Source organism: Xenopus laevis, chromosome 5L (assembly GCF_017654675.1).
Source record: "Xenopus laevis strain J_2021 chromosome 5L, Xenopus_laevis_v10.1, whole genome shotgun sequence".
Taxonomy (NCBI): Eukaryota; Metazoa; Chordata; class Amphibia; order Anura; family Pipidae; genus Xenopus; species Xenopus laevis.
Window position 1 is genome coordinate 91,620,351 of NC_054379.1, and position 273,788 is coordinate 91,894,138.

A 273,788-nucleotide genomic window follows, 5' to 3' on the forward strand; every position below is an offset into this window, starting at 1 on the left:
CTGCCACGCTAAGCCCCATGGCTTTTGCGGAAAATTTTACTAGGTCCATGGAGGCCTCTGTGGTGTATTCGTTCACGGTTTTGATGTCTTGAACCATTTGTATCAGTTTTTTTCTGTCCGTGCCATTTTTTATGGATAGTTCTAGGTCTTCTATCCAGATTTGGTTAGCTCTTGCCAATGTGGTGATGGCTACTGAGGCTTGATTGGATGTTCCGTTGATTAAGTATGACTTTTTGAGGGTCATGTCTTGTCTCCTCTCCATGGCGTCTTTTAGTGATACCCCTTCGTCTACTGGTAGGGTGGTACGTCTTGCCACTCTGGTTATGGCCGCGTCGACTTTGGGGGCGGTATGCCAGAATTTGAAGTCATTTTCTTCGAAGGGGTATAATTTCTTAATTCTTCTGGAGGTGCCTATTTTTTTATCAGGCATTTTCCACTCTTCCAGAATAGTGTCTTTGATGACACTGTGGATGGGAAATTTAGCACTTTTTTTGGCTATGGATTTGAACATTCTGTCGTGTCTGGGAGTGTCTTCGGTAGCATCGAGATCTAGGGCTGATCTCATGGCTTTAATTATGGGTTCCAAGTAGTCCAAGTTGAAAGAGCCCGAGTCATCTGGTTCGTCTTCTTCGGTTTGGGAAAGTTCCCCTTCCGAGACGCTGGAGTAGCTTGGGGGCTCCCTTCTTTTATGGGTTCTGCCGCTGCTCCCTGCCGTGGAGGACTGTGGGTTGTATCTGTCTCCTATATTGATTAGGACTCTCTCGGTGACTTGGTTGACCATGTCGTTCATGGATTCTTTGATGGTGTTTTGCATCCAATCTTTTAGGTTGTGTAGGTCCGGTGAAGGACCTGCTGCTTCGTGAAGGCATCTTTCACATAGCCTTCTGCCATGTAGAGCTGCATCTCCACAGGCCGTGCAGTCGATCCTGGGAGTCTTTCTCCTTTGAGATTCTTCTCTTGGAGGGGGACTTCTGTAAAAGACAGTTAGAACAGTTACTTACCACTAAGCCCATGGCTTTTTACTTGTAATCCCTCGAAAAAACTCTCTTGTGCACTTACCCCCTGGAACCTGAGCGTCTGCTCATATCAGACAGTCTGTAAGATAGATAGAGTCTTTGTAAGGCATTGTATATTAACAATAAGGTTCCTGCGTTTTTGTTAGCCAGCTTACTTACACCTGGGCTGGACAGAATACAGGTGCACTGCAGAGGTATTGGAGATTCTCTCAGTAGATCCTCTGGTAGGGTGCAGCTTGTTGAAGGAATAAAAAAACGCCAACAGTGCTTACCTGTAATCGGCGCGCGCCTTTTATTTTGAGCGCCAATGCGCATGCGTCTTTTCGCCGTGTTCCGTAGGCGCCATTTTGGAGATGGGCTCTCGGCGTGTTATCGCGGGAGCGAGTTTTCGCCAAGTCAAGTAGCGCCATTATCAGATGGGCGCTCGGCGTCTTATCGCGCATGCGCTACCTCCCGAGGCAGCATTGCGACTTACTGCACCGTAGGCAACAAAAGGCCTGAAGCCCGCCGGCTTCCCCTGGGACACGCACAAGGTAAACCTCGGCCCCAGGCGCTTCAGAAGGAGAGAGCTCCTCTGGTGTGGGGGTATTTCCTCGACAGGAAAATTGAGATGGGCGCGGGTGGGACCCGGAAGGGCTTTTATTCTATTTCCTGTGCCTTCCTACGTCAGGGGGATTTAACCCTTTACTGCCCACTGCCATGTGTAAGGACAGGAAACTGTTACACTGCTTTTGACAGCTGCCATATTGATGAAATGGAAACTGCCAAGAAACTGCTTGTAATCCTACTCACACTATACAGACTGTGTGTCCCCATTGTCTGGAGTGGAGAGGTTGGCAAACGAGCAGATCTTGCCCCAGTATGGCCACTGGGTGATGTTCGTCTGATCCGTTTGTGGGCCTAGGGACCACTTGGTCTTTTGGCAGCTTTTATTGGCCAGTGTATGTCCACCTTTAGTCAGCCACTCCCCACACTGGGGATACAAACACAGTCTGTATAGTATGATGTGTGGGCCTTATAAGCAGTTTCTCAGTCACATAGTTAGCTGTAGTTTAACTACTACATAACTTCAATTTCATCACTATGGCAGCTTTGCCAAAAGCAGTGTAACAGTTTGTGAATGAGCAGAGACTACCCATGTGTGAATGTTTCCCATTGGATTAATCTGGTATATGTGGCTCAGTAAAGCAGCCGAGTGACCCACTGGCGGATGGAGTTCAGCAGCTCAGTCTTGTTGCAAAAATGTGAACTCACACTAAGGAAAATATTATATATGTATTATGAGTGGCTGCTTATAAGACCTACACATCATACTATACAGAGTATGTGTGCACATGATCAGTCCCACATCTGTGTCTAAAACTATTATGCAGTAGATGAACTACAGCTAGAGACTAGAGACCTCTCATAAGACCCACTCATTATACTATACAGAATATGTGGCATATTTCCAGTCTGCAGTTGCCACCTTTTTTTTCAGCAAAAATGGACATGGGGTGGGCTAGTGATTTAGGGGGCAGTGCAGGAGACATCAGGGGCGGGACTGGTTATGTAGCAATCAGCGATTGTCATTATACTTCAGTGTCCTGTTTGGATTTCATAATTTAGAAATCCAGACTTTTCACTCGGGCAGTCCTTCCAAAAACCGGGATGTCGGGGTGAAATCTGGACAGGTGGCAACCATAGATCAGTCCCACATCTCTGGCTAAACCTATTATGTAGTAGTTGAACTATAGCTAAGCACATTATAAAGAGACTGCTAAAAGCTAACAGGTGCAAGATTACAGCTAGGAGGAGACATTGGAGTCTAATAATCATATAAAAAGCTTTTTACCGACTCTGAGGGGCAGATTTATCAAGGGTCGAGGTGAATTTTCAAATGAAAAAAATTCGAGTTTCGAGCTATTTTTGTGTACTTCGTCTAGGGAATAGTCCAAATTAGATTTGAATTTGAAAAAAATGTGAAAATTCGATTATCGCAATTTATCATGTACTGTCTCTTTAAAAATTCGACTTTGACCATTCGCCATCTAAAATCTGCCGAATTGCTGTTTTAGTCTATGGGGGACCTCCTAGAACCTATTTGGAGTCAATTGGTGGACTTTGAAAAATCAAAGTTTTTTTTTAGGTTGAAATCGAATTAGGTTGAATGCCTTATTCATTTGATTCATACAATTCGAATTCGCTCGAATACGGACCTATTCAATCGAAAACTGACCTATTCGGCCAAAAAAAAAGACAATTTCAGTTGGTCTTTTTGAATTTCAAAGTTTTTCAAATTCAAAATTCTACCCTTGATAAATATGCCCCTGAGAGTTTGTCAGATGTTATTGAAGGGATATTAGGCCTGTGATGGGTTAGGCTGCAAGAGATAATTGTGATAAACTGTCTTGTAGTGGATTAAATGATTCTGATGTGTTAGTTCAGGCAAAACAGCCAGACAAGCACAGGAACTTCTGGTACATTTATTACAACATGGCAGGTAGGTGTGGTCTGTCCTTTTTGTGGAAAGAATGAATCCTGTACAGGTATGGGACCTGTTATCCAGAATGCTCGGGACCTGGGGTTTTCCGGATAACGTATCTTTCCGTAATTTGGGTCTTTATGCCTTAAATCTACTAGAAATTCATTTATACATTAAATAAACCCAATAGACTGGTTTTGCTTGCAATAAGGATTAATTATATCTTAGTTTGGATCAAGTACAAGCTACTGTTTTATTATTACAGAGAAAAAGCAAATAATTTTAAAAAATTTGGATTATTTGGATAACATGGAGTCTATGGGAGACAACCATTCGGTAATTCGGAGCTTTCTGGATATCGGGTTTCCGGATAAGGGATCCTATACCTGTACTATAAAATGTTGCTTTCTGTCACAAATATCTATTTTGTCAGTCAAATCTAGCTTGACATGCAGTCAGTTACACTATTATATATTATGTCCAAGTTTTTTTTACATAAATCATTCTGTAAGTAACTTTGCACATAAGTGCGTCCGTTACATGGAGGTTATACATTTGTGAGACAGATTGCTTGTTAAACTGTACAGAATGGAGTTTGTGATATAATGACATCCTTTTGTGCACTAACCAGATTTTGTTTTCATTCTTTAATAGAAATAAGTCTTTTGTATATTTTTTTATCTGTGTATGGTCACAAATACTTATATACCATGTGAGACATTAATTCTGTATAATAGGGATAGTTTTGTATACAGAATTTATTTGGGACAAACGGCACCCCATAATATTGTGCTATATTTGGGCTACTCTTGAAGTGCCTCTTGGCTGGTTTTGTAGCTGACTTTGGCTAGTTTTTAAAATTAGACCTGGCAACCCTGACATGGCTCTTCCTCTGTTTCTGGGCTCTGATAGCAGGATGAGGGTTTACCAGAGGGTCCGAGGGGAGATAGGCCTCAGTACAAGAGCTCCAGACTAAGCCCTAAAGTAACTAATATAAGTGAAGCTAGGATGCAGGGACTCTGTCAGTGTGGCTAAAACTAGTATTCTGACTTGCTGGTTTCCCGGTGACACCTCTCTGCCTGGCCTGTATGGAGCTGGTTACACTGTGACAATCTTTGCCAGATAGCTGAACTCACCAGACACTTGGAATCCGCATAAGATCTTTATTCAGGGTGGACGGACACATTTTGTAAGTCAAAACGAATATTTCCCTTCCTGACCTCTGGACCGGCTCCTCACACATGAAAAAAAAAAGAACAGGAAAGTGATATTGGGAGGAAGTGACATCACACATAATGAAGAGGAAGAAGAGGATTTACAGACAAGGAATTAAACACCTTGTAATATGACTTTAGTCACTAGGCTGCTAAATAATATGTATTGATTTAAACAACTAGCTACTGTGTATAGTGTACGATATAGTATCTCAGCAGCTCAAGTTACAGTTCAGCAACAACACCTTTCCTCCAGACACGTCGACCAAGGGCTAAACTGAGATTATATTGTCTAAAAGCAGGTGCGTTTCAGGCAGCGGTTCCCCAGAAGTTACCAGAGGCGGCAAAAAGCTGCTCCTGGTTACTTTAAAGTGATACAGACACGTTCCTAAAAAAAATAGGAACATGTCGGTATCAGTAAATAGATGTTGCACATGAAATATCATCAGCTAAAAGCTCCCCAAAGCCGCCCCAGCAAGGCGAACCTTAGTAACTGCGACCCTTCGACACCATCATTTTGCTGAGTTGTTTCAGTCACACTGGGCTAATTACATATGATGTGCCCTCCGGGACCCTGGCAGGTAGGGTTGCCACCTTTTCTGGAAAAAAAATACCGGTCTTTCTATATATTTATCTTTATTCCCTATTAATAACATTGGGATCAACCATACCGGCCAGGTTGCAACCCTACCCGCCGGTAGCGGGGGAGGGGGCTGACTCAGGAGGCACCGTCTAAAATGTGCTTTAAAGGGGTTGTTCACCTTTGAGGTAACTTTTAGTATGACACAGAGAGTGATATTTTGAGACCATTTGCAATTAGATTTGATTTTTCATTATTTTTGTTTTCTTTTTTTAGTTATTTAGGTTTGTATTCAGCAGATCTCCAGTTAGCAATTTCAGCAGTCTGGTTGCTAGGGTTCAAATTACCCTAGCAAACATGCACTCATTGGAATAAGAGATTGGAATATGAATAAATATGTAACTTTACAGAGCATTTGATTTTTAGATGGGGTCAGTGACCCCTATTTGAAAGTTGGCAAGAGTCAGAAGAAAAAGGCAAATGATTAAAAAAACTATACAAAATAAATAATGAAGACCGATTAAAAAGTTGCTTAGAATTGGCTATACTATAGTAAATGTTAACTTAAGAGGTGAACCACCCCTTTAACAGGATTCTTTGATGGTGATGTGAATTCTTGTAGAGAGTTACAGGTTGTCTCTTGCTTTTTTTTTTTTTACTCAAAGCACATTACACTTCAGTTTGTACTATATATGAATCATTGTGTGCGTGTGTATATGTTTCCCAAAAAAAGGGAAAGTTACACAAATCTGAAAAACTCTAAATCAGCAATTATTAAAATATGTCTGCATTTTACAGATTATACTCAGATCTATTTGTGCAATTCTCTCATCCCATTATAGGGAATTTGCACTTTGTTATATATTTATAATGTTAAGACAGGAGTTCAATAAGAGATGTTTGTGATGTCATTAAATATATTTTGGCATGGCTGTTTTAAATCACCTTGGGCAGGCAATACTTAAAGAAAGCCTACATATTATTTGCAAGTCCTATATTCAGTGTGTCAATATTTAGCATAAAAAGCAGTAACAAACATTTGCATTAGTCAAAATGGAGCTTGTGCTTTTTCCCTGCCATTCCACGAGAGAGTGAATGCACTGGGAGCCTGGAGCATTAGGCCCAGTAAAGGGAAGGCCCCAACGGTGGTGAGGCCTTTGGTGAAGTCGGAGATACAGGGAACCCGTGAATGAGGTGTAGTCAGGACAAGGTAGATACTGTAAGAGCACTTTCTTGGAAAGTGAGACAGAAAGGAATAATGAGCAAGAGCTGCCCGGCTCCAACTAGGAGGGATAACAAGGGGGTAGCAATATGTGGGATCCAGGACACAGGCTCACAGAGATCCTGAGGGTGCATCTATCCATGTGGTACGCTATATCTCCACAGGGTTGTTACAAGGTGCTGGCTCTGAAATACTGTGATGTTACCCGTCATGTATGTGATAAACCTCAAAGGATTGTGAGTATAAAACCCTGCTTTGCGCTTTAAGGCTAAGGCCACACTAGGCGATAGCGCCGCGATTTGACTCGCGGCGACTTTTCGCCGCGACTTTTAAGCCGCAATCGCTGGGGAAACTTTTGCGCTGGCGTCTATGGGGAATCGCGAAAAATCGCCAGCGTAAAAACACACGCGGCGATCTTTTTTCTATTGTCGCTCGAAATCGCCTAGCGAGGCAATTTCGAGCGACAGTAGAGAAAAGATCGCCGCGTGTGTTTTTACGCTGGCGATTTTTCGCGATTCCCCATAGACGCCAGCGCAAAAGTTTCCCCAGCGATTGCGGCTTAAAAGTCGCGGCGAAAAGTCGCCGCGAGTCAAATCGCGGCGCTATCGCCTAGTGTGGCCTTAGCCTAAGAGAATAAAGCCTGTTGCTATTTGTTTGTTTTAAGAACCTTCTGGAGTCCAATTCTTTCATTTAGTCACACAGCACAAGTGAGCCTAGGCTAGATTACACTTTATTTTTTTTGCACAAAATACATTGAAGTCAATGTGTGTTTAGTTGCAACATTTTCTAAAGGCAAAATACATTGAAGTCAATGTGAGTTTAGTGGGTAACTCCCAACAAAACTGAGGGAGTTGACAAGTCTGGGGATACTGCTCCATCCTCCCAACTCATAGCTGACAAAAAAATGACCTCCTATGGACTACCTAACATAAGTGTTGTCTAAACCCTTTACCCTTCTGCATTTTAACAATAAATGGGCGACCTACAATACAACAAGATACAGAATGAAACAGGAGGATTAGGGGACCCTTCTCCATTTATAGAGTTTTGGTTGCTATATTGGTTACTAGACCTGGGGTATCAAAAATCTATAAATAGAGCTTGAACATGTATTTTTTAAAAAAAAAAAAATATTTTCTTGTTAAATGTAGGTGGGGATTTGGATATGCATTCAGTTAAAACATTAAAATGTCCCAGACCTCAATGTGTACATAGCCCTAAAGTATCTAAGCTAGATGGGTTAATTATTACATCTGGATAGACAAACTGACTGATTTATTCTGAGGCAAGAGTTCTCCATGATCTACTAATGTGCCCTGAAGGCTGCTGTTAACACATATGGTTACTGGATATTCTGTGCACAGACATACAATTCTGTTTCTGAATTGAAAGCACTGCTAATTCTGGTAAGTAGCATGTTTCGGTAAAGATGCTTTATAAATAGAGCTGTGTAGGAAAGAGCAACCTCTAATTGTTTGCTTATTCCAAGTATAATGAACACCAGGTGACTTAAACCAAACACTAGAAGATGCAAGTTAATCACAGGTTACAGTCTCAGGGCTGTTGGATCTCAATGTAGTTATTGTGCTGGAATATTACAAGGTCTGTACATCAAAAGGTTTAAGTTGAAATACATCACTGACCTTGGCTAATGTCAACATACTGAAACCAACATAATGATAATAATAAACATAACCAATTTTATTTAACTTGAACAAAACACAAAATACTTAACTGAAAGTTACATGTTCCCTGTATCCTAATGTGCATTTGTTTGCTAAATTATGGCTCTCTGCATATCTGACTGTGGATAGTTCTAGAGTGTCCAGGGAGTTGAGTTAGATTTCAAAAGGCTATAAGCAAATGTGGTTTATACTCCAGTTCAAACAATATAATCTCTCTCTATATATATAATGTTATATTGTATCAGGCTGAATGTCCACGCTCTATTGCTGAACCTCCCATTACTTACGGTACTGGCTTTGCCACAAATCCAAGCGTGGCACGATCTTGTATTGCTAATACATATGACCTGCTGGGTGAGAGAGGCCACTGTATGAAAAGAATGAATCCAGCAATATGTGTGCACAAAGGTAAATATTAAAAAATACATGCAGAGTATAAATATAAGCTAATAAATAGTGTATAAAAATGTATGGATACTTGGCTACAGGAGCTTTGGTTAAAAGTTTATGGTTCTGAATGCAATTATACATAGCCTCAACCAAAATATCTATGATTTGATGTAGGTCACTGGAAGCTATGAAAAATATATTTGAGTTCCCATGTAGCTATAGGAACACATGGTTAAGGATACATCTTTAGATATACTCATTTATTTGTTAATGTGAAGCCAATAAAAATATTGTATGCCAGAACCCTAAGTGACACCAGTCAGTGTCAAAAAAACAACAGGCTATGTCAAGATGGAAGAGCAGGGGTGGTGGATTTATAACTAATGCACTAAATTGTACAAGTGCAGTTACCCAAAACAATGCTTCAGCAGTTAATTTTTCTTCTAAATGCTGGAATATGAAAGGAAAAACAGGACTGTCTGGCAAGGACCACCATCAAGAGGGCCCAGGCAGGCCCAGATTTAAAAACTGTGCACCCCTAGGCCGTTCGCCCCCCCCTGGACCCGACCCACTTGCACATCCACCCACCCACTCACACAGCCACACCATTCACCTCCCTCTGTTCCCCTGATTGCCGGCACTAGGGATTGGGCATGCGGGAGATTCAAACAACTGTCAAAACCTCCCACCTAGTCCACAGTTCAGACAGCAATAAGCCTGCTGGCCTAGGCCCGTCCACAAATCCGGGCCTAGGCCCGTCCACAAATCCGGGTAACCAGTGGGCTAATAATTGGGGTCACGTGGTGGCAGGGCAATGGTAAGTACAATGTTGTAAACAGTATGGGGCCCATACTCAGGTAATTCTTCTTATAGCACCTCCTCTTCAAGCAACACTCATTCATAGTCCAGCAAATTTTTTTGTTACCATTATGTTAAAATTATAATAGCATTGTGTACTCTACAGCATGTGTTTGGTTTGTATATATCCAGTACATACCTCTAACTCCTGGGCACTAAAGTTTAGTAATTGCTGGGAAATTCATACAATAAGGCAGTGATCCCCAACCAGTAGCTCGTGAGCAACATGTTGCTCCCCAACTGCTTGGATGTTGCTCCCAGTGGCCTCAAAGCAGGTGCTTATTTTTGAATTCCTGGCTTGGCGGCAAGTTTTAGTTGCATAAAATCCAGATGTACTGCCAAACAGAGTCTCCTGTAGGCTGCCAGTCCATATAGGTGCTACCCCTAATCAACCACAGCCCTTATTTTACACCAGCCAAGAACATTTTTCATGCTTGTGTTGCTCCCCAACTCTTTTTACATCTGAATGTTGCTCACGGATGAAAAAGGTTGGGGACCCCTGCAATAAGGTATAGTATAAATGGCACTGACTGCTGCATGGTAGCCTGGAGCATATGCTTTTATGGAAGTGTTAAGCATCTGTACAATTTGAATAAAAACAAGACCCACTTCAGTACCTGCAGTATTTGCTGTCTGTTCCCTAAGTATGTGTTTATTTACCTAAACGTGAATTATATGTTTTTAGTAGAACATAGTTAAAGACTTTAAGAAGTTAAAATGATTACTATTTCCAAAAGTTTTGCTTTGTTTTGTATGCTGTTTTCATCACTATTCCTATGAAAAATCAATTTCACTGTGCAACAGTTTTACTCAACTTCACTGCTCTAGACTACACTGAATGTTTTGGTATATATTCACCACCCTTAGAAGTACGGCTGAGACCAGCAGAAAATGAATACTAAGGACATTGTTTATTCAAGGCAATTTCTATTCACTTTTATGTAGTTACATTGTCCTTGAAACAGTAGCTACACAGTTTTTAACCACCCACACCAGAACCATATTCTAATGGTGCAGAGATCTAAAAAGATAATGAGATGTTTTCTTAAAGCAAGCGAAAAATCCAATTAATCAGAAGAAACTCAATAACATTTTACTTCAGTTATTGCTTTTACTTTATAAAAAATAACTATTTGGTGCAGCGATATATGAGATCTTTCCCTTTAAGTGACAATGACATTTCCCTGATATAACATTTCCTTCATTATGCTACAAAACATTATTTCCCTGTTACACAGCATAAGGCTCAGCTTTCTGACATACTGGGTTAGGTGACTGGGGAGCCTGCAAGGGTTATAATAATATATACCTAAACAACATCTTCATGCTTGCTATATATATACACACACACAGAGTTCAGACATAATTTGTAACACACTAACATAACTATGATACTTAAAAGTAATGAAGAAAGTGACTTTAAACTATCCACACCTTAATAGGAAACAAAGCAAACCTCAGAATCTCTGCTGACAGCAATGATAGCTCATCTATTGTTTATAGCAGTTTGTATTTTAGCATAAGTTGGTAATCAATGTCTTGAGGGGAAAACTGCAAAGAATAGTACACAGTTGTAAATCCTGTGAACCTTTTATCTTATATTCAACTCATATTCAAGTCATGATACATTTTTCATTGTGTGCATTTCTATGTTATTGGTTCTTTAGGCCACGTGTGAAGGCTAGTAGAGTGACGATGAAAGGATTTAAAGAAGTGGAGAATTCACAAGTGTTACATTCTTTTTATACTTCTCAAGGGGGGATTGTGTAGACAAATGTGATTGTACTTTATTGTGCATATCATTTTGTTCTCTAGTCAGCATGACACTAGTTCAAGTAAAGAAGAGACAGACAGTCTGATGAGTAAAACACCATGTAGATCTCTTGCATGGTCCATTTAACATCATATAATTCTAGCCCTTTCAACTCTGTTCCCAGCTGTACCTTGCATTAGTTCACTTCTTTTTCCTAGTTTTCACTATATTTTGGTTGTTACAAACAGTATTTCAAACTATATTCAAAACCGTTAACAAATCTTATGTTTTATCCGATGCAAATCTCATTGCAGTCTATGGGGAAATCTGCATATGAATTATGAGTCTGGCAAATGCACCAAGCCAGGCCTTTTAGAGTAGAGTTGAGTTTTAGGAGTCAGTTGTTATAAAATACACAAATGGAAGCTTTGTTCCTCAACAGAGCTGTACATATATTGGTTTATAACGTTTATTCATGTGTCAACCGTTTCCAAAGAAATGTCATTCCACACCTTTGATCTATGTATGGCAGAAAAAACATACAGTATACCTATTATAGCTTTGCAGCCCTGCTTACTTCTAGGTAAAACCTTTACATATGATGCCTTGCAAATGTATTCAGACAACGAGCCTATGCGCTCATTTTTTTTTAAGTGGTAGACCCAATACAACTTTGGTCTCCGGTGGAGAAATCCTCATCTTGTTTATCACAATTTACAATTACACATAAATATTTATTTTTATGACATTTATCAGGCAGATTTATCAAGGGTCGAATTTCTAGGGTTAATAAACCCTCAAAGTAAAATCCTTCGAATTAGAAGGATTCAGCGCAAATGCTTTGATCGAACGATCGAATAAAAATCGTTTGATTGAACGATAAAATCATTAGATCGAACGATTCGAAGGTTTTTAAGCGATCGATCAAATGATTTTTATTAGATCAAAAAAAGCTTCGAAAAGTGCTGGGGAAGGTCCCCATAGGCTAATATTGCAGCTCGGTAGGTTTAAAGTGGCAAAGTATGAAGTCGAAGTATTTTTTAAAGAGACAGTACTTAGACTATCGAATGGTCAAATAGTCGAACGATTTTTACTTCGAATCATTCGATTAGATCAAATTAGATCGAATTTGACCCATTCAATGGGTCATTTTAAGTACCCAAAAAAATACTTCGAAATTCAAATTTTTTTTCATTTGAATTCTTCACTCGAGCTTATTAAATCTGCCCCTTAGTGTTGGACTGGGGTGTCCAGGGCCCACCGGGGCTGCAACCTGAAGGGCTCCCCTTGCAACCTCAATGACCCCCCCTGGCATCCGCCCCCCACCCATGCTGCAACACATACCTTATACTTCCTTCCTCCTCTTTTACAGAAGGGCACAGGCAGCTGTGAATGAACAGGGGTGTGTCTGCAGCATCCATGGAGAATGGTTCTAGGTTGGTGGAGCCCATAATGGCCAGGGCCCATCGGGGTTTTTCCCATCATCCCACCAGCCAAGTCCAACCCTAATTATGTTTTCTTTTTTGTACTTAAGCCACTCCAGGGTTACTGCTGAAATAGGACTTTTGCCCAAACTTCAGATTTTTAGCAGACTGAAAGAGAGATTCACAGCATATTTATGTGTATTTGTATCATCTATTTTTCCTTCTATTTCAATAATCATGCTAATTTGAAAGATGATCGTCCCAGATCATCATCATCTTTTATAATGCACCACTCTTCTATAATGGCCAGTTTTTGCAGAGCACTTGATATGGCTGGTTCCACCTTCACTTCTAGATCTGCTAAAAAAAAGTTGTACCCCCATAGGAAGAGGCGACTGACACAGTTGATAATGACTTATTCAATTTAAAATTACACACCAACTGTACATCACCCCACAGAAACTGCAAAGGATGTCCAATTCTGCAATTATATTGGAGGGAGGTGGTCAAATACATGGTTGATAATTTAGCATTTCCCAACATCTGCATCTGGAAATTTGTCTGCTGGGCCTAGTAGACGACCCTTTTCCATTGAATAAGAACAGGTCCTTAGCAAGGGTTCTTCTATACTATGCAAAGAAGATAATTGCAATGTGTTGGATGGGACATACAACACCCAAAGTGGAACACTGGATCTGCTGGTAAATATAGTCCAAACAAATAGTTATTTATTAACACACAGTATATATATAAGAAAGAGTCCACTCCAAAAATAGCAAAAGATGTGAGTTTTTTTTCCAAAAACTCAAAAAGTTGTTAAAAGTTCATATACATTTATTAGGACAATACAGGTGGAGGCCTAACACATTTCTTGCTTATTGGGGCACTTACCCATAGGCTACAGAACACCCCCATGTACATTTCTCATATAGGGGCTGTGACCAATCACAACAGTGTAAATATCAATTCACTCCAAAAATGTATACTCTCATTACAACTGTCCTTGATATAAATTCCCTGAAGGCAAGTTGGCAATGGACATAGAAATCTGTCCCCTTTTGGTATGTTACATGTGGTGTGTGCTGAATATACAATAACGTCAATGAGCCACACACACACACACTATTACTGTATATGCAGTCGGATTGCTTACACCATTTATTGTGACCATCTTTACATCAACATTTTTGGCGGCACAACCCGCCTTGCACTGATCCTGGTGAAGGTAAGGATGTGCCCCTGTACCTTCAGGGGGGAGATAGGATCAATGTTTGTATCCAAAGGCCAACTACAGTACTTGCAAAAGTGCAAAAGGGTAATTACAGTAACTATTATTACTTACTAGTGATGCATGGTCTTCAGTAGTTTCTTCTTAAAGCTTGTGTCATTCACATTTTCACAAAGGAGAAACTTTATCTCACACACACATAAAACCTCAATCCAGATGTAAATCCCATTCACCCTGAGAAAGCAGGAATCAACCTGTGTCCCACCTTGGAGGATTATTTCATAACAGTGTCCCTAGTTTATATTGTGCTTCATTAGCAGCAGATGTGACCCTGCTTTTACCATTTTAAAGTTTATCATGGCACTTACTTGCCCTTACAAGACCAACTTTTTGGCCTCAGGCATTTTGGATCAACATCTTTATTGTTTTCCCCTTGTTAAACCTCAAAAGAGTTACTGAGTGCCTGATATGGATTCTTGAGGTGGAATTTATGGCTATTATACCATGCCTATTAAACAGTCTTTATTAGGCCAGATCTGCATTTGAAAGTGAATTGCAATGGCTCTTTTAAAATAAAAGAGAAAAGCATACAGGAACATATAATACATTGTAAATTGAGCCTTTCAATATACTATGATTTCTAAAATATTAACATCCCAATTTACCACTAATCATATTATACATTTATGTATATATCACAGCAAAGATGGCACACACCAAACAGAAGCAAAGTGCCCTAGATGCCTCATAGAAGGCTTTACGCTATTGTGTATTTCAGCACACACCACGTGTACCTGGGTGCCATATAGAGATTCAGCATATTCTCCACACGAAAATACAGCACTTGCAGGATTTTGTGATCAAAAGCTCAAAAGTTTTTATTGGTACATTGACATTTCAATCCCCACTTTGACCTTTCTCAAGGATACAAGGGTAACCATGCATCCATGCAGTAAGTAATCTTTCCTCTTCAGCAGTTGAATCTTCCTTGAATTCCTAGTGTGATGCTTTTCTGGCTGTCAGATATCTCTAGTTTTGATCTTCTGCGTTGTCTGTTTATTCTACGTTCCGGCTCCATTCTTGCACTTAATCACTGTACTTTTGTTGTTTGAAGCCACTGCCAGAAAGTGCTGTTGTAACTGAACTGCTTCTCAACCAAGCATACGGTCATTGCTAAGACTTTGCCTACAAGCTAAGCCCTTTTCCTGTCATCTACCTTCTTTAAAAGGGGACTGTTGCTATTTGAGCTTGTCTTGCTTAATTTCCCTGTGCTCCAGCTTTACTAGAAGGGTTTAGTGCTGTTTCTATACATAATGTAAATGAGAATCTAGTACAGTTTTTTTGCACATCTTTACTGTCACTATATTAGACCCAATCAGCACTCAAAACTGAACAGTCTACTAAACAGTTACCAAAAATGTCCTGACCAATGCATAATTAGTAAATCATCTCATCATCTGTTTGCAAAAGATTAGGGACAGTAATCGATATGCTAATGTCAATAATGTAAAAGTGCATATGCCAACTGGTCTAGGTGTACAGCATGACATTTCTTGTCAAGGTATTTTTAGGAGAAAATCACTGTTTTGTACACAGTACTCACAACCATGGCTTTTCCATGCAGCTTTCACACTTTTCTCTCTAAGGCTAAGGTCTGGGAGCATCTCCTGCCCATAGGAGAGGGGGCAGAGAGAGCCCACTCCACTAGTCAGGCTAAAGCACTAATGTGTGTCAGAGCTCTTTACAGTGCAGCAGCCATGCACTAAGCTAAAGAATAATAACAAGGCTGACAACAAGCCTTATTTTTCACTACGAGTTGTACCATTGCAGCCCATATTAAAAGTAGAAAAGCATTATTGAAAGGGGAGAAGGGACTGAACCATTCTTCAGATGTTTTGTGATGTTTTATTAAGGCTTTTTGGATTTTATCTAGATTGGAGTTGTTAAGCAGAATCTTCCACAAAAGATTCATCTGAATACTGAAACAAATTAAAACCCGAGTTTGCATATTTAAATTAAAGATAACTAAAAATGTCATTATATATGAACAGAAAATTGTCAAACTGAGCGCTTTAAAGTCATGTGACTTCAGATTTGGTTTGTATAAATGACTTGGGATTCGTCTAAACCCTAAGTGAATCCCAAAGTAAATGTTGTTGGCTTTATGGATCCATATTTTCATACTGTATAGCAAGAACATCAGTGGCCAAGAAATAGATTTTTGGTCTTACGATACCTTAGGTTTCATTCACAACCTCAAGTCCAGAGTGCAAAGTGCCATTTGGGGCCCAAATCTCTGTGTTAATTGTTGCAGGTGGGAACAGTTTCCTGTGTAACTAGTAGGTGCACTGCTCTCTATACACAATTGGTGGTGGGGCAGAAACAGCAACATTGAATGTTTAAAAAATGCTGTTCTGTGTGTGACTACAAATGAACTTGTGGGTTCTAAATGAAAACAGCAGATATGCCCTTACTGTTCACCACAAGCTGATGGAGCATGGAATATTTTTCAACCATCAGAAAAGCACCAAAAGTCACATCAACAACAGTTCTGAATCTTAAAAACATTCCAGCGTGGCGAGCAGCAGTAATGATCCTTTATCATTGATATCATTACTAATTACTAATGATATCATAGTAATGATCCTTATCAGACATTACCGGTATTCCAGATTCAGTTCCAAGTTATTTTATGGTTTATCACATGAAAATGTACGGCCAAGATTCAATTTGAGTAGAAAAAACTTTTCTCCTAATTCTATTCCAGTTTTTTCTCATAAACTTCACTAGAGTGATATGTTTTGATAAAAAACACAAGGCGTTTATGATTTACTATATTCAGTGTTAGGGATGTAGGGAACCGCCGATAATGTGTTCGCGAACGCCGTTCGCGAACACCGGCAAAAATTGCGAACAGTTCGCGAACAGTTCGCGAACTTCGAACATCCGAAAATCGTTCGATTCGAACGATCGAAGGATTTTAATCGTTCGATTTTAGCGATCGAATGGTCGAACGATTTTGACGCGAACGCCTATTGGCGAGCGTCGCGCGACGTTCGCGAACTTGCGGCGGACGCGAACAGCCGATGTTCGCGCGAACAAGTTCGCCGGCGAACAGTCCGCGACATCCCTACTCAGTGTCTCCTCCCTCAACCTTTGGGTCGCACAGTTGTGCACTGTGAAGTTCATAAATAGAGATGTCGCGAACTGTTCGCCGGCGAACTTGTTCGCGCGAACATCGGGTGTTCGCGCTCGCCGGAAGTTCGCGAACGTCGCGCGACGTTCGCCATTTTGGGTTCGCCATTGTTGGCGCTTTTTTTTGCCCTCTCACCCCAGACCAGCAGGTACATGGCAGCCAATCAGGAAGCTCTCCCCTGGACCACTCCCCTTCCCTATAAAAACCGAAGCCCTGCAGCGTTTTTTCACTCTGCCTGTGTGTGCTGAAGAGATAGTGTAGGGAGAGAGCTGCTGCCTGTTAGTGATTTCAGGGACAGTTGAAAGTTTGCTGGCTAGTAATCGTTTTGATACTGCTCTGTTATTGGAGGGACAGAAGTCTGCAGGGGTTTGAGGGACATTTTAGCTTAGGTAGCTTTGCTGGCTAGTAATCTACCTTCTACTGCAGTGCTCTGTATGTAGCTGCAGTGGGCAGCTGTCCTGCTTCTGATCTCATCTGCTGACTGCTGCAATAACAGTAGTCCTTGTAAGGACTGCTTTTATTTATTTTTTTGTTGTTTTACTACTACTACTACTACTACTATAAGAGCCCAGTGCTATTAGTCTAGCAGTGTTGGGGAGTGGGACTGGTGTGCTAATCTGCTGCTCCTAGTAGTTCAGCAGCACCAACTTTAATTTTTTTTTTTTAATATTCATTTTTTTTTATTTTACTTTTTTTTATTTTACTACCGCTGTAGTAGTGTATAAGTTGACCTTTTAGGCATTATTTGCCCTGTAGGCATTATTTGCACACTGTTTTCTTCAACCCGCCATCTAGCTGTGTGACCTTGTTCACATTCTGTCTAAATATCCATAATATTACCGTCTCCAGAAAAAACACCGGAGTGACTTTTTTCAAGCAGCCATAATATATTTTACGTAATCCGTATCCACCGCTGTAGTAGTGTATACGTTGACCTTGTAGGCATTATTTGCACACTGTTTTCTTCAACCCGCCATCTAGCTGTGTGACCTTGTTCACATTCTGTCTAAATATCCATAATATTACCGTCTCCAGAAAAAACACCGGAGTGACTTTTTTCAAGCAGCCATAATATATTTTACGTAATCCGTATCCACCGCTGTAGTAGTGTATACGTTGACCTTGTAGGCATTATTTGCACAGTGTTTTCTTCAACCCGCCATCTAGCTGTGTGACCTTGTTCACATTCTGTCTAAATATCCATAATATTACCGTCTCCAGAAAAAACACCGGAGTGACTTTTTTCAAGCAGCCATAATATATTTTACGTAATCCGTATCCACCGCTGTAGTAGTGTATACGTTGACCTTGTAGGCATTATTTGCACACTGTTTTCTTCAACCCGCCATCTAGCTGTGTGACCTTGTTCACATTCTGTCTAAATATCCATAATATTACCGTCTCCAGAAAAAACACCGGAGTGACTTTTTTCAAGCAGCCATAATATATTTTACGTAATCCGTATCCACCGCTGTAGTAGTGTATACGTTGACCTTGTAGGCATTATTTGCACAGTGTTTTCTTCAACCCGCCATCTAGCTGTGTGACCTTGTTCACATTCTGTCTAAATATCCATAATATTACCGTCTCCAGAAAAAACACCGGAGTGACTTTTTTCAAGCAGCCATAATATATTTTACGTAATCCGTATCCACCGCTGTAGTAGTGTATACGTTGACCTTGTAGGCATTATTTGCACACTGTTTTCTTCAACCCGCCATCTAGCTGTGTGACCTTGTTCACATTCTGTCTAAATATCCATAATATTACCGTCTCCAGAAAAAACACCGGAGTGACTTTTTTCAAGCAGCCATAATATATTTTACGTAATCCGTATCCACCGCTGTAGTAGTGTATACGTTGACCTTGTAGGCATTATTTGCACACTGTTTTCTTCAACCCGCCATCTAGCTGTGTGACCTTGTTCACATTCTGTCTAAATATCCATAATATTACCGTCTCCAGAAAAAACACCGGAGTGACTTTTTTCAAGCAGCCATAATATATTTTACGTAATCCGTATCCACCGCTGTAGTAGTGTATACGTTGACCTTGTAGGCATTATTTGCACACTGTTTTCTTCAACCCGCCATCTAGCTGTGTGACCTTGTTCACATTCTGTCTAAATATCCATAATATTACCGTCTCCAGAAAAAACACCGGAGTGACTTTTTTCAAGCAGCCATAATATATTTTACGTAATCCGTATCCACCGCTGTAGTAGTGTATACGTTGACCTTGTAGGCATTATTTGCACACTGTTTTCTTCAACCCGCCATCTAGCTGTGTGACCTTGTTCACATTCTGTCTAAATATCCATAATATTACCGTCTCCAGAAAAAACACCGGAGTGACTTTTTTCAAGCAGCCATAATATATTTTACGTAATCCGTATCCACCGCTGTAGTAGTGTATACGTTGACCTTGTAGGCATTATTTGCACAGTGTTTTCTTCAACCCGCCATCTAGCTGTGTGACCTTGTTCACATTCTGTCTAAATATCCATAATATTACCGTCTCCAGAAAAAACACCGGAGTGACTTTTTTCAAGCAGCCATAATATATTTTACGTAATCCGTATCCACCGCTGTAGTAGTGTATACGTTGACCTTGTAGGCATTATTTGCACACTGTTTTCTTCAACCCGCCATCTAGCTGTGTGACCTTGTTCACATTCTGTCTAAATATCCATAATATTACCGTCTCCAGAAAAAACACCGGAGTGACTTTTTTCAAGCAGCCATAATATATTTTACGTAATCCGTATCCACCGCTGTAGTAGTGTATACGTTGACCTTGTAGGCATTATTTGCACACTGTTTTCTTCAACCCGCCATCTAGCTGTGTGACCTTGTTCACATTCTGTCTAAATATCCATAATATTACCGTCTCCAGAAAAAACACCGGAGTGACTTTTTTCAAGCAGCCATAATATATTTTACGTAATCCGTATCCACCGCTGTAGTAGTGTATACGTTGACCTTGTAGGCATTATTTGCACACTGTTTTCTTCAACCCGCCATCTAGCTGTGTGACCTTGTTCACATTCTGTCTAAATATCCATAATATTACCGTCTCCAGAAAAAACACCGGAGTGACTTTTTTCAAGCAGCCATAATATATTTTACGTAATCCGTATCCACCGCTGTAGTAGTGTATACGTTGACCTTGTAGGCATTATTTGCACACTGTTTTCTTCAACCCGCCATCTAGCTGTGTGTATTATCGTTTCCAGAAAAACCAACTGAGTTTTTGTTGTTGTTGTTGTTTTTTAAAAAATAATGCCAGGCAAAGGCAGGCCGCCACGCAGAGGCCGTGCTAGGGGCCGTGCTGCTATGCAATCCTGTGGCCCTAGCAAATTGCCCAGTTTTAAAAAGCCAATGACCCTGAACTCCCAAAATGCTGAAGAGGTAGTTGACTGGCTTACACAGCACACCCCATCCTCTACCGTTTCTAACTTTACCACAACATCCTCCTCATCCTCCACTGCTATGGCCACCCCACGTAACACTTCCTCCACCACCGGTGCCCCTTCTTCACTGGGGTCAGAGGAGTTATTTTCCCATGAGTTTCTTGAACTGAGTAATGCGCAACCATTATTGCCAGAAGAAGATGAAGGAGATGAGGACCTTACACCAGATTTAATTCTGGCAGAGAACACGACAGAGATGGACATAATGAGTGATGAGGAGGAGGTCCCCGCTGCTGCTTCCTTCTGTGATGTGTCAGAAGAAATTGATGCATCTGAGGAGAATGATGATGAGGAGATTGATGTTTTGTGGGTGCCTAGTAGAAGAGAGCAAGAGGAGGGTAGTTCAGATGGAGAGACGGAGAGTCAGAGAGGCAGTAGGAGAATAAGACTTAGAAGAAGCAGGGAGGACAGCCCGCAGGGATCAGTAGGGCAACAACATGTATCGGCACCTGTGTTCAGCCGGCCAACGCACCCGCCATTGCCGCCAATGCCGCCAACTTCTACTGTTACCGCCAGATCGCACACTTCCAAAAAGTCAGCAGTGTGGGATTTTTTTAATGTGTGTGCCTCTGACAAAAGCATTGTAATTTGCAATGAGTGCAGTCAGAAACTGAGCCTTGGTAAGCCCAACAGCCACATAGGTACAACTTCTATGCGAAGGCACATGAGCGGCAAGCACAAAGCACTTTGGGAGCAACACCTCAAAGGCAACAGGCAAACTAAAAGCCACACTCCTTCTGGTCCAGCATCTTACTGCTCTACCTCTGCTCTCCTTGACCCGTCTGAACCACCCTCCACTCCGCCTTCCACCTTGACCACCTGTTCCCATTCCCAGTCATCTGCCACCAGCCAAGTTTCTGTGAAGGCCATGTTTGAGCGTAAGAAGCCAATGTCTGACTGTCACCCCCTTGCCCGGCGTCTGACAGCTGGCTTGTCTGCACTCTTAGCCCGCCAGCTTTTACCATACCAGCTGGTGGACTCTGAGGCCTTCCGCAAATTTGTAGCAATTGGGACACCGCAGTGGAAGGTACCCAGCCGCAATTTTTTTTCTAAAAAGGGAATACCACACCTGTACCAACATGTGCAGAGCCAAGTTACCGCATCTCTGTCACTTAGTGTTGGGCCAAAGGTCCATATGACTACTGACGCATGGTCCTCCAAGCATGGTCAGGGCAGGTATGTCACCTACACTGCCCACTGGGTGAACTTGGTAATGGCTGGGAAGCAGGGAATGGGTAGCTCAACAACAACAGTGGAGTTGGTGTCACCGCCACGGATTGCACGCGGTTCTGCCACCACCTCTACTCCTCCATCGCTCTCTACCTCGTCTTCTTCTTCTTCTTACTCTGCTGCTGGGTCCTCCTTCTCCTCCTCCACACCTGTGCACCCCCAGCTCCCCCTAGGCTATTCGACGTGCCAGGTACGCCGTTGTCACGCTGTCTTGGGGATGACGTGCCTGGAAAGCAAAAACCATACCGGATCTGTACTCCTGTCATCTCTGCAGTCACAGGCCGATCGGTGGCTGACCCCACACCAACTGCAGATCGGAAAAGTGGTGTGTGACAATGGAAGCAATCTGTTGGCAGCGTTGAGACTAGGCAATTTAACACATGTGCCCTGCATGGCACATGTGTTAAATTTAATAGTCCAACGTTTTGTCTCCAAGTACCCAGGATTCCAGGACGTTCTCACCCAGTCCAGAAAGGTGTCGGCCCATTTCAGACGTTCCTACACAGCCATGGCACGCCTTGCTGACATTCAGCAGCGCTACAACATGCCAGTCAGGCGTTTGATTTCTGACAGCCAGACTCGCTGGAATTCAACGCTCCTTATGTTGGAACGTCTGCTGCAACAACAAAGGGCCGTCAACGAGTACCTTTTTGAACTGGGTGGTAGGACTGGATCTGCACAGCTGGGGATTTTTTTCCCCCGTTACTGGGTGCTTATGCGCGATGCCTGCAGGCTCATGCGACCTTTTGAAGAGGTGACAAATATGGTCAGTCGCACCGAAGGCACCATCAGCGACCTAATACCCTTCGCTTTATTCCTGGAGCGTGCCGTGCGACGAGTGACAGATGAGGCTGTAGACCAGCGTGACGAGGAGCTGGAAGCGCACGATTTCTGGTCGGAATCACCAGAACGAACCCAGGCACCTGCTGCAACGCAGGGAGAGGTGCCAGAAGTGGAGTCAGAGGAGGAAGGTGGCTCCACTCCGCCTTCCACCTTGACCACCTGTTCCCATTCCCAGTCATCTGCCACCAGCCAAGTTTCTGTGAAGGCCATGTTTGAGCGTAAGAAGCCAATGTCTGACTGTCACCCCCTTGCCCGGCGTCTGACAGCTGGCTTGTCTGCACTCTTAGCCCGCCAGCTTTTACCATACCAGCTAGGCATTGTTTGCCCAGTTTTTTTGGCCGCAGCCACTGACGCACAGAGGCCAGAAAAAATATGCCATATAAATGCTGAAAATAGTCATTTTTTGCCATACGTTGACTCAACGTATATGGCAAAAAATGACTATTTTCAGCATTTATATGGCATATTTTTTCTGGCAACTGTGCTTCAGTGGCTGCGACCAAAAAAACTGGGCAAACAATGCCTACAAGGTCAACGTATGGCAAAAAATGACTATTTTCAGCATTTATATGGCATATTTTTTCTGGCAACTGTGCTTCAGTGGCTGCAACCAAAAAAACTGGGCAAACAATGTCTACAAGGTCAACGTATGGCGAAAAATGACTATTTTCAGCATTTATATGGCATATTTTTTCTGGCAACTGTGCTTCAGTGGCTGCGTCCAAAAAAACTGGGCAAACAATGCCTACAAGGTCAACGTATGGCAGTTGTTTAAAGAGAACAGTAGATTACTAGCCAGCAAAGCTACCTAAGCTAAAATGTCCCTCAAATCCCTGCAGACTTCTGTCCCTCCAATACAGAGCAGTATCAAGCAGATTACTAGCCAGCAAACTTACTATCATCTGTCCCTGAAATCACTAACAGCTCTCCCCCTACACTATCTCTTCCAAGCACACACAGGCAGATTTTTCAGATACATTTTTGCCCTTGATCCCCCTCTGGCATGCCACTGTCCAGGTCGTTGCACCCTTTAAACAACTTTAAAATCATTTTTCTGGCCAGAAATTTTTTTTTTAGATGTTAAAGTTCGCCTTCCCATTGAAGTCTATGGGGTTCGCGAACCGTTCGCGAACCGCTCGCGTTTTTGCGCAAGTTCGCGAATATGTTCGCGAACTTTTTTTCCGACGTTCGCTACATCCCTATTCATAAACATGCAACATATGACATCCCTAGTTTTGATTTTTAAAACTAAGGATGGGACATCCCTAAACTATAAACAGTGCCAATCCAGTAGCTTGTACTCAACTTAGTTGACCATTCACATTTAAAGCTTTAGGCTACAGTCACAAGGGACTGTCCTGTGTTAATACTTTTTTCAGCAACAGTTGTTCAGGTTCTTTGAATTGAGAAATAACAAACCTTTATTTGTTGGTCATACATGATCTTCCAATACACTGAAGAAACGTTTCCATTTGTATTTCAGTCTACAGGAGGATTGCAGGGCTCCAGTCTGTGGTAACTAACATATTTGATTATCTATGGCCTGCAAAGTTTAGCTGGTTGGGGTATCAGACTCTAAGGTAACACTGGGCTGGAGGGTATGGGGAGTTGAGTTTGAACTGTATAAAAAGTACAAAAAAGAGTTCATGGTAAATAAAACCACCAAACCATTATTCTGTAATTCATTACTTTTAACTTAAAGGACATGTAACCCCATCCCCCACGCACACAAAAATCAGTGAATAACCTCTTTGAAATCTTTAAATTCCTACAACATTGGTTGTTAAAAGGTTACTAAGGTTTGCAGCATTCCCTTAATCACTTTCCGTCTCCTCCTCTAACCCACTCCCTCAGGAATTTGCTATGGCTGTTGGCCCATGAGCATGCTCAGTTCTTCTCAGGTTACTAAAGACACCTTCCAGTCTAGCAGCTAATGAAGACGTGGTATTGCTGGTTCCCATAGAAACTTTGCTCTAGCTGTAGGGTCCTATTTTTTTCTGCTAACCTCCTCTCCTGAGCTCAGCTTAACCATTACAGTGCTCAATCCAAGCAGGACTTTTTTTTTTTTTATATCAAAGTAAGTTCTGTCTGTATGTGATTGCATAGACTTTGCAGTGCACATGTGCTGTTTGCAGATGTAAATGACACTGAAGATGTATCAGAGGGAAAATGGGCACCAGGTAAAAGCTGCTATTTGTTAAAGGAAAATGTGATGGTACTGACAAAAGGAGGGGATATATGCAGTACAAATAAATAATGCCATTTGGGTGGGAGAGATGTGGCCAATTTATGTACATGGTTGGAAAATGTAGGCTTTACATGGACTTTAAGAATTTTTTTTATCAGTAAAGATAGTAAAAGAAGCTTAAAGGTGAGGCAGTATCCAGTTCTCATCTCATTACCAATTAGTGCTCTTTCATCTATACAAATAATACTTTATATAATTATAACTAATATGTTCTGTATTCTTGATGTCTCCGATTTGATTGGTGATTACAATTCCTTGAGTGCCCTATAAGATCTGCATTTCTGCACAGTGAAACATGGGATTCCCAACCAGTGTCGGACTGGCCCGGCGGGATACCGGGAAAAAACCCGGTGGGCCCCGACCCTCGTGGGCCCCCGCCGGGCCAGAACCCTTCTGTAGATATTTCCAATCGGAAAAAAAAACAGCAGTCCCGGTGGGCCCCGGGCCCCCCAGTCCGACCCTGTTCCCAACTTGTAATGGGAGTTTTGTACTCAAGAGCTCAAGTACACTTATGAAATAATGGAAGGTCATAATCACACAGGAGACAAAATCTCCCAGTGTGGCATTATATGATGTAGCTACAGCACATTTAGCATAATCTTGTGCTTCTGGGGGCATGGCTCCCTGCAGTGTCTAGCAGGCAGCAGGCATCTAAGGTGATAAACGGGCTTTTCATTCAGCAAGTAGCTAACTGCCTGAAGTAAAAGACAAAAATATGGTCAACGTAGTGAAATCCTGTTTTTGGCATTGCAGCAAAGGAAAAAAAGTCTTCCAATGAACCACAGAGTTTGGAAAGCTAAAAAAGACATAGTTACAGAACCTCTACTGGTTGCAAATACAGACAGCCTTGAATGTTGAAATGAAGGCCAAGTTTGCAGAACTGTAAATAAACAGCCAATGTGAGCATTGTATCATTTTGCCAGACAACTTGATACTTTCTTTCAAATTTAAAACAGAACCAAACCTTTTAAAAATATCTTTTTATGAATAGTGGCTCTTCAGGTCCTAAAATCTCCATTATGAGTATCTATAGCCAAATAGGTTCATGTACTTCCAGTAACAAAAATGAGTTTGTATTAAAAAATCTGCCAAAATCAATTACAATGCCTTACAGTTCTGGCAAAAGAATTAGGTTCATGAGTTATTTGTTGTACTCAAACTCAGCAATTTTAAATCCAAACTGAAAAACATATGGCATTATCCTTTTAACTAATCCCAGTCTTTATTGGGCTGTATACAACACTCTGAGACAAAAAAAAAATTCATTAATACTCATGCCAAGTTTTTTCTTTCTTGCTTCTCAGCTGTTGCTCTCAGCAAGATTTGTTCCACACACTCATAAATAGTGTTTATGCACAATGGAATTTGTAAACAAAGCAATGTGCACACCATGTGTAGTATTGGAGAACTTGGTGGGTGACAGTCCAGGTGCCCCAATCCCTTTAAAATATATGTGCATGATATGAGGGAAACTAGGAAATATATATATATATATATATATATATATATATATACAGTATATATATATAGAGAGAGAGAGAGAGAGAGAGCGAGAGAGAGAGAGAGAGAGAGAGAGACGATCTACCTTTTCCATAAATTCATCAAAAATTGAGTAAAGTAAGCCCGTGAATATTACTCGGCATGTTTATTTTTCACTTTCCCAAACACAAACTATGACTTTGACTTCACCCTATCTCCTACATCAGTGCTGCCAACTTCTGTGGTACCAAGGGCCAGAATTTTTCTGGCCTATATGGTGGAGGGCCTATGATGGAAGTTGGTGTTGACCACTCCCTGTTTTAAAACCACACCCACTTTAAACCACACCCATGTTACCAAAGGACCAAGTCCACATTAATGGTGCTCACTGCTTGGATATCACTTATCACTCATATGTGAAAAAAGTTAAGTCATATGAAGACATACCGTTTAATCCATGTGCCTCCTCCTTCCATGTGGATAACACAGAGCCTCCTCCCCCAGCACATGATCAAACACATTAGGAGCCCCTAACAATAATTTTCAAATGCTAACAAACCCCCAGAACAAACCAGGCTTACGTTCTACAGGCAGAGCAGAGCACACAAAGGAAAAATATGGCACACCCAAGGACCATAGGGTAGGCATAGTATGGCACATCCAGGAAGCATAGGGCAGACAGAGTATGGCACATCCAAGGAGCATAGGTCAGGCAGATTATGGCACACAGAGGGAGCATAGTGGAGGCATAGTATGGCACACACAGGGAGCATAGGGCAGGCAGAGTATGGCACACACAGGGAGCATAGGACAGGTAGAGTATGGCACACACAGGGAATACAACAAATATGCAAAGGGATAGTGGCTATCTGTATATATAAGGCTATCTGTATACAGATGCATAATTTACAAGGCACTATTTTAACCCAAAGCCATTACCTAGTAGATTTTAATTTTGTTAAAATGATGCTTATATGTCCATATCAGAATATGTCAGATTTAACGTCAAACAAACAACTTTTATAATATAAACATACTGAGCAGGACACTCCATGATTTGCAGCAATCTGGCACAACCTAGATTTAGCAAGATGTTTGATGATACAAAAGCGGCCAAACTTCACTAGATAAAAGCCTGGATCTTGAATAGTGTTTGACAAATATATATATATATATATATATATATATATATATATATATATATATATATATATATATATATATATATTCTTCTGGGGACAAAAGAAATAGAGTTATATCTGGTTCTTGTTTCATTTGCATTTTATGTGCACTTTTATACTACAGACACACAGTTTTTAATAATTATTTTAAAGAATGCAAAAAAAAAAAACAAGGGGCAAAAGATTTCTTCTGTAATTAAAGGTGATGGCACACGAGGATATTTGCTGCCCACACTCATGGCTGCAGCAGGGAACAAATCTCCCAAAAAAGACCTCCCCTATAACTTATAGTCAATCATAGTCTAATCATAGAAAATTGCAAAGGGAGGCATTTTTCCATCGGTTAACCAGATTGTTGTGAAAAATAGGTTTTACTTATGGCGATCTTAAACTTACGTTATGGGAGGTCTTTTTCAGGAGATTTGTCATCCTGCAGTAGTGAATATTTAACCATGGGAGACAAATCTCATTGTGTACCATCACCCTTAAAGTGAGTTTATCAAGACCATAAACTAAAAAATAGCTAGTAGTGAAAGTCCTTTTATAAATTCATATATTACAATACAATACACAGATAATGGTTTTGGTCTTAAGGGATTGTAAGAATGTTGGGGTTCAGATTTACAGTAAAACATTTGGTTGGGCACCCTTAGATGTCAACAAGGCTATAGAAAATAGATGTATAAATCTATATAGATATCTCTAACTATAATTATACATCAATACCTTTCCACTAATTTGGGCATTCCTAGTGGGGGCAAAAGTTTTGGTATCACTGCTCTAGACTATAAATGTTAAAACTGGCTAATAGTGACCCACTATTTATGAGGTCTGGTCATCATACCTTTTTTAAGAATTTAAATGAGAGGAAATATACTGCAAACAGGGGATCAGCTTTCCACATCCACACACAAAAAGAAGAGTAATGATCCCATACAGTAATAACAGGTGCAAAGTTTACTCCAGGTCTCCTGGCCCATAGAAGCCAGTTAGTAGGAAGCACTTAATTATTTGCCACAATCTATTTGCCTTTTGTTACAGTGCTCAGCCAATGTTTAGACCAGGCATGCAAAACAATGCCAAAAACCAGATACCACTGGGAATAAAATATTTTTTCTTGGCTAGGGTTGACATCAACAATCTAGGCGAATAACACATATTGCAGGGCTGCATTTCAACATGACTCTAGGCACTTCATTTTTCATAACCTCTTTTTATTATGAATTGTTCCTTGTAAATCTAGTTGCAAGATCATTGGGTAATTGGGGAGAACATAAACATATAATTAGCATGGATGCAATGATTGCTGATGGATTACATTTACACTGCACTGATTCCTATTTACAGTTGCCACATCTCATTTTTTTGTTGTGAATGTGTAACACCATACTTTTTTTTAACCTGATATACTGTACAGAAAATTAATGGCCAAATGTAAGCTTTGGCTCCAGTCAGAATGTCAATCTTAGTAAAACATTTTTTTGTTCTTTAGCTAGAAGCCATGCCTGCTCATACCCAATCAACTGTTGGTTAACTGAAAGGGGGAAGGGGAAAAGCTTCCTATAACCCATATCCATATGACATGTTTAAACTAATTATTAATATGCTGTGTTCCAGTGTAAGGCAATAAAGTGACTACAATATTCAATAAGATATACTATGTTTTGTAACATGTAGTTTGTTGTCTGTTCTTCAGATTATACTTGGCTGGGTTTCAACCCAAGGCTTGATACTTGCTCTGTTTATTATGCTCAGCTGCATTATACTATGCAGCAGTGGTTTACACCTCCATTTGCTCCTGTCTTTATAAACCCCACTCCTACACTTCATCCTCGCCTCTGATAGTTCTCATCTTGGATTTCTAGCCTACTTATTTTAGGTAGATTTTGCTTATTTGTGTAGTCCCAGTGTTGCTTTTGCTTCTTGTGGTTGGTTTCTATTATTTGTTCCTGCTCTTAGTTTGTGACTACTGGTCCGTACCTAGTTCTCAGTCTGCCCCTTCTATCAGTATTCACCAGCCTCTCTTGTGGTTTTTGGCCTTGGTCTCTCTCTCTCTCTCTCTCTCTCTCTCTCTCTCTCTCTCTCTCTCTCTCTCTCTCTTTATATAATTTTATTCTTTCCTGTAGCCTTAGTTACCTAGTCTGTAAATCTATAGCTTCTGCTTCCTAGCCATTGGCCTTACTTATGGGTGCATAATAACTGAGTGCTGCAAGACCTAATAGAATACATGTAGCTTAGCATTACCCTTGGTAAAAGTAAGATGTTATAGGCAAAAGTGCACACTGATCCAGGTTCTGTGAGCACCTCTTAAAGCTTCAGGTCACTCCATGTGACATCTGTACACACCATTGCTATGAAATGGGATTATGTAATTATCTGTATATTTATATTAAATGATGCTTGTCCAATTCTAACTAAATACATTGGATGAAAAGTGTAAAAATAATTATACTGCTTTGTAATGCACTGGTGCATGTTTTATTTAAGTTGTCTTTGATCTGCTTTTTATGTGTATACTGTATAAAACCTGCTAGGTTATGCAGAAGAGGGCAAAAAACCTATAGTGATGAGCGAAATTTTTCTCTTAATTTTGCTGCGAAAATGATGGCCATAGACTCCAATGGGTGAAGAAAATTGTTGCGCGTCAAAAAATGTTGTTGCCCATAGACTGCAATGCATTTCAGTGTTTCGCAAATTGTCACATTAACTCCTTCACTACTTCTGAAGCCTCAGGGGGAAACATTTCCTTTCCGACTCCAACATAAATGAAGACCAGTTGAAGAGTTGCTTAGAAGAAAAAATATGCAAAAATAATATACAAAAAAATCAAATAATAAGGTGAGCCCAACGCGTTTCGACCTTAAGGGTCTTCCTCAGGGGCACAAAATAAACAAAAAATCTAAATTTATTTTGTGCCCCTGAGAAAGACCCTTAAGGTCGAAACGCGTTGGGCTCACCTTATTATTTGATTTTTTTGTATATTATTTTTGCATAATTTTTTCTTTTTTTCTTTTTTGTAATAAATTGCTTTTCAAATCGGGTGTGCTATCCATTATTTTTATATTTGTAATTCATATGGAGACCCTTATGGGGAGTCACCTATCGATTAGCACCCTGTAGTTTAACTTTAGGGTGTGCGCCTTCTATCTTTATTTTGAAGAGTTCCTTAGAACTGACCATTCTATAAAATACTAAAAGTTTAAATAAAGTGATCTAATGTACTGTATCTGCCAGTACAACCACTTCAGGAAGAGATTCTCATTGTAAATAAATCCCTTTTCCAAATATTAAGATAGATGCCTTTGTGTCTCCTGGAAGGACCTAACAAGACAAGGTCAGGTATCTTAACAAGATACACTACCAGCATTATAAACTCATCCTTTTTATCATTCACGCAGTACAATGCTGCATGAATTTCTCCCAATGATCAGACGCCCAACACTCTTGTTGAACTGGCACATTGTTGTATATCTATTTTGAAGCAGTTAATAGAATAACTGTTGTGATATTCTGGCGATTTTAAACCTCATATTTTAAGCTTATATAAAACATAATCCTCTGGAAACTGTATCAGTAAAAACAATAATTCTATATTTAACATAATATATCTACTAGGTAAGCATTTGGCAGCTATGGTGAAATCAAGGGAACAGTTATTTATAATCTAGATCACTACAGTCAGCATTAATTAGGTGCTCAGTATTCTAAGATTTAGAAATTATAGGGCTGATGTTATCCCATTGTGAGACTGCCAGTATTAGATGAAAGTTACAGTTGTTATAGTTGGCTTAGCATTATATGACTGGATTGAGTTATATCTTGAAACCTATACTAGGACCAGAGAAAAATCTATTTGTGTGGAATAGGTGAGCATTAGAAATGCATTAGTCTGGGGGTTACAAAGCAGTGAAAGAAGAGCAGTTATATCTATTCTTATGAAAGCAATACAAGAAGATTGGAAATACCTTCAACTAATTGTTTTATGATATTTTAACTCTCTTTCTCCCCTAGTCTCATAAGCTTTAAACAAGTGCTTTCTTTATTTTTCTAATACATTTTATCTTGAAGGGACCATGCTAATTTTCTCTGCTGCATCTGTTAGGTGAAGGGCAAGTCTTCTTGAAACCAGCATGCTTAATACAAACTCAGACAGAAGGAGTATGTATGACGTCTAAGAAAGGAATCACACTTAGGTGTATTGTGACCTGGGTCAAATAATTTCGGTTTCCAAGGCAAGAGTGGCAATCTGTACTCCAAACGTTACACCCAACTTCCCCAAAACAAAATTCCCCATTGTCTGACAGTTAGTGAGACTGTTTTCGATTGTAAGCTCTTTTGGGCAGGGCCCTCTTTATCTCATGCATTGGTAGTTTGTGTATGTGTTTTCCCATATGTTTATTGTGTGTTTTCATGCATTTATTGTAGAACGCTACAGAATATGTTGGCATTTTATAAATACATGTTAATAATATAATAATAATAATGATAATGATTCATTGGCCCAAGTATTTCATGATAGTGGTCAAAGCATTGCATTACTTATTTGATCAATTATTTCACAATACTGAGCATATAATTTTATTATATACTGATCCCAGCACTCCATGGTTAAACTTGTTGCTGTCTTTGAGGTCATAAATAAGACTAAGATATCCTGTCCATCAACTATTGGAAACATTTTTTTTGTCTCAGTGCGATTTCCCCATTTAGTCAAAAGCAGATGTCTAGCATCTGTGGCATGCCTAACTTCTTAACATTTCATAAACCTACAATACTTGCTAAACGCTGAAAAAAACACAACATTTTTAAAGGTGTGTTTGACCATTGGTTGAACAGACATAACTGTTACACTGGGCTATTGTAGAGTTTGGGTTGTGCAAACACACGCTAAAGTAAATATTTCACACAACATTAAAAATACATTCCTCTTTAAAAGGACAGTTCTTTCTTTTTCATTCCTGCACAAATGAAACCACTGTTCACTGCTCTGAATATAAAGCAAGTTGTCATGGAAAGAATTCAGGTGCATATTACTATAGGCAGGGCTAATATAAAACTTATAAAAACTTACAGAAAATGCATAATATTTATGCACATTAATTTAGGAATTTGCATCTCATGATACAATAATTTTAGAAGCATCCATTATGGTAGGGACATAATCCTCTAAACATTCTTCCCTCTGTGTGACCTTGTTGTATAATAGAAATGTTACAAATAAATGGGTGACTTGTCCTGCCTCTATACTGTATTTGCTAGCATAGTCATAACTACAAATCCTCCCTAATTCACACTAATTAGCTTTCAGTCTGGGTTTTACTAGAAAAAACATATTCAGCCCTGTTCAATATATTGCTGATTTGTTCTATGTTACAGCAGCCTCGTTCTTCAATAAATAGTCCTAGTTTCCTAAAAGGGATCAAGCAAAGTGCAATTCCAGAGCAAGTTGCAATGTATTTACCACAATGCAGCAATTTTCCCAGAATTCCAGATTTTTTGCGACACTTGCATGTGCATTTCAATGGGAATTGGGTGAAAAGAAGTCATAAATTCCTTGGGGTTCCATAAGTTAGGCATCCCCCAGTGGTTGTTTTCACAGAAAGAGTCAAAACCCAAACTGTAACAAATAATTCGACTTTTTCACTGTACCTGGGATTTCGAAGAAAGAAGAAGCAGAAGAAGAGAAATGCTCCATTTTGCTCACTGAGAGCAATTTTAGTTTTAGTTTAGTGTAGTTTTTTGTCAGTAGGAGGCAAGCAGTACACTCTGCAGACAAATAATGCAATAAGAATGACCAGTAATAGGCTTTGTTTTGAAGTGTTCTTGTATGATGGGCTGATTTACACATGCAAATTTGAGAATAAGCAAGAAAAAGAGCTTGATTCTGTAAACATAATTTGCTGTCTTTAATTGTCCAGTGTTTTAAGTTCTGATGAGGGTATGGAGTAGCCTGGGGGTAAAATTAAAATTTTTATGAATTATAATTTCAAAAACTAAATCACCAGTATTAGGCTGAATTTAAGTGCTGTTGTTTCAGCAGTTATGCTTTTACTCTACTCTTACTGGAAATCACTAAATGATTTTTAATTGATAATTAAAAAAAGAAAACTATCCACAGCAAATGAGTCCCAGCAATAACAGGTCCCTTCAACTGTCTAAGAATATACTTTTACTTTATTGAGATTTATTTTTCCATATTTTTCCAATAATGTTTCTTCCACTAAACCAAAGATCCCTTATTAATCGTAAATGTACTTAAAGAAATGTATGTGTTTTCATAATTCCACATAATTCCAGAGAATTAATAGGAAACATATTCATAGCAAACAGGATTTTTAACTGCAACAGGTCATAAACAATACAGATAAAACATACAATTATGTATTGTGTTTCCCATTAACATGAGACCTATGGTGTGAATTAAGTACTGGGAAAGGCATGCAAAAATAATAAACCAAACTAATGGAAAGTATTTGACAAACTAATGGAAATCTGACCACCTCTAGGGAATGGTAGACTTTGGAGATTTAGAACACAAATTTCATATATATATATATATCTGTAAGTAGGGTCTTAGCAGGAACAAACACATTTTATTAACAATGCCCTCAAAGGCACAACAAATGTTTCCACAGCCTTTCTCAAAGTGCAAAAGTAAACACAGCCACCATTTTGAATACCCCAAATTGCGGGAACAAAACATGACGTGTAGGGGTGTGTGACGTGATCATTATATATGGACAGGAACTGCCAAACAGTAATATCAAAATATATACTAAAACCAGTCAATGCAAAATGCAAAATAGTATAATATGTATTGGATCAGGTTTTAGTGCCGGCAAATGTGCTGTTTAGTCACCGTTGTTACAAACCGTGTAGTGAAAAGAACAAAGTAATTATGTTGAGTCTCCTTTTGCAAATGTAACAGCCTCTAGACGCCTCCTATAGCCTTTGATGAGTGTCTGGATTCCGGATGACAGACCATTCGTCCATATAAAATCTCTCCAGTTCAGTTAAATTTGATGGCTGCCAAGCATGGACAGCCTGCTTCAAATCATCCCATAGATTTTCGATGATATTCAGGTCTGGGAACTGTGACTGCCATTCCAGAATATTTTACTTCTTCCTCTGCATAAATGCCTTTGTAGATTTTGAGTGTGTTTAGGGTCATTGTTTTGTTGGAATATCCAACCCCTGCGTAACGTCAACTCTGTGACTGATGCTTGAACATTATCCTGAAGAATTTGTTCATATTGGGTTGAATTCATCCGACCCTTGACTTTAACAAGGGCCCCAGTCCCTGAACTAGCCACATAGCCCCACAGCATGATAGAACCTCCACCAAATTTGACAGTAGGTAGCAGGTGTTTATCTTGGACAGAGTGCCTCTTGTATTTAACATGAACTTATTTTATATCTTGTAAACTCTTTAGGCTGGGACCCCATTCCAATTGTATTCTGAAAGTCCCAGAACTTACATATGTATATATTCTCACTGGTTCATCACTTTTGCTTGGTCGTTAATTACTTTGCAAGGCAAACCAAATTCCTCCTGTAGACTCTCACACTTGTTCTCTGGTTTGTTGAAAGAAACAATTGCCAATTCATCATTGTCTATGTACTACCTTCATAACAATTACAAAAAATGTGTATTCAAAACACAGGAGTAACACATGTAAAATAAAACTAGTTGAAAGAAAAAGTCCTATATACATGCAATCAGCTATTTGCTGAAATATTCTGGAGCAACCAGTGCTAGTTCATACTGTATGTTTTGATATATAAAGGTCATACCTGTAGCACATAACCACCCTGCCATTGCTCGTTATTTTTAACATCTGTACCTGTGTATATTCCATTACATTTGTAGAATGTATGACAATAAGTCATTAACCAAAGCTGCTTGTGCATGCTCATGGTTGGACTTGTTGGTCAGAGGCCTACCCCCTTTCCGGGCCCCCCTGCCTCTGCCGCAACCCCCCTACAGGCCCCCACCTTAATTGCAACCCTCCCTCCGGGTCCCCAGGCATTCCTATCCTGCAGTTGCTGTCTCAATCTGGGCAAGATCAAGGGGCAGCGTGGGCCATAATCAGGTACAGGTCTGGGTTGGTGGGTCCCAGGGCTGCTCAATGAGAGCCATGCAATTACTTTCAACCCTGGTCTATTGATTACTGTAACCCAGCACTGCACTGGCATTTCCTGCATTTACATACTGTACTTGCATTAAGGGCTCTTACACACGGCCGTTCCGACCTGCGCTCCCCTGCGTTCCGTTTTTTGGCGTTCAGCCGCAGGGGAGCGCAGGAATAGACGCAAGTCATTAATTGAAATGGGGCTGGACTCACTCAGGCGCGTGTAGGTGCCGAACGCAGGTTCAGACGCAACATGCTGCATTTTTCCTGCGTTCGGCGCCTACACGCGCCTGAGTGAATACAGCCCCATTTCAAATAATGACTTGCGTCTATTCCTGCGCTCCCCTGCGGCTGAACGCCAAAAAACGGAACGCAGGGGAGCGCTGGTCGGAACGGCCGTGTGTAAGAGCCCTTAGGTAGGAAAAGTTGTGCTCATTTATTTTTGTTTGTTATAGTTATACCGGAGCAGTGACCAGCTCCATGTTGTAGCTCCCACTCTTCCCAGCTATAGTCAGTTGATCCCGCTGGTGTCTAAAAGGGCAGCCAAGTTTGGGAGTTTTACTAAGCAATTAGTTTTATTAAGCAGCTAGTAAGTTGCTAGTTACTAGTAAAACCTAGTCCCTTTGTAAAACGTATAATGAAGCAATAGAATTCTTTATGAATCAGATGAAAATTGAGCATAGGACTGGCCAGATATGGGATGACTTTGACGTAGTTGGCCAGCTTAAATATATTGCAATATATGGACAAACAATCCCTGTTTTGTTTAAAGGGTAAGGCATTTTTCAGTAGCAGTATGCACAAAATGTCTCTGTCTTAAATATATTGATAATGGGTTGAGTGCAGAGGACCTCTTGTATTTGTCTATATATATATATATATATATATATATATTTATATATATATATATATATCTATATAGATATATATATATATATATATATATATGATTAAAAGTGCATGTATGTGACATATATACATATAGAATATATCAGAATCTCTTGTTTAGTTTCCCTGATAGAGCAAAATAAAGACTTGTTCCAGAAATGACACAAGAAAGATGACCAGGATCAGTACTAAACGGCAATCACAAAGTAATAGTGTCGACAGAAAAAAATCTGGCAGTGAAAACACTACACTTGTACATTGCAATGCTTCAGTTCATCTTATCCAACGTATTGTAGCAGCCAAGCTTCTGACTACTGGCACATTTACATGCACATATGCGCTGAATAACTTTTGTCTTTTCAAACTGGTATGCCCAAATTAAATACCATTACAGTCATAAAAATTCCTTTTTATTGGAACTCAGTGCTCTGCCCAATTACTCAGAGAAGTGCATACCCCCAAGGCGCAGGAAGCCAAATCCCTGAATGCTTTTTAATGACATTACTATTTATAAGTTTGTTCTTTTTTTTCAGTGTAGCCTTCTTAACACCAAATTGGAAACAAAACTAGGCAGTATCCATTTTCCAACTGAATATGGAGTGTCTGCTTTACATATCTTTATATCTGAGCAAATGTCAACCTGTACTCCAAAGGGTACAAAACAAACAGAGCATATTCTTCATTATATTTATGCATTTATCTCAAATGCAGGAAATCCTACAAAAGCAAAGGACATTACCCACAGATAGAAAAGGCCACATATTACTTATCTTCTGTAAAGATTCTCACAAGTACCTATGAACTTTAATAAGTATCTGATCTGCTCACGAGCCAAAAGTGATAGCAGGAAAGCACTGTTTATGTGTCTATATAGTAATTAGAAAGGGTTATGGCCAGTCTCCATAAAGGACTTGCTAGCTCTCTAGATGGGATCTCACCTGGGGGCAGACTCTGGGGAATGGACGTAACGCCGCAAATTCACTAAAATGTGGATTTTACTGAGCGTTACTCTTTCACCAGACTTGCCTTCGCCAGCTCAGACCAGGCGAAGTGCAATGGAGTGCATTGGACTTCCTCAATATTTAGCGGAAAAATTTTCCAAGTTCCAAAAAACACTGGCATCTTTTCCCTTTTTCAGAGTGATAGCCTGCAATGGTCTACAAGTTTTTTTATGGCTAACCGGGTTCTTCTCTACATTTTCTAACTTAGGGAACATAAACTATACAGTGGGCTCATGTGTAGGGCATTATAACAACTCTATTTTCTTTATTAAGGTTCCCTGGACTGGTGTAATGTAATGTATTAGCTGCAACATATACGTCCATGTAACTTTATAATTTCCCGCCATATGCAAATTAGGCAATGCTAGCACATCTTCACTTTGATTGCCGAAGTAACGCTAGTGAAAATTTGCCAGCGTTCGGCTCCCTGGAAACAACTTTGCATTTTAGTGAATTAGCGTTGTCCTTGCGAATTTACGCCTGGCGAAGTGTTGCGATGGTTGCGAAGCCGTCACTGGTGAATTTTCACCGGTTAGGGAATTTGCCCCCAATGGAGAGAGCCAAAGTTGAAAGATTTTAAGTACCGCATTAGAAATTGTAAGTCTGAAGTACAGAGCTCACTGCAGACTGGTTGGTTTTTCCCTTTAAGGGGCACTCTCTAAATTAGTCCAGATATTATCCTAGGCACAATGGTGACAGCCTTGTGGAGCAGGGCTGTCAGTTCTTCATCTTGTTTAATAAATTCTTCAATCAACTCCTTCTTTGTGTGTGGGTGGGGGGCGGGTGTCAAAACGTTACACCCCATAACTCCAAATTGGTTTAAAGCTGGCCATAGACGCAAAGATCCGATCGTACGAATCGAGGATTCGTATGATTTTCGAACCGTGTGAAGAGAGTCCCGACATTTTTCTTCCGGCGGAGATCGGTCGTTTTGTCGATCGAACAGGTTAAAAGATTTCTGTTGGCTGCTGATAATATCTCTGCATGTATTGCCAATCGTATGATTTTCAGTGGGAGACTGTCACTAGCTTTGGTCGGACATAACTTTCGTAGGATTGCTGTTAGGGGCAGAACATCGGCTGATCTGTTCTTTTCTACTTTATTTGATCGGAATAGTTAGTGGCAGGTCGGGAGATAGGGAAGTCCGATTGTACTATGATTCGTATGATCGGATCTTTGCGTCTATGGCCAGCTTAAGTCAGTATCTTCAGTGGTGTTTGTGATACTGCATGTACTCTTTGTACTCTAATCTAAAGAGCATGTTGTGTCTGTCCTATTATGTACTAAGCAGAGGGCCTAACTGTAAGGAGGCTTTTAGTGTGGCCCTTTAGCTTAAGTGATGAGATTCCCCTTTAACTGAATGAGTGAGCATGTCATTTAACTAATGCTCCATGGTCTAACTGAGCATTTTTTAACATTTGCATATCCTAGGGCCCACGAATGGATCAGCCCGATATCGCCCACCTCAAACGCCAAATGAGCAGATCTCTACTTGTATGGCCAACTTAAAGGGGACCTGCCACCCTAAGAAATAATTTCAAATTCTTTTCTATCATGTTTGTTGAGCAAAATAAACTTTACTTACACTGTATTTATTATTTAAATTTTGTTTCCTTCTGTCTTGGAATTATACAATCACAGCAAGCAGGCAGCTGCCATTTTGTGGACACGGTTATTAAGGGAAATTGTGTATCACCCCAAAATCTTGTGTATGAACCAGAATGAGGGGCCTAATGTCCATGTGCAGTGCCGTACACAATTATAGAGCCTGAGGAGGGAAGGGGGGATGCGAGGAGAGCAGTGACATCTAGGAAGTGCTGAATGGAAAGTGAAAGTAATTGACTGCCCCTCCTCTATGCCACGGGCATAGAGGCGGGTAGGTAATATTTGATTGACAGTTTAGATATTTAAACACCTTTATAACAGGTATGGATGTTTTAATGAAAACATTTTTTGGGGTTCCATATTTAATTTGGAAAGGACTTTCATTATGCAGTTTTTTATGTGTAGGTGACAGGTCCACTTTAAGTGAAGGGAGGTGTTTGTTTATTCATAGCTCTTTATCTCCTTTTATAAAATGACCCAGTTTATGGTTCCTAGAGGCGAGATTGCAAGTTGTCAGGCAACCTAGATACTAGAATCAATGGTGCTTTTGATTTTACGATAGCAAGAAAAGGGTTAAATATAGTTTTTTATTTTTGCTATACCTTTTTAACATTCCTCAATTCTTTCACTCCCAGAGTACTTGCCAAGAAAAAGCAATGCTGATAATGCACTTCACAGAGAAGGTTATTTATTGGTGTAATAAATTGGTTCAATGTTCACATTGCATACAAGGTAGTATCTTCCACCAGCAGATATTAAAAGATAACCTGTTTTCGTGCTGATAAGGCGAACAATGTCTGCTGGAAATAACTAATTTAGGGCAGCACAATATCTCTCATCTCAGCATTTCTGTATCAATAAAAATCATTATCAAACTTTTGTGCGGTAAAACTGTAATAAAAGTGTACTCTGCCCATAACTATGTATTTATTCTAAAATAGCCCAATGCACACCTTAGTAAATTTAGCACACTGTGGTGTATGCAAAAGCAAAAGGAAAAATAGGAGTTTATCCAAAACATTGGGGTCTCTCACCTTTTGCACAACGTGCCTGCTTTAACATATTTGCTAATTTGCACCCTGAACACTGGTGGAATGTACAGTACATGCTACTGATTGTAGTATAAAGCCTATTTTGCTTTTGCATACACCATGGTGTGCTAAATTTACTAAGGTATGCATTTGGCTATTTTGGAATGTGCATTTTGTTCTGTTTGGGTCGTAAATTGACCTAAGGAAAGCGGCATGTTCCTCTGCACCCACAATAATATACTTAAATGTCTCTAATATAAAAAAATACCATTTTATGTAAGTGTGCCCTACATACTTTGTATTTTATCATAAATATGACTTTAGCAAGGCACAATCAATCAGTTCATCAATTCTTAAATCAGCGTGTTTGAAATATGTAAATAGGTAAATAGGAGTTTTAGAATAGCTTCTGAGGTTAAGCAAGTTGAACAATTACCAGACTTCTTTTTTGTTATTCCAGAAGAAGATGGACAAACTGAACTGATGTGATTTCTTACTTGGTTTGAAAGGGAAAAATAAAGTGTCCCAGTGACCCACAACACAGTGTAGAGAATTAAGGGCATGACAGGCCTAGGAAGTTGCGTCAGTCCCACCTTCTCCTATATGTATTATCTGTTCTTTATATAGCACAAGTACATATAATGTAATAAAATTCCCCAGAAGTTACTAGAGGTGCCAACATTACGTAGTTATTAGTCATGTATTAAAGAAGAGCAATTGCAGTGTGTTATACATCTCTGGCCAGCCACAACTCTTCAGCTCAATGAATAGGCTGTGTCTATCATGAGGCCCTTAAAAAGGTGGTTCACCTTCAACTTTTAGTTTGTTATAGAATAGCCAATTCTATGCAACTTTTCAACTGGTCTTTATTATTTATCATTTTTAAATTATTTACTGCCTTCTGACTTTTTTCAAATTTCAAATGGGGGTCACTGACACCATCTAAAAAAACAAATGCTCTGTAAGTCTATAAATGTATTGTTATTGCTGCTTTTTATTTCTCATCTTTCTATTCAGGCACTCTCCTTTTCATATTCCAGTCTCTTATTCAAATAAATGCATGGTTGCTCTGGCAGTTTGAACCTTAGCAACCAGATTGGTGAAATTGCAAACTGAATAAAAAGCTATATAACAATTCAAAAAATTAAAACCAATTGCAAGCTGTTTCAGAATATCACTCTCTACATACTAAAAGTTAACTCAAAGGTGAACAACATTTACCCATTGCAAATGGTTGTCTACTGAGATGTATGCTGAATGCAACAAACTGCATATGATTTCATGTATTTCTCTATTTTAGTATACTAATCTGAACACTTGTAGGTACAATAAGGCAGAATAAAATAGAATAAATGTAATCATGCACTTTTGTGCTCCCAGAACAAGGGCTCTAAAACATGTAAATGGATTAGCAGAACTTCTGAATGTCTGGGGGTAAAAAATAATTTCCAAAATTGTAATATTACTAAATTGATCACAATGTTGTATTTCCAATAAAATAGTTATACACCGCTGTAAACACAGGTTAACCGCATGCTATATAAAAATAACATTGTAATGAATTTATTTTTAATGGAAACCATTACGACACACACAACATCTGTTTCAGAGAGTGGTCAGCTTATACATAATGGTAAGATTTTATTTGTTTGACGACTCTCCAAGTCATTGTTCTGTTCTGTCTTTTGCCTGCATCAAGAGAAGTCTGTATGATACACATGTTTTCTGTTTACAATATGTACTGTAACAAGAAAAAAAATCTTATGCAGTACAGATAATACAATACAGTGAAGTCATTCTTCAGGTTTTAACGCTGTAATTGAAAAAAAGACAATTGTCCCTTTTCATTCACAGCCAAGCCAAAGATGCAAGAGAAAGAAAATGATCAGGTATAGACAATATTTTATTGTTGTTACCAAGGGTTTAGCCTGGAAAGCTGATTTGCATTACCAACTAACAAAATTGTTATTTGTAAAAAAGTAGACCAAGGGAAACCAAGGCCTACTCACAATATGCGTCAGGCCTTGGTTTTAATGAATGGAAAGCTGATTTACCAACATAGGTTTCAAACTACATAAGTGCAGGTGCCAAAGGCAACCAATCTGGCAACCATGCTGGCAATTGCACTTGTGCACAGGGCTGGATTTTGTATGCGGGTGCCCTGAGGCCGGCATCATCCTCTGCCCCCCAGTGCCTGCTCGTATCTGCACCTGTGCCTGCGCCCCTTCCATAGGATCATGTGTGTGCACGCGGGGGGGCAGTACATACATGCAGGCATCTTCTACTGTTCCATGCCCTTTCTGGATGTTGTGCAAGTGCGATCACTTGCAGCGGATCTGGAAACACACAGACCCGCGCTCCAATTCAGAGTGTCCCACTGCGACTGGACGGTATGCGCCCCTTTATCTGTGCCGCCCTAAGCCTTGCCACAAATCCGGGCCTGCATGTGCAATTTAGCACCTTTGTTAATAGTGATCTGCTGAAGAGAGAAAGAAGTGGAGATTCTTGCCTTAAAGGGGTTGTTTATTTAAATCTGTAGTCTTATAGAGCATGTGTTTTTAGATGGGGTCAGTGACCCCCATTTGAAAGCTGTAAAGGATCAAAAGACAAAGGCAAATAACTATTATATAAATAATGAAGACCAATTACAAAGTAGCTAGGAATAGGACATTCTATAACATACTAAAAGTTACCTCAAAGTTGATTCACCTCTTTAAGATTTGTTCCACAAAATATCATATGCTCATCGGGACTTCCGTGGCCTCCAATCCGTGGTTTCACCAAAAACTCACAGTGTGTGTTAAAAGTATGCAAACCTGCTCACAAGAATAGCCCAAGCAAAGTCATCTATAATGATATTGATTTAGGAAGCAGATCAAAATGTGAAAGAGCACATACAGTAAGTTCAGAAAAAATATGGAAAACTGAATCGGTACAGTCCTAGGCCTGCTGCACCCCAAGTAAGCCCTCAACATAAAATACATCATTTCTAGTCGAATACATTATCAGGCCTTGGTTACCACTTAACTAGCACAGGTATACTGTTTAATATCAGTGCAACAATAACATTGGTAGCTTAACTCATACGTATATAAAAGAACAAGGTTGTGCAACATCATCATAAATATATTCATCCCGTATGACTTGTGCTCACGCTATACTATAAGCTTTCATGGGCAGGATTCTGTGACCTCATGTCTTGTTTCCTTATTCTTGTTGCATTGCATATTTGTAATTGCTTATTTGTGATTGTCAGATTGTTTGTATTGTCTTTCAATATATTGTACAGCTCAGAAGAATATGTTGATCCTTTATGAATAATCTAAGCATAAGGCACATTATATATAAACAAATATATCTGCAATAATGTCTTAAACAGCACCAACAACAACAAACGTTAGTCTTAAAAACATGCTAGTATGACATAAGTGAGCAGATGGTATGTAATGATATAATATTCAATATTAAGTATAGTACATCATTGTCGACTGTGTCTCGTATAAAGCCATGGTACTGCGAAAAGAAAATAGTGAAAACTTTACAGAGCAATTTAGATATACTAATAGGTACTAATGACTAGTGATGAGTGAATTGTTTTGCCAAATTTCTTCGCAATAATGACACCCATGGGTGAAAAAAATTGTTGTGCATCCAAAAAAATTTGTTGTGCGTCACAACAATTTTGTCATCCATATGACTTCAATGTATTTCGCAAAATTCTTTCCATTTCACAAATTTTTTGGCAAAGCGAAATGGGTCAGATTCATAATGACAAGCTGAACAATTATCTGTACCAGGCAAAAAAATCAGACAGCACCTACAGAATTATAGGATGTCCTAAAAGCAATGACTATGGGGCAGATTTTGCAAAATGAGTTTAAAGCTTAATAAAAAAAACCTCACCCACATTTTATTAATTCCTATGGGATTTTTAGCATTATATTTATCAATGGATGAACATTAAAACTCACCATTTGTTAAATGGAACCGTATTAATCAAATGGTGAGTTTTAACATTCACCCATTGATAAATATAATTCTAAAAATGTAAGAAATCTGCCCCTTAATGTGTGCTGCTTGGAGACAGTAATCGTACTCTAGGATACATTCACTTAATAAACATACTATTACATGCATTTGCCGCATTTCAATTACTAAACTGTTTTAATAAAATATATTGGAAAATAAATGAAGAGTCAGATATTAAAATGCGTATTTTCCTGTAAACAAATGAAACAAGACCTGTGACTGCTATTTTTTTGATACAGTATTTATTTTGACCCTGTGCATCCGAAAATGGTATAAATAAATTGAATTGTAATATAAATAAATTGAATTTGTTCTTTGTTCACATTCCTAATGCAATTTCACTAATATGACACAGTTGAATACAGTAATACTCTGATTGGCTACTGATGTAAAAGCACTACTCCCAGGTACACAAATATAAAACATGTCGAAATGGCTGGAAAAGCACTGCTGTGGCTAGAAACTCTCTACACCCTGATGGTGATTGATGTGATGGTGAGTTGCAAAATCACTAGTAGGGGGCAAATGAAGGGAGACTAGGGTTATGGTGTTTTGCCCTTGAATTATCAATAGGGGTGTAATAGTAATATAATGCAATCTATTATGTTGCCCCTTGGCCAATAATGAAGCCAGAATACCCCTATCCACAGACTATACCTTCCTACGCCGTGTCTGTCATAAAATACTGCGGACCGCACTGCATCTGTTATGAAATGCGCAGTGCTAATTTTATTTTAATTGTAAGGGGCCACGCTGTGTCTGTCATGAAATTATAATGGGCCATGCTCTGTCTGTCATGAAAAGCTAAGGGGCCACTCTGAAGCTGCTGCTGCTGCCGTCCGTATTATTTCCCAATGGGAACTACATTTGCTAGTTCATATTCTATACTGTGATATAATACCCTCTTATATTAAACTGAGTCTATTATCAGCGTGGCTACATTTTTTCAAAATGCAAGGGTTAGCTAGATCTTGGTGTTTTCTTGCAAATAAGATATAACATACTAGAAACACATTGAGATTCTTTATTAAATCCATGCAATGGCAAGATGCCCATTTTAATGCCAAAATAAACCCCTTTTCAGATTGAGTGTTAAATTGCGATTCTTCTTTCCTACTTCTGTGATATCTCTGGAAACAGTACTGAGTGTATTTTTATCGCATTTGTTTTCCAACCATTTAGAAACAAGTTCTTGCAGGAAAAAGAAGCTAGGGCGAGGATTCAGAATATATTATTACATTCCTATAAATAAGACCACTCCCATACATTGCACCTACACACGTGGTTTTAGCCTGATTTCCACATAATTAAAAACAGAAATACTTAATGGAACAATAAGTAGAATACTATAAATTCAATTTAGTCCCAAATGGGCCCAAATGGCTCTTGGCAGCTACACATCAATTTATATTAGTATACCTTTTTTTTAAAGGTTGTTCCTGCTGATTTTAATGTGTTTATTGACATTTCTGGGAGAAAGAAGAGTTATTCAGTTCAAACATTATTTGTTTTGTTTGCATCACAAGGATTAACTGGTGATGGTGATGCCAGCTAGCAAAATGAATGAGAAATTTGTAAATTTCAATTTCATTAATATTTGAAAGTAAGTTCCAAAAGAAATCAAAGACCTTACTGTACATCTTCCCTGTGGTGTCTTAAAAATTTTACTATCACTTGGAGGGGTTTTCAGCTTAGTGTGGAAAATTGCATCTAATACTACCCAATTCTAGAAAGAATAACTAATGTGTTACAACTCTGAATTAATTCAATGTTAGTATAGTAGAATTATGGCATATATTATTCAGAAAGACAGGAAAGCCTTAGCATTAGGAGCCTCTGCTCCATCACACTTTAGTGTGACTGTCCATTTTTTTTCCCAGTCATGGTCTGGTTTAGAAGGGAAACATTGATTTATGATACAAGTTAAAGCTGGGTGCCTCAATGCCTCTCCTTATCTTACAGAATTTCGACGCAGTTCATTATGCATATGAAATCTAACAAGCTACTTTGTGCATTCATAAAACATGTAGATTGCCCTCTGAGAAATAAAAGTATTACAAACACGGAGGAATGAAGCACGTTTAGGGCTGAAATGGGGTTAAGCTCCCCATAGACGCGACGATTCTTCTTGCCGAACGACCGATTTTAGGGAAGTCCAACCAATCCTTTCGAAATTATCGTGCGGTTAGTGGGATGCGAACGATCGTACATCTTATGATTTTTCGGCCGATATCTGTCAGGAAATTGATCGGCCAGGTCAAAAAATCTTTGTCGGTCGCAGGCAGCTCCCCTTTGTTTTCCTGGCAAATTGGTCTTTTTAGTTGATGGTCAATTCGTACGATCGTACGATCGTTCCGAGAAAATAGTGGTCTCTCCATGAGGATCGGATCTTTTAGAAATCTCAACATCTATGGCCATCTTTAGGCGAGGCTCCTCTTCCCCCTCAGGTGTAGCCTAGCCTCCCCCCTCCCCAGCCCCCAGTTAAGAACAATGTAGGGGGCTAGCAGTTGCGAGAAAAAGAGAGGCGGTCTGGGGGAGGAGGCGAGGGGAGGAGTGTTGGTACGGCAGGGTTTTTAAGGGAATGGGTGGTCAGAGAGCTCAGACTTACTTGTTTTTTTGTTTTATTACAAACACTCATACTGTGATGGTTTATTCTGTGTGCCTGTGCAGTATTGTACACAATGGAACTAACTGTTATTGTACTTGTTTTCCTCTGTCTATAAGCAAATGTTTTATGATCTTCAAGGTATGTTCTGTCTTCCTTTGATCCCCTGGTGTTCTGTATCAATCTCATACTAAAAAAAACAGTTTTGCATATTAGATTATATTTTTGAAACCCAAAAGCCACATTTTTCTTCAGTTTCATACCAATTAAAAATTTGTCAATTTTAAGTTCTGGGAATCCATTTCCTTTACTTGAAAATGCACAACGGTGGGGTTTTCATATAATTAGTGTTATTTTCAGTATTCACATTAGAGTCAAAAAGCAGAAACCCATATGTATGAGACCTCGTATTTAGAAAATATTTTAATCTTTTGCCTTTTCTTGTTCTTAATGGGAACAAATCTGGCAAAAATCTATAAAAATCTCAAATCAAAAAATCTATATCTATTGGTGGTAAACCAGTCTTTAGTGCTTGAAACTGAACTTACCGTACAACTGTGTGGCTCTTAAGTGTATGTTTTCTAGATATCATCAAAGCATCTCTGGAAGGGAGGCTCAGTCTGAACAGGCCAGTTAGGGTGAGAAATGGGAGAATGGCCATTTGCTCAGGGCAATTTCTGGGGCTGCTGCTACCTGTGGCAGCAGCCCTGATTCCCATGCTAGTAGCAGGTCAAGGGGGCCTCATTTCAAAAAATGGCCCTGCATTTGTTCTGCTAGATACACCTGAAAGCCCAGTTTGTAGGAGTGTGGAGTGAGGTTTGGGATCAATATGTAATTGCTGTCCTAGATATTCTTGAAACTATGACTGAATGACTGAAACTTAGGGGCAGATTTATCACTGGTCGAATTGAAAATTTGAATTTCCAATTTTCTTATGGGCAGAACTGTCAAATTTGACTAGGGAATTGTTAAAACTCGATTTGAGTTTTTTAAAAAAAATTCTAATTCGATTTTCAAGATTTATCATACAATGGCCCTTAAAGAACTCAAATTCGGCTATTTGCCATCTAAAATCTGCCAAATTGCTGTTTTAGTCAATGGAAGACATCCTGGGATAAATTTGGAATTGTTTGCAGCCAAGAGCAAATTTATTTTCAGTATGTTATAGAATGGCCAATTCTAAACAACTTTATAATTGGTCTTCATTATTTATTTTTCATAGTTTTTTTTAACAAATGCTCTGAAAGGCTACAAATGTATTGTTATTACTACTTTTTATTACTCCTCTTTCTCTTCAGGCCCTCTCCTATCCATATTCCAATCAGTCTCATATACAAATCAGTGCTTGGTTGCTAGGGCAATTTGGACCCTAGCAACCAGGCTGCTGAAAGGGCAAACTGGAGAGCTGCTGAATAAAAAACTAAATAACTCAAAAACCACAAATAATAAAAAATGAAAACCAATTTCATATTGCCTTAGAATATCACTTTCTACATCATACTAAAAGTTACTCAAAGGTCAACAGCCCTTAATGCATTTGAAAAATAAGTCACTGAGACAAAAAAAATAAAAAATGTTGACGACTATTGACTTCAATGCGTTTTTTGCCATTTCGCAAATCACTACTGACACCATGTACTCATGCAACCTTGACCAAAGGTAGGATCTTCAAGTGGGCTTGGACAAACAAGTTTGACATCCACAGCCTTAGGGAGTAGTGCCTACTTTTGTGTGTAGTTGCATCAGTGTATTATATGCTAACAGTGTGGTCAAAGTAACACCATTCACATAACTGATTACGATTAAAACTTTCATTGCCATGATGCTGTACAGGGCCAGAACTAGGGGTAGGCAGAGTAGGCGCCCGCCTAGGGTGCAATCATGGGGTGGGCGCACTTTTAAGGAGAATTTATTTTATTTTTCTTTAACCCTGGTATGCTTGACCTTTAATAGTTTTTCAATTTTATAAACCGCCTCTTCCAACCCCCTCTTGCCCGTGATTCATACTGTAGGCAGAAGCACTCCCCACCTCCCTCTTGGCAGCTGCTGGCACAGGTACATATTTGGGGGCAATATGATGGATTTTTGGCTCCTGCTGGCACAAGTACATATTTGGAGGCAATATTGTGGATTTTTTGGTGGCTGCTGGCACAGGTACAGATTGAGGGCAATATGAGGGATTGGCTGCTGATGGCTCAGGTACATGGGGCAATATGCTGGTTGTTGGCACAGGTACACAGTTGTTTAAGATAATAGTGTGTTTTTTTGGCTCCTCCTTGCACAAGTAAATATTTGGAGGCAATATTGTTGATATTTTGGCTCCTGCTTGCACAAGTACATATTTGGTGGAAATACTTTTGGCTGTTGCTGGTACAGGTACAGATTAGGGGTAACAATATGATGTTTTGGATTATGCTGGCGCAGGTACCGATTGGGGCTTGGGGGCAATCTGAGGGATTGACTGCCATTGGCACAGGTACAAATGGGGGCAATTTGATATGTGCTGGGACAGGTACATGGGGCAACATGAATGGTAAGGTGGGAAATGGTAATGCAGGACCAGGTGGGGGGCACTGATTGAAGCCCTTGCCTAGGGTGCCAAAATGCCTTGGCCCGGCCCTGATACTGTAAATTTGAAGGGTAACATTGCCTTGTAGGTAAAAATGTTAATCTGCATGTATTTTTTGTTACACTTTGGTTGCTGCTTACTGATTTGAGAAGTATCTTGCAACTACTAAAACAAGTGCCAACTTGTGTGTCTAGGGTATGAGTGTAATCTCAAGGCTCATAGTAGTTTGTAATAAAAAAGAAAGCACTGGTGCTATAAGCACAGCATGACATGGGATCTGAATCACCAGCAGCCAGATTACACTAATTAATATTTAAAGACTGGCAGAATCAGATGCAGCTGTGATTTGGTGAGAAGGAATGAGTTAAAAAGGTTGTTCACCTTTAAATTAACAGTTAGTATAATGTAGAGAGTGATATTCTGAGACAATTTGCAATAGGTTTTCATTTTTTATTTGAGTTATTTAGCTTTTTATTCAGCAGCTCTCCGGTTTGCAATTTCAGCAGTCTGGTTGCTAGGGTCTAAATTACCCTAGCAACCATGCATTGATAGGAATAGGAGAGGTCTGAATAGAAAGATGAGAATTAAAAAGTAGCAATAACAATACATTTGTAGCCTTACAGAGCATTTGTTTTTTTTAGTTGGGGTCAGTGACCCCCATTTGAAAGCTGGAAAGAGTCAAACGAAGAAGGCAAATAATTAAAAAGACTACAAAAAATAAATATTGAAGGCCAATTGAAAAGTTGCTTAGAATTAGCCATTCTATAACATACAAAAGGTTAACGTAAAGGTGAACCACCCATTAAAGGCAGGGGAAAGCTGGGTTGGGGGTGTAGAAATAGAGGGATGTGATGTTAGGAGAAGAAGCAGTTCACTTCCTTATCTTCTGAGCAGGTAGAAACATGAGGCAGAGCTCTCTCTTTTATATAATGTTATTAGGTGCAGTATATACATACAGTACAGTGAAACCTCAATTTTACATCCACTGATTTTAAGTTTTCCCTCATTTTGCATTGTTGTTTTGTGGTCCTACCTATATAATATGCATAATACATTTCCCTGATTTTACATTTTTACCATTTTTTTCTGGTCTCCAAAAAAAAAAGGGGTTCTATTGTATTAACTACACAATCAGGGCTGGAACTAGGGGTAGGCAGAAGGTGCCTGTTCAAGATTCTTCACTCCCCTCTGCAGCTCTCGACTACCCCTTTGACCCTCGCCCCTCTTTGCCCCCTCGCCCTTCTGTACCTCCTTCCCCTGCCCTTACGCTTCCCCTTAGTTGCCCTCCCCTATGTTATGGCATATACATCCGGGGGAAGGGTTAGCCGTCTGGGTTGCCGAGGGTGCCCGGTTGGCTTGTCCTGGCCCTGTCCTCACTATACTACTGTATTTGGGGGTAGAACTATTTGGGCAGCTGCTTGTTAGTCTCTTGTTGTCTATTATCTGTTTTACAGCAGTTAATTTCACTATTGTCAGAATGGTCTGGGTCCAGAAAGCACTGCATTATATAGAAATCCAGGCTGTGACACTGAGCTGCTTCTACTGCAACTAATTAAAGTATACAGTTAGGTATACAATGAGGGTGGTGGGGCTCAGTCAGTAATAGATGCAAAGTCGATTTTAATACATTAACTTTCTTTGGCGTTGCTTTATTAAAGGAAAACTATACCCCCAAAATGAATACTTGAGCAACAGATATCAAATTAAGTGGCATATTAAAGAATCTTATCAAACTGGAATACATATTCAAGTAAATATTGCCTTTTACATCTCCTGCCTTGAACTACCATTTATTGATAGTCTAGTGTGCTGCCTCAGAGATCCCCTGACCAGAAATACTGCAGCTCTAACTGTAACAGGAAGAAGTGTGGAAGCAAAAGACAGAACTCTGTCTGTTAATTGGCTCATGTGACCTAACGAATGGTTTGTTTGTGTGCACCGTGAATCCTACAATCCCAGGGGGCGGTCCTAATTTTTTCTATTTTTGATTACCCAATGGCACATACTACTAAAAAAGTATATTATTATGAAAATGGTTTATTTACATGAAGCAGGGTTTTACAGGGTTTTATTTGATATGATATCTGCATATTGCACAGTATTTCTATCTATATATTTCCAGTACTTGATCCACCTGTTGGCGGATTCTGATCTTTAATTTTACTCTTATCTAATTTTTTCTCTATATACAGTACATGATTAATCCACACAGCTCTTGCTATATATATATATATATACACAGTATATGTGTGTGTGTGTGTACAGGAGCAGCATGGCAAAGTGGTTGGTTTGCCTTACCCTCTGAGCCAGGCATGTACAACTCAGTGTGGATGGGCTGCTATGGAAGCAACATAGCAAAGTGGTTGGTTGACCTTAACCTCTGAGCTGGACCCTATGGGTTGGGCATTGTACAGCTGAAGGTTTTCAGTTGGGTTCATTGTGGTGGTAGGACTGTGCCAGAGTACTGCACAGGAAATTTTAGAAGAGGGTGAAAGGAGGGTCTCTCCTGTGACTGCACAGTGGGTTGATTTATACAAATGCTACTACTGCTTGTACTAGGTGACAGTCTGCATGAATTTCCTGTAATCGAGACACTGCAGATTCAGGAGCTGCAGCAGGGCTGCTGAACTTCTTTCATGGTGGGAGATACAGCTCTGAGATTTTAGGGCCATCCTCTCTGTAGGTAGAGGCAGTCTAATATTCAGTTGGGAATATAATGACATTGTGCTGGTCTCAAGTCTTCAGTGAGTAATGGCAGAGCATAATAGCGATCTCTTGCTGTGCATACCTCCCAATATTTTGGAAATAAAAAGAGGGAAAAAAAGTTGCGTGGATAAATTTTTTTGACCGCACCCATTTGTTGGGCCACACCCCCTAATTAGCATGTTCATTTTACAACTTTTGGCAGGTTATTACAGTCTTGCTAATGAAGGTGAATTGCCCTTTAAGCTGTGAGTCTAATTTTTCCTAAGAGACCAGTTATCTTATCTTGTTACAATTACTTTTTTGTTTATTTCAAAATTGTTACAAAAGTATCTTATCTACAGCTGTGGCTGTTCTGGGCTCTCTGCCAAAAGGCAATTAAGTTAGAAACTTTATTTCTTTTTCTGGCTGTTCAGTGCAGAGAAAATAGTGACTTTCCAGTACAAACGAGGGACTGCGGGTTGAGCTGTCAAAAGCAGAAAAAGAGACAGTTGGGAGGTATGTGTGTCAAATAAACAAGTTACTGCATAGATGGTGAATACAGGTTTAAGTGAATCAACTAGATAGATAGAGAGACAGCATAGATGTTAATCGCTCTCCCCCAAGGACTAACTGTTCACTGACTAGTAACAGTTTATGGGAACCATTCCTTACAGGATAAGAACAGAGGTGTTCTATATCCCGTATTGTTTGGCCATAAACAAATAGCATGCAACCTTCTAGCAGGTTAGCTATTGACAATACACTGACACAGCAATTTACAAAGTTGTGTAACATGCTCCCTGTGCTATATCAGCAAGCAACATTCCCTAATCTAAATATATATATATATATATATATATATATATATATATATATATATATATATATAGATAGATAGATAGATATATATCTATATATATATATATATATATATATATATATATATATATATATATATATATATATATATATATATATATATACATAAATAAATAATAAAGGGCAGATGTAATATAAAGGTATGTCACTCACACACTCCCTACAGCATTTTTTAAAGGTAGTATGAGAAAATCCTTTTATGTGACATTACATTTTCCCCAACTAAAGCATTTGGAGCAGGCAGAAGTGATTACTTTAGGCTAATGGTTGTAAAAAAGCAACAGGCTGCAAACTGCTTGCTGCATCTGATATTTGGCTTTGTCTCTGTGACTCAGCATATCCCATCCCTCCTCCTGTCCCTACTGTCACACCAGAGCTGTCAGCTGATCTTCTCTCAGCCAGCTCTGCCCACATTCACACACACACACACACGAATAAAACACACCTAGAGTGTTTTGCACTGGCAGCCGCACAAGAACATACAGTAGAAACCACTACAGAAAGCAGTTCTTTATTTCATTTCCCTGTAACTAACAGAAAGTTTCAGAGCGTCCAGACTGGCCATGTCTTCTCATAAGGACACAGAGAAACAGAAGCAGCAAGCAGAAAATGAGGATGCCAATCAGACTTTTCATTATACAAGGAAGAGGGGCTACGAAATAACACGTGACCCACATCTGAACAAGGTACTACAGAGCAGTCCTACATAGAGATTGTACTGTTTCGCAGAGCACTGTAGGCCCCTGTTATCTTCCAGCAGATGCACAAGCTGTAACTGGACACCAGTATGAATTGACTCAGTCTATGTTTAAAAGAGGAACACGTTTAGGGGATGAGAAAATAGAAGGTAGAATGTCAGAATGTATAAAAGTCACATTGTCTTACTGATTTGTGTGTTCTGCATGCAGTGCTGGGACAGAAAGACTGGGGCTTTACAAACAACATGTTATGCTTCAGTACATACAATTAACGAGACATATTTGTAGTCCATTATTTTGAAGTGTTACCTATTCTGATATGCGCCACTATCTCTCTTTAGCTCTCTGAACTTTTTGCCCACCCACAAGCTCCATACTTTTTTTCTGACAAAAGGACTGCAAGGATTCGGGCTCATATTAAAGGCATTGTTCACCTTTGAGTTAATTGAGACACATTGCAATTGGTTTTCTTTTTTATTATTAGTGGTTTTTGAGTTATTTAACTTTTTTGTCAGTAGCTCTCCTGTTGGCAATTTCAGCAATCTGGTTGCTACAGTCCAAATTATCTTAGGAACCCTGCATTGACTGGAGAATGAATAGGAAAAGTGAACAACAACTTTAAAGTTACCAGAGGCTTTTGCGGCCCCTGGTAACTGTCTGCTCGCTTCCATCTGAAGCAAAGTTCACACCTTGCTTCATTGCAGGAGCAGCACTACATTTGCTCTGCTAGATAAACCTAAACGCCTAGTTTGTAGGTCAGTTGGGAGTGAGATTTGGGGTGAATATGTGTTTTGCTGTTTTTGATATTCTTGAAACTATGACAGAATGACTGACACCAATGTATATTTTCTTTCTGACATAAGGTCTTGACTGCAATCATTTGGGCTCATATACAAGTGGGTTGTTGCAAGAAAAAGTTCAGTGCTGTCCTAAAGTGTGTTGGTAGAGCTCCAGCATAGGGGCTTATTTACTATAGTGGAAAATCAAATGTGACAAACTTGCCATATGAAAATTTACCACAATATCAACAATTTACTATAATATGAGTATAAGAAAGTTGTATGCACATAAACAGACATACATCAGATGCGCTTATGCCACCGTAAAACTTTAAAAATACTTTTATATATCAACAGCAACAATGTATTTTTTCAGCAAATGAAATGTTACCAGGCCCAGGCTAGTGAACCACCATTCTGAAGATACTGCAGTTTGGCAAGTCTACAGCATACCCTTAATGCTAATATCTCACATGCATTATTGATTTATGGTGTTAATTCACCAGCATTATTATCCATTACAGTTGTTGGCTAATTACACAAAGTATTTATGGCAGCAACATTTTAGCACAGTGGGCTGTGCTCCTGCAATTTTAAGCGAATATTCAATGCTGCCACAAAAATACTGATGCATTGATGCAAATTTTTGACAGCGTAAGATGTGGGTTACATTTGAACCTTTGTAAATATGCTGCATGGCCTGCAACTCTGTACAGTAAGGAAATAACATCAACAGTCTCGTGCTCTAATGCAATGGGATCAGGTTAAGGTTATTCTATTTTATACTACAGAAGGGAGCACACTGAGACTGGCAGCTAGTCAAACCAATACGTTGTGTGTTGCATTCCCAAGGGGAAGTATGCATCTACATTTTAAGGGGAAGTTGACCTTTCACTTCCCCTGATCTTCTTGCTCAGCACAATTACTACGGCTTACACAATTTGGAAAGGAAGAAACCCCCCCCCCCGCCCCCATCCCACTCCTATCCACTATGAAAGAACAGACAATAAGTTAATACATTTGTCTTAGTTTTTTTTTTTTTTTAGATTAGATTCAACTTTATTGTCATTACACAAGTACAAGTACAAGGCAACGAAATGCAGTTTAGGTCTAACCAGTAGTGCAATAAGCAGTAAGTGCAGGATAAGGTATAAATTATAATTGGTATGTACAAGAATGAACTGGATAATATTTACAGAGTGATTACAGTCATATGAACATAATATACAGTTTGTAGTAACTATAATCAGTAGTTACAAGCAGATGAACAAATGTACAGGTTGCTGCAGTACAACAATATTGAATGTGCAATGGTAATGGGGATAGTGTAAGGTGGGGGGGGTTTAAAGGAGTCAGTAAGGTGCAGAGTTCAGTATGAAGACAGCTCTAGGAAAGAAACTGTTCCTCAGTCTGCTGGTTCTTGTCCGGTGTAACCTGAAACGCCTGCCTGAAGGCAGAAGAGAAAACAGTCTGTGGGCAGGGTGAGAGGAGTCCTTAAGAACACTCGACGAAGACAGTGCTTCTTCTGGATGTCCTCAATGGATGGAAGTGGAATTCCTGTGATGCGCTGGGCAGTTTTTACCACCCCCTGCAACGCCTTGCGCTCAGGAACAGGGCAGCTCCCATACCACACTGTGACACAGCTGGTCAGGATGCTCTCTATTGTGCAGCGATAAAAGTTCACTAGGATGGCTGAGGACAGCTGGTTTTTCTTTAGTATTCTTAAGAAGAAGAGGCGCTGGTGAGCTTTCTTGACCAGGCTGGAGGTGTTGGTAGTCCAGGACAGGTCCTCCGAGATGTGGGTTCCCAGGAACTTGAAGGATGACACAGGTTCAACAGCCATCCCGTTTATGTGGATGGGATCATGGGAGCCACTTCTCTTCTTCTTCCTGAAGTCCACAATGAGCTCCTTGGTCTTGGTGGTGTTAAGGAGCAAATTATTGTCCGTGCACCAAGTGGCTAGATGCTGGACCTCTTCCCTGTAGGCAGTCTCATCATTGTTGCTGATGAGACCAATCACCGTGGTATCGTCTGCAAACTTAATAATGGTGTTAGATCCATTTACAGGTCTGCAGTCGTGGGTTAAGAGGGAGTAGAGGAAGGGGCTCAGCACACAGCCCTGTGGTACACCAGTGTTGAGTGTGATGTTAGTGGAGCAGATGTGGCCTGACCTGACATGCTGTGGTCTGTTGGTCAGAAAGTCCATAATCCAGTTGCAAAATGAGGAATTAATGTCCAGGGCTCTAAGTTTAGTGATTAACTTAGAGGGTATGTCAGTATTGAATGCTGAGCTAAAGTCAACAAACAGCATCCGTGCATAAGTGTTTTTATTGTCCAAGTGTGAGAGCACAGAGTGCAATGCTAAAGAGACTGCATCTTCTGTGCTCCTATTGCTGCGATAAGCAAACTGGTGAGGGTCCAGAGTTGATGGGAGAGAGTCTTTCAGATGTGACAATACTAACCGCTCGAAGCACTTCATGATAATGGGTGTGAGTGCTACAGGGCGGTAGTCGTTTAGGCACGATGGGCTAGAGTGTTTTGGCACTGGCACAATGGAGGTGGACTTAAAGCATGTTGTAACAGCTGCCTGGGCAAGAGACATGTTAAAAATGTCTGTGAATACCCAGGCGAGCTGCTCTGCACACGCTCTAAGTACGCGTCCAGGGATACCGTCTGGTCCAGCAGCCTTGCACGCGTTGATCCGGCTCAGTGCAGTACAAACATCTGAAGAGGCCAGTATGATGGTTGAGTGGTCGGTTGAGGGAGAAATCCTGGTAGCTGGATGGTTGTTGTCTCTTTCAAAGCGAGCGTAAAAGTCATTAAGCTCATTCAGAAAGCCGATTAGTGGTTGTGGTGGAGTTGCTGGGTTTGTAGTCTGTAATGGCCTGAATGCCCTGCCACATGCGTCGAGGGTCAGCGTTGGAAAAGTGATCCTCTAGCTTTAATTTGTAGCAGTGCTTGGCCTTTTTGATGCCCCTCTTCAAATTTGCCCTGGAAGTCCTGTAGGCCTGTGCATCACCTGACCTGAAGGCAGTGTTACGTGCCTTTAGCAAGAGACGCACCGCCTTGTTCATCCAAGGCTTCTGATTTGGGTATATAGTGATCTGTTTCTGGGTAGTAACACTGTCAATGGTGGAGTTAATGTAGACCAGAACAGAGGAAGTGTAGTTATTTATGTCCGTATGAGAGCCACAGGTGGCCTGGGAAGCAAACATACTCCAATCTGTGTGTTGAAACCTGTCCTGGAGTGTGATGTCAGCCTCCGCTGGCCACACTTTGATGGTCCTCACTAATGGCTTCTCACGGTTGATGAGGGGGGAGTACTTGGGGGTGAGGAACAAAGAAAGGTGATCTGATTGACCCAAGTGGGGGAGGGGGGTCACAGCATAGGCTTCAGCCATGTTTGTGTATACATGATCCAAAGTTTTGTTTCCTCTGGTGTGACAAGAAATGTTTTGATGAAATTTGGGGAGTACTGTCTTTAGATTGGAGTGATTAAAATCCCCCGCAACAATAAATGCAGCCTCTGGGTGAGCAGTCTGTTGTTTACTGATGGCTGCATGAAGTTCCTTCATAGCAAGCTTGGCATCAGCATCGGGGGGAATGTAAGCAGCTGTTATGATGGTGGATGTGAACTCCCACGGCAGATAAAATGGTCTACACTTAACCATGAGAAACTCTAGGTTAACTGAGCAGTGTCTCCCAGCGATAACAGAGTTCGTGCACCAAGCTTTGTTAACATAAATGCACAATCCTCCCCCTCTGGTCTTACCGGAGTCGACTGCCGTTCTGTCTGACCGGAAAGTGTGGAGCTCAGCTAGAGCAATAGCATTGTCCGGTATTCCACTGTTTAGCCATGTTTCGGTGAAAATCATAACATTACAATTCCAGAGTTTCTTGCTGTGGTTAATCCGGAGTCGAATCTCATCCATTTTGTTCACCAGTGATCGTACATTGGCGAGAAAAATGCTGGGCAAAGAGAGCCGGTGTGGTGTTAGCTTTAGCTTAGCTCTTAGCCCTCCGCGTTTCCCCCGTCTTTGTTTGCGGTCTCGCAGCCGCCTTCGAGCACTTCCGCCCAGTCGGGTGGAGTGCGCGGCCTCAGGTGTTCTGGCGATCTCAGGGACGAGTCGAAGGTTACTGATAAAACTGTCAGAAGTGCAAAAACCAATATCCAGAAGCTCTTGTCGGGTGTACGATGTTAAAGCATGACTATTCTGTACGAACAGCACCGAAATGAGCAGGAAAAATACCGCAAAACTACAGAAACTGGAGAGACGCTGAGCCTCGCGATGTGTACGCGCCGCCATCTTAGAGTATATCTTAGTACTGATAGTATGACATTAAATAAACCACCACATCTTCTAGTTACTTACACCGTGTCATGTCAGCACAGCTATGGGGTGATAGAACAATAGTAGACATTGTGGCTAGATTGTTTCAAGGAAGCCGTTATCATATAAGTTATTATTTGTATATTAAACAGCCATATGTTCACATTTACATAGTGTTATATCACACAGATATTTAGATTTCAAATTTCGTTATCTGGAAACCCGTTATTCAGGAAGCTGCGAATTATGGAAAGGCTTTCAGTTCATAGTAACTGACAGCATATGAGCTAATGGACTATCCTCTGCCATTCTTCTTAAGATTAATCTCTCATTATAGCTTTGTTAGCATTTGTAATAGCTCTGGACCTTTTGTACTTTAATGTGGGGATGCACCGAATCCAGGATTTGGTTCGGGATTCGGCCAAGATTCTGCTTTTTTCAGCAGGATTCGGATTTGGCTGAATCCTTGTGCCTGGCCGAACCGAATCCAAATCCTAATTTGCATATGGCGGGATTTCACGTGACTTTTTGTTACAAAACAAGGAAGCAGACCAATTTTTTCCCACTTATTCCTTTCCCGTCCCTAATTTGCATATGCAAATTCAGATTCGGTTCAGTATTCAGGCGAATCTTCCAAGATGGATTCGGGGATTCGGCCAAATCCAAAATAATGGATTCGGTGCATCCCTACTTTAATGTTTGTGAAAAAATGAACATTGTTAAAGCTCAGTTATCTGCTATTAATAGTGGGCTGCATACACTCAAATAATTGGTTAAACAGTATTATTGTGAATTGAATCCATTCATTATGTGCAGGCCAACTGGACCTGATCTTGCCTCAGAGCAAATGGATAAAAACAAATGAACATCATTCAGTGAGCCATCTGCCTTGCATCTGCATAGCTCACTTGGATTGGCATAGTCTTAGCCCAACAGCAGACATGCTTTTTTTGATTGCTGCAGAAAGGACTGTGTTGATCACAATTCATTTATCTGTTGAAAGCAGGGAATTACACTTGGATTATCTTTTGGGAATACCGCTGTTTCACCTGTGGCTATTGTAGGCTTCATGTTCTTGGTTTATCTTGCCTCTGGTAAATTAGCCACCCTTAATAATATTGGCAGGCAAATCCCCAGTGTTATAGATTATATTGGTGCCTAATGGGGACCTATTTCATTATTCTGCTTTAAAGGATTAGTTCAGTGTGAAAATAAAAACTGTGCAAATAGATAGGCTGTGCAAATTAAAAAATGTTTCTAATATAGTTAGTTAGCCAAAAATGTAATATATAAAGGCTGGAGTGAACAGATGTCTAATAAAACAGCCAGAATCCAACTTCCTACTTTTCAGCTCTATAACTCTGAGTTAGTCAGCGACTTGAAGGGGGGCCACATGGTATATTTCTGTTCAGTGAGTTTGTGATTGACCCTAAGCATTCAGCTCAGATTCAAAAGCAACAGATATGACCCATGTGGCCCCCGCTCAAGTCTCTGATTGGTTACTCTCTGGTAGCCAGGGTAACCAGTCAGTGTAAACCAAGACAGCTGAAAAGCAGGAAGTAGTGTTCTGACTGACATGTTAGACATCCAGTCACTCCAGCCTTTATACATTACATTTTTGCCTAACTAACTATATTAGAAACATTTTTTATTTTGCACAGTCTATCTATTTACCCAGTTTTTATTTTTACACTGAAAAATTCCTTTAAGCTAAGCCCCTGGAGTTCCAAAGTGACCAGTAGATGGCACTATGCTATAGTATAAAGGTCTAGGTAACCATGTGCTTGAGGTCCTTTGCTTAGCCCTTACCTGAGTGAGCAGGAATGGAATGGGTAGTGGAACCTAGGTACATTAGGCTTAGTAAAGGATAAGCTATACTCTGTAATAGGTCACTCTAGGAGTGACAGACAGGTTATTTAGTTGAGCAGTCTAAGGCTCCGACAGGGAGAGTCATAGGGATTAAGATCCCAGGTACTAATTACCCAGAAGTAGGGACTAAGTGTATAGATTTAGGAATGTAGAGATTCCCCTGGGTTCCATTTAGGGAAAAGGCTGAAAGCTGGGTGTACCTTCAATTGCTCCTGTGTATGTTCACCTGCCTGCAGAGACTATGCTGATCATTGGTGCTTGTGAGTATATACTATCCTCTGTTACTTTATTTTCCTGTTGATTTCTATGAACTCTTATGTGGATGAAGTTGTTTAATAAAATATGTTTTCTGGTTAAGCATAAAGAACCACTGGCGCCCAATTATTGTGCATATATATATATATATATATATTACAGTATATATATGTATATGTGTAGGACTAATTCTGATGTACCAATCAGAATACGTATAAACACACACTTGTGGATTAACTGGTTGCAATTAGTGATTCCATCAGGAAATCAGCAACATGCAAATGAAACATTAATCAGATTGTTTATACATAATGTTGCTTAAAATAAGGCACATGCTCACAGAAATGTTTAAAGAGAACATTTTCTTGAAATCAGCTGACATCTTTCTTTGGTTCATTTCCAGCTTTGTGTTAGAAGAGAAATGTGAAACATATTTCACACAAGACTTGAATATCCCACAGCAATGAGTGCAATGTACCACTGTCATAGTAGCTGCTGATCAATCCCACGATCACAGCAGCCCTTTGATGCTAACCCCCATATGTAATTATAAAGTCTGTCCAGGTGCAATGACTCATAGCAACTAATAAGGTGTTTGCTTTAAGTCAAGTGATCAATACATTCTACCTGTTGGTTGGTTGCTGAAGATGACTAGACTCATAGCAAGCGTTGCACCCTTTATTAAATACTAACTAAATTATTATTTGAGAGCCCAATGCAATAATGGCATGCCACAGAGGTATAGAGGCTCTAGATCAAGGGCAACATTATTTGGGCTTCTGCACACAAGTTTTCAAAGAGCAGTATATTCCATTTTCAACATGAGTTTCATGAATAGGTCCTCTGCTAAACATATTTTTTGCATATTTTTTTAAACATTTTATAATGTTTTTTGTTATTTCTTGAGCTAAACATGGTTAACATGGAAACTACAGCTACCCCATGTTCGGTCCTTGTGAGACAGAAATGAGATTGGAATATAAGCAGTAGTCAGTTATATAAGGGGGTTACTCAAGTTTTGTGTCCTTTTTCAACAAAATATGAATGTTTATATTTACAATGTCTAACAATGTCTTGGTGTATTATGCACAATTCATGCACAGTAATTCCTTAAAGGAGTGTCACAGTCAGGTCTATCATTTAAGTTAAATCACCCTCCCACATGTCTGCTCTTTGTTATTAGCAGCATTTTTCTCATTTACTCTACTGAAAGCTATGAATACATGCTTTTATCTTAGAAACAAATATGTACAGTTTTGCTGCTATAATTGGCCTTACACTTGCTGGGCAAAGTCTTGTGTGCAAATTACATAACTGCCATCTCAGGTTTGTAGTGCTGACTCCAGTGTATGTTATCCAGTATATCTTGAGGTCAGTAACAGGGTTCAGCAGACAAGTATTTCAGTAATTTCTTGCATTGCTATTTGCAGACAGAAGACTTTCTAAATCTAATGTGATGGAGCAAAAAAAAAACAACAAGCAAACAAACAGACATGTGCTTTGTTGTGAGATTTTATATTGGTGTTGGTGTATATTTCTGATAGGGTACTAGGTTTTACTGGCATATCATGCTTTATATAATATAGGTATGCAATCCGTTATCTGGAAACCCGTTATTCAGAAAGCTCTGAAATACGGGAAGGCAGTCTCCATTTTTTAAAAATGATTTCCTTTTTCTCTGTTATAATAAAACAGTAGTTTGTTCTTGATCCTAACTAAGATATAATTTATCCTTATTGGAACCAAACAATCCTATTGGGTTTAAAGGACTTTCTTGTAGAGCTAAACTATGGAGATCCAAATTACATAAACCCCAGGTCCCAAACATTCTGAATAACAGGTCCCATACCTGTATAATAACTTTTGTTGTTCAACCCATCTAAATTAAACATGTTAGTAGATCCCATGCTGGACCATACACCAGTTGTACAACGAGGGAGGCCCACTTTGCTGGAAAATAAATATGAACCTTTCTATATTTTTAAATTTCTTCCCTATTAATCTAAATGCCTCTCTACTTAAGAGCAATAACTGATCTTTTGATCACCTGCTCTGCATACAGTATGCACCAAAGGTCAGTCTACACCCTTGTTCTGGGCTAAACACTGAACATACCTATGCATTCGTATCCATGTCTGTAACACAGACGCTTACATCTGTGATGGGACATGTGTGTGGTGACATGTTTTTCATGTAGTCCTTAGAATTTATCAGTTTGTCAATTTCAAACACAAACTCTGGAGATCTCAGTATCAATTGGGGTGGTTCCATTTCTGTTCCTGTTGTTTGATGACTCTTTACTGATTTTGCAAATACATTTTGTAAGGTGTACACTGGCATGTTTTTTAACGGATAAAACCTCATTTGTATTGGACTAAGAGTAAATATTAGTATCATTATTCTTTTATATTAGTATATTCTAGTATGGCTAATTCTAAGCAACTTTTCAATTGACCTTCATTTTTTCTTTTTTTTTGCTACCTTCTTCTAACTCTTTCCAGCTTTCAAAAGGGGTCAGTGACTCCGTCTAAAAAAACAAATGCTCTGTAAGGCTGCAAATTTATTGTTGTTGTCTCCTATTCATATTCTAGTCTCTTATTCAAATCAATGCATGGTTGCTAGGGTAATTTGGACCCTAGCAACCAGATAGCTAAAATTGCAAACTGGAGAGATGTTGAATAAAATGCTAAATAACTCAAAACTCACAAATAATAAAAAGTGCAAACTAGTTTCAAACTATCTTAGAATATCTACTTCATTCTAAAAGAAAATATAAGGGTGAACAACCCCTTTATAGACAGCACTTTTGTTCCTGCATTTATAATACTTCCTTTTTTGGCTTTCATACTACAGTAGTAGTAAAGTAGTACCGCTGTGGGAATTGGCATACATACAGCAAACATACCATTTAGTGAGTATTCACACTAAGGGGCATATTTATCAAGGGTCGTACTTCGAATCTGAACATTTTTGAATTCAAAAAGAACAACCAAAATTTAAGTCGAAGGTTTTTTTTGGCCAAATATGTCTGTATTACTCTGAATTCGAATTGTACAAATCGAAGTAATAGTCAGCGCCGGATTTCAATGTGGGGCGCCCCTAGGGCGCGCGGTCCGACCAGGCGGCCGCGCGGTCCTAGTGCCCACCTCACCTCCCCTTCCCAGCGCGCCGGCTCAGCTGCTGTAATTGAATGGGGACGCACGCGTCCCAATAGTGCGGCTGGGCGGCATGCCGCCCCTATTTTTTTGCCGCACTAGGCCCGGGCCTATGCGGCCCTGCCGCAAATCCGGGCCTGGTAAAAGTGCATTCAATTGAATTCCAAAAAAAAACTTTGATTTTTTAAAGTCATCCAATTGACTCCAAATAGGTTCTAGGAGGTCCTCCACAGGCTAAAACAGCAATTCAGCAGTTTTTAGATGGAAAATGGTCAAATTCAAATTTTACAGTACATGATAAATTTTGATATTTGAATTTTCAAATTTGAATCGAATTTGGACTATTCCCTAGTCGAAGTACACAAAAAATAGCTTGAAGTTCAAATTTTTTATAATTCGAAAATTCACCTCGACCTTTGATGCCTCTCCCCCTAAGAATTGCTTGAATACTAAAATAGAGGATTTAAATATATATATATATATATATATATATATATATATATATATCTTCTGAATATGAAATAAGTATTAAATTAGAAATGTAGTAGTGAAACGTATCTTAATGTGTTGTATGATGTACCATAGATAAATACAACATATGGGGTTATGTAATAAAAGGCAGTAAGTTTGCACATGGGCAGTAACCCACAGCAATCAGCAGGCAGAATTTACCCATCACTTCTTTAAATTCCAGCATCTTATTGGTTGCTATGGGTTACTGCTCCTGGCAAAACTTAGTGCCTTATATTGACAATGGGTGATAGACTTTATTTATCAATCACACGGGTGCAAACTTTTTTAGGTAAAATCCTAAAACACAGGTAATGATAGAATGACTCCCTGCAGCATCCTCCCAGCCCAGTCCAGGAGTTGTAATTCTGTAGCAGCTGGAGTGCTTTCCTTGTGCATCTGGCTAGATTGTGTGTTTGTGCTAAAATGCTAAATATTTTATAAAAATCAACTTGATTTAGGAACTGTTTAGACTTTTGGTGATTAAATACCACTTACAGTTCACCATCCCAACAAATAAATAGCATGCAAAATTCTTTCTTGATGAAAGCATAAGGTAGACTTTATAATGAATCAGTTTTAGCTGCACAGTACAGCTCTTTGCATCCTTGTGTTTGATCTGTACCTGACTGGGGGGAACACAGCCTGTAAGATCCTTCTTCTAAAAAAAGGCTTCAGAAAGTGTTGGTCAAAGGAAATACGTCAGGAAAATAGGAAATTAATACAAAAACAAAAACAGTGGCAAACGCTGAAAGAGTATCCTGCAGAGTGAAATGATGCCTTTGTGGGGGAAATATCAGGCTCCACATCAGGAGGAGACGAGTTTAACTCCGGACTTGTGACTAACAGTGTGTGTTTTATTATTTCCGTACAACAAATCAGTTGAGTGTGTAACTCCAAGTTGGGCACCTAGGAGAGAAGGGATTTTTATGCTTTAGGATATTTTATCTTGACCTCCTGTTTAATGTACAGGCACCTGAACTGGGCTTTGAGTATGGTTTGTACTGTATGTTATGATCCATATCATGTTCCCTTTAAGACTAATTAAGCAGTTTAATTTGGACACATCTATCTTTCTCTTCTAAAGTGATAATGCTCTCTTAAACTGAAGGGTCTGTTTCTGCAGAACATTTGCTCCTCGAGGAATAACAGGGCTGTGTCTAGCATTACAAAGACTCCCATTTATTCATAGCCTGGTTTCTACTGCTCAAATGGCAGGTACTGAGCTGCCATTATTTTATCTTTTTCTTTTCTCCTTCAATGCTCTGACCTTCAGGTATTCGTTTACATCTTATCATCACGCAGTGTACGGTAAATACATTTTACACAATATCATGCCATCTAATCTTTTCAGTACAGTGCCATTACAACGAGCAAATTAGTTAACTTAAGCTGGAAATGGCAGAATACTTTGTTTCTGACACTACGTAGAAAAAACATTAAAAGTTACATTAGGTTGCTTCCTTTCTATGAAACTCTATGGGGCAGATTATTAATGATTTACTGCAATCGATCAGTGAGAAATGAAGAAATGTCCCTAATTATATTTTGCCTTTGTTAATGCCATAAAACCCATCTAGAAAGGCAGTTATGAAGCCTACCCTTTTGTGACTCAATTATGCATTCATTATTTTTCCCTTGAACTGTGCTTCACAAAGCTTTTGGTTGCAAAAAAGATTTCTATACACTTTAGGAAATGTTTAACATAACCAGAGCAGAACAGGATTCTATGCAATGCTAGTGTGAAAAATTACACATAGCAGGGGAAATAATTTGGTGTAAAACAAATACTGGATGTTGTGGTAGATTTTTCAGGACTTTGCTTTAAAAGGTTCTTAAAAAGTATCCATAACAGTAGGCAGTTCCTTAGTCAAGGTTAAGTGTATACCCAATGCTCGCAGAATCAGGAGAACAGGTTTCATTAGGTATGGTCTAAGAGAAAGACTGGCAGAAATAATGTTTTGCATTAAAATAGATATCCAGCAAATGATAATTCTCATTGGTTGCTATTAGTAATTAAACAGAGCAAACGTCAAATGTTTACAATATAACCCCTTGTAATTTGGTTGTGGTCACCAACATATTTTTTTCTATTTTAGAATACTTAAAGGAACAGTAACATCAAAAATCGAAAATGATTTAAAGTTATAAAAATAAAATGCAGTGTTGCCCTGCACTGGTAAAATTAATGTTTATATAAATAATAGATAGCAGATAGGTTCTGTAGAACATAATGGTGTTATCTGTTAGCCACTAATTGAGCAGCCAGACAATACTTGCTTTCAATCAGGTAGCCACAAAATGTTTGCTTTGAAATAAGTGACCAGCAAAAGCCACAAACTATGAGTTTACAAGCCTGCTGTAAACGTCTCAGCTTTTTAATGCTGTTGGGATATACAGCCATTGGCACTCAATTGTGGTCATATCCAGTTGTGCTGGTGGACTCAGGTCTGAAACGCTGACCTACCTTTACAATACACAAAACATTACAATAAATCCCTTACTGTGGTTCCTATGTATTTACCTCTAGTCATATTTCATAGGCTGGCACTTTGCTGAGACCAGTCACTTGTGAATTTATGCACTTACTAACTGAATTTAATGTGTGAACAATGCAGGGGCAGTTCATCGCAGTACTGATACATTTTAAAGCTTACACAAGGTAAGCAATCACAACAGGAGGTTGGACACCACTCTAATATTAGAGACTGTGTAAACTACTGAGAGAACTGGGTAAGCTATACTATTGATTGTAAATAAAGCTATTACTTACTTATGCAAGACTCTTTGGTCCTCCAGTTAATATACAGCTCCCAAGTCTTCCTTTTGCCTATAATGGTGGCATTTACACAGAAGGGTTAATTTGGCCACTATTCCTATAGTTTATTAAGGCCCAACTGTCACCCCAGTACAAGCGGGCACTAAGGAATAGGAAGCTCAAACTATATTCCAATAACATGGAATCAGATGAGTCAGGGACAAGCACCATGCAGAAACATGCCAGCATTCAATAAATGGAAGACATGATAATATAGAGTATACTTAGGAATTTAGCAAGCCCTGTAATCCAGGTCCAGCCGCTGAGAACATCACAATATATAAATGCTGTGTATCAGTAACTGTGTAATGGTGCTTTGATGGCACTGGGAGATCACTGTGGCTTGTCTCCTGTATCATTTGAAGACACAAAGCATTGAGTAGATGACAGTCTTGGCAGATGCCTGATACTTATATCTTGCCATAAGTAGGGCTTTCTGACAGTTTGATGGTTGTTTTTACATGCTACCTGTGGTTACTTAATTTTTTGAAGTTGAAGTTCTGCAGTTGGTCTTTATTTTTTGTGTATTTTTGAATTTGTTAGAAATGTAGAATCTTGTAGGGGTAGGGTGCTTATTAGAGATGCACTTAAACCAGAATGTTGCCTGAACCATTAGTGCTCATCACAACCATATCCAAACCCTTTTAGGTTATGCAACTTCAAAGCTCTATATGGCTTAAGGCAACAATTATAAAATAATTATGGATTTTTGGCTCAAATTTAAACATGAGTAGTCTGTATCCAGTTAAATCCAAAAATCAGTTCAAAAGTTCAGAGAAGGACCAAGTGAAAGAGGGTTTAGTTGCTTATTAAGTCTGGTCCTGTAATCGTTTGCTCTAGGGGTGACATATGGTAGCAGATTAGCTATCTGAGCAGTCTGACAAGGGAGGTAAAGGACCTAGGCAATTTCCACAGTAGCAGTGCAGGTGAGAGGGATTAGGTTAATAATAATCCCTAAATAACTTAAATAGGCGAGTACCAGATAAGGACACGAACAAGTAGGGAAAAAAACCCTTGGTAGTCAAAGTACTTGGAGAAGAGTTAACCAGAAGATGGTGACACCTAGAAGCGGAATAAGACAATTTATTATTATACTGTAACTAAAAGTCATTGTTATAGCTTAAGCAACTTTGACCATTTGTTGCACATAGTTGGACAAATACCCAACTAATATGTTATAACACAAAGACATTTTTTCTAGTCATCAACAAATCAAAGTTCAAATTATGTATAAGAAAATTCTAATTATAAGTAAGTACAAGTCAATTCATTTAATTCCATAAGATGAATGATGTATTTTTACAGTACTGAAATATTTAGTGTTATAAGCATTTAGACTTCAGGTAATTTTAAAAGATCAAAAATGAAGTAACTAGAAGTTCATGATGCCAAGCCTTTTAACTCTATGATGGGAGAAGTCTCTGGATTAGAGGTTTAACGTTTCCAATGTTATGCTATGGATCCTATAAGAAAGATTAACTATATTCATATGTTTTAGCAGAAACATCAGATTGGAAAAGATTGCTGGTTGCTTCAGGACAGGCTTTGAAAAATCTTGAGTGTCTGCATATGAAATGCCCTAATGTCCAGTGCATTTCTTTGTTTTAAATGATGTCAGTCGTAAGAAATGAATGCATATACCATATTGGCTTGCTGATAGCTTGTTAATCAGATATGACCTACAGTAGGCAAGGAATGTGGATGTAACATTTTAAACATCTTCTAGCATATAAAATGTATTAAGTGCTTATAGACACACTGCATTCCTTTCCTTTTATAGATTCATTCTTGAACCGATAATGCCTTTTTTTCCCCTTGCAGTCAGTAGCACGTATTAAATAAAAGCAACATAGAAATGAAAATGTTGTACAGACACATTAGGATTTTATTGGCATTTGTTAAACAAGTTTAAAATGTAATATGTAAAGGACTTACTGGGTGTGACTGAAACACTAACAGATAAAAGGAATAGACCTTATAGTAAATCAATCCATGTGTGAACATGCTGATGTAATCGGCGAAATAGAATGATCGTTGAGTAGAATTTTTTTTTTATTGATTTCAAAGCAATTACATGTCATATCAGACAAGGGCAGTTACTCAGCGAGCCCCCATGACTTTTTTGTCATATATTGTTTGCTGTGTTTAACATTCATTGACCTATATATAAGAGTGCAATTCTAGCTACACATGTAACAAGTAACAGCTATGTCAGGTATGGGACCCGTTATCTGGAAACCCGTTATCCAGAAAGTTCCAAATGATAGAAAGGCCATCTCCTATAGACTCCATTATAATCAAATAATTTAAATTTCTAAAAATGATTTCCTTTTTCTCTGTAATAATAAAACAGTACCTTGTACTTGATCCAACTTAAAATAAAATTAATCCTTATTGGAAGCAAAACAAGCCTATTGGTTTTATTTAATGTTAAGATGTGAAGATCCAAATTACGGAAAGACCCATTATCATGAAAGCCCCAGGTCCTGAGCATTCTGGATAATAGATCCCATACCTGTATAAGGGTCCAATGTTGAAGGCAATCAAATTATCACTGCAGAGAAAGCGCAGAGGAGCTAGTGGGTGCCATCTTCCGGATCTTTGGAATTCTTCGGGTACTCTTCAGCAATTTGTGTACTCCAGCAATTTGGGTCCTCTTCAGCAATTTCCGGCACATGCAAAGTCGGTACAAACCGAAAGACTGCTCCAACTGCGCATGCGCTCTATTACAGATGAAGATGGCGCCCACAAGCTCCGCTGCGCTTACTCTGCACTGATATATTTTAGGGACATTTTCAGGGCTTTTGAAGTATGCAGGGAGGGGGAAGCAGGGATGGGGAACTATCTAGGTTAGTAGGAAGGGGCTTTTCTTAATTGGGGGGGTTCAGTTATCCTTTAAGAATGTGAATTTAAATGATAGAATGATCCCTTATCTGAAAACTCCAGGTCCTGATATATTTTAATACCAGATATATTATTAATACCAGATATAGGGGGTAATGTATAAAAAGGCACTAAGTTTGCCCAGGAGCAGTAACCCATAGCAACCAATCAGAAGGCAGTATTACTGGTCACCTGTTTAAAAGCAAACATCCTATTGGTTTTTAAGGGTTACTGCTCCTGGGCAAACTTAGTGCCTTTTATTACATAACCCCCTAAATCTCTATTGAAGAAACACAAGTTATCCAGAATGCTCTGAAATGCTCTGAGTTGAATGTCAGTGGGGTTTACTGGAGAACAGTTTGTCTAAACTTTACACATTACATAACTAAACCACACACCACAATCCACGCTTTTATAGTGACCTTTTTTATTTCAACAAAAATCTTATAAATACATTTTACAAAGATGCATGTATCCACTCACTTCTGTAAGATACCACTGGAAAGAAATGTAGTACTAACTGGTGATGAGTCTTCTAGGATGGAGCTTCACCAACATCTTTACAAACCCCTTGACAAAGACACTAGGGGCATTTATTTTAGTCATTTAGTTATGTCAGTGAGATGTTGAAATGTAAACTTTTGCCTCGGTTTCATTTTCTGTTTCATCGGCAGGAATGTCTTCAAGTTGTCTGTTCTATGCGGATAAAGTCTTAAGTGATGTGGAAGATGTTTTTATGATACATCTCTGATGTATAGGTTCTGATTAGGAGCAGAAAGTGTGCATGAAATAGTATGTGCTGAGAGAACATGGTGCATCAGAAGAACATGGTAGAAGCATTTTTGGTAAGAGCTGTAACAAAAGGTGGAGTGAGAATTAGATATAGACATGAAAACATGTTGACCCTGACTACTGTGCTGGAGAGTCTTGTGAAGAGAAGCTTTTTAAAAATGTTAATTATTTGTTTAAAATGGAGTCTATGGGAGATAGCCTTCCCATAACTTGGAGCTTTCTGCATAACAGGGTTCCAAATAACGGATCCTATACTTTTAATGGATTTGATGCATCGCTAGTAAATACCATTAATAGAGATGCTTAAGAAATGATGGACGATGTTTTAAGCAAAATCAGAGATTGGGACTTGGACATTTCTGTTTTATAGAAGGGAAGACCATATATCCGATATATAATTAGCAGCTTGAGTCATATCTTAAAAGTTGGAATTCCAGACCAATAGGGGTCATGCACAGTGTGCAAAGTGCTATTTTGGACACAAGTACAACTTCTAGCAATCAGGACTGAAATTACTACTGCCACTGTCATCCTCCAGGGTTGAATGAAAGTATAGATTTGATGGTTTTAAGAAATATTTTATAATGAATTATACTGCTGTGAATGTACGATGAAATTACATGTAATTAATTCAATAGAAATAGTTATCCTCAAAATATATAATGAATGCACACATCAGAGACATATATATTTTTTAAGAAAGAGCTTATAATGATTATGCTGCTGTGTATTTAAAGTTAAAAGCGAATTGACATGGAATGGATGTTATGTGCGATTATCCCTGATAGGTTTAAGAGTGGGAGGAAATACGTCAGGTGTGACGCCTACTCCCAGTACCTTTTTAATCAAGGATTTGTATGTTTTAACTTTGCCTATGAGTACGTGTGATGACACACGAAACGTGTTAAATGAATTGTTAGGGAAATAAAGCCTTTTAAAACCACCGCTGTCTGCTGATCCGTGAAAGTGCGCGCTGTATTGGATTTTCCAGACCAATAGGGGTCATGTACAGTGTGCAAAGGGCTATTTTGGACACAATTACAAGTTCCGGCATTCAGGACTGAAATTACTACTGCCAACTTTGAGTCTTCCTCCAGGGTTCTTCTGTATTAATAGGTGCAATTGTGCATGATTTTAAGAATGAACAAAAAAGCACAGAATGCAGAGGTACAGAGAGGCTTAAGTACTTTTAATGAATTATTTTTTCATGCAACAACCGCAGCACTTATGGGTTGTAAATGATTCTTTAAAATGGTAAGCTGGATATAACAAATTATTCAGCCGCTATAGACCTTATTTTGTCCCATTTAGCTTTACTGATAAGTTCATAAAAAATATCAGTGAAAAATGTATGAAATGCATTGAAGTCGCAATCTTTTTTCGCAGCACTGGGCACGGTCCAATAGACCTTTTTTGCATTTTTTGTTGCAGCTAAAATTTTTACAGCAAATCCATGCCTACCGAAAAATCTTGCTCATCACAAATTTTTACCCATAATGCAACATTTTCTCACGTAATTCCAGTTTAATTGCCATTGCACTACAAGTTGCATCTGCCACAATTGTGCCTCATACTTGAAAACAGATGCATTTGCCTGCTTGAGGCTTACCCTCACCTGCATGATTTTCCTGTGCAGGGGTCCAGGGGGGAGGATGCTGCATCACTGGAGCACTGTGAAAAGGTTGTCACTTCTGTTGATGCATAAAAAGGATTTTGGCCACTTATTTCCAGTGCTTTAAACAGTGGGGGTTCTCTGCTACATCGCTCATTTCTCAGAATGTCATTGTGGGAGCTGTTTTGATGAGATCCTTCTGTAACCCTAGTTTAGTGAGAAATATGTTATAATGCATTCCCTAATCTTAATTTTTAAATTGGGAAAAATCTAAGTTAATCATTATCTCTATAAATATTAAGCCATTTTTGTGTTGGCTACAGTATAGAGAAAAACATGCTTTGATCATTTCTTTTTCCCTGGTCTTAAAATTAGTTTTTTTGCCTTTCTGTGTAGGGTCTCATGTTTATTTTGGATGCAGAGAAACATGTCATCTGTTTAACTGGGATTTTTTTTTCTTTTAGAGAGCAGCAGTATTTAGATTTACACAGGCTTTATCTTTAGCTGTTGACAATGGCATGTAGTTTTAATGTGATATCCTATACCATTATTATACCTTTGAATATGAATATATGCATAAAAGAATTATTGTTTAAGTTTTATATAGTGTTAATCAAGAATTTCAGCAATGTTACCCCTCACTTTGAAACTTAAAGAAAGAAAAAGAAAGCTTTACACAAACCAGCACTAGGGACACTTAAGCACTATCCCAATGCAACCTCTATAGTGTATCCAAGGAAAGAAATGTGCTTTACTCCACACACAATCAGAACATGCATGAAAAGACATATGAATCTAATCATAAAAATCTTACCTTCCAAGGGAGAGCATGCAAAAGTTTCAAATGTATCTGGTTGAAGGTGGTATTGCAAGACCTTTGCATTTGTTTAGGTACCCCTGCCATTAAGGTGTCACCCAGCAGAATGGCTATAGCAGGGGTGCCCAAAAGGTAGATTGGGATCTACCAGTAGTTCTTTAGCTGGTGATCAGTAGATCTCAAGACACTGTCAACAAACAGTTTGACTAAATCACCCTCCTGTTTAATTTTTTCATTCAGATATTAATTCTGTTATGGTTTCATAAGAAATAGTTGTTATTTTAAATGTAGCAATACAAATGCTCTCCTAACTCAATATCATATTTAAATAATATTTTCCATGGAACAGAATGCTAACAATGCTATAATGGATGTAGATCATAATGGGGCAACACCACTCAAAGTAGTCCTCACATTAGTATGGGCACTTCTGGGCTAAAAGGTTCATATAGGACCATTTACTGTATGTGTTATTTAAGTAACTAATTCCACCATCCTCCCCATACCAAAGCCAATGAAGAGGTAAAATAGGAGGGGGACAGCCTAAATCATCCCTAATCTGGAGGAATTATGTTTTTTTTTTCCATCACCTGTTTAAAATATAAATTGGTTTCTTTCCAGTTATCCTGTTGGAAAAAAGATTAATAGGAGTAGGCACACAGAGTAATGACAGTCCAGAGGAAAGGCAGATACAACTATTATGCAAAATAATACAATTTTACCCCTCTGAATTGTGTCTGTATGTTACCCTCCCATTTAGACTGTAAACCCTACGGGGTAGGGTCCTCTAGCCTTTTGTTTTCTTGACACTGAGCACTTAATCTGCATTGTAATTATAGTTTATATTTATGTGAATTGTATTCTAATAATGCACTTATTGTTACTTTTTATTCCAATGACCCCTTGTTTGTTACAACTAATTTATTGTTTTGTTGTACAGTGCTTTGCCCTCAAGGAGCGCTTTACAAATTAAAATATACATACATACATACATACAATTTTAAGCATCTAGGAAATGTTTCCTGTAAGACAGTAGTTTTGTAAGGCACTTTATAAGGTGTGTGGGTTGTATAAGCTGTTCCACTCAAAGCAAAAATAAAATACTTTAACAACCCAGGATAAACAAAAATATCCCTAGTACAGAGAATGAATGTCTCTCAGGGTACATAAGTATTTGTGACCATATCCAGAGATAAAGAAATACCTATTTCTATTAAAGAATAACAACAAAATCTAGTTTGTGCACAAAAGGATATCATTATATTAAAATTCTATAAAAAATGAAAGCCCAGTTTCACAAAACTGATAAAATATCCATTCTGTGAAACAATACTGTAAGTCAACTTATTGAACCAATAAGAACAAAGTTTATAACAATCAAGATGAAACATTGCTAGCTTTGTTCCACATGACTGCTTCATCCCTAATGCATAGGATACCAGCTAGCCTTCTATAGAGGGTGCCATGTAATGTCCCCTGTGCTGCATAGCAATAAACAGGAACACAGAATAAGCTACTGTAAAAAAAAACTATGGGGCCTATTTATCAAACCTCAAAGTTTTCATTTTTTTATTATACCCTGAAGCTGCTAAAAATCCAAATCAGAAAATACTCCAGCTAAATCCTGTTGAAATCATAAAATTGTAAATTTGACTGTTACCTTCAAACCAATGCAGGATATAGATTATCAGACAATATTCTTGTGTAGCACCTCTGCCGTGGATGCGATAGTAATATCCATTGAAAGTGAAGATCACAAGGCAGTATTACAGATTTAACTGCTCAAACTTTTGTGTTTATTGCCAACACAACATGTGTCGAGCCCTGTGAGGCTCTTTGTCGAAGTCATGTACAAGTCAATGGCAGATTGGCGATTATTGGGCGACAGCTTTAAAAAGTCGCACAATTCAAGCATCAAATTAAAAAAAGTTGTACGATAAGGGAACCTAACAGCCCTGCATATTGTTTAACACAAGCCCCAATTCCAAAACATCACAAACTGATTAATAAACTTTTATCCATAAGTGATAAAACAAACATGCAAAATATTACAGTATTTCAACAAATGTAATTGCTGTAGAGGCCTTGTGCACTGCTGCCCAGAAGTGATTGGTTTTCATTTGTTTTATACGTATCCAAATTGACATTGAAATACAGCATACTGTATGGAAACAATAATGGATGTAAGCTGGACCTAAACATCCCTGTTATTTTTAATATAAAAAAAATTCAAAGCAATTAGCCATTAACTGTTCTGTAATGTAGCTTGTTTTCATTTCCAAGAGGCTCTTATTTTTTTTTTTTGGGGAAGCCTTAGAGAAACTGATATTCATTATAAACTAAATGAATGTGCATTTTTCAGCAGAGAAATTAAGCAGAGTCTAGTTTTTCTCACACAGGAAATGAATAAGAAGGTCTCAGTGCTGGAGCTATAGAATGGACCTATTGCCAGATATCGACTTACTTCCTAATCACCTTTAAAATCCCATTGTAGCGTACAGCTCAGAAATGCCCAAAGGCATTCCCATAGAATAACCATATCATACTAGAAGCATTCTGAAGCTGATTTGATGGTATTAATTTAGTTTTGAAGTTCAACTTTAAAGGTCATCAAGGGTTATTCTCAAAGGAGATGCTGATTTAAGAATAGTGAAAGCACAGAAAATGACATACCATAACTCTTCATTTAGTTGACCTTTTATAAAAACCCATATGATTTTTTTTGAAATCATATCTTTAGCTTAAATTCAATGTAAGCAAATATGCATGTTTTAATTGAAAGTTTTATACCTTGACTATATTTCCACGCGTAGAGTTTTATACATAAATTGTCTTAAAAACTGTATTTTAATGAATTCAATAACCGACTTTCCATATAGCAGTGGAGTTGGAGTGCGTATTGTTTGTTAAACAGTAAATAATGAATTATTTTCTTGATATCTGACAAATGTCTAATGTCAAGTGAGTACTGAGAGCCTTAAAAATGCTGAACAAGATATATCAGTAAGAGGCAAACCTCTAGAATGAGAGAGTATGATATCATAAAGGTTTTCCATTCAGCATATAGCATGGGTTTGTTTCCCCAATAATACATCTTTATAAATGATAAACGTTAAATAAACTTGTCATGCTCTTCATCTCAGTGCACTTAATAACAATACAAACCTTTGTGATTTATATGTTTTTCTCATGAAGTTTAGAATTAAGTATTTGAATGTCACTGTTTTTACTTGTACAAGTAATATTTAAGAGGGTTTCATGTAGAATTCCCCTTTCTCTTAGTTACTGGGCTTTGAAAAGATTGTTTGTGGGGGAACGTAAGCTACTTGGAAAAATGTCAGTGTGGTTGCCACAACTGTCTAGAAACAAGTCTTAAACTCTGCTAACGCTGTATGATATTATACAGATGACTGACCACTTTTTCCTTCATATTAGAGATCAGTGGGTGATGTTTAAACCAACCTTCCCACGCAGAATAAAAAAGGTCAATCCTGACATAAGAAAAATCCACTTTAAATCCCCAAAGCAATCGGCAGAGATTCCCCTTCCTGAACTAAAATTAGTACAGGTAATTGGGCTATTAGTGTTTTTACTAAGCATTTTAATCATTACTGCTCTTAGTTCAACCAACTAACTGCTTGGGAACTTAAATCTTTATCAAAGGCATTTATAATCCATGTAGTCCCTTTGTAAATAGTCTAACCCTATATCCTATCTGTGGCTTGGTATATCATGCTATAATCTTAAGAAAATAGAACAACATATAAGTGTTCTATTTATTAAAGGCAGTTTTGGGTCAGCACAGCTGCAATTTCCCATGAATACTCAAAGTAATGGATAGCACACCCAATTTCAAAAAATAATAGAAAAATTTATTACAAAAAAGTAAAGAAAATGCAAAAAATTATGCAAAAATAATAAATAATATAACAGTGAGCCCAACGCGTTTCGACCTTAAAGGACAAGGAAAGGCAAAAAAATAAAATCCAATTTTTACTTTCTTTAATGAAAAAGAAACCTACTTCCAATATACTTTAATTAAAAAATGTGTACCGTTTTTATAAGAAACCTGACTGTATGCAGGGAAATTCTCCCTTCATTTACTGCTGTGGATAGGAATTGTCAGATGGTCCCTAACAATCATACTTATGAACAGCATGGGGAGCCCCCGCCTTACTTCCCAGCAATGCAGAACTCAAGCAGCTTTGTTTATGACGATCCCTAAGCAGCACAGACCACACTGAGCATGTGCACAGTCTTAGTCTTGCAAAGATGTTTAACAAAGTTACAAGATGACAGCCCCCTGTGGCCAACTTTGAAAGCATAAATCATTTGTTTGATTAGGCTTTGTGGTGCAGTAAGTTCATTCTTATGTTTAGTATACAAAATACAGCATTTCTAGCATTATTCTATTTTTGACTTTCCTTGTCCTTTAAGGGTCTTCCTTAGGGGCACAAATAGACAAAAAAACAAAAAGGCAGGCCTTTTTTTTTTTGTCTATTTGTGCCCCTGAGGAAGACCCTTAAGGTCGAAACGCGTTGGGCTCACTGTTATATTATTTATTATTTTTGCATAATTTTTTGCATTTTCTTTACTTTTTTGTTATAAATGTTTCTATTATTTTTTTAAATTGGGTGTGCTATCCATTACTTTGAGTATTTGAGACCCTTATGGGGAGTCCCCTATGGATTAGCACCCCTCACTTTACTTTAATGGGTGTGCGCCTTCTCTCTATATTTTGTTCATGCAATTTCCCATGAAGCTTGCATTATGCTGTACCTGAATGTAGTTGGATTTATAATTATGTATATTTTGCCCCAGGTCTGATTATCAAGGCAGAGGAAGAAAATAATTTTTAATATGTAATTTTATCTGTGTTCCCTGGGTGATGTGGTTTTCCAACTAGGTGAATCATGCTGACCGATTTAAGTTCTGCATGTCTTGAGTCAGAATAGAACCAAACAAATGAGTAATGTCTCAGTTAGAAAAGAAAATCAGCTGAGATCTGCAGAAAAGCGCAGTTCATTTAGGAAGAATGTATGTGTTGGCCTTTTGGGGTTTTAATAAATCTTGCGATGTTTATAGATGGCTTTCTTATTCATTCAGTAATTCATTTCTCTTATTGCCAGTAACAGCACTCCTTCATGGATGTGTGCGCCTATCCAGGACAGTGATACAGATTTTATCTTAAAAGTAGACCTAATTGTCTGTTTAACATTTAAATCAGTGTGACAAAAGTCTTATGTTATATAGCAGCAATAAACATTAGCTAGATCATGTCAGTATCCTACACACACGTTATTCTTCCCTGGCCTTATGGTCCCCCAGCTGTTAGCTGTGGGTCTGAGTATTCAGCTGGTGGAGAAGGTGAAATAATTCATGGTATCTGTAGGTCCATAAGCTTATTCTCTGCTCAGTCTAAAAGCAGTGATTTTTCTATGGGCTCTGTATTTGAAGGTATAACATGCAATTATCTAGTAATATTTCAGATTAGACCAGTTTCAGCCTTCATTTGCAATGCAAACTTTGTATATGAAGCAGTGTGCATGGAGTGCATAATGAACTCACATTGGGCATAAAACACGTATGAGGTTTCATTACATGTTCCTGCCTTTAGAGAAAGTTATGAAACCTCTGCTGTCCATTTTATTGTGTATTTCTGCGACTAGACAACCTGTGTAGAACCTGTGCATTATGGGACCAATGAGCAGTTCATGCAACTGTCATTGTATATTGTGAACTTACAAATCTTGTTCTTTTCCGGTTTATGATTTTAAATACTATTTTAAATATTTTCTGAATAAGCCTATAAAAGATTTCAAATAAATATTCTTCATACACACCAGTTAAATGTTTTACAGTTAGATAGCAATAATGCCCTGATTGGGTCTCCTCACCCCAACGAATCATTTGTACCTCAATATGACAAATATATCTTTAGTCAATTATTTGTAAACTTTTGGACTTTTTTCTGCAAAAGCATTCTATATTTTGGTACAAAGCTATTTATTCTGCACACATGCATACATAGAAATTGCCAGGCCACTCCACACATTTTAGGTAAACCTTCCATGTGATTGTATCAACCCAACACTTGTTCCTTTAATGGTGTTCTTATGTTTTGATCATTAACAGTGCCGGATTTCCCTGGCAGGCGCACCTAGGCCGCACGTTCCTGTTGTCCAACCACACTACCCCCGCAGGCACTTGCGCACATGCTCGCAAGCGCCGGAGCTGCGCATCCCCAGTGCTCCCGTAGAGCAGCTGGGTGGCATGCAACCCCGAACGTGTTATTGCACTTCGCAATAAACACGCAAGGTAGCTTGCTTGCAATTATCCTGTGTGCCTTGGGATTCTTTCTGCTGGACTGTTTGGGCGGTGGCCGATCCTGTACCTTCGTGCACCAGGTGTCGTTACTCTAATTTACTAAGGGTGTGCGAGAGCCATAGTTGAACTAACCCCGAACAATTTGCCACCCTAGGCCCGGACCTTTGTGGCATTGCCTCAAATCCGGGCCTGATCATTAAGCTGATGTCATGTCTCAACATTAATCTACATAAAAATGTTAAAACATTGTCCTCATATAAAGAGAGTAAAGGAAACAGAAAAAAAGGAAAGGAATGATAATATAAGAAGCATGAAAATGGCATGCAATTAAGCATGCTGTATTATTTACTGTAATAACGGCATTACAGCACTTCTTTGTGAATGGAACCAACTCTCTTGGGAAAAACAAGATACATTTCAGATAGATAGATTTGGCATATTACAGCACAAAGCAAAGGAGATTCTAGACAACTAGTTTACTATTCAAAACTACTTTACTGTCAGGTTTAATTTATCTCTTAATTTTCACTGTTCTTGCTTGTTATATTTTTAAACATTTCTGCTGTTTTGTTGCACTTTTATCCCCACAATTTTTCAAGTAAAGACCAAAATCTCTGCCAATAACAAATCTGTTTCTTATCCACTTTGGAACATGGAAAACTTTACAGTCCATGCATCATACAGTAAGAATCCAAATGAGCTTGTACTTGATGTTCTCAGTATAATACTGCAATATGGTGAGTAAAACATGCATCTACTATATCTATAATATAAGTACATATATATATATATATATATATATACAGGTATCGACATGTTATCCAGAATTCTCGGGCCCTGGGGTTTTCCAGATAAGGGATCTTTCTGTAATTTAGATCTATATGCCTTACATCTAGTAAAAAAATATTTAAACATGAATTAAATCCAATAGAATAGTCCTGTGAGTGCCTTGATTTACATGAAATTCTATATGACCTTTTTGCAGTGTGCACCCAGGCTTTTTCTCCAGTAAGCGAGTGCATCTCTCTCTCTCTCTCTCTCTCTCTCTCTATATATATATATACTGTATATACAAGCCAAGGGCAGCACTCCACTCCAATATTATCCTTGGGTGCACGGTAAATGTTTTAAATAATACAAAAAAGACCAGTAAAAACTGAGATTTTTCATTTAATGTAGGTGTCTATGCTGCTGACTGGTGCAATGTTACTGAAGGGTGTGTTCCTTTAGAGAACATAATCTCTAGTATGTGAGTTAGGGAATCAATATACATATACTGAATTAGTATGCTGAAGAAAGTGACCTGACTGTGTTGTTTTATACTAATTAAAAGCCTATGGGGTTATGTTACAAAATACACAAAGTTTGCTCCAGGCCTACAAACCCAATAAATGGCCTGTATATATTATGTCATTGGTCGTTATGGGTTACTAGATCTTGTGCCTCCTGCCTTTTATAACATTACTTTCTATGTAACTGTCTAGTTTATTCTTAAAGGACCCCTCTGATTATCAGACATTGACACTAATCCAGAAGCAAGTCCAACCTTAAACCTTTACTACAAAAACAAATATAATAATTCCTTCTTAATGTGTTACTCACACACAGCAGCACCTAGAAAAACATTTAGGTAATTTGGGTACAGAACATGCATTGATCCACTGAAACTGTCCTTATTTCTAGTTTGTGCTTAAATGAACCAAATGCATGTATACTACTTAATCCTCTCTAAACAGGAACATTGAATATCCTCTTTCATTGGATGCCACAAAATATGATCAAAATTTTTATAAAACTTACTTTTCTGTTATTCCAACTGGCAAGTAGAAAACTCACCATATATTCAGTAATTGTTGTTTGCACTTGATACGGGTCTCTTATAGTATCTACTAAAGAGACATAGTTCATCAATGCCAGCAAATCTGTTGATATACTGTATGTCTGTTTATCTTACATATCCTTTATGCGTAAAAGCCAAGCTATACTGTGGCAACATTTTCTTTCCTTAATAGTTTTTAATATTTTACACTGGTTTCTAAGTTTCACTTCATTTACTATTACAAAAACTGTTTTTTCTGTGTGTATTAATGAGTGAGATTTTTAAATTGACAGGGTAGGAAACTGTGGTTTCAAGAAACCTATTTTACAATTCTTTAAGCATATAATTCTGATGTTGGTGGATTACAGTTAATTATGACTGCAGCGCAAAGGTGCTTTGTTGCAATAGCCAAAGATCTTTAAATGCTTAATTAGTGAATTAGGATGAGAACTCGTGTTTTCATACATGTGTAACCTTGTTATTAGCTAAAGTGAAGTCCTGACCAAAGTCAACCCTCCAGTTGAAATGATTTGGCAAGCACTTGTATTAAATTAATTGGGAAAATGTAATACAGGTATGGGATACATTATCCAGAAACCCGTTACCCAGAAAGCTCGGAAAGGCTGTCTACCATAGACTCTATTTTATCCAAACAATCCAAATATTTTTCTAAAAATGTCCCTTTTCTCTGTAATAATAAAACAGTACCTTGTTCTTGATCCAAACTGAAATATAATTCCTTATTGGAAGAAAAACAAGCCTTTTGGTGTATAATGTTTTAGTAGTAGACTTTCTAAGGTATGGAGATCCAAATTATGGAAAGATCCTTTATCCGGAAAACCCCAGGTTCCAAGCATTCTGAATAACAGGTCCCATACCTGTAAAAGTCATTAACAAGGAAAACTGAATAGAAAGAAGAACAAATATTAGCATGTAATGTCAGTTATCTACAGTCATTACAATTCACATACTATATTTTTAAAACCTGCATGAAGGCAGTATATTTTTGGCACAAATAAAATGACTTTTTCAGTAAGCCGTTTTATTACATAGACCATGGACTAGTGCAAATTCTCTAATATTTGTTTTTCTACTGTCAGATGGGTTGATAAATGCTTGTGCACAAATTCTATATGAAATTCACATAAAGAGAAAAAATTGCGTTGCTCATATCCTTCAGGTCACAGTTTTTATTACTTTCCCCCAGTGACTACAGGTGAGAGACTTTTCAAGGGAGCTTCCAGCCCACCAACCTGACTACAATTCTCAGTATGCAAGGGGGAAACTGATGAACAACTCTCGCAATGTAAACATAGATTTTATCACAGATCTTATATTGTACTGGAACAATTGATCTTATTATGCCAGGTGCTGGGACAAAGCCAGGTGGAACAGAGTACTGCCATTCTTTCTACTATATAATTTCCTGCCATAGGCTTCTGTTTCAGGAGGTACTTGTTTGGGACATTATTGTGTGTTTGTTTTGTCATATAAAAGACGTATAATAGTTTCAGGGGCTGTGTATTTTGAGCCTCTAAAATGTGACACAAATATGCCATAAATCTGATCTGAGACTATAATAATATAATAGTAATTTACTTTACAGGTATGAGTTTTTATTAAATAATAGTGCTATTTCAAGTAAAGGCAAATAGACATTTATATTTGCAAAGAAGAGAATTTGAACATAGCAATCTTTTTTGCTAACTACAAACGGGCTCATTTTGTAAGGCAAGTGCAGGAGCATTAGGTGGGAAAAGTGGATCAATGCAGACGCTCTTTATCTTGCACCAGTTTAACACTGTAGCAACTAAATGTAGAGCACAGCTCTGTTGGGCACTCCTTAGCCTGATCATGTGATTGCAGCACAATCCAGGGAATTCCAAGGGATGCCATGTACCACCAAGCCTCTGTGACCACAGTGCTATTAAAAATAGCCCCTGGGGCAACACTAAAAGTGCATTGTGCAAAAACATGTACAGAGCCTCTGATATTCAATCTAGAGTTCTACTGTTTTAATTCTAATGTGAAATTTAGAAGATGTTTCAGTATTATGTTTGAGTATACTGTATATTCAGCCTCCATGCTAAGGGGCTGATTTACATTCAGATTTCCATTTTTTTAAACAAATTATATTTTTCTCTAAAAATCCAAGTTTTTGTATTTTTCTAAAACTGTAAAAAATTTAAAATTGAGTTTAAAAAACATAAAAAAAACTTTCATACAAAACTTTGGCAAGTAAATGCAGTCGGGGTCCTCTAGATGCCCATGGGTGCTGCACTGATCCTACTGGACATTTTTTTTAGTCATTCAGACTTTTAGAGGTTTTCGGATTTTTTCTCACTAGTAAATGCCTGAAAAACTATTTTCTGATTTTGTTGTGCATCGTTCCGCATTTTTTTTTATTTGTACTTTAATAATGGGATCTTTTAATAAATTTCATGTAATGCGTACTTTTAGAATAAATGAGTAAAATCATGGTTTCAAAAAGCTCTAATATCACTAAAATTCAATCTTTGATAAATGGGCCTCTATTTGTTAACAGATTCTTTGTGTCATGGAGTCATTTAGCAGTGCTTAGTGCCTCTCCCATATAGCCCTATTTGTTGGTTCTTGCAGTTGTATTAAAATAACATCTGTATAAAATAAATTCCCTTTCTCCAGTGTCTCCTAGAAAGATGTCTATCCCACCTCAGATATTCTAAATGTCAAACAGCCATATTTGTACTTTTCCATTAAGGTCAGCTAATCCCTCCCTTTAGTCTACAACTTAATCCAAACCACCTGAAAGTTCTGTCCTCATTTCTTCCCATGCAGCTGTGCCTTGAAAACTCTGTGGTTGAAAAATGTTGTTTGCATAGATGCTTTGTTCCCCACAGCAAAGATCTAAAAACCAAAGCTCTTTTGATTTTTGGAAATAGAATAAGATGTTCTATGGCTCATGGTACAGGCTTTATTATACTATACTATTCTCATAAGGACTATAATCAGCTGCTGTAGGAATGCTTTGTTCATTCAAGGTGTCTCACAGAATTATTCCTTATTAAGATCTGACCTCATTTATTAATATGGCATTTGCACACTTTTTAAACTTGAAAACTGAGTGCAATATAAATAGTCCTTGGTCAGTTTAATGAACATGCTGACTAAATCTCACCATTTGAAAAGTTTGGATTGCTGTTTGTATATATTTATATACACAAACTGTTCACAAAGCCACATTCCAGCTGTTGGAATTTTCAATACCAATGCCAATTTTTTGCAACAGATGATACATGTTGAGTTTAAACATATCACTAATAATTTGGCTTTCTGTAACCCCCTTGGAAACAGCTGCACCATGCAGAATGCTGTAATAAAGTACATGGGGATCCGAAAACCTGTTATCCAGAAAGCTCACAATTATGGGAATGTCATCTCCCATAACTCCGTTAAAATCAAATAACCAACATTTTAAAAAATTATTTCCTTTTTCTCTGTAATAATAAAACCGTACCTTGTACTTGATCCCAACTAAGATACAATTCATCCTTATTGGAAGAAAAACAATCCTACCAGGCTTATTTAATATTTAAATTATTTTTAAGTAGACTTAAGGTATGGGGATAAAATTTTTGGAAATATCTCTTATCCAGAAAACCCTAGGTCCTGAGCATTCTGGATAACAGGTCCCATACCTGTCTACCCTGACATAGTAATGCACAGCCATAATAGAGGCTACAGGAACAAATTTCTGTTAGATGCATTGCTAAACATTATGAAATTCAAGACCATTCAACATGTTGAACTGGGTGTATCAGCTGTTACATCTTCTGGCTACAGAGATGGCCCTGCTCATGTAATGCATAGCATATTATTATTATCTGTCAGCTAAGGCTTTGTCATCAGAAGGGTGACAAATATGGCAATATCTTTTCTTGTTAATTGAACACTATAGGGAAGATAGTTGTGATAAATGTTGTGTTTTTACTGTGAACATTTGAGATATTATTATGAAACTTCAATTGCATGCAGTTTTTCAAAATCATGTATTTACAACTTTTTCCTTTTTTCGTTTCCGTTTTTTTTTTTTCTCCTAGAAGTATTTGCCAACTCTGAAGTGGCAAATATCATTTCAATCTGTAAAAAATGTTGAAAATCTGAGATAATACTATTACAATATTGATTCAAACATTTTCATTCAGGGTTAAAATTCTTGTATGTATTTGGGGAGAGTGTTGGATGAGTAACAACAACAGTAAAAAATTCAAATTCTACTAGGTGAGAAAATTATTAAAGAATTTCAGTAAACCTGACCCTAGGTTATACTGTGCGGAGATGTGTTTTATTAACATCTGGTTAATTTTTTAAAGGTGTTTTGTTGAATGTGATTGCACCAGAATGTTCTGATGTTTGTTTATAAAAGGTGATTTTCGCTGGATAAAGCATTTACTGTATGTGCAGTTCTATTGATAACCTTTCTTCCAGCTGTAAACAATTTCACTTGGTATACTGTGCTGATTAACATAGACAAACATGTTATCTTTGATGAAAGAAAGGTAATAATTGCAGCTTTGCTTTGACATACAACAATATAAATGCTCCTTTATAATCTTTAAAAAGCAGCTGAAATACATTTTGTCTGATTTAGTTATTCATATTCGGTTGCAAACTGCACTGATTTATATCAATTCCAGACAGTTCTTTTTTTATTATTATTTTGTATAAATGCCACATTCACAGCAGGCTGTATAATGTGTTCCCATCATACACTTGTGCTTTGTGACCAACTTGTATTTGGTTACATACAATTGCTAAATATTAGCAAGCCAAGCTTTTTCTATTGTTTAATTTTATAAAAGTCGGCTTCTTTGCTGATTTCAGACGCCCTTAGGCTTAGCAGGTGGCTGAGTTACAAGTCAGATATTTCAAAGCCTTCATGTCATTTGATGCTTTTAAACTCTTGTTTTAATATACTTTATACATTTTTAATGCATAATCTAATAGTTTGTACTAAAGGCAGAGTCGACATCTTATTGGCCCGTGTGTGGGGCCATCCGACGGGCCTACACGATCGATATCTGGCCGAAAGTCTGGCAGATCTCTATCGGGCAGGTTAAAAAATCGTGTATGCGGTCCCGTCGCCAAATGAGCGGCTCTCTACGTCTATGGTCACCTTAAGATTTCTATTAATATCATTGCAAATGTACTACAGTATTCTTAAATACATTCACTTATTTGTAATGGACTTGTACATAGATTTGTCTAGTTTTCTGTCATATTTAAAGCATTTCAGGGCTTTGTTTCCTGCTACATATAAATATATACAGGTGTGGGACCTGTTACCAAGAATGCTTGGGACCTGGGGTTTTTCCCGGATAATGGGTCTTTCTGTAATTTGAATATTCATAGAAAATCATGTAAACATTAAACAGTCTCATTAATATCATAGTTTGCATCAAGTACAAGGAACTTTTACATTATTACAGAGAAAAATGAAATCATTTTAAAAATCTGGATTATTTTTATAAAATGGAGCCTAGGGAGATGGCCTTTCCGTAATTCAGAGCTTTCTGAATAATGTGTTTCCGGATAACGCACCCCATACCTTTGTGTATGTGTGTTTACAGATATATATATATATATATATATATATATATATTTTTTTTTTTTTTTAAATCCTCTGCTTGTTACTTGTAAAGAGATTGACACTACAAGAGGGCTGAGAGAGGAGACTATGAAGGCTGTGACCATGCAGTGAAAAATGCAAGCATGCACAATGCTGGAACTGCAATCTTTATCAGCAACACCTTCATGGAAACCAATGAAAACAAAACTAAAAAATAAAACTTAAAATAAAAAAAGAGATATTATATAATTCCCCTTTAGAAGTGAACACATTCCTCTGCAATAGTGTTGCCCCTTTTCCCCCTTCACCAGTGCCAAACTACTCGAATTGTTCTTTTATAGTGCAGAGGGGAGAATATATTATACATTGCATAGAACTGCTGTACTTGGGAAAAATAAAGCAATTCTAGGAATTACTAAAAACTAAAGAATCTTGTGGCTTATTGTTAAATATGGGTTGCAGTTTATACATAGAATATGAGAAGCCTACTGAAAGGACATTATAACTGTGTTATTGAACAACCGTCCAATATCAAAACATTATAACTTTATAATGTTACAAAACCCAGCGACCTATATAGTTTAAATGAAAAAAGTACATCTCAGGTTCTAGTGAAACCAGTGAAATAACTGAGCATATGCTAATAATAAAAAAAAGTTTGTTACGTCATTGCTAAAAAGTGTGTAACCCGTGCCTGGCACAGCTTGCAGGTGCTTACAGTCTATCCATTCCCTCAACATTCTGACAGATATCCACATTACACCTTCAGAATCTTGTAGGGAAAAAAACGAAGGGAAAACTTGTTTGTGTATATTTCTGGCTATGTATGTTTTATTTTCTTCACTTTTATTCCTTCAAAAATGGCATGTTATTAGATGTGCCCAAGCATTATTATGTCTGACAAAGTGCATAAAATTTGTTTTGGGTGTATAGAGTACCATGGGGAAGCTTGATGACTAGTAATCTTTAGAGGTCTTTTTACCCAGTGTTTGTTCTGACCCTTTTCACATTCTCTTTGCCCCTGTATTTTCAGGATCTCCTTTACCCCACCCTGGAGTAAATTTAGGAATGGAGCTACAGGGTTTGCCAGGATTAAGACCATACCTGGGCCATGGCAGCTAAGGTCGCCCATTGGTACAAATACTTGAACAGAGACAAAAGCAAAAGATTTTTTAAATGAAAAAAACAAATGCATTTGTTAAGGGAAATGGGAAGATAGTGGGAGTAAGGTTAAAGGGAAAATATACCTCTTATTAACATAAACTCATTCAGTTTGGCATATGTAGAAATGTTCCTATCTGAACATCCACAAATAAGTATAAATATGTTTTAGGGGGCTCCCTATCAGATTTTTAGAGCTAATTCAAATAACCAACTGCAGTACAAACAAAAGTTAACAAAATAACTGACTCTCGCAAACCCTTCACACATAAGAAAAATGATTTCCATCAGAGCTTGTTATTTTGTAAGAGTGAGCTCTTATACATCTTCTAGGCAAAGGGTGAACCCCCCCCCCCCAAAGGACCTAGTGGTCAAAAATTGACTCCTACTACTCATGAAGAGAATAGAAAGAGTGAAAGGTTGGGAGAGTGAAGAGTAACTTGATTATCACATAAATGGTACAGAATGATTGATTATATTTTGAAAGTTTCCTATTTCAGTGAGATTAAGCTAATATGAAATTTTTATTTTTGCAATAGATCTCCTTCAATATCCAACAATTCTTCATCTTCAGATGATGCTTCTTTTGCTCTATCCTGCACAAACAAAACAATGTATATTTCCAAATGTAGAAATTATGCCATTATTGGGAGTCCAGTTATGCTTTAGCCATGTCTCTTGCTATAACAACACTTTGTGGCCTTTAAAAAAACTCAGACATGACATATAGATGAGCAGGAACTGATATACTGTATTTATTCATATCCTATAGCAATATCGTGCCTGCTCAAAAAATAAGCGAACATATAAATATATTTGTATATATATATTTATATATATATATATATATATATATATATATATATATATATATATATATTTACACACACTGTATAATTAGTTATAATGAGCTTTGGAAAGAGAATTCAATCAAAAGCTCAATATCTCAAACATACCAAAATATATATTGAATTTCAAACTATAATTTTCTTTTACAATTAGAGTACCTACACTTTATCCAGAATAGGGCAGAGGAATTATCCCTCTGTTTTCTCCATCTTTCGTATTAAGCTTTGTATTATTCTAACTTTAACAAACCCGTATCTTGTAGCAAATATTGCGTATTGCGTTTGAATGGAATTTATGAAGGCATATTATTTCCCCAAGTATATATACAGTGATTAAATCCAGAGAGATTTCTTTTGCTAAATTTGTGATAAAATATATTTTTTTCTACAATGAAAATTCTTTGCTGAAGCCAGCCTAACCTCCCTGGAGGAAATTGGGATTGGATACTCAAATATGGAAGAATGGGTACGTTGTATTCTAGAGTGAATAGAAATGCATTTGAGCCTACGCTCCTGTGTTTCCATGGCCAGTTGAAAGAAAGTTCATTATTAAAGTTGACTGCAATAGAAATGTTATGTGAAAGGAAAACTGTGCTATGAAATAGTAAGAATTAAGGGTTTAATAGATGCATTACCGATCATTCTCACAATACACATCCATTTAAGGGTATAGTGGTGAGTTGTCTACATCCTATATATGCAGCTGTTTTTCAGGAACGAATACTAATCATTTTAAAATTGCTTCCTATAATAACTAGAGGGAATTGCCCAACTGATAGCACATGAGCAGTTATCACCAAATTTTTTGTGCATTATTATGTACAGCAGATTCCATTTTATTGCAAACAGTGACCCATGTGGCCAGTGGCACAAATACAGATTACAGTTTTTTTTCACTATGCAGGTCACTTGCTATTTTTATGGCGGGGGGGAAAACATTGCACTGAAAATTGTGCTCAATCCATTCACAACCTGAAATAGTTTTTATAGCCAAATCGTAAGCCTACAACCAGTGATTCCATCTTCTACCCTACCACGTTTTATTGCAATATAAAACATGAAAAGAAAGAAAATTATTATTATTATGACTGTAAATGCTCCATGTAATTCAGGTATCTGATCCCTTTCCCAGAAACCTGTTATCCAGAAAGATCCAAATTACGGGTAGGCCATCTCCCTTAGAGTTCAATTAAATTTTTATTTTTCTCTGTAATAACAAAACAGTAGTTGTACTTGATGATAACTAAGCAGCGTGAATCCATATTGGTGGCAAAACAATCCTATTGGGTTTATTTCATGTTTAAATTTTTAGCAGACTAAAGGTATGCTGATCCAAATTATGTACAGATCCCTTACCTGGAAAACCCCAGGTTCCGAGCATTCTGTATAATAGATCCAATACCTGTATAATGAAATTACTGTACTGAGTTTCAGCAACCCTATAATTATAATGATCTAGGCCTTGAAAGATGCACACAACAGCTTCCAATTTTGTGATCTTTGTGGCAATGACCCTCCACGTGCTCATATGCTCTGCGTTGCTGCTGAAAGGCCTAACATAAGGGTTGCTGGAAATCATTAAAACATTAACAGACGTGACTTTGCATTTGTCATAAAGCTGATTCTACAGGCCTGATTAATCATTAGTTCTGAATACACTGGCTCTCAAGAAGTATGGAATGGTACCTGAATGTCCCAGTTCCTCCCAAATGCATATATGGTCAAAGAACTGTTGACATTACATGGAATTGGCCGGCAATTATCTGTACTGTGACAACAACTCCCATGATAAAGGGAGCTATCTCCAAACATGTAACGCTCACAATAAAGGTGATTGCAGGTTAAGACTAGTATACACGGACAAATTCGGGGAGATTTAGTCGCCTGGCGACTAATCGCCTCTTCTTCTGGGTGACAATCTCCCCGAACTGCCTTTGCGTGTCTTCCCGTCCACTATAATGAAAAGTCGCCTGCGCTAAAGCACACGTGCCGCTTTGTTTTTCCAAAGTCGCCCGAAGTTTACTAGTGAGGCAACTTCGGGCGACTTCAGAAAACGAAGCGCCGCATGTGTTTTAGCGCAGGCGACTTTTCATTATGACGGACGGGAAGACACGCGAGGCGACCAAATCTCCCAGAATCTGCCCGTGTGTCACAAGCCTAAGGCTGGTGGCAGACATGGCGATTCTGGGGAGATTAGTTGCCCGAAGAAGAGGAGATTTGTCGCTGGGGTGACTAATCTCCCTGAATCGGACCACCTGTCACCACCCTTAACTGCATAATGTTAACAGTTTTTTTTAACCATATATGCATTTGGAGGCAGAATATACTGGTTTATTTGTTGACATATGTATCTGAAATCGAATCTAATATCTAATAACATGTGCATGCAATTATTGCAGCCAGCAGCTCTTTTGTATCTGTTGGAGATGTTTGTTGAGAAACATAGCTTTGCCCTTAAATAAACATACTATAAAATATAATATTGTAATAGTGTAAGACAATTTGTGCAACAAAACATATTTAACCCCACCAATAGCTGACTGGATTTCTTTGCCACAAAGAAAACTTCACTTCACTTTTTCTTCTTTAGTGTGCTAGATTTCACATTCCAAAATAAATTTTTTTATTGTTGAGTAGCGTTACTGCCAATGTAAACAACCTTGATGTTTCTGATGTATGGATAGACAGCACTATCAATTGATTCGATAAGTAAATAGTTATACAGCCTGCATTACTTTTGGGGAAAAAATGTGTTTTCCATGAGTTGGTTAATCCCAGCTACAATCACAGTTACTATATTTGGTTTCCTGCTTGAAATTTGCAATTCAGTTTACAGTTAATTACTTTTGTAAACTGTGCATCGACAGAACTGACTTTACTAGAATCTAAAGAGACATGTTGCTTTTTCATGATGAATATGACAGTGGTGTTGGGATGCAGATTTCATAATTTGCAAAAATGTAAGCTTGCAACTGTTGATGCATTTGAGTACTGTGCTCTTTACCTCCATTATTTAGCACTGGCTTATACAGACAGCAAATCATACACAGAGAGGTCAAGTCAAGTGTGAGTTTGTCATTTCATCATATACGTTTGTACAGTACACAGTGAAATGAAACAGAGTTACTCTAGGAAAATGGTGCTACACACAACATAGAAGTACCAGACAACAGACAAAAAGTGCAAGTGCAAAACTATGCAACTCCTGCAAGACAGGACAGCATAATGCAGGGACAGGACAAGACATCATCAGATGTAATATGTTAAGTAAAGCTGAAACACTCTGTGCTCCCTTGTGGTAGTGCAAAGAATTATCCCAAGATAGTAGACAAACATGTGTGCAAAGTGGAGCTCCGATCGCAAAAAAAGAGCTGTCTCCCTGGGTTGAGTACCTCCTAATGTCTGGACCAATCCAGAGGTGGCTCTGACGTGGAGAACATTATGGCTGTGATGGCTGTTGAAAGTAGGTATTGCCACAATCCAAGTGTGTGCCTCCTCAAGTGTAGCAAAGAAGTAAGTACAAGTATTTGCAACCACTTGAAGGCGAGCCGTGAATAGCACAGAGTAGGGAACTTGACGTCTGTGCAGGTTTTCCTTAATGGAGGTAACTTCATCTTTTTGTCCTCCAGGGAAAAGTCAGGGTAAAAGGAAATTCTTTGATTCTCATGCAAAATGTTTCCAACTTTCCTTACTTCTTGGAGAATTTTATCTCTGTCATGGAAGTTTAGCAAGTGAGCAATAAAAGGTCATGGGGTGCCCCAGGTGGAGGTGACTTGAGTTTGTTCTATTGGAAAAGCTTAAGCAGCCATTGCTCCAAAAATATTTCCACCTGTTTCCCTTCAGCCCTTTCTGGAAGGCCAATAATACAAACATTATTCTATCTAAAATGGTTTTCAAGGTCATCTACCTGTGCCTCAAAGGCTGCCAGTCTGTGGGCTGTATCCTCCAATTGTGTGGGAATAGGATGTACCAAATCATTCAAGTCAGAAACCCATTTTTCAACTTCTAATGTGCAGTCTCTAATGTTCTGTATATCTTGTATGACCAGGTTAAAGTAAATTTTTAACTCATCCATCTGTCTATTGAGTACAGTACAGAAAGTCCCAAGGTTACATATGAGTTCTGTAAGTTTGTTCTTAAGTTGAATTTGTATGTAAGTTGGAACAGTTACATTTACCTATTAAATGCAGCTTAGACAGATTTGTCCTAACAGTATTTTAATGTTTTTAAACAATAACAACAAAACATAACATGGTTCAGAGCCAAAGTTCCATTGCAAGTACATATCATTCCAAGATCTCAGTGTACGAGGGTACAGTAACACACATAATATGTCCAATATGCATTGCTGTCACTGCATCTTACAACTGTACAGAAAGAAAGCGTTATAGTGCAAAGGGGGTTAAGCCATGCCCTGCCAAATAAAGTTACTAATCAGGGATTAGATTTATGTCTAGCCATGGATTCCATATTCTTTTGCAGGGCACCCCATGGCTATATACTTGAGTTTGATAGATTGTAAGGTTTTATTTAGTAAGTTATTTATTAAGTTGACCCAGGCATTTATTGTTGGAGCGCTATTTCCCATCCAAATATAGTATTTATTTTTACCTTTCTGTGCTCCACAGTAGATACATGCCAGAAAGGGGTTGGGGCAGGTGGTTTATTAAAGCTAAATGCTAATAAGGGCTAGTCCACACGGGGAGATAGCGACGCGTTTGCGGTCGCGGCGACAAAGCGCCGCGACAGTCGCCGCGACCGGCGCAGGCGACAGTTTTGTATGGGCGCCTATGTAAAAACGCCTGTGCTAACCACACGAGGCGATGCGCTTTTCAACAGTCGCCTGAAAAAGCCTGGCGAGGCATTTTCAGGCGACTGTTGAAAAGCGCATCGCCTCGTGTGGTTAGCACAGGCGTTTTTACATAGGCGCCCATACAAAACTGTCGCCTGCGCCGGTCGCGGCGACTGTCGCGGCGCTTTGTCGCCGCGACCGCAAACGCGTCGCTATCTCCCCGTGTGGACTAGCCCTAAAAGTCAAGCAAACCACAGTACATTACTGTAATAGTCTCCGTTTGTTAGTGTGAGTTGTATGTCAGTCAGATCTTTGTAACTCAGGAATTCCATGTAGTACGATTTTGCCCCAGTAATTGCATTATCTCTAACAAAGTGAGCTCCACAGATATTTGTATTGTATCTGTGTCAGCAGTGGGCTTAAACTCCTGCATTCCTGGTGAGGAGGGATTTTCAGCGGTCTGTGTAATCGCCAGGGGGTTCTAGGAAATTTGCTTAAACTCTTCTGCGCAGCAAGACTTCCAGAGTGTGCCATTGATGATTTCAGGTTCCGATGAGGAGTCCTGGTCAACCCATGACATGGCGCCATCTTGCCCAGGGTGAGGTGCTGGATTCGCCTTGCACATAGTTGGTTACTTCCATGTTTTCCCATCCGGAACTGCAAGAAAAGCACCAGACAGTAGCCAAACCGGGAGATGTCTGGTTCCTGTAGGCAGTAAAAAAACATGGAGGTAATATCAGGATATTAGGTGGAGCTCTCACAGTCACATCCTATTCAATGCGCATCTAGGCCAAGCCCCAGTGCAATGAATTATAATAGAGGGCATCAACCAAATAGCATTCCCAGCATCCTGTGGGTGAATTATGAAGATGTAAATTACCATCTGTGTTGTTTTTGTTTCTATTTTTCTAAATGGGTGTGTTACATAAATTCTAGTGTGGAAATGCTCACAAAGGCTACTTTGAAGAACGAATTAGGAATGATGTGTGTCAAATAATGTATGTAAAAATGTTTGTCATGGTTTTTTGTTTCCCTTGCATAATTTGCCTTTATCTTGTATTATTTAGGGCATGGCATTCTCACTGGAGGAGAGGCTGCAACTGGGTATACATGGATTATTGCCTCCTTGTTTTCTCAGTCAAGATGTCCAAGTCCTGAGAGTTCTTAGGAACTATGAGCGGCAGAAGTGTGACCTTGACAGGTAAAAAATAGGCTTGTGAGAAACACAACAACAATAACAAGAACACATATGGAGATAATAAAGAAACATTTGTAAGCCTTAGGATTGCATTTACCATATACAAACATTCTGCTGTCTTAATTACTTCTGTTAGCTAATTGACACATTGCCAGTAGGTGCCACTTGATCATTAGTTCAGGTATCAAAGAAAAACCCCTTTCTGTGGATGGTTTAAAAGACTGTCATTCCCTGTCTCTGGGGAAGGAATGAAGTCTTTCAAAGTATTAAGGGAAAAGAAGAGGCGTTGTACTTCATTTTTGGCTGCATATGGGATAAGATTGTCATTGGAATCCTCCCTTAGGTCTTGGCCAGCTTGTGTTTTAGGAATGGGTCAGCACCCACTTATTGCCAGTCAGGGTAGCTGAGCAGCACAAAGCTCCAACAGAATGTTAGTGGGTTAATACCGTATTTATACACAGGTATACGCCTAGAAACCCAGCATAGAGGCCTCATGGTAAGGAGGGTATTTCTCTGTAGAGAGATTCTTCATTCTAAAAGCAGTGTCCATCAGCTGATCTGATTAGATTATACTATAGAGCATTGCTCATATTTTTTGTTAAAGGTTATATTGAATTATTTCCTGATTTTTTATGATCATTATGCTCATATGACAGCATTATCACTGTTACTCAGCCAGCCTAGGTGACTTGTTCCCCTTCAGTTTGGCATAAATACATATACATAGTAACATAGTAAGTTAGGTTGAAAAAACCTTTTACCTTTTAACTTTTTTTTAACCTGCCTAACTGCCTTCCTTCCAAAGGAAGGCAAAAAACCCCATCTGAAGCCTCTCCAATTTTCCTCAGATGGGGAAAAATTCCTTCTTGACTCCAAAATTGGACCAGTCCCTGGATCCACTTGTACTATGAGCTATCTTCCATAACCCTGTATTCCCTCACTTGCTAAAAAGCCATTCAACCCATTTTTAAAGCTATCTAATGTATCAGCCTATACGACTGATCATCGGCATAGCTCTCACTGGAAAAAACTCATTCCAAATATTTAGAACCTCCTTTCTTCTAATCGAATGGGTGACCTGGTGTCAGCTGGAAAGACCTACAGGTAAATAAATGATCCCCTTATATATTTATACATAGTTATCATATCACCCCTTAAGCACACTCTTAAGAATTCCTGGGGCCTATTAAACACCACAATACTTTGGGTAACCCTCTTCCCACAAACAGAAGGCCCACCCTAAGCAAAAGTCCCTGGTATGGTCAATGCTGTACCCTAGCCTGGCATACAAAGTATTAACAGCCTTCTGGTCTTATACTAGTCTAATAGTGCTACACTTACATTAGTCTATTGCTGACAGTAGTTTTATAGTTGTGCACTGTAGCAATGTATAAGTAACATATACAAACACAAACAACCATGTCAAATTGTTAATTTTTAGCCCTCTACCGTTCAGCCAGTTCTACTGAACTGAGGAAACTTAAGGTCGTCTCCTGATGCTGCTTTCACTCAAAGTGAGATGTCTCTGTTAATGGAAGCAACAAACATTTGAGTGGTTGCACAAACTGACACCATTCATTAAAGGTACTTGTGTCCAAGGGACCCTTGAAAAACTGCTAAAATGCCCCCTAATCTGTATAGAGGAATTGCAAGCAGCTGACAAGGGGAGCCCCCAGATACTGCCACCACAAAGGTTGTGGGATCTACAGGTTTCTCATGGACACTGTGTCAAAACAAGCAACAACTATTTCATCTTGCTTAGAAAAATACAGAATGAGCAAGTGGAAGAACCCTTTTAAAGCACCACATTATAAACAGGTGCACTAAAGGCAAGATTTCATTTTACTTACATATAAAAGGAATCTGTCTAGTTGGGGGCCCACAACCTCAATGCATTCTGAATGCAGAACTCCAGACAAGTAAAGAAATTACATTACTTAACTACTCCCGTCTTCATTTCCCTAATAGGAAAACATTTTAGTTCATTGATGTATTTAATTTAGCATGGCAGTGAAATTAGTAGCATTCTATATAACTTACTGCCTTCCTTTTATTGTGACTAATAATATATACGTTTTATGGTGTGTTGGATGCTTTCCTGATGTAGTAATACAATTAATGATTGTATTTTTGGAGCAGAGGATAATGCATGTGCCAAAAACAGTAAATTAAAAGAAAATGATGAGCTTACCAGGATCTATAGATCTGTTTTTTATATTGCTAAATACATGGTATTATACAAATGCATCCAGGAAGTTAATAAGGATTATCTTTTAGACTATGCTTATTTTTAGCAAACCACTGAAATGTATATGTTTTGCTTCTTTTTTGAAAGACATTAGCTCCAAAGTTAATTTTGAAATAGTTATATATTGATTACATCTTCTAAACAAGAGGAACCCCCTCCCCAAAGGCTATATTAGACCTAACTGTCAACCAGAATCTGACTCCCGACTCCTGCATGAAGACAGAATTAAAAGAGGCAGATCCTTTTTTTATTAGACTGTGTAGAAAATGTCTTATTTTAGTATGATGAAGCTTATATTATATTTTAATTATTGCAGTAGTTCCGCTTTAAAATTTTGGTGCATGTGTGAGTTGTAGTACAGCAAATTTAGGTAAAGTTCATTTGATTTCAATTTAGACGCCCTTCCTTTAAAAAGGCTAATGGGCACAGTATGGTCTGTCAATCCAGTAACAGAAGGTGGGTAACTTTGGGGTGTGTGGAGTCTTGGAGGATTATTTAGTTGTGAAGTCAGGGATAAGGGAAATCACTTCTTACCATGCATGTCCCAGACTCGCCTTGCCCATTAAATGCCCCTAAAATAGCATGAGGGTTTTTTTATATGATTTACATATTGTGGCTAGGGGACTGATTAAGGAACTGTTCCCATTACAATCCTCTTTATTTGAGTATATGCCAAATGGACATAACATTTTTTATTGATATAACATTTCCAATCTTCCATTTAGCCTAATTTTTGCTCACCCAGGGACTGTTTCTATTTACATAACTGGAATTAAGAAACTAGTAAGGCCACACAAGTCTTGAGAAATAAACTAGTCAGTGACAGAAAAAATGAGAACTTAATATATTCTCTCAAACAGCTCAACATCCCAAATATCTACAAAATTATACTAAAGATAGACCTATTTATGTGTGTATTATTTTCATTTTGTATTTTTTGTCTTCCTTGGAATATAAAATGCAATCTGTAATGGGGTGGGGTCATTAACACCAGCAACCAAGAAAACTGCTTCTCTGTGAAGCTACATTTTTACTATTATTCTTATTACAATGTATATTTAATTATTTGACATCTTCTTTTACATGGAGCCCTGTTCTATTCAACTTCCTTGATGACTTTCATACCGCTGCCCTATTAGTAAGTTAGCAACCAAGTAACCACTTATATGCCAAACTGGAAAGGTGCAGAATTTTTTTTTTTTAAAAAAAAAAGTAATACTAAAAAAGTTTTTAAATTACAAAATGTCTCTAATATATACTTTTAAAGAGAGATTGACACGAGAATGTTTTTTTACATTTATCATAACATTGTCTTTACAGGCTATTTATAATATTTCCATAAAAGTATTTGTCTGATGCTTTTTATTACCTAGCGAATACCCCATATTCCTCTATGAGGGGGCTGCCATATTTGTGCAGCAGTAGTCAGTTACATTAGAAACTCTAACTGGCAGGTTGAGAAAGGACAGTCAGGTTAGCAAAAGTCAGGTTTAGGAATGTCAACTAACCATTACTTACAAAAGCTGACAAAAAACAACCAAAATCACCTATACGTAACTTTTAATGTACATTAAAAGTGTAGTTTTACTGTATGTTTATTTTTGGACACCCTTAACAGTCATATTAAACTTTTTTTTTTTTAATGCATGTGTCAGATGCCACAAAAAGTACAATATTATTTCAAACTTTGAAAAATAAAAACCCTATATTAAATTTATAGTGAGAAGACCTTAGTTTGTGGGAATAAATGTCTCTAGTCAGCAACAGACTTAATGACAATATAGGGACTCAAGTTGTATATTAATCTCTTATGAAGCTGTGAATTCACCATACACTGTTTCTGTATGGGGATAACTATATATATATATATATATATATATATATATATATATATATATATATATATATATGCTCCCCCTGGAAGACCAATCATTTCTGCGGTGGGCTCCCTGTACCAGACCGTCTCAACTTTCATTGATCAATACCTACAGCCCTTGTTGCATGCTATGTTCTCATACACACAGGATTCTGGACACGTCATTAGAAGACTGAAGGAGCTGCCACCTATTCCGCAGAACAGTATATTGGTCACCATGGACGTTAAAAGCCTCTACACGGTGATCCCCCACGATCAGGGGATACAAGCCTGTAGGAGAGCTCTGCAGGCCTCCCCTCCTGGCGATGTGCCTATTGAGTTCCTGGTCCATATCCTGGAACTCACGGTATCCAGGAACTTCTTCAGATTCGAACAGTCATTTTATCTACAAATGGCGGGCACGACGATGGGTAGTGCATTAGCACCCTCCTATGCCAACATTTACATGCTTGAATTTGAGACCATTAACATACTTCCTCACTGGGGCCAATCGATACTTACATACTTCCGCTATATAGATGATCTCTTTATGATTTGGACGGACACGGAAGAAGTGCTACAGTCATTCCATCAGGTTTTGAATACGGGAGACAGTCCAATTAAACTTTCCCTTAATTATAGTAAGGTGAACATTGATTTCCTGGACTTGAACATCTTCCTTGAGGGCTCAGGAGTTGGCACCAGACTCTTTAGAAAACCAACTGACCGCAATTCAATTTTGCATGCAGCAAGCAACCATCCTCCCAGCACTATCCAGGGGATTCCATATTCGCAATTCCTAAGGGTAATACGCAATAACAGCTCTAGGGAGACAGCCGAAACGCAACTCCGCGAAATGTTTGACAGATTTCTCAATAGAGGATACCTACAGGAATCTCTTTATAAGCAACTAGAAAGGGCTCTCCACCACACTCAATCTGATCTCCTGTTGACAACACCAAAGGGCAAGGAGGGTTCTAAGAACCCCTTGATTTTTACTACTACCTATTCAACAGCATCCCGTCATATATCAGCCAGTATCAACAAACACTGGCCCATGCTGAGCTTGGACGATTCCTTAAGTCTTCACACCTCTAAGAGACCAATGATGGGCTACAGAAGGGGCAGAAACCTCAGAGACCTGCTGGTGAGAACCGACTTTAAGGGGGTCACCACTACAGAATCCGGCTGGCTAGCCACCCAGAGAAAATTAGGTTGCTACAAGTGCCCGGACTGTGTGACATGCCGTTGTTTGATTACGGGCCCGGACTTTCCCCACCCACACAAGGGCAAAAGATTTAAAATCTTGCACAGACTGGGGTGCTGCTCTTCCTATATTGTCTATATCATTACGTGCCCCTGTGGTATGTACTACGTTGGCAAAACATGCACAACTCTGAAGGAGCGGATTGGGTATCACCGCTCTTCTATTAACAAAGCATTGAAAGAAGGCAAAGCGCTGCAGCCTGTAGCTAAACATTTCCTGACCAAAGGGCATACACTCCCCACTTTCAGGTGTATGGCGATTGACCACCAACCCCCCCTGGCTAGGGGTGGCAACAGGGACCAGGCACTACTCAGAAGAGAATCCAGGTGGATTCACAAATTGGACACTGTGGCCCCCCCGAGGACTTAATGAATTATTGCCCTTGGGATGTTTTATCTGAGTTATGTGATTATCTATACCCTGTGTTGTTAAAATCGCTATCATTACATCCCCGTTAATGCATGTTTCAAGTCTTATCTGGTCTGACAATTGTCACAGTTTATATGCTGCAACATTGTTGCTTGTTCTTCAGACCCATGACTCACTACACTCGATTGGCTGTGCATCTGACTAACTATTAGGAACCATAGAAAGTGGAGCGGAAGGGTCGGCTCCTCCCACACGAGCAACTGGACGTTCCTGATATGTGGGTCTACAAGCGAGGTGGTATGGCGAACAAGTAGGCACAGGTGCTAACACATGGCTCAGTCTCCTCCATATTTACAGGCCTGGACTAAATGTAGAGAGGTGTGCAGAACCGCACCTATGTGCGGTGCTGCCACTATACTACAGTGTCCAAGCCTCTTGAATGGTTGATGCCGTTGCGCATTGCTAGGAGTGAAGAGCTAACCTACCTATGGGCGTTCCTACTATGCGCATCAGCACGCACCGCCCCACTGAAGCCTGAGTGGCGTTGAACACACCCACCTCTACAGGACCTTATATGGGATGCGCGACATGCCCCCATGCTCCGTGGGTTACACACTGTGCGGCTATGGTTCCCTGTCAGTATTTTTGTGCTATCGATGTGAAGAGGTCTGTCCTTGAGCTTCATGCCACTGTTTGTTTTTAATCTCCTAGTATTTTCCCCACACGGTTGGGGCCCCGTGGTGTTTCTCACTTTGTTTACTGTTGCCTAGCAACCCTGCTTGGCGCCAAAATGTTGTTTTAAGCGTCTCACTGTGCACTGTGTTCTGTATTCCCTGAATAAAGTTCCTGTGAGGAACTGAAACGTCGGATTCAATAAACCTACCTATTTTTTGACACTTTATCTCATCTTTTAAATCCTTGGAGTGCTGTCACTTTACATTTGTTAACATTTGTGTATATATATATATATATATATATATATATATATATATATATATATATATATATATATATATATATACATACATATATATATATATATAGATATAGATATATATAGATATACACAATACACTAAAATATGTATTCATTCTATGTTTTAACTATGAAATCTAAACACACGTTAACACCGAGTAGCCTCAGATTTAAATACATAAATACATTTGGCAAGTGATAAAATGACTGGCAGCTTGTTCTCTTATTGGATGAAATTAGTGGCAAAATTAATTTTTAATTTGAAGCAGCTGTACACTAATTAACATTAATATTCTCTTTAGTTAATATAGCTATGAGAAATATAAAACCAGGCATTGCAAAGCAACACATTTCCGGGGCTCTCAGTGATAGTGGTTGAATTATGTAAGAGTTTTATTAGATGTGTTTACATATTTCACAGTTTTGTGGTAGACTGCGATATCCTGAAGCACATTCAAAATTCTAGTTATTTGTCATAGTAGAAATACCACAATCAAGGGATAATGGGAAATGCAGCTTGATCCTCATGGTATTTGAGTGCCGAAAGGTGACAAAACAGTATAACATCACTGAATGTATGCTAAATTGTACACTTTCGATGTTGTTGCAGGTATATTTTGTTGATGGGACTTCAAGATCGAAATGAGAAGCTTTTCTATAAAGTTTTGACTTCAGACATTGAAAGATTCATGCCAGTTGTTTACACTCCAACAGTGGGCTTGGCCTGCCAGCAGTATGGACTAGCATTTCGAAGGCCAAGGTACAGTGCTCAATAATGTCACCTATTATGTTTTATGACAATATTATTTCTGTTTGTTAACAACTTTATAAAACTGAGTTGTCATAATTACGACATTTTTAACTTGTCATTTATTTTGACTATTGCTGGGACGTTTTGGCCTGCATTAACTATAGACGTAGACACGGATTGTAAGACAACTGTTTCACTTACTCATTACAAACTACAGAGAACCCAAAACTATGCTCTAGAATAGCTAGTATTGCTAATAAAGCTGTGTATTGCAATATACTCAATATAATTTTTTATTGCAATATACTTGCCACCTTGTTGCTAAAGATTCAAATGGTTCCCAAACAGCTTGCTGTCCATAGCATAATAAATTCTTCTATAGGTGTTTTTCAAGCTTACATAAGCTTACATAAGGTTGGCACAAGATTTAAAAGGAAAAGAGAAATAGCAAGAATTTCAATGAACTTCTTTAAAAGACAATGCATAATATGGTAGCAATAACTAGATTGGCCTGCCAGCTGATATAAATAGATACGTTGCCTAATCATCTATCTACTTAAAATACTTCAAATTCCATTAAACTATACACACATATTTTAACTCTCACAATGACATCATCAAGATGATATCAGTGGGTGAATAAAAATTAGAATGATGAGATATGCAGCCCACCTTGGGTATACTATACAAGTTCAGAAACCGTGTGTGCTGCTTACTTCTAAGCCTGATAGTTAGGGAACAACTACCAGCAATGTATTTCATGGAGTTCTTTAAATCTGGTGAAAAGCCTCTGACAGTTTAGGCAAATAAGTAGCAAATTAGTGATTTCTTCAAAACTTATCCCAGTCATATTACTTCTGGTGAAATCAGAACTATCGTTTTCATGAACTAGCTCAAATTCATCCCAGACATGTTCCTTCTGAAGACATCAGAACTCGACTCATAAATAAGTAGCACATTAATACAGCATAAGTATCATATAATTTCACAATTGAACTTACACTCTTGATCTGTCCTAGCTGGAGGTGGTAGTTTGTGCCTTAGTGCCAGGCCCCAGTGTAGTCTGGTCTCACCATGGTCCCTTGTTCTAGAAATCTAACTTATTGGGGTATACTTGTCAAAGAGTCAAGGTTCAGATCACCACAGTCCACTAATGTGAAAATCCACCACTCTTCATTCATTTCTATGGATTTTTTAAAGGCATAGGTATCAGTGTGAACTTTCACTTTCTCCAGTTGATAAATACTCTTTTTAAAATCCCATAGAAATGAATGGAGAATGGCAGAATTTCATTCTTGTGGACTATGGGGATCTGTAACTTCAATCTTTGATAAATATGCCCCATTGTTTCCCTGAAACCCAACCACTTGAGTACTAACTCCACTATTCCCCTTGTTGGAGCCTTGAGCTTGTTAGCTAACTAAAATCCTGCCTGTCTCTCACTCCTGGATGGTTAAAACAAAGCTAACTTACCGGCTCCTACCCAGACCCAATCCTGTACTCCCCTTCCCACTTACTGAGATCCAGGAAGAGAACCCTGGGCATACGTGTGCTCTCCCTTTTATATGCTTAAACACTGCCATCTTCTGTGCAAACACTGCTATTACATCACATTGACCCTGGAAAAGGAAATACTCACCTAGGACTTTCTGAGGACCACTTTAGGTGGCCAAACTGCCTGAGCAAAATGCAGCTAACTCTCAGGGTTTCAGATAGTAAATATGACAGACAAACAACCAACAGGAAAGGAAATACAGATACACAGATAGATTAAAAGATATAAAGATTGATGGATACATACAATACATAGATACCCCCACAAATTGATACATTTGTGTATTGGTTGCTAGTGATTTTAATTTACCAGCAGTTCCTTTGAACCTTGGCTAAAGGCATTCTGCCCTCTGCAAAAACACATAGCTTTCATTGATTAAAAGTGAAATATCTCTGTATTCAAAGAACATCAGTTTTCCTAACAGCTGCCCTCTTATTTGCTGATTTTTCTGTTTTATTAATGTCCTACGTTGGATGTAACTTTTAACAAGGACATTTGTGTGTTTTGGGAGGGGGCAGAAGGGCATTTGAAACAAGTAAAAAGCAAATAATAAATACAAATATATACAGAGGCCTGATGACAATGAAATCATGAGCATGGGCAGACATGGGACATGAAGGAAGGGGAAGGAGATGGCACAAGTGGAATGCAGACTGTGACCACAGTCCATATCATGAAACAGAATAGCTTTTTCTAGAACTGCCTTGCATAGAATACGCAAAAATACGGGGGAAAAAATACTGTTCATTTTTCATTTATATTTACAGGCTTTCTATCTGGCTGCTAGTAATGTTTAACATGCCTTGTCCTTTAACCAATGTATAGTTTGCTGGAAAGGGTGATGTGCATTCCAGTAACACCTGGGAACTATGTGCTACATAGCAATGATTTCCAACCCCATGGTTCTCCATATGTTGCTAATTAAAAATGCCAGCAGCCAAGGTCTGTCTGACCAATACGTGCCAATTCCTCCTACACTGCCCAAAATAATTTCCTTGAAATAAATTGCCAGATGCCCCAGCATCAGTTCCACACTTGCCAAACTCTTGCACTACAGAAATAAACAGCTGAGCTCAGTAACAAAACAAAAACCCAAAGACATGGCAGGTTGCACTAGACTCGAGCTGTGCAAATAAATCAGTGATTTCAGACTGTGAGCTAAATTTATATTATAGCCAATTATTTGGGAAAATAGAATGTTTCTGTAATGTTATTCTGTGTGAATAAACCATACAGAGTTCAGTGTTCCATGAATCACTTCCACAAAATGGAACAGTGCCACTTGAGATAGCATCAGTGATTGAAGGATAGATACACAATTTCTTTCCTTAAACATCTGGGAAAATACATTTGTTCATATGGGATTTTTGGCTAATATTCAGAATATTTTTATATTCAGAATATCATTGCATCTACCCTTATTGCACACTACAAAAAGCCATGTGTGCTGTGTATCTGGTATCATGGTGGACGACTGGCTGAAAGAAAGCTGCAAGTGCTGAGACTGCCTAGAACAGAGCTACAGTAGACAGAAGATAAACAAATGAAGTAGGTAAAAGATGTAAAGGGAAAGTGTTCAGAAGACACAAAATTATCTTACCCACACATGTAAAGTATTGGTGAAATAAGACTTCATATAATGCATGATGTTAGCTATGTTATTTCCTGGGGAATACAGCAGGCTATCTGAAATTGTCCCATTTTTTAGTAGGGAGCAATCCTGAGATTTACAAACAGTTCGCAATAGGGAAAACTCAAAACTTTCGTCTTCCTTCTGACACTTTCTATACAGTCTCTCTGTTATATCAAAAACATTATCCAATAATGATCAGCGTCCTAAGGCTGGAGAAGGAGTACAAAAAAGGGAAGCAATAGAAAATAATATATAGTGTAGTATTTACTGTATGTTTAAACTTAATCACCACTTGTGCTACTTAAAGTGGAGTGTGTCACCAGACTTTTGGGTTTACCGTATATACTCGGGTATAAGCCGAGTTTTTCAGCATCCAAGATGTGCTGAAAAAGTCTACCTCGGCTTATACTAGAGTCAGTGGGCAGTAGCTGAGATTGCAGTCACTTTTAATCATTCCTATACCAACAGTTCGCTTGGGGAGAGACTGCAATATCACTCAGCGCCCTCTGTTGGTTATATGAAAGAATAACAGTGCACCCTCTGTTGGTTATATGAAAGAAAAACAGTTACTGCAATATCACACAGCACCCTCTGTTGGTTATATGAAAGATTAACAGTGACTGCAATATCACACAGCACCCTCTGTTGGTTATATGAAAGAAAAACAGTGACTGCAATATCACACAGCGCCCTCTGTTGGTTATATGAAAGAAAAACAGTGACTGCAATATCACACAGCGCCCTCTGTTAGTTATATGAAGGATTAACAGTGATGGCAATATCACACAGCGCCCTCTGTTGGTTATACGAAAGATTAACAGTGATGGCAATATCACACAGCACCCTCTGCACATGGTAGTGGGACAGTGGGACAATGCACACAGTAATCCGTTTGGCATTTCTCTCTCACCATCAACTTTGCAAAGAAGTCCGGTTGATCGATGGGGTGGTCGCTTTGGCGGAATGTGCGCTGCTGGGAGACAGGGCTGTAGTTGTGTCTAGGCTTATACTCGAGTCAATAAGTTTTCCCAGTATTCATAGGTAAAATTAGGTATCTCGGCTTATACTTTGGTCGGCTTATACTCGAGTATATACGGTAGTTGTGTTTTCAACACACAGACCATGAACATTAGTGTATACGGATTAGTTAATGTTTTGTCTCACAGCTGTAATTTTTTGTATGTGTTCATTATGTTCATAAAATTCTATCTATCGTTTATGTATTACTAGCTTACAAACACAGCACAACTAATAAACCCAATCACCAACAGATACCTGGGTGCTCAAATTCCAATTGCTCAAATCCCATTGCTTAAAATCTTAACTTTTAGTATGGCGTAGAGAGTGATATTCTGAGACAATCTGCAATTAGTTTTAATTTTTTATTATTTGTGGTTTTTGAGTTATTTAACTTTTTATTCAGTAGCCCTTCAGTCTGCAGTTTCAGCAATCTGGTTGCTAGGGTCTGAATTACCTTAGCAACCATAAATTGATTTGAACAAGAGACTGGAAAATGAATTGGCGAAGACCTGAATAGAAAGATGATTACTAAAAAGTACCAATAACAAAAATGTGTAGCTTTAGAGAGCATTTGTTTTTAGATGGGGTCAGTGACCCACATTTGAAAGCTGGAAAAACTCTAAAACATAAATAATGAAGACCAATTTAAAAGTTGCTTAGAATTGTCCATTCTATGGCATACTAAAAGTTAACTTAAAGGTGAACCACCCCTTTAAATGTGAAAGGAGAAGGGAGGAGAATATGGTGTAAAACTGACCCCACCGTAAATCATTTCACAGAAACTCAGAAATTTGCAGCAAAACCAAAAATTCACTCATGTACAACTATCTTTATTCATTCCACTCTGTGGTTGGATTAAGTCTTTTCCTACAAGGTTCTGTCCAAGTGTATTATCTTTGTTTTATTAACCTGATTTCTGTTGTGAACTTTCATAAAAAAAATCAGGCATATACACTTGTTGCATTTCCAGATCTCTAATTAATACCCTTAACTATGGTTAATTAGGGAGCAGGTACAATTCTCTTGTAAAAATGCATGGACATAATTTCTGACAACAAGTAATAAGATCAGGGTTGTCAAAGTTCTAAAACTTTAATACTAAGGGGCAGATTTAGCAAAATGTGAGTTTAGATTTTATAAATAAAACTCGCCCACATTCTGTTCATTCCTATGGGACTTTTGGAAGCCTATGTATCAAATGGTGATTTCTAACTTTCACCCATTGATAAATCTGCCCCTCAATTACATGCTTCTTATACCCTGTCATTAGACTTCCTATTGTAAATCTAATCTGTGAAAACACTGGAAACCCAAAGTACAGCCTGAAGAAATAGAAACAAATAATAGAGTTGCCAGACTCTGTAACACTTGAAGATGAATCCCTTGGCTCCCTTGAAGTGCCAGATCTATAACAGTTCATGATTAATTTCATTTGCTGTTTCACAGCACATATTTAACAGTGACATAACTAATTCAGCAGGACAGCCTCAGCTTATAAATTATACGATGCACAGTGTCTCACTTTCATGGACATCAGGGTTTGTTACAGACCTTTGCAATACATACACATAATTCATTTTACAGGAGCTCATGGCTGTAGGCGCAATTTATAATTGATACTGATTTTTTCCAGATTATGGTACTGTACCACAGAAATGTATTTCCTGGGATATGCTTTTTGTGTTAGTTATTTTACCTTCTGTGAATTGAGAGAGTCTAAATCTAAGAAAAAGAAAGGGGGAATAAAACCAGAAAATGAAACAAAACTTAACAGAGTAATTCAATTTTTAATGTTTTGTATGTTATGATAACAAGGAGATACATTCATCATGGTGGAAATGTCACCCTTTTCCTTTCTTTTCCAATTTAATTATTGAAACAATATGTATGGTAAATTGTCCCACTATCATCATGGATCTACTACAATCTGGTTACTGTAACAGACCTTACAAAATTTGCAAATGGTCTAATGGTTTGGTGCTAAATTTGAAGGTCACTCCGTATCCAAAATTTCTGTTCTTCTAATTGCAAGTACTTGTACTTGCACACAAACCTGTTGATTGACAGCACCCTGCCTGAAATATGTCTAAATGACAGAACTAGATTACTATGTGTTCAGTAGTTTGATACATTTGAACTGCTAACCAATATGAACCCAGTGCAGTATTTGAGCTGCTGACATGGGTATCATATGTCTGCATACAAAAATTATGTAATTGCAAAATGTCAAGTCAAAACATTTCTTATTCGAAAAGGTTAGAATGTTCAGCAGTGCTTTATGTCCTTTCCACCACCCGAGAGCAGCTTAAAGGGGTGGATCAACTTTGAATTAACTTTTATTATGTTATAGAACGAACAAATCTAAGCAACTTTTCAATTGGTTTTCATTATTTTTTTGTTTTATAGTTATTTGCCTTTTTCTTCTGATTCTTTGCAGCTTTCAAATGGGCGTCGCTGTCCCCTTCTAAAAAAAACAAATGCTCTGTAAGGCTACAAATGTATTGTTATTGTTACTTTTTATTACTGATCCTTCTATTCAGACGCTCTCCTATTCATGTTTAGGGATGTAGCGAACGTCGGAAAAAAGTTCGCGAACATATTCGCGAACTTGCGTCAAAAATGCGAACGGTTCGCGAACGTCGCGAACCCCATAGACTTCAATGGGAAGGCGAATTTTAAAAGCTAGAAAAGACATTTCTGGCCAGAAAAATGATTTTAAAGTTGTTTAAAGGGTGCAAGGACCTGGACAGTGGCATGCCAGAGGGGGATCAAGGGCAAAAATGTATCTGAAAAATACATTGTTGACACAGCGCTGCGTTTTGTGCTGTAAAGGGCAGAAATCACACTACGTCACTCAGGTGATGTTTCTGGACACGGAATGTGAAAAAGCTCACACAGCTAGGTGGCACTTGGTTAAAGACTGGGCAAACAATGCCTGCAAGGGCAACGTATACAGTAGTGGATACGGAATATATTATTGCTGCTGTAAAAACATCACTCAGGTGATGTTTACGGACACGGAATTATTATTGTTATTTAGACAGAATGTGAAAAAGCTCACACAGCTAGGTGGCACTTGCATACCTCCCAACTGTCCCTCTTTTGACTACTCAACCCCCTGTCCCTCTTTTGTACTGGAAAGTCCCTCTTTTCTCTGCACTGAACAGCCAGAAAAAAACCAGTTTCTAACTTAATTGGCTTTTGGCAGAGAGCTCAGAACAGCTAACAGGTGCAAATAAGATACTTTGTAACAATTTTTACTCTGGTTGGTGCTGGTGGTGGTGAACTACTAGGAGGAGCAGCACACCAGTCCCTCTTTTCTCTGCACTGAACAGCCAGAAAAAAAACAGTTTCTAACTTAATTAGCTTTTGGCAGAGAGCTCAGAACAGCTAACAGGTGCAAATAAGATACTTTGTAACAATTTTGACTCTGGTTGGTGCTGGTAGTGGTGAACTACTAGGAGGAGCAGCACACCAGTCCCACTCCCCAACACAGCTAGACTAATAGCACTGGGCTCTTACAGTAGCAAAGTAAAAAAACAAAAAAGAAAATAAAAGCAGTCCTTACAAGGACTATTGGGTTACAGGCAGCAGTCAGCAGATGAGAGATCAGAAGCAGTGCCCACAGCAGCTACATACAGAGCACTGCAGTAGAAGGTAGATTACTAGTCAGCAAAGCTACCTAACCTAAAATGTCCCTCAAATCCCTGCAGAGTTCTGTCCCTACAATACAGAGCAGTATCAAGTAGATTACTAGCCAGCAAAGTTACTATCAACTGTCCCTCAAATCACTAACAGCTCTCTCCCTACACTAGCTCTTCCAAGCACACACAGGCAGAATGAAAAAACGCTGCAGGGCTTCAGTTTATATATGGAAGGGGAGTGGTCCAGGGGGTGTGGGGGTGGTCCAGGAGGGAGAGCTTCCTGATAGGCTGCCATGTATCTGCTGGTCTGGGGGAGAAATGGCAAAAAAAAACGCCAGCTAAGGCGAACCCAAATTGGCGAACGTCGCGCGACGTTCGCGAACATTCGGCGAACGCGAACAAGTTCGCAGGCGAACAGTCCGCGACATCCCTATTCATGTTCCAGTTTCTTATTCAAATCAACGCATGGTAATTTGGGCCCTAGTTACCAGATTGCTTAAAATGCGAATTGAAGAGCTGCTGAATAAAAAGCAAAATAACTCAAAAACGTTCAATAATAGATTAAATAAATGAATGTAATAAGAAGCTAGCACAGGGAAGCATCTCTGGGCTAGGAAGGAAGGTCAATTTTCGCATACTGTATGTCAAATTTAAGCCATCTACGGAATATAATAGGTGGAAAGATTTGGCTTACCACCAAAACAGCGATCAGCTATTTCATAAACAAAGCATAATGCTCTTCTCAAAAGAAAAAACAGATCCTCCCTCAGCTTTAACATGGACACAGTTTATTCTTTCCAAAGACAGTAAAATGCTCATGCATTCATATTTATATTATGAGATTCAGTAACCATACTGATTTCTCTATCAGGGCAGAAAAAGGCTACAAAAAAGTGTTCCTAGTGGCCAAATTAACATTGAAAATCATAGAGCTCTTTTGTAAAGTTATTAATTATTGGTGGTTTTGTATGTAAATCTGTATGTTCACCCATTTACTATACAGCACTGTGGAAAATGCTGGCACTTTATAAATACGTAGTAATAATAATAGAATGATTTCTCCACTTGTAACTTGGAGTATATTATATTATATATTATAAACACTTCCCAAGATTCTGTTGTGAGGGGCAGCAACTTCAAACCAGGGGTAGAGCCTGGACATGTTACTGCCCTTTACAGTCTACTACCATTTATTGCATGGAGTTAGACTACTCACTGACAGTAGGAGGCTGGGTTGGGCTTGTATTTGTAAACCAGCACAGTAATAAATGAAGTAAGACAGATTGATGCACTAGCAGGCATTCTAGGATGGCCTATATAAAAAGTGAAATAATCAAAAAACATTCTTCTTCAAACTTAATTAGTGACCCTAGAAAGTAAAAATAAAAGGGCCTCTACCCCCTCACTGAGAACACCACTAGCGAACCTTAGGACAGAGTTGGACTTGCACCTTTCAGTTAAAACAGCTTCCAGATTGCAATGGAGATCACAGAAATACTACGCATTAAGTAACCAACCAGCTAAAAATAGACCTCAAACCCAACTCCGTCACCCTTTAGAATTAGAACATTTCAGGTCGACGTCTCAGGAAATCCAGTTAAAATCTTGGAGGAGTTTAATAAGCTTTATCAATTTATTTTCTCTTCCAATCTGATTCTTGATGGATGGAAAAGGCAGTTACCCAGGAATAGGTCCGTTGGACGATCAAACAATTTAAAGTATCAAAAGCACCAGGGCCAGATGGTTTCGCTGCCTTATATTATAAAAAGTTTGCTAAAATCCTGATACCACACATAACAAAAATGTGGTCAGGTCCCCTGGTTATATCAATTATGAATATAAATGTTAAGATCCTAGCAAATATTTTAGCTGAATGGCTAAATTCCTTTTTGCCCACCATAAGAGATAGACAAGTTGGGTTTGCCCCAAATGACAGGCATCAGACAACATTAGGAGAGCCTTAACCTTTCTACATAAAATCCAATCCAGAGCTACCTGTGGCTTATTGCTGTAAAATTACTCGAGAAAGGTATTTGATTCAATTTCATGGTGCTACCTTCACTATATTCTTAGAAAAATGGGGTTTCAAGCAAAAGTTTTGCCATGTGATCAAAGCTCTATACAATTATCCACAGGCATACGTAAGATGGAGCCCTTCCTTTTCAGAACCTTTCTCTTTGTTAGGTGGTACAAGACAGGGCTGCCCCTGTACCCCATACTCTTCATTCTAGCTCTCGAGCCCTTGGCAGCACTGATCTGAGAAGACACCAATATCATAGGCTTAAACCTAGGCTCGGATCACTACAAACTATGTCTATTCGCAGATGATATCCTAATGCTAATAACATAACTATTTACCCAATCTGCTCCATACATTAATTAATTTGTGGTACTTTCAGGGCTGAAGATTTATTATGATAAAACCAATGCTCTGAACATCAACCTCCCACTCTCAACAGTTAAACTCCTTAAATCAAACTTTGACTTTCAATGGCAATCTCAGCACCTCTTTAAAGAGGAATCTTGTTTCCTTTAGTCTGGGAATTCATAATTATAGCAAGCAGGCAGGAGCCATTGCATCATCTCAGTCTTGTTTGTGCACCAAAATGGGGGACCCGATGTCCATCCCCATGCCCTGGCTACACAATTAAATGGTGAAGAGAACTGGGGAATGTGGGGAGAGCAGTGACTTCTAGGAAGTGCTGAATGGAAAATGAAAGTAATTATCTGCCCCGCCTCTATATCCAAGGCATAGGGGGGGGCAGACAATATTTGATTGACAGCTGAGATTTTTAAATGAGCTTACAACAGCTATATATGCTTTAATAAAAAATAGAAATTGGATTTCATGTTTAACTTTTTTTTTGTAATACTTTTATTATACATCTTTTTGTGTCTGGGTGACAGATCCACTTTAAGCTACACAGTAGAGCAAATTGGTCCTAAATATAAAGGGTCCTTTACAACCACAATTGAAGTATATAAAGTGCTGTTCAGTGTCGGACTGGGACACCAGGGGTCCACCCAAAAACCTTAGACCAGAGGCCCACCATAAAACCTTATACCAGGGGCCCACTCTCAGTACTAATATTCTTCATCTCCTCAATCAACCTCACTTCTCTTAGTTTGTTTTATTTACTTACTATAATCTATTATTCCATCTATTTAGCCTCTTTTTTCTCATAGAATAGGGAATGGCCATAAAATAGGCCAAAAGTTTAGCAGCATGAGGGCCACTGAAACCTGGGCCCACTGGGAGTTTTCCTGGTATTCCGGTGGGCCAGTCCGACACTGATGCTGTTTCAGATGCAAATCACCATTTTTCTGCTTATCCTGCAATGTTATTTCCATAATTCCAATAATTGCAGATACACAGGGAATTGCATCCACCTTAATTGCGCCTGATGAATCAAAATTAACAGAACGGTGCCTGTAGCCTGAAGTTGTGGCTAACATGTTTAGAGCTGGTATTGTGTCATTACCTGTGAACTGACGTTAGTAAGTGATTCATTTGGTTCAAGTCTAATGTGCCTATTGATGCAATCTCTGTGGAAAACTTGGAATTAATGTCTCATTCAGGGTGGTGATAGCTGCAAGTTTCAGTTGATCAATAGTCACACAATTCAGCAGCAGAGGACTGGCATAATGGCACTAGACACAACTATATGGAAGCGCAGGTAGTGTGCAATACATTTAATGAATGGCATCTATAGTTATGGCTGTAATTGCAGTTGCGCTGCATTCGTAAATGGCCCACATAGTTTGTAACCTGTCCCACATATACAAGTATACTTTCCCGAAAATGTATAATCCTATAGAGGGGTAAAATACTGAAATCTTGACATTATACATCTCAAAACCCCACTATTCTTTCTTGTTTTTATACAGCCCCAATCCCAAGGGGCTAGTGATGTGCGGGTCGACAAATAGTCGATGCACGCCTGACCCTAATCCGGCGCACCTCCAGGAACGAGATTATAAAATGCACACAGTGGATGCGGAAGTGAGCACAGTAAGTACCCGATGATGGTGTATGGAAGTCGGCCCGACCCCACCCAACCCGCCGTTGTTGGGTTAGCCCGCACTTCACTACAAGGGTCATTGTTGGTGATGATTGAATGAGAAACTGGCCCATAATGCTTGTAAATATTATACTGGCCTGATATCTGGTGGCTGATATCATTATTATGTTCATTAAACAGTCCAATGACATTGAGCCCTGATGGATTGTCAACTGTGATCCCTCTTTTTGGAAGAAATGCATAGTTTTTCATTTAATTCCATTTAGCTTTTTTCAAAGCAAACAAATATAAAATATTCCAGTCCATCAGGGCCTTTACTACACACACTGTAGAGTGTCCCAGGCACAAAGTGCAGAGGGCAGTGTTGGAGGCAGCAGGCCAGTCACTATGGCAGGCAGTAAGGACAGGGCCCCATTGCAGACAGCATCCTCTGCTGCTCCCTAACCTACATGTCTCAAATACACAAAATTAGATATCAATTGGTATCAGTAGGGGTGTTATGGGGATGCTTACATGGATGCCAAACTCAAGCAGTTCAGTATACATGGGGCAAGCCACAGAGACCTGTGGCAATTTTGTGATTTTACCGTTTACACCTGTATTTATTTACTCTCAGTCTCTTCAGGAAAATATTGATAGGTTGCTGTGTTTTTCTACTTGTACCTGTTTAAATTTGTAGGGTATTCACTGCTTTGAGTTTTACTGCAGCCGAGCTAGAAGTGTTATACATTGTCAAACTCTGCACCGAGTTTTAAAGGTAAAATTGCAACCGCTGGTCGTCACAAACGACTGGCTCTTTAAAATTAGCTTCGGTTATTCAAGCATTGATGATAAGAGTTGAAGAGCACTTTAGATTAGTTTACAGACTCTTCCTCTAGACCACCTACATTGGGGAAAAGGTTTGGCCATTCTATAGGAAATGATAAGATCACAGGTACAAAGAACACGTTGTAAAAAAGGTACTCTTCCATGCCTAGCTGATTTCACAGTCTTTATTCTTTGCAGTAAGTATGCACATATTTAATTGACCAGGGCAAGTATTTTCATTTTGTAATTCAATCGTTGCTTGCATGTAATGTATACTAGCACCCAACCACCTTCTCACTTTGATTACTGAAAAAAAAAGACTTATAGTGCGTTTTGAAGAATAGCACTGGTCTGAAACAGAAGGGTGATTTTTCTTAATTATAAACTCAGTGACACTTAAGAGATGGAATCTCGCAAAAGAAAAACGACTGCTCACATCTGGCCACACACAGAGTAACAATACTGGAGAAGTGTGTGTATATCACAGTTATCTTACCTCAGTGCATTGTGCTTGGCAACAGATGTACATTTCTGTTTGGTTGGAACTATCATGTTAAATATAATGTTGACGATTCACTAACACAAGTGCTGCACTGGACCAATACAATTACCCATTAATCATTCAGCAATTTGTTCTGACACTACTATTACAAATTGGGATACAAAACTAAATACAAAACTAAACATTTGCTTGGCTGTTATGAGCAACTGCACTGGTGCAAATAACCACTTGTCTTAGCAAACTAGATCCAAAGGGGCAAATTCACTAAGCCGCGAAGCGCCGAACGCTAGCGTTAATTCGCTAGCGTTTGGCATTTTCGCTACTGCGCAAATTCACTAACGATCGCTGGCGTAGTTTCGCTAGTGTTACTTCGCAACCTTACGCCAGGCGGATTTTCGCTAGCGACGAAACTACGCAAATTCACTAACTTGCGCAGTGTACCGAACGCTACCTTTTACGCTAGACTTCCTTCGCCACCTCAGACCTGGCGAAGCGCAATAGAGTAGATAGGGATTGTTTAAAAAAAAGTCCTCCCCCCTACATTTCCTGACTCATGGCAATTTACCTAGACAGTGGGCACATGTGTAGGGCAAAATAAAAATTTTATTTGCTGATTTGAAGGTTTTCTAGGCATTTGTAGTGCAGATACGTGTTCCTCCATTGAAATTTGAATTTCGCACCGTATGCAAATTAGCCTTCGCTAGCGTAACTTCGCTTTATATAGCGAATCAACGCTAGCGCAACTCCGCAACCTCACGCTACCCCTGTGCGCAACTTCGGATTTTAGTGAATTTGCGGAGCCCTGGCGAAACTACGCCTGGCGAAGTGCGGCGAAGTGCGGCGAAATTGCGCCTCAAAGTGCATCAAAGTGTGAACATTTTTCACCTACTGACTTTAAGGATCCATGTTTATTTTAAAGATGCTTTTTTTTAAAGATGATTCATAGGTGAAATGATTCCTAGGTGAAAATTGAGATGTAGAGCTTCCCTAATAGTAATCTGTGTAGAGCCTCTGGGGCACTCCTCTATGCTACCCGAGGTGTCAAATCCATTGACACCACCCTCCCGCGCTCAACCTCTCACCATTTTTGTGACAAAAATGCCCCTGGAGCCCCTCTCTTACTAGAATAGTTTGCCTTACAGGTGTCTTTTTTGTTCTGCAAATCCCTAGCCTTCCCCCTTTTTAAGCTGGTTGGATGCTCTACTTTGTCTTGCTCTCCCCACTAGTTATATCTAAGCGATATGTACAGAGTATTCTGAGAAGTTAATTGCTCTGTTGTTGCCATCTGGCGAGACTGACCAGATCACACCAGTCAATGAATTTAAATGACTTGACTGCAGAGGACCTTGCTATTTGTACCTTCATATTTCCTTCAAAGTCCTTTTATAGTATATTATCAGACCTAACAGTTGATACTATTACATATACAGTATTTCAAATCAGTGATGCCCTAGAGTCAGCCTTGGTAGTAACAATTACATTATTGACAAGTTAGTACTGCCTCCTTTGTGTATGATGTCAGTTTCCTAAAATAAAGTGGAAGTACTTGACTGTTTCTGCCTTTAACTTATATGAATGCCTATGGGATGAATTGGAATGCTAATTGGAAGTGGTCTGCTCCCAAACATCAGTTCCCAACACCACTAAGTCTCTTATGACTGAATAGAAGCAAATCCCACCAACATTGATACAAAATCTATTGGAAAGCTTTCCCATAAGAATAGGGGCTGTTATAAAAGCAAATATAGGATTGACTTCATATTAATACGCTTGCATTCTGCATGGGATGTTGGACAGGCCATATAGTGCAAATATGTTCCAAACAATGGAAACAGCAACACATTGTTTTATTAACCTGAAGCTGTAAAACACCATAGATAGTTTTGAGCTAGTTAGGGTAGGGGCACACTGTCTTGCGCCGGCTATAATGAAAAGTCGCCTGCAACATGCCACACTCATTGATTCATATTCCGAAGTCACCCGAAGTTGCCTCACGAGAAAACTTCAGGCCACTTCGGAATACGAAGTGCCGCGTGTGCCATGCCGCAGGTGACTTTTCATTATAGCTGGCGCAAGAAAGAGGGAAGGCATTTGGGGAGATTGCCACCTGGCGATTAGTTGCCAGGTGGCTAAATCTCCCCGAATAGCCCAGTGTGACCCTACCCTTTGAGTAACGGGTTGCTATGAGTTACAGACTAGGTGCAAATTAGCACAATGTTAATAATTGAGCCCAACGTATTTTGAAGCGATGGTGAATGTTATAAATTCATTTTTTTCAAGTTATGCTCAGCAAGATAAAGGTATTCATGCGCTGTAATGAAATACAAATATACTTGAAGAAAAAAGACTGAATGTAGTGGAGAGAATGAAAAGCCTGAGATTTGGCTGGCTAGGCTTAATTATTCTAAAAATGAAATACCAAAGATAACAATTTCTTATTTGAATGAAAGACACATGTCACTACCCCACACTGTCCAGCCATAAACATTATACCTGGGCCAAGTTTTTGTTCATAATTCACAAGCTGTTTTGCTGGTAGCGTATTATTCTGACCGTGAAGAAGTGGCATGTTTGAAAGTGAGCTATATCAGATTAGAAAACTATCTAGGACTTTGCTACTTGGCAGAAAAAGTTTACACTCAGATTACTGCATGAAAGAATGACATGGTCCCATGCAATGAGGTCATTTGTTTAAAGAGAAGGAAAAGTACAAGAATATTATTTTCTCTATGAGTTAGGTTCATTTTTGTTGACATCAAGCCAGACAGATTCCAGCTGTCTAATGCTTTCGAATGTTACCTTAGGATACGATCCAGTTTTACTCTTCAATTTCCATAGATGCTTACCACGCTTTTAGTCAACACATTTCCATTTAATTAGCGCAGATTCCCTCCGAATAAAACTGTGATTGCCTTTTCAGGGCACAGTTTATTGTTGCCTTTTGTACAGAGACTTGGTGATTGAATCAGCTTTGAGTGAAAGCAATTTAGGGACAGTTTTAAGATTTTGTGGGTTATCGGAAAAGTATTCGTTTTGGGTTTCATTGGGTGTTATAAAATGTTAAAAAAAGAACTAAAAATAATTGCATGCACCGTGTAAGGCAGCATTCTTGAATGAAGGATATACTCAGCCATCATGTTAAAATTCATAACTGTTAATAGGGAAGTTAACACACTCAATTCTTAGAATATCCATGCCACCATAATACACCACGTAAAGAAAACCCTATACATTAAATGCAAACTTATCCTAGAACCTATACAGCTTTATAATACACTATGGGTTGCGGCTGCCACCTGGCTGCTATTTTACCAGCCAGCATGGAATCAAATCTAAAACCCAGTGCTCCATTGAAGTCGTTGTCTACATTTTATTTTGTTGCATATATTATTGTTGATGTACTCTAGTTATCATTATAACAGAACAAGATTTTGCCATGCTTTCCTAATTTAAACTGAGACCAAACCCATGCCCTTAAACATTCCACTCTATAAACACAGTCAGCATTGTGTGGTGTTCTGCAATCTTTGTAGTTCTGCATCAATTGTATTTGTCATCCATTTAATTGGATTGTTACAAGGAATTCACCTGTTGTGGGTCTGCAGACATTTCAGCTTACCTTGCATTGCTGATTTTAAAATATGTTCTTATTTATAGAGAAACCATGCAATCAAAGGCCTTTACTTCAAATTTAAAATCACTCACCTATGTCAAAACAAGTTACTAATCTTGTACAGTACACTAAGCACTTGTGCCCATACCCATAGCTAGTGATACTGTAGTGTGTTGCAATGAATGTTAAGTAGACCCTGGCACAACAAGTAAGAGTGTGCCAGCGGACTCCCACTTCCCACCAATGTGCCCTGCCTCCAGTATACTAAGATACTAACAGATGGTAACATATAAAGGTAAGTGATTTTTTTTGCCTGGAATTGCTAAAAGCACCTTAACCACAACTTTTCCACTTTCCAACTTTCTTTACTTTCCCACTCCTAGTGACTTTCCCAGTGATTTTCCTTGCTTTTGCAAACTTTTACATGAAGCAAAACACTTAACAAAAGCTGTCACTATTACTGTAGATTTCTGTTACATCTGAGAATTACAATTTCCAGTCTTATCTGTCGCTTGCTTTTAAGCTTAACCTTTGATTGGCTGTAGATTCTCTTTAAGTTTTCCTGTGCACTGACCCAACTCAAGACTAAGCTTTATTGTTTTTTTAAAAGTAGTCACAAAATAGAACAGGATTTTTGCAAGCCAGACATTAAAGGAACAGTAACACCAACAAATTTAAGTGTTTTAAAGTAATGAAAATATCATGTACTGTTGCCCTGCACTGGTAAAACTGATCTGTTTGCTTCAGAAACACTACTATAGTTCATATAAACAAGCTGCTGTGGAGCAATGGCGGAAATTGAAAAACGGCTATATGGCACAGGTTAACGAATGGATAACAGATAACAACATTAGACAGACAGAGCTTATCTTCTATCTGCTGTGTAACCTGAGCCTTTTCTCCTTTGAATGGCTGCCCCTATTGCTACACAGCAGCTTATTTATATAAACTATAGTAGTGTTTCTAAAGCAAACACAGCAGTTTTACCAGTGCAACACTGCATTATATTTTCATTACTTTAAAACACTTTTATTTTTTGACGTTACTGTTCCTTTAAATAAAAAATGATGAAAACAGACATGGCATTACCACTCTTTAGCTTCCAAAAGTAGTTTTTGTTTCCATTAGCTTACCCAATGTACACAATGTCTGGTTATAACAAAACCATATAATTAAGCAATATTAATAAAATGAAATTATGTGATGTATGTGCTGAAATATTTCCTTGCAAATAGACCCGTTTATATTATATTGTAATATTTAGGAAAATATGGTTAACATTGGCCATGCCTTATTTGCAGAACTTGTAGAACCTTGGTTGAACTCTGACTGTAAATTAAATCTCTAATTACGCTGTAGTTGTTCAGCTATTACTTAAAACTGGCACACATAAGGCATGTTGGTGGGATTTCATTTCTTGAACAAATAAGCATAGAAGCAGTAGTGTTACAGAATAATAAAACACAAGCACTAACTAGCGTTAACTATAGTTCAGAAATGGAAATAGACTTTGTTTAGTAATGTGATAACTTTGCATGATGAAGAAATGTACACTTTTAATTGTAAATCTTAAAATCTTTATTTTTTTTTAATATAAATCAGTCAGCCAATAAAGAATGCTATGTTACCATAGAAACATAACACGTACAGGTTATAGGTATCGGTCCCATTCGTGCCTGCTATTGAATTGTTCACAACACACTGCACAATTGTTCATTCAGCAGTTGGTAGATATACAGCTGGAACAGTGCAGTCAAGGAAAAGGCAGGAGCAATGTCAATGACAAGGTGGACTTTAAAATCGGATAATGCCTGTATTTGACTACAAAAAGAGGAACTTGGCATACAGGGATGTTTCTGAGTCTACATAATTAGGGAATGTACCCCAGATGATATGAACAGTACCCAATGTGTGATAGTCTATTTATCATGCAGAGAACCGGAGTGGCAAGGGGAGATATTAGTACCGTACATGAAAAACTCATGACCAGATTTCAAGCAAAGATCACACCCTCATATTATTCATAATAGACTATACTGGGAAGCCATCTTTGATATTTCTCCAAGTTTTGCAATGATTTCTTATGTGTTAAAACATTGCAACCATTTCCTCTTTATACATTTTTAATAATCAATCTATAAAACATGGTTACACAAGGAAATAGGAAACCACTGAGCGAATGTATGTCATTTCCCAGGGCCCATTTCAAGCATGCTTTCAGATATAAGGCAAGCAGTTTCTATGAGGCAAATAATCTGAGGAATTTAAGCTTTAATGGCAGAGTTGTTTTTGCTCCAAGTCCTTCTGGAAACCCTTTCAGTGTATAAAATAATGCTTTCCTTTTCTGTGGTCTGATTCCCAATAAGCTGGGAAGCATTTTGTAAATTGTGCATGTGTTCCATTTAATTTCTACTCTGTTTTCTTTTTGTCCCGCTGGCCCCAGCTAATATCAGGACTGTTATTCTTGAGGGCTGCAAAACTAGCAACCAATTATCATACCTTTATCAATGCACCCTCAGAAACATAGAAATGCCCAGGAAGCAGTAATATGAATGGGCTCATTTGAAATGTAACTTTTAATAATTAACAGTAAATCATTTCAGAATCCTAGTTGTGTATTTTCAGTAGAGATGACAAGATAAAAAGTGGTGGTATAATTGAATAATTCATTATGAAGATGAAAAGCAAGCAAACAACATTAGTGCTCAATAGGATCTGTGTAAGGCCACAACAAACTAGGCTTTGATTCAGTGCTAAACCTTTCTCATGGTTGTGTTACAGATGTCAGAGTTGATTATTTGGTTTCTTTAAAGCAAGACCAAGTGGAAGGATAAATGTAAACAGGTTGGATAATTTCCACTTAGGTTAAGAGTAGTGAAACCTAACTTTAGGGCAAGAGTATTGCTGCATTGGGTAATCACTTATGAAAATTGAATTACAATTGCTGTAAAGGAGACCTGTTACCCAAACTAAGCAAAAGACTAAAAGCTGTTTAATAAAAGTCCTTTGCAAATTAAACATGTCATGTATTTCAAAATCTCAGCTGTCAATCATATATTGCCTTCTGCGCCTTTATGCATCAGGCATAGAGGAGGGGCAGGCAATTATTTTCATTTTCATTCTGTGCTTCCTAGGTGTTACTGCACAAGCCCCCTCCACCCTCACTGTCTATTATTATGTATCCTGTGCAAGGGCATAGGCATCAGGTCTCCATGCCCTGCAAATGTTTTATGTTAAATGCTTTTATTTCAGCATGCATCTGCTGCAATTGCGTGCAGTACATCTTTATAGATGTATAGACTACGCTACTTCCAGCATACCCATTAAAAGCTGCTCAGTGCAATAATGCAGTAGTGCAAAGAATGTGTTTTATATATAACTATATAATTATAACTAATAGCATTCATGCATCCAGTTTAGGGCATTACCTCATTTGGTTGTAGTCGTAATTTATATTTAGGGGTTCAATTGTCATCCAGCTTCAAGGTGTTCTGGCTCCGTATGGCATCAGACTAAACATTTGTGTTTTCAGGCCATTAAAATACATATCAGTCTTGGCATAAAAGACCTCAAACACTGCAGCACTGCAATAATCGTTGTACCTATAGCATGCTGTAAAGCATACTGCTGTCCCTTGCACATTAACATCCAGAATCAGTCCAGAAGTGATGCAGATCTGCACAAAGAATGGTTCCTGGCGCCATTTTATTCTGTATGGGAAGCGATGACTGATTTATCTACAACATATGACAGCAAAAACTGTGGCATCACTGTATACCTTGTGGCATTGAGCAAAGAAATCCCTTGTGGACTAAATAGAATGTCATACTTCTTGAATGTTTGTCTTCCATAAATAAATATAAGTATAATATGTAGGATGTATTGTAGGGCATAAGTTATGAGTTGTACACCTTAGTTCAGTTCTTTAAAATGGGTTCTACATTATTCTACCTGCTTCTGACATACATTAGTAAAACATTAGGAAAGGATCCCAGATATTAATATTAAATAAATCAGATAGATTTGTGTGCAACAGTTCTAATATTATCAGACTTTAAAAAGCAATGAAAAGTGTCTTCTTATAAAGCTACTGTATATCACCTTGTTAGAAAACACTCTTAATATAAAACATGCTATTTCCTTAGCATGGCCACACCTGACTAGTTTATGATTTGACTACTGGAGAATTCCTAAAAGGGAGCTCCTAAAATTCAGCTCTGGCACTGGTGCATATGAAATTTATAGACATTTAAGGTTACTGTTACAGTAAGAGAAAATTATACTTTTTTCCATTTAAAATTAGTCACACAATTAGTTAAGTGCAAGCCACCATTCTGGTTTATACCATTTCATATGAATTCTGTCCTGATGACATCAATGGTATGTATTCTAACCAGTAATTTGCTGCTGGAAAGGAAATCATACTAACATTTTATTATTTAGATAGTTTTGGTATGAGTCGTTATATACAGAAAACTGAGCAAAAAATCTAGTAATATTGTATGTATGTATGTATATTTTTATTTGTATAGCGCTCCTTGAGTGCAAAGCACTGTACATCAAAACAATAAATTAGGAACATATAGAGAAACAAGAGATGAGATGTAGTTAGGTGCAGAGGAATGAAGGGCTTTGAAGGTTATGAGGAGGAGTTTATAAATTATTCTTTGTTTTAATATAAAGCAAACATGTTTACTTTTATTTTTTTTAAACCCTAATATTTTTTGAAGTATTGTTAATGGTGAGATCTTAAAACCGTCATGCCTATGTTGCGAATTATGTTCTTGTATTTTTTGCGTGGTATGATAATTTAGCTTTTTCGTTGATCTTACCATTGATAACAACAAAGGAGGAGGTGATTCAGTACTTAAACATCAGCTCCACATTGCACACATACCATTAGGAAATATAAATATAAAATAATATGGCTCTGTTGCATACATACAAAGAGAGGTTTCAGTTTATTGATGAGCTGTTATTGTTGTGTAATACTGCATTAGTTGAAGACACTTACATTGAACATTATCTATTTAAAAAATCTGCAAAATCCTGCAGATAATATATATTTGTTAGGGTCTGGTTTAGTTGCATAGTTACTAGTAATAGTAATTTGGGTTGAAAAAGACAAAAATCCATCATGTTCAATCCCTCCAAATGCATATATAAATGCACATACATACAGTATAAAAATCTATCTATACACTTAGGGGGTATTTACAAAACCTTGAGTTTTTCTAAGTTTTATATTAAAACAAAGTCGACCTAACTCCCATCCACAAATTTAACTCATTTATCAATTGGCACCCCCGAAAAACTCGACTTCATCAAATTGTCATTGCAAGAACGCGACCAGCGCAGATCACGATGTCAAGAAACTTTATCTGCTATTGACTTCTACATGACCTCCACAGGTTTGAGATGGTGTATTTTCAGATTCGGATTTTTATCAGCTTTGGGGTATGATAAATCGATAAAAATTCGAGTTTTTTTTCCCTATAAAAATTGGAGCTTTTCCCTTTAAAAATTCGATCAGAAAAATTTGGGGTTTATATATAACTATATACTGTATATAGTGATACCTATATTAATTTAACTGAATAGCCTTGGATATAATGCTTGTTCAAAAAATCATTCAAGCCACTCTTGCATTAATAGAATTTGCCATCATAACATGACCCAATAGGTCATTCCAAAACCTCACGGTCTTCACCATGAAGAACCAGATTCACTTTCACATTCACTTTCAAGAAACTGAATTTTTATTTGAAGCAGCGAATGTGATTCTGTAGAATGTGGTTCTCCAATATTTTCTATGGAAAAAGTAAATCCCCCGCTATCTGTCTATAATGTCTTCTAATGTACTTGTAAAGAGTAATCATGTCATGCCAGAGAAAACAATCCACAGTTTTCCTATGAGTTTAATGTTTCCACTTCATTTACCAGTTTAGTTGCACATCTTTGCATCACCAGCTCATTAATATGCTTCTTAAGAACTGGAGTGCAAATCTGCACTGCATAGTCAAGTCAAGTAATATAGTAGTGTTTTCTTTAGTGACCACTCTACCTGTGTTTACACAGTTTGTTATCCACAAAAATCATTTTCAATCAAAAGGAGCAGTAACAGTGTTTTAAAGTAATAAAATATAAATACAAATATGATGCAGTGTTAAATGCATGTAAACACTACTTTTTACTATATTTATATAAATAAGCTGCTGTGTAGCAATGGGGGCAGCCATTCAAAGGAGAAAGGTCTCATATTACACAGCAGATAAGCATAATGGTGTTATCTGTTATCCACTATTTAACTTTTATAGCCTTTTTCAGTGTCTGCCATTGCTACACAGAAGCTTGTTTATATGAACCAGAGTAGTGTTTACCAGTGCAGCTCAACAGTACATGATATTTTCACTACTTTAAAAAACTTTTATTTTCTGGTGTTACTGGTACTTTAGGCCCCCCAACACTTTCCTATCTCACATTTGTGTTATTGCTCCAATTTACTCAAATCTCTCTGCCAAGTGTATTTTAGTTCAATTTAGTATCATCAGGAAAAAGAGATAATAATGTCCACCTCCAGACATATAAGCATATTATAAAACAAAGGACAAAACCCTGAGGTACTCAGCTATCAAGACCTGTCCAATGAGAAAATCTTCCATTTACCACCCCTCTTTGTAATCTATCCAAGTACAAATATTATGTCCCAGGCCAATTTTCCTTATTTATTCAGTAACCTTGTAACCTTCTCTGTGGTATTTTTTCAATAATATTTGCATCATTATTTGCAAATTACCCAAGATCTGACATATCTTGAGGAATATGAACCTAATAATTGTGATTTATAGCTGAACTGTGAATTGCTAGAAAATGTACCATACTGTGTACTTTATCATTAGCCATTTATTTAGTCTTTATTATACAGGTATGGCACCTGTTATCCAGAATGTTCAGAACCTGGGGGTTTCCGGATAAGGAAACTGTCTTTCTGTAATTTGGATCTCAATACCTTAGATCTACAAAAAAATTTAAATATAAATTAAACCCATTAGGCTTGTTTTGTCACCAATAAGATTACTTATATCTTAGTTAGGATCAAGAAAAAGTATTACAGAGAATGGGGAAATCATTTTTAAAAATGTGAATTATTTGATTAAAATGAAGTCTGTGGGAGATGGCCTTCCTTTACTTTGGATCTTTCTGGATACCGGGTTTCCAGATATTTTTTGGCAGTGTGCTGTATGGTTGTCACTGGAAGAAGGCAGCAATGATAACCAGTCATCCACCATGCAGCATTAAGCTTTAGCTATCAGAAATATCAGTATAGTACATATATGGATTCAAAACACTTCTGCTTTTCAGTATTACCCACATGGGAAGAAAGATAATGGAAGAGCACAAAGATTTATATAGAAAACTCTATCCTTGGGTGAAGGATGTTGACAAAAGAAAATTAATTTAAAAAAGGAAAGATCATATTGTGGAGATTTCTTTAAAATAATGGGAAAAAAAGGTTTAACCCTATAATAACTGTGATAATAATTCATTGAGACAATCTGCATGTGCAACTACAATTATAAGTTCAAGAAGTAATATAGCGAGGCAGAGTATGATGGATTTACTCTCTTGACAGTATAAGAAAGCATTGCAAGATGTAACATAGACAGATTATGAGGGATGGGTTCTTATTAAAAATGAAATATGTACTAATGTTTATTACATGTGTTAGCCATTCCCACAATTCAGTTTCTGTTTTGTCTGATATGTTCACTCTTGCCAGCTATAAAGCGTTTTGAATAGAATACATTCCCCTATGTTATGGACGTGGCATTTTATAAAAAAGCTTTAAGTAAAACAGTTTTTATAGCCATTTTTCTTAATACTGTTCAGACTCAGACACTTAATTTACTTGTGGTCAGCTATAGAGTAAATGAAGCCCCCATGCCAAACGTTGCAGTCATAATCCACATCAATTGTAAAACCAGTAGATGATACATAGTAACATAGTAACATAGTAAGTAAGGTTGAAAAAAAGACACATGTCCATCGAGTTCAACTTTTTTTTTTTTTTTTTTTTTTATTAACTACCTACCTGCCAGTTGATCCAGAGGAAGGCAAAAAACCCATCTGAAGCCTCTCCAATTTGCCTTAGAGGGGGAAAAATTCCTTCCTGACTCCAAAATGGCAATCGGACTAGTCCCTGGATCAACTTGTACTATGAGCTATTTCCCATAACCCTGTATTCCCTCACTTGCTAAAAAGCCATCCAACCCCTTCTTAAAGCTATCTAATGTATCAGCCTGTACAACTGATTCAGGGAGAGAATTCCACATCTTCACAGCTCTCACTGTAAAAAACCCCTTCCGAATATTTAGGCGGAACCTCTTTTCTTCTAATCGGAATGGGTGACCTCGTGTCAGCTGGAAAGACCTACTGGTAAATAAAGCATTAGAGAGATTATTATATGATCCCCTTATATATTTATACATAGTCATCATATCACCCCTTAAGCGCCTCTTCTCCAGCGTGAACATCTCCAATTTGGCCAGTCTTTCCTCATAGCTAAGATTTTCAATACCTTTTACCAGCTTAGTTGCCCTTCTCTGTACCCTCTCTAATACAATAATGTCCTGTTTGAGTGATGGAGACCAAAACTATGCTGTCCTTGTAATGCTGGCTTGTGTTTGTTCCAAACTAGACCTTTAGCTCACTATTTCTCTTTTTATCTCCCTGTCCTTGTGTAGCCTACTACTATATAGATACCACTATATACTTTTGAAGCACCCTCACAAGTCATTAAACTACACAATTTACTTTCTTGAAACATTCCCTCAATATCCTTAAATAAATCGTTACATCAGGTTTCTTAATAAGTAGTAATAAATAATGGGCAATAAAAAAAGTCTCCAACTATACTTATACTTATACTTATCATACGTCTTCTTGGAATTTTCTTACCTTCATTTATCTACTTCTGTTCTCCTTAAAAATTAAATAATTTGTACTCAATCTAAGCAGAACTGTTCATAGAGATAGATGTTTAAAGGATATTATGTATAATATCATCGTTCTTCTAACTAAAGATAACTGAGATTCTGTTATATATGAAACCAGGGCCAGGCCAAGGCATTTTGGCACCCTAGGCAAGGGCTTCAATCAGTGCCCCCCACCTGGTCCTGCATTACCATTTCCCATCTTACCATTCATGTTGTCCCATGTACCTGTCCCAGCACCTATCAAATTGCCCCCATTTGTACCTGTGCCAATGGCAGTCAATCCCTCAGATTTCCCCCAAGACCCAATCGGTACCTGCACCAGCATAATCCAAAACATCATATTGTTACCCCTAATCTGCACCTGTACCAGCGGCAGCCAAAAGTATTGCCCCCAAATATGTACTTGTGCAAGCACGAGCCAAAATATCCACAATATTGCCTCCAAATATTTACTTGTGCAAGCAGGAGCCAAACAAACACAATATTGCATTAAACAACTGTGTACCTGTGCCAACAACAACCATATTGCCCCATGTACCTGAGCCATCAGCAGCCAATCCCTCATATTGCCCCCAATCTGTACCTGTGCCAGCAGCCACCAAAAAATCCACAATATTGCCTCCAAATATGTACTTGTGCCAGCAGGAGCCAAAAATCCATCATATTGCCCCCAAATATGTACCTGTGCCAGCAGCTGCCAAGAGGGAGGTGGGGAGTGCTTCTGCCTACAGTATGAATCACGGGCAAGAGGGGGTTGGAAGAGGCGGTTTATAAAATTTAAAAACTATTAAAGGTCAAGCATACCAGGGTTAAAGAAAAATAAAATAAATTCTCCTTAAAAGTGCTCCCCCAAATGATTGCACCCTAGGCGTGCGCCTACTCTGCTTACCCCTAGTTCCGGCCCTGTATGAAACTTTTTGGACAAGAAAACCGTTTTCACACAAAATAGACAAAGGGGATTCTCTTTTTGTTATAGCCAAATTACCATTTATATCATGCTTTTGAAAGAATTATTAAAACTGACATCTACAGTCAACAATGGGACCATAAAAATGAGAAATGAGAGTAAAGATACAAGAATAGAAGCAAGAGAGACTGAAATATATATTGCATAATTTTAACAATGCCAACAGTGTTGTTTTTAAATCATTCTGGCCAAGTCATTATTCATCATTTTGTTGGAGCACAGGGGTACTGCAGTAATGTTTGTTTTGGTGTTTTGTTTACATTTTGGATGTTATAAGTGCTTTAATTAGAGATGCATCTGTGGGTCTATGTCAAAGATAGTGAACTATTCTCCTGAGGATCGGCAATTGCAAGAGAAATGGAAATATATTAACGACTTAATAATAGTGTAACAAATTTAATTGATTTACAATAAAAAAAAGTAACTTTCAGATAGGTGGTACGTGGATACAATGTGACCCTTATGGATAGATGGAAAGACCAATCTGGAAATGAATAGCTTCAGAAGCATTAAAGAAAAAGTAGGATCTCCTTTATTAGAACTTGTTATGATCATGGAATGGCCCTAATGTAATGAAATGTTCCATCTGCCTATGAAAGATTTTAAGGTATGTTATTACTGGCAAATGTTGGTTACTATCTCCTGGCACAGTCTAATTTATTTCCAGTATGACAAAGCCAGTACTATGAGAAAAGCTTGATCTTATGTTCACATGAAATGTGAAGCATTTCCCAAAAACATGTCATTTTCATTGACATATTCTACACCGGCAAATTATTTGTTTTGCTTAGTGTTTTGTCTTGGCATTGTGTGAATACAATCTACTCAAATACCAAACATGCCCTATCATCTCCCATCAATTGCTTTATTTTGACATTTTCAGTAATTATGCAAAAATATACCAAGACGAAATTTGAGAAGAGGAAATGTCATAGTTCTAAGAAATATTATTTTCAAAGGGTTTAATAGTTTACAGTAGTATTTCTGAGAAGCTAAATTAAGTTATTATTCTGTACTCCAAAAGAAAAAATATAGCATTCTGAATAGACTCATAATAGACTCATAATAAAACGTATTTCTTTGTAAAATACTATCCACTCCTCCAAGAGCTCAATTGATATGTGCAGAGGTAATATTTAATGCAAGACAGTATTACATAGTAATATAGCACTAAACTTGTGTTGTTGTTTCATCAATTCAGCATGTCAGATTTTTACACCTGTCTGGCTGTGCCATTTTTTAATTCTCTGTCTTTATCCTTTGTATTTAAGGAAATATAAACCATTAAATGGAAGACAAGGATCTAGAAAAAAAAATACCACCGTGTTATATAAATTTTTATTTTTCCTAGATGCCAGAGGATGATTTCAGGGATTGATCATCCAGTTATTGTAATTCATTTCCATATAGTACAGTTGGACAGACTTTGGCTAACTATCAGTGGACCCTCAGTGGCCTTGAGAAAAAACATTTAACATTACCTCAAGCTAAGAAAAAAGTATTATTAAAGTTGTGTTATTGGCAAGCTTTGGTAGAGCTAGATATGATTATGTCCCTAAATGTAAATGGTTTAAGCAGCAGTGGCTAATTTGGACTTAAATAGCTACTATTTCAATTGCACTAATAATATAATACTTTCATTTTTATAATTGGGGGTCATCCAGACATTTAAAGCTGTTTAATAAAAGTATTTTTCAAATGAAACATGAAACCCAAATTATTTTTTTAGTAAAACATCCATACCTGTTATAAACCTATTTAAAAAATCTCAGCTGTCAATCATAAATTGAATGCCCCTCCTCTAGAGAAAAAGAAGAAAGAAAAGAATTTGGAATTATTTCTTAGGGTGTCAGGTTCCCTTTAAAGGGATTCTGTCATGATTTTTATGGTATAGTTGTTATCACTAAATTATACTGTGTACATTGCAAATTCATTCTACCATTTAAAATTGTTGTTCTTGAACCAAGAAATGTTTTTTACTTGCTGTGAAATTGATGTGTAGGCAGTCAGTTTTTTGGCCGATCCTGTGCTTTCAGAAAAAGCCAGCACTGCACAATGGAAGTGCTTTCAGATAAGCGATTGTTTCTACTTCTCAATGTAACCGACAAAGTCACGATCGGCTGTTTTACTATTGAGTGCTATTGTCATATCTGTATTGGAGCATTTTTAGCAATGCAGGTGTCAGGGAGCTTTTATATTGTTACCTTCCCATTGTTCTGTTGATTTCAGCTGAAACAGCACTATTCAATTATGTGTTTTGAAAAAAAAATATGGCTTCCCACGATAGAATTCCCTTAATAATTCTAACATGGGAACTATAACCAAAAAAACATCAGCAGTGTATACTGAGACCTGACATTGGTAGGCTGTTTTTCCGTTAGTTGCTAAAATTAAAGTCTATGTTATGTTTGCTGGCAAGTATGTGATTGCTTTTTTATCTTTTTCCCTGAAGGAGGCATGCATTTAATGACAGTTTCACTTAGCAGACATTCAGTAATGGTTAATCTAAATGCTGGCAATATATTGGATATTGAGTATGTTTATAGAAAACTGTTTTGTGCCTGGCACATGTTTTCTGGCAGTATGATACTTGATAAATCAACATTCCATGACCTTGATGCCAGTTTTCACATATGCGCTGAAAATACATTTTATTTTAGTATTTTAACATTTTGAGGTTAGGCAATTTATTCCTCCCACAGCACATTACTTTAGCCTTGAACAACAGATGTATGCATACAGCTATATTGAAGTGTAAAAAGCATGTTATACAAAAAGGAATAAGTCTAATAAACAGTATTATCTATTGAATGTAATCTCTAGCACAAACCTAGCCGAAAAACACAAAAAAAAACCCCCCTAGCAAATATGTAATTCAAAGTCGATATTGCATTTTTTTATTTTTTAGAGCCCTTCCACTGACCTAGAACAGTTGTAAATGTGTTGAATTTCTTTGCTACTCTGTTGCTAGCCTAATAAAAAAAACAGTCTCTAGTAGTCTGGTCTGCTTTAAGACTAAATATTTATCATGACAGTATGTGTAACATTGTTATACCTGTTTACTAATTTTATGATTTTAAAGTCTTATCTGCAGACCAGACAATTCAAGCTTCCTATTATTAGGCTAGACAATTGCAGAAATAAATTGCTTTGAGGTTATAAACTGCCTAGGGACCATTCCCACCAACGTTTGCAAATGTTACATAATACTCTTTAATTTTGATCAATAGCTATTATTCAGGAGACCATGAATGCACCATATACAGTAAGTGGTTGTTATAGGTGATATTTCCCTTATACTGTATTATAAGATTATTTTATTTATGTTTGGATATATCAAATAGAAATATTAACTGGTACATGATCCTTTTTATCCCCATATGCCATACATGTCTGTAGCCATGTACTTGGTCACAGCAAGTAGGTGTTACATAAATGACAATAGTATGTGGCACAGCCATTTAGAAACAGCCATAATATAAATGAGTAGCATTAGCATCAACAGGAACAATTCCCTAAATGTGTTCATAGTCTGTTCAGTTGCGTTGTTTTCTTTTTGTTATGACAAAATGTAATTCCTTCTGCAGAAGACAGTATGCATTTCTATTTTCATTGCATGTGCTAATATTTTATAATTGTGTTTTGATTACAGAGGTCTCTTTATTACCATTCATGATCGTGGTCACATTTCCACAGTATTGAAATCATGGCCTGAAGATAACATTAAGGTACAGAATACTATGACCAGGCTAAATTAGCTGCATGACTTTCCAAAGTAACGTTACCATATTTAGCAGGGCCCGGGTGCAGGCTGTGCAGAGTCCAATTTACCCTAACAGCCAGGCAGTGCTTTGAATAAGAGACTGAAAGATGAACAGGATAGAGCCTGAATAGAAAGATAAGTGATAAGATGTAACAATTCTAATAACATTGTAGCCTCACAGAGCAGTACATCTTTGGCTGCTGGGTTTCAGTGACTCCCTTCTGACCATAAAGAGACAGAAGAAGAGAGCAAACAATTCAATTACTATAACTTCCAGGGCCGGCCTTAGGCCTATTGAACCAATCAGGTCCAGTAGGGCCCTGCGCCGCTGGGGGCCCCACATCAGTGGGCAGCACGAGTAAGAATTCCCCCACACATAGCAGCATAGCTGCCCAGCCCGCCCCAACTCTTATAGGCCCAGACTGCCTTAATCCCCATAGGCCCAGCCCAAATCCTGATAGGCCCAACACCGATTGACTGAGCCTGCGCCCAACTCCCATAGGCCAAGTGTGCCTCAATCTCCATAGGCAGCCCTCTCTCCTGTCCCCCTGCCCATATTTACTCTCTCCCCTGTCTCTGTGTCCCTATTTCCTCCCCTTTCCCTGTGTGATCCAATTTCCTCTCTCTCCTGTCCCTGTGCCCCTATTTCCTCCCTCCCTCTCTCCTTTCCCTGTGTGCACCATTTCTCTCTTAACCCTGTGCCTCTATTTTTTTCTCCCTCTCTCTCTTTCCCTATTTACCCCTATTTCCTCTCTCTCCTGTCCCTGTGCCCCTATTCTGTCCTCCCTCTCTCCTTTCCTTGTGTGCCTCATTTCTTTTCTCTCTTGTCCCTGTGCCCCTATTTCTGTCCTCCCTCTCTCCTTTCCCTGTGTGCCCCATTTCTTCTCTCTTGTCCCTGTAACCCTATTTCTGTCCTCCCTCCCTTCTTACCCTGTGTGCCCCATTTATTCCCTCTCTTTTCCTTATGCCACTATTTTCTCCCTCCGTCTCTCTCTCCTTCCATGTTTGCCCCAATTTCCTGTCTCTCCTGTCCCTGTGCCCCTATTCTGTCCTCCCTCCCACCTTTTCCTGTGTGCCCCATTTCTTCTCTCTATTGTCCCTGTTCCCCTATTGTCTCTGTCCCTCCCTCTCTCTCTCTCTCTCTCCTTTCCTGTGTGTCCCTATTCCTCTCTCTCCTGTCCCTGTGCCTCTATTTTCTCCCTCACTCTCTCCTTTCCCCATGTGCCCCTCTCTCTCTCCTTTCTCTGTGCCCCTATAATGCCCGGTAATGCCCTATAAGTGTGCAATAAAGGCATTTTTATTATAACAAGATATTGTGGTGCTGTTTATATTGAATCTCTGCTGCATTTGCTGGTGGGAAGTGGCCACCGGAGAACCTGCACCCATACAAAGTAAGACGATTTAACAAAGTTGTGCTGACTATTTTGCTTACAGTCTGTGCCCCTATTTCCCCATACTCCCCCCTCTCTCTCTCCTTTCCCTGTGTACATCAAAATATTTTACAGAACTACAAAAGCTCAGTTTGTAAAATGAAGCAGCATCCCCTCATACTCGATGCTGATTTAATGCAATAGAATTTACATCAATTTGTATAAGACATACCATAAGAGTGTTTTCTCTCATCTTATTTTAAAGGCTGTGGTTGTAACAGATGGAGAGCGGATTCTTGGTCTAGGGGACCTTGGAAGTTATGGCATGGGGATCCCAGTGGGTAAACTGGCTCTTTATACTGCATGTGGTGGAGTAAAGCCCCAAGAGTGTCTCCCTGTAATGCTGGATGTTGGCACAGATAATCAGGTAAATAATAAATATACACAGCACAGTTTACATTTGTACTGTCTTGTATACTGTTTCCCAAGTATATATAAAATCTGTTTTGTGATTTGTAATTATTCCAGCCTTTCAGAGCAGAGATCTGCAAATTTCCCTGGGAATTTAGCACTAACTGCACTAGCCAGCACTGTATTATCGGCACCATTTATCCAGAAAACTCAGAATTACAGAAAGGTCATTTCCCATAGACTCCATTTTATCCAAATAATCCAAATTTTTAAAAATGTTTTCCTTTGTCTCTGTAATAATAAAACAGTACCTTGTATTGGATCCAAACCAAGATATAATCAATAATAATTGGAAGCAAAACCAGCCTATTGGTTTATTTAATGTTTACATGATTTTCTAGTAGACTTAAGGTATGAAGATCCAAATTAGTGGAAGATCCCTTATCCAGAAACCCCCAGGTCCTGAGTATTCTGGATAACAGATCCCAATTTCATTTTTAAAATACATTAGGAATAAATTTGCATGCAAATGGAAACCCCAAAAAATAGCCAAATATAATATAAATGAGCTGCAGAGAGTGCAGAGACTAGCAACTAGAAACTGGTTAGAGGGAATGAAGATTTAAATTATGAGGGTAGACTGTCAAGTTTGGGGTTGTTTTCTTTGGGAAGAAAGACGCTTGCAAGGGGACATGATTACACTTTACAAGTAGAGGACATTATAGACATTAGAGGACATTATAGAAAAATTGCATGGGGACCCTTTTACCCATAAAGAGGATCACCCCTTCAGACTAGAAGAAAAGAACTTTCATTTGAAGCAATGTAGGTGGTTCTTCACAGTGAGCATAGTGAGGTTGTGCTGAATGATGTTGTGATGGGTTGCCACCTTACCCCTTTAAAACTGAACACATATGGAATACACAGCCTGCATGGCTAATTAGCAATTGATTTAGAGGCATGATGTATGGCTGCACATAAATCAGTTCAGTCTGCAGCATGTATCTAAACAAATTGTTAATTAGTCATGCACGCTGTGGATTCCATATGTGTTCAGTTTTAAAGGCGTGAGGTGGCAACCCTAGTTGTGATGGCATAATTTTCAAAGCTATTGTGATACTAAAATCTCCAATTATTATAGATACTGGTATATATAGTTTATGTGACTGTATGGAGGGGTCATTGTCAGTGTGTGTATGTATGGACACTGGGTTTCATTTGAAGGGGGTTGAACTTGATGGACTCTGGTCTTTTTTCAACCCAATTTAACTCTGTAACTATGTAATCTCCCCAGTTGAGGTACTAAATGACAACGTTTACTGAATATTCCGTTTAGTCATTATCAAGTTAAAGTATATAGAGCCCTTGTTTATAATATCCCCTGGCTGACTGGCTCTTTGATCCACTGTGTTTCAGCCATACTATCTCATGAGATCTGCAGCTTTTCGTGTGTACAGATACTGTGTGGCCTGCTGAGGGAGTACAGTATATACTCATACCCTGCATGGTGAACCTACAAATTGAAATGTGTGGAATGCATCACTTCAGTATACAAGAGTTTTGAAAAACAAAATATAGTTTTCCTTGCAAACATCTGTGGCTGTGCACCAATGTTTGTAATAACTGCACACATATATTAAGAGTAAATATTTGCCTGGATTTATGTTTCAGCAATATAACTGTGTCTTTCACTAACTTGAGATTGACTTCAGTTTATTTCTCAACGTTCCAATGTCATGCGTTGTTTATGCTTGTCACTAGCAACCGCGGATATGGCAAACTAAAGACACCACAAACTGAACTGGGAATTAAAGGATCATCTCATGGGCCAAACCTTTAATAAAACACAAAGAATGATGTGCAAATATGAGTATACTATATGTGTTTATAGAAAATACAATTTTTGGCAGGTTTGCCCTTAAGTTATTATAACTCTACTGGGCCAAAAGGAACATACATATTTCCAATAGCGCCCTGCTAAACACTTAAATCAGTACAAAATAGAGCACAGTGACCGATGGCAATTTGCACACAGCAGAACTCAGAGTTTAAAGTAAAAAAAAAAAAAATGCCCGACTTCAACCTATTTTTTCACTTTGCAAACTGTGTTCAGCTTTGCAAATATCTCCTAATGTCTTGTGCAAGCACTGACCTAGTAACATAGTTAGTTAGGTTGAAAAAAGACACATATCCATTAAGTTCAACCTTAAGTCTATACATAACCTGTCTAACTGCCAGTTGATCCAGAGGAAGGCAAAAAAAACCCATCTGAAGCCTCTCCAATTTCCCCCAGAGGGGAAAAAAATCCTTCCTGACTCCAAGATGGCAATCGGACTAGTCCCTGGATCAACTTGTACTATGAGCTATCTCCCATAACTCTGTATTCCCTCACTTGCTAAAAAGCCATCCAACCCCTTCTTAAAGCTATCTAATGTATCAGCCTGTACAACTGATTCAGGGAGACAATTCCACATCTTCACAGCTCTCACTGTAAAAAAAACCCATCCAAATATTTAGATGGAACCTTCTTTTTGTGTTAGCTGGAAAGACCTACTGGTAAATAAAGCATTAGAGAGATTATTATATGACTGCCTTATGTATTTGTACATAGTTATCATATCACTAGCGATGGGCAAATTTTTTCGTCAGGCTTCGTGGCAAATTCCCGCGCTTCGCCGCCAGCAAATAAATTTGAGAAACCTCCGTGAAAATTCGCCGGCATATAAAAAATGGACGCCGGTGCCGTTTTGCAAATTTTTTGCCGTTTTGCAAATTTCGTGGGAAAATCAGTGGTGGGATATTCACAGTGGATAAACTTTGTCTCCCTTTTTCTTAAGCACTACATAAGTGAGTGAAAACGTATCATTTCTGCAGAGGGTTAATGTATTGCCTTCTTGAAACTGTACTCCAGATCAGATGTGAGATAACTGACTGGAGTGGGTGACCCTAAAACACATTAGGGGCAGATTTATCTAGGGTCGAATTTCGAAGTGTAAAAAACTTTCAGAATTCGACCATCGAATGGCATTACTTCAATATTCGAAGTTGAAGGGTTTTTTTATCGAATTTGGCCATATTCGGTCAAAGTAAAATCGTTCGATTGTATGATGAAATCGGTCGAATCAAACGATTCGAACGATTTAATCGAACGATTTTATTTTCACTACTAAAAACTTAGACAAATGTTGGCTATAGGTTCTAGGAGGTCCCCGTAGGCTAACATAGCAATTCAGCAGATTTAAGGTGGCAAAGTGTCGAAGTCGAACATTTTTAAAGAGAAAGCACTTCGATTTTTGAAGTCGAACTTTTTTTACTTCAAATCGAAGTCGAATTTAGGCCTATTTGATGGTCGAAGTACCCAAATATTAGTTTCGAAATTCGAAGTTTTTAAATTCAAAAATTCACTTCGACCCTTAGTAAATGTGCCCCGTAGGCTAACATAGCAATTCAGCAGATTTAAGGTGGCAAAGTGTCGAAGTCAAACATTTTTAAAGAGAAAGCACTTCGATTTTTGAAGTCAAACTTTTTTTACTTCAAATCGAAGTGGAATTTAGGCCTATTCGATGGTCGAAGTACCCAAATATTAGTTCGAAATTCGAAGTTTTTAAATTCAAAAATTCACTTCGACCCTTAGTAAATGTGCCCCTAGGAGTAATTGTGTGTTGTAACTTTTTGGTAATTTACTTAAAGATAATCTAACCCCTCCTCTAAATAAATTGACCAAAAACATACTTACAGAAGCAAGTGAATCCACCAATATGAATCCTGCTTACCAGCATTATGTCAAACATTTTGATGTTATTTTACATATGGGTATTCTCATTATATTACACTGTAATTAAACATGTGGATGAAGGATATATTTACAGCTAGCAAAACTATTATCAATGCCTTCAAAATCCAAATTGCAGGGACAAAGAATATGGAGACAGATTTATACAAATCCTGTGGGATTACCTTTGGATAAACGATTATTTTCCATTTTAATCTCGCTGCTCGGAGAGCTGGGAGAATGTTTATCAAGTAATATTACTTTTAAGTATACAACTCTAATGTTTCAGGAGTTTAGTCAGCAGGATGTTTAAACCATTAATAATATGTTAAAGTGTACTTGGATTTGTAGTCTAGCAACAGTCGAGTACAATGTGGTTGAGCAAAAATGTTTAGAACGCTCTTTCAGCAGGTGCAGTGGGTAACTCCGGAATTGTTACTAAAATGGTCAAGCGCCTGTTTAAGGTTGCATACTCATTTATAATATTTTACCAGTTCTCCATAAGAGATAATTTGCAGTCCACAACACTTACCTGTGGTCTGTATCCCTACACTTTCTATTAGTATATTATTACCATTATTAATGGCCTATAGGGACAACACTGTCACTGAGAGAATGTTGAGAACTTTGAAGCATCAGTATAGGATTTACTGCACTGGGATAAGGCTAAGACAATCCAATCCCTCTTCACCTCACCACCCGGTGGTCAAATTACATGGCATGAAGCACTTCCAAAAAGTAATGTAAGTAAATAGTGAAAAGATGACCTAACAAGATCTGAAGATGGGCAGCTGGTTTGGATCATCCATTTTTGAGACTGCGTTTAAATGCACAAAAGCTATTTAAATAGAAACCACACAGTAGATTTTATTAACCACATCAATGAAAAGTTGAACATTCAAATATTAGAAATAGTGCACAGGAAGAAATCTAGCATAACTACAAGCTGTTTCACTAATTGAATGTGCTAGCTGATAAAATGATTATAAAGTGTTGTATGAGGTCATTTGTTTCATTAATTTTTCCTGCTGCCTTTTTGGGCACAGATTTTCAACTTTTAAATAATAGGCATAAAGTGGAGCCAAGCTTCTGATCCAGAACATTTAGGACCTGTGCTATTCTTAATAGTACAGTGTCAGTAATTGAGACCTATCTGCTCTCACTATTGTTTGTATACTTGTGATTGTATTCTTTAGCAAATCCACACTAGAATTTTGCCATGTGGTCTGTTGCACTGGAACCAAAAAAACCTCCTTATAATCAACTCCTTTGCCTTCTACATCAACCAATGGGATCAAGCCTGATTTTGATAATTTCATGTCTGAGCAACTAGGAGGAAGAAGATTTCTTGATGGTACAATATTCATGGAAAAGTCACCACCATGTTTGATCTTAGCATCAATGGTGTCTTTTTTTCTGCATTGTTAGAGAAGCAGAAATAAGCTTCTCTAACAATGTATTCTAGTGTAAATGCTATTGCAGAGCTAAAATTGCCTTAACCCAATGTAATATTGCTTATCACCAATGAGAACCTAAACATGAAATTTGTTTGGCCTTGGGTTTCCCCACAAATGTAACATCTGGGCTGTTTGGTAGGGGGTTAAAGAAGACTAAATACTTTACATTAGGTCAAACATAAGGAATACCTGCAATTGTTTTGGTCTAATGGCAAATGGATGTTATAGATTGTGCATGTTAATATAATTAATTTGATACATTTAACATGCATATGAGAATTAGAAGATTTTTTCTGGGGGTCCAACCCGTAACTCCAAACTGTTGTATTATAGATTGCAGTTATAGGATATTAAATCACAATCTCATGTAACGATGCATACAACTGCAACGTTTTTATGTTGTTTACAGTAAAGTACACATTTGGGACATTCTTCTGTAACAGAATTCTGTTTATTATGAAGATGTGTGCTGAAGCTTTAATTATAAAGCATTTCTGTGACTATACTATTTATATCCAAAGACGAGTTTGAGCTATCCAGATGTTATGGCTCTGGTCACATATAATTGTCATTATATATCAGCAGATATCTCCTAGCTGCATTTTGGCTAGTTTTGAGTTTGTATTCATTTTAATACAAAAGTAAACAAATCTAGTTTGTACAGTTGGGAATATCACAACAGTATTTGAAGATATATCATAAACTTTGGCAGTGTAGAGCAAAAGTACTTTGAAAGATAACCCACAGTACAGTTATGTGCTTAGAATAAATGTAGACAGGACGGACATGGGGGAGCAGGGAATTTTAAAATTGTTCACATAAAAATGGGTCCTATGATAAAGCAACCAGGGGTAACAGCTTCAAAGTAAATTATTTAAAGGGGTGGTTCACCTTTAAGTTAACTTTTAATATGTTATAGAAAGACTAGTTCTAAGCAACTTTTCAATTCGTCTTCATTATTTATTTCTTATTGTTTTTTTAATAATTTGCTTTCTTCTGACTCTTTCCAGCTTTCAAATGACCCCATCTAAAAACCAAATGCTCTGTAAGGTTAAAAATGTATTGTTATTGCTACTTTTTATTCCTCATCTTTCTATTGAGGCCTCTCCTATTCATATTCCAGTCTCTCTTTCAAATCAATGCATGGTCGCTAGGTTAATTTGGATTCTAGCAACCAGATTGCTGAAATTGCAACTACAACTAATAATGAAAAATGAAAACCGATTGCAAATTGTCTCAGAATATCACTCTCTACATCATGCTAAAAGTTAATTAAAAGTTGAACAATTCCTTTAATTCACAGGTAACAAAGTGTTCCTTTAACCTTTACATTTGAATTTGACTTTTTCTGTGGTGAGCTGTAATGTCACATTTTATTTATATGGGTGTATAAATGGATGGATAAATAAAAGGTTTTGCTATAGAACCCCTCAATCCTTATTTTTGACTGCAATGTTGGCTATACAACTCACGAGGAGTCAAAGTGCTCTATTTTGTATCCAAGATTATGGCGTCTGCACATTAGCATTAATATAAATAGATGCCAGAGACCTTGGTTTAATGTCCAATTATAGGTCTTTCTCTCTAAAGTTCCTGGATGCTTCTATATTGCTATTTTGACTTGATCTCCTGGTTCATTCATTTCCTGCCTTGGTTCTGACTACTCTGATCGCTGCCTGCCCTGACTTGGAATTTGATCTTGAATTTCCTTACCCCTTCCGATACCATGCTTTAGACTTTTTCTGCCTGTCTGAGTTTCAGCTTCCTCCTTGGTCTTCCACCTCACGTAGGCTGGTGGGCCCTGACAAGGTGATCAATATGGGATGGTACCTGAAGACCCGATAGTGTCCTTCTATTCTGCTGCAAATACTCTCAGTTGCCTACAGTATTCCCTCTGTCTCTCTTTAATGGAATCTATATAGAAAATTAGCCGAACAACACAAGCTGGTGTAGCGGGGATCTCCCCTGCAAGTTTATTTAGTCAAGTGATGTCTGATGAAGGGGCACGCCCCCGAAACGTTACATCACTTAACTAAATAAACTTGCAGGGGAGATCCCCGCTACACCAGCTTGTGTTGTTCGGCTAATTTTCTATATAGATACGATTGGGAGAGGTGCCGACCCCTCCAGCCAACACCAGGCATCGACTATCAGGAGAGACTCTGGGGAAATTAGGTAATATATTCGCTCTCTTTAATGGAAGCCACCCCTTACACTGACTTATTGATAGAATCTTTTATTTCTTCATTTCTTCTTCATTGTCAGTGATGTAGGTGAAATCCCTATGCAAATCCATGTTTATATCTGTGCTATAATTATTCTTTCCAGTTACCTCTGATCAAGGCCCCCTTGGTTAGAATGAGTTTACTAAATAGCTTACTTTTTGCCTATTGATTTAATGAAAAAAGCAAATGTTTCTTTTGAGTTCTTGAGCAACAGAGACACTGAAACAGAAAATCTGAATCTACTGTCACCTACCAACTTCTTTTCGCGCAATTTCATAATAAGGCTAAGGTGTATATTGTGCTGATAAAATGCAATGCAAATCTGATTTCTTCTTATCTAAAAGACATATCCCAGAAGAAATTATGAAGTCTGTCTTCACTTTACCTCTATTTAAACCAACTCATTAATTATTGGGTGTACATGTAAAAACAAAAAAGTATACCTTGATGCTTTATAAATAAATAAATATATAGCTAAGTATTATTTAAAAACATATGCAAAATATAATTACAGCATACATAATAGGGGTTATTTACTAAAAATCTGATTTTTTTTCATATTTTATTAATAAAAAACACTACTAAACTCCCATGCTCGATTTGACCTTATTTATTACGAAAATAACCAATAAGATAATAAATGGATTGCTGAGAAATTTAATAAAATTGTGTGAAAACATGAATGGCAAAAATTTTTCTGGCTTTTTTTCTCAAATTGCTAAAAGTCGGATTTTCAGGCTAAACCACGATAACTTTAAATTGAGATGGGTGCCTCTAGCATTGACTTATGGCAGATTTTCAGATTTGAGCTTTTTGCAGCATCTGGGTATAAAAAAAATCTAAAAAAAAATTTAAGTTTTTTTTCTAAAAAGCCTGACCAGATAAATTCGAGGTTTAGTAAATAACCCCTAAATATTTTACTTGTGATACCTATTTAATTATGGCAACAAGCTGTGTGTCCTCACAGAATGGTCTGATTATGCCACCATACATTTTTGTAGTTCTCTAGTAATTGATCGGTCTAACAAAATAACCTAAAACGAAGTGTAAGAAAATGCTGTGTACACTGTATATGTAGACTGTGTCTATCATCATCCACAAAATAGAACTGTAAAATAGGCCTTGAAAGACAACTTTTTAAAAAAAAAAAAAATGCAGAAATAAACACATTCAGAAAACCCCATCTGGGAGTTACGTAGGTATAATGCCAATAGATTAACCTTAATACTGCTGCAGCCAACTCAAACCTCTAAAATATTTGAACCTGCCACACAGGACACCGTACAGTCCAACTTGATCTTGTGCTGCTGCCTGCACGATGGATGAAGCTAGTCCTCATATTCTGCTGCCAGTTCTCACAGTGTTCTTCAGTTGCTTCCAGCATCCTCTTTCAGCTCTTAGGAACAGATATAGACTTTCTCAGGGGTCCTTGAAAAAAGTTCACTAAAGGAATGCTGGAAGAAAGATTTGGCTGAGACAAGCTACATGACTGTGTGGACAATACATTATTAAAATACTTTAATGTTGAAGGATTTTACAGAAATATTTGCCCTAACTGTAAGTAGGGCAACTTTTGTTCAGCACTATTTACTGCAACGTTTGCCTAACTGTATCCATACCATTAAGAATTAAAGCATGATATAGTCCAGTACTTCAGTGTACCGAAAGGTGAAGGTCAACTTTTTTGCTAAAAGCAATATGTTTTTAACGAAAAATGCAAAGACAAACAACTGCTAAAATAAAATGTTGATGTAGTATTAATCATCCTGAAATATCTGCTTTAGTTCCAGTTGTTAGGAGGGATCCCAAAAGACTAAAATATTCTAGCTCTGACTCTATGTGAAGAATACAGTGTATTAATAGTTCTTTCAACATTCATTCGTCAGCATCAGTCATTTTCTGTCTCTGTCAAAATATATTCATTTTTATTTCCCTCTCAACAGGAGCTTTTAAACGATCCCTTATACATTGGGCTGAGGCATAGACGAGTCAGAGGAAAAGATTATGATGAGCTTGTCGATGAATTCATGAAAGCAGTGACTGAAAGGTACAAAAGGAATTCCAAATACCCATCCTTCTTGCTGTTCTATAATTCACATATACAGTAATATGAGTAGTGTTCATATAATTATAATATTCCATAACCTATATGACTGAATAGTGTTCATATTATTATAGAATTCCATATCCAAAGTTGCTGGAAGGTCACAATTGCAAAATAACACCAACATTATCTGACAATTATGAAATATATCATACAAAATAGTCAGAGGGATTTCAAACCTCAAGCAGTAATTGAGCTGACACACATCAAGTATGTTATCTCTCACATTTGTGGGTGACATGGTGGCTCCATGGTACTGCTGCCCTGCATCACTGGAGACCTGAGGTCTATTCCAACCAGGGATCTAAAATGATTTCCCCATGTCTGCATGGGTTTCCTCTATGTAAAATGCTGTCTAACATGTTGGCACTGAACGAATAAAGGGATAATAATAAGGGGTGATGCTTGGTGGACACTTTCTTATAGATTTCCATATGCATATTTAATGAATACAGCTCTCTTATGGTTGGTAAAATGCATAATCCAAGATTACTCTGGCAAACATGTCATAGTTTGTGGATAAAGCTTGGCTTCATATTTCTAGGAATACTACTTTCTAAAGAGCGTCTCTGTAGTTAAAACTTTTATCAAACTTTAAATGGAATGTTGAACTTTTAGTCTGGATAGATCTATGTTTGTTTTACATGTGATAGTATTGTGAGGAGCAGTATAAAAAAGAAATGGGATATATTGTTCTTCCTTCTTGGATTATACAAATGCCTATATAAATGTGCTGGAATAACAGACATTTTTTGAATATCTTACTAAACAAAGGGCTGTTCATTATGTGGCTCAAAATAAAGAAAATGTCACAAAACAAATAGGGCATTTAAATATTTTATAGTGTATACAATGCATTCATAATTTTATACCAGAGCAGGATTTAATCATTATAAAAGCATTATTATTATTACTATTATTGTAACTAGATGTCTAATAGGATTTTGCTATATTACCCTGCTTATGCAAGAGGCTGAGATGCCATGAATTCATATATAAAGTAAGAGTGAGTATAGCAAAGAAATACCTGCTACTATCCTTTAGCCATGGAGTTCATTTAAACTAATGCTCCCAGTCAAACAGTGTGCTTCATGGCAGAATTTGTGTTATCCCGGAACTTCATGTGCATCAAAAATTATGCATCCTATATTAAGGTAACCTTTTTATAATAAAGTATAACATTATTTGAAAAACAGCTGTTTTTATTAGAATTGATGATAAGAACTTGTTGAGAATGAATCAATCTTTCCATTAAACGTAGATTTTTTTTATGAGCTTATTAGAACACAAGGAAAATTGGCTTTGGAGTAAGTGGATTCTGCTGAAAGATAATACTCCTCACCTAACTAGCCAGCTGTCTGCCATGTTATTTTAAACCATCTATAAAAGGAGAGGGCAATATAAAATGTAACATCATTGACAGAGGGCTCTTTTGTTTGGCCTTTGTATCTCTAAATGGAAAAGAATGTTCTGGCATGCTGTTATTTTAGGTTTCTAATAACTTTTCTATAAGTCACATTTGACTACTAACAACAAAGGAGGAGACATATTTTTTTCCCCTTCCAAGTACAAGAACAAACTATTTATCAAAGTTCTGAGCTACACTTATGTCTGGGAACGGACTGCAGTTCTCTTTATGCTGAATGGGAAATGCTGCCAGAATATGAATTTCTGTTGATGTGGCACACAGTATAGTACTACAGCATATTAAAGTGAAAGGGTTTTTGCCTTTACCCTATTTGATGGACATAAATTGAACATATAAATATACTATATGTATACAGTATATCTGTGTGTATATCAACACGTTTATACTATCCACTGAATTTATAAAGTATTACATTGCCTAGGATATTTTTGGCAAAATGAAATGTCTTCAGACACAGATTTGTGGGCAGGCCACAAAGACCCGGGTCTACGGCGGCAAAAATCTTCCTCCTGTTGACAGCATGTGAACTGGGCACTGGGCTGGAGAATTTGAATCTCCTGCCCAGACCCAGAGATCAGCAGCAGCAGGGAACAGGAGGGATGAGAGTGGGGGAGGGGGCAGTGGGAGCAGATACTAGGGTGTACATGTGGTCAGGGTTTTGTATGGTGGTGGGGGGGTTGTGAGAGGCCTAGGGGTACTTTGGATTGAAAGCACCCCTAGGACACAACTGATTAATGACATATAGCAGACATTTTTCAATCCCACTACAACAATGGCCATCTCAACTTGTGTGTGATTTGCCAAATATTGCATCCATTTTAGAACCCTGTTCTGTAAATTGTTGCACACATTAGTTAATGGACACTCAAAATGACAATTGAATTTTGCACAATGGGAAAAAAACATGGTGTATTGCAATAGAAAAGTGCCAGTATTTAAGCTGCACTGTAAAGATCATGCCACAGCTGACTTTTCAAGCTCTAAAGAGCTTATCCTGTATTTCTAGTTGGGTAGTGGAAATTCAAGCAGCTAAAATCCCATTTCAGGATATTGCTTGCCTTTTCAATAGGTCACTCCAATTGCAAAACACTCTGATCATACCAATATTAATCTATACAGGCAAAGGTCCAATCATAATTAAATTAATCTGCATCTTTGCCAAAAGCTAGTGATTGGAATGGCAGTTTTCTTGGCAGTCATCCAATATAAACCAAGATCTCTATTACCCAGGGATCAAATTTTATTGCTACTTTCCCACCCGACACTTTGACTTAAAATGGACAGAATCTATGTTATAAACATATTTGCAATGTTTATCTATTAGAAAATAGTTACCATTGTGAGATTTTTTCTAATGATCTCATATATGTGCCAGTCTTTTACTAGGTTGCAATTTCCTTGCTCTCAGGATGGCCACAATCAAACTATTTGGCCCTGATGAGACGACCAACAAATAATAAATAGTCAAAACAAGGATTACTCTGTATCAGATGATGAAAATTACTATGTGAAAGAGCCTTTTATTGTCCCAAAAAGTGGCGATTACTTTTCTCTGCATAATATTTATACAGTTTATCTTACAATAAGATTTCTCACTATTCATTATACCCTAGTATAGACTGCCCAATTAACGATTTGGGGTCATTTACAATGCATCACCATTGTGTAGATATTCAGATGTGCAAGTTAGGGAGCATCAGGAATGTGCTGCCTTTTGCTCCTCACACTGTCACCCTTGGGTATTGTAACAGACCCATTTTGTTTGAAAGACCCAATAACAAAAACATGAAAGGGCATAGGCCTCTCGGTAGGCATTTGTACACTTGCAGAAAATAAACTGAGCCTGCCCACACCTGTCCCATGCTTAGTGACACAAATTAATTCGATCTACCTACCACTGAACTCATGAGATGGATTTGCGCCAGGAAAATATTTTCCCGTTTAAATCTGTCAATCTGTGATGATGACAGATTGCATTTTTATGGCAGTGGAGGAAATGCAATGTGTGTCATAAGCCATATACTTTTTAAATCTATTGTACAGTTCCCATGCATTTGTAAAAACTGTGTGCTGAGCTCTAATATAGTTTATTTAAGTTAGCTATTATTTAGCTATTGGGGCTGCCATTAAGGTTTCAGCAGAGCTGTAGGACCGATTGTGAACAGAAGATAACAAGCAGATAACCTATGTAAATGGGTTTTGTACTTAAGCACTGATAAACGGACGTCAGATGCAATTCATGGATCTCTACAATACATTTAGGAAGTAAACATTTCCCATTAGATTGTTGCTTCCAATAATTATATCATTTGCAGATGCTAAGCAAATATAAATGTATACAAAATCTTTTCATTTGACTGGCGCTTAAATAGTATATTGCTGGTATAATACAGAAAGATATTGCTGTTGAATGGTAACAGGGGGCCTATCAAATTCCTTTCATGCTGTCTATAGAATGTAGTGTAGGTCACCTTACACGTAAATGAAAATTCTGCATATACAATGGAGGATGGCACAATAGACTGATGTGTGTATTTCTTTAATATAGTAGAAGATGTTATTGGGTAACCATGTTTTTAAAAATGTAGTAAGGATTTATTGAAAAATCAGATAATAAATCAAATATAAGGCAGACAAATTTCAATACAACGAATAAACAAGAAGGTAATTTGGTGCCTCTACACCAGGGGTGTCCAAATTTTTGGCTCGTCGGGCCACATTGGAAAAAGAAAAATTGTCTGGGGCCACACATGAAATACACAAAAACATTTGATTTGTAAAAGTAAAGGAAATACACAGAAAAGAACTACAATGCCAGTTGGATAACCAGATGGAGCTATACACTGGAATATGGGACACCTGGATATTAAATAGACGTATTATATTATTATTACTAACTGGGCAATGGGCGGAGTTCCCCCTCCTCCTATTTCCTCGGGAACCAAGCGTTTCAAGCTGGGCCGCATTCATATTCATCCTGGGCTGAGTGTGGCCCTCGGGACGCAGTTTGGTCACCCCTGCTCTACACAGACTGATCCCCAGCCCTAATTTTAGCACTTGGTGTCTCTGTTCTGATGGGTTTATGACCCATATACATTTTCACCTGGGTGGAGCATAGAGTTCCTCGTCAGCCTAGCCCTATTTATCTGTACAACTACAGAACCTCATCTTAAGAATCAAACCCCCATGCTGATTCTCACTCACTGGGTTAACTATCCTTACCGGGAATCCACTGTAGCCTATCCTACCCCAAGTTCGGGCAAATATTTCACAGTTCTTCAAGGCTTAGGAGGAGATTTGTGATATATATAAATATATATATATATATATATATATATATATATATATATATATATATATATATATATATATATATATATTAGGGTAGAGGAGGGCTTCTGAAGCTCATTATTAGACAACAAATGATTAGTACCAAAGTGCAAATGGCAAGGATCAATTGGGAGATCAGAATTAGAAGAAATAGGGCTAAGTGGGATCGGCTCAGGAACCCAGGAACTGGGGCTGGGCCACTAAAGGGAATACTATGATCCAGCACAGGGTAGAGGAAAAGGCAGGCAGGCTTAAAAAAAAACCTGCCAACTGCAGTTGAGAGCAGCGACAGACACAAACAATGGGCAAGTAATACTTTACAAAAAATTATAAAAATAAGGAGGAACACAGACCTTCCAGCATAAGGTCCCAGGTTCTAGGTCCTGATCAGTTGTTTCAGCCAGACTCCTTCTAGACAGGACACATTAGACAGACATTGAAGAAGGGCAGCTTATACAGTGCAGTGAAAATCTTTTGTTTAAATGTTTTTTTTATTTGTTTATTAAATGCTCACTAAATACATGGTAAGATCATATATGATGCAGTTGTGTGTTTGGCGAACATTTATCTAGCAAAAACACAATAACATTCATAAAAAAGATTTCTCCACAGCACTCAACAATGTTTAAGATGTAAAATGGTCCACAGAACAATACTAATACTAATATGCTTTATATTTTTATATATATATATATATATATATATATATATATATATATATATATATATATATATATATATATATATATATATATATATATATATATATATATATATATATATATATATATATATATATATGGTGTGTGTATATATATAAAAAAGACCAGCAACACCGGGATTTCAGTGAAAAAAACACTTGACCCGGGCAGTGTTAAGGCCACCGTCTTACCTTGTTCCACTGATCTTCCCCATTCACATACTACTCCACATACTCAATAAAGACACTTGAAACCCAGGATGGAATTTAAAGTCCGCAGCTTTATTAAACATTAATAAATGCAAATAACCATAGATAACTGTAATATAACAGTAACTCACGGGAATGCACGGGGTTACTCCCTTGAGTGACCGAGCCAATGCCATGCCGGCCACCAGGGCGCTGCCCTTGGATGGGCAAGTAGTAGCAGATGGCCTCACTTAGCTCACCACCCGGGGCCCTTACCCGGAGAGGCATTAACCCAAAACAGATAGGGTACTACAGCCCCCATTACCCCACACTGGCAAGCATTCCCCCGCCCACTATTCCTCTCGCTAAATAATTAACGAGTTACTCGATAATATACTGCAATAGTCAAAAAAAGGGGGCGGGATGCTGTTTCACCTCGCTGCTCCAGAAGGATGGCTGCCAACCAAATCCCCCTGGATACACCTTGCTGGTAAGCCCTCCTTAATTCCTCACCACCAATCCTAACCCCCTTATTTGCCTATAGCCTGCCTAGCCCGGTCAAAGCTTCCCTCCCTCCACTTTGGCTTGTCCAGGAAGCCCTATTACCATGCATCTGAGTATTACATAAACAAGCGGTGTGCCACCCTACGGAAAATATATATATATATATATATATATATATATATATATATATAATTATTAGTGCAAGTTAGTTGCTTTTTTTTAATTAAAAGGGCAATTTGTACTATTTCTGAATGCAGCAGTTCTAGTCTTGTGGCAGGACTACAATTGATATGCACTAATAAATTATAGTAACATATACCATATGTATAAAAGCCAAGTGATATTTATTATGGAATGAGATCATGCTGTACATGGAAACAGCACGTCGACATAGTACAGGAAATGCACCAACATTGCAGGCAAGAAATAAAGTGTGAAATGCTAAATCATACGTCTCCTGGGTCCTGTACTTGAATCGCTTAGACTAGTGATACTCTGTGTTAAATTACAGCTCCCATCTATGAGATACTTTTTATTCCATATATACAGATGGATAGCCCCAGGTTTTAAACCAATTTATATAGTGCAATCAATTCTTTGACATGATTTCTCTGCTTCTTAGACAGACAGTCTATATTTGTTAATTACAAAAAACAAGAAAGTGCTGTTTTGAACTGAAGGGCAAAACCTGCATTTTGGGCAGTGCCTGAATGCTCTGCTTACATAATCGTTGCTTTGTGGTAATAGTGGTTGCGCTGTAAATATATCTATAACCACTATCTGGCTGGCACTTTTTCTTGTCACAAGCCTTCCTGGAATATAAACTTTCATTTTAAAAGTTACAGTACATTTTAATGTAAATTTATAGGGAATATTTAGATATGTATTAAATAATTTACCCAATTCAAAAGGTAAATAAGTGCTTATGAGGATTCTCAAAAATGTGTTGAGAGAACTACAGTAAATCCTATAATATGTATGAAAGTATTTATTTTTATAGTATTGTAATATATGGGTAAAGTATCTATTACTGTGAATTATTGGGACCTGGGTCTTTTCTTAATTTGGATCACTGCCTTAAATCTGCTAAAAATCATTTCAACATTAAAAAATCCCAATAGGATTGCTTTGACACCGATATGGATTAATGCTGCTTAATTACCATTACAAAATAATTTAATTATTTCCTTAAAATTAGTTCTCTGGGAGATGGATTTTGTGTAATGCGAGCTTTCTGGATAATGCATTTCTGCATGAGAGATCCCATACCTGTATTTTATATATAATACGAATATGACTCTTATGCAGAAAACTTTAAAAAGCAGACACTACTTATAATCAGTGCCAGGCCAAGCCAAACCCAGTGCCGAAAGCTATCCAACCAGCCACCTCACTCCCACCCCAGCTAGTGGCTGCACACTTATACGTGCACATGCCCTAAAGACCAGGGTGAAGTATGGAGTTGGCGGTGGGCAGGCCCCGATTTGTGGCGAGGCCACATAGGCCCGGGCCTAGGGCGGCACATTTTTGGGGGCGGCATGCTGTGGGGAGCCTGTGCTCCCCATTGCTCCGGCGCTCGCACGCTGGCGCTTTTGCGCCAGCGTGTGGTAGTGTGGGCGGGCGCTAGGACCGCGCAGAGCGCACGGCCTAGGGGCGCCCGCCCAGCGAATCCGGCGCTGGCGGTGGGAGGATAACCTGGAGCAGGTGGCTGAAATATAAAGTACAGACATCAGGGAGGGTCTAGCCACTAAGACATTTCAATGTTAACAAGTTTGAATTCCTTGATTATAAGTAAAGATAAGAACCTCCTTTATTGCAGAGACATCACTGGCATAAAAGAGGATAGCATTTTAGGAGTAAGTCTGTTTTTAAAAAGAATATTTAAATAGCAACTCTATGATATCTATAACAAATTCACGCTGTAATAACATAAAAGTTCATTCTAAGTTTAATTTAAATGCAAAAAAATGCAAGTTTTGCCCCAAAAAGCCCAACCAAAAAAAAATGTGAGTTTTAGTAAATAACCACCATAATGTACAACATTTTTAGCCTACTTTAGTTAAGTAGTAGTTCCACATGGAGACAAGACATCTTTTACTTTTATAGATTTTCCTTTACAACTAAACTTTTCACTGCTTTCTCAGGAATGCAGCAATTTCTAATGAGATATACACCTTTAAACTATTCATTACTCACCGCACTTTATGAAGTCCATGTTTTTGTTGGTTTAACAGCTTTTTTTCTTAGCTTGTCTTGCCAGTGTATTAGACTGATAAGGAAATTTGAGTTCTTATTCCCTATGAACTCAGTAAAGCTATCATTGAACAGTCCCTATTCTTTGGAGGCACTGGATAACATTTGACTTTTGTATGCAAGCCAAAGCATTTCCTTCTAAGGTGCTTTTACTTCTGGGCATATTATTTTAATATTAGCCATTACTTAGAAAAAGGCAGTCAACCTTACATTCTCATCTTACAGGGCTTGGCCTTACTTGAATTTCTCATGAGGGTTCCCAACTTGTATAGATTTTCTATGTTAATTTTCCAGTTCTTTTCACTTTTTACTAATAATGCAGATAATCCTTTCTATATATTTCATAGGAAACAGTAAAATCTAAGCATTACTGTTTGTGACGTATTTGGCATAGTACAATTCTCATTTCCCTGATGGTTCTTTAAGACATTTTGTTAAAAGCCTTATAAACCATATCTGCAGCTCTTTTTTCTTTTATGTAGTTTTATACAATGCTCTGCTTGAATGTTGTTGATTTATTTCAAATATTAAAGTGATATATGCATATACAGGTATGGGACCTGTTATCCAGAATGCTTGGGACCTGGAATTTTTCAGAAAATGGATCCTTCTGAATAGGGATGTAGCGAACGTCGGAAAAAATGTTCGCGAACATGTTCGCGAACGTCCGGACAAAAATGCGAACGGTTCGCGAACGTTGCGAACCCCATAGACTTCAATGGGAAGGCGAATTTTAAAAGCTAGAAAAGACATTTCTGGCCAGAAAAATGATTTTAAAGTTGTTTAAAGGGTGCAACGACCTGGACAGTGGCATGCCAGAGGGGGATCAAGGGCAAATATGTTTCTAAAAAATCCATTGTTGACACAGCGCTGCGTTTTGTGCTGTAAAGGGCAGAAATCACACTACGTCACTCAGGTGGTGTTTCTGGAGACGGTATTATTATTGATATTTAGACAGAATGTGAAAAAGCTCACACAGCTAGGTGGCAGTGGTTTGAAGAACACACTGGGCAAATAATGCCTGCAAGGTCGACGTATACACTACAGCAGTGGATACGGAATATATTATTGCTGCTTGGAAAACGTCACTCAGGTGGTGTTTCTGGAGACGGTATTATTGATATTTAGACAGAATGTGAAAAAGCTCACACAGCTAGGTGGCAGTGGTTTGAAGAACAGATGCAGATGAGAGATCAGCAGCAGGACAGACAGCTGCCCACAGCAGCTACATACAGAGCACTGCAGTAGAAGGTAGATTACTAGCCAGCAAAGCTACCTAACCTAAAATGTCCCTCAAATCCCTGCAGAGTTCTGTCCCTACAATACAGAGCAGTATCAAGTAGATTACTAGCCAGCAAAGTTACTATCAACTGTCCCTCAAATCACTAACAGCTCTCTCCCTACACTAGCTCTTCCAAGCACACACAGGCAGAATGAAAAAACGCTGCAGGGCTTCAGTTTATATATGGAAGGGGAGTGGTCCAGGGGGTGTGGGGGTGGTCCAGGAGGGAGAGCTTCCTGATTGGCTGCCATGTATCTGCTGGTCTGGGGGAGAAATGGCAAAAAAAGCGCCAGCTAAGGCGAACCCAAATTGGCGAACGTTGCGTTACGTTCGCGAACATTCGGCGGACGAACAGTCCGCGACATCCCTACTTCTGAAATTTGAATCTTCATACCTTAAGTCTACTAAAAAATCATGTAAACATTTAAGTAAACCCAATAGGATTGTTTTGGCTCCAATGAGGATTAATTATATCTTAGTTGGAATCAAGCACAAGGTACTGTTTTATTATTACAGAAAAAAAGTTTTTTTTAAAAATGTTTTGGATTACTTGGATAAATGGAATCAGTGGGAGACAGGCTTTCCATAATTCAGAGCTTTCTGGATAATGGGTTTCCGAATAACATAACCCATACCTGTATTTCTTTTGATAATGCTAACAGTGAGAACTTCAGCACTTATGGGACCATTAAGCAAACATAATAGGGCCTACTTACTACCATTCGAATTCTATTTTTTTCGGGAATCAAAATTTTTCTCTAAAAATATGTAACAACCACTCAACCCAAATACTGAGCTCAGCTTCAGCTCCACTGTGTGTGAGTGCACACATGCTGACCGGATTCAAATCAATGGAGCAGAGGCACTGAGCAGATCTGCTTCTCTCAGCCTTCAAAAATACAAAGGCTGACAAAACCCACTAACAACAACCTGTGTGCCCATAGCCTTTATGTTACAGCCACAGTCTGAAATGACTGCAGGGTCTTGCAAGCTAGAGTTCAGGAGTAACTAAGAAGACAGTGGACAGAAAAGCAAATCTGGAGGGCAAGCAGTATGACAATCTAAAATGAAGCACCAATAGACACACAAACCCACCAGAAGAAGGTCTTTTTAATGACAGCCCTGAACTGCCTCCTCTGCCTTCCCGCCAGCTAAAATGTAAATTGCCGGTGGGATGGCACTTGTTTTCCGAAGTTGCCTCACGAGGAAACCTTGGGCGACTTCGGGAAAAGGCTGTATTAACAGGATAACCTTATGGCTAATGTCTCAAGGGACTGAAACTTGGCCTGCTAAAAAACGCAGGCCAAAAATCAACCCCATGTGGCATTAGCCTACATGTCGTCATTAAGATTAATCGCCTTGGCAAAATCAAGTCCCGTGTACTGGTTGCAAACTTGCAAACTGCTATTCAGTGTTTGCTAAACAGAACAAAAACTTTTCTAAATATATAAGTTAGCCTTCAACAAAGTAGTGACACTTTAAATTTTCAAGTGAAAAAACCTCAGGACATCAGAGAACAACAAACTCTGTAACCCTTTGGCAGAAATATTAAGGGCATTGGATGTTTGTTTAACTGGTCAGGACTGACAGTTTGAAATTTTACAAGTTAATGTTGAGAAACCCTTGCAACAGATCTGATATGGATTATAGTCCCAGCTGTGTACGTCTTGACTCATACTCCAAATGCTTGGCTGGTCTGTTTTTGGCCCAGCTGAAGTGTAAACATAATTTGGTTGTTTAAGCTTAATGGCAAAGGGAAAGGCAGATTGAATTTGGCATCAAAGTATGATTTAAAAAGATCATTTGGAATGGTACTGCGCCCTAAAAATAAGTATAAAATGAAACTTTCTCACATCACTATGGCAATTTAGTTACATTCTAATTTGTGTTTTGAAGTTTAAATATGGAAAAAATACATAAGGTTAATTAGAACAGACTTTTTTCCATGGTAACTGCCTGCACAGTATGATATGGCTTAAAGTAGCATATTTGCTATTTTCAGGCCTTCCCCTGTTAATAACTTCTGATTTTATATTTCTTGTTTTTGACTAGTGAAAAATTTCTATTCTAAACTAATCTTTAGAACATTGTCAGGTTTGTGTGAAAAAGCAGATTAGATAATTCAGGGGATTCTTTTTTGCTCTTAATAACTTTGAAGAAACCAGAGGAGTCAGAAAGGCATGTAGACAAAAACAAAGAAGGTTTTTAGGATTTTGCCTGGAGACAAGTATAGAAAATGCATGAGGATTATGGTTTACGAAGACTTTCTATTTTATGGTGCACAGTTTTTACATTTAATTTAAAGCTGATACCAAGATATTTAGAGGAGCAGCCTGTGTAGTTCAACAGCAGCATTTTAGTGAAATGGGGGATACACAAGTTACATAACTAAGCAGGAAATGCAGTAGCCATTCTCCTCTTTTAATTATTTTTATCATTTAGACTTTTTAAGTGATTGGCCATTTTTGATTTTTGCATACAGGGTCCGGGAGCACATTATATAAATCTTTAACATATACACATTTGGAACTCTGGTTATACAGTACATACTGATGTGGAAAAATTGCCATTGTTAAGACAGCTTCTAAATATAGTGTGCTATCTGACTTAAATTATTATTGCCATGGTTAAGCATCTATTATGTCCGTTTTATGCAGTGAATGCAAAGGTCCCTTTAAATTGCATGCTTCTGCACATGGATACAACAAATTGTGGAGCACACATAAGTTTTTGTATATACTCACAAAAGTTGCCTTTGTCTAGGATCAACCACTCTGCACATGCCACACACAATGTTTACAAAATATGAGCAAAAGATCATTTGTGAGCATACTGTATTTACTAAAAACTGCAGTTACTCATAGCAACCAATCAACTACTTGTTTTAATCTGTCAATTTAGGAAATAAAAGTAAATATTTGAATGGTTGCCATGGGTAACCACACTGGTGCAAGTTAGCATCTATATTAATAGCCGAGTCTCACATCTCATAGATCATTAAACAAAATGTTGATAAATGTACTTAATTCTATGTGTCTCATTCAACTATTGCAATAATTTTTCAAATTACAAGTAAAACCCAAATTCTTTTTTATCATAACATCCATACCTGTTATAAAGGTATTTAAAAAATCTCTGATGGCAATCATGGGGTTATTTATTAAAATCTGAATTTATCTCAGAATATTAATTAAAAAAGTTTGTTCAAACCCCCATGCCCAATTTTATCTTATTTATTAAAAAAAAACTTGATTTAATCCTATATAATAAAGTTGAAGTGTCTCTGCGTCCAGTCCCTGTGTCCGTGGGATTGCGCTACTGCGCATGTGCCCCACGGACCGCACACAAAAATGGCCTGAGCTGTGACCTGCAACCCCACAGGAGTTGGTTTGAGCTGTAATTAAGACAAGCAGTGCGGGGAGGCGGCGCTGAGAACTGCAGTCAAACCGTAATATGGTATTAGGCACTGGCAACATGCTATCCATTCACCTGCCGTTCCTCCGCCCCTGGCTCCTCCCTCCTTCCCCGACCCTTCCCTTCCTCCCAGCAGCGGCTCTGTGCTTACAGGTATGGACAAGATGAGCGGGCGCGTTGGATTCTACAAGCAAGAGCTGAACAAGACGGTGTGGGAAGTGCCGGAGCGGTACCAGCGTCTCACCCCCGTCGGTTCCGGTGTCTTCGGCTCTGTTAGGTGGGGCGATTAGTGAAGCGAGTGGGGATTGGGCCCTGGCACCGTCATGCAGTGCATCAAACTGTGCGACAAATAGTCTCTGCGACAGGCTGAAGGGGCACCGGCGGCACATTACTGTGTTCTGAGGCAGGGTGTGCTCATGTTTTCTATCACAACTTAGTGCTGTACTGTGAGAGTTGTAGTTCCGACGCTCCCTGGGCCAGATGATAGGGAAGCAGTGCTGTATGTGTGTGTCGCACCTATACTATATATATATATCCTATATAATATCCTATCCTATATAATAAAGTTGAAGTGTCTCTGCGGCCAGTCCCTGTGTCTGTGGGATTGGCGAATTTAAACTCTAAAATGGGTTTTTATAAATGTTTGACTACATATGTTCTAGCGCCCGTTAATTTAACGGGCTTAATGTCTAGTCAGATTATAAAAAAACTGGATAAAATTGAGCGAAAACTCAAATCGTACAATTTTTTTCAAGCTTTTTCCCGAACCGCTTGATTTTTTTATATTTTTTTTTCGAAAACTCTGAAATAGTCCGATTTTTAGGCTAAACCCAGCGCAGACCCTGATAAGTTGGGATCGGTGCGTCTCCCATTGACTATTATAGGACCTCGACAGATCTGAGATAGCGGATTTTCGGATTCTGACTTTATTGCAGCATTGGAGTACAATAAATCTCGGGGAAAAAAATCTGGGTTTTTTTCCTCTAAAAATTTCTAGTAAAAAAAAACACTCAAATTTCTAGAGATTTCACAACTCAACCTTTAATAAATAACCCCCCATATGTGACACAGAAACAGATTTTTTAATTTAAAAATGTTTCTTAAATTCTCATATCATTTGTCAGCCAGAGTACCACCCTAAATACCATCTAAAAACAGTATCATAATGAGCTAATAATATCCTAGTCAGAGAAAGGAACTTCTGGAAAGAATATCCAAGATCACAAATATGAGAGGATCCGCTTTAGCCAAAAAGCATATTATTCATAATTCTGCTCTTTTATATAAAATAACTTTTCAAACGTGAGTAAAATTACTTCTGAAGTGTAGGAGTGAAATACAGCAGCTTTCTTTGTATGTATGCATATCAGAATGATTGGAAGAGTCATAATACAGATGCTTTGCCTGCTCTAACAGGACCGCCTTGCTTCTCCAAGGTCAGGTTTCTCAGCCTTGGTTTACTGTCTTCAACCCAACTGTGATTCTGTTTCTCCGCAGCATGGTATCACTGGCATCTTAAGGCTTTCTGATAAAAACCATAAATGATTTGGCTCTCCAGTGATTGTATGCTGTGGAATAAGAATTAATGATGCAGAGGAATATTTTGGCAGCACACATGCTCTCTCTACCTCACTAAAGAAAACAAAGATTTTCATTATTCATTCTCAAAGATATAAACTAGATTTAACTGCATAAAGATACTCCATTGGTATGTAATTTTAAGAGACAAATGACAAAGGCTTTAATGGCTTGACAGGGCTAGAATTTGAAGGCACTACAGTTCTACGTGCATATGAAACAAAAGCAGGAGCTTCCAGTTTACTGAACTTTGTAAAACTAGGACAATATACCTAGTTGATATGTGCAAGTAACTATATTAGAAGTAAATCCACATGAACAATTCATATACTACACATTCAGTTCACTACACTTCCACTTATTTTACTTGGTGACTAAAAATTCATATTATAATGACTCTTTTATAACATGCACCCAGTTGTTCAGGTGGTGCAGTGCAAAAGTCTTTCAGTTATAGTTATACTCTATACATACTTGTAATGTAATATTAAATAACATGTACAAGCACTGCTTGGAAGTACATGGAGCAAATGTGCTCCTAAATACAACTAACTTTTCGTTAAGGGCTGGTTCACCTTTAAGTTAAATTTTAGTATGTTATATATTGCCCAATTCTAATAAATTTTCAATTGCTCTTCATTATTTATTTCATATAGTTTTTAATTATTCGCCTTTTGTCTTTGCAGCTTTCAAATGGGGGTCACTGACTCCATCTCCTATTCATATTCCAGTCTCTTATTCAAATCAGTGCATGGTTGCTAGGGTAATGCTGCAATTGCAAACTGGAGAGCTGCTGAATAAAAAGCTATAATAACTCAAAAACCACAAATAATAACAAATGAAAACCAATAACAAATTGTCCCAGAATATCTACATTAGACTATAAATTCAATTTAAAAGTTAAAATCAAACACAATGCAGTGCCACTCATCACAGACCACTAATCACTTAAAGCCAAGAGTTCTCCAATATAAAATCTGCCACCCATTGAAATAATAGGACTTGAACGGGGATGTTCTTTAGTTAGGAGAATCAACATATGCCTAGCATTATCTCTTTAAACATATTAACTATGGTAACTCATTTTGATTTATAGAAATATCCAAGAATACTATGGGGCCGATTCACCAAGGGTTGAATATCGAGGGTTAATCAACCCTCGATATTCGACTGGGAATTAAAATCCTTCGAATATCGAAGTCGAAGGATTTTAGCGCAAATAGTTCGATCGAACGATCGAAGGAATAATCCTTCGATCGAGCGATTAAATCCTTCGAATCGAACGATTCGAAGGATTTTAATCCAACGATCGAAGGATTATCCTTCGACCAAAAAAACTTAATAAAGCCTATGGGGACCTTCCCCTTAGGCTAACATTGGCTTCAGTAGCTTTTAGATGGCGAACTAGGGGGTCGAAGTTTTTTCTTAAAGAGACAGTACTTCTACTATCGAATGGTCGAATAGTCAAACGATTTTTAGTTCGAATCCTTCGATTCGAAGTCGTAGTCGAAGGTCGAAGTAGCCCATTCGATGGTCGAAGTAGCCCAAAAAACACTTCGAAATTCGAAGTTTTTTGACTTTGAATCCTTCACTCGAAGTTCGGCCCCTATTTGTAATGCATGATTAGCTTGATGCTTAACATCCTATATATCTTGAAATAATGTACATATACCTGTATTTGAAAATGACTGAAATCAGCATTATCCCACTAGGCAGCTGCACACATTTCCTAAATATATTAGAAAAATAATTTAAACATGAGGTTTAAATAAATCCCTACCTTTTAAATATCTTTTAGGGACTGAATGCATTCCAATGAAAATACCACATTTATAATTGAATTTCTTTTTCACTTTTGATTAGCATGTATAAGATTGTTTCACCGTAACCATGAGTTTGCTACTGAAAACTCATTATTTTTATAGGCTCTCCTTAAATAAATATTACAAAGCACCCTTATATGCATTACCACACGTGCATATGTTTATATGACAAATTGAGAACATACATATTAATGATTCGAAAGATGGATTGAGATGAAATGCTTTGTCTTGGAGGTTTTCTACATTGGAGTTTCTATGTACATTTTGTTAAATTAAAATAGCTGAGTATATCAAGTAGAATCCACCCAAGTGTGTCCTTGCCAGGCCAGTCAGCATATGTTTAATCACTTCCAGACTGGGAATTTGCAAAAGTTGAAAAGAAAGAAAGGAATGTTCACATTTAAAAATAATGCATGAGAAATGTGTTTTTTAATTGAGATATATTCTCAAAGCAATAGCCACTCGCATGATTGTTTATCCATTAAGGTGTACAAACACTAAGGGAATTTCAATTATAGAAAATGTTTTTTCCCCCATTTCTGAGAGTCAGATAACGCTAGCTGTACTTTCTGCATACTGTGAGCCCCTGTTATTCTTTTGTATGCATGCAAATCAGTGCCATTAGCAAGTGCAGACAGTCAGAATGTAGCATTCCAGTACTTTAGGACTGGGGTACTTTCCGTGTACATGTGGAAAATGTGGTTTTATAGAATCTGAATATTGTATCCCTAGTCCCCTAGCTTGGGGCTGTGAGAAGTGCCTGTAAATTATTAGCACATACAGATATTGATTCAACTTTATTAGCCCAGTTTGATTAATTGATAAGTGATAAAAAAAGGTAGACACACATCCATCAAATTCAACATTTTGTGTCTTTATGTAACCTGCGTAACTGTTAGTTGATCCAGAGGAAGCAAAAAAAAACCCATCTGAATCCTCTCCAATTTGCCTCAGAGAGGGAAAAATTCCTTCCTGACTCCAAGATGGCAATCGGGACAGTCCGTGGATCAAATTGTACTATGAGCTATCTCCCATAACCCTGTATTCCCTCACTTGCTAAAAAGCCATCCAGAAAATCTTATGTACAACTAATTCAGCGAGAGAATCACATCTCTCTTTATAGTGACTTTGGCTTTTATTTACTAGGGCCTGAAAAACTGTCAATGTTTCAGACTTGCTCTCTATGTGGTTGCACGAAAGTGTCTGGACAGTATTCCCATAAGTATTATTAAAATGCCTTTATTTCCATTTAATGGGCTATAGACCAAGAATGCAGAATAGCATAAATGCTGACATATTTGGCCTTCAGGCTGGGGACTCATCTACTTCTTTTGGACAGATATATGCTCAAAACAAGTATGTGCTTCCTGATCAATAATATGGATGATTCAACTCTTAGACAAAACTTTCTCATGCATGACTAATATGAACTTATTAATGTTTGTTTTGGGTTGAATGATGGAGAACCTTTGTAGTGAAGATCAATTTTTCATTGTTCTGTTGATTTTAGTACCCCCTCCTAAGACTCTTAGCATTTCATTATGAACATATATATCAAGCAGCATTCTGGCATCTGTGCTAACTCATTACAATGGTTCTTCTTTATTGTTTTTATTGTAAAATCACAAGACTTGCATTTAACTAAAATATCAGCTTTCATCTTTAGCTGAACACAAGATGCAAAATTTGGCATTAACAATATAATTAGTGATGGGCGAATTTGCCCGTTTCACCGCCGGCGAATAAATTTGTGAATTTGCCCTGAAAATTCGCCTTTTCGCCAGTTCCGCGAATTTTCAGGGCATTTTCAGGGAAATTCGTGGCAAAACGGGACAACTTCACTCATCACTAAATATAATATAAATAGAACTTAAAATATAAATACTACTACAATATGTAGTGAATGGATGAATTTGTCATGCTGGACCTTGTGCATTTAATGGATAATATCTAAGGATTTTTGTTGTCATAAATATCAGCTGTCCCTTGTTTTGAGCCAATCAGAGAAGTCACAATAGCATTACATTTCTTTTTAAATGGACACTTTGGTTAAATTTAGTTCCGTTTCGGATATATGGCTGCAAAATGAAAAATGATGGTTATGTTATTTTTTTTTAAAAATTTCATTCCAATATTGTTATAGTTGGTTAACAGAATTGATGTAATATGTATTGGGAAAAATGCATGGAACCGCGGTGGGGAAAGCATGCTGTTACAAAATTATGAAATGAAAAATGAAATAACATTTAAAAAAAAAAAGAGATCCTGCTTTTCTTTTATAAATGCACTTGCATTTCTGGTGCATGAATATAAAGTTGGTCACATAATCATTCTTTACTCTGTTCAAAACAAGGAGTTGTGTAGTGTACACATGTATTTCATCAAGGGACATTATTTAGGAAAAGCAAAAGGTTTCACAGTCCATAGCAGTCTGCTCTACACCACCTGGAGTTATGTGCAGCACTGACTTGTCCTCCTGAACACACAGAGTCTACCCACAGAGCAGCAGACTGTCAACAAAAAAAAGCAATTAATCTGACTTTAGATTAATGTTGTAGACAGAAAATGTGTGGGGTCAAATCTTACGCACATTTGTATGTCATCTACTGGCCATTCTCAAGCTGAAATGAAAAAAAAAAAACGTTAATAGAGAAGATACAGCTGTGACACGAGGACTAAATAATTACTATTATTATTTGTAATCTCCTATCAGCTATTCGCTCAAATATGGAATTCTTGAAGCAGTGATGCCTTCCACATTGCATTTATCCTTGGAGAAACATATTCATGTGATACTCAGGGTGAATATTGTAGTTTTACATTGACACTCGCCCTTTTTGCTGGTCTTGCCTGCCAATTATCAATTCTGTGCCTCTTGTCTGTTGACCATTTGCCCAGTCAGTCATTTTTAGTCTATTCCTGACTCTCTGAAGATCCTGTTTGCTTTTAGAGATGAGCAAATGATACATCACATATATGTAAGTTTTAAAAATGATATCCTACAAAGCACTTTTTTTTCTAAAAATGCTAATGCAATATTGTATGAGTTAGACTGGGTATATAGCATTTAAAGAACACCAACATATTCCACAGCACAGTACAATAAATAGGTGTATACATAAAACATACAAGAAAACATACAAAACAACCAATACCCAATACAAGAGGTAAAGATGGTCCTACCCATATTACTTTTGGAAGGCATCAACACCACTGCCAGAGTCACAAATTATATGCATTAAATCAACCTGCTCCATAATCTCCAGGTATTTTAAAACATATATACAGTTAATGCATGGCAAAATGTCAGCCTCTTGCTATATCAATTGGAATATCTGTATGGTTTCAAGTTCATGAATATGCACTTATATAGGGGGTAATCCTATTACAATCATTGCTTTGCTAACCACCTATTGTTTAGCTGACTTGCTTAAGATGGCAAAGGCACCCTAAAATCTGATATGAGTGATATGTAAGAATCTATACATTTTATATATAATTCTAGCTGTTCTGTCACTACATTTACTAACTGTACCAGGTACTGTATCATTAATCCCTTAAAATAGACAGAATTCAATGTTTCATCACATTGTTTTATATTGCAGTAAATACTCTTTGTCAAATGAGAGAAAACTTAAAATAAGGGTACCGTATATACTCGCGTATAAGCCGAGTTTTTCAGCACCCAAAATGTGCTGGAAAAACCTACCTTGGCTTATACGCGAGTCAAAGATCGGTGCGCTCCCTCCTTGGCAGCAACAGACCGTGTGCACCAACAAACAGGATCCGCCAGAACAGCAGACGCGAGAAGGACCGTTCCCACAAGGCCCACCTGGGTTTAGGCTCCTGGTCCAATGGATTGCCCCCCCAGAATTTTCCTCCTTCCGTTAACTTCAGGCCAGGCAGTAGCAGACTCGCCACTGATGCTGCCTCTGGTTCTGATGCCAAATGCCGACAGAAACTACTGACACTGCCCTGGTACTCGAGGTACCGGAAACTGGGGGGGAAACGGAAGCGCCACGCTTGCGGCCTGAGTGCGACCGCTTTCTTCCAACTGCAGTTAGGTTCAGAATGGCGAAGAATACGCTTCCCGGAAAGTAGATGCAGTCGGACTGGGGCCTCACCGGCCTGCCCAGGAACATAAACGTCTTCACATCTTCCTGTAAGTATAGCCTGAGGTTCAGGCAACTATCAGTGCATGGCAGAATGGGGACAGTGCCGGTGCTCATAATTATACAGAGAGCGGTGGAATAGGTGTCTTTACCTGCGCCCAATATAGGATCCAGGTATACGCAGGATAGCAGTGCCATGATGGTAGGGCTAAGAGGCTGGAGGACAGCAAGGACCCGACGAAGGGGGAGTTGATTCCTGTCATGCTTTCACGCATGCTTATCTGCACCTTTAAGTTATTTGGGTGTTGCACGGAGATGTAGTTCAGCAACATCCAGGTAGGCTTTTTGAAATGCTATAGATAAGGTTAAAGAAAGCAGATATAGATAATGTGATTTCTGGATTGCGTCTGTTGTATTGTTGCACTTGAGCTGATACACATTTGCTTTTGCCCTTGCACCTTGTTTTTTTGCTTTGTGTGTGTGTCTGTGCAGAATCTGTGGCATAAAGCTGTATATGATTAACTTAACTTTTTAAATTAACTTTTTCAAATGTGAGCGCACCGATCTTTGATAACTTTCTGTTTCACTTATATAGCAAGTAGCGGTATATAGTATAGGCTTATACACGAGTCAATACAGTTTCCCACTTTTCCTAGGTAAAATTAGGTACCTCGGCTTATACTCGGGTCGGCTTATACACGAGTATATACGGTATGTGAAATTGAGGTTTCCCTGTATATGATTGTGAGTGACAGGGACAGTTGGTGGATGAGATGCTTTTGTCTGTTATTACAGGGGGAAATACAGGGACAGATTGTAGGTGAAAAAATGAAGGGGAAGACAGTGACACAGTAGGAAGAAAGTCACTGCTCCGCAGAGCTTACAATCTAAACTTTTGTTTTTGTATGAATTATACAGAATGACATTTTGAACAGTGATCAGACAAGTTCTGAACAATGTATATTTATGGGGCTTCTGAAACATTGTCTCAATGTGACCAAAACATTCTTACATGGTATCTCCCACACAGCGTTAATGTACCTTCTTTGTCATCGTGTGGGAGTTCATTCAGTAGGAAAACAGACTGATACTTTGGCACAAATAACAGAAGTCTCACTTAATTTCATAGTTGGCAGTAATTGTGTCTAGAGGTGGTGAGGTGCAGCAAAGTTAATAACTTCTCTCTGCTAACAACTAGTCACTCTTGGATAAACCACCCAGCAAGAGACTGGGGTCTGATCACTACAGGGGGATTTTACTCCTTAGATTTTTATAGTATTTTAAAATCAATTCACCGGTGGTACACCCTGGCCAGAAAGATACTCAAACACTGCACCGGAACATTTTTAGAAGCCACATTTATGAAATATTTTAATTATTGTCATTCGTAATGGAGCATTGGATTTAATAAGTTAATAGATGTAATTTCTGTATTAATGATTTCCTGGCCTAAAATAAGATATTAATGAAAACAATTTCTGACAACTAGGACTGCAAGACAAACATCTGCTTAAAAATACCTTAATTATAACCATATCTTAATTACCACAATAGTTTGACTTGTGAGAGTAGGAAGATGTAGATCCTGAAACCCTGAATATGCAATAAAGGTTATCAATTTTTCTGTTCTGCATGTAATGACTTATATAATGATCATTTTCTGCAATAGCTGCGGGTGTAACTAGCACAGGTAAAAAGTGACTCAAAAACCTATTATTTACCAGAACTGGGACAAAGGTGCATGTTTTTTACATATAATATTAAGGACTGTGGACAGTACACACAAGGACTTGCGTTAACGTCACAGACTGCTGTTAAATAAAACTTAGGGATTCTGTCATAATAAAAGTTTTTTTGTTAATAGTGCTCCTCCAGCAGAATCCTGCATTTTCTTTCAAAAAAGTAAACACATTTTTTAATATTTAATTTTGAAATCTGACATGTGGCTAGACATGTTGTCAGTTTCCCAGATGCCTCAATCTTGTGCTCTGATAAACTTCAGTCACTCTTTACTGCTGCACTGAAAGCTGGAGGGATATCACCCTCTCCCTTCCCTCCCCCCCAGCAGAACATCAGCCCATCAGTAGAACAATGGGAGGGTAACCAGGGGGAGCAGGGGGTGCGAGCGGGCCAGGGCCCGCACCCCCTCAGGGCCCCCCGGCAGTCCGCGCGCCGATGTGCGGCGCATATTCCCGGCCAGTTCCGGTGTACAGAGGGGGGCGGGGGCCCGGCTGCGCGTCCTGCGCCAGGGCCCGCCCCCTCTAGTTACGCTTCTGGTAACCAGATAGCAGTTCCCTGACCTAGTGGTAGATATGAGAACAGCACTCAGTAGTAAAAATCCAAGTCTGACTGACCCTATTCGTGACTCCTTCAGTTACATTGAGTAGGAGAAACAATAGCTTATCTGAAAGCAGTTCCATCATGAAGTGCTGGCTCTTTCTGAAAGCACATGACCAGGCAAAACAACCTGAGATGCCTACACACCAATATTACAACTAAGAAAATACATTTATTGGTTTAAGAATTTTAAATGGTAGAATGAAGCATGCGCAATGTACACAGTATAATTTAGTAATAAAAACAATACCATAAAAATCATGACAGAATCCCCTTAAAGTTCCTGTCCTTGTCCCAGTACATTTCTTCAATGTACAATTGTCTGATGTGGACAGAACAGTAAATCCTATTAGAATAGTGATTTCCCTGTAAATTAGGATTACTAATGTTCTGCAGAAAATTGTATATAGTATTCATGTTCTTGCTATAGGAAGACTGTATCAAAGGCAATTTAATTTTATGGTTAGTTTTTATGCAAGGTGTGTTCTCTCGTACTGTTGGAACACCCGTTCTATTCCAGGGCTCTCTATCTATGGATTCGGTTGATTGCTTGCATGTACTTGAGAAGATGCTTTTTGTTTAAAAACCAGATCATAGGGTCTGGTAATTATTTCAATATTGACCAGTCTGATGCCAGTTTACATCATTCTAACCGCAAGGTTTATTTCTTTTGGATGATAGAAAAAAGGTTCACATTTACAATTATTATTTTCTGTTGTTTTTAGAAGTAAAGGTATTTTTGCTTGTATTTTGTAAAATGAATCATCCTGACATATGTAGAGTAATACAGCTACCAATGTTTCACAGATTAGTAGTACTGGAATGGGATCCGTTATCTGGAAACCCGTTATCCAGAAAGCTCTGAATTATAGAAAGGCCATCTCATTTTAAGTATGATTTCCTCTTTCTCTGAAATAATAAAACAGTACCTTGTATTTGATCCAAACTAAGATAAAGTTAATCCTTACTGGAAGCAAGGATTCATATCAGGTTTATTTAGGGGGTTATTTATAACTAGTCCAAATGGTAAAAACTAGTTTTTTTTTTTACTATGAAATCAAAATTTTAGTGGAAAAAAAACCTCAAATTTTTCAAGATTGATTATACCCAGAGGATGCAAAAAGTCAGAATTCGAAAATACTCCATCTTCAACCTGCCGAGGTCCTGGCAGAGGTCCTATTTGCAATTTAAAGATAATATGGTCTGCGCTGGGTTTGGTATGATAATCGATAATCTCAACATTTCAGGCTTTTCTGTCAATTTGGCAAAAAATTCAGATTTTTGTATGACAAGCTGAAAAAGTTTCGGCTTATCACAATCAGATTTTTTCGTGTTTTTATAATGATAAATAAGTGTAAAGTAGATTCTAGTTTGGTCTGACTTTTTTTGGATTTTGATAAATTACCCCCTTAATGTTTTCATGATTTTCTAGTAGTCTTATGGCATGAAGATTCAAATTATGGAAAGATCTGTTAGCTGGAAAATCTAATGTCCCAAGCATTCTGGTTAAAAGGTCCCAAAGAACATGTACATCATTCATCCATACTTTGCAATCTTGGTGTCATTATGCAATAATAAATGCATTTTGACCAGTCTGATGCTAGTTTATATTATGCAATAATAAATGCATTTTGACCAGTCTGATGCCTGTTTACATCCTTCTGTTTCCCTACTACAATATGCTTGTAGAAAGAGACGGTTGATCCTAACTTATGCCTGGATTAAACATGAATACTAAATGCATTTGCCATATAGCAATTTCCAGAAAGCATTCAATTAATGATGAGTAATTTGACAACCTCGTTTTAGTATTAAACAGAAACCATATGAATTATTTTAAATACACATACAAAATCTTATCAGCTGTTTTTATGCTTCATGCACAGCTCTGTTTTTCTATTTGGCATTGCTGAGAAGATTAGAATGTGTACAGATTGCTAGGAAGTGTATTAACATGAAAAATAAGTCTGCCTGGTTAGAATACTCCAATTCTGTAGTTCTAAAGGTGTCATGTGATTAAGAACATAAATAACTCAGAACGGATGTAACTGTCTGCCAAACAGATGATCTCCTTGAGAGACTTAATCCTTGGCCTAGGACTGAAGCATAGCAATTGCTGATGGTAGGGTGCAGTAAAACAAAATCATAGCAGAACTAGATCTAGGAACTTTAAAAGCTTTCTAGATCAACAGACAAGACAGACAATTCAACAATACTCATCCAAACTTAAAGGACATGTAAACCCCCCACAAAATATGTAATAAGCGAACAGCGTCTTTGAAATATTTAAATACCAGCTACTATGGTTGTTAAAAGGCTAATAGTAAGCCTGCAGCATCCAATTAATCACGTAGGATTCCTTCTCCTCCTCTAATCCACTTGACCCCCTCCCTTGGGACTTTACTTTGGCTGTTGACTACTGGGCATGCTCAGTTCTTCTCAAATCAGATTACTAAACATGCCTTCCAGTCTAGTAGCCAAAGAATAGATGGCATGGCTGGTTCCCACAGAAACTCTGTTGTAGCCGACTGCTCCAATTTTTTCTCTTTACCTTCTCTTCTGAGCTCAGATTAATCATTATAATCCAAGCAGGACTTTTTATCAAAGTATATTCTACCTGTATAAGACTGCATTCGTGATTGCATGAACTTTACACTGAATAAGGGTCTTTGGAAACGTGCGCTGTTTGGAGATGTAAACGTCACTGATGATGTGTCAGAGGGAAAATGGCCTCTGGATGAAAGCTGATGTGTGTTTTAGGAAAATGTGATTTTACTGGCAAATGGAGGGGGTATATGCAGTATGAATGATGCTGTTTGGGTGAGGGAAATGTGCCAACATATATACATGGTAGGAAAATCTAGGGTTTACATGTCCTTTAATGATATACTGTATGATGGTATGAGCTGCATTGCCTTATGCTATTGTAGACTAAGACCCAGTAGTTGCGTGTATATGCCTGAAATCAGTAAGTGAGATACCTACTGAATAAATCATTTGCTACCTTATAATTTTAAAAATACAAGGCATCATTGTCTGCTTTATACTAGTCTAAATCTTTTATTTCAATTGCAGATGGATATTTTGTTCTTTAGCCATTTCTGTTAAAAGCATTAGCAATAGGAGTAGATATTTATGCCCGAACTGGATCCTCTCTGAGTAGAAACAGACTGATTTATAACAATTTCAATCAGCTGCTAAAACCTGTGTCTTTAAATAAAACACACATCAACTTACATTTGTTACAAGTCATCATTTCTGAAGCTAGCAGCATGGGGAAAAATGTGATTAAATTTGTGGCGACTATACGTGGCATTAGATATGGGACCTGTTATCCAGAATGCTCGGGACCTGGAGTTTTCCAAATAATGGATCTTTCTGTAATTTGGATCTTCATGCCTTAAGTCTACTAGAAAATCTTGTAAAAAATAAATACACCCTTTAGACTGGTTTGCCTCCAATAAGGATTAATTATATATTAGTCTGGATCAAGTTCAAGGTACTGTTTTATTATTAGAGAGAAAAAGGAAATCATTTAAAAAAATTTGGATAAAATGAAATCTATGGGAGACGACCTTTCCGTAGTTCGGAGCTTTCTGGATAATGGGTTTCCAGATAACAGATCCCATGCCTGTATAATATATATGGAATATATAAGATGATAGCTTTGCCACCTGTGATGGGATCAAAAGCATTTTATTATATCCACTACTGTGTTCTCTACTTCAGTGCAGTGTTTAACCCTAAACACTTCACTTTCACTGTGGCTTTCAATACAAAAATAAATTGAAAATTGCTCTGTGAAATAGTTGTATTTATTTATATTTAAAATGTATTTGCATATGTATTTTGCATTATGAAATAGAAACAGGGGTATAGTTATTATAATTTAAACAGTGAGTAAATAAATACATTCGTGTTTGGAGTTTCAATACACAGGTAGAATAGGCTCCCTGCCCCAAAGAGTTTATAATCGAAGAAGCAAATTCATGTAAATGACAGATGAGGACTATAAAGAAGTCAACGTAATTAGCGGATATATAATTAGCAGATCTGAGTAAAGCAGAATGATTTCTTTGTTTTCATGATTAATGGGGAATTAAACAACCTTTTAGTTTGCTCAAATATTTAAGTAGAAGGAAATAAAGCCAGAACAATATGGTTAGAAAATGCTGTAATTTATATACTGAATTTAATGTACTAGCCCTGAGGTACAGCAGCCCTACAATAGTTACTGTATGACCTATACCTTAAAAGCTGCCACAGAAGTTTTCCATGTTGGATTTTATAAAGTCTTCTTTTGATGACAGCCTATGCTCACTGTGGTTTGGGCAGCTGTTGAGAAGCTAAGTTTATGGGTTGCCACAAATCATTTAAATATTAGTAGAAATTGGGGTCGTAGAAGATAATGCTACAAGGCTGATTATAACAAATTATTAATCAACTCTGAAGCTGCCATCAGAATGTCACCATATAGAGGGTTATTTATTAAAGTCCGAATAATAAAAATCTGAATTGTTACTGGAAAAAAAACTAAGATTTTTCGAGTACCATATCCCAAGGATGGAAAAAGTCCAAATCCAAAAATACTCCATCTCATACCTGCAGAGGTTCTATATAAGTCAATGGGAGAGGTCCCTATCCTATTTAGAAGTTTCTGTGGTCTGTGTTATAATTAGCCCGAAAATCCTACTATTTCTGACTTTTCAGGAAAAAAAACTTAAAAATTCGGGCTTTTCAGGAAGAAGCCTGAAAAACTTGAGCTTTTTTCATAATAACATGCTGCATTTTCTTACCGTCCTTGAGCAGTAAAGGTCTGTGCCCAATTAGCTCTGTATCTTCTTTTACCCGAATTTATTATGTTGGTGTCAAAAATTAACCACTATTTTCATCTTGTAGTAGTCAGCAACCTTCTTGGTGGTGTCTGTTTGTACTTGCTATAGAAACACCTTTTTCAATTCCCCTTATTTTCTTTTTGTACCATACACTCCTGGTGGGCAAGCAGTCTTCTGCATCCCGTCTTCCCTTTCTCCATATTGTCGACATAATTTATTATATCAGTGGGATCCATCTTGGATGCAGGCACATGGCCTCAACTCACAGGCACACAGGGAAAGTCCACTGAGTACTGGCAAAAAAATCTCACAATAATATCCCTACCCAAACACTACCATGGACACCAATGAACACCATTTTGACAGCACAAAGGTAAACAAATCCATACATAAAACATAGCATAGCTAAGGAATTATATTATTTCATCGTACATATGCATAATACATACAACAAACACTCCCAAGTATTCAGTAGCTTGGGCAGAATGAACTATAGAAATAATTCTAAGGTTAAAATATGGTGTTTTCCCGGACAAGTATGCCTCTCTCACCTCACGACCGCCTTTTAAACTCCCCTCCGGTGTCTAGAAACCTGTTTTGATAGCTTTGTTCAATTTTCCACTAGATTCTTTCCCTTTTAAGAAGAGAATTCCAATAATGTGTGGACTTCTATACAAGCCACAGAAGTCATAAAATACAAATCATTAATAGCTTCTTTGTCCATATGAACTTTTTCAAAAGAGACAAAGCTGCCTGGGTTTTAGGCTGAAACAAAGCTCCTTTTTAGGGTACAGCTGGCTGTCGACATATTCACAAACCAACTACAACATTAAGGACATTATACAATATATTCAATGAGTTCTTTGGGACTTAACTATATTTTAGGAATAATATAGAAACTTGGGTGTAAACTGATATTCATGTATTGGTCTTTTCCATTTAATATATTTCAGAAAAAATTTGACTTTATGACTACTGACATATATCATTTAAGCATTAAATAAACTTGATAAGATTGTTTTACCTCCAATAAGGATTAATTATATATTAGTTAGGATTGAGTACAATATACTGTTTTATTATTACAGAGAAAAAGGAACTCGTTTGTAATGGCCTCTATGGAAGGTGGTCGTCCCATAATTCTGGATAACTGGTCCTATACCTGTACACTATTCATAAGGGGCATCCTCATTCGTATGACCAGCATCCAAAATTTTTACTTGTGGATCCACTTCTCTGGCTCTACAAATGCTGATTGGAAACCCCTGTATTACACTGATGGGCCCCCATAAGGGTGAAATCACTCTGCATTTGAGAATCTGATCAGCATACCATACCATGTCCAGAGTTTCTCTTTGATCGCCTTCACTGACGCCAGAAAAAGATACAAAAGTTTCTAAAACTTTTTGGCAGAGAGCCCAGAATACTTAGCACCTGCACTAAGATACATTTATAACTGTTGAAGATAAGCAAAGATACAATTGTAAGCAAGTCTTTTGGGAGAACTGAGACTTCAAGGGCAATTTCAGCTTCATTAGAAAAACTGTAATAACACAGAAAACATGATCTTAAAACCTCCAGAAATGTGTTTAGACTATCTATTACCTGTAAAATGGGTATTTAGGAGGTGTGGCCACAAAATGAGCATTGTCATAAGTGTTGATAAAGGGCCTAGCCCGAAACATGTTGTGGCGCAATTTAATGGACAAGACGTAATGATGCAAAATATATAGTAGTTGGGTACTCAAAGTATCAACAGAAAGGACACCAGAAAGGAGAAAAATCTTTATCTATACCATCATCTCTAAAGCGTCACTCGCTTTTTGCCCAGATGGTACTTAATCATAGGCCTTCTTTTTTACTGCTTTCAGGCAGCCAGTTTGTGGATCATTTGCATGCCCAACACCTATATATTTTTTGCCATTGAACAAGGGTCTCTAGTTTGAAATCCAGAGTCAGATTAATTATCCCCCATGTCTGTTCCAGTTGTCTGGGTATATGCAAGTACATCACAATATCAATAGCACCTCTTGAATGTACCTTTAAGTTGTATGTCTTCATAGCTTTGGCAAAATGTAAAAGTACAAAATTAATAGTAAACTATTAGCAGTCTGATTATTGTACATGTATAACTCTCTCTTTTTTGTCATTTTAGATATGGCATCAATTGCCTCATTCAGTTTGAAGACTTTGCCAATGCTAATGCATTCCGTCTCCTGAATATGTATCGAAATAAATACTGCACTTTCAATGATGATATTCAAGGTAACTGCCATATTATATTTATTGTTCATGGAATAGAATAGCTTAGATATTTTGGAATAAGCCCTAGAGCACTAATACAACTGGTGCATGCTATTACATTCAACTGAATGGAAAAAAAATATTCAAAGTGTAATGATTATGTTCCACTGTATAATTTTAGAAAGGCTTCATTTGCCCATGGAGTAAAAGGGCTAAAGATTTCACAGAATTGGGCACAAAAGCAAAAAGTCTAGACTATAACTGTTGAAGTTCTTGAGTGAGTTTAACCTGAATACAATGCGTTGAGAGGGAATTATACCCTATTTTTAAGAGTTTTGTAGATTTTGAAAACTGTTGAGACATCCATAATTTGTTGGAGTTTCGATACTTTACAAGGTGAAGTTGAATAATATTGCGTTTAAATTCAAGTTTTAAATAAAATTGTAAATACATTCATCTAACCAAATGAATACATTAATTTCAATTTAATTTTTAATTCCTACTTCTTGAGGGGTAGATTGAAGGCATGGGTTGCTGAAGTCAGAGCAATATTGAATAATTGAAATAGGCTACTGCAGAAACAGTCATAGTGGCAGTATAGGTTAATGCCTGCTAGAATGCAGATTAAACAACTTGTAGCATTTGCAAGCATCTTGAAAACTCACAACTCAAATTTAGAAGATACTTTTAGCTGCTACCTTTGGTATGGAGATGTTCAATTAGTACGAAATCTGAGCAATGTTTACTTGTGCATTCAGTCCATAAGTCTCTGGAGAGAATTACCAAGAAGTCTCCAGTAATTGCTTCAAAGGCACATGCTTCTTAAGGTCTCCATACACGGGTCGATGAAAGCTGCCAACAGACCAAGTCGAAGGTCGAGCAGATGTCGATTGGGCAGGGCTAAAAATACGGTCGGATTGGGATCTGACCGCCCATATTGCCTGCATTATGATCCGATCCTTGGGCACACGATCAGATCAAGAAAGAAATTAACCGCTCCGACTCACCACGCTTCTGTGATGTTAGGCCGGCAACAATCAGCATTTATCCGGGTGCTGGGAATTCTCGGCGCCCCATGCCACACAAATCAGTAGAGGAGAAGATAGGATCAAGCTCCGCACGCCATATTAAAAGCACACTGCATGGTAGCTTGACGCGTTTCGGGCACAGCTGCCCTTAATCATAAGCTTATGCCTGAAATGCATCAAGCTACCATGCAGCGTGCTTTTGATATGGATCAATAAAGTTTTTTGGCTTTTACCCTAACATCTGGCGTGTGGAGCTTCATCCTATCTTCTCCCACGATCAGATCAGCCCACTATTTCCCACCTCAAGCATGGGCATATTGGGGAGAGATCTGCTCATTTGGCATGCATGACATTTTAGATTGCAAAAATATGACTTTATTTGCATTTACATTTGCTATTTATTGAAGATGCCTTGAACAAGTCAAACCATCCTAACTCACACAGGCATTAAAACAATCAGTAGGGCTCATTTATCATCACTGGGCAAATTTGGCCATGGACAGTTATCAGTAGCCACCAATCAGATGATTAGCATTTAACAGCCAGCTGCAAGTGAAAAAATTAATGCAACAATCTGATTGGTTGCCACAGGTTACTGTCAATGGGCAAATTTGCCCAATGTAGATAAATGACCCCCACTATGTGTTAACATTTGCCTGTGCTGAAAGTTCACATTGCAACTCTAAAAAACATTTTACAGGATTGCCTGAAATAAAACATAATCTCTGTAGAGCTTTATCCTTAGTTCACACCAAAGATAAAATATCAGTATAACAAGGCATTGTTGTACTAGTCTCAGAAGATACATCATGGAAGGATAATATACCTCACACATAGAGAAGAGTGTCTACACTGTTCACTGCAATATTGACCTGGATTGAATGCCCAAATACATTTGTAACAGTGTAAAATACATCTTTGGGAGACTTACAGCAATAGGTCAAACCTCATGATTGGAAAGTTGACTACATATAACACATCAGAACAACATATACTGTATACAGCATATATATAAAGGATCTTCCTTCAGAAAATTGATAATGTATGGATTCTACCACTGGATATATATAGCAAGCTGTGCAAAAAAAATTCACATAGAACGTAGCACATCAATTTTATTTAGATACAATGGCAGAGTCTTAAGCAAAACAATCAAGGAAGAGGTTGAAATTTGGGAGGAGCAAGACAATGGAGAATGATTTGTATAAATCAGAATAAAATATATGTCGAGCTGGGGTTTTTTTTGCTGCAGACAAAGGTGGTTTGGCTCTTAGGATACGTAGTAATACATCTTTGAAACTTTTAAACATAATAATTCTCAGCTCGCACTATACAGATACCCCCTTGTTGCTACCAGAATTGAGCCACTTGGTTTTATACACACTTATCTGCTATCTAGAATGCAGGCGAGTTATACATACAATTACATTAACAGGGCCCAAACACTTATGAAAAGTATCTTAGGCACCAGTTGGAGTAGTTTCCAGCGATGTATTCTATTTCAGTGCCATCCTGGTTGCTGTACGGCCCTGGTTGTTTCTTGTGTAAATGGGTCTAATCATGCAAAGATAGTTAGTAATGTTACTTTTATCAAGTGGACAGTACTTATACCAGGTCTTGCTGAATATCCAACTGTATTTCCAGATCTTACTGCAGAAGTAGCAATCATTTCTGAGTGAACAGGGACATTTTGTTCATGCTCTTAGACACAACAGATTGCTATTCTATATACCAATATCACGAAACAGAATTTTCATATTATTATTGTATGACTTGTTGCCAGAATGTCATCTTACTTTTATTACAAACGTTATTTTCCAAAGAAGTTATGAGTTTTCCAAATCAAGTAAAGTGATGTTGTTTTTTCTACCAAGATTCAGTAGAGAGGGGACTTGTGAAAACAGTGTAATTCCTTGTTACAGCTCACAAGGGGAGTGTGGTAGAGCAAGATGAGACCCGATCTTGTAAAGAAAAATTGTTACTCAGCTTAAAGATGTTTGTGCAGCAGCAGCAAGGTGCATAACACACTGAATTCAGGTGCAACATGCAAAGAATCTGCTATATCCATTAGGAAATTTTACAAGAACTATATTGTTTTCTGGCAAATAATCTATATACATTACAGAGCTTGCAAAAAAGTCGAATTTCTCAGCTACATAAAGCTGCAATTGGAAAAAAATTTTATGGATTAGGAGGATAATATTTCCTGAAAGGTGGGCTGCCATTTAACCACCCATATGTGCAGTATGTACTTGGGTTGCTGTAGTATGTTCAACTGTATATCAACATCATCAATATGCTGCATAGAACTTCCAATGTATATTCCATCTGCTGACCACTTTGGTATGAAAACCTAGCTGACCATAAATATTATTCTCTCCACGTATAAACCTTTATCATGTGCATATTACTTGCACTGACCTTTGCCATGGACACAGGTAGCAGTTTTGGTACTTCTCATCTGGGGCAAGCAATACAGCAGTTTGTACAAAAAATCTAAATAAAAATGCAGAGGTAAAGCCACATGAACATAAAACCTGCTAAACAAACAATATACCAAATAATGATGAAAAGTTCTGCCTATTCTTAAAGTTGTCTGTTGTCTTGACGTTGAACCAGGTTCAAATAAATAGTCTTTTTCAGATTGCTAATGATTCATAGGCTTGAATTGCATTAAAATTAGTGCAATGCACATTTCTTTAAGTGACGCTACAAATGAGAACCCCAAATGTGATAGGCACTTTCAATAATAAAAACCAGTGCGCAAAGAGCAAAGGTTTTGATAAAGTAAATTTGATAAATACATTTTAGCAATTCTGGAGAAAACTCACATAAATTGTCCAGAATGGACACGTGAAACAATAAACGTCCAGGAAAATGTTAAAAATCACAATTTGACCATTTGATAAATCTCCCCCTTAATTTGCTGACCTTGGCAAAGAGAGCACGGAATTATGACAAATTTCCATTAGACAATATGAAAACTGATGGTGGTTTTGATACCCTGTAGCTATAGCTTAAGCACAGTGACGTCTTGAAAACATACCAGGTTAATTAAAACCAGAAATGGACTACTATTGGTAGGACTTAACTTCAGAGTTATATCCATTAAATTGCAAAGATGTTCATCTAATTTTTCAAAACCTGCTAGCCTTAAGGACACACCTTTAAATAGTTGAGAGCTACATGTTCTAACACCTTTTGTATTTATAGGATTTTGTGCTGGATTATACAGGATCTCAATGGTGCCATTAGTGTGCTAAAAAATACCGTTTTCTCACTTACTTATCTATAGACAGCTGTTGGAAAGATTTTATTGCATTCTTCCAACCTATTACAGGACCACTAACAAAACCATTGAACTGACATTGATATAGCATTTATTCTGATGTTTTTTTTAAAGAAATGTTTTATTTAGAGACAAAATTCACATATTTAATCTGTTATAGAAAAACACCCGCTCATTCTCAGCGGCATTGTTTTGAGCTTGAAACAGCAAATACGAACATAATTTATGTTCAAGGATCCTATAAAGTAAAATAGCAATATTTTAATAAATATACATTATGTTTTCTTGTATCAAGCACAAGATGCAGCCAGATCAGGGGAACAAGTGTTCCCTGATTAAGCACTAAGGGAGCGGTCTTGCACTTTTTCCACAAGGCTTTGTAAATGACCCCTATGAAATTTGTCCTTGTGAAACAGTATTCTTTCAGAAATAAAGCAAAAGCAAAATAGATCTACAGTATTTACAGTTTTGTTTTCCAGCAAACAAATCCAATAAGAAAATTAAAAAGTCAAGTTGTGTACTGTATCGGTCCTCGAAGTATGAATATTATCCAGTTAGACAATGTAAATGTTATTGGCTTGTGCCACTGAGCATGTTTTTTTGAGAAATACTGATGCATTGCTATCTTTTTGGAATTAAGGGTTGAAGGGCACTGTTTGTTACAATGTTAAGCTGACCATACACTATAAGACCCACTTTGGTGACATCACCAAACGAGCGGATCTTTCCCCGATATGACCACCAATGCAGGGCTATATTCCGAACGATCGGATTACAACGAGGAGCAATGGGCTCCGATGGGCCGATCGCCTGAAAAATTAAACCTTCCCGTTCTATATTGTGGCCAGATATAGATCGGGAAGACCCTTCAGAAGCCCCCATACATGGGCGGATAAGCTGCCAAATTGGTCTAAAGGACTGATATCGGCAGCTTTATTCTGCCCATGTATGGTCACCATTAGACTGGTTACTGTGTAGATGCTGTCAGGGTTTGATGAAACTGGGGATGATTTTTGTCTGTAAGGAAGGGTGCCCATTCTCTGCAGTTTGACATAAGTGACAGTAAAGCTTTTGAATAAGTAATAAGAGACTTACAAATACAGCACATTGCAAATTACAATACTATATGTTTGCCAGCATGGTTTTATGTGTAATAGAGTACAGCAAAGGAATTCCAACGGCACACAGGACTGTGAGAAATCTTCAAAAATTTATTTCAATGCGGAGTGCGATGCAACGTTTCGGAGAGTAAAACCCCTTTGTCAAGCATGTTGAAACGTTGCATCGCACTCCGCATTGAAATAAATTTTTGAAGATTTCTCACAGTCCTGTGTGCCGTTGGAATTCCTTTGCTGTACTCTGTTGTGGGGCTGCCGAACCTCTGCCAGTGAGCACCAGGCATATTGCTGTTATCTGTTGGGTGTGCGGGATCCTGCTTTGTTCCTAGCTTTATGTGTAATAGATCTTTCCAGACAAATTGAATTGCTTTCTATGAGGAGACAATTTGGTGGTAGTGGATGTGATTGGTTTAGATTTTGCTAAAGCATTTGATACAGTACCACACATAAGGTTGCAATTGATACATTAAGGAAATTTGGTCTGGAACATAACATTTGTACTTGGATACAACACAAAAATTGTTGGTAAATGGAACAGTTTCTAACTGGACCAGTGTTGTTAATGGAGCGCTGCAGGGCTCTGTCCTTGGCCCTTTGCTTTTGTAATTTGCTGGCATTGTAAGTATTGTCTCTATTTTTGCTGATACAAAATTGTGCAAAACTGTAAGTTCCATGCAAGATGTTGCCACTTTGCAGAGTGGTTTGAGGAAGCATGCTGGCAAATAAGGTTCAATGATGACAAATGCAAGGTTATGCAATTCAGAAGAAAAATAATACAAATGATTGATACACTAAATGGTAGTGTGTTGGGACCTCCGTAAAGGGATACTGTCACAGGACAACGTTTTTTTTTCTGAAACACATCAGTTAATAGTGCTGCTTCAGCACTGAAATCCATTTTTAAAATAGCAAACAGATTTTTTTATATTTAATTTTGAAATCTGGCATGGGGTGTTCATTTGGCAATGTACCCCAACCATGTAACTTGTGCTCTAATAAACTTCAGTCACTTTTTACTGCTACACTGCAGTGGGCAGCTAACCAGATAGCAGCTACCTGATACCATCCTGAAGTGCTGGCTTCTTGTCAAAGCTCAGAATCCGGCACAAAGCACTGAGGTGGCTGCCTCCCCACCAATATTACAACTAAAAATGCATTTGTAGGATAAAAAAAAAACTATTTTAAATAGTGGAGTGAATTATTAGCAATGTAAACAGTGTAATTTATAAATGAAAAGCAAACCATAAAAATCATGCCAGTATCATCCCTTTGAAAAAGATTAGGGGATTTTTGCGGATAATTAACTGTAATTCTAGGCAGAATCACTGTGACTATTACATCAAATAAAATGATGCCTAGCATAAGAAGGGGCATTAACTTGAGTGATAATAACATAATTTTGCCTCTTTATAGATCCCTGGTAAGGCCTCAAATTGTGCATGCAGTTCAGGCCTTAAGAATGATATTAATGAACTCGAAAGAGGGCAGAGAAGTACAACTAGACTAATAAAAGGAATAGAACAATTAAACTATGAGGAAAGACTATACATGTTGGGACTGTTTACTGTGGAGCTTGTGAGGGGAATCATTGCTTTTTACAAGTACATTAGAGGACACTATAGAGATATAGCAGGGCATTTTTTTTACATGGAAAATATCAAAAAACCAGTGGCCATCCCTTTAGACAGAACTTTTATTTGAAGCAGCAAAAGTGATTGTTTGTGGTGAGGACAATGAGGTTGTAGTATGCCCTGGCAGGCACTGTTCTGATGGCAGATTTTTGCTTGTAAGAGTGGCTTGGATGACATATGTATGTACTAGTATAGATAGTTTTCTATAGGTACAGTATGTGTATATATATATGTGCATTGGGATTCATTTGGAAGGTTTTAACTTGATAGACCTTTCTCCATAGTTAACTCAAGTTAACTATGTAACTATGGTCAAACAACAGCCAAAAGGATGTGTGTGTGCCAGTGTTTCCAGATAAAATGCATTGTAATAATTATGTAACTAAAATGCATTGTAAATTATATTTATAATTATATCAAATTAAATAGCATGTCACACTACACACACGCACAAATATGCTACGCACCTATGTTTCTATGTTTTTTTCAGCTTGACAGAAACAGTTTAGTTACTATTTTCCTTATTGAATTTAGGTTTCATAAGCGCTTTATTACAGGCTGTAAATCCAGTTGTTAGCTATGCCTTATTTAAAGTAAGGTTTCAGCAATTAAACAGCTGTGTTACCACTCCTACTACAATCTTACAACTTATGTTTATAGAGTTAAATCCAGCATTTCTAATAGTTTCCATGAGCATGCTGCAGTCAAACTAACAAGATTAAAGAGCGAACATAAGTCAATTTGCTCCTGATACAACAGGAAAACTCTAGAGCAAATACTGCATCATTGGCACTGGTATTTCAGCATAACCAAAAACAAAAAATATCAAGCTGATGGTTACTAGTTAATTACTGGGAAAATAGTCTTTCTTGTGTAATACAACAACCAGAGTGACCACCCCATGGCAGCAAGAATAGAAAAATAAGTGCATGTACAAGTGGATGTTTACAAGTGGATGGCATATGCTGGTTCACCAGTGAGCACCAGACCAGTGCAATTACATAAAAAGCACAACACCAGGTGGTATAAGATTTCTGGGTACAAATTAAATACTTTAAAATAGACAGCCATGATTTCTTTAAAGGATTGCCAGATTCAATGAGATCTAAGTATGCCATTAAATATACAAATTAAATAAGTATGCCATTAAATATACAAATCAGCTAACAGTTTAAATTGTGAAAAGTTGAAACTGTAAATAATGCCATCAATTACCCAGGATTCCAAAGCACAACATACTAAAAACTAAAGTGCTTCTTTTGTCAGTCACACATAAGCACATCTTTGTTTTCAGTTTGATACTAGAAATCTGCAGCCAACGATTTATATTGCTCATGATGTGATAGAGCCGCCTTGGCCTACAGTACAATGGAAGATATTTTCCTTGGCTACAAGTTGCATAAGTAGGAAAACAAATTTTATCATACTTCTGAAATATACATTTTCAGCTGAAACTCCACTTCATATACAAACAGTGAGATTACATATCAAACAGTAACCGCTCAGAAAAGGAAATCGACATGCAATATAGTTTTTTTGCTTGGATTAAAAACTCTACCCACTACATTACTGGTCAGTTACAACAACAAGTACAGTGTGTAAAGAGCAATTTTCGGAAGCTAGGCCCTAGTCACACAGAATGTGTACGCTGAACTCTCCAAGCCTTTTTTAGGCAGGCACAGCAAAGCGGATCCGCTCTCTTCTGCAGCACTGTAGAGCTCATAGGTGGATGGTGATATTTTTGTTTGGGGAGGCTAAACAAGTTAAGTATCTATATACATTGACAATCAATAGACTTGAAAGTTTTTGGTTTGAGGTATAATAAATCTTCAAAAATTCAAGTTTTTTATCTCTAACAATTGTTTTTGCGCAAAAAACCTCAACCATAAATAGTCAAGTTTGGTAAATATCGCCCTTGATAGGCTTTGTCTGATTGGGTTACATTACCCCAATAAATATTTTTTTGTAGATGTTGATGTGCATCAAGAGATGTTTTGCCATACCTCATCTGTATGTGTACGTGTGGGAGTCCACTGTGTGTGTGTGCTGTACGCTTATTTGTCACAAAGTGCAGGTCCTTTTTATCCCCATTTGTACACATGGCAGATTCCCAGTTGGAAACACACTAGGTGAGGTTAAAATAAGAAATCCAGACCAGGATGTTGAAATCTAGCCCAGATTTCTGTGTAGCCCAAGCCAGCTGCTTCAGTCAGCCGCTGATAAAGTGCCAAAAAGCACACAAATTCAGTAATCTCAGTTTGATGAGGAAGAAATTATTGCAGCTCCCAGAAGCAATGTAACCAATTCATATTGTGAATATTATACAAAGACAAAACAATGCTATATTTGGTGACACTATTAAGCCAAGACTAGTGGATGCTAATAATTTGCAGAAATAAAATAGGACATAGTACAATGCATAAATCTTCTTTTAAAGCTAGAGAAAAGGTTTTTTTTTTCAAATGTACTATTCCTAAAGCAGTCACTATGAAAGGTCGAATTTTGAATTCATGTGAATTTTATTTGAATATACTCGATATTCAATTTGGAGGTTATTTAAGAAAAAATTTGAACTTCCAAAACTCATATTACCGACTCAAAAACTTGAATCGAATTTGACTAAACTCGAATGTCAGGAAGGCTATTAACATCTTCAAATGGGTCACTGGAACTCTTATTTTTGACTTATACATGAACTCGGCAGGTTTTAGGTGATGAATAGTCAAATTCGAATTATTCCCAGGGTAAAGGTTTGATAAATCTCGATTTTCGAGTTCGAATTTAAATCGAGTTTTGAATTTGTGAGCTTTGACCAAAAAATTTGAAAATTGGAATTTACAATTCAACCCATGATAAATCTGCCCCTCAGTCTCAAGTCTCAATAAAATGATCTAATGCTCATCCCAACTTTCATATGAATGTGTAGTGATCAGTTTTTGTCAAAAGAAAGATAATTTAACTATGTACCAATGAGAGCATCTTATAGCATTGAGACCAGCTTTGGCTGGCTTTCTGCAGCAAGGCCTCTGTGCCAGGAAAATTCTAATTAAACCTATTGTAAAACTTGCACTAAAGGTATCAGCTGATGAGCAAAATAAAACAACATTACAGGACAATAAAGATGTGGCTTTTATATTAGAACGTTAAACTTTATTTACTTTGTTAAATGCAAACCCATTAGCTGCGTAGGCATTACATTTCTCTATGACATACTAACTAACCGTGTGCCTTTCCAGTAAATACACAATGCCAAGAGCTTACCAAGTGGCTTACACTTTATTATACTTTGTGCCTCTTGGACTGTCAGAAAATGTGTAACCCAAAGCAGTAGGATGCCAAATGAAAGTTCATGAGCTAATGTGCAGCCAGGGAATGTCAGTAAGGACAATCTTTGGGCACCTGGTTAGATTTCCAAAGGTAGTGAAAATACAGATCCATTGCAGATTATATCATTAATGGCTGCAAGGACAACTGACTGACTGACCATGCCAGTCAGTAAACTGAGTGCATATGCATTTCAGCCCTAGGAGACCATCTGGTTATTACAAATGCGTGCAATAGAGAATGCTGCAGAACTTTTTGCTTTACATCTCCTTTAAAAGAAGAACTCAAAATGCACCTTTATCTCCACAACTCTATCTTTACAAAACCGGTTGCTCCTGCCTTTACTGTGTATACATTTACACCTTGTATGCAACACACTGAAAGATTCACCAGTGTCAAATTGTGTATCAGAATGATCCTCCCAAAAGAGAATACCTATATACCTCCAGAGTTTGGAGAATCTTCAAGAATCATGTTTATTTTGTGTGTTAAAGTAATGGGCTGTCCAAACAAAGAGGCATCACAATGTTTGTGTGTATATATGTTTACAAGATTCCTAGTGTAGCCTATCAGAACTACACTTCATCAGAAAGAATGCAGGGTTAAGGCTCCCATAGATGCAAAGAATTGATGTAAAGTCTCTTTACCACACTAAAATGGTCAGTTTTCATTGCTTAATAGTAGGCAAAGTACTGTCCATTATTAAAGGTGATCAAATATACAAACTAAAAAGACAGTGGGGCTCATTTATCAACACTGGGTAAATTTGCCCATGGGCAGTTACCTATAGCAACCAATCAGTGATTAGCTTTTTAAAGCCAGCTGCAAGTAGAACAATGAATGCAGCAATTTGATTGGTTGCTCCGGATTACTGCCCATGGGCAAATTTGCCCAGTGTTGATAAATTACCCCCAAGGTCTACAAACTGAGAATAAAATGTCATTACAATTGGCTAATTTTCCATGTAAAAATACATCACAGCAGCAAAGAATAATTTAAGAAATTACAAGATTCATAGACAAATTACAGATCACATAGATTTCATAGATTACATAGATTTCATGCCTAGTTCCCAGTAATTTTATATCCTGTAAGTCTAATAAACAGTTTGCTAAATGTCCATGTAAGATGCTACACGTATAGGTATAATTTTTTTGTGAGTGGGATTGTTTAAGCGCAATGCATTCCGAGACTTACCCTTACAAGCAGCCAAAAGAATAAACTGTTTAAAGAATTGGAACTGAAAAGATTTGTAGATCAGTTTTATAGATCTATGCACCAACAGACTCTTTTGATTTAATGTTGCAATTGACTAGTAGCTTTTATACTGTTCCATGTGTTTAGACTTTCATTTAAAATTTTAAATGTTTCTGACACACTGATTTTTTCCCTTGCTTTGTTCATCCTGAATTGCAGGCACAGCAGCAGTGGCGGTAGCTGGGCTTTTAGCAACTTTGCGAATAACGAAAAACAAGCTGTCTGACCACACAGTATTGTTCCAAGGTGCAGGGGAGGTATGCTGATGTCCATTCTAACAACTGTGTTGTTACCTTTTATGACAATTTCCATACACTAGTTGGTTTATAGATGTGTGTATTAAAGGGGTGATTCACCTTTAAGTTAAATTTTAGTTTGTTTTAGAATTGCTAATTCTAAACAACATTTCAATTGGCCTTCATTTTTTTGTTTTTATAGTTTCTGATTGTTTACAGCTTTCAAATGGGGGTCACTGACCCCCTCTAAAAACAAATGCTCTATAAGGCTGCAAATGTATTGTTATTGCTACTTTTTATTACTCGTCTTTCTATTCAGGCCTCTCCTATTTCAGTCTCTTCTTCAAATCAGTGCATGGTTGCTAGGGTAATTTGGACCCTAGCAACCAGATTGCTGAAATTTCAAACTGGAGAGCTGCTGAATAAAAAGCTAAATCATAAATAATAAAAAATGAAATCCAGTTGCAATTTGTTCAAAATATCACACTCTACACCATACAAAAAGTTAATTTAAAGGTGAACAACCCCTTTAATATAGATGATTTAAAGGATGCTCCAGATTATATCTGGAAGTCAAAAGTTCTGAAAAGCATTGTCATGCACTGTTGAATACTGATCTTGTTAGATTAGTGTCAGATTAAAATAACTGCGGTATTGTACTGTGCAGGAAATGCTACAACCACTTTCCTTTTCCCAATACTGACTATTTAATTCCAGAAACACAGGCTCCCCCAGTCCAGTTGAACACAGTCTATTACTCTCCTCATCTGCTGTGTCTCACTCAAGGTTCTTGTTAGTCACTATGTCATATGCAGACAGTAAGAACAGGGCTTTGCTGTGCCTTCTAACACTGCATTGAGCATTGGATTTTTGCTTGGTGCAGTGAGCAACATTCCCCATGACACAAGTGCTTGGTTAGTGAAAGGGGTGTGCTCTTGCACCCCTTAATGTTCTTCTGCTGTGTCCCAGTGATTGGTAAATGACCCTTAGGGGCCCATACACTAAGTTCGAGTGAAGGAATAGAAGAAAAAATACTTCGAATTTCGAAGTGTTTTTTTCGCTACTTCAACCATCTGATTGGCTACTTCGACCTTTGACTATGACTTGACTTTGAATCAAATGATTCGAGCTAAAAATCGTTCGACTATTTGACCATTCGATAGTCGAAGTACAGTCTCTTTAAGAAAAAACGTCGACCCCCTAGTTCGCCACCTTCTTAAAACCTTTAAGAAGGTCCCCATAGGCTTTGCTATCTTTTTTTGGTCGAAGGACAATCCTTCGATCGATGGATTAAAATCCTTTGATGGAACGTTTATTCCTTTGATCGTTCGATCGAACTATTTGCGCAAAATCCTTCGACTTCGAAGTCGATGGATTTTGATTCCCCCGTCGAATATCGAGGGTTAATTAACCCTCGATATTCGACCCTTAATACATCTGCCCCTTAGAAAGTGGGAAAAAGCTCTTACATAATTACATAATTAATGAATAGAAAGTTATTGTCCGTTGTATGTTTAATTGTCATTTGATGTATAGTAATTTCTCTGTGTTTTAGGCTGCCATGGGAATTGCTGACTTGATCGTTATGGCAATGGAGAAAGAAGGAACTCCCAGAGATGCTGCAATCAAAAAGATCTGGATGGTGGATTCCAAAGGGTTGATAGTAAAGGTAAACACAGAAATTACAAATTTTAATGATAACAGAGAGTAATTAGCAGCTAAAGATGGAAATATTCTATCTTCAATGAGCTGGATCATTTTAAATGCTTTATGGATAACTCCTTATCTTCTAGAATGTTAGAATTTAATTCTGATAGTTCAGCCTTGTGTTACTAGCTGACAACCAATTGAATCATTATTATCAATTTGACTAAATTTGAATAGAAGTATTTGACAAGAATATACAACTAACTTTGATTTAGCAAACATGTTTTTATTAAAGGGACAATGCAAAACCTTAATGATTGTAGAAGGTAGTACAAATGAAGGTCCATAATAGGTCTTGAAACACGTGGCTGGCCAAAATCCCCTTTAATACAAGTACCAGATGTTGTCTAGATTATGATCCCCTCAGGATTTTATATCAAGTGCTATTTATTTGGAGATGACCCCCTCCACCTAGGTTAGAGAAATTGAACATAAGACAATATTGCGTATTAAAGGACAAGGAAAGTCTAAAATAGAATAAGGCTAGAAATGCTGTATTTTGTATACTGAACATAAGCATGAACTTACTGCACCACAAAGCCTAATCAAACAAATGATTTGTGCTTTTAGAATTGGCCACAGGGGGCTGTCATCTTATAACTTTGTTAAACATCTTTGCCTGACCCTGACCCTGCACATGCTCAGAGTGGTCTGGGCTGCTTAGGGATCATAATAAACAAAGCTGCTTGAGTTCTGCATGGCTGGTAAGTAAGGCGGGGGCTCCCCCTGCTGTTCATAAGTATGATTGTTTCCCTGCCCTGCAGTTAGGGACCATCTGACAATTCCTATCCACAGCAGTAAATGAAGGGAGAATTTTACTGCATATAGTCAGGGTTCCTATAAAAACGGTACACATTTTTTAATTAAAGTATATTGGATATAGGTTTCTTTTTCATTAAAGAAAGTAAAAATGGGATTTTATTTTTTTGCCTTTCCTTGTCCTTTAAATTAATAGGACAGCAGAATGGATTATAATAAAGAGCATTTTAGTAAAAGGGTACTACATTTACCAACCTTTGGTACAATAATGGCTGTGTGAGCCTTCCTTAATTTGCCTTTTGTTCTGTAAATTTATTTTCCAAGTATAAATAGTTGTTGCACTGATAATACCAAACTTCTTTTGCATGAGACATGTCCAGCTTGATATGATTACAAAAATTTATAGAGTTCAAATGGAAAAACAATCTAAGGAAGAAATGTGCCGTGTGATTTGTTTTACAGAAGTGCTAGTAACAACAGCTTGCCTGAATAAAGGACATTTTGGGTTTCTGATTTTTGATGCATGCTATTTTTACATGGTCTATTTAGAAGATGATTAAAAAAACTTCTAGGAAGGTAGAGACAGATTTTAAGTGATTCCCTATATTTTTCAAGAAGCATGGGATGTTAAATACCACTCTAGAAATACCACACCCAAGTTAAGAAATGCAAGGCTGTAATTCTGGGATGTGGTAGGGCAGCGGTAACTTATAATATATGCAAGCACTGCAGAATTAAAGGGTAATTCAATAATTGGTTTTATAAAACAGAATTAGACAAAAGTCTCCAACTATTCCTTTTATATTGTTTGAAAAACAATGGATTTTTTCTTTATCACAAAGCACTTTATCACAAAGCACACAACACAGAAGAATAGGATGAGGTTATATAAAATTTTATACATGCAAATTAGAATTTCCACCTTTTAGATTTTGAACCAGACAGTCTGGTTTTACACAAGCTGCCCAGTTCAAAACTGCCTGCTCAGAATTAATGAAGTGTGAAACCCGGACAGGACTCGTCCTTGACAGATGCTCAATGACAGCCGGCTACGTCATAGCCTGTCCATTACATCACTGACCTGCCCCCAACATCATCAGCTCTGTTCCTGATGTCACCCACTCTGACCCACGTCCAGAGCATCCAGGAATACAATATAGCAACCCTACTATAGATGGAGCACATTTATTGCATCTAGTCCACAGTATGATCTATGCAACCTAAGTCTAAACAAAAAGTTTCCAGTATAATCTGCTTGAGATAATCTGCTTCTGTACTTCTGTAGCACCCCCTAACTGTATAAAAATATTAATTAAAAATAGTTAAGAAAAAAGTTTTCTGCCCACCCAAACAGCAATTCTACTTTATACCTGAGTTTCCTTCGCCACCTAGGCCTGGCGAACTGATAAGATGAAGCTACAGTACATCCTCCTCAATCTTATGTCAGTGACATCATATCCTGTATGCCAGAAACTCATAGAAGTTGTAAAAAAAAAACCCTTGGATTTTTTTCATTTTTTAAAGCGGGATTGCCTTCAAATGTCCTAACTATTAAAGACTTTTGTGTTAACAATTTAACCAATTTGAGGGACATGCCACATTTGTTTTAGGGTGGGCTCATGTCTAGGGCATTAGAGGATCTCTTTATTCTTTATTTTGCTTCATTGAACATGTGTAATAATAAGTAGCCACTTCAAGTATTGTAACCAACATCTCTAATAAATCTATATGTACCCGCCCTATTCAAATTGACCTAAGCGTAAGAGTACTAATGAAGTTTCACTAGGCAGAATTGAACGTTAGCGAAAGATTGACCTGTCAAAACACTGACATATGAATGCAGAGAACACACAAAGATTCTGCCAGTATATTTTTCCTGACATTGTGCCATTTATTCTAACCTATCATTCAAACTATTCGGCAATATAAAAACTAAGCTTACATAAAGAAGGACTGGTTATTATTAGGTATTATCTGTAGCTTTTAAAATTTGCAAATGTTGTTCTTTCCAGAGAGGCCTAACATTTTAATTGATTTGTATCCTTTCATTACTGTGACAAATGATATTATCTCTTGAAGACACACAGCATTGTGGCAAGCGTTTTATGAGTCTTTTTTTATTTTGCCATAAATAACATTCATAGTCCTCATATTATTCAGATTAAACATGCTTTCAGGCGAAACTTATAACCTTTATTTTTCCCTGGCTAAAATTTTCAGAGCTGAAATCATGATATTGTATAACTGTCCAAGACTGGAAAAGGTTTTATTAGTTCCTGTAGGCTGGGTTTATCCAGTAATCCCATGATGCCACCCACTTTCCCATTCACCATGTGGAAAACTCATATTCCCATGCTCAAGGCTTATATAATGTTGCAGGGGACTGCCTTTACTATAAAAAGCGTATAAGTTATGGCTCTTCAACAAAAGAATGTCATTTTATTAATTTGCCATTTGAAATTTAGTGAGATGTTAACGAGGCTGCTGTCCATGAATATAAAAGATGTAGTGCAGAGAAAGGCAATTTGTAGCTTTATCTGAACCCAGCATACTGCTGGCAGGTGGTGCAGAGGGACGTAATTCAGCAGCAGGTTATATATTCACTGATATAATGTGTATAATATATATAGCAACTATAACAGGCTAATCGCCATCATCAGAAAGTTATGCAGCACAGTTCGTTTAAATATTGTGAAGTGTAGGCTAAGAGGCTACTGCATTAAATAGTTGAACAAAATTTTTAAATCAGTGCTTTTTTTTTAACATGCTTCATCTACAGAAACCATTGGTAATGGACATTTTGAATGTACATACATATCCATCTAATGTTGGAAAATTCATATGCAGCTTACAGCGTCAGATTTCCGGATTTCAGGATTTCACAGGCTTTCTTGAACCTCCAGAAAAATATGCTGCAAAAAAAGACATTTGGCCGTTAGGGAAAAATAGTTTAAATGCTGTGTAACGCTTTCTTGGCCTATCCCGCCAATTAGGGGTTAAGGGTGTCCAGCTAGTGTATGAGCATGGGTTACACTACGATACTACACTCAGGGCGGAGCCTTCGCTAAATGGAAGCTTCCCCTTTAAGATGGTGTAAAACTACAACCCACAGGCTAATTAGTGTGAAAGATAGAATAATGGACGCCAGGAGGTTCTTTAGATAGTGAAAACAAGTGAGATGGTTTATTTAGCACAACAATATGCAAAGGCAATTGACCACAGGTTTACTCACGCAGGAGCTGTAGTAGGAGTTAGCATATCACAGAGGAGACAGGATAGCATTGATGATGATGCAGCATGTACAGATGTCACTCCTCAAGTCAAACAGTAGGAAGAATATCTCACTCCCAAAGACCAGCGACCAAAGTGAAACAGGATCGATCAAGTAGGGGTCAGGCAGTGCTCTGCTAAACTGAATTCCCTATCACTGAGTTCCCTACACTAAAGGCACCTTAAAAGCCTTTGGGAGGCTACTCCCTGCTATTCTCCTTGTTGGAGCACAGAACTGCTCATACTACTTAAATCTGTCTATCTCTCTCTCCTAGAGAGACTATTACAGAATCTGCCCTAATGATAACTAATCCTCGTTCACGGGATTGCCTGGTTCCCGACTTCAGCACCAAAGGTACAGGTCCCTTTGGGGTAAATGGCTTACTGGGGCCTTGGTGATCCCAGGCTCAATGGGAAACACCTAGCAGCACAGACACCAGGAGCCAAAGAGGAAGAGGCCACTCCCTACACAGCACTATATAGCAGTGTGGCAGGGGAGTGTCATTACACTCTTTGTCCAATAGGTGTAGTTGTTACACTTTACCAGTTAGAAGGGCTAGGCCCAATAACAAGGGAAAAGAGAACTTAAGCAAAGGTAGGGGATTAACTCTATAGGAGCCTAATAGATCCTATGGGTCCCTACAGCTGTTATAACAGTATGATTGTTATTAACCACATGAGGTGTTTAACATTTCCTAAATAGCTTGTGTCTTTACAACTGAACATCTTGCACATCTCACCATAAGCAATATAATCCTGTGATGCTGTTATGGTGCAGCTGCTTTCTAAAAGACATGCAGCATGTAAAGCTAGGCTCACAGTCTCTGAACACTTTCTCTGTGCAGCCAGAGAACTACCTAAGGGTCTGTCTGTGCCATAACTAGGTCTATAAAAAACAATGTAATCACAAGTCTATACTAAATATTCATACTAAAACCAGGGCCACTTAAATATACCTTTTAAAGGTACCAGTCAGTATTTCCTAATTCATTTCATATCATATAAATATTCAGTGGTGGATACACCAATCTTATAATACAGAAATGTGTATCTTCAAAACCATAATAAGGTAAAAAGTTCTATTCTTCCCTGTGTATTTTTTAAGGATGATGTTAAGTCAAGGGCTTATTTACTGCCCAGACAGTTCCAGTAAAGATATTGACTTTAACAAGTAAAGGAAAAACATTTGGGCAGATTCACTAAAGGGCGAAGTGGCCGTCGCTATCGACAATTCGCCAGAAATCTCATCTGCAGGGACATCGGCAAAGAGGACAATTCGCTAGACTGTTGCTAGCGTTCGTTCACACCCTATCGATAGGCGACTTTTGGTTATGGTAAATGCACTTCAACAACAACTGCCATACTGTTGTCATCTTGCCCTACTCTGCCTGCTCTTCCAAAGTCTTCCTACCTGCAGCTGCTTTTCTCACAATCGAGGGGCCAAGGGTAATTGCTGTTATTTGAATTCCATAATATAGTTCTGGATTAGCTGCAGGAGTAAAACGGGGATTCGTAATATGAAAAGTAACTAGTAGAGCGTGAAAATAGTAGTGCAACATAGATAATATAGATTTTAGAGAACATGACAGTTCTTGTTCATATTTGGAGTATTTGGGGCCAGTCGTAAATATAATACAGCTAACAAAAAGACGTGCTATAAATGATAAGGTTGTAAAATATTTTTGGCCTACTCAATGTATGTTACAGTATGAAAGGTATGAAAGTAACCTGCGGTAGAATCAGCAAATGCATTTAGTTAATTATTTTTACCTGACCTAATTGTTATACAATAGATGCAAACAGAAAATAAACAAGTTTTCATATAGTGATCAACTTCAATTCTGGCTTAGACTTTTACCAAAATACTGAATTATGTGGGGAATCTAAAACCCTTTTAGATTTACAGAGCCATGTGTCTGTATAATTATCATGCCCAGCTTTCAGTGGGTTTAACTAAAAGCATCGGTTGGGCAGGTTTGCGTTGAAATTTGTCCAGCCATTGCGGGTGAGGGCTGGGTGTGGCCAGACTGGGGAAGTACACTCCTCCAATGCTCCTGAAGATTCCCTGTCTTGGAACCAAAGGTGCACACAGAAGTAGCATATAGAGGTAGATGACTACTAGCTAGGCACGGGTCCTACAATGGCAACATCTTTCAGGGGTTAGGGTCAGGTGTGGGTTGAGTTTTTCCTGACCTCCACCCAGGGACCCTACAGTGTCAGACTGGGGGGGAGCTATTTCAGGGCCCCCCAAACCACCCATGCTTCCACTGTAGCTCCCTCCGCCCCCCACCCCCGGGACCTTTTTCTTTTTGCTGCAGTGGGGGTCAGGTAGGGAGGTCAGAAGCAGCAGCAGGGTCATGGGGCAGAGAGTGGATCTGGGCCCAAGAAGGCCGTAACCCACCAGGTTTTTTCCCAGTGTCCCGCCAGCCCTGTCCAACCTTGGGACCCTATATCACTCAAATGAAAACAAAATAATAAAGAGGACAACCTTTAGACAAAATTACACTGCAGTGTAACTGCAGACAATGTTTTAGGCATGTAAAGCAAAAATATGCTGTGTGATATCAAAACACAATGCAATACAATTCAGTTTGTCAGTCGTCTTCTTTATTCATTTTACTTTATTCTTGCCCAGCTGATGTACTGTGCATATTCCACACTTTGCAGGTAAATCTCTGCCACTTCATAAGTGACAGATGATTTCCCATTAGATTCAGAGTGGTATCTGTTCTGTCATCAGTCTGTCAGAAGTTGTCATTTCTGGTACACATGAGCTCAGACACACCCAGAGAGACTGAAGCTTGGTATACTGGGAATATGCAGCTAAGCTTGCTAGGTCAATTTTCACCATAAGTTTCTTTCCACACTGTTCACTTCGTTTCCAGTAGCTTTCCCAACTTCAAATAAAGCACTGTGTAAGTCTGTGACAAGTGAACTTTTAATACCACGGAGAGGATAAATGCCTCTCAGTATGTGTGTATGTTTATCCACTCAGCTAGGTGTGTATAATAAAAAATGTATATAATAAAGAAAAAGAAATATTAAACAAAAATGCTTTTCTCATTTCCTCACACTTGTTTTCCATATGTTTTACCAGTCAGGTGTGAAGGGTGTTGTGTTATGAGAAATTCTGCTTTGCTGGCAGGAAAATAAAAATGAATAATCCTCTCATTATCAATGCTTTACCATGCCATACCTCTCAGGTGGCTAAGAGATCATGGACAACATAAATAAAGAAGCAATTTTATCTGCACCAAGTTTAGAAGGCATTTCAAATATAGATACAGATTCCCTAAAGGGCAAACTTCACAGATTCCTAACGGGTACAGGCGTCACTTCGCTAGTGAAGGAGATAGACGCTAGTGTTGCTTCCCACTGTAACGCCAGGCAAATTTTTGCTCTGCCAAATGGACGTAACTCCGCAAATTCACTAAGATGCAGTTTTACTGAACGTTACCTCTTCCACCAGACTTGCCTTTGCCAGCTCAGACCAGGCAAAGTGGTGTGCATAGGACTTACTCAAGTCCCAAAATCTGCTGGCGTCTTTTCCTTTTTTCAGAGTGATAGTCTGCAAAGGTCCGTAAAAATGTTTTTGGGTAACCGGGTTCCCCCCTCCATTTTCTAACACATGGCACATAAACTATACAGTGGGCTCATGTGTAGGGTATTGTAACAACAATATTTTATTTTATTAAGGTTCCCTGGACTTGTGTAATGTAATGTATTTGCTGCAATATTTACGTCATTTCCCACCATATGCAAATTAGGCAACGCTAGTGTATCTTCGCTTTGATTGCCGAAGTAACGCTAGCAAAAATTTGCCAGTGTTCGGTGCCCTGGACGCAACTTCGCACTTTAGTACATTAGCGTTGTCCTAGTCAATTTACCCCTGGCGAAGTGTTGCGCCGTTGCTGGCGAAATTTCGCCGGTTAGGGAATTGGCCCATAGTGTTCAATGTAATCACCACTTATAATATGTGCACTACTTTATTCTCTGAGTATTTTTACAGCTGTTCTTTACTTTTTAATATATGATTTACATTATAGTCTGTGTTCACAATATATCAAGAAATGGGATAAACACAGGGGCATCTTAACAGCACTGGGGACCATGGAGCTGAGGATGCCTGATAGGTGCAAACAGTTGGATTTTTCTTTAAACAAAAATAACTAAAGTGGCCAGCGCATAACTGCAAATGCATGGGTTAAAGGTAGTGTGAGGTTTAATGGGTAGTTCACCTTTAAGGTAACTTTTAGTATGTCCTTAGCAACTTTTCAGTTGGTCTTCATTTTTTGTTTGTTATAGTTATTTGCCTTTTTCTTCTGCCTCTTTATTTATGTTGTCCATGATCTCTTTTTTTACTTTCAAAGAGGGGGTGGGGGTTAATGTTTTCATTTTTATTTTTGGTATAAAAATAAAACATTGCCCAGGGATTGCAATTAATAGTATTTTTAGTATTTCTACTTATAATTCTGTTTTGACATTTTTACTACAATAAATACATTAACACAGGTGTTTATATAAGCACATGCATTATATTTAGATATATCTCTACACTTTTATTATTTATTATAGGGCAGAGCTTTCCTTAATCATGAGAAAGAACATTTTGCCCACCCACATGAGGAGATGAAGAGCTTGGAAGAAGTTGTAAAAAACATTAAACCTACTGTACTGATAGGTATCTATTGTTTTGTACTATGGTTGTTGGGGAAGTATGCTTTATATCTTATTGCTTTCTCTTAGAGATAAATAATGATTATTGTGTATATCTGAATAATACATTTGAATATATCTGTATATTTTATAATCTGCCAAAATGCATGTCATGGCCAACGTTTTTTCCTTAGGCCCTGCCAATTCAATGCCACCCTCTAGTGATGATACATCAACAATGGTTGTTTATATAGTGAGAGCCTTAGAAGACAAGAGCAGATAAAAGCTCAAAAAGCAGCGCTCAATTAAATGTATCAATGAAAATATGCATAGAAGGAATGTTCTGGTCATAATTACATTCCTAGCAACCAGGCAGTAGTTTGAGACACTAAAGGATGACTATGAGATGACCTTTTAAGAAACATAAGTAATTAAATGTAATAATAATAAAACTATAGCCTTACACAACAATATATTTTTACTGCCAGTGTCAGTGACCCCCAACAACAGATATCATTGTAAATTACAAGTTGGAAAACCACAGAGGGAGGCAAATAATTCAAAAACTATAAAGGCTAGTTGAGAAGTGTAAAACATAAGACTTTCTATAATACTGTAAAAGTTAACTTAAAGGTGAACTATTCCTTTAAAACCATTCTGATTTATAGCTATGCAATACGGAATACTGTATAGTTTATGCTAAAATCATTTGCACTCATAACATTAAACACAGACTTGTCTTACAAATTCACTCTTATTTTATCTGTCAGTGTGCAGCACATGCTAGAAAAGTCTTATGTCTGGGTTACACTGTATAATGCACCTTGAATCTTTCTGAATTTAGTGTATTTATTTGACCAACTCTGTGCTGACGCAAACATACTGTAGCTGAACAAACCTTTAACAGCTGCCACAGTCAGTTTTTTTTCTCATATTAATGTTCTTGAGCATATTTCACAAATATATTTAGGTACAATGAAATTGGCAGTAGTAATCCAATACACCGAAAATGTTCCAACTGGCGGAAAATAAAAAAATCAGTTTAGAGCCAGACTGTCACATAAGTTGGAATATAAGAAATGCAATAAGCTCACAATAAACCAGAAAATGCATAGTGATAATATCAGTTTAAACAGGATTTTTGGATATGTATAGAGGTAAAAAATAATTCCTTGGCCCTGAAGTATCACCTGACTGCCCAGTGTTTTGTTTACAGCAGTGCTGTCCTTTTTTACTGACATCCAATATTTCTGCAGGTTTGGGTATACCACTGGTTTAGTTAGAGAATACTTTTAATGTAAGGGACTGCTCTACTTACAAGCTAGTTGCCTTTTAAGAAACATTAAAGATTTTAAACATTCTTTTAAAAAGAGTCAGACTTTTAAGTGTGCTTTGTTTAACACAAGCATTATGATCTTTCATTCCATATGTGCCTGTATGTAATAATTAGCCCACATATACAACATTGAGTTTAAATGTGTGCCATAACACAACTAAACAAAGAAAGGCAGCAAAACACCTACATATGAGGAACATCTCATAAAAACTATACTTGTGTGTTTTCTGGTTTGCTAAAAAAAAAAAACAATTAAAAGCTCTTTGGGGTTTGGGCATGTATTTGTGAAAATAGAAATCCAAAATAGGTCTTTTCAGTGGTTGTTGGCAGAAATCAAACCTTGAGCAGATATATGCCTAACAAATCAATCTTTCTTCTTTAGGTGTGGCGGCCATAGGTGGAGCTTTTACTGAGCAGATCATTAAGGATATGGCTTCGTTCAATGATAGACCAATAATATTTGCCCTAAGTAACCCAACAAGTAAAGCAGAGTGCACCGCAGAGCAATGCTACCGACTCACTCAGGTAACAAGAAAGATAAATGTTTATATTTAATGCTAATTCAAGGAGTTATTTACGATTTATAATTTATGAAAATGAGTATGTCTTTTGTAGATGGCTATACCGAAGTATTGCTTGTTTTGTCTGCAGCACAAGGCTGTGCATATGATAACCTGTGGCACACATCTGTTGTAGGATTAGCTACCTGCCACATGCTCCCAGTGTGTGCCATACTGTGTCTATCCTATGCTCCTTGTATGTGTGTCATACTCTGCCTGCCCTATGCTCCCTGTGTGTGCCATATTCTGCCTGCCCTATGCTCCCTGTGTACCATACTCTTTCTGTGTGTGCCCTGCTCTGCCTGTGGAACATAAGCCTGGTATTTGTTTTGGGGGGTTTGTTCAGGTAGGCAGAGTAGGCACGTGCCTAGGGCGCAAAGCTGGAAGGGCGCCAGGCACGTACCTCCTCTGTCGCCTACCCCAAGTCCGGTTCCCTTCTCTGCTGGACTCTGCATTTTTTGCACTTCTGCGCATGTGCATGAACTTCAATTTGCGCATGCGCACGCGAGCGCAAATTCATGCATGCGCCGCGACTGCCAGGCCTGCCTAGGGTGCCTTCCCATTGTGGCCCGGCACTGGGTTTGCATTTGAAAATTATTATTAGGGGGCCCTAAGGTGTTTAATCATGTGCTGGGTGGTTCCTGTGTTATCCACAGGGGAAGAGGAGGCATGTGAATTTAAGGGTATGTCTTAATATGACTTAACTTTTTTCACATATGAGTGACATCCCTGCAGTGAGCACCAACCATTCGGTTTTTTGGTGTGCTACCACAATTAATGTGGACATGGTCTTGTGGCAACATGGTTGTGGTTTAAAGTGGGTGTGGTTTAAAAATAGGGAGTGGTCAACACTGGCTTCCATTATCGGCCTTCAACCATGAAGCCAGAACAATTCCGACCCTCAACATCAGTTCTGATATAGAGGATGGCCTTATAAGGAGGCTGATGCATATTTTGTAAAATGATTTACCTGACAATAAGAGGTTAGAGCTATATAGAAGGGTAGTATAAGACTGGAGCACCTAGCAACCATGCATTGATTTGAATAAGAAACCGGCATATAAATAGGAAAGGGCATGAATAGAAAGAGGAGTAATACATACAGTAGTCGCAATAACAATAAATGTGTAGCCTTACAGAGCATTTATATTTTAGAAGGGGTCAGTGACCCCCATTTGAAATCTGGAAAGAGTTAGAAGAAGGCGGCAAATAATTCAAAAACTATAAAAAAGAAAGTTGAAAAGTTGCTTAGAGTAATTGATATTGAAAGTTAATTTAAAGGTGACTCACGCCATTCAAATAGAACAGTGATTGATAATGTTTAAAATCCAGGCACTTCATGCACTTACTAAGGGACTGCTCTCTGTTTCATATTTTATAGAATCTTTTAACCATCACTACATTCCAGAATTTAAATTTTCACAAAAATGCCTTTTTTAATTTATCCCCAGCCTACTTGTGCTGTTCTTTAGATGCATTGTTTAATATGTGCAGCATGGAGTTTAGTCTAAACAAGGACTGAATAAAGACCAATTATTTATAAACAATCACAAGTGTTGCTGCTGTTATTTTGAACAAAGGATAACTACTTTGCTCAAATAAAAAACCTCAGTGTCAAAATAGTGTGGCAAAGCATTACGCTGGGTGCAGATGATAGGCTGTAGAAAATAAACATTTCCTATATTGATGAGGGAGAAATGATCTCAAAAGATCTGGTAGTTACGATACATACTGTACCTTTGTAATGAAACATAGTAGTTTATACATAAATACTGTAGCATAAACTGTCTCCTAAAGGCACGTGCTAAAACATAAATACGCAGTACACATGAAAAACTGTTATTGTTGCAGGTAATAGAGCCTGCTAGCCACCAGATGTGCACGAACTGTGAGACTGAGACCTATTCTTTATCCGGCATGTTCAAAAGCTGCTGGGCAACTAATAACAAACGTGGCAAAGAAAATAAATGGCTGGCGCATGTACTCAGTATGGCATCTTTGTGTTTATAACTACTGTAATAAATTTGTCTTCCTACTGTAAATAGTAGCATACAGTCCTTGTGTGAAATGCTAGACAAGACATTTTTGTTCTATGTCTATTGCCTAGTTTCTAGTGCGTGACTTTCCCAAACTGTATAATCAAGAATTAATACATGTCATTAATAGGCTCTTTTTAAATACACAGGAGTTCCAGCTCCTCCCTCTGTTAAACACTCCAGCGTGTCGTAGAAACTGCTCTGTCAATTTTGATTCTAGACATGAAATTTCCAATGATCTGACTTTTGGAGGCTAAATTCCCAATATTTCATTCCAGATTAATCTGCAAAACAGCAGCCAGTAATTACAACCAGGAGTCTCACTTTGAGAATATTTTACTCAAAAATGTATATATATATTTACGTTGGCCTGAATACTAGGTTTCTTATGGGAATATACACATATTTTATGAAGAATTCTCCCCTGCCCATTCTTTCACAGGCATGCTTTAGCATTTTCACACATGTGTTTTTTTCAGTGACACTGAAAATAATATTTGTCACCGGTTTTCAGCTCACTAAACTGTAGGTTTCCATCAAACGATTGAAGCCTGGAGCTACTACAGCTACCAGCAACACTTCAAAGATATCTGTTGGAAGATACCGGGAGACGGGAGTTGCAGTTTGTTAAGTGATGAAAGGTTGTGGGTTGGGAAATGAATAGAATACAAATGTGCACCTGGGTGGCAAGCACATTTTTTGTTTTTATTGTTCTACGGGTTAAAAAAAAGCTTATTACTGAACGGGGTGTTTGTAAACTAGCTTTTCTGCATCTTGAGTTTTCGTTGGCTTTTGGAGAACCTTAGCCATTTACCATGTCACATTTGTCTAATTTATCCAAAGCTTATAGGTATGCTAATATTCTTATATACTTAACTAATAACAGAATTATACCTTTGTCATGTAAAACCAAAAATGGCTGAATACCTCTGCCTTAAGCGTTTTGGTTAAGGAATCGTAAACAATAGCCTTCATGGCTGTGTAAAACAGGAAACCAAGGAGTAGAGTAACTTTTCCATTTTCTAATAATCAAGAACAATAACTGGGGTACTGAAGCTGTTGATAGAAGTGCAGTAGGAGAGGGTTGTTTATCCAGCGTTCATTATTTTTAAAGTAACTTAGCTAAGTTACTGCTTTATATTAAAAAAAATAAGAAAATATGTATTTTTAGTGGCAGAATCTATTTTTAGCGTACTGAAAGTTTTATTTACATTATTCATGCTGAAAGGTGCATACTGCCTCTTATCTCCGCAACTCTGCTCAACTGAGCTGTGGCTCATTGGATAGCGAGATATTTTGATACAATATAGCAAATAACTTCATGGTGCCTTTTTTGTAAAATACTATATGAAATTAAAGGCCAATTTATCACAAAATTGTGGTCAGGTGTGACTGTGATTTTGAGAAAAAATATGCAAAAATTTGGTTGCAACTGCGACAATTTCACGACAAATTATGGTAAAAAAATTATTTTTTATTAATTACACCAACTAAAACCTGTTGAGATGTCCTAAAAGTCAACTGGATAATATCGTCAGCATTTTGTCAAGTTGAAAATAACTTTTTTTTCCTCCCCCAGGACTTTAGTGCAAATTAGTAATTTGCGAATATGCATAAAAACTTTTTCTGCAACATTACATGATTGCAATTAAACCATTCGCAATTTTTCCTAAATATGTGTAAAATAATGGCGAAAAATCTTTGTCTCTATTACATGATTATCTATACTTTTAAACAATTGTTGATAATTGTCCCTCTACAGTAAATAATGAATTTATATAAAGGAGAATAAACTGTACTGACTGTAATGTAGCGTATAAACAATGCCTCGTAATTAAAGTGTGTTTATTCTTGACTACTTATTACAGGGCCGTGCCATTTTTGCAAGTGGAAGTCCCTTTGATCCTGTCACTCTTCCAAATGGACGTACTTTGTACCCCGGACAAGGCAACAATGCCTATGTGTTCCCAGGTGTAGCTCTTGGTGTTGTTGCATGCGGAGTGAGACACATAAGTGATGATGTCTTTCTCACCACTGCTGAGGTAAGAAAAAGCGATTATACGGTAGTTTATTTTATTACAGTCAATTTCTACAAAAGATACAGTAACTGTTGTTAGGGCTGAGCATTGAGGCCTGTTGATTAGTGATAATTATATGTGGATTATAACAATATTAATGCCTTTATTAATTTTTATTAATGCCTTTATTAATGCTTACTATGATTAGCAGATTTAGCCTTGTGATAAACACCTGACAAGAAAGCAATTTTAATATGAAACGTGAATAACAATAAATAGGGAGTTGAAAAAAATTGAAAAGCTGTGATAAAAGTTAACCTGTAGACAGATGATTATAACATACGTATTTGTATAACATTGGCAATTAATGTAAAATAATGTAACAAATCATAGTGATAAAGCAGTTTATAGCCAATCAAATGATAGATATGATAATGATTTGATACTGTTGTTTATTCTGCATTATAAAAAGTCATGTAACAGTAAGCATGGGAGAGATCTCTCTGGGCTGCCAAATACTTCTGCTCTTTAAATACAAATAAACTTGCTTCTCTGATGAAATCCTGTTTGGAGGTTGCCACACTTAGTCAGACTTAATACTGTAATAAACTGATTTCAACCAGTTTCGTTATAAACCTATTAGCAAGTGAGGAAGAACATAAATAAAAAGTGAGCTTCTACAAGCACCATTTAGACACAAGAAGGTAAAAATCTTTGGAGAACAATAGGGCACATATAGGCAAGCAGTGTAGAGTAGACTAATAGCCAAGTGATGACAAGGAATTTAGAATGGAGTAAACAAAGGCAGTGGTTCTACATGATAAAAAGAAAACACTAAAGGCTGGAGACTAACCATCTGTGTTTGTATTTGCTTAATACTCAGGACTTTTTATTTTCATCATACATTTTATACTTTAGAAACAATTGTCATTGTCTTTCTAGTTCCAACTAAGTGTCATATAGTTGCAGAACAACTTCCCTTGGTCGTGAATCCCATATCTTTAATTCCATAACCATAAAGAACCCTTTCATTTCTGGGCTGTTCTAAGGAATTTCAATAAATACTTTGACTTGAGAAAAGATCACAAGAGGTTTCTTTTTCCCAGCCTAGCATGTATTGGTACTGTATATGGATGCAATATTCCCACATAATGTCATTTTTCTGTTGAAAACAAGATTGGCTATCACTTTCTTGCAACTATTTAGTTGCCTCATATATGAATGATAAAAATATATTATTTTAACTATTATTATAGTATTCTTTTGACTTTAGACTGTGTAGGGTTTATATGATTTGTGGTGGTCTATTGATTATGCAGTAGCTAAGAAGACAATAGAAAAGTTTGGACAGGTATTTTTTAGGCTCATCCTTCACTGCTATGATCCTTGGTTTATTAGTACAAGAAAGTGAGTAGAAGGGGTTGCGTAAGTCAACAAGTGTGTCAGTATTTAGTAGTGATTTACTGGCATGTGCGCACCTATTGATATCACTGTTAGTGATGGGCGAATATATTCGCCAGGCACGAATTTGCGGCGAATTTGCGCGATTCACGGCCAGCGAATAAATTTGCGAAATTCGCCGACATCAAATTTTTTTTCGAAAAAACAGACGCCGGCGTCAAAAACGGGCGCCGGCGTCGAAAAAATGGAAGCCGGCGTCAAAAACGGGTGCCAGCGTCAAAAACGAGACGCCGGCGCCGTTTCACGAATTTTTCACCGTTTCGCAAATTTCACACGAAATTCGCTAATTTTTCGGCGAAACGTCTCAAATTCGCCCATCACTGATCACTGTTTGTTTGTATTGTGTTCAGTCTTGAAAATGAGCAGAGTTAACACTGTTCTAAGACTGACTGGGCAAAATATTATTAAAATATGAGGTCCCAGTCTGTCAGCAAACCAAGTCTTGAAGCCCAGACCACAGCGAGTAAAAGTGTGGGGGAAGGGCTAGGCCCTGGAGAAGTCAGTAGGGGGCAGGGTAGGAATAAATCAGGTGTCACACAAATTTTTTTTAGGAGGTGGGCACACATTCTGTGGACAGCTGCAATGACAGCTTTGTTACAGTATATTCTAATTTTGAGACTGTATACTAAAATCACCGCTTTTCAAAAGACATACACTTCTTCTGTTAACAGGTCAGTGTCATTAAAGATATTACACATAAATATAAACAATAGTGATACTGTAAGTGCAGAACGGTTTGAAAAAAAAGCACTTTGCTTTCGTTTTGAAAAGGTTTTAAAATCTTTACTCAAAGCATGGAGAATTACTTCCTGTTAGCCATGTGACCATTCACTTCCTTCCTGTAAAAATGACACATACACATCAATGAATTCATGGATCAAACTTGACTGAGTTTGCTCCATTTATTTACTTTATTCCCCACCACCCAGCACATATGGCACATTAGCTGTTATTCTAACATTTCAGCTAATGTATATCTGGTCAAGCTGATCTGTACAGTAGCAGGCTGACTCCTCACGTTGCATCTAATTGCAGTCCTCATGTGGTGGTTTGATCTGCCTTGTGGGCTGACTCACATACAACAGACCACAGGAGACTGACTACATAAACCACAGAAAACATAAAGCAACTATAATCAACCGTTGTCACTCAGTATGGCTGTACTGGTCAAAGGCTTATACTTATCACACCATTTTTGGCAACTGTATAGTAGATGCATCACAAACAAGAGAGTATAGTAGATTTCAGACACATATAGATTTAAAGAACTCTGCCTCATTTCATACTGTATGTGCTGTGACCAAAAGGTCCTTTGGGGTTTAGGCCTGAAATTACAAGGCACAGAGGCGTAAAGAGTGACATACAGTAGAACCCCAATTTACTTTTTATGGGGACCTGCGAAAATCAGGGAAAATGTATAATCAGGGAAATGTGTTAAAGCAACTTATTCTTCATAAACTCAAATGATATAAGCACAGGAGTCAGTTTTTCTTTGAAATAAAAGATTTACTGTGTTAATGACAAGGGTTAAGCATTGCAGCATTAAAGGAGAAACAAACCCCTTATTAAAAAAAACCATACCCCACATAGACCCCCCCCTCCCTCATCACACCCAGCCTAGCTGCTACCCCGGGCAAATGCCCCTAACTTTTTACTTACCCCTTGGTGCAGATTCAGGGATCGGAGTTCATGGCAGCCATCTTCCAGGTCTTTGTGTCTTCTTCTGGCAATTTCAGTCTATTTTGGCGAATGCACAGTTGTCGCAAACTGCGAAATTGCTCCAACTGCGCATGCGCCGCTCCGCAGTTTCATTTGCAGATTACCCAAGACCCGGAAGAAAAGTTAGGGGCATTTACCCGGGGTAGCAGCTAGGCTGGGGTGCGGGGGTCTATGTTGGGTGGGGGGTTGTTTTTTTTTTTTCAATAAGGGGTTTGTTTTTCCTTTAATGTTACACTATGGAGGGGGGTATGTGCAGGACCTTTCTGACAGTCACAAGCACAACCTAAATTAATAAGTGATTGTGCATGACTGTATGAGTTTCAGTGTAATTGGACTTGGCTGTTTACAGAATGAACCATGACAAAATATACATCTGGTTAGTATTTTACACCTCTTAAGTTCACTAATAATTAAGGACAAACAGAAGAATACTTTGGTGTAAAATCGGAAAAAACACTATTAATTAGTGGGGCTGCAAAAAAATCCTGTAAAACGTGATAGAACTTAAAATCAGGGTATGTAAAATTCAGGTTTCACTGTATCCAAATATCATTTCATGAAGGGAAAGTTTCTGTTCAAACCATTCTTGAGATATGAACATGAATTAAATTACTTTGCGATCTTATGTTTTCTGAAGTAGTAGTTTTGTTGTTGTTTTATGATTAATTCCTTCCTTAGATCAAGGAAGTAACCACAGGACTCTTTGGGAAATGTATAATAGAAACATATTCTGTCTATAAATGCCTTGTTTACTTGAGAAAAGGGCCTTTGTTTGGCTGGTCCACACCAACAACCATGTAAAGGCTGTGGTTATTTGGAGCATTACACTTTGATCTCTGTGTGGGTGAACACTATACAGCATGCACTGCAAATTACCAATATTTTTAGTATATTGTGTCAAACACGTACTTTTTGCATTCTGAAGGTTGCATGGGATTAACATAATGGTAGATGATCCATATTAAACTTGAATCAATCACCCCTAACAGGACCTGTTTTATCCTTTCGATTAATAATTGTTTTTCTTCATATTAATTCTCTGTGCATTAAATAATAAGCAAATAGGTAAGATGCTAAAGAGATACAGTGATTTTGTGCCAGATAGACTGAGCATTTGAGCTTTCATTCCAGAAATACAATAAAGAGAATATAATGAATTAATCCATCAAAATGCTGACTAACCCATGTGTCTTCCTCCCTGGCTTATTTTCAGCTGCATCTTAGTTCCAAGCCCATTAATGGCTACCAATTGTTTGTAATTTAGGTTTGAGATCATGTTTCTAGCAATTTGTCTCACTATGCATGCTAGTCACATCTACTTCAGTTTGTACTTCAACTCAGCTACAAAGCATTGGAGAGTTTGCCAAAATAAATTGCTACTTAGGCTCCTAATTCCTAAGAAAAGCATAATTAAAATGGTACATGGATACATTTTACCTTTTTTAAAACATCATAAAAAATAAAAGAATTGTATCACTGACAGTAGAGCAGAGAGAGAGAGAGAGGGAGAGAGAGAGCATCTGAGGCAAGACGGGGATTTGGCTTTGTATATCAACTCAAATTTCATGTTTCTTTACATGCATGATACATTTTCCTTTATCTAACATCAACATCTAACAGGGTCAGACTGGCTCACTGGCACCTTTGGTGAGCTCAGGCTTTAGGGCAGAGACACACGCTCAGATTCAGGGAGATTTGTTGCCCAGCGACAAATTTCCTCTTCTTCGGGGCGACTAATCTCCCCAAACTGCCTCACATCGACTAATAATGTAAATCGCCGGTGGGATGGCAATTGGTTAGCTTTGTTTTCCGAAGTCATCCGAAGTTGCCTCACGAGAACCCGTTATTTTTATTTATTATCTTTTATTTGCTGTTATTATGAACATTTTTGCCATACAGCCTTACAGCAGTGTAACATGCTATTCTGTTGCATTGTTTGGGATGAGCTCAAAAATCCCTCCTAACAATTATTTGCCAGGTCACAAACTATAATCTGGGGCTTCAAAGAGACGTAAGCCATACTAACAACCTTGGCATCTGCCATAAATATTGTCATTATATTTATGCAGATGTCTCCAAATCATGTGTTGCTTTTATATGACAGGTAATATTTTAACGTATGTCTTTCAGGATCCTTTCGTTAGAGAACTGCTGCAGAGCCTTATAACAGTAGTTAATGTGAAATCATTAATTTCAAGTATAGTGAAATCAGAAAAGTGCAGTACAATGAGCTTTACAAAGATACAGTAGGTGGTAAATTGCACCACCGCATTTGTGCAATCAATCAGACCTTTGCTTTAATTTTTTAACTGGTCAAAATGTTGGTGATTGAAAATAAGTACAATGCCCATTCTTTTCCTAATTAGTCCCTGCCCCAGTGGAGCTTACAGTCTAAGGTCTCTATCACTATCACTATCACTATTTACACACACAGTAGGGTCCATTTTATCAGGCATCAATAAACCTGTTTGTATAATTTTGTGTGGGACAACACCCACATAGAACATACAAACTCACTGCCATGGCTGGAATAAAAATCAGCTGCAAGACAGCCACACTGTATGTATGATGCCTTAGGGAAAATATTATGTAGGGTCAAATCAACGGCAGCTAAAGTGCTTTGTGACTAAAGTATTCAAAGCCAAAAAAATTATGTATTGATGAATTAATGTGAGCTTTTATAGAGTGGCCCTCTGAGGATTTTGTAATTTACATTCATTCTTATTTTACTGGTTTCTACAGGTATTTAGCTTTGAAGGGCCAGAGTGTCGATGATACTGTCTATGTACTTCCTGCATTCAGTTAAACCTAGAATTGCTGACTCTTAGTTGAGCCAAAAGCCTGGTAAATCTAGCCGGTTCTAGCCTTGAGGACCAATTCCTTTAAAGAAAAAGGTTTAGTTATTTTCAGGCTTGTTGTTATTAATAATCCTAATGCAAGACAAAGTGCAAATGTCATGTAAAGGAGAACTACACCCTAAAAACAAACATGGGTAGAAATGTCATATTTTATATACTGAAATTCTGCACCAGCCTAAAATATTGGAATCTCTATAATGTTTTTGCACAGGAGACCACTATGTTGGATTTTGTGTCAGTGCTCAGTATGCTCCTGGCAGCTGTTGAGAAGCTAAGATTGGGGGTGTATCAAATCATCAAGCAGAAAGCAAAGTTCAAGTGCCATAGAAGCTGATGATACAGGACTTATTATTAAATTCTGATGCAATTTGCACTTGTTTCTAAGATGCCATGTAATGAGAATTAATTTCTAATTAGCCCTGTATTATGACTTCTACAATCTATACAATTGTGTATGTTGTGAGTCAGTCCCTAAGCTCGGGTGACAGCAGCACAGATCATGTGCAGTGAAACAGCAGAAAAGAACATGGGGAGCTACAGGGGCATCTTTTGATTCACAAATCTTGATTGCCAAAGGGATGTGATTGCCTTGGGCTCTTAAAATATATGATTTATTTCTAGCCTTCATCTTTGCTAAGCTTTAGTTATCCTTTAAGTTGTAAGTGTGTGTGCAAACAATGAATTGCAAGGTATTGTCATTATTAAAACATTTTCTTTTGCTTTTTATTTAGATTATTGCTCAGCAAGTCTCCGATAAGCACTTGGAGGAGGGACGTCTATATCCACCTTTGCAAACTATACAAGAAGTCTCAGTAAAGATAGCTGTAAAGGTAAGATACGTCCACTGCCTCCATTGGCACAAAGGTTTCTCTTTGACTCAATATGAGCTCTTGCAACTGTCCATTTTTGAGTGACCACAACTGCGATGGCAAATGAGCCCAAAAGATGTGACATATGTCAAATATTTGTCTTATCTATAGGCCCACAGGCCAACTGAATGTGTCTATGCATTCACATTCATACCAGCAAATGTGCTCATTACTGATTTTCAGGTAAAAAAATGAAAATACCGGTCAGGGCAAGGATAAGGAAAGGCTAATTCCCTGGAGTGTCGTGATTTGTTTCTGTCCCCAGAGCTGGTGTTCTTCTTTAATAAATGAACTGGCCCTAGGTTCTTTCCTGCAGCGTTCCAAGTTGGCTTGTTGTAAATGTTCCCAGGTATCCTACTTCTTGGTTTACTTTGGACAAAATAGAAAAATTGATGCAGATTGCCCATAACAGCACCACTATGAATTAATGTCCAGTAATAAGGGCAATAAAGATAAAGGGAGAAAAATATACTCAAAGTTCACCCCAGTCCATGGGTGCATAAACATATAACGAGAACCAAACCAATTTTGAGTTTTTCTCCAAAGTAATGACCTAAAGTATAATTAAAAGTTCAAACCATTTATTTGGACATACAGGTGAAGGCCTCTTACTTTGGCCAGTTAAAACATGGTGGCATGGAGTTCTCCAGACGAGTATAATTTTAGCCAATGGTGCGTGCCTAACGCATTGCCACACCCCCTTGTGCTTATCCTTTACAAGTACAATGCCACTTTTTGTGGGATTGCAGCTGCTCTGAGTTCTGGCTTTGCTAGGCTGAGCTCCAATATTTCCACCTGTCGTAACAGACCTGTAAACACTCAATGTTTTTCAGGAGTCATCTGTATTTATTACCCCAGTAGGGTGGGAAAAGGGGCATGATTATGGAGGAACACAGACTAATTTAAAGGCTTGTGGGAGTTGAAATGTTTAACCATGTTCTTAATCCAGAGGAGTACAATTTGTATTATATAAATACATCATTAGACCCATAACATCATTATTCTGTGATAATAAGAACTATTAAAGCAATATTTTCTCTTTTCAGGTTGTAGAAAACGCCTACAAAGATAACACTGCATCTGTCTTCCCCGAGCCTGAAAATAAGGAGGCGTTTGTCCGCTCGCAGATGTACAGCACTGACTATGACCAGTTTGTGGTGGACGCCTACTCCTGGCCTCAAAAAGCAATGGAAGTGCAAACTGTTAAAGTCTAAGCTTTGCAATAAAGGAGGAGACGATTATGCAGCTTACATAATTACCTTTCATGTCTGAGTAACGCATTTCTACTTTCTCATCTAATAAAGAAGGAATAGTTAATTTTTTATCATGATGTATTCTTATGAAACAATTAAAGGGAGTGTCACCACTATCTCTAGAAGGTGGCCAGAACATAATTACATGAATTATCAGCCATATGTTTTGTGACCTTGCATTTTGCTTTTATCGAACATATGGTATAGTTTTGGCTTCCCGGTATTATACTGTAATCAGACTTCAGAAGGGAAAACAACACCGCAGTTCAGTTGTTCTATGGCAGAAAAATTTTGTTTAATGATTCAGGCTCCACCTGTAGGGAACAGGTGGATCCATGTTTTCACAGGTCAGGTAGAATTCTCTGTGAAGGATTCTCCTGCATTCATTGGACCAATGGCCCTAGAAAAACGAGAACATCTTCTAAATGATGTTAGAAACATAAACTTATCATCGCTCAGTTCAGTAATGCTGCAAAGTATGTTGGAGTATTGCAATTGCATTGCAATTTGTACCTATTGTCCAGCAAAATGTGAGTAAAGTATAGCTGAGCAACAGTGTTTACATCCCCTAAATCACCAGTGCAAAGCCCATCTTTTTAATTAAGACAAATATAGGCTATAATACTATTAAAGTTGGAGTAAGTAATGAATGGAAACTTATCACCCTGAAATTGCTTCCTCCATGGGGACAGTAGGCTGAAAGCTCCAGGTAGGGGAAGCAATACTGTAACATGCAGCAGCTCTTCAGGAGGAGTTTTGCCGGGGGCTGTTGCCAACTTTTATTCTGTGGTTTGAGTATGCTGTGGATTGTGGCCCAGAACCACAGGGTGTTTATGCCATTATTGCGGATGCTATAACCTCCCTCTGTAAATAAAATAAAATACCAAGTTACATAACACCTGATACTTGCAGCCACTAACCAACACTCTATGTTTTTCCTTACTGTATACAAGACTGGCTATGTTTAAATACCCAGGCTGTAACAGGTTCACTATACTTCAAGCAGTGACAGCCTTGTATTGATTGTATTTTAAAGCCCTTACACATATGTTTACTTCTGCATTCTCATCTGGAGGCTTTATTATGTGTTCCAAACACAAGAACACCTGAAGCCATTCTTTAATATAGGGCATGGGGTTGGCACTTCAGTCTTGTGCTGCAAATACAATTTTTTTTTCCTAAGGGGCAGATTCTTCCAAACAACTAGAAATCCAGCAAGGATACTGTCTGCACAGATAGAGGCCCACTTATTAAAGGTCAAATCTTGAATTCAAGTGAATTTTTTTAATTCGAATATACTCACAATTCGCCTGGGAGGTTATTTAAGAAAAAATTTGAATGTCTAATATTTGATCGAATGGTTCCAACACGAAAAATGTAATTGTATTTGATTCGTATTCAATTTGTACGAATCAAGTTTTCTCAGAAAAAAAAAACTTGAATGTCAGGAAGGCTATTAACATCTCCAAATGGCTCGGCGGACCTTTGCGATTAACTTTTAAATGAATTCGGCAGGTTTTAGGTGGCGGATATTTGAGTTAGGGTAGAACTCCATGGGCGATTTTACCTGCGATACCTTCCGTTCCGTCACGATGAGACTAATCACTGTTGTCATGTCAGATGCACCAAATCTAATGTAAGTAATAAAAATGTCGCACGCAGAAGCTGATTGCATCCAAAATGACACAACTGTCGGGTGCGAACAATGCATGTTGCGTCTTCATCCGTCAGTTGTGTAGTTTTGGATGCAATCAGGTATTGCAGGTAAAACCGCCCATGAAGTTCTACCCTAAGGACTGTTTCCATGAGTAGTGTGATAAATCTCACACAGGGGGGTTCAAATTTGAATGTGTTAATTTTGACACTCGAAAATTCAAATTTAATATTCAACCTGCCTCATAATGTACGAAACAATATGGGGGTTATTTATCAAAGTTCGTTTGTTACAATGATCTTGAATGCACTCGAAACTCGAATGGTATCTTATTTAAGAAAAAGCTCTAATGGCAAAAACGAAATCTGTGAGTTCGAGTCCCGCAACCCGAAAACTCGAATTTATCGAGTTTTCTGCAGAAAAAAACTTTCATCGCTCAAATCAATTAAGTTTTCGGGCAAAACACTCTGAATAAAACTTGAACAAAAAGGCTGTTAACCTTTTCAAATGGTTCAAGGGGCGATTGACTCCTTCATGTCCTTGACAGGTTTTAGGTTCTATGGTGTATTTTCGAATTTCAGCTATTTCCAGGGTCTGGGTATAATAAGTCCCAAATATTCAAGTTTTTTTTTAAAACCTGAAAATGTGAGTTTTGACTAAATAATACAACTCGAAAATTTGAATTTAAAAAAAACAAAAAAACAACTCGAACCTTAAAGGACAGTTAAAATAAAGAAGTAGTCTAGAAATATTGTACATTATGTTTTGGGCTTCTGCACCAGCCTCGGGCAACCACATCCCTTTAGCAAGGAAGATCGGTGTCTCCAAAGATGCCCCAGTAACTCCCCATCTTCTTTTCTGCTGATTCACTGCACATGCTCTGTGCGGCTGTCACTCACTGAGCTTAGGGATCGAGGCAAAATATACTAAATATATCATATAAATGTCACAATACAAGGCTGATTAGTAATTATTACAGGTAATAACTACATGGCAGCGCAGAAACCAGTGAAACTACGATCAGAATTTAATATTCAGCCCTGTAGCATCAGCTTATATTACAGACCAACCTCATTTTCTGCTTGATCATTTGTGCCGACGCCGCAGCTTAGCTTCTCAACAGCTGCTCAGAGTCCACTGAGCATGTGAGTGTCACAGACACTTTCCAAGATGGTGACTCCCTGTGACAAGTTTGAAGTCCTGGATCATTTCTGCTATTGAGATGCTGAAACTTTAGGCTGGTGCAACAAGTTCAGTATATAAAACATGACATTTTTAGCCCTATTCATTTTTAGGGTTAAGTTCTCCTTTAATAATAATGCACCTATATCAGGCATGTTTAAAGTCAGTCCCGGGGGCCAATTGCGGCCCGGTTTCAAATTTACACTGGCCCTCAGCCTCCATCATGAAATTAATAATAATGCGGCCCGCCAGCACAGTGCAGTCAGGAATCGTGTAGCCGTATCAATAATATCTGGACACAATAGTGAAATGATCTGCCACTATCAGGGGAATGTCATAAAAGTTATGCCTAGTTTAAATGACTTAAATGATGTTAATGGTTCAAGGAATGTCAGGCTGAATGGTCGGCCCTCACACATTTTCACCTCACCAAATCTGGCCCTCGTTGCAAAAAGTTTGGACACCCCTGCCCTATATGTTGTTGTTAGGTCAAAAATATATAAAGCTGGTATTGTAGTCCAGGCTCGATAAGTGCAGTGGGAACTTTTTTTCTCTCTCATTACAGGTTAATTGTGTGTAACCCAGCTGCACCCTTGTAAGAAAACCTCCTTTTTAAACACATTTTAAATACTTTCTAAATGTTGGGTGTGTCCAGCATTCTAAATATTCCAGAAAAGAAGATAAATGTCTTCATCTTATATTGAAACCAGCCCACCCATATAGATATTTACAAGGGGAGAATTCATTGGAATGGAGCAGCGCATGAGAATGCGTGTGTTTATCTTGCTTTCAAACTAAGTGATACATCTGTACCAACCCAGTCTTCAGTTCATTCTCTCTGCTTGTCTTCTCATTAATAGCCTGACTGATATTACAAGGGATACTATAGCATAATGGAGAGGATAGCTCAGAGCAATACACACATTTGCACCCTCTACTGAACAAAACAGTTTAGTTATAAAGACAACAAAAGGTGGTGGTGTTATATTGCATAAATGCTTGAAAATACATGACTACCAAGTCACCTATTATAATGCTTTCCATAAATACAACTGTCAAGTCCGTGCACCTTGGTCTGTAAATGAGCAGGTACATAAAGTGAAAATATACCCTATAGGCAAGTTTGTTTATTTATATATATATATATATATATATATATATATATATATATATATATATATATATATATATATATATAGTCAAATACAAGAGTCCTCTGCACTCAACCCATTATCAATATATTTAAGACAGCGACATTTTGTGCATACTGCTACTAAAAAATGCCTTACCCTTTAAACAAAACAGGGATTGTTTGTCCATATATTGCAATATATTTTAAGCTGGCCAACTACGTCAAAGTCATCCCATATCTGGCCAGTCCTATGCTCAATTTTATCTGATTCATTAAGAATTCTATTGCTTCATTATACATTTTACAAAGGGACTAGGTATTACCTGCAACTTAACTTGCTGCTTTCAAAGTAAACCTCCATACTTGGCTGCCCTATGTATTTTGTGGTCACAGCCTCATTGCACCCCCCGCCTAATGGTTTTAAAAATAGTGGTGAGCACAACTTTCCCTTGTTTGTTATAGTTTATACAGGAGCAGTGACCAGCTCTATGTTGTAGCTCCCACCCTTCCCAGCTATAGTCAGGTGATCCCACTGGTGTCTAATAAAAGGGCAGCCAAGTATGGAGGTTTACTTTGAAAGCAGCAAGTTAAGTTGCAGGTAATACCTAGTCCCTTTGTAAAATGTATAATGAAGCAATAGAATTCTTAATGAATCAGATAAAATTGAGCATAGGACTGGCCAGATATGGGATGACTTTGACGTAGTTGGCCAGCTTAAAATATATTGCAATATATGGACAAACAATCCCTGTTTTGTTTAAAGGGTAAGGCATTTTTTAGTAGCAGTATGCACAAAATGTCGCTGTCTTAAATATATTGATAATGGGTTGAGTGCAGAGGACTCTTGTATTTGACTATATGTATTTTGTGGTCACAGCCTCATTGCACCCCCGCCTAATGGTTTTAAAAAATAGTGGTGAGCACAACTTTCCCTTGTTTGTTATAGTTTATACAGGAGCAGTGACCAGCTCTATGTTGTAGCTCCCACCCTTCCCAGCTATAGTCAGGTGATCCCACTGGTGTCTAATAAAAGGGCAGCCAAGTATGGAGGTTTACTTTGAAAGCAGCAAGTTAAGTTGCAGGTAATACCTAGTCCCTTTGTAAAATGTATAATGAAGCAATAGAATTCTTAATGAATCAGATAAAATTGAGCATAGGACTGGCCAGATATGGGATGACTTTGACGTAGTTGGCCAGCTTAAAATATATTGCAATATATGGACAAACAATCCCTGTTTTGTTTAAAGGGTAAGGCATTTTTTAGTAGCAGTATGCACAAAATGTCGCTGTCTTAAATATATTGATAATGGGTTGAGTGCAGAGGACTCTTGTATTTGACTATATGTATTTTGTGGTCACAGCCTCATTGCACCCCCGCCTAATGGTTTTAAAAAATAGTGGTGAGCACAACTTTCCCTTGTTTGTTATAGTTTATACAGGAGCAGTGACCAGCTCTATGTTGTAGCTCCCACCCTTCCCAGCTATAGTCAGGTGATCCCACTGGTGTCTAATAAAAGGGCAGCCAAGTATGGAGGTTTACTTTGAAAGCAGCAAGTTAAGTTGCAGGTAATACCTAGTCCCTTTGTAAAATGTATAATGAAGCAATAGAATTCTTAATGAATCAGATAAAATTGAGCATAGGACTGGCCAGATATGGGATGACTTTGACGTAGTTGGCCAGCTTAAAATATATTGCAATATATGGACAAACAATCCCTGTTTTGTTTAAAGGGTAAGGCATTTTTAGTAGCAGTATGCACAAAATGTCGCTGTCTTAAATATATTGATAATGGGTTGAGTGCAGAGGACTCTTGTATTTGACTATATGTATTTTGTGGTCACAGCCTCATTGCACCCCCGCCTAATGGTTTTAAAAAATAGTGGTGAGCACAACTTTCCCTTGTTTGTTATAGTATATATATATATATATATATATATATATATAGACACTTTGTGGCTGGTGCACACGGCGAAAAATCCAATGCCTGTGTGCTGGTTCAAATCAATCACATTGTTTGTTAGCCAAAGAACCGCACCAAACAGGACTTAGTATAAAGTTTTAAATATCAAAATTTATTTTCAACATTTCGGCTCCATAGCTTGAGCCGTCTTCAAGCTATGGAGCCGTTTCCTGAAGACGGCTCAAGCTATGGAGCTGAAACGTTGAAATGAATTTTGATATTTGAAACTTTATACTAAGTCCTGTTTGGTGCGGTTTTTTGGCTAACAAACTATATATATATATACAGTCCAAATTTTCTTAAAAGGTCAGCGCTAACTAAAAGCTCAAGGGGAAAAAAAGTATGAAAAAAAGAGAGAGATAAAAATTCTTATAGTGTAGTATTTTATAGGGAGTTGTAGTTCCACAACCAAAAAAATTCTATTTGGTGCAGTTACCCTTTAAGAATCACCACAGGTGGCTATTAGATGGGTACTTACAAACGTTCAAATTTATCAAGTGCACATCACGTTTGTTGAATGATGTAAAGTTGCAAAATATTTCTTCTATGCTGGAAGAGGTTAAAAATGCGCAGAAATAGTGTAAAACCCTTTTTATTAAATATCTAAAAAACCAATCGGTTACACTCACATTATAGTAGTAAAAACCAGGCATATACAGTGGTGTGAAAAACTATTTGCCCCCTTCCTGATTTCTTATTCTTTTGCATGTTTGTCACACTTAAATGTTTCTGCTCATCAAAAACCGTTAACTATTAGTCAAAGATAACATAATTGAACACAAAATGCAGTTTTTAAATGAAAGTTTACGTTATTAAGGGAGAAAAAAACCTCCAAATCTACATGGGCCTGTGTGAAAAAGTGATTGCCCCCCTTGTTAAAAAATAACTTAACTGTGGTTTATCACACCTGAGTTCAATTTCAAAGGTTATAAAGCCATTTCTAAAGCTTTGGGACTCCAGCGAACCACAGTGAGAGCCATTATCCACAAATGGCAAAAACATGGAACAGTGGTGAACCTTCCCAGGAGTGGCCGGCCGACCAAAATTACCCCAATAGTGCAGAGACAACTCATCCGAGAGGCCACAAAAGACCCCAGGACAACATCTAAAGAACTGCAGGCCTCACTTGCCTCAATTAAGGTCAGTGTTCACGACTCCACCATAAGAAAGAGACTGGGCAAAAACGGCCTGCATGGCAGATTTCCAAGGCGCAAACCACTTTTAAGCAAAAAGAACATTAAGGCTCGTCTCAATTTTGCTAAAAAACATCTCAATGATTGCCAAGACTTTTGGGAAAATACCTTGTGGACCGACGAGACAAAAGTTGAACTTTTTGGAAGGTGCGCGTCCCGTTACATCTGGCGTAAAAGTAACACAGCATTTCAGAAAAAGAACATCATACCAACAGTAAAATATGGTGGTGGTATTGTGATGGTCTGGGGTTGTTTTGCTGCTTCAGGACCTGGAAGACTTGCTGTGATAGATGGAACCATGAATTCTACTGTCTACCAAAAAATCCTGAAGGAGAATGTCCGGCCATCTGTTCGTCAACTCAAGCTGAAGCGATCTTGGGTGCTGCAGCAGGACAATGACCCAAAACACACCAGCAAATCCACCTCTGAATGGCTGAAGAAAAACAAAATGAAGACTTTGGAGTGGCCTAGTCAAAGTCCTGACCTGAATCCTATTGAGATGTTGTGGCATGACCTTAAAAAGGCGGTTCATGCTAGAAAACCCTCAAATAAAGCTGAATTACAACAATTCTGCAAAGATGAGTGGGCCAAAATTCCTCCAGAGCGCTGTAAAAGACTGGTTGCAAGTTATCGCAAACGCTTGATTGCAGTTATTGCTGCTAAGGGTGGCCCAACCAGTTATTAGGTTCAGGGGGCAATTACTTTTTCACACAGGTTTGGATTTCTTTTCTCCCTAAATAATAAAAACCCTCATTTAAAAACTGCATTTTGTGTTTACTTGTGTTATCTTTGACTAATAGTTAAATGTGTTTGATGATCAGAAACATTTTGTGTGACAAACATGCAAAAGAATAAGAAATCAGGAAAGGGGCAAATAGTTTTTCACACCACTGCAGTCACTTTTCCATGTAAGTCCGTGCTGCTGCAAGTCTTTTTTAACAAATGCTGTTGGGGTCCCGACCAGCGTTTCCTCCTTTCTGGACGCTTGGAGCGACGAAACGCGTAAGGCAGAGTAGGCAGACGTCACATCCAAGCGTCCAGAAAGGAATCAAGCAGCAAGCTGATCGTGGAGGAAACGCTGGTCGGGACCCCAACAGCATTTGTTAAAAAAGACTTGCAGCAGCACGGACTTACATGGAAAAGTGACTATATGCCTGGTTTTTACTACTGAAATGTGAGTGTAACCGATTGGTTTTTTAGATATTTAATAAAAAGGGTTTTACACTATTTCTGCGCATTTTTAACCTCTTCCAGCATAGAAGAAATATTTTGCAACTTTACATCATTCAACAAACGTGATGTGCACTTGATAAATTTGAACGTTTGTAAGTACCCATCTAATAGCCACCTGTGGTGATTCTTAAAGGGTAACTGCACCAAATAGAATTTTTTTGGTTGTGGAACTACAACTCCCTATAAAATACTACACTATAAGAATTTTTTATCTCTCTCTTTTTTTCATACTTTTTTTCCTTGAGCTTTTAGTTAGCGCTGACCTTTTAAGAAAATTTGGACTGTGTTTTTGTACTCGAGGAGAAACGAGGATCGTTGGGTCGGATAATCAAAGGGAAAATACTCAGACTTTGGTCAAACTAAATTTTTTCACAAAAAGTTTTTATTTTTTAGTTTTTATATATCTATATCTATATCTATATCTATATCTATATCTATATCTATATCTATATCTATATCTATATCTATATCTATATATATATATATATATATATATATATATATATATATATATATATATATATATATATATATATATATATATAGATATATAGTTAGTGCACCATTGTGTGTATATTTAACAAACATTTTTAGCACCGTCATGCTGCTGCATTGACCAAGGCATTCTATATGGAACACAATGGCAAAACTAGTATAGACCTATAAATATTAAGGTTGTTGCAGCTATCATTTATATAGAGGATATAAGGTGACCCATATGAGGTAAGCAAACTTCATCTCTTTTTATAATGCAACCAATAAGATATGGCCCAATATTTACTGGTTGTCTATGGGAAATAAATTAAATATTACTATTTTTCTTCATTTAAGATAAAAGCATTAGATAATAGTTGAAGTGTAGGTAGGTATCAGTATACCTAGAGTATGTCTGCCCATATAAGTGGCATTTGAAATCATGAAACAGTTAAAAAGCATTCTGGAAGTGTTATGAAGTAAGCAAGCCAAAAATATCACAGTGGTAGTTAAAACTGTTTGTACAAAGTGCATTAATCATGGGAGGAAAACAAGTCGGCTCTAACAGGCCCAAGGTTTTTTTGTAGATGTGAAATGTTATGTGCTGGACGAGCGCACGGACCCTTCTCTAAACACCCACAGCTTGGTATCGTTCTTCATGTAACTGATGTCATATAAATATAAACAAAACACAAAATATGCCATTGGTAGCTTTTAATACTGGAGTTTATACTTTTTTTCCAGGCAATTAGTCACAATAACATGACTAGAGAGGCTTTAGTTTGTAAAATAGTGGCCCAAAGCTTGGGAACCGAAAGACGGATACAAATGAAATGATGAGAAATGGATTCAGTTCAGCCATTCCCTTTAGTGACTTTCTTGGTGAAACTGGAGAATTCATTAGTGTGTTTCTCCCACGATCTTGCTTAAGCCTGGCAATTTCATTTAAAGGAGAACTAAAGCTTTACTAAAGATTTACACAGCAGTTCTATTTTGTCTAATGAAAGTTTTAATCTCACAGATGTGTGGACGGCATGAATAGCATTTTTATTATTTAAAAAAGATCTCATAAGCAAACTATGTTGATCGGTATAGAAACTTCACACCAAAGACCATTCTTCCATTTCCAGTGCCCAAAAACTGATGCCTATGCATGTTCAAAGCACCTTAATTGTCAAAATGGTGAAACCTTACAAAGTACTTCATGGATACAGCCAGGCATTTGGTTCTGAGGGGTTTCCATTGCCACAAAGAATTATATAGTTTAACACAGGACAAAAAAGGTGATGTGAATAATGTACAACTGTACATTTGACCCCTATACTTCCTATTGTTTAATAACCACTAACAGGAAACCACCAGGTACTGAATAATAGCTGTGGCTTTATATAATTCCATACAATACCATTATGCCAGCACATATATTATCCTAAATTCTGCAGGAAAAACTTAGGATAATGTGAATTGTGAAATTGATCTCTACAGTGTACTTATCCCTGTTTCACTAGCATGAAGCACTCAGGAATAAAAGCAAATGTTACACTTGTATTAGCTTATTACACAATTCCTAGGCTATTGGAAGTGATAGTTATCAGCTTATTGTTAGTGGGAAAATATTATATTGTTTACTGGAAGTTCTTTCACTAAGAAAGTTACCATTGTGACTAATTCATTTCCACTCCCAACTATCTGTGAAATTTGTGCTTTTCTCCTTGTCCAACAGGCAGCAGCCAAACAAGTGCAAAAGTGCCAGCAATTGAAAAAGAGAAACAATGTCAATCTGTTGTAGTTCTAGAGGCGCTGCCCTTTTGTAACAAATATGATTGAACTATGCCAACTTTGAGCTGTCAGTCAGACATTGACCACTATGAAGGCAAGCTATGGATATTAATTACTGCTGGCAAGATTTTTGTTGCTGATAGCATTTGCTTATGTCATGCAACCCAAGATCTGCAATAGAACTTTGGTCCTATCCATAACTATGAATTGTTTGGTCGGATCATGGTATCTTTGTTTATGGTTTTCCCCAGACAAAAATAACCAGAAAATATGCACAGCCAATCAATGGGGTAGTTCACCTTTAAATTCCCTTTTAGTATCATGTAGACAGGGCAGCCATCAGGGGGGGGACAGGGGGGCGAGTTGTAGGGGGCCCCGGCCACGCCACACTTATTGATTAGCCGGGCCCCCCATCTTTCTGAGAGCTGCTGACTTCGGGAAGGCATGGACGTTTAAGGGGCTACGGCCACCAATTTTCTCATAATGTGGGGGGGGGGGCCTGGACCTGTAGGTGGGGCTTGCGGTGGGCGCATCCCAGGGGGCCCAGGAAATTTTGTTGTATGGGGCCCTGCGATTTCTGATGGTGGTCCTGCATGTAGACAGTGATTTTCTGAGACCGTTTGTAATTGGTCATGATTCTTATGGTTTTTCAGTTCTTTGGCTTTTTGTTCAGCAGCTCTCCAGTTTGGTATCTCAGCAGCTATCTGGATCTTATTCTCCCTAGCAACTAGGCAATGGTTTGAATAAGAGATTGGAATAAGTGTAGGAGGTGACTGAATAGGAAGATTAGTAATAAAAAGTAACAATAAGTACCAATAACAGTAATATTGTTACCCCACAGAGCAATAGTTGTTTTTGCCTGCTAGGGTCAGTGACCCCAATTTGAAAGCTGGAAAGAGGCAGAAGAGGAAAGCAAATCATTTAAAAACTATAAAGAATGAATTTTAAAGACCAATTGCAAAGTTGCTAGGAAAAGGATATTATATAACATATACAGTAACATTCTGTAACAAGCTAATGTAAAGGTGAACCACCCTCTAAAATGTTACACCTGATAACCAGGCTTATGTATCTTCAAGCCCACCACAATGACAACACCTTATAAGTTGAACACCTAGGGGGTTATTTATTTTATTTATTTAAGTCTGAATGCCAAAAACTCGAACAATTAAGAGGTTTTTTTTTTTTACTATAACATCCGAATTTTTAATGGTAAAAAAAAACTAGAATTTTTCAACATTTATTATACCCCGAGGATGGAAAAAGTCAGAATCAGAAAATCCGGCGTCTCAGACCTGCCGAGGTTGTATATAATGGGAGAGATCCCTACCCTATTTGTGGTCTGCACTGAAATTAGCCCCTGAAAATCCGACTATTTCGGACTTTCCCATACAAACCATGTTAAAATATGTTCATGTATGAAACCATCTAATGATTGTGCTGAATGGATGTATAACATGCATATAGCACTGACAACATCAGAGGTAGTTACCGAGTTACTGCCACTGGGATTATCATATGAATATTATGAAAAACTCTCCTACAGGTGAACCATTACATTGCTTTTGTATGCCAAGGTGTGAGCTCCCGGTTTGCTATACAGATGACATTTAATGTATACCAGATAATTAGGAGGCATATTTTTATTCTTTGCCAGAAAGTGTTATAAATATATCTGACCAAAATTGCCTGCCTAATAAGCATATTACAAGTTTTTGTGAGCAAATCAGTACTTCCCTTCAATGCCAAATAATATCTGGAATATATGTTCGCAGTTATGCTGTTTGAGATACTCCAGAAATTGTCCAAGGTCCATATGATAGTCATTCCTAAGTCCATAATCTCCATGAGCAGTAAACACCAGCTCTTCAAAAGAATTAAACAGCCGCAGGTCGTCTATTTTCCCAGTCACTTCTTTGCTCTCTGTGTGTTTGCACGATATATGTTTCCAGTTTGGATAGCGGATGTCACGCCAGAATTCCTCACATTGCTCCTTTACACCTTCTATACAAATGACACCAGGCTTTCCTGTCAAACAGAATCCTGTCAAGTTTAGTCTCTTGGCATAGTCTAAGATCTTCTTTCGTAATTCCTGGCGGTATATGTGGTGGCTATAGATCCACATGCGATGAAATGTGTATGTGGTTGCCTTTATTTCACATTCAGGTTCATCATTCTGCTTAGAGTTCTGTATGTAAGTGGAGATGTTGTCCTGCAGCCACTGAACTGCCATTGAGATGCACAGCTCCCCTCGATCTAAGGAACGGATATAGGACCCTAGTTCTTTGTTTAGAAAGTTTTGCTGTTGCCTGTCTAGTGCCACTGACCTAACAAATACCTGGGGTTCTTCTTGAGGGTAACTTTGAGGTAGTGACACGTGCATCACTGCCTTTACCTAAAAAGATGGTTTTAAAAAGACATGAATAATATGTCATATAAACACCACAATATCAGCCTTTTAAGCAGCAACTGTGACAATTGCATTATACAACATTATAATTATCATACTGAGTAAGTGGATATTATGAAGAAAATGGCAATTTTCTAAGCAATTAGCCTTGATTTAATAAGGACCTGTTAACCGAGACATAAAAAGCTGTATAATATAAGTCCTTTTTAATTAAACATGAAAACCAAATTATGTTTTTTAATAAAACATCCATACCTACTATAAACTCATTTAAAACTCTCAGCTGTCAATTATATATTGCCTGTCCCTCCTGTTTGCCTAAGGGCATAGAGGTGGAGCAGACAATTACTTATATTTTCCATTCTGCATTCCCTGCACTCCTAATATTCCCCCTCTGTCTTTCCATCCAATTGTGTAGCCAGTGCATGTGCATCAGGTCCCCCATTCTGGCACATAAGAATTTGCATAATGTAAAGCTTGCCTTAAAGTGGACCTGTCACCCAGACATAAAAAACTGTATAATTGAAGTCCTTTTCAAATTAAACATGAAATCCAAATTCTTTTTTTTTATTAAAACATCCATACCTGTAAACTCATTTAAAAATCGCAGTTGTCAATCATATGTTGCCCCTCCTCTATGCCTTAGGCAGGAAATTACTTTCACTTTCCATTCAGCACATCCTAAATGTCAGTGCACTCCCTACTTTCCCCCTTCCTCCTTACCATCTAATTATGCAGCCTGTGCATGGGGATTGCCATCAGGTCCCCAATTCTGTGACAGAAATACGATTTTGAGATGATGCATTAATAACAGCAGGCCCGGACTGGCAATCTGTCTCTTCGGGGCCGCTCAATTTACAGGTGGAATGGGCCGTTTTGTACCCGCCAGAGCCACAAGTATGGTTATCGCGGCAGGTCTCAGCCACACACTAATTACTACCTCTGCCCTCTCTCCAATGATTGGCCATCAGCGAGGGAAAGGGCTAGACCAACTACACCAGGCCCCTCTCATTGGGGAGCAGAAGGGTTGGGAGGTGCCGGCCAATCAGCTAGTGAGATGCGAGAGTTTCGGCCCCCGTGCCCGCCGTTTCTGCGAACAAGGAGCTCCAGGAAGAGGGGAGTAGTGTATGTTTGTGTGTCTCACTGTCTCTCTCTGTGTGTGTCTGAGACAGGTACAGTGCCTGTGTCTCTCTGAATATGTCTCTCTGTGTGTCTATTTGTGTGTGTCTCTCTGTGTGTGTGTGTCTATTTGTCTCTCGTCATGTGTCTCTCTGTGTGTCTGTGTGTGTGTCTATTTGTCTCTCTGCATGGGACTCTGTGTGTGTGTGTGACAGGTACAGGGTGTGTGTGTGTGTGTGTGTGTGTGCGTGCACCCGTGCGCTTGCCTGGGCTGTCTGGCTCTGAATAACAGTGTTCACAAAATGGCAGCTGCCTGCTTGCTATAATTATGAATTCCCAGGCTGAAGGAAACAAGATTTAAATAAATCATATAGTATAAATAAAAATAATTTTGCTTGACTAACATGATAAAATTGGATTTGGTAGTATTTCTTAAGGTAACAGTTCCTCTTTAATAATAGTGTCCACAAAATGCCTCCTGCCTGTTTGATGTGATTGTGAATTCCATGACTAAAACAAACAAGATTAAAATAGTTTATATGTAGTAAGTGAAGTTTATTTTTCTTGACTATCATAAAACAGAATTTGGAATTATTTCTTAGGGTGACAGGTTCCCTTTAAGACCCTATAACTATTCAGTATCCAACATAGGATTAAGAAACATTATTTCTGCAGAAGATGAAATGAACAGAACAAAGATATTTTTAAAATATTCACTGGTAAATAGAACAGTAGCACTCATAAACCTATAACAAATAAGAATATAATATACTATAAATAATATGTAGAAAATTCCACACTATCACAATGCCATTTCCCAGTGTCCTATTAGAAACAAAAAAACTTGCACTTAATGTTAACTAAGCTATTATAAATGTTTGTATAAAAAGGTTCCATAAAAAATCCCATATAGGTTATAACTTCTCAGAAATAAAGAGTGACTCAAGTCTTCTCCCTCTTTAGTGGTAAGTAGTCAGAAAGCAAAAAATAAGGGGGCTACATATACATTAGTAACATATAAAGTATGTTTTCCGGGGACCAGAAAAACATTGGTGTAAAATACTGTAAAATGTAAAATCTTGGTAATAAAAAACAAGAGAAAACTTAAAATCAGTGGATGTAAAATCTTGGTGTTACTGTATCAAGATAACTACATAGCATCCCAAAAATATGTGACTGAGTCTACCCTTCCCAGGAAACCAATTTGGTGAATGGGAACACATTGAAGACTTTGGTCCAAAGGCTTATTTATTTTCATGGATTCTCCTTGACATATAGAAGGGTTATGGCAAAATGTTCTATGACAACATTCAAAGGATTTTGATAAATTCAATTCAAAGAAACAAAAACTGTTTTATCAACCTCAGTGTTTTGGTCCAACACCAAAACCAAGTGTTCTTTAAGAAGCAAAACTAGTGTATGACCAATACAAGAATGAGGCCATAGAAATAGAAAGATTTTGACTAGTGGATATCACTGTAAAATGTTTATTAATAGACAAATAAGGGAGGGCTACTTACCTCAGAATTCTGAATGTTAAGGAAAACTGAAAATTCAATAACAGGAGGTAATGATTCACGAATTCCCTCTAGATATCTACGTATATACAAAACAGAATTTGCATTTTCCAGAACAAGTTCTTTGTTAGGAAACATTGACAAAAGCATCTCCATCTCTAAAAGCTGAAGTTCCAGACATTCTCTTGTTGTAGTGGCCATTGCCATATAAATGAGCACAAATAAATTGCTCCTGCAAAGAAAACAAGTATTTAATGCATTTATTAAACTACAAGCAGCAAGTATGAACAGAGCAGTGATCTAAGTGTGAATCTCCAGCTGTTGACAACACCACCAACACTCATTGGGACTCCCAAGAGATGTAGTTCAGAAAAAGCTGCAAAGACAAAGGTTGGAAAGCTCTGAAACAGAGCATCATAACTTGATTGTGTTTTGTATAAGGTAACTCTTTAGGATTGGATGGGAAAAAGGCCCACAACTTTTTTTTTGTCACATAGAGTGAGTGTTGAATCATAAATTGATATTAAAGGAACAGTTCAGTGTAAAAATAAAAACTGGGTAAATAAATAGGCTGTGCATAATAAAAAAAATGTTTCTAATATAGTTAGTTAGTCAAAAATGTAATGTATAAAGGCTGGAGTGACTGGATGTGTAACAGAACAGAACAGAATACAACTTCCTGCTTTTCAGCTCTCTAACTCTGAGTTCGTCAGCGACTTGAAGGGGGGAAACGGGACATAACTGTTCATTGAGTTTGCAATTGATCCTTAGCATGCAGGTCAGAATCAATTAAATCATTTTGTGTTTAGGGTACATTTATGCTCAGTTTATTTGCCCTTTATTGGGAATCAGTAATGCATACAAATGTGGTATGTTAAGACTAAGTGGGTGAAATCATCTGCAAACCAGTAGACTTTACAGTGTATGTGACCTACATTCCCTGGATATCAATAATAAAGCTTGGGTGCACCCAAGTTATATAGCAGGGGGGAAGGGGTTGATTCCTCTCGCCAGCTAAAGTATTAAAATACTATTACATTATAGATTCATTAAAAAAAAGGCTGCAGGCAATTTAGGGTGGTTCAACATAGCATCTGGGCCAATCCGAAGACCCATTAAAGTTAGATTTAAATGCTTATTTTCTGTCCTGGATTATCCTGGATCTTTGGCAGGTTGACATTCATGACAATGGTAACCGGCCAAAAATGTAACTACAAATTTGGAACTAAAACCAATATGAGAATGAAAACCTGCCCTACAGCTATGAGATAACAAAACTCTAACAAAACACCAGGCCCCCTCCAAAGGCCTCTCTCTCTCTCTTACAACTCCTGCCTGCCAAACCACCTGTTACTCTTACAACTGGACCTGAACTTCTATACGTTTTTTAGGCAGGCGCAAGTATAGGTCTAGTTGTGAAACTGATAATGGTGTATATTAGGAGCAAGGAAGGAAGCCTTTGGAGAGGGCCTGGAGTTATAGGTCTGTTTTTATTCTCCTTTAAAGGAACTGTTCAGTGTAAAAATAAAACTAGGTAAATAGGCTTTCAAGTTGCTGACTCACTCAAGAGGATGGAAAGCTGCAAATGAGGAAGTAGTGTTATTCTGCTAGACATATTATGTTAGGCTACTGTGTTAGACATCCACTCACTCCAGCCTTTATAGATACATTTTTGGCTAAATAAATATATTGAAAACTTTTTTCTTTTACTCTGAACTGTTCCTTTAAAGCGAGCTATTTATCAATTTTTTAAATTAAAATGTGTTGTAGGTGTCCTTTTTATGAATGTATCTTTAGAATGCTCTACTCTCTCTCTCTACCTAGTTTGAAATGTTATTCATAATTAAATGTTATAGTCATAGAACCTGTCCAATATCACATCAAGAGCAAACGTTTCCACTGGTGAAAGAAAGGATTATTCTGATCTGATTTCCACTTGAACATTAGCATCAACCATGGTGCACAAATTCCAGGCAAGTTATGGGCAGGGAAGTCTGCAAACTGTTCTATATCACAAAGTATAATTCCAGCTTTACTTGTTTCCCAGTGCACAGGAGACCCCCTTCTCATTTGTATCCAAAGCAGAGGGAATTCTGGTGGGGAAACCCAGCTTTCATACAAAAATTTCCATTTGCATGGTTAGAGGCTTTAATGTTGAGTCCAGTGCGGGTCCATTTTTTCGAACCCGTACCCGACCCATACCCGCAACCTGTAATCCGCAACCCGCTATCCACAACCCGCATTCTTACCCGGAGCATTGAGTGAGACACGCTCTGCCGTGTGTGTGTGTGAGGTCTGCCCGGGGGAAGACCAGCTACATTTATACCAGTCTTGTGCTCTAATAATCCTTTAACGGCAACCAAACCGTCTGTCTCCCTTCAAGCAATTATCCATCAATAAAATGTGTTTGGGGTCAAGCATTCATGTGAAGATGTCTACTTGCTGCAGCAAAGGCCCTATGCATGCGTTACATCACAGTGAGTGTCTGGCAACCATGAGCGGTCTCTCTACAAGTGCAGTGCAAGGTTTCTGTTTATGTAGAACCAGGGAAGGGAAACATGACAAGCATTTTAAATGGACATGACACCCATTTAGAGTGAGCAGATGCTTTTCTTGTTTACCTATAATGCATATGAAATCCTAGGAAGGAAACCCAGTTTCTCAGGGAGCCAGGGAAGTTGCTGGTCAGACCTAGAATACAGACTGGAAGTGGTGCACAGATTATCTGAAAGAACCTATTAGGGAAATAAAAATGATGGTTCTTGCACAAAAGCTAAAATCTATTTGCTTCATTAAATTGAAAATGTTTTTTATTCTGTGGCTGCAGTTAGAAGCCCCCCCTGTGACAAATTAAATATTGTAGAAACCTCTTCTCTGAATATATTTTTATAATATAGTTTTTTTAAATTCTCAGTAGTCTGTAAAGCTTAATTGCATCTTACTCAAATTGTTGTATTGATGTAAAGGTCTGTGCTCTGCATTTGTAAGAAAGTGCTCTAGAATAATTTGTGTTATTAATTGTGAGCCAAAGAGCGGTTCTTAATAGCCCACAGGAAGCTATTCAGTTGATTGCTCCCAAGTCACAGCAGGTACACGAGTTTCCTGGTTTGGGTCCAAATTTTGCCAGTGTTTAATTCGTTCTGTAAGAGGCAGGTTAGTAAGGAGAATACAGGCTTTCACGTGACAATTTGCTGCTGAATGCAAGACTAACACCTTTCACCTCCAAACTAATAACACATTTGGTGCAGACAGCATGGATTACACTGCACGTTTGACCAGCACATTCTTTGAAGTCATAAGCGAGTTAATCAGAGTTTAAGTGTTTATTTGTGCAAGATGCCAGGAGAGCTGTTGCTTTGTGGCCCGACATGCTGTTTATTTTCAACTTGCCTTGGCTAATTTCTGCTCTTTACCTTTCATTGAACAAATCAACCAGCATCTTGTTCATACAAAAATAGATTTATGTGCTGCAAACCAACCAAGACCTCTATATGATGGCCACTGCTTATTCATACTACTGATACTATGTTGTATCCAGTGGAAATAAACATATGTGTAATTGGTAGTTTGAATCATAGGGTATTACTGTTACATTGGTCTGGCACAGTATAACATTTTAGGGGTACAACATTCTGCTCCAGCGAACTCCACATACTTAAAAGGTTCTTCACAAAGTCCGATTAGGCATATTTACTAAAGGGTAAATGCTAAAATTTTTATTTTTTATTTTTTTGACCAGAAATGAAAATGAGCCACAGCAGACAACAAATTTCAGCAAACTAACTTTGCATTGGTGAAAATTCTCTTTGCATTGCTGAACATTCACATCTTTCGCCAGTGCGAACATTCCAAATTTATAAAGAGCACAAAATGATAGAGCATCCACTTTGGCATCTTGTTATCTACATCATCTCACCCATGCTAATATGCCATATACATCTTTATGGCATGAATTCTCCGGTGAGTTTCCCCCGCTACAATTGCATGGGGAAAATTAGATTAATTTTTGTACAGAACTTATGGCAGCAAATTCTCAGCACAATACACATCGCCTACTTACAATTTTAGTAAACATAGGATGTTGTAAAAATATGCCTGGTTAACTGAGGCAAACTTTGAAAAGGATGTACAAAAATACACCCTAGGTGTCAATCTTTCTTTAACACAATAGAAAAATCTAGTGCTCTGTGACTAGCACAGCTCCAAGAGATACAGCCAGCCCTGTCCTTATCACCTTTAAACAGTTGGTGAATGCAGGCCCTAGTGCACACCTCCCAGCTGTCCAGTTTATCAGGACAGTCCCGATTTTGACAACTCAACCTGCAGTCCCAGATTGTGAAAGAAATGCCCGACTTTCTCTTTGATCTCCTGCACTTAACAGCCAGAAAAAGATACAAAGTTTCTAAAACTCAATTGGCTTTTGGCAGATAGCCCAGAATATGTGACAGGTACACTTATAGATGGATTTAACATAAGCAAAGATACAAATGTGACTATTTAAGATAAGCAGGTCTCTTGCGGAAACTGTAACTTGCAGCTTAAAGGGCAATTCACCTTCATTAGCAAAACTGTTATAACACATAAAACCTGACACCAAAACCCCCAGAAATATGTTCAAACTTTCCATAACCTGCCAAATTTTAGAAATATGCACATGGTAGGTAGGGGGCATGGTCAAAAAATGACGCTGCTCTGCGCACGGCAAAACTTTTTGTCCCACTTTCTATTTTCAAAATGTTGGGAGGTATGCTAGTGCAGGCTGTGCCTATATTAGTGAAGGGAGTAACAGAGGCCTGAGGTTATTTGTGCACACCCAGACTCAGCATGCAAGACGCAAACAAATGGGCAATTGCATCATTTTTCTGCACTTTGCACACTGTGTCTGGGTTCACAAAAGAGCCCTTATGTGTTTATGAAACCAAATTATGAAACAATTAAACTGCTTCTCAATACCTTAATTACAGAAATACAATTTAATAACAGGCAGAAACAACTAGGGATGCACCGAATCCACTATTTTGGATTCGGCCGAACCCTCGAATCCTTCGTGAAAGATTCGACCGAATACCGAACCGAATCCGAACCCTAATTTGCATATGTTAATTAGGGGTGGGAAGGGGAAAACATTTTTTACTTCCTTGTTTTCTGACAAAAAGTCGCGTGTTTCCCCTCCCGCCCCTAATTTGCATATGCAAATTAGGATTCGTATTCGGTTCGGCTGGGCAGAAGGATTCGGCCGAATCCGAATCCTGCTGAAAAAGGCCGAATCCTGGCCGAATCCCGAACCGAATCCTGGATTCGGTGCATCCCTAGAAACAACTATCCTTGTGTAAAGCTGCAGTGGAACTTGTTCTACACTTTCCCACACTAAGCAGACTTACCCATTAGACTTTGCAATTATGCCAATGCAATGTTTTTACCAGGGGACTACCCCTCTATGCTTTGGTAGAGCTTATATCTAGTGATTCTAGTCCTAACAATCTATCCAAGGAGTAAGGAAAGCCAACATGACCTTCCCTATAATGTGACACTACCCTTCAATCTCATGTGTCTACACGCTTGAAAGGATACTATCCCTGTACCATACAAAGGTATATTTGCAGTGTTACGATTCACTTCTTGTACGACATACACTAAAAACGTATAAAGTGTTTGTAGTGTATGTTTCTGTTTGTGAAATGCAAATATTAAGGGGAGACGCCGTTACTGATTCCGCTTGCTGATACATCTGTGCAGATACTCTGAGTTTCTAGGGGTCATTTATGTCCACACGTGCAATCACAAACATTCCCAGCAATTACTGGTGTGAAAATTCCGTTCATTAAAAATATTCCACTCATTAAGTACTTGCAGTTCCACATTGTTGTACTCATTGCTGATTGGTTCTTTCTGCCTCCTGTTTAAAATACAGCATAGTTGCACCTGTTGTAGCAGGTGAGCCCCAAAGCTACTGCTGTCTCTAAACGAGGAGGTATCTCCAGGGTTTCCACAGTGGTCTGCATCAATCGCAGCACAGTTGCACTGAAAGAATAGGGTGCACGCATCTGGGGTTCCCACCTTTTCTGAAAAAAAAATACAGGCCTTCCTATATATTTTTCTTTTTTCCCTATTAATAACATTGGGATCAAAAATACCAGCCAGGTGGCAACCCTACATGCATCACGTGCGTGCCAAATGCCAATAATGTGGCCAACCAGACAATTTTGCCCAATTTGCATCGAAGTGTGAGTGCAACTGTACTAATTTTAACTCATTGGCCGCACGTTTGCCAAGTTCATTTTCTCCCTATGCAACATCCCATAGTCTATATAATTTGTATAGGAGATTCCAGGCATCACCATTTACATTTGCTCACAGCCTATAAAGACAGAGAAGTGCCCAAAACAACATCGGCACAGATTCTAGCCTGTACTAAGAAAAAGTTAGTCTGTTAAATTTATTGCACAGGGCTGTTTATCTGGTCTTACATGTCATTATGACTAAATCCCAACATTGTACCTCTTTGCACATGTACCTCTATGTATATTTCTGTTCCTTCTATAATCTGTGTCAGAAACCAGTCCTGGCATGCTTTATTGGTTATCATGAAAACAAAACATGTTATAATAAACCATAATAAGCCTGTCACTGAACAAGAAATATTATGCATCTACAATAAGATGCATCTCAACATGATTCATGGGCAGATTTTTGTATGTCAGAAACTCCTATTATCTGTACAAATTATGAATCCTTATTTAAGCATACTACTTTAGCTTCTTTAATATTTGGATACAGGCACATAGGAAGATTTAATATTTTATTTTTTATTTCATTCATTTTGATTTACTTTTAATTTAGAGTGAAAAATAATTGTCCGAATGCCTTCTCTCTGCATGTAATATACATCAGGGAAAAATAATTTGGAAGGGTGTAGCATAGCTAAACTCTATGAGCCCATACAGCTGATATTGAACTCAAAGCAGTCAAACACATTCTGATGTACGGACACATGTACGAGCTTTAGCAAATGTGTCACTTCGTCAGGAAAGTTTTGTACTGTGAGTAGTAACAGGAGAATTTGACCAAAATTACATTTTTGATGCCATAGTATTATTTTCTTTAGTTATTACTTAAAAAGAAAAAAAAAAGGGCTTATTTGCACAGCAAGATCTCGCTTCTACCAGTTTAACCAGCAAACACAAGAAATTTTTTTTACAAATACCTTGGAGATGTATAAAAAAAAAAACCCTGGTTGCAATATATTTATTCTATAAAAACACCAGACTAGGGTTGCCACCAGTCCCGTTTTGACCTGGACAGTATGGTTTTCAGAAGGGCTGCCCGGGTCAAAACTGCCTGCCTGGTTTTCCAGATTAGGATAGAAATTAGGATTCCCCTTGATTGACAATCGCCGACAGCCATGTCATAGCTTCACCTATGACTGCACACTAGTGGGAGGCCCGCGGGACCCGCGGGTTTACCCGCTGGTTGGGCGTGTTCGGGCCGACCCCTGGACGAAATGCTCTTCTTCTGCTCTCCCCGACCGCGACCTAGTACTGCCTGCTTCCGGCGCCAGAATTTATAGACTTCCACCTGCCCCGCGGGTCTATAAATAAAGGGGAGCAGGCCCGGGACAGATGCGGGTAGGGAGCGGGCGGGTTAGGGTCGGGTGCGGGTCGAGAAATTCTCGACCCGCACATCACTACTGCACACACCTCTCCCTGCAACATCACACTCACCTCTCCACAACATCACGAACACACCCCTTGTCCAGATGGGTAATATGGAAAAGATAGCAACCCTCAGTCAGACACTGTCCTGTATGGTAGTATACATTAGCCTGAATATTAAATTAATTGTCTCTCAACATTAGGGTTGTCATCTGTCTGGATTTAGCCTGGACAGCCCGGTTTTCAGAAGGACTGCCCGGGTCAAGACAGCCTGCCTGGTTTTCCAAAAAAGGAAAACCGGGCAGGATCTCCCCTGACTGACATGGCAATCAGCCAATATGGCTATCACCATATCATAGCCCCGCCCATGTGACATAGCACATCACTGACCCGCCCCGGTGACATCATGGCCACTCCCTCCAGCCGGGATCGTTAGTTGCACAAAGGTGTCCACCGTACTCAACATCCTTACGGGATCTGACAACAGCAGTTTGCAGCCTTTTAAATAATTACAGGTATAGGACATGTTATCCAGAATGCTTGGGACCTGGGTTTTTTTACAGCCTTGTACAATCCGTAATTCAGCACTTTCTGGATAATGGGTTTCTGGATAATGGATCCCATAACTATACAGGCATGGATTGTATATAAAAAGATTTGTGCATAGCAATCACTGCCCTTCTTTCATTAAATGGCTTGAAGAGAGTTCTTCCAAGATGCCAAAAAAGTGGTTGTACAATATGAAGAAGCGCACTATAGCTGCCATCTATAGATAGGAAACTTATTTTCCTGCCAGTTTATCGGTGCTACTTAAGACCAACATCGCCATCTAGTGTGTAAATTAATGCACTGCCACACTGAGGTACAGTTCATAATACAATATGTAGTTTACAATTATTATCAAGTATTTTTAGAGTGCCAACATATTGCACAGCGCTGTGGTTCCAATATCTATCATTCTATGCACCTTCCCCCAGACAATCCCTGATCTGAAATCCACACTCAAGTGGTCTACCAATAGTTTATAAAGCAGCTAACCCAATAACACATACAGAACTGCAAAATTCCAACCTATAAGAAAATTGCACTCCAAGCCCAGAGGTTGAATAAGACAACCACATGAATAGCCTAAACCAGAATATAAGTAATACAACTATGTTGAAAAATGAAGATCAATGAACTACTCATTTAAGACTGAGTCTAGCTATGGGGCAGGACCACACTTTGAATCAATAAGTAAAGGTTAAATGATTTGCCAGCTGTAAAACAAATCCAAGCATCTACTTATTCCAGTGTCATTTATGAGCACAAGTGCAAGTGAGCCTGAGCTAAGATAGACAAATGGCTGTGTGCATATTGGAAATATTTATTAAAGGTACTTGCATCCAAATACACTCTTTACACTTCAGCATTGTTGCGCAGAGCTCCTGTTTGAACATTACAAACGTGGCAGCTATTCCACTATACACACAGAGAGCTGCATCAATATATGCAACAGACTCCTGTCCAAAGAATCACACACTAAAGCAGTTTTAACATCAAATGCCTTCCCCACTATGACAATTTTACCCAATTAATGACTTATTGGACACAATTGTGGCAAACACAATTCTGAGCTCAGCTGCATTGACACTGGAAAAGTACCCAGGGCCGTTCCTGCCATGAGCCAAAGTGGGAAACTTGTCTTAGGAGGCATTGAGCAGCCAGTTATCAGGGGCAGCAAAAAGCAGTGTTACATACATAGCAACCACTAACCGATACAAAAGGCGAAGAGGGTCCTGCCCAAAAGAGCTTACAATCTAAAAGGAGGAGGGGATGAGACACAAGGCGTGACCTAGATGCAAATGCTGCACACAGGTCAGTTCGACCCTAGTTACGCCACTGTGCTGGAAATGTTTGAAAAAATGCTGCACTGACGATGATTTGTCCACAAAATGTAACTTTGCACACTGAACTTGCAGACTTATGGGCCCATTTGCTGCAGATAAAACTTAGTCGCTGTGAAAAATGTGTAATGACAATCACAACATTTTTCCAGCATGCATATACACCCTTATAAGGATTTTCCTTAAAATTTTCCTTTTCCTTTAACTTTACAAGGATTGCAGCACTTCCATTCTATAGTCGTAAAACTGCCTTTAGCATTAGAAACACTCACAACTTCTTATATCTGAATGTAAAACTGTCCGCTATTGGTCAATAAACAATTATACATATATTACTAAAATATATATGTCATGGTTTCACCAATAATCATGGCACATCCTTTAAATATACTTAAATAGATCATTCTTGATTCTTTTGTTCCGCATCTTTTGGTGGCCACTAAAAAAATAGAAATAAAAACGATAAAAATTATTTAAAATAACCAAAGCCATACCTAGATCAATTGGCCTAATTCATATTCTTTATTCAATTGACTTGGCATTAAAGTCCCAAGTCTAATCCAAACGCTTCACATTTTATCTCCACCTCTCCTGGTTTTGGGAACCTGTTGTAGCACCTAAACCTTAACTGGGCCACTGTGTGGCCTGCATCAACAACATGATATGTAAATAGGTTTTGTCTCACATTCCTCCTTTGATTGTTTTATAACTGATTTATGTCCTCCTAGACTTTTAATCACCTATTTGTCTGGCCTACAGACATTAGTGGAATCTGATGGCATATACAACATAAGTTGATAGACATGTATGATATCCCTATATTTTAACGGCAGTACTTTTAGAAGGAAGGTACACTATATCCCCTTTACACAGATATTACAATAGCTGCAAGACAGACATGGGAATGTGCCATTACTATGTCCACATATGAGAACGGTAATGCAATCAGATCAAAGTGGATATCTGAAGTGGACACATTTCTCATCTACTTTGCTGGAGCGAGCAGAAACTGTGCACTGGCGATAAATATATATACTGTACATTGACTGACTGACCATGATGAACTTTGTTTCTGCCCAGACTTCATTGAACTTCTTTAAAATTGATCAAAAATCTGCTTGTTTGATTACATTAAACTTAAAGCACATGACCATAATGAATATGAAAATATGTTTACCTTATCTATGTTGGACTTGCACTTAAAAAGTAAAATAAATATTTTTGTAAAGGCAATCATACATGAATTAACATGGTTAAGGATGAGGTGAATAACTTAGAATTCAAACAAGGGGGATGGACTGCGGTATATATAATTTGACTAAATCCGAAAGATCTGCTGAAATTTACAAGATCATAAAATTATTATAATTAAGCTTGCATAAAAGGGAGGGGCAGTGGTAATAATGGATAGGGTCTATTGATAAAATCAGAGAAATGCTGGCAGATAGCATTTCTTTCTTTCCACTAGCAATTGTCAAATCTGATTATTACTATATTGTACATCCTGTTCAAAATTCATAATATTGCTTAAATTGATGTGAGGCTGTGGAACAATGCCTCAATAATGACCCCTGCTGGGATGGTGCCCAAAAACGCTGAATCATTACCCTGTTTAGAATTTTTATGTGGACAAAGTGTTATGTTTTGGTAGCAGAGGATTAGTAGAGTATAACAGTGCTTTATTAGCAGGTTCATGCAGCCATTACATAACTAGCTCTATCACTTTAAGCAGTATAGAAAGTAGTGTGTATTCACAGTATAACTATTGTGTACAGTGACAGTCATAAGAACTCTGCCCTCAGCCTTCCGCCCTCCATCCTCCTCCTTCAGTCATCTGCCTTCTGCCCTGATTCCTCTTCCTTCAGCCCTAGCTTACAACTTTAGAAAGTTATGGATATGACTGTCGGCTAAAAAGAAAGATCTGAGGGGGGGGGGAGTGCTGAGCAGTGAGGGCGTAGGGAAGAGGGCAGAAGGAAGAAGACTCCATGGACTGTTTACTGATATTTTTTAAATGTCATATCGTTGAAACATTTTAACAAATCATTAAAGGAGCAGTTCAGTGTGAAAATAAAAACTGTGTAAATAGATAGGCTGTGCAAAATAAAAAATGTTTCTAATATAATTAGTTAGCCAAAAATGTAATGTATAAAGGCTGGAGTGAAAAGATGTCTAATAAAACAGCCAGAATCCAACTGCTTTTCAGCTCTATAACTCTGAGTTAGTCAGCGACTTGAAGGGGGGCCACATGGTACATTTCTGTTCAGTGAGTTTGCTATTGATCAGCATTCAGCTCAGATTCAAAAGCAACAGATATGACCCATGTGCCCCCCCCTCAAGTCTCTTATTGGTTACTGCTTGGTAACCAGGGTAACCAGTCAGTGTAAAGGTGGCCATAGATGCAAAGATCCGCTCGTTTGGCGATGTTGCCAAACGAGCTGATCTTTCCCCGATATGCCATTAACAGGCATGGCTATATCGGGGGTAATCTGATTGTTTGGCCGTATGGATCGGTCGGGGATCGGTCGGGTCAAAATCAAACCTGACCGATCGACCGATTTCCGCCGGACGAAAGATGTCGGCACACGCCACACACGATCCGAAAATCGTACGAATCCTTGATTCATACGATCGGATCTGTGTGTCTATGGCCACCTTAAACCAAGAGAGCTGAAAAGCACGAAGTAGTGTTCTGACTGACTTGTTATACATCAAATCACTCCAGCCTTTATACATTACATTACTAACTATATTAGAAACATTTTTTATTTTGCACAGCCTATCTATTTACCCAGTTTTTATTTTTACACTGAACAATTCCTTTAAACTAAAACATTTCCTCTATGGCTCTTCTTTATCATTTCAACTCTGAGAACTGGGTCACTAGGAGTTAAACTACTATCCTGTCACTTTTGCAAGGGAAATGCCTACCCTATGGGTAATGTGATTTGCTCTTATGCTTGAAACTTTGCAACTAACAGATAGTATGTCGTAGTGGGTGGGATGAAATGAGGAACGAGCTTGATGGTACTTCATCTTGTCTCCCAAATTCATCTTTGTTCTCCCCCTACAGGTAAGGGATTTTTGCAGCAGTTTATCTGCTCCTCACAAATTGCTCTGTACTACCTAGGGAGTGAATGGATTGTTTTGCTTAATCCAGGGATACTGTTCTGTGACAGGCCAAGGAAATCAGAGAGCAGACTAAAGGTATCAAAGAGTAGACATTATGTAGCATGTTGTGGAATGGAGATACCAGGGGAGCTGGTAGAATGCTGCAGAATGAAGGAATTGAAGTAGGTATAATGTTGCAGAAAATATACTGCAGCAAGGAACAAATGCTCACATGTAGAGAGCAGCACGGAAGAATCAGAGAGCAGGACAAAAGGAGGAGGGAGGAGGAGGGGGCGGAGCGAACAGGACTAGGGATGTGGGGGAGGGCGAAGAGAGTAGGATAGAAAAAAACATTCTGGAGCCCGGCACAATCACTTGCACGTGGGATTAATCAGAGTTTAACTGGAGGAGGAGCGATAAAGAGTAGCAACAGGGAGATTTTTAGACTCACAATCATTTAGTCCCCAAATGTCCTAAAATGGACACCGTAACAGGATCTCTGTCAGCATTCGTGCAATGAATGTTCTCATGCTGTTACTTCTTTTCTTACCTTTAACTGCCACGGCTGCCTAGCACTGATTGGTCCATACAGATGCACCCCCTTCTCTTACGTCACAACATGTGGGCGGTAACAGGAAACATTTATTGGTGACTGCAAACCAGACACGTCACCAGCATTTACACCCAGTGTCACAGCCGCTTGTCCTGCTGGGTAACATTAGCCGGGGAGCTGGGGAATCACAGGTAGGAAGGACAGAACTCTATGGGGGAATGGTGGGCTTAGATGCCTTCTCTATCTAGCTGTCCCTTTATTGTCTTTGCTTTGCCGACCTTTGAAGCAATGTAATTCCAGTCGGCTGATAAACAGATCTATCTTGCCTTTTGGAGAATGGACTCTACATTGTTTCAAGAGTCAGAGCTGTAAGTGCAGAAATAAAAAAATATATGGGTTTACATTCTCTTTAAAAACGAAATTAGGCTCGCTCTCATGTTAATATCTCCATTACCTCACACAGGACTGTAAGGGTTGGACTGACAGCTAGAGGCCCGTGGGGTCAGTCATTTAAAGCTTTGTTTTCCTTTTTGTTGTCTGCCATACCAACTTTCTCTGCAATATAAATGGCAAATGTGGGCTGTCAGTGCTGCATTCTAGCAAAAGACTGTATTTTTACTGCTCATATATAAATAGGTATTTACTTCTAATGTCCGGTATTTGGATTGTGGTGTTTGACCTACCTCCTCCAGCAATCTCTAAACTGCAACTTTCACCATTGTGTTGGAGGATAATCTGGAAATTCCATATTACACCTTGGACTTCCACTCTTTGCCATTAAAAGAGAGCTGAAAGCTGTAGCTGTCTCTTTTTATTAAGTACACTGCTGGTTCTGTCTCCTGAATCAATGTAGCAGAAGCAGCTGATTAAAAGACCCAAAGAAGAATTATTTGCTGCTACATTTTTTTTCAAGAGTCAAAACCAGCAGTGCAGAAAGGCGCATAAAGATATTACTTTTAATTGCAAATGAGTTTACAGTTTACCTTAACCTTAAAAATATGCAAGGATAATATCATATTAATGACCATGTCACTTTAATTTGTCAAATTTTACAACATAGGACTGCTGTACTAACTCACAGGCACATCCGCACTATGCAGACAAATCTATGTCCATGATCTCTTCCCACACTCCTTTTCCAGGTGTGGACTGAGAATCAAAATAGGCCCAGACATTTTAGGTACACAGAGGCCCGAACAGCCCCCACCAGCCCAATAAATATTGACTGTCTATGGCAACTTACAGCAGCCCATCTGACATTTGCCAGAATCTACAGGTTGCCATTCCGGGCCTTGTGTTTGCACCAGAGCTGACATAACTGTTCCATATGTGAAAAGAAGAGGCTACTGCACGTGTAGGGGCTGAAATCGGCCTGCACATTTCAGCAGGCTCCATTCAGCTCCTGTGTGGCACTAACCTTTTGCTATGTAGTTAGGGTTGTCAACTGGCCGGTATTTTACTGGCCTGGCCGGTAAAAATGATGGTTGATCCCAATGTTATTAATAGGGAAAAAAGATAAATACACTGCATATAGGAAGGCCGGTATTTTTTTCCAGAAAAGGTGGCAACCCTTTATCTAGGGCTGTAGGTCTGGGTGTGCATATGCTTATTTGCACATCACCAGGGAAGAGGGGTTACTAGAAAAGTCAGTACCCTGGAATATGTATACGAGTGAGGAAATTCAGGGCATAATTACATGTATGTGGCATTCTATAAAGCAGCTCCATGTTAGTAAACAATAGGGGTCAGTTATGCTGTTTAGTAATATTTCAGTAAGTTTGGTACACTCAATTTATTTTCTGAGAGTTCTTGTTAAATGTTGTGAAATTCCTTCACTGTGCAAGTCACAAAAGTAAATGTTATTAGTGAGGATAAATGTGCAGAGTGATGCTATTGTGAAAATGTATCATATTCCTCTGGATCAGATTGTCTCTTAAAGGGGTTGTTCATGTTTAAGTTAACTTTTAGAATATTGTAAATATATTCTGAGACAATTTGCAATTGGTTTTCATTTTTTATTATTACCCTAGCTACCTTGCACCGATTTGAACAAGAGACTGGACTATGACTAGGAGAGGGCCTGAATAGAAGGATCAGTAATACAAAGTAGCAATAACAATACATTTGTAGCCTTACAGAGCATTTGTTTTTTAGATGGGATCAGTGACCCCCATTTAAAAGCTGGAATGAGTTGCAGAAGAAGAAGACTGCAAATGTATAACATACTAAATATTAAGTTAAAAGTGAACCACCCCTTCAACTTCATCTATTACATATTTAATCATAAGATCAAATGCTTGGTATTGTTGCCTCATTTATTTAACAAATATGATTGTGTGTATACATATATTTATTTTTTTTAGCCTGCATCTTCTGTCTGATAATAGTGTGCTTGTATCTCTCATGTAGGATGAAGATGGAAGCAGTGCTGAATTGTTCTTCTCAACATGAAAAGCCTTGTGGTCTCATTCTTCAGTATGGCACAGCTGGCTTTCGGACCAAAGCAGAGCATCTAGACCATGTTATGTATCGAATGGGCTTGCTGGCTGTACTAAGGTCAAAAAAGACGAAATCTGTTATTGGTGTTATGGTCACTGCATCCCACAATCCTGAGGTATAGCAATACCATAGAGCAACAATACAAAACTCATGCAAATTCATGTTGTTTGTCTCTCAAAAATAGATATTTGCTATTATTTGTGCAGGAAGATAACGGTGTAAAACTAGTGGATCCCATGGGAGAAATGCTGGTGCAGGAATGGGAAGTGTACGCCACCGACCTTGCAAATGCAGAACAAAATGAATTGCAAGCAGTTCTTACTGACATTATCCAAAAAGAGTGTATCAGTTTGCAGCAGGAGGCCTCTGTAGCCATTGGAAGAGACACCAGGTAAAAGGAAATAACTTGAAATGCTTGAGTTTATATTCACACTAAGGCTGCTTTGAGCAGCTAGCTACTGTGTATGCAGGGATGTGTTGAATCCATAGTTTTTGGATTGAGGTGAAGTCATTAATATCTTTTTTTATCAAGGGCCTACATCAAACACAGGGTTTTTTTAAGAAACTGATAAAGGTTGGTGGAACACACCAGATCCTGTCATAACAGATACTGTAATAACAAACACGGCATTTGCATCAAATGAATAGAAGTCATTTTTAAGCTGTTTAAAGGAGAAGGAAAGGCTAAAAATAAGTAAGTTTTATCAGAAATGTCTATATAAATACACCATTAAACCCTCAAAGTAATGCTGTCAAAAGAAACACTGCATTTATTTCCTTCAATTGTGTACACATTGGCTTCTGTATCACACTTCCTGTTTTCAGCAAAAATCTCCAGGGTTAGGGCTTAAGCATGCTCCATTTACCCCTCTCTTCCTCCCCCCCCCTTCATTTTCCATCCTCCCTGCTGTAATCTGAACCCAGAGCTATGTGTGAGCAGGGAGAGACCCAGGCAGGAAGTGATGCCACACCAAGCTAATATGGCAGCTGCTATCTTAAAGAAACAGAGAGAGCTGTTTACTTAGGTATGGTAAAGCATTCTGCAGAATAAATATAGTCTTATAGCTTGCACTATTGTGCTAGTGATAATAAAATGCTTCAGTAATTTTCCTTCTCCTTTAAATGAGTAATTTCCATTCAGTGTTCCTTTATTAACATGCAAACTAGAATTTAGAATTGTTGATGTTCCTCACACCTCAAGTTGGCTGTACCAATATGTTTTTGTGTTTTTTTTTTTTTTTTAGGCCAAGCAGTGAAAATCTTGCTCATGCAGTTATAGATGGAGTTACTGCATTAAACTCCAAATACCATGGTATGTAATGGGCTTTGCACTCCTGCAGCCATCTTAAACGTTTCTGCTGATGTACACTGTTCTAAATCAAGCTCCTAATGTAGATTAATTTTCTGGCTTGGATGAAAAGTATTATACAGTCATATGAAAAAGTTTGGGAACCCCTCTCAGCCTGCATAATTTACTTCACTTTCAATAAAAAAAGATAACTATGGTATGTCTTTCATTTCCCAGGAACATCTGAGTACTGGGTTGTTTTCTGAACAAAGATTTTTAGTAAAGCAGTATTCAGTTGTATGAAATTAAATCAAATGTGAAAAACTGGCTCTGCAAAAACTGCTTTACCAAAAATATGGGTACCCTTGTAATTTTGCTAATTTGAATGCATGTAACTGCTCAATACTGATTACTGGCAACACCAAATTGGTTGGATTAGCTCGTTAAGCCTTGAACTTCATAGGCAGGTGTGTCCAATCATGAGAAAAGTTATTTAAGGTGGCCAATTGCAAGGTTGTGCTTCTGTTCGACTCTCCTCTGAAGAGTGACCACATGGGATCCTCAAAGCAACTTTAAAAAGATCTAAAAACAAAGATTGTTCAGTTTCATGGTTTAGGGGAAGGCTACAAAAAGCTATCTCTGAGGTTTAAACTGTCCGTTTCAAATGTAAGGAATGCAATTAGGAAATGGAAGAAGAACACCGCATTCCAAGAAAAACACCTGCTACCTACTGTCAAATTTGGTGGAGGTTCCATCATGCTGTGGGGCTGTGTGGCTAGTTCAGGGACTGGGCCCTTGTTAAAGTCGAGGGTGAGATGAATTCAATCGAATGTCAACAAAGGAGGATAATGTTCAAGCATCAGTCACAAAGTTGAAGTTACACAGGAGTTGGATATTCCAACAAGACAATGACCCTGAACACACTTCAACATCTACAAAGGCATTTATGCAGAGGGAGAAGTACAAAATTCTGGAATGGCCGTCGCCGTTCCCCAACTTAAATATCATCCAAAATCTATGGAATGCTTTGAAGCAGGCTGTCCATTCTCATCAGTCATCATATTTAACTGAACTGGAGAGGTTTTGTATGGACGAATGGTGAGAAATACCGCCATCCAGAATCTAGACACTCATTAAAGGCTATAGGAGGTATCTAGAGGCTGTTACATTTGCAAAAGGAGTCTTGACTTAGTATTGACGTAATACCTCTGTTGGGGTGCCCAAATTTATGCACCTGTCTAATTTTGTTATTATGCAAATTGCATATTTTCTGTTAATCCAATAAACTTTGTCACTGCTGAAATACTACTGTTTCCATAAGGCATGGTATATATTAAAAGGAAGTTGCTATTTTGAAAGATCAGCCAATGATAAACAAAACTCCAAATTATTAAGAGGGGTTCCTACACTTTTTCATATGACTGTAGGTGTGGTATCTTTTATTAAGAATGTTTGAGAACTGTTGTCTTCCCAATAAGGGGTGTAATGTAATTTGAATCACCAAATCATCATTGAATCATACCATAAATATTAATTAACATCAATATTAAATCCAAAACAATTGTTTTGTCACCAATATAGGCAGATTGCATGCTGCACTGTATTTGTAAATTACCCTTAGCGTTGTAAGCCTTTATGTAATTAGTTTTTTTTCTTGAAGTCATTAGAATGCTTGTCTTTTTTACATATGTAAAATATATGCAGCATCAAGCAATCTGACTTTAATGGGATAAAGATTAAAGGGAAAATTGAGACCTTCATCTTGGCAATCCTTTTTCAAGCAATTACATTTGCACTAAGCTCTTGGTAAGGGGTGAAGGGGGTGTATATCTTTAAAACTATATCTACCTAAGAAAACATTTCTATAGAGATTTGTAGAGTGTTAGAAAATAGACATATCTGCCCTGTTTTCTTTACTTTTAAGATTATGGTCTAGTCACCACTCCACAGCTGCACTACATTGTTTGTTGCTGCAATACTGAAGGAAGATATGGAACACCAACAGTGGAAGGATACTACAATAAACTCTCTAGCGCATTTAATAATTTGGTCAAGCAGGTAACAATTTGCAATGGCTGCTGATGAAAACACATAAATTCAGTCAGGATTCATGTATTAAACTTCCAGATGGAGAGCCCCACTTGTGGGCAGTGGCAGGCTTTATTAAATCGATAGGAAACCTATTCAGTAAAAAAAAAAACGAATTTATCAAACTCTTTCCGTTCCAGCTTGGAAAAGTTTGTTAAAATCATAAATACTTCATTAATATTTGAATATTTTAGCATAAAACTGAGGTTTCAGTTTATTTGTTATTTCTTTTTCAATAAAATATCTTTCTTGTCTTGCCTATTCCAAGTTACCGTATATACTCGTGTATAAGCCGACCCGTGTATAAGCCGAGGTACCTAATTTACCTAAGAAAACTGGAAAAATTTATTGACTCGTGTATAAGCCTAGGGGCCCCATGTCAGATTTCAAAATTGAATATAAAAAAATCTGTTTGCTCTTTTGAGACATGGATTTCAGTGCAGCACTATTAACTGATTCATTCTGAAAATCAATCTGTACCTGCACCCACTGAATAACAATGAAAGGTAGGCCTGCTCTTAGTGTGTCTGCTCTTAGTGTACTTCTTTTATTGATCTAGGCCAGAGTATGATGAGATCAAGGGAAGCCAGTGATTGCAGGAAGACTAGGGCTCTCATTTGAGGGAAATAAGTATTAGCTCAATGTTGACGCCATTAGGGTAATGTCTGCTGAACAACAGTAGACTATAACCCATGGCAATCGTATGGACATTATTTAGAACACAGCAGCCCTTCCCTCGTCGGGAAAAGTCACACTGAACCCCAACGACGATAAAAGGCAACGCATCTCTTAAGGCAACTGATCTCTTAATTTCCTTCCCGGTGCCTTAATATTACCGGTACCTTTTTTCTGCTTTTGCTAGGTGCTCCAGCGCCTCATTGATCTTTTGAGCAGCCATGACACCTCTAGCGACAACCTCACCGTCACCAGACAGGAGGAGCTGCGCTACGCTACGTCATACTCAGTCTTCTCCTGATGCGCTATGGGAGAGGGAGGAGTGTTGGGGCCGCGGAAGGAGCCTCGTATCTGCGGCCGGTGAGGGACTGGCTGGTTACGCAGGGATTTAGGGCACATATGAGAACTGGGGTTCCGCTGAGGAAGGGGGTGTCTATTTTTCCCCTTAGCTGACCCGCGTATAAGTCGAGGTAGAGTTTTTCAGCACATTTTGGGTGCTGAAAAACTCGGCTTATACGCGAGTATATACGGTACTTTTTATTCTGACATACAAACTGCTGTGTGGTTGCTAGCTTCAGCAAACAGGATTCCAAGCCTGACAGTTGTAGACCCTAAAGGTCTAATTGCAAACTGCTGTATGCACCAAACATAGTTCATTTCAAGGTGTTCTTCCCATTTAAATTGTATGTGGGTTTAATAAGCCAATAAACACAATTCTGACATCTAACTGACAAATGTGGTAGTAAATGTGATCAAATTCAAACTACTGGGAATCCTTCAGGATTTGTATATGAGGGAAGATTAATCAGGTCCTAATCCCGACATTATTTTTCTTCCTGAAAAATAGGGATGCACCGAATCCACTATTTTGGATTCAGCCGAACCCCCGAATCCTTCACGAAAGATTCGGCCGAATACCGAAGTGAATCCAAACCCTAATTTGAATATGCAAATTAGGGGTGGGAATGGGAAAAATGTTTTACTTCCTTGTTTTCTGACAAATAGTCACATGATTTCCCTCCCAGCCCCTAATGTGCATATGTAAATTCGGTTCGGCCGGGCAGAAGGATTCGGCCGAATCCAAATCCTGCTGAAAAAGGCCGAATCCCGAACCTAATCCTGGATTACTGAAAATGAATGGGTGAAGTATGATTCGCTAGTACAAGGATGGGATCAGTTATCCAGAAAGCTCCAAATTATGGAAAGGCCGTCATATAGACTCCATTTTATTCAAATAATCCAAATTTTTTAAAATGAGTTATTTTTTTCTCTTTAATAATAAAACAGTAGCTTGTACTTGATCCCAACTAAGATATAATTAATCTTTATTGGCAGTAAAATTGAATGTTTACATGATTTTCTAGTAGACTTAAGGTATGAGGATCCAAATTATGGAAAGATCCATTATTTTGAAAACCCCAGATGTTGAGGATTCTGAATAACAGGTCCCATACCTGTATACTTTTAGACATAGACAATTTAGGGTTTAGTAAATTCATGAACTTGAATATTTGTTTACTGATTTAACCTCTCTTGTCTGCAGGCACATGACCAGGGAGATAAAAAGAAATGTTTGAGCGTAGATGGAGCAAATGGCATTGGTGCTCTAAAGCTGAAAGAAATGGAGGAGTATCTTCAGTCAGCAATCTCCGTACAGTTGTATAATGATGGCTCAAGGGGAAAACTCAATCATTTGTGTGGTGCTGATTATGTAAAAGTACAACAGAAGCCTCCCCAGGGTAAGGGCCCTGCTGCTGCTCCTAGTACCCCTTTTACTGAAACTAATCCGTGCAGATTGTTATACTGTTGTTCATCTTCTTTTGGTTTTTGGAATATGATATACCTATTGGATTAGATTCTTTGTGTGGTATAAATTTTATTCTTTTTGACATCACAATTTATTCTCCCCTTTTTTTCCCAATAGTAATGGAGTGGAGTATATGTGAAGTGTGGCAGAGTGATATATCAGAATGGTGCATAGATTTTGCTGCAGAAGTGCTGCTATTCAAGTTATGATAGGGTTGTTGGGCTAACACAGAATAGCAGATATTAGGCTGTTTAGAATGAAGTGGTTAAAGTACTTGTACTTAAAGGAGAACTAAAGCTTAACTAAAAAATAGGACAGCCATGTTGTACATTATGTTTTGAGTTTCTGCACCAGCCTAAGGGACCAAAGCCAAACTCCAGTAACTCCCATCTTTTTTTCTGCTGATTCACTGCACATGCTCTGTGCTGCTGTTACGGAGCATAGGGACTGACGTACAATACACTGAATATAAAGTATATAATGTAAATATCCCAATATTAGGCTGATTAGTAAATCAGATTATTGGTACATGGTATTGGGCATCTTAGAAACCAGCAAAATTAGTATCAGAATTTAATAATCAGCCCTGTAGCATCAGCAAAGGCAAACCTGATGATTTGTGACAATCCCTAAGCTTAGCTTCTCAACAGTTGCTCAAAGCACACTGAGCATGTGATTGTCACAGACACTCAAGATGAGAAACTCCTGTGAAAACTTTGAAAGCCTGAATATGACTACTACAGAGATGCTGAACCTTTAGGTTGGTTTAATAATAAATATTGCATTTCTAGCCATATTCAATTTTAGGGTTTAGTTTTTCTTTAAGATGTGGGAACAAACATCTATAACCTTTAGAGGTATTTTACTTTTTGGTTTTAGTGGCCTTTTAACTTTACAACTGTTGTCTTTCCAGGTGTAGAGATTAAACCGGGGGAGCCTTTCTGTTCATTTGATGGAGATGCTGACCGTATAGTTTACTACTACAATGATAGCGTTGGTCTTTTTCATCTGCTTGATGGAGATAAAATAGCTACTTTAATAAGCACTTTCATTAAAGAGCTTTTGCTAAAGGTAAGATCCTCTAAAACAGAAAAATAATCAAAAACCACAGTGTGATGTTGTGTCTGGTCTTTGTGTTGTAGCTGTAGTATGTTTTCCAAACTTATATGTTCTGTTAGTCTTGTAACAGAGATGCTAACTTTAGTTTTTATTATACAGATTGATTTAACTTTAAAAATGGCAGTGGTGCAAACAGCTTATGCAAATGGGAGTTCTACCAGATACCTGGAGGAGGTTATGAAGGTAGGAGAGTCCCTTTTGTGAATCTGAACAGTAAATTCAAAGGACTACAGCCTAGTATGGTCTACACCAGGGGTCCCCAACCTTTTTTACCCATGAACCACACTCATGCATAAAATAATGCTTGAGAGCAACACAAGCATGCAAAAAGTTTCTGGGGCTTCCAAATGAGGGCTGTGATTGGGTATTGGTAGCCCCTATGTGGACTTGCAGCCAACAGGAGGCTCTGTTTTGCAGTATACATGTTTTTTATGCAACTGAAGCTTGCCTTTAAGACAGAAATTTTTCAAGACAATTTGCATTTGGTCTTTATTTTTTTAATAGCTTTTGAATTATTTAGATTTTTGATCAGCCGCTTCTCCAGTCTGAAATTTTAGCAGCTGTCTGCTATGGTCCAATTTACACTAGAAACCAAGTGTTCAGGCAGGAGGTTCAGAAAAGGAAAGGGAAAAATGGCAATATTCATACCATTGTAGCCTCACAGAAGTATTTGGCTGCTGGGGTCAGTGACCCCCATTTGAATGCTGAAATAATTAAGAAAACTATATAAAATGGAGACCAATTGAAAATAGAACATTCTATAGGAAAAGTTAATTTAAAGGTTAAAGGGATACTGTCATGGGAAAAAAAAAATTTTTCAAAATAAATCAGATAATAGTGCAGCTCCAGCAGAATTCTCCACTGAAATCCATTTCTCAAAAGAGCAAACAGATTTTTTTATATTCAATTTTGAAATCTGACATGGGGCTAGACATTTTGTCAATTTCCCAGCTGCCCCTGGTCATGTGACTTGTGCCTGCACTTTAGGAGAGAAATGCTTTCTGGCAGGCTGCTGTTTTTCCTTCTCAATGTAACTGAAGGAGTCTCAGTGGGACATGGGTTTTTACTATTGAGTGTTGTTCTTAGATCTACCAGGCAGCTGTTATCTTGTGTTAGGGAGCTGTTATCTGGTTACCTTCCCATTGTTCTTTTGTTTGGCTGCTGGGGGGGGAAAGGGAGGGGGTGATATCACTCCAACTTGCAGTACAGCAGTAAAGAGTGATTGAAGTTTATCAGAGCACAAGTCACATGACTTGGGGCAGCTGGGTAATTGACAAAATGTCTAGCCCCATGTCAGATTTCAAAATTGAATATAAAAAATCTGTTTGCTCTTTTGAGAAATGGATTCCAGTGCAGAATTATGCTGGAGCAGCACTATTAACTGATTCATTTTGAACATTTTTTTTTTCCCATGACAGTATCCCTTTAACTACCCCTTTACATTTCTTGTCCAGTGGGTGAAATACACAATTACAGTTTTTTATAATTACAGTTTTTGATTATGGCCTTGACAGTTTGTTTGCACTGTGGATTGGATTTCCTATACATTTGTGTCATTTAGTTTTCTCCACAATAAATCAGACTCATGGCAAATCTAAGCCTGATTTATGTTTGCATTTGACCACATTGGTTTCTGAATTCATTATATATGACAATAGTGCAGTCATTTTGTATCTGATTTATCACAGGTTCCTGTGTACTGTGCAAAAACAGGTGTGAAGCACTTACACCATAAAGCTCAGGAGTTTGACATTGGTGTTTATTTTGAGGCCAATGGCCATGGAACAGTAAGTAAACTTACACCTATCTTTATATTTTTTGATGTTTACAGAAGTTTCATTCCTAAGGATAATGGCACACAATACACTTTGTGAGGGCGACAACAATTTAGAACATACCTTTTAATTGGTGTCTAGGTATATAGCTGGTGGTAAAATATTTGATTCGTCTTTATGGCTTATGAGATGCAAATGTTAGATGGAGGCAGACATCAATGTGTATCGTGACATTACCGTTCTTGTTTACAAACAAATTAACTAAACAATAATATACATTATACTGCTGTACTGTACAGTTGTGCTGTTGACTTGTGCCCTTGGCAGCAATGTGGCCTATCCTGCTCCATTGACAGTTTAGCTGTGTGCACAAAGGACACAAAGAACCGGCAACAAGTATCAAATAACAATGGCAAATGCGATTTCCTTAAAGAGGGACTAACGCCAAAATGAAAATTTAATATAAGCTTTATTTCACTGTAATAAGAAACTTTCTAGATATAGGCAATGAAAAATTATGTACTCTTCACTCTCATCGTCTGTCTGTCTTCATGCAGGAGTGGGGAGTCAGATTTAGATTGACCGATCTAATATATCTTTTAGGGGGCTTCCTTTCTAGAAGATTTATTACAGTTCTCAAATAACTAAAATAACTCAAATAAAGCATTCTAGCTTACACTATTGCAGCTATCTATTGGCAATAAAATGCCTCTGTAGATTTCATTCTCCTTTAAGTGTGAGCTCTAACATATCTTTAATGCAAAAAGAGCACCCCCCCAAAGGCTATATTAGACCTAACTGTCAATTGAAACCCCTGACTACTACATCAGGAAAGAATGAAGAGAGACAGATGCTGAGAGGGAGTTAGTGAAGAGTAACTTTATTATTTCAGAAACTGTAGAAAATTTTTAATTGAAATTTAGAATTGTTTTTATTTCATTATGACGAAGCTCATATAAAATTAGAATTTTCACGATAGTTCTCTTTTAAGGGTAGTGCGACATGGGCTTATTCTCAGCCTGTGTATAAATGGAAACCGAGACCCAACCGTTCCACCAGCTTGCAATCACAGACACTGCATCTGTAGTGTAGACAGAGCGAATTTCAGAGTAAAAATACATGCTTGTGTATTTGCTCTGTGTTCACACTCAGACTGTGCAGTGCCTGTGCAGACACACCAATGTGCAGAGGCCTGTGTCCATCTGCATTTATTTGTACGCAAACTGAGAATCAACTCTGTGTGAAACTACCCATATCGACACAATATTGCTGTTCATTAAACATTTTTTCTTTTGTTAACAAAAGCCTAGTTCAGTGAAAAGCCTCCCAGCTTTTTTTTCAATAAAAATCTCATGTTGTCACGGTACTTCCATTTTCTCGTTTTTTTTATGTATTAGGACATCTGGTTTTTATATGGCAAAATATGACTCTGCGGTAATACAGGCACACTAGATGATGTATATCTCCTTGCATTTTTCAGGTACTGATCAGCAAAACTGCTGAGGAGCAGATACGACATCTGGCAAACATGGAGCAGAATGATGAGAAAAAGAAAGCTGCCAATATGCTTCTGAGTTTGATTGATTTGATTAACCAGGTAGGAGGATAAATGATGATACCTTTTAGGCTGCCAGGAACACTTAATACTTCATAAAAGTGGTTTCTCTTTAAAAAAATTTGTTCAGATGTAGAATCTATGCCACTGACATCCATTATGTTATGGGTTTCTGGTCCTAGTAAAAGGCTGAATAGTAATTAATAGGGATGCACCGAATCCAGGATTCGGTTTGGGATTCGGCCTTTTTCAGCAGGATTCGGCCGAATCCTTCTGCCCGGCTGAACCGAATCCTAATTTTCATTAGCAAATTAGGGGCAGGGAGGGAGATCATGTGACTTTTTGTCACAAAACAAGGAAGTAAAAAAGTTTTCCCCTTCCCACCCCCAATTTGCATATGCAAATTTGGATTAGGATTTAGTTCGGTATTCGGCCGAATCTTTTGCAAAGGATTCGTGGTTTCGGCTGAATCCAAAATAGTGGATTTGGTGCATCCCTAGTGATTAATTCAGATTCACATTACAAGGCAGCTCAGAAACCAGTTTGACTTGCATAAGGATTTCAGAATCAGCCCTGTAACATCAGCTTCTCTGACATGAGAACCTCTTTTTTTCTGCTTGATGATTTGTGAGAACCCCTAAGATTAGTTTCTCAACAGCTGTTCAGACCACACTGAGCATGTGAACGTCACTGACACCCCTAACAAAATCTAAGATGGTGAGCTCCTGTGCAAAAGTTTATAGGCCTGAATCTCCACTACTATATTCTGAAACTTTAGGCTGGTACGATAATTTCAGTATATATAACGTATAAATCTCGGGCTATGTTTGTGTTTAGGGATTAGGTCAGTCCTGAACTGGCAATCTGTGGGTTCTGGCAAATACCAGAGGGGTTGCTGTAAAATGCCATATGGTCCTCTCTGTACTATTTTGGGCCTATTTTGAATCCCAGTCCAGACCTGGATTAGTTCTCATTTAAATTCTCTATGCTCCCTCCTCACAACCTTCTTCTTTTCTATACAAAAATCATCATGAATTATCTCAGAAAATGTACTCCACTTCTGTTAAATGTATGGATATTGTAAGCCATAGTCTCATATTACATACATAAAAAGCCTGTTACTTTATATGTTTACAGAATGTATGAGTGGCTTCTGATATTCAGCAGGAGGTGGTACCTGATTACTTCTATAATCAGTGACTATATGTGTTTCTTTGTAGGGGCTGCTTAGTTTGCCCTTTTTATTCTCATGGAAAATAAAGTGAGCCAAAACACTTCAATAGAGTGTTGCAACTAAACTCATGTAAATGAAAATGATACTAAATAAAAACTCTTCTAAATATGAATGCATTTGTATCTTGTTTCACAGACAGTGGGTGATGCCATATCAGACATGCTGGTAATTGAAGCCATCCTTTCCCTCAAGGGTTTTACAGTGCAGACATGGGATGCAATTTATACTGATCTGCCAAATCGTCAGCTAAAAGTGAAGGTAAGCCTTAGAGAGTAAATGTACAATGTGGGAAAAACGGGTGCAAAATGCCCACCATGGAAGGAGTTGCATGACATACATAGGTATCCCTTTATGCATCATACAGAATAAGCACCAGGAGATGCATGGATCTGCAGATTCCTGTATTACTCGGGTGAGGGGTTAAAGAAGGAACTAAGCCCAACTTGAAGCAGTAACATTTTAGTAAGGCAATATTCGTCCAATCCACAGCCACCGATAAAATGTTCCCCAATACTAATCTTCATGTCTGCCATCTCTAATTACATTACTTCTGTCAGTAATGTGAATATCAGTGCTGAGCAGTGGATGTTAAAACCCTCTAATTTTCCAGTAAAATTAACTAAGGGTTGGGCAACTAAATCCTTCAAATGGAGACAAGCTTAATTTTGCATAGGGACCCGTCTCCTGTTCCCTCTCCTACCGCAGGTTCCAGTGAAGCAGTGTGCAGGACAAGACAAGGCTTATTTTGCTATGTCCAATAAGTGATGGATACAGGCGGCACTCCGAATAAAAGTCAGGATTTTTTTATTTTTTTGCAGCAATAGGGTTAATATCCTCGCCTTACGTGTTTCGGGAAACACTCCCTTAATCATAGGCATACAGAAGGATATTCACAACTTCCTTAAATATTTAACCTCAGTGTCATGTACCAATCACGGACCACAAGCCAAAGAAGGTGGGGGAGCAGAAGATGATGTAGTCCCACCGTCAAGAAATACAGAGAGCAATATACTACTATACCGAACAACATGAGTTCAATGAATAGGGCTTATGCTGAAGATACCTATTGCTGATTGTTTTAATCATGAAAAATCATTTGTTTTTTGTTATTTCTTGAGCTAACGAGGGAAACTCAAGCAACCCCATGTGTGGTTCAGGCAAGGTAGATAATTGTTACCAGTGCAGAGCTGTAATAAAAAAAATGGGGTTTATTTCAGTGGCCAAAACAATTAAGAAGGGGTTAATAAAAGGATTTAGTTCTCTTTCAAGTACTGTTCTCTGTGCCAAAGTTTCAAGCACATCAGGAACAAACTGCAGCTTGCATTGTGTAAAGGCTAGGTGCAAAAGGGCTGCAGTTTAGTGTCCTTGGTATCTTTTGCACCTAGCAGTTAAATATAGTATTAAATGTAGTATTAAATAAGTCTCCTCTTCTTGGAAAGCTGTGGCTGTGAATTGGTGATATTGCATGTCTTTTTTTTTTCTTAATTCCAGACAGTGTGTTGCAATGCAATATGTCTCCTGTGTTTTGTAGGTTGCAGACAGGAAAGTAATTGAAACTACTGACGCTGAGAGGCGCACAGTAAAACCACCAGGGCTCCAAGAAAAAATTGATGACCTTGTCAAGAATTACAATATGTCAAGATCATTTGTACGACCTTCAGGAACAGAGGATGTTGTGCGTGTGTATGCTGAAGCTGACACACAGGTGGGAATTCACACAAAAATATTTTAGTTTGTTCTGTTACATTTAGAGAGGATTAGCATTTGTTATCGGGACCTCAGCCTTCACTTTGCCTGCAGCTTCAATATAGATATCCTGAATTGTTAACCAAACTGCCCTTCCTATCACTGCTCAAAACCTCATGGTTTGGGGGCTACTGAATTAGCCACTGTACACATACAAAGGGGTCAGTCAAAGCCCTTTTAAACGTATTTTGTAGAAGTGTACATTATACTGCATATGCCATATTTGAGCATTTTTTGTTTATCTATTTTGATTTAGTGGATGTTAACCCCTTGAGGTCCATATCACTCAGCAGGTTCAACATTATTGCCATATGAATTATTGAAACTGAGCATCCTTGTACCATGTACATAAAATTACACCGATAAACACTGCTTTAATCCCTCTTCCAGCATAGGATTCAGAAGGACCGTTGGTTATGCCTGTCTTATTTTACATTCACAGGAGAATGCTGATCGCCTGGCACATGAAGTATCTCTAGCAGTTTTCCACATTGCTGGAGGAGTAGGAGAAGAACCCAAGCCCTTATGATGAAGGCGCCAGCCAATTCTTCTGGAAACTTTTTTTTTTTTTTATATATATATAAAACTCTCTATATCTGCAAAGTTATTTACCCACAACTAAATATTATAAAACTGGAATCATTCCTGAATGTGACTTTATATTCCATTCTTTCTAAAACTGAAATATGAAATGTATCTCTATATCCTGATATAGGATGATTTTTATATGAAGAAACGGCAGAAATCAATTAAATACTAAAATATAAATTAAAAATGCCAGACATGTTCATTGGGCAAATAACGTAATTAATCAAAGGTAACTTTTATACAAATAAAGATATATAAATATTTTGAAGGGAGCGCTTGACAGATGCATTTTATGTATTATAGTCCTTGTGGTGACTGCTGGATACTTGGGAATAAATGAACAAATGAACCTGATCCTAATCTCATACATTTAAGGGTGAGACAGGATCTAACAACTTTGTGGAATTTGTCATGTTCCCCAAGTACAGCGATTTTACCTTCCGTTGGTGGTGGATGTAGATTTATTTCCATATGTGGCCAATCACAAACGGAGCTGCTGATTTGCTTCTGATTGGCTTTAAGTTCTTAACATTTAATCTAACCATTTGGCACATGCTGCTGGATCAGCTCTTCAAAACCCCCTCAAGAAAATCTCTTTCCTCAATTTTTTGTCTTATTTTGCTGGAGAACACTTTGTGGTTTTCCCAGATTATTGTCTTTGTTGGGAAAAGAGCTTTGGTAAAGTATCAGACTCACTGATTCTCCAACTTATCTGCTTGTGATTTTGCTATTGAAGACTTGGCTTAGTACTTGAAAAAAGGTAGTAGCTGCTCGATGTTGCGGATGCTGTAGATTGTAAGCAGATTTCTTGGGTTCCAGTCTCCCTGAGCAGTCCTCCTCTGTTTTTTTCTGAAAGAACATACAAGCTGTGTAAAACCCAGTTCAGTGTTTACTGAATTTCAGAATTTCAGCTCCCAGCCATTAAGCAACAGCTTGGGAGTAAAATTAAATACTGCAAGAAACTTATTCAACTGTAAGTCATGAGATAAAATGCCCTTTTAAAAGTAGTTGCCGATTCACTAAAATCACATAGGGTCAGTTGGAACACTCACTGGGCAAAATTGCACATGGGCAATAACCCATAAGCAACCAATCAGTGATTAGCTTTTTTCAGCTGCAGGTTGAACAGAGAAAGCAAACATCTGATTTCTTGGCATGGGTTACTGCCCAGTACTTCCTAGTTTGGGGCATTTTTCATGTTTTGGGCTAGGCACCTAATACGACTGCATAGAAAGCAAGTGACAACTACCTGACAAAGCGCTTGCACAAGACAATTGTCTTAACACATAATGACGGGGGGTCAGTTTTGGCTGATTGGGCAATGTATCCTAAACTTCTGTGTTCCACTGCCCTAAGGTGTAACCCCCTAAATCTTTGGACAGGCACAGCAGTGTTCACTCACCAACAAAAGAGGACACGGAGAGGTGTAACTCTACAACAGATGGACAGTCAAAACTTGCCCAGACCTGCTTTAAATCATTTGTAACCCAAGCACAATAATTTCAGAACCAGAGTGACAAATACACCTTACAAAACCCTTGTATGATCTCTACATGTACGTGTAATGACTGCTTAGAGTTGTAGCTGCTTTTTTCTAACCATAATGTGGTGGAGGATATAATTCTGCATAGGTAGGGAGGTGGAATACATATCAGGCAGTGGCACAGTGGGGCCAACATTTGTGTCTTCGCAAAGTTTCACAGTGTTTTCCAAGTTCCCACTGTTTGAAGAATTTAGAAGGCTCTCATATAACTATGTTCCACGCCTATATACCTGTACACTGGAACACAAGCATGGGTTTCAGGCCCATCGGCTCCTTAGCTACAAAATGGCTTTTCATATGCACATATCTTATAATCAAGGATGGTTAAAATGTATATCCGCTAACCTGAATGCTTTAACAATGATAAAGCCATTACATCAGAATGTGTTTTTGCCATATTATATCATAAGGATTGGATAGTCTTACTGATTAACACAGGATCCATCCTTCTGGAAAAAGTTGGGATACATAAAACGATCAAATGCTTCCTTCTTCCATATTCTCCTTGTATTCTGGTGAAACCTATATTGCCAATATCCTTGTTTATGTAATATACATACCTGTGATTGCGTAAGTATGGTACCACATAATGCATAATATTAACAAGCAAAGGTATATGCTCTCTCATCACTGTAGAAGGCCATATCTAATGACGCAATGACATTAGTTATTACAGAAACAAAAAAAAAAAAGCAAATCATAGTTATGTTGGGTTGAAAAAAGACCAATGTCCAATCAATCAAAAAATAAGAAATCGTTTTTTTCTAAATTAGCATTTCTGTATTTCAGAGCTTTCTTGATAACTGACTTCTGTATAATAGATTACCTACCTGTGATCAGAGGTTTGGGCTTACTCGTCAGGCAGAACATAGATGGAGATAGGGTTGCCACCACTGTGTGTGGTTTTGAACTGGATGTCTGTTTTAAAGGGCTTCAGTTCAGTCCGGGTTAAAATAGAAACAGTACAGAAATCAAGCCATTTGCGTCTAAGTGATGCACTAACCCTGCCCCAGCATCATAACTCCACTGACATCATTATGACTTCCTCTGATGTCATCATGCCCACCCCAACATCACTGCCCACCCCCAATGCTATCTGAACTGTCCCCTTTGTTTGTGTTTAGTTGCTGGCAAACTGCTTTTGTCAGAGACACTTCTGACTGATGACAAGTTCTGCACAAGGATTTCGTCAGCACCACCAGTCTAGCAGTCATCATTGACCACTAACATGTACAGTGGTGTGAAAAACTATTTGCCCCCTTCCTGATTTCTTATTCTTTTGCATGTTTGTCACACTTAAATGTTTCTGCTCATCAAAAACCGTTAACTATTAGTCAAAGATAACATAATTGAACACAAAATGCAGTTTTTAAATGAAGGTTTACGTTATTAAGGGAGAAAAAAAACTCCAAATCTACATGGGCCTGTGTGAAAAAGTGATTGCCCCCCTTGTTAAAAAATAACTTAACTGTGGTTTATCACACCTGAGTTCAATTTCAAAGGTTATAAAGCCATTTCTAAAGCTTTGGGACTCCAGCGAACCACAGTGAGAGCCATTATCCACAAATGGCAAAAACATGGAACAGTGGTGAACCTTCCCAGGAGTGGCCGGCCGACCAAAATTACCCCAAGAGCGCAGAGACAACTCATCCGAGAGGCCACAAAAGACCCCAGGACAACATCTAAAGAACTGCAGGCCTCACTTGCCTCAATTAAGGTCAGTGTTCACGACTCCACCATAAGAAAGAGACTGGGCAAAAACGGCCTGCATGGCAGATTTCCAAGGCGCAAACCACTTTTAAGCAAAAAGAACATTAAGGCTCGTCTCAATTTTGCTAAAAAACATCTCAATGATTGCCAAGACTTTTGGGAAAATACCTTGTGGACCGACGAGACAAAAGTTGAACTTTTTGGAAGGTGCGCGTCCCGTTACATCTGGCGTAAAAGTAACACAGCATTTCAGAAAAAGAACATCATACCAACAGTAAAATATGGTGGTGGTAGTGTGATGGTCTGGGGTTGTTTTGCTGCTTCAGGACCTGGAAGACTTGCTGTGATAGATGGAACCATGAATTCTACTGTCTACCAAAAAATCCTGAAGGAGAATGTCCGGCCATCTGTTCGTCAACTCAAGCTGAAGGGATCTTGGGTGCTGCAGCAGGACAATGACCCAAAACACACCAGCAAATCCACCTCTGAATGGCTGAAGGAAAACAAAATGAAGACTTTGGAGTGGCCTAGTCAAAGTCCTGACCTGAATCCTATTGAGATGTTGTGGCATGACCTTAAAAAGGCGGTTCATGCTAGAAAACCCTCAAATAAAGCTGAATTACAACAATTCTGCAAAGATGAGTGGGCCAAAATTCCTCCAGAGCGCTGTAAAAGACTCATTGCAAGTTATCGCAAACGCTTGATTGCAGTTATTGCTGCTAAGGGTGGCCCAACCAGTTATTAGGTTCAGGGGGCAATTACTTTTTCACACAGGTTTGGATTTCTTTTCTCCCTAAATAATAAAAACCCTCATTTAAAAACTGCATTTTGTGTTTACTTGTGTTATCTTTGACTAATAGTTAAATGTGTTTGATGATCAGAAACATTTTGTGTGACAAACATGCAAAAGAATAAGAAATCAGGAAGGGTGTGAATAGTTTTTCACACCACTGTATATGAAAAACAAGTGAAGACAATAAAATCTCCCACAAAGAATGAAGAGCATATGTGCATGAGTAGAAAGTTGTAGTTCATTTACGCTACATACAATCTCAATCCCACTATAAGGACAATAGATAGATCCAAGGACAATCTTGGAATGGTCAGACAAGCTGTAGGTAAGGGTTGCAACTTGCGAGTTATAGTTCAGCAATAGTTTGTATTTAATAAAAACTAAAATCAGTTCCCAAAACAGGTTCAGTAGATCATGGGTTGGTAAAGACACCCTTAGGAAGAATCCAGTGAGGTAAAATTGTGAGATGTAGCAATAATTTACAGATACTTGTGAGTTATAGTTCAATGATAGTTTGTATACAGCAAGCAGCTACCAGAATTGTGCCCATCAGTCGTGGAGCCCTTAATACACTATGTTAGGAAGAATTCAATGTGTTGTAGGTTAAGTTGGAAGTAATAATTCAGAAATAATTTGCAGACAGGTGAGAGTTATATTTCAAAAATATTTAGTATACATCCAATAGCAAAATCACTGATGACTTCACAATGGGGCGGGGGAGGTCTGCGGGATGAAAGAGCAGGGAGAGGATAGAAGAGCAATAATTCTGTAGCCCATAATAATGATGGAGGAAGGACGAGGCCTTTGCTTAGAGGAGGGGCCATGGGTGACGTCACAGGGAGGCAGATCAATGGAATAGCTGGGAGTGGGACCTCATGAAAAGTAAGAGGAGAACGCACGGGGAAATCAGCAAAAAGCAAGGGGCACATGCGACAAGGATTTCTTAGCAATAGCGAGAACACAGGGGGAAAAGGGGAGGACACGCTTGAAGAGCGTGAATGTCCTAAAATGGACACCGTACATTCAGCCTTAGTACTGGCAACGCGCCCCTACTGGCTCCCTTACGTGCTTCAACCAGGAAATCGTCAGGCCAGTTTGGCTTCATGTTCAGACGGAGGATATTCAGGCACGCTGTGTCAGTGAGTGTGCTCTGAACAAGCATGGGGCTAAACTTAACACGGGCACTCCGCAACTTTAACCTTGAAAATCGGGCTCATGGGCTTATTGGCAAGGAGAAGCCAAGGCCTGCACCCTCCCATCCGAAAACAGAGGATGCACTGAGGGCAACCAAAACACGTGAGTAATGGGGTGGACATGTTTACTCACAGCAGCCTAATATTGGCATTCTCATTGCTGGATCTGCAGCTCGGGAACTTTTGTGTTTTTAAGCGCAGAATTATTTTCTGTATTATATATCTAAAGCATTTACTAGATGGGCTGCTGCTAATGTCCTCTTCCACTCTGTATGACAATGTTACCTGAAGTGTGAGAGAAATGCATGCTGGGAATTGTAGTTCTTCAGTGGTTAGAGGTCACGACTCGTGCGGTATGTTGTTTAATGTGTAACTATTGAGGTTTAGTGTATATGTTACAATTGCAGTTAAACTTGCACTATCGAGCTACTGTCATATTTTTTTATCCAGCAGCCTTCCAGTATTGAATATTGGCACAGGCCACAGGCAGTGGTTTGAATAAGAGACTAGAAGATGAATAGAAAGATAAGTAATAAAGGTAACCATAAAATTGTAACCTCACAGAGCAGTACGTTTGCTGTGCTCCGTGATCTCCATGTTACGGTAGAAAAGGAGAAAATGAAGCACATTGAAAAGATGAATTTGGTATTCTGTAGCATACTAAAAGTTTACCCTGTAGGGTTTGTTTAACTTCTAATAAGACTGACACCGGCAGACATTAAGTATCGTATAAAGGGGCCCATATATTGTGCTAGTAGTGTGTTTACATATGTAACAAATGGAATTCTTTATTGCTGATTTTCTTGTATAATATTTATTTGGGGTGCATTTTTTATTTTAATCAGATCACCCGGACATTGAAGATAAAATCCGTAACAAAGATAATCTGCTTCTGACAAGGCTGAAAGAAGTTTATGTTGACTCCAGTGACCCATCTTCTGAGGTAAAGTTATTTAAGCCTTTTTTTTTTTTTATCCAGCCAACAGATTTTCGTTTTGATTAACTATACTTCAAAACCAAATTCTCTTCCAATATAAACTCCATGCTGTGTGTGTATATTATATACGTATGTGCAGTATATTGTTGCTCACTAAGTTTAATTAAGTGACAGCAACACAGAGCATGTGCAGTGAACCAGCAGTAAATAAGACAGGGAACTTCTGGGGCATCTTTGAATTCACAAATCTTCGCTGCTAAAGGGCTGGGGTTGCCTTGGGCTGGTACAGAGTTTTCAAAAAATAATGTGAAGCATTTTTATCCTACTTCTTTGTTAAATGAGCAGGAAAATGTAACTCGCGCTAGTGATTATATAATTACTTACCTGATACCCCAGGACGGTGCAGTTTTCTATTAACAGCAGCACCAGACTGGGGTATCGGGTAAGTGATTATACCCACTGGAGGTGCCTAACATTTGTGCATAATAATTTTACAACTGTGTCCTTTTAACTATGCATTAAAAATCTGATCAGTACTTCTGATGGAACTGCCCTGAAGTAGCTGTATGAGTTCAGAAAACAAGCTCATGCCTTGAATGTTTTGAGAAAAAACCCTGGAACTTGAGTTTATTTGCTTGGGAAAACAAATAAGCCAACAATTGTTACATTTATAAATAAATGTGATATTAAAATATTTTTTAACCATTTAAATAGGTACAAACCAAAGAGAGTGCATCTGCGCAAGAAGAGCTTAGACTTCCAAAACTCACTGTGAATCGAGAGACCCTTATGGATCTGGATGTAGAGAGTATTCCTAAAGGAAAGATTTCTGTGCTTGAGGCACTGACACTTCTCAACAACTATAAAAATTCTCCAGAAACCTGGACTGCTAAGAAAATATCAGAAGACTACCACTTAGACTCCAAGAAGACCCAGGCACTGCTGGAATACTTTATACCTTTCAACGTGAAAATCATTCCACCCAAAGACAAGAAGCAAATTACAGACTCCTAGAACACCGGAACTTAATAGCAGAAGGCAATTATTTATATTTTATTTAGAACTCTGATCTGATATATATTTTATTTCCTTTAACCCTTCTTATCTGTGATTTCTTGCATTAAAGTCTTTGTTGTATGTGGATAGTCTGTCCTATTTTATTTTTGCAGTGTACTCACCTTACTGCATTCCATGTAAACTAGACTTCTTGCATCCCTTCTTATATATTTAATCTTATACCATATGACACAAACCAATAGAGAGATGTTTTGTTACATTCATTTAGTTTTAGCCATAGAGTTAATTATGGAAATGGATGAAGAAAGGCTTGTCCCAGTGCACAGTTAGAAAGGAGGAGGTGATGCTGGAGTCCACTCTCGATATGGCAGTTTCAGATGGTATTGCATAGTGAGGAGTGGAATTTACACAGTAGACTGAGCTTCTGATTCTGACACAAACATCAAATATTGATTTTAGCCCAGATGGATCAAAAACTACCTGAATTTAATTATGTGAGCATTTTGTCTCTATGGGAGGGATTTACTAACCTGTAAAAATTCGCCAGCAATGGCTTCGCACCCATCGCTACACTTTGCCAGTCGACAATTTGCTCAGACAACGCTAATTTACTAAAATGCGAAGTTGCGTCCATGGAGCTGAACGCTGGCGAATTTTCACTAGCGTTATGTCGGCAATCAAAGAGAAGATGCACTAGCTTTCAATTCTGCCTAAGCGCAACTTCGTTAGAGCTAAATTGCATACGGCTGGAAATTATAACGTTTAATGGACGTTTATGTTGCAGCAAATACATTACACTACACAAGCCCAGGAAACCTTAATAAAATAAAATTGTTATAATGCCCTACACATGAGCCCACTGTATAGTTTGTGTATGTATACAAAATGTAAGGGGTAACCCTGTTACCCAAAAAACATTTTTAAAGACTTTTGCAGGCTATCACTCTGAAAAAAGGAAAAGACGCCAGTGTTTTTTGGGACTTTTTTCCACTAAAAATTAGTCCTATCCACTCCATTGCCCTTCGCCTGGTCTGAGCTGGCTAAGGCAAGTCTGGTGAAAGAGGTAACGTTCAGTAAAATCCGCATCTTAGTGAATCTGCGGAGTTACGTCCATTCGCCAGAGCAAAAATTCGCCAGGCGCTAGAGTGCGAAGCAACGCTAGTGTCTATCGCCTTCACTAGCGAGATGACTCCTGCGCCCGTTAGTAAATCAGCGAAGTAACAAAATAATGTCACACAGGCAAATCATCGCCAGCGTTAGTCACTTCACCCTTTAGTAAATGTGCCACTATATGTGAGCTGAGTGGCTAAATGCTGTGTCTAAGAATACATTTGATTAGATTTGTTGTTAGAGAGGGTTCCTGTGTCACAGCTAAAGTGGACCATACATGGGCTGAAGTTGACTGGGTTACTCTTTAAGGAGAGAGCCATGTGCAGGTGTGAAAATCAAGTCATATTGATTGTAAAGTCTGGAAACTCAAGTTGTAAAAGCACGATTTTATCCACAGCCTGAATTTCTGACCTTTCCAATCAGATATTGACCAGGCAGCAACAACTAACGCCATGTGATAAACACAGATTTGCTTCTTTGGTGAGCTTGCCAAATAAACAGATAAGCTGTAGACAGAACAACATACTAAAATAATACAATGTATTTCAAGCCCTTGTGCCTGTTGGAAATTCCCAATATTCTGTGACAAGTTGCACTGGTATCAAGTGGCTCTAAAAATACATCATGCGTGCGCAAACTAGTGACATCAGAACAACCTAAAATGGCACTGGCACATCACTTTAACCAACTGGTTTGCTTCAGATATTGTGATGTTTCGCTTAGCTGGTTTGGAATTCGGATCAAATTGAATTCTTTAAATCATGAGACTTTTCATCACACAAACATGAAAAAAAAATTTTTTCCAGACATTACACACAGCTCTTTTTAGCCCTTCCTTACCCTAATGCCCATATGCAAATTTTGATTTGTCCCAATTCCTTATGAAAGATTCAGGATTCGGCCAAATCCCAAAATCGTGGAATCAATGCATCCCTAATATATAGTTTATTTTTTTCTTATCAAATATGACACAATTTTAGCCTCCTACAATTCTTCCTGGTTTTCGGTGTCCTTTCATGAGGATAACTTCCAAGTCTATGGAAATTGTGTTTAATTGAGTATATGCCCTGGCTTTCCAAACCAGCATTTAAATAAAACCACCACAATGTTATTGTAATCTCTCTAAAATATCAATGCTCAATTTGTAAATTAACAACTCAGGCCTCTGCTGCTTTTGGGAGTTACAAGCTTTGGAAAAAACTTGGAATTTCATAGGATTCTTCTTAACAGCTCTATTCACATGTCTATTTACGTTTCCTGAGTTCTAAGCACCACAATATACTGCTTCTATCTGGAGTAAAGAATAGCCTAATCAAGGTAAACCAGTAATTTGAATACATTGGCCCCATGCCTGGTTAACTGTCTCTAACATCACACTGGTTGGAAGTACCTTTGCTTGGGTTGACTGTGACCTGCATAACTCAAATGTGTTGCACTTTTGGAGCGTTTAAGAAAAAGATAAACAACCAGTAGTTGTAATCTGTATGTTGTGTCCCTGTTATTTATATTAAAGAATATGTTAAAATCGTTATAGCTAATCTACTCTTTTTTTTTTTTTTTTAAAAAAAAGCAAGATACATATCAAACTTTCTTAATTGAATATGGTAAAAGTGTTTGCAGATTCCCTAATTTCCTTTTTCTGGATTATCTTTTTGCTTTTAAATTGTTCATCAAACCTGATAAGTTATATAGCATCAAATGTAAAACAGGAGAAAGGAAAACATTACAGGCCACTTTAGTATCAAGTAATTTTTACATTTTCATGTCAGAATGCATGGTTTCATTTCTCTTTTTTCAGAATCAAATATTTGCCCAAACACCATAGGCTTTACAGGAAAAAGATCAGTCAATGTAGCTGTTAATAAAGAAAGGGATATATTTTTTTTTTAAATAATGAAATTCTATATTGGTTTTCTGCAGATCAAGGTCCCATAAATATCATCTTGCTAAGATGCAGTAGGTGGAAATCATATAGGATACTGTAGAAATATCAGGTTTCCTACAATAACTAAATTGTTTAGGTACTTCTTCAAATATGCAACCTAAAAAATAGTAGTGTCATTATGTTTCATGTTTAAAAAATCAGTTTATTTTACAACATTTCATTTTAATAAAATGTACATGACCAAAAGCAAATAATTTATGTGTATAAAGAGTTCATATTATCCACTAGCACGTCCCTCTTAAATGTAAAACCCTTTCTTACCTCTGAATCTTACTAAGCCACCAATGTGGTATTGGTTTTATTCTATATGTTTAAATGTATATTATTACACTGGATTTGTATGCAGGCAAGTGCAACCCTACATATATCATAACACAATGTTAGGATATGGCAAGTTTAATGGAAGACTTATGTCCTATGTTTATCCAGAACTGTTATTTTACATGGTACATCTTGACAATTTCTCACATGATAAATACATTGATTTTCGATCAAATAAAAGAGGACTTGTGTATTTGTCCCCCCCCAGTGATTTTAGCTTTTATTCTTATTTAACATTATGAAGTTAATGTTAAACAGATAATTTATTCCATTTTAATTTTTTTATATAATACACAGATATTACCTGCCAGCTATTCATGAAGCACAGGGAGGATAAGTTCCAAGCATGTGTTTAGAGGGAATGTTAATAGATGAGCACCTGTATCATTCATCCACTTATCAGCCAGCCTAAATATGAAAAAGAAATGAGCAGATGCAATATGTCCAAATGTGAGGAACAATATATAGAATCTGTGGAAGCAATATAAGGGGCAACATAGCCCTTTGTTAAACTTGAGTTCATTGAATAGGGCTTTTGCCTGGTGTTGCCTGGGCTAAAAATCAAAATTACAGCTACTAGTGATGTGCGGGTCGGGTTTTTCCTGACCCGCACCCGACCCTAACCCACCCTCCTTTAGCCCGCTCCAGCCACCATCCGACTTCCGGGTTCCTTTTATAGACCTGCAGGGACCCGCCCCGCCGATGACATTACAATGGAGCTGGGCGAGCAGGCGCGGCTATTAAGCCAGAAGTCAACATTTGAATGTGGCGGGTGCCCACCACCTGCAAAAAATAGTGCAAGGTCGGCCCAAACTCGCCAGACCCAAGGGTAAACCCGCGGGTATCGGGCCAGCCCACACATCACTAGCAGCTACCCCATCTTTTGTTCTTGTGGTTACATAATTACTATTGCACTAATAATACCTCTACATAATGGGCACCTGCTAACAAAGAAGTTACAACAAAAGGGAGATAGGAGGGGTTTGTTAGGGGCCATTTTTATATCCAGGCACCAGTGGGCCAATGCTTAGGACCACAGCTTTGGGTGAAAGCATCTTTGGGTGCCTAGGGTGGCCCTGGACCTAAATACAGCACTGGGGTTGTATACTGGTAATCTAATTGGCTACCTTGCAAGAACTCAACATGGAGTAGCTTCAGTTTCTTACATACCCTTTACTTCCATTCTGCTTGACCCAGCAATGTCTTTTCCCTGCTTGTTTTGCTGATTATTTCCCTCATAATACTAATGCAGGCATGTATGTTTACCATGTGTACTGTGTGGACAATAGCAGTGAGCAAATTGGAAGTAAATGTAATTTCGAATATTGTCAACTACAAATGCTTCATAATAAAAAAAAATGAGAATTAGTAATAGATGTATATTGCAAAACAGGTGCACATGCAATATAGCAGACAAATATAAAATACAGGTATGGGATCCGTTACCCGGAAACCCATTACCCAGAAGGTTTCGAATTACTCCCATATACTTAATTTTATCCAAATAATCAAAATTTTTAAAAAATGATTTCCTTTTTCTCTGTAATAATAAAACAGTACCTTGTACTTCAGCCAAACTAAGATATAATTAATCCTTATTGGAAGCAAACCCAGCCTATTGGGTTTAAGTTGGGGCTTTCTGAAAACAGCTTACTTTTGTGTTGTATTATTGCGATGGCTAGTTATGAGCAGGCATTTTCTGGCACAAAAGGTTGAGTCTCTTATGTTGTCGTTATTAACACCATCCATCATAAACTGCTGCAGGTGTTACACAAACACTACTTTCCTAGGCTTATAATGCACACTTCACCTTTAAATTGTGAGTATGACGTAGAGGGTGATATTCTGTGACAATCTGCAATTGGTTTTCATTTTTTACTATTTGTGGTTTTTGAGTTATTTAGCTTTTTATCCAGCAGCTCTTCAGTTTGCAATTCCTGCAATCTAGTTGCTAGGGTCCAAATGACTAGCAACCATGCACTGATCTGAATAAGAGACTGGAATATGAATAGGAGAGGGTCTGAATAGAAAGATGAGTAATAAAAAGGAGCAATAAATGTGTACAATAAATGTCTAGCCTTACAGAACATTTGTTTTTTAGATGGGGTCAGTGACCCTCATCTGAAAGCTTGAAAGTGTCAAAAGGCAAATAATTAAAAAACTATAAAAAAAGAAAAAATGGAGACTAGCTGAAACTTTTTTTAGAAGCCATTCTATAACCACTACTTTAAAGTGGCTTCTTTTGAAAAGCTGAAATATTAGCCTTTTTCTCCTTTACTATATAACTAAAAGCTCTGTTAAATAGCTCAACCGATTTAGAGTTTTTAGTTCAGTAGGGTGTATAAAGATATGGGGTTTCTGATTCAGACAGATGCTATGCAGCAAAGTACAGGCACCATATTCAGCTGCACACTGATTGCTTTATTTGCTAAAAATACCAGTGACATGGGGTATACACAGAAGCATTTGGAAAATCACTTGTGTAAACTTCATCCAATGTAAGACCTTATTGGAGCAGAAACAGAGATTTTGTACTTTTTTTTCCTTAGTGTGTCTACAAAGAGAATGCTTTTTATATTATAGAAATGAAATAGAGATACATTCAATTTTCTCCTTTATGATATAAACCAGAAAAAATACAGGGTTTTTCACCCAACAATAAAAGCAATACTGAGAGCAGTGGGCATTCCCAGGAATTTCTTGATAAAGTAAAGGCACAAGGTTATATTAAAGTACAGAAAAAGCAGGTCTGGGACCCCGGGGCCGGCAGGGGCCTGCTTCCTCTAGTTACTCCACTGCAGCCTTGTCAGTTTTCCAGTAAATCATTGTGTTGCTTTATATATGTATTTTACTATGTAACATTATAAAGGAACAGAACATCTTGGATATTAAATAGAATATGGGAATATTGAATTGTGTGTGGGAAAATATATGTAAAATGAAAATGTGATTTAATTAAGGGGCACATTTACTAAGGGTCGAATATCGAGGGTTAATAAATCATCGAATTCGAAGCATTTACCACAAATCCTACAATCGAACGAAAAATCGTTCGGTCGAACGATGAAATCCTTCTAATCGAACGATTAAATCCTTGTAATCAAACGATTCAAAGGATTTTAATTGATTGAAGGATTTTCCTTCGATCAAAAAAACCTTAGAAAAGTGATGGGGAAGGTCCCCATAGGCTAACATTGTACCTCGGTAGGTTTAAACTGCCCAAGTATGTAGTCAAAGTTTTTTTTAAAGAGACAGTACTTCGACTATCGAATGGTCGAATAGTTGAGCGATTTTTACTTTGAATCGTTGTCGAAGGTCGTAGTAGCCTATTCGATGGTTGAAGTACCCAAAAAAATACTTCGAAACTCAACGTTTTTTTCATTCGAATCCTTCACTCGAGCTAAGTAAATGTGCCCCATAGTGTGAAGCCCTGAGTACAATGTATCTTGGGATTTTACTGGGCAGTTTAAATTGGTAATCACCATGAAAAATTCTGCCTGATTAAAGTGACTGTTTGAAAGAACTTTTATATACCTCCTGCCTTATCCCTCATCTGATTAAGCTACATATAATATGATACAGGTATGGGATCAGTTATCCGGAAACCCATTTTCCAGAAAGAGCAGCCTAAATACGGAAAGGCCATCTCCCAAAGACTCCATTTTATCCAAATAAAGAATGTTTTCTTTTTCTCTGTAATAATAAAACAGTACCTTGTACATGATCCAAACTAAGACACAAGTAATCCGTATTGGAAGCAAAACCAGCCTAATGGGTTTATTTAATGTTAAATTATTTTCTAGTAGATTTAAGGTATGAAGATCCATATAACAGAGAGATCCATTATCTGGAAAACCCCAGGTCCCGGCCATTCTGGATAACAGGTCCATTACCTGCACCATTTGGTGCATATCCTTGTGGAAATAATAATTTTTGTTCATGAGATGAGTGGAGAAACTCGCCTCAGGTGGCAGCGTTTCGCTAGTTACCAGGAGCAGCAAAAATTTTGCTCCTGGGAACTTTAAGAGGCAAATTTCCGGCTTTCAAACTGACCTGGACCCCTCCGCCTACATTGTGGATCCCCCCTCGACCCTCTCCTGAGCACAAAGTACGTGGGGGAGGGGGACACAGCAGCAGCAAAGTTTCCTCAGGCGGTGGAGGGGCCAGGATCTCCCCTGCAGATGGCACAGTAACATTGTCTGCAGGTACATCCTAAAAGCCACCTGGAAACAACTATTTACATTTTGGACTTTGCATCGTTTGAGGATAAGGCTATGAATGGACTTAAATAGACTTTTGTGCCTTTAACACCAACCACACAATAAGAAGGTTCCATTAACCGCTTCGAACTATTTGCAATGCTTTATGAATTTGTATAATTGATTTTTGTTTCATGAATTTGCCGCTATATGTATTTACTGCTTTATGAAATGGGGAAGTGAAATAGAGATTTATGAATCATTGTAATTACATATAAGGTTATGTTCTATACATCTTTTTAGAGACATTAGATAATAAAGTTATTGTTTTTAAACATACTGTATATTACCAAGTGCAGTTTTACGAGGTAATGTTTTTCAGATTAAATATACATTGCCATAAAGCTGTCTTGCACCCACCAGTGCTGCACTCTGCACCTCGCACAAGATTTCAAACTCAGTGTTAGGTATAGAGTGCAGCCAGACAAAGCAAGTGGTTTTTAACCACACCCCTTAGGTTGAGGGCACATGGAGCACACAGGATCATAGTAAATAACCCTTTATAAGAAAAATAATTATCAGAACAAACTATGCCACCGCATTTCACTCCAGAAAATACGCAATGCTGGAGAGGCTAAAATACTTGCTCTAATTTAAACAAAGTGGAAAGAACCGTATATACGGTATATACAGGAAGATGGCTAGAATTCAGTAAGACTTCATTTCACCCCCACCCCCTGGGCTTTGTAGGCTGGTGTAACAAGACTTCGAGTTGTGGTAAAAAATAAACTGTTTCTATTAAAGATCTAGAAAAACCCTTAGAATTGTCAGGGCCGACTTTAAACATCCCTATAATGCTTGCGTGTTAAATAATAATGGCAGTCTGACCTATAAGCCCTGTCATCTTATCAGTTGCTCAGTGAGTAGAAAAGCCTTTCTATACTGGATACTAAACATAATAAAAGTATTTTTGTGTTCATTTGCTGACCCATAGGATTACCTGAAATCTCCCTGAGAACCAAACTCAACAACACTGCCCAGTCTTCACAAACAATTGTTGAGTATTCTAACTCTGGATGAAAGTGAATGTTTCACCAGTGTAACACTGCCTTCTATAGGAAATACTCTTGTTTTCCTAATTTTCTTTTCTATGATCCCATCTGATGTAGTGATATAAGATTTACCAGGATCTCAGGATTAGCTGTAAATAAATAATAATTATTTTCCTCAGATATGTTTTCCTATTATACTATGCTCTGTTAATCTGCATCTGGGCTGCAGTGTACATGTGCTGTAACATTCAGGTGCAGCAAAATGGCAGTTGGTCACATGGTATGCGCACTTCCTGTTATATACCCATCATCCCTTGCAAAGTAACAGTTGGTTGCAACGAGCCTGGTTGTCTTTGGTGCTGCACCAGCATTTGGAGATTTTGGAGATTTTAGCGTCTTCCAAAGCGATTTTTTTTACAGTGAGAAGAAAAGAACTTATCCAGGATGGACTCTACAATCAATATGATCAAGCAAATAAGATCTCAGCTTGAGGAGGACAGCAGGATGGAAACACATGAGAGGGTTAAGAGAAAGAGGGAGCAAAGCCCAGAGATAAACAACAAAAGACCCCACCAAAAGACAGAGCGAGCAAGGGAGAGGAGAAGGAGGAAGAGGGAGAGGAGGAGACAGAGGCTCTTGTATGAGAAGAAGGAAGAGCAAAGGTGGAAAAGACCAAGAAGCAGCGACAGGGATGAAGCAGAAGGTAAAAAGGATCAGACTATCCCATAACATAGTGTAACTGTCTCTAACTGTCTCTTCAAGCTTGTTACCTATACCCATGGCTATTAGCCACAGGACATCATATTTTGACCTCATTGGCAAAGGCAAATTCCCAGCCTGACTGTAACATGGTATTTAATGTATTAGATACAGTGACATTGGAGCACAATCACTCTAAGGGAAAGCTGTCACTGGTCCATAACTGACATAAAAAACAGTTGCAAATGCCTAGCATTAAACCTAGCATTAAACAGTTTGCCTCCTCCAGTTATCCACTTGTGTCTGTCTGACTATATATCTATCAATACCTATTTATCACTCTAGCCAACAAATCCTGATCCTTCCTATGAATCCCTCATTCAGTCTCACTACTCAGCGCCGATTCGGACCTAAGCGCCGCCTGAGGCGGCTCCTGCAATGCCGCCCCCCTCGCCGACTTACTTGTCGGGAGGGGAGGCAGGAACACTAATGCGGAGAGCGCAATTGCGCTCTCTCGCATTAGTAAAGCCGAATTTCCGGTTTAAAAACCGGAAATTCGGCTCTTAAAGGTGCAGGAGCGGCTTTTTGCCGCCCCTGGAAACCGCTTCGGCGTTGCCGCCTGAGGCGAGCGTCTCAGCTCGCCTCATTGGCGGCGCGCCCCTGTCACTACTGTGTTGTTCCCTAAGGAGCTGTGATGCCAATTTCAGTCCTTCTAATGGTTACCATAGTGTCTAGTATAATCCTATGTATGTGCAACACTGAAGCAAACATGTGCCTCTCCTATCATTTGTATTCTAACCTCTAGATTGTAAGCTTATGGGCAGGATGTTCTGACCTAATGTCTCCCTTTATGCTTGTTCTATCCTTGTTTTTGTTATGCTGTTTGAGTTCACCTGAGCCAATAGTTTGGTGCTGCCTCATATGTTGGTGCTTTATAATAAGTTATAATAATTATACAGGTATAGGCTCTATTAAAAGGACATGCAAAACCTACATTTTCCTACCATGTATGTAAGTTCGGCATATCTTCCCCATACAAGCCACATAATTTGTACTGCATATACCCCTCCATTTGCCAGCCCCATCACATTTTACTAAAACAAATAGCAGCTTTTCACACCA

The 273,788-nt window shown here is 38.2% G+C and overlaps 5 protein-coding genes across 7 annotated transcripts in view; 3 read left to right on the forward strand and 2 right to left on the reverse strand.

The window, feature by feature from the left end:
- Positions 1-1,579, reverse strand: part of LOC121393717 — a 1,890-nt gene extending 311 nt beyond the window's left edge. The window contains exons 1-2 of the mRNA XM_041563052.1: positions 1,060-1,579; positions 1-971 (exon numbers count right to left, since the gene is read on the reverse strand). The exon at positions 1-971 is cut by the window's left edge and continues 311 nt beyond it. Coding sequence (XP_041418986.1) covers positions 1-971; positions 1,060-1,331 — 1,243 coding nt within the window. The 5' untranslated portion in view covers positions 1,332-1,579. The remainder of the gene's footprint in view (positions 972-1,059) is intronic.
- A 6,234-nt stretch (positions 1,580-7,813) lies between these two features.
- me1.L (malic enzyme 1, NADP(+)-dependent, cytosolic L homeolog) lies at positions 7,814-210,989 on the forward strand. Of its 2 annotated transcripts, none has more exons than XM_041563053.1 (14): positions 7,814-7,902; positions 95,049-95,182; positions 102,504-102,653; positions 133,056-133,131; positions 134,802-134,963; positions 144,345-144,448; positions 174,447-174,556; positions 186,342-186,439; positions 187,974-188,087; positions 196,730-196,835; positions 198,529-198,671; positions 202,611-202,784; positions 209,530-209,628; positions 210,714-210,989. In XM_041563053.1, the coding sequence occupies exons 2-14, from the start codon at positions 95,052-95,054 to the stop codon at positions 210,879-210,881; spliced, it is 1,635 nt and encodes a 544-aa protein (XP_041418987.1). In that variant the 5' UTR covers positions 7,814-7,902; positions 95,049-95,051; the 3' UTR covers positions 210,882-210,989. The 2 variants fall into 2 exon arrangements, with proteins under 2 accessions (XP_041418987.1, XP_018118929.1); XM_018263440.2 differs by lacking the exon at positions 7,814-7,902 and adding an exon at positions 53,283-53,593.
- Positions 210,990-223,159: 12,170 nt separating this feature from the next.
- rwdd2a.L (RWD domain containing 2A L homeolog) lies at positions 223,160-239,783 on the reverse strand (the record flags this gene model as incomplete). Its single annotated transcript, NM_001094537.1, is given in 3 exon segments — positions 223,160-223,923; positions 226,578-226,795; positions 239,758-239,783. Coding segments are annotated over 2 exon segments (867 nt in total).
- A 132-nt stretch (positions 239,784-239,915) lies between these two features.
- Positions 239,916-256,415, forward strand: pgm3.L (phosphoglucomutase 3 L homeolog). 2 transcript variants are annotated; one of them, NM_001087415.1, is given in 13 exon segments: positions 239,916-239,964; positions 242,183-242,387; positions 242,479-242,663; positions 243,517-243,584; positions 245,485-245,618; positions 247,867-248,062; positions 249,044-249,201; positions 249,349-249,432; positions 250,938-251,036; positions 252,505-252,621; positions 253,949-254,071; positions 255,345-255,518; positions 256,002-256,209. In NM_001087415.1, coding segments are annotated over 12 exon segments (1,629 nt in total). In that variant the 5' UTR covers positions 239,916-239,964; position 242,183; the 3' UTR covers positions 256,089-256,209.
- Positions 256,416-261,003: 4,588 nt separating this feature from the next.
- On the forward strand, positions 261,004-263,460 carry LOC108716895 (NADH dehydrogenase [ubiquinone] 1 alpha subcomplex assembly factor 4). The gene is made up of 3 exons (XM_018263441.2): positions 261,004-261,489; positions 262,232-262,329; positions 263,038-263,460. The coding sequence occupies exons 1-3, from the start codon at positions 261,354-261,356 to the stop codon at positions 263,335-263,337; spliced, it is 534 nt and encodes a 177-aa protein (XP_018118930.1). The 5' UTR covers positions 261,004-261,353; the 3' UTR covers positions 263,338-263,460.
- Positions 263,461-273,788: the final 10,328 nt, after the last annotated feature.

Bases quoted from the DNA above. Each gene is read 5' to 3' on its own strand.
- me1.L (XM_018263440.2), top strand. From the start codon at position 53,471: ATGTCTTCTCATAAGGACACAGAGAAACAGAAGCAGCAAGCAGAAAAT. The intron at 133,132-134,801 runs GTACAGAATACT...CTTATTTTAAAG, and splicing joins GGCCTGAAGATAACATTAAG to GCTGTGGTTGTAACAGATGG. The intron at 188,088-196,729 runs GTAAACACAGAA...TATTTATTATAG, and splicing joins CCAAAGGGTTGATAGTAAAG to GGCAGAGCTTTCCTTAATCA.
- pgm3.L (XM_018261684.2), top strand. From the start codon at position 240,110: ATGGACTCTACATTGTTTCAAGAGTCAGAGCT. The intron at 242,388-242,478 runs GTATAGCAATAC...TTATTTGTGCAG, and splicing joins CTGCATCCCACAATCCTGAG to GAAGATAACGGTGTAAAACT. The intron at 248,063-249,043 runs GTAAGGGCCCTG...TTGTCTTTCCAG, and splicing joins ACAACAGAAGCCTCCCCAGG to GTGTAGAGATTAAACCGGGG.
- LOC108716895 (XM_018263441.2), top strand. From the start codon at position 261,354: ATGGGGCTAAACTTAACACGGGCACTCCGCAACTTTAACCTTGAAAAT. The intron at 261,490-262,231 runs GTGAGTAATGGG...TATTTTAATCAG, and splicing joins ACTGAGGGCAACCAAAACAC to ATCACCCGGACATTGAAGAT. The intron at 262,330-263,037 runs GTAAAGTTATTT...CCATTTAAATAG, and splicing joins CCAGTGACCCATCTTCTGAG to GTACAAACCAAAGAGAGTGC.